This window comes from Elephas maximus, chromosome 14 (assembly GCF_024166365.1).
Source record: "Elephas maximus indicus isolate mEleMax1 chromosome 14, mEleMax1 primary haplotype, whole genome shotgun sequence".
NCBI classification, from domain to species: domain Eukaryota; kingdom Metazoa; phylum Chordata; class Mammalia; order Proboscidea; family Elephantidae; genus Elephas; species Elephas maximus.
In genome coordinates this window covers 24,029,300-24,312,851 of record NC_064832.1, presented here as the reverse complement: position 1 = coordinate 24,312,851, position 283,552 = coordinate 24,029,300, and the positions used below count along the sequence as shown (strand labels likewise).

At 42.7% G+C, this 283,552-nt stretch overlaps 1 protein-coding gene and 1 pseudogene across 1 annotated transcript; both read left to right on the top strand.

Moving 5' to 3' along the window:
* The first annotated feature begins 40,682 nt into the window (after positions 1-40,682).
* FOXO1 (forkhead box O1) lies at positions 40,683-161,282 on the top strand. The gene is made up of 3 exons (XM_049853424.1): positions 40,683-41,762; positions 146,584-147,938; positions 148,414-161,282. The coding sequence occupies exons 1-2, from the start codon at positions 41,112-41,114 to the stop codon at positions 147,922-147,924; spliced, it is 1,992 nt and encodes a 663-aa protein (XP_049709381.1). The 5' UTR covers positions 40,683-41,111; the 3' UTR covers positions 147,925-147,938; positions 148,414-161,282.
* A 16,320-nt stretch (positions 161,283-177,602) lies between these two features.
* LOC126057981 (60S ribosomal protein L23a-like) lies at positions 177,603-185,335 on the top strand (annotated as a pseudogene).
* The last annotated feature ends 98,217 nt before the right edge of the window (positions 185,336-283,552 follow it).

The window sequence follows — 283,552 nt, the reverse complement described above, 5'->3', positions numbered from 1 at the left end:
CAATCCCTGGCTGAAGAGTTAGCTTTAGGAATGGTTCTTGTCTTGGGCTAACAGAAGGTCTGGAACCATGACCTCTGGAGTCATTCTAGTCTCAGTCAGACCATCAAGTCTGGTCTTTTTATGAGAATTTGGGGTCTGCATCCCACTGCTCCCCTGGTCCCTCAGGGGTTCTTTGTTGTGTTGCCTGTCAGGACAGTCATCGGTTGTAGCTGGGCACCATGTAGTTCTTATGGTCTCAGGCTGATGTAGTCTCTGGTTTATGTGGTCCTTTCTGCCTCTTGGACTTGTAATTACCTTGTGACTTTGGTGTTTTTCATTCTCCTTTGCTCCAGGTGGGTAGAGACCAGTTGACGCATCTTAGATGGCCACTTGCTAGCGTTTAAGACCCCAGACACCGCTCTCCAAAGTTGGATGCAGAGTTTTCTTAATAGATTTTATTATGCCAATTGATTTAGATGTCCCCTTTTACTTTCCTTTTAATGTTTGTGGGATCAGTTGTAATTATATCTCTTTCATGTTTAATATTAATAATTTCTGTCTTCTTTTTTAGAGGTTATCAATTTAACTGATCTTTTCGAAGAGCCAGCTTTTGGTTTCATTGATTTTTTTTTTCCCCCATTATCTGTCGTCAGCTTCATTATTTGTTTTTTGCTGTGATTTTTATTGTTTCTTTTCTTCTGCTTATTTTGAATGTAATTTTTTCTTTTTTGAGTTTCCCAAAATGAAAGCTTAGATTATTGATTTTAGTTCTCTCTTCTTTTCAGATATATGCATTCAGTGCTATAAATTTCTGTCTAAGCACTGCTTTTGCTGTGTCATGGATTGAATTGTGTCCCCCCAAAATAACTGACAACTTGGTTAGAGCATGATTTCCTGTATTGTATGATTGTCTACCATTTTGTCATCTGGTGTGATTTCCCTATCGCTAAATGTAATAAGATAGATTAGTGGCAGTTACATTGATGAGATCTAGAAGATTAGATCATGTCTTAAGGTAGTCTCTTTAGAGATAAAAGGAGAGGGAAGCAAGCAAAGAGTTAGAAACCTCATACCACCAAGAAAGCAGTGCCGGGAGCAGAGCATGTCCTTTGGACCTGAGGTTCCTGCGCCTAGAAGTTCTTAGACCAAGGGAAGATTGATGACATGGACCTTCCTCCAGAGCCAACAGAAAAAGCCTTCCCCTGGAGCTGACGCCCAGAATTTGGGCTTATAGCCTACTAGACTGTGAGAGAATAAATTTTCTCTTTGTTAAAGCCATCGAAGTGTGGTATTTCTGTTAGAGCAGTACTAGATAACTAAGACATGTTGCCTCCCGCACATTTTGATAAGTTGTATTTTCATTTACCACGAGTAGATGGCTTTAACAAAGAAAAATTTATTCTGTCACAGTCTAGTAGGCTACAAAAAGTCTTTCTCTCACCATCGGCTCTGGAGGAAGGTCCTTGTCATCAGTCTTCCCTTGGTCTAGGAGCAGCGCAGGAACCTCAGGTCCAAAGGATGTGCCGTGCTCCTGGTACTGCTTTCTTGGTGGTATGAGGTTCCCCCAACTGTCTGCTCACTTCCCTTTCCTTTTTTCTCTTGTAAGGTAAAAGATGGTGCAGGCCCCACCTCGGAGAAACTCCCTTTACATTGGATCAGGAATGTGACCTGAGCAGGAGTGTTACATCCCACCCTAATCCTTGTCAGCCATAATCCATTCTTGCCTCATTAACCACAGCAGAGATTATAGTTTGCGGCATATAGGAAAAGTATATCAATCACAAAATGGAGGACAGCCACACAATACTGGGAATCATGGCCTAAACAAGCTGACACATATTTTGGGAGGACACAATTTAACCCCATGAGAAGATTTTTTCTTTGACTCGTGTTATTTAGAAATTTGTTATTTAATCTCCAAATATTTTGAAATTTTCCAGTTATCTCTCTGTTATCAGCTTCTAATTTAAGTACATTGTGGTCAGAGGTTTTTTTTTTTTTTTAATGTCTTAAAGTGTGATTTATGACCTAGGATGCAGTCTGTCTTGGTGAATGTGCCATGTGAGCTTGAGAAGAATGTGTCTTCTGCTGTTGAATGAAGTACTCTATAAATGTCAATTAGATCCTGTTGATTGGTGGTGGTGGTTCATTCAACCATATCCTTAATGATTTTGTGCCTGCGGGTTCTGTCTATTACTGATAGAGGGTTTTGAACTCTCCCACAATGCTAGTGTGTTTGTCTGTTTCTCCCTTGTGGTTCTGTCAGTTTCTGCATCATGTATTTTGATGCTCTGTTGTTAAGTGCATACACATTAAGGATTGTAATGTCTTCCTGGAGAATTGACCCCTTTATCATTATGTAATTCCCCTGTTTATCCCTGCTGTTTTTCTTGCTCTGAAATCTGCTTTGTCTGAAGGTAATATAGCTACTCCATCTTTCTTTTGGTTAGCATTAGCATGGTGTATCTTTATTCATCCCTTTACTTTTAATCTGTGTTATTTAAAGTGAGCTTCTTGTAGATAACATAAGCTGGGTCTTTTTTTTTAATCTACTCTGATAGTCTGTATCTTTTAATTGGTATGAGACCATTCACATTTAAAGTGATCATTGCTATAGTTGAAGTAATATCTGCCACATTTGTTACTGTTTTCCATTCATTGCCCCATATTTTTTCCTTTTTTGTCTTCCCCATTCTTTTTGCCTTCTTTGGTTTATATCAGGCAAAAGGCATAACTCCATTTTCTCTTCTCTTTGAGTATATCAATTATACTTTTAAAAATGTTTTAATGGTTGCCCTAGAGTTTGCAATATACATTTACAACTAATCTAAGTCCACTTTCAAATAACACTACACCACTTCACGGTTAGTGCACATACCTTATAACAGAGTATTTCCAATTCCTCCCTCCCATCGCCTGTAACGTTGCTGCTGTAGATTTTACTTATCCATAAGCTATAATCGTCCGATACATTGTTGCTATTATTATTTTAAACAAATGGTTATCTGTTAGATCAGTTAAGAATAAGAAAAATAAAAGAATATTTTATTTTTTTTATTCCTTTTTGAATGCTCTTCCTTTATGTAGATCTAAGTTTCTGACCTACATCATTTTCTTTCTCTCTGAAGAACTTCTTTTAACATTACTTGCAAAGCAGGTCTAGTGTTGACAAATTCTCTCAATTTTTGTTTGTCTGAAAAGTCTTTATTTCTTCACTTTTGAAGGATAATTTTTCTGGGTACAGAATTCTAGGTTGGTGATTTTTTTTCTTTAAACACTTTAAATACTTCATTCCACTCATCTTGCTCCCCTGGTTTCTGAAGAGAAATCTGATGTAATTCTTATCCTTGTTCTTTTATAGATAAGGTGATTTTTCCTCTGACTTCTGTCAGGGTTTTCTCTTAGTCTTTATTTTCTGTAGTTTGAATATGACATGCCTAAATGTAGGTTTTTTGGTATTTAGTCTGCTTAGTTTTCTCTGGGTGTCCTGAATCTGTGGTTTGGTGCCTGTCAACAGTTCAGGAAAATTCTCATCCATTATTACTTAAAATATTCTGTTTCTTTCTCCTTTGTTTTTCTTGATATTCCCATTATATAGATGTTAATATGTTACACTTTTGTAATTGTCCCACAGTTCTTGAATACTCTGTTCTGGTTTTTTTTTCCTCAGTCTTTTTTTTTTTTTTTTTTTTGTAGCTTAGGGAGTTTACTGACATATATTCAAGCTCACTTGAATATATGAGAATCAATCTAAGAAAATAGAATGAAAGATCTAAGGTAAAAGCAGAAATTAATAAAAATAGTATAGAGGATCAACAAAGTCAAATATGGGTTCTTTAAAAAAGTAGTATCTGTCAAGATTTATTTTTAGAAGGTGAAGAAATACGTTCTCAGTCATAAGAAGGGGACAACTAGAGAAACTGCAGAGAATAAAAGGCTTTTTTTCAAGAGGCTATTATGAGCAACCTCATGCCAGAAAATTTGAAAATTTATGAAATGAAGTCTCCAAAATTATGCTATCAAAATAATTTTAAAAGAAAATCTGGATGGTTTAATAACCACTAAAGAGATTGGATCACAGGATTCTACTAAACTTTCAGAAAACAAATAATTCCAATCTTATTATTCCAAAGTACAGAAAAAGAAGAAACACTTCCCAACCCAATTCCAAGAGATTGGAATAACAAATGTTAATCATGAAAACACATTTGAAAAATCTAAAAGTAAATCCATCAATAAATAAAAAAGAAAAGAAATTATTGAGTTTATTCCAGGAATGCAAGAATGGTTTAAAATGGTGGGAGAGAAACAATGTAATCTCAAAGAATGCAGAAAAAGCGTTCGATAAAGTTCAATAGCCATTCATATTTTAAAAGTCTTAGAAAACTTGAAGTAGAAGGGAACTTCTTTAAGCTGACAAATGGCATTTACAAGGTGAATCAGTAAACCATTTCCTTTAAGATTATAAATATAGCCAGTGTAATCACAGTTTCTCTTCAACATTGTACTGGGAGCCTCTGTAGTGTATCAAGACAAAGAAATAAAAACTATTAGGACTGGGAAGCTATCCAAAGGTTGTCCCCAATGAGTCACACCCTCTCTGAATGCAGGTGGAATTTGAGTCTTGATTCTAGCAAATAAAATATGGCAAGGGTAGCCCCTTCCTTGGCTAAAATGGGAAAAGTGATGGGGTAGTCAAGACTGATTTTTAGCAGGCTGGCGATTCTCCTCCTGGTCTTAGCATAAGCTGCCATGCTGTGGGAAGGCTTGAGAGGGCCACGTGGCAGGAAACAGGAGGCTGCCGCTAAGTGCTTAGAGCAACCCTTGAGAGCGAGCCAGCAAGAAAACAGACTTCACTTACACAGCCTCAAAAAACTAAATTCTGCCAATAGTCATATGAACCCTGGAAGGGGACCTTGAGCTCCAGAAAGGAATACAGCCTGCCAACACCTTGATTGCAGCCTTATGAGACCCTGAGCAGAGGATCTAGCTAACTGACCCGTAGAAATTGTGAGATAGTGTATGTTGTTTTAGGCCACTAAATTTATGGCAGTTATGCAGCAATAAATAATACAGAAAGTGTGAAAGCTGCCATTATTAGAAATTGTATGATTAAGTAGAAAACAAAAGAATTGATAGAAATAAATTAGAAGAATTAATAGAGAATTTAGCATATTGGCAGTTTGCAGTTGCCTTTCTATACAACAGCAACAAACAGGTAAAATGCCATTTATACTAGCAGCAAAAATTATAAATAAAATCTTAATGATAGGCAAGACTTATGGAGAAAAACATTTTTAACTTTACGTGGTAAAAATAGCAATTAAGTAGATGAATAAGATCATGGATAAGAGGACTCAATACATGAAAGATGTTAATTCTTTACAAATTTATGTATAGATTTAATCTATGCCTATATAGGTCACTATGAGTTGGAATCAACAGCAACAGGTGTTTATACCTTTTTTAAATTTTGTGCTGCAGGTGAAAGTTCAAATTAGTTTCTCATTCCAAAATATATACACAGATTGTTTTATGGCATTGGTTGCCATCCCTCCAAAGCGTCAGCATTCTTCCTCTTTCCCTTTACACCCCAGGTTCCCCGTGTCCATTCGTCCAGTTTTCCTGTCCCTTCCTGCCTTCTCGTCTTTGCTTTTGGGTAGGTGTTGTACATTTGGTCTCATGTAGTTGATTGAACTAAGAAGTACGTTCCTCACGTATGTTATTGTTTTATAGGCCTGTCTAATCTTTGGCTGAAAGGTGGACTTCGGGAGTGGCTTCAGTTTTGAGTCAGCAGGGTGTCGGGCTGTAGTCCCAGGGGCTGCTCCAGATTCTGTTAGACCAGTAAGTCTGGTCTTTTTGTGTGAATTTGAATTTTGTTCTACATTTTTCACTCACTCTATCCCAGACCCTCCATTATTATCTCTGTCAGAGTGATTGGTGGTGGTAGCCACATACTATCTAGTTCTTGGGGGCTCAGGCAGTTAGAGGCTGTGGTTCATGTGGTCCATTGTCCTTTGGACTAATATATTCATTGTGTCTTTGCTTTTCTTCATTCTCCTTTGCTCCAGATGGGGTGGGATCAATAGTTGTATCTTAGATGGCCACTTGCAAGCGTTTAAGACCCCAGATGCTACTCACCAATGTAGGATGTAGAACATTTTCTTTATGAACTATGTTATGCCTATTGACCTTGATGTCCCTTGAGAACATGGTCCCCAGTCCTTAGCCCCAGTAACTCGGTCCCTCAAGGTGTTTGGATGTGTCTAGGAAGCGTCTATGACTTTGCCTTGGTCAAGTTGTGCTGCCTTCCCCTATATTGTGTGCTGTCTTCATTTCACCAAATTTAACACTTTCTACAATCTAGTGATTTCCCTTCCCTGCTCCCTCCCCTTCCTTGTAACCATCAAAAATAGTTTTTTTCTGTGTGTAGACCCTTTCTTGGTTTTTATAATAGTGGTCTCATACAATATTTGGCCTTTTGTGATTGATTTATTTCATTCAGCATAATGCCCTCCAGATTCATCCATGATGTGAAATGTTTCACAGATTCACCTTGTTCTTTTTTGCCAACACCGTTTGTTAAAAAGGCTGTCTTTTCTCCATTTAATAGTTTTTGGTCCTTTGTCAAAAATCAGCTGACCATACACAGGTGGATGGGTTTACATCTGGGTTCTTGATTCTGTCCTATTAGTCTGTGTGTCTGCTGTTGTACCAGTACCAGGCTATTGTGACTTCCGTGGCTGTAGAGTAGGCTCTGAGATCAGGTAGTATGAGGCCTCTGACTTTGTTCTTTTTCTTCAATAATATTTGCTTATCTGGGGCCTTTTTCCTTTTCATATAAAATTGGTAATTAGTTTTTCCATCTTGTTAAAGAATGCTGCTGGTATTTGGATCAGGATTGCATTATATCTGTAAATCACTTTGGGTAAAATTTACATTTTCATAATGTTGAGTCTTCCTAGCCATGAGCATTTTATGTTTTTCCATTTATGTAGGTCTCTTGGTTTCTTGCAATAGTGTTTTATTGTTTTCTTTGTACAGGTCTTTTATGTCTCTGGTTAGATTTATTCCTAAGTATTTTATCTTTTTAGGGCTATTATAAATGGTATTTTTTTCCTGATTTCATATTTGAAGTTCTTTTTGTTGGCATATAGGAATCCAACTGACTTTTGTATGTTGATTTCATATCCTGCTACTCTGCTGAATCTTTATTAGTTTCAGTAGTTTTCACGTGGAATTCTTGGAGTTCTCTATGTATGGGATCATATCATCTGTGAATAAGAATAGTTTTACTTCTCTTCCTATTTGGGCACACTTTATTTCTTTTTCTTGCCTTTTTACTCTAGCTAGGACCTCTACCACAATGTTAAATAGGAGTGGTTATAAAGGGCATCCTTGTCTTGTTTCAGTTCTCGGGGAATGTTTCAGCCTCACTCCATTCAGAATGATGTTGGCTGTTAGCTTTGTATAACCAAAACCAAACCTGTTGCCACTGAGTTCATCAAAGACTTTGCCAAAAGAGTAAAAGGAGAACCTAACCCTAATCAAAAAGACAACACCAAGAAAAAGACAAGCCTCAAACTGGGAGAAGATAAACGCTTCACATATAACCACTAAATGATTAGTATACAGAATATATAAAGAGCTTCTAAAAATAAATTAGAAAAAGACAAGCATACCAACAGAATAACGGGCAAAAGACACAGTAATTTAATGGAAAAGTAAATATAAATGGCTTATAAGTATATTAAAGAATACTTAATGAAAATGTGAAATAAACCTATCGAGACAGCATTTATATACTTGCTAGATGAACAAAACTTAAGAAGTCAGACATACAGTTATACATGCTGAGAGAGTATAGATCGGCAATCATTCTGATAGTCTGGAATGATTCTGCAGGTGGAAGGTGCACACACCTGTGACCATCAGTTCTGCCACTGCGGTATAGACTCAAAGAAACTCTTGCAGATAGGCACTGGCAGGCGTGTGCAAAATGTTCAAAGTAGTGAAACCTGGGGGAAAATATCCCATCATCTAGAGAATCAGGCCTTATTTGTACAGTGAAACACTATACAGAGGTTCATAGAATGGAATATTATACAGAAATACATATGAGTGATATCAAGCTATATACATCAACAGAGAAGTTTCAGAAACAACGTTGAGTGAAAAAATAAGTCACAGAAGAAAGCATGTGTGATAAAGTTCAAAAATCAAAGCTTGAAATACATTTTTCCTATAAATGTGATGAAACTATAAAGAAAAGCTCAGGAATGATAAACACGACACTGTATTTCAGGAGGGTGAAGGAGGCAGGCCATGTGATTGGGAAGGCAGGACACGAAGGTGGGTTCACAGGAGCTCATTTTATTATCATACTTTATAAATTATTACAGGTATACTTTTGTTTGTAACAGCATTTCACAACATTCTAAGGAACAAATGGAAATAGATACACAGAGTTTAGCTATCAGAAGAGCCCCCAGAATGATCAGATTCCAAGACAAGTCCTACACAAAAACAAACAAACATGGTACATGACCTTGAACTACCGAACCACCGTATTCCAATATTCTGAGACAATCAAGTAGGGAATCCCTCTTTAAGATGTGATATTTGTCACATCCTTGGAACTGTTTTAATGCACAGATTGGTTTTGAAAAAATACACCTCTCATGTGTTAATAAAGAATAAGCTTGTTTTTAATGTTTCTGTTCCCTGAAACAAGTTAAAAAGCGTTGGTGGCATTGTTGGTTAACTCGTTCACTTGCTTGCGAAGCGTCCTAAATCCAATCCCTAATTCCGTAACACGTCTGCGCAGAACTCTCTTAGAAAAGAAAGGCGCACTTCCTTCTTTTGGGATGACCATGGATACTCAAAAAGGAAAGAAAGAAATTGGCTGGGAAAATCTTAAAAATTCCTATTTTTCGCTCATCAGTGAGGATACCTCCACAATTGAGATGGTGATGTTAAAAACATTCGTCCTTTTGGAGTGGTGGCCAGTTTGCACATTTGGTTCTAAAGAGTGTATTATCCTTACATTGTTGCCTTTGTTATTATCCTTAAAATTGCTCTAAAACTTGCTTAAGTAATTACCTTCAAATTATGTAAATGAAGATAGCAAAACCCTCTTAATCCTCTAAGGACAGTGTTACTGTTGTTTGTTTCATTTTTTTTTTTTTACTCTTTTTAAAGGCAATATTTGTATGTTTTCACTAAGGTTCTGCTGGTCATAACATGGACATTTAAAAAAGAGCCAGGTTTTTTTTTTTTTTTTTTAAGTGTGCCTTTAAAAGTATAGTGAAGAACTAGATAGTGCTTGGCTACCACCACCAATCGCTCTGACAGAGATCACAATAGAGGGTTCTGGACAGAGCAGAAGAAAATTGTAGAACAAAATTCCAATTCACAAAAAAATACCAGACTTACTGGTCTGACAGAGACCGAAGAATCTCCCAAGACTATGGCCCCCAGACACCTGCTATCTCACGACTGAAGCCACTTCTGAAGCCCACCTTTCAGCCAAAGATTAGACACGCCTATAAAACAGTAACACACATGAGGAATGTGCTCCTTAGTTCAAGCAACTAGACCAGACCAAATGAGCAACACCTGCCCAAAAGCAAAGAGGAGAAAGCAGGAAAGGACAGGAAGACTGGACGAATGGACACAGGTAGCCTGGGTGTAAAGGGAAAGGGGGAGAGTGCTGACACATTGCAGGGATTGCTACCAAAGTCATAAAACAATTCGTGTATAAATTTTTGAGTGAGAAACTAATTTGCACTGTAAATTTTCACCTAAAACACAATTAATGTATGATAAGGCTGAGTAGTTCATTTAAAAATAAAATATAAAGAGTTCATAAAAAACAAACTTATGGATTAAATTGTGTCCCCCAAAAATATGTGCTGTAAATCCTAACCTCTATGCCTGTGGTTATAATCCCATTTGGGACTGGGTTGTCTTTATTATGTTAATGAGGCAGAATTAGTGTAGGGTGTATCTTGAGTCAATCTCTTTTGAGATATAAAAGAGATTAAATGCAAGTTAGCAAGTGGAGATGGGGGAAGAGAGATACCAAGCCACATGAAGATCACCCAGCAGAAGCTCAGAAGAGACAAAGACCTTCCTCCAGAGCAGACAGAGAAAGGCTCCCCCTAGAGCCGACGCCCTGAATTCAGACATCTAGCCTCCTAAACTGTGATAATAAATTTCTGTTTGTTAAAGCCATCCACTCTTGGTATTTCTGTTACAGCAGTGTGAGATAACTAAGACACAAATCCCCTTAATACTAAAGTTGCTTTTAAAATCTATGCATTTATACATGTATGCAAATTGGCTATTAGGACGTTTTCATTCTAAGTAAATAAGTCTTGAGGGCTTTAGTAAACCTGCTTTCTGAAATATATTAACTCAAGGGCTAAGCCATTTCTGAAAACAGAATAATTTACTGTGCCTCTTAATAGCTCCTTGAAGTAGAATATTATTGATGATGGCAAGAGGGGAAGTAGTTCATACTAAGAAGAACAGCTGCTAGAACATGCTTGTGATTGGGAGCCTATTGCACAAGTCCATTAGCTACAAAAGAAAGGAAGGGCTACACGTTTCCAAGATTTCAGTAGCATATTTATGAAGAAGTAAGTATGGGCATTCCTTCTGAATGTTGTCCATAATGTTAGGAAACACTTAAATATGTTATCTGGCACTGTATTCCTAAGAGGGAGCCTTTCATGTATCTGGTAGTGGTTTACCTTTACTAGCCTTGATTGGGACAAATTCCATGTTTCTATTTTGCTTTTAAATGTGAGAGGAGCAGCAGGTCTGAGAGAAATAGCTCTGCATTCTCTGCTACTTGACAGTTAGAAGACAAGGAAGCAAAGAGAGCCATTCTGGTTGCTTCTTTGCTCACTAGCTCCTGAATTGTTGACAGTTCTGCAGTGCCCTGTGTTTTACTAACTATGCAAAGGCATTTGACTAATGTGGATCATAACAAATTATGGATAACATTTCGGAGAATGGGAATTCCGGAACACTTAATTGTGCTTATGAGGAATCTGTACATGGATCAAGAGGCAGCCGTTTGAACAGAACAAGGGGATACTGCATGGTTTAAAGTCAGGAAATGTGCGCCGTCAGCGTTGTATCCTTTCACCATACCTATTCAATTTGTATGCTGAGTAATCCGAGAAGCTGGACTATACGAAGAAGAACAGGATTTAGGATTGGAGGAAGACTAATTAATAACCTGTGTTATGCAGATAACACAACCTTGCTTGCTGAAAGTGAGGAGGACTTGAAGCACTTACTGATAAAGATCAGAGACCACAGCCTTCAGTATGGATTACACCTCAACATAAAGAAAACAAAAATCCTCACAACTGAACCAATGAGCAATATCACGATAAACGGAGAAAAGATTGAGGTTGTCAAGGATTTCATTTTACTTGGATCCACAATCAACAGCCATGGAAGCAGCAGCCAAGAAATCCAAAGATGCAGTGCATTGGCCAGATTGGCTGCAAAAGACCTCTTTAAAGCGTTGAGAAACAAAGATGTCACCTTGAAGACAGGTGTGCCTGACCCAAGCCATGGTATTTTTGATCACCTCATAACCACACAAAAGCTGGACAATGAATAAGGAAGATGGAAGAAGAATTGACACCTTTGAACAGTGGTGTTGGTGAAGAATATTGAATATACTATGGACTGCCAAAAGAAGGAACCAATCTGTCTTGGACGAAGTACATCCAGAATGCTCCTTAGAAGCAAGGATGATGAGACTATGTCTCACATACTTCAGACATGTTGTCAGGAGGGATCAGTCCCTGGAGAAGAACATCATGCTTGGCAGAGTACAGAGTCAGCGGAAAAGAGGAAGACCCTCAACGAGGTGGATTGACACCTTGGCTACAACAATGGGCTCAAGCATCGCGACCGTTGCGAGGATGGCACAGGACTGGGCAGTGTTTCGCTCTATTGTGCATAGGGTCGCTGTCAGTCAGAACTAACTTGGTGGCACCTAACAACAACAACAGTCTCTCTGTATTTAAAACTATACCTACAGAAAGGGCCACATAAACCAAAGACTACATCAGCCTGAGACCAGAAGAGCTTGATGGTGCCCGGCCACAACTGATGACTGCCCTGACAGGGAACACAACAGAGAATCCCTGAGGGAGCAGGAAACAGTGGGATGCAGACCTCAAATTCTCACAAAAAGACCAGACGTAAAGGTCTGACTGAGACTAGAGGGACCCCGGAGGTTATGGTCCCTGGGCCCTCTGTTAGCCCAAGACTGGAGCCATTCCCAAAACCAGCTCTTCACACAGGGATTGGACTGGACTATAAGACAGAAAATACTAATGGTGAGGAGTGAGCTTCTTGGCTAGAGCAGACACATGACACTACGTGGGCAACTCCTGTCTGGAGGTGAGATGAGAAAGCTGAGGAGGACAGTAGCTGGTTGAACGGACACAGGGAATACAAGGTGGAGATGAGGAGTGTGCTGTCTCATTGGGGGAGAGCAGCTAGGAGCACAGACAAGGTGTGTATAAATTTTTGTATGAGAGACTGACTTGATTTGTAAACTTTCATTTTAAGCCACATGGTGCAAACAGTTAACGTGCGCTATTAAAAAAAAAAACAAAAAACTATACCTAATAGCTTCAAGTTCAGTTCTAGGAAGACCAAATCAAAAACCAAACTAGTTGCTGTTGAGTTCTCTGACTCATGGTGACTCCATGTTTCAGAGTAGAACTATAGGATTTTCAATGGCTGACTTTTTGGAAGCAGATTGCCAGGACTTTCTTCCAAGGTGCTGCTGGGTGTGTTTGAACTGCCAACCTTTTGGTTAGCAGCCCAGTGCTTAACCATTTGCACCACCCAGGGACCTTCCTAGGAAGACAGGGGGCCCTAAATATGTCCAACTGAGCTGATGCCTTAAATGATTGTTTTTCTCTGTTGTCTGCCTTAGTACCTGTTCCGGTGTTCCAAAGAAACAGAATAAAAGTAGATCTCCCCATAGGAACAGAATGATCTCCTTGAGGGCAGGGATGGTGTCGGCTTCTGTCACCTCTGAGAGGTCCTGCACTCAAGGCCTAGCATACTGTTGGGTCCAAAATAGGCGCTTAGTAGAGCTGGTTGGGAGTCCCTGGGTGGTGCAAACGGTTAACGTGCTCGACTGCTAACAAAAGCTTTGAGGTTCAAGTCCACCCAGAGTCACCCTGGAAGAAAGCCCTGGTGATCTGCTTTTGAAAAATCAGCCACTGAAAACCGTATAGAGCACAGTTCTACTCTGACACACGTGGGGTCGCCATCAGTTGGAGCTGACTGAACGGCAACTGGTTTAAAGAGTGAGCAGCAGAATGGATGAGTGATACGTGCTCACAGGGGAAGAGGCAGAAAGGTGGCACTGCTCACGTGTGACGGGTGGAGAGAAGTAAGCAGAGGGTACACAAGGCAAGCATATAGCCAGGCAATGTGTCAGCTGACGTCTCTACCTTCTTGCAGAAGAAGGCCCGTCTGTGTGGTGGGGAGGTCTGCCAAATTCTGGGCTGCAGAATTAGGAGGGCTACCCGCCCACAAATAGAGATGAGTGACATTCTCCAAAATCAGCTTTTTCCGTGTGAAAGTAATGTCTTGGTCTCTATATGCCATGGTCTTTCTTGTCGGAACTTGGGTAGGAAAGAGGCACATTGTTTACTGACGCCCCCCGCCCCACTTTAAAAACTGAGTATTTAATTCTTACGTTACCCTTTGTTCTCCTTGCCACTTATAAAAATAGATCAAAGTGAGTGTTCTTCTCTTTTTTGAAAGAAAACGGAAAAAAGGTAAATGGCTTACATTGTCTGCTTATGACGGAATGGAATTAGAAATCCAGGTCTTTGTGGCTGCCAAAAAAATGAGTAGGTGGCCAAAAATTAAAATTAAAAATTTTTCATGATTCTCTTCCTAGGATTCGGTATATTAGTATGAGGAAACTTAATAAGTTTGAAAATAAAAATATAAATTGCTGCAGCATGTAAAATACAGGTGTACCTCATTTTACTGCGCTTTGCTTTATTGCACTTGGCAGATTTTGCATTTTTTTTATAAATTGAAGTTTTCTGGTAACCCTGCATCGAGCAAGTCTATCGGTGCCATTTTGCCAACAGCATGTGCTCCCTGTATCTGCCACATTTTGGTAATTCTCCCAATATTTCAAACTTTTTCATCATTATTATATCTGTTATGGTGATCTATGGTCAGTGATCTTTGATGTCACTATTGTAATTGTTTTGGGGTGCCACGAACCACACCCATATAAGACAGTGAACTTGATAAATGTTGTGTGTGTTCTGACCCCTCCACCGACCAGCCATTCCCTGTCTCTTCTCCCTCTCCTCTGGCCTCCCTGTACCCTGAGACATGACAATATTGAAATGAGGCCAATTAATAACCCTACAATGGCCTCTAAGGGTTCAAGTGAAAGGAAGAGTCGCATATCTCTCATTTTAAATCAGAAGCTAGAAATGGTTAAGCTTAGAGAGGAAGGCATGTCGAAAGCTGAGACAGGCGGAAAAGCTAGGTCTCTTGCGCCAAACAGTTAGCCAGGCTGTGAATGCAAAGGAAAAGTTCTTGAAGGAAATTTAAAAAGCTACTCCAGTGACCACACGAATGAGAATAAAGCAAAACAGCCTTATTGCTGATATGGAGAGTTTCAGTGGTCTGGATAGAAGATCAAACCAGCCACAACATTCCCTTAAGCCAAAGCCTAATCCAGAGCCAGGTCCTAACTCTTTTCAATTCTATGAAGGCTGAGAGAGGTGAGGAAGCTGCAGAAGAAAGGTTTGAAGCTAGCACAGTTTGGGTCATGAGTGTTATGGATCAAATTGTGTCACCGCAAAATGTGTGTCAATTGAATAGGCCAGGATTCCCGGTATTGTGTGATTGTCCACCATTTTGCCATCTGATGTGATTTTCCTACGTGTTGTAAATCCCGCTTCTATGTTTGGAGATTGGGAAGTGTAAAGCCTCCTACTTTGTTCTTGTTCAATACTGCTTTGGCTATTCAGAGCCTCTTTCCTTTCCATATAAAGTTGGTGATTAACTTTTCTATTTCAGTAAAGAATATTGTTAGGATTGGATTGAGTCTCACTGTTTTTGTTTTTAATATTTTATTGTGTTTTAGGTAAAAGTTCACACAGCAAATTAGATTCCCATTTAACAATTTTTATACAAATCGTTCCTTGACGTTGGTTATAATATTCACAATGTATTAGCATTCTCATTATTTCCATTCTGTTTTTTTATTCTGTTTCCATTAATCTAGCTTCCTTTCCCCTTCTTGCCTTCTCATCTTTTCTTTTGGGTAAATGTTGACTGTTTGGTCTCATACAGTTCATTGTTTAAGGCAGCACATTATTCATGGGTGATACTGTTTATTTTATAAGCCAATCTATTTTATTTAGCTGAAAGGTGACCTCCAGGAGTAGCTTCAGTGCCAAGTTCAAAGGATTTTAGGGCAATAGTCTTGGTAGTCCCTCTAGTCCCTACCAGTTCAGTAGGTCTGGCCTTTCTTAGGAATTTGAATTTTGTTCTATATTTTTCTCCCATTCCACCTGGGATTCTATTGTGTCCCTGGTCAGGACAGTTGTTAGTGGTAGCTGGGCACCATCTAATTCTTCTGGTCTTAGGTTAGAGGAGGCCATAGTTTTTGTGGGCTATTAGCCCTGTGGACTAGTTTCTTCTTTGAGTCTTTGGTTTCCTTCATTCTCTTTTGCTCCAGATGAGTGGAGATCAATAGTGTTATCTTTGGTGGCTACTTGCAAGCTTTTAAGACCCCAGACACTACTCACCAAACTCGAGTGTAGAACATTGTCTTTATGAATTATGTTATGCCAGTCGACTAAGTTGTCCCACAAGATATTACTGGGTATTTGAGACATCCCATGTGGGTACATATTACTCCCATTTTATGGGAATGTAATAGCTTTCTAGAGGTTACACAGTAAATAAGCGGTCATCAGACTCCAAAATCCAAAGCATTTTTCCAGTATACCTCAAGAATAGATTTTAGGAACAATTATATGGATCATCTGGAGTAAAGGGAATAGGAATTTTCTTCCTTTAGGTACCGTGAGACATGCTGAGAAGATGACTGCAAACGTAGGGAACTTTGGAGTGGAAGTTCATGTTTAGATGAAAAATTGTTAAAGAGTTTAGAGGAGTTGAATAACAATGTGATCGAAGAGTTTCTGGGGGCTAATTCAGTAGGGATAGTTGGGACAGGCTGAAGGAGAAAAACTTAAATCCAATAAGCTCAATGGAGCAAATGTCAGTGTGGCCACAGTGAAGAAAGAATTAAAAAATGGAAGGGTGGTAAGAAATAGCAACTGAGAAAATAAGTAATTTTTCCAGTGTCATTATATGCATAAGACTTTTAGACTTGAGATCATCTTGTAATAATCTAGGGTTCAGTGATTTAGGCCTCTGGTTTCTGACTTTTTGTGTATCTCTGTTCCCTATACATTCAGTAAGAGGAGTCAGGAAAAGAAAGGGGAGGAAAGAATCTGGTGTGACATACGCCTGACTTCTGAAAAATGCTTAGATGAGAAAAGAGTTTAAATGGTTTCCTAAAATGGAGTTCCTGAACTAGATGGGTTTAACCAGACAACCACAGCTACTCATGGCTATGTAAAATCAAGAGATTTTAAATGAGTTTAAAATATTACATTTTTTGAGATATTAAAAATTAAGGACCCAATTACCACTGTCCCTTAAATTTGCCTTGGTCAATGGGTTCATGTGTGCGTATACAGAGTCTTCGGTCATTGGTGCACCAAAGCTGTTCACCTAACAGGAGTGAAGGCCAAGCTAATGGGAGCCAGGAAATACAAAATATGAGACATGGAATTTCATGTTTGGGAAAGACAAATATCTTTTTTCTATCTCATTTTATAGATGTGGAAATTGAGGCCCAGGGAGAGTAACTTACCAACAATTCTATAGTTAATTTATGGCAGAGCTGAGACAAGAATCCCAGATGACTGTTCCTTCCACTTAGTCATGGTTCTCTTCTCATAAATCTGTAGCTTAAGCCATTAAGAATTATTTTCTGAATGAGCAACAGTGAATTCAATACTCACAAGATGAAAAAGGTAAGTAGAATACAAATTTAAAAAACATTTCAACTTCTTGTGAAAGCACATTGTTTCAGATGAAGAGCAATACAGTACCGGGAAATTCTGCATAGTATTGAAGTCTTCTGTGTGGCCTTTCTCAGCAGGTCGTGGCGTTGAATGTGTACTATGAAAATAGCTCTGCAGATGAAGCTTGTTTGTATTTTTAATTTATTTTATTCTATTTTGAAATAATTTGAGACTTATGGAAAACTTGCTAAAATGCAGAGTTCAAGCATACCCCCCACCCAGCTTCCACCAAAGTTAACAACTTACATAACCATAGTTCAATGATCAAAACCAGGAAATTAACCTCGATATGATACAACACAGGCGTTACATGAAGTTCATCATTACCCTCCCCCCGCCCCCGCCCCATGCAGTGTGATGGGTCACTTTTGTGTGTGGCCTTTCTAGCCATGGTCTGGTAACTCCCAAACACTTGGGTGGGACTGTGTGATAAGGTAATTATAGCCCACCAAAGGGATTGATCAGTTTTGCTGTCCCACTGGGTTTGAAATGAGCCACCCCAGAGGCAGTAAGAGAAGAGCACCCCACCACCAATGAAGGAGAGACTGGCAGGACAGACCCACAGGAGATGATGCAGAGCGAGAAAGCTAAGTGCTTTTGGGCAGAGACTGAGGGCCAGGGAGAGGCGTGCCCGAAAGTATGGCTAGGAAGAGGCTGTCCTCGTGGAAGAACTATACCCTTGAGTGTTCCTGAGCCTGAATTTTAACCTGTTACTTCCCTAATAAACCCCATAGTTGTGAATATGGTCTGTGAGTTCTGGGTGGTCATTGCAATGAATTATCAAATCTAGCATAGAAGTAGAGAGTGCTGTGGGAGGGACGGTTGGTGCCAGAGTTAGAAAAGACGGTAGAGACAGAAAGCATGTCTTACCTCCGCCTCATAGGAATCAGCCTTGAGCTGTTGGTCTTGATTCTCCTTCCCCCTCATGAAGTTGGACAAGGTAAGACACGGTCCCATGTTGTTTTTACTCCCTGAATGACCTTTTTATGTTTCAGGATATAATCCAAGTTCTCATGTTGCATTGAGTTGCTTGTCTCCCTTATCTCCTCTGATCTGTGACAGCTCATCAGTCTTTCCTTGTCCTTCATGAATACTTTTGATGGGTACTGGTCAATTGTTTTGCAGAACACCTCTCAGTTTAGGCTTGTCCAGTGTTTTTCTCATGATTACGCTGAGGTTATATAATGTTTTGGGGGGTAGATCATGCAGGTGAAGCATCCTTCTCTTCACATCATCTCGGGAGGCCAACAGCACCAACATAACTTATCACTGGTGATGTTGACCTTGGTCACTTGGTTCAGGTGCTGTCTGCTGGGTTTCTCTACTACAAATTACCATTTTTCCCTTTGTAATTGATAAATGTCTGGGAGGAGATACTTTGAGACTATATTAGCATCGTGTTTCTTCTCAAAGTTTTTCCCACTGGGTGGATCTTACCTGCAACAATCATTACTGCAGTGCCCTAGTGGTGATTTTTGAATTTCCCTCATTCTTTCTTCATTATTAATTGTAATTCTTCTATAAAGAAGAGTTGCCTCTTGTTGTTGTTGTTAGTTGCCGTCAAGATGGCTCCAACCCATGGCAACCTTATGTATAACAGAAAGAAATGCTGCGCAGTCCTGTGCCATCTCTGTGATCATCGGTTTGTTGAGAGACTTCCAGCCTAGCGGCCTAGTCTTCCAGCACTATACGGACAATAGTCTGTTGTTCTCCACAGGGTTTTCACTGGCTAATTTTCAAAAAAGTAGATCACCTGTGCCATCTTCATGATCATTGGTATGTATCTTAGTTATCTAGTGCTGCTATAATAGAAAAACCACAAGTGGATGGCTTTAACAAACAAAAATTTCTTCTCTCACAGCCTAGGGGGCTAGAAGTCCGAATTCAGAGTTCTAACTCCAGAGGAAGGCTTTCTCTCTCTGTCTGCTCTCGGGAAAGGTCCTTGTCGTCAATCTTCCCCTTGTCTGGAAGCTTCTCAGTGCAGGGACCCTGGATCCAAAGGACATACCGTGCTGCTGGCTTTTCTTGCTTGATGTTAATAAGGTATCTATCTTCTCTGCTCACTTCTCTCTTTTATATCTCAAAAGAGATTGACTCAAGATACAACCTAATCCTGTAGATTGTGTCCTGCGTCATTAACGTAGCTGTTTCTAATCCTGCCTCATTAACATCATAGAAGTTAGGATTTACAACACATACAAAGATCACATCAATCACAAAATGGAAGACAACCACACAATACTGGGAATCATGGCCTAGTGAAGCTGGCACATATTTTTAGGTGACACAATTCAATTCAAGACAGTATGTTTGAGCCCATTGTGCAGCTGTTGTGTCACTCCATCTCATTGAGGGTGTCCCTCATTTTTTGTTGGCCCTCTATTTTACCAAACATGATGTCCTTTTCCAGTGATTGTTCTTTCCTTATGACATGTCCAAAGTAAGCGAGCTGACGTCTCATCATCCTCACTTTTAAGGAACATTCTGGTTGTATCTCTTCTAAGATTGATTTGTTCATTCTTATAGCAGTCCACGGTACTTCCAATATTCTTTGCCAACACCACAGTTGGAATGCTTCTTCTGTCTTCTCTTTTCATTATCCAACTTTTTTTTTTTAAATTTTTATTGTGCTTTAAGTTAAAGTTTACAAATCAAGTCAGCCTCTCATACAAAAATTTATATACACCTTGCTATATACTCCTGGAAACCCTGGTGGCGTAGTGGTTAAGAGCTACAGCTGCTAACCAAAAGGTCAGCAGTTCAAATCCACCAGGCACTCCTTGGAAACTCTAGGGGCAGTTCTACTCTGTCCTATAGGGTTGCTATGAGTTGAAATTGACTTGATGGCAAAGGGTATATACTCCTAGTTGCTCTCCCCATAAGGAGACAGCACAGCCCTTCTCTCCACCCTCTGTTTTCATGTCCATTCAGCCAGCTTCTGACCCTTCTGCCTTCTCATCTCCCCTCCAGACAGGAGCTGCCCACATAGTCTCATGTGTCTACTTGATTGAAGAAGCTCACTCCTCACCAGTATCATTTTTCCATCCTATAGTCCAGTCCAGTCCCTGTCAGAAGAGTTGGTGTTGGGAATGGTTCCTGTCTTGGGCTAACAGAAGGTCTGGAGACCGTAACCTACGGGGTCCTTCTAGTCTCAGTCAGACCGTTAAGTCTGGTCTTCTTAAGAGAATTTGAGGTTTGCATCCCATTGCTGTGAAAGCTGGACAATGAATAAGGAAGACCAAAGAAGCATTGACACCTTTGAATTGTGGTGTTGGCAAAGAATATTGAATATACCATGGACTGCCAAAAGAATGAACAAATCTGTCTTAGAAGAAGTGCAACCAGAATGCTCCTTAGAAGCAAGGATGGTGAGACTGCGTCTTACATACTTTGGACGTGTTGTCAGGAGGGATCAGTCCCTGGAGAAGGACATCATGCTTGGCAGAGTACAGGGTCAGCGGAAAAGAGGAAGACCCTCAACGAGGTGGACTGACACAGTGGCCGCAACAGTGGGCTCAGGCACAACAACGATTGTAAGGATGGCACAGGACCGGGCTGTGTTTCGTTCTGTTGTGCACAGGGTCGCTATGAGTCGGAACCGACTCGACGGCACCTAACAACAACAACAACAACATCCCACTGCTCTCTTGCTCCCTCAGGGGTTCTCTGTTGTCATCTGTTGTAGCCAGCACTATCTAGTTCTGGTCTCAGGCCGATGCAGTCTCTGGTTTATGTGGCCCTTTGTGTTTCTTGGCCTCATAATTACCTTGTGTCCTTGGTGTTCTTCATTCTCCTTTGGTCCAGGTGGGTTGAGACCAATTGATGCATCTTAGATGGCTCCTTATTACCGTTTAAGACCCCAGACGCCACTCTCCAAAGTGGGATGCAGAGTGTTTTCTTAATAGATTTTATTATGCCAGTTGACCTAGATGTCCCCTGAAACCATGGTCCCCAAACCCCTGCCCCTGGTACTCTGGCCTTTGAAGTGTTCAGTTTATTCAGGAAACTTCTTTGCTTTTGGTTTAGTCCAGTTATGCTGACCTATCATGTATTGTGTGTTGTCTTTCTCTTCACCTAAAATCGTTCTTGTCTACTACCTAATCAGTGAATACCCTTCTCCCTCCCTCCTATCTAATTAGTGAATACCCCTTTCCCTTCCTCACTCCCCTTCTCAAAACCATCAAAGAATATTTTCTCCTCTGTTTAAACTTCCTTGAGTTCTTATGATAGTGGTCTCATACAATATTTGTCCTTTCACAACTGACTAATTTCACTCAGCATAATGCCTTCCAGATTCCTCCATGTTATGAAATGTTTGACGGATTCATCATTGGTCTTTATTGATGCATAGTATTCCATTGAATATACCATAATTTGTTTATCCATTTATCCCTTGATGGGGACCTTGGCTGCTTCTGTATTTTTGCTATTGTTAATAGTACTGCAATGAACATGGGTGTGCATGTAAAGGCTGTTATTTCTCTAGGATATATTCCAAAGGCTCTTATTTCTGTAGGACATATTCCAAAGACTGGGATTGCTGGATCATATGGTAGTTCTATTTCTAGCTTTTTAAGGAAGCGCCAAATCGATTTCCAAAGTGGTTGTACCATTTTACATTCCCACCAGCAGTGAATAAGTGTTCCAATCTCTCCACAGCCTCTCCGACATTTATTATTTTGTGTTTTTTGGATTAATGCCAGCCTTGTTGGAGTGAGATGAAAGCTCATTGTAGTTTTGATCTGCATTTCTCTAATGGCTAATTCTTGTATTTCCTCATGTATCTGTTAGCTACTCGAATGTCTTCTTTAGTGAATTTTCTGTCTGCTTACCTGCCTACCTGCCTACCTACCTTATACATTCCTGTTTTGGTTTCTCTGGAGAAGCCTGGCTAGTGTAGTATAAGCAGGCTTCCATGCATGTCTTTTTGAGTAGCTACATAATCGTAGGCTTTCTCTTAAGTAAGTCAGTGGTAGAACTCAGCATAAAGAAAACTAGGGCAACTACTTTTTAAGTCAGTGTTTCCAACTTTTCCTACCCGTGGGGTTGTGCTTTCAAAATGTGGAGTCCCTTACACACCCATTCCAGAAGACTGAATAAATCATGATGGGTTCATATTTGCCCGTTCTTATTCTTTCTCGATATTTCAGCAAAGCTGTGGAATACAGATGAATAGGAGATCCTTCCTAAGAATCATTTGCATTTTAATAGGCTTGGTTATAAAAATATTCTGCCTGTCCCATCCCTTCCCCTAAAGCTTGAGCTGAGATTTAACGTGGAGTTGAATTTATAATGTGTTGCTGACCTTCTCACGAGTAACGGGCTGCGGCGGGATTGTCAATTTTCAAGTTGTCTAGTTCCTGTGAAATTATAATGGATAGGTCTGGTTTTAGAATAACTGTCAGTAGAGGCAGCTTTTTTTTTTTTTTCTCCTTCTTTCTACAGTGTGACTACTAATGGCAGTTATTAAAATTGAAACTAAAATACCTAGAATTAAGATTTTGGCAGAACACACTGAGACATTCCAAGGTTTGGGGCATTTTAAGTATATGCCTTGATTAAATGCTGACTTCTCATTTAACAGATTTTAAAAGCAAAAGATGGGAATAAATGACACAAGTAAAAGTTAGAGGACACATATACTTCAAATGCTTCTCCTCTGATGGGTTTTAAAAGTAAAATTAGGGTAAGGAAAAATAGGATGAGTAGAAGATCAAGTCTAAAAGACAGAAACAGTCTAGAAAATTCTTGAGGAATTAACAGAAGACTATTTTAGGCAATTTAGATTTCCTGGGAAGGATTGCTGGTTTTGAGGATATGATCCGCTGAGAGTATTTTTTCCCTGTCAGGGCTAATCTCTCAAATCTGGCATGTATGAATCTGGCAGAAGATCATAAGTGAAATGGTTTCACTTGGCTCACTTTTGACAAGAAACTCTATCTCTAGTTTCCCTCTGGCTTTGCAGAAGCAGCCCCGCCCACCACTGACTGAGCTGGAAGCCCCTGAGTCACTGCAGAGCCGGCTCTGGTTGGCTGTGGGGCGCTGCCGAAAGGCCTGGTTAAACCAGACGCTGTGACGTCATCTCCCACTCCGGGTGACCCCATGTGTGTCACAGTAGAACTGTGCTCCGTAGGGTTTTCAGTGAATGTTTTTTTGGAAGTAGATAGCCAGGGCTTTCTTCCAAGGTGCCTCTGGGTGGACTTGAACCTACAACCTTTGTTAGCAGCCAAGTGGGTTAACTGTTTGCACCACCAGGGACTTTAGAGGCTTGCTTACATCTCCCCTTAGTTCTTCTAAGGGCCGCTTTTGCCCCAGTCGGCTGTAAACTCTACCTAACTGTAATGGGAAAAAAAAAAAAGCTTCCATGAGAAAATTGAGCTTGCAAAATTTACTGTCTAAAGCAATGCTTGCTTTATTCAGGACAGAATCTTTCTCCATATTTAATTTATCACGATTCGTGCTCCGATTCTTACCCCCTCCACAGGCGGCCTATTGCCTTAGTTCCTGGCTATATTAGTGGTCCTTCCACCCACCGAACTAAAGCAGCACAGAAATGTTGGTTTGCTGTCCTTATAGAAACTTTGGTTTTTATCATAACGGATATTCATCCATCTCCTGTCATGATTATTATAATTGTTCATGAAAATTCAAGGCATAATTTTCTTTTAAAGATTGATCCATTCCCAAAGTCTAGAAGAGAAACGATTCTATTTTTAGACTAATAAAGAAGATGCTTCAGAGAAGGTGTGAAGGTCTAAGCGAAAGTCACCCATAATAAGGATATTTATAAAGTTTACCCGTGTGCAACTGGTAAATACAGCTTTTTTTTGCAGCAAAACTAAATATTAGTGACACTGTAGGACAGAGTAGAACTGCCCCGTAGGGTTTCCAAGGAGCGGCTGGTGGATTCAAATTTCTGACCTTTTGTTTAGCAGCTGTAGCTCTTAACCACTGCACCACCAGAGCTCCATAAAAGAAGTCAGACATTTAAAAAAAAGTTAGATATTTAATGTTAAAATATTAAATGTCAAAATATGCCTATATAATGAAAACATTAAGTATTAATTTTACTCTTGAGGTATTAACAAAATAAAACAAGTTTTAAAGTCACATAAAATATCTTTTTTTTGGCCTCTTCTGTGAGATTATTACCTTTTCTCTCAAAGTTAAGTGAACCCTTTTTGCAAGTAGACTATTAAAGTAGCATACCAGTAGGGGTCACTAAAACACTGCTTTTAAATGCTGTTAAAACTAAACGGTAAAGATTTTCTGGCAATTTTTCTTTTGCCCCTTCGGATTAATTGGACAATGACCGAGAATACTAACAATACAGAGAAACATAGTTCAGTTAGAAGATCAGAACCGACAAACAAGTTGCCATGATGAGAGAGGAGACTCATTTTCTGTCTTAAAACAACAGTGAGGCAGCTATTTTTAGTGTTAGTGAATGTCTTATGGACACAAACCTTGATGCTGCCTCTCTCTGACACCCTGTAACCATTGTGGACAATCACGTACTAAACGAATGGCAAAATTCAGTTGCGCGTGGTCTGCTAGACATTTTGATAGTGTAGAAAATTTAATTTTAAAATTCTGGATTGTAATAGTTTTCAGATTGATCAGTTTGTGCATGAACTATGTAGCCGTCCACTCGAGATGTGTCAGGTGTATATGGTGAGGAAGCACCAGGTGTCAGGGTGCCGTATACCTGGGCATACTGGACTGTGGCAGGGACAACCAGCACCACGAGGCAAACGAGCACCTGGCTCTAAGAGGCGGGAGCTCTCATTCTTGTATTATTTATTTCCATGAGAAAACCAAAACCCAAACCTAACCCGCTTCCATGGAGTCAGTTCTGACTCATGGCGACCATACATTTTACAGAACAGAATTGCTCTATGGAGTTTTCTTGGCTGTAATCTTTACGAACACAGATCGCCAGGCCTTTCTTCCACGGTGCTGCTGGGTGGGTTCGAGCCGTTAACCTTTGGGCTAGCAGCCAAGCTCAAACTGCTCGCACTACCTTTCCCCGTGGCTATGCTGTGCAGCCGCAGAACGCACTGATTTTAGCGTGGGCTGTGGCATTTTCGTCCTTTGCTTCACAAGGTTTGCTACTACGGAAAGAAATCAGCAACGCAGAAAATAACTCCTATGGCTCCGAATCTGTTAAGATTTATATCAAATCACAGTCTCGGGGGCATCCTTGGCACTCTGCCACCGCCAAGATGTTGAAAGCTCTATCTGCAAGGTAATTCAGCTGCGTGGAGGTGAGAGGAGCCGGGTTAGACCAGGCGCTGGAGCAGCTGCAGCAACGAGAGCTGACAGGAATGTGGCTGTGGGGGACTGCACACCCAAAAGCAGGTGCTCCAAAGTGTGCTTCTCTCCTCATCGAGAGGCCTGGCCTATTATCAAGACTCTATGAAGGGAATTAATTAATTGCAACAATCAGCCTGAACAGGTGGTCTGCAAAGTCATGGACAATGCAGAGATGAGGTCTCCGAGATTGGGGTGGCTGAGTGACATGCACATTATCAACTGTGACTTTAAGAGGCCCAAGATGTGGAAGGCCTAGAGGAAGCCTATCTGGAGGGCCAGTGTTTACAATCTGGGTAGACTAAACCCAACACGGACATGGCTGAGGCCAGCTTCATGATCCAGAGAAGGCTGGTTGGCAGTAAAAACCAGTGGCCGTTGAATCGATTTCCGCTCCCGTGACCCAATGTGTGTCAGAGTAAAACTGCTCCACCGGTTTTCAGTGGCTGATTTTTCAAAAGTAGATGGCCTGGCCTTTCTTCTGAGGCTCCAACTTTTCAGCTAAGCACCTAGGGTAGGACAATAAGATGCAAGGACCATGGGAGGTCGCGGAGCTTGAATTGCACTTTGAGTAGCTGTGTGTGGGGGGGGGGGAGCTTTGCGTGGGTTCTGCAGGCCCCACAGCGGGGCTGCCCCATCCCTAATGACAACGGACAGACTTGTGGACCACGGCCTGGGGATCCTTGCCACAATTTAGGAGGTTGGCCTTCCCTCACAAAGAGGGTCCTCCTCCTAAATGTGACGTTCCTCGGGGCTCTCCAGAGTTCCAGGGTAGGCTGGAAGGAGGAGCTCCGCGCTGAAGAAAGGAGGAGCTCCGCGCTGAGGAAAGGCGGAGTGGTTTGCGAGGGTGAGGGAAAAGCCTGTGCGGCTGTGCGGTGGGTCATTGTGCATAGCACGTGCGCGGACAAGGTGGAAGGGGGACCAGCCCCGGATGGAACTAAGGCCTAGGTGGGGTCCCGCTCGGCAGACAGCAAATATGAATATCATAGCAAGGAACTTACAGCTTCGAATAAAGAGCACCCTTCAAGCATGCTGCCCAATCCCACCGGAAGCAGCAGCAGACCTATGAAGAGGCTGGGTAGGTATGGTTATGCCCATTTTTTAGATAACGAATGTGCCCTGAGGAATAAGGAGCAGAGCTTGAATTTGAACTTAGACCTTCTAACTTCTAGTCCAGTGCTCTTCTGTTTTGCACTGATGTGTGTTTCATTGGTGAAGGAGGGATAATAAGTATTAGACCTGTTAAAGGAGCAGCATGGTTTACTGGGTAAGAGCAAAGACTCCACATTAGGCTGCCTGGGCTTTCAGTCCAGCTACCTTACTTGCTAGCCATGTGATCTTGCATAAGTTATTGAGCCTCTCTGTGCCTCAGTTCCTCATCTGTAAAATGAAGATGATGTTACTAATACTTGCCCTGTAGGGCTTTGTGAAGATTAAATTAGTTCACATGATAAAGTGCTTAGAACAGTTACCTGGTACATGGTAAGTTTTCCTGTTTGCTGCTGCTGCTGCTGCTAATCATCAATAAACCACACTAGCAGAGTGGGCCTGGTTGAGACCAGGGCTTCCAACTAAGTTCTGGTGTGAACCTCTGCTGAGAATTTGCATTTCCACCCCAGATATACTGAATTCAGATTTGAAGTTTAACAAGACCCCCAGGTGATTCTTATGTATAACTTCCTGGGAACTTGTTAGAAATGCAAATTCCCAGCAGGAGTTGGAACCAGAGCGAACCAGGTAAAGCGCTGCTTGAGGCTTTGGTTCTCAAATTAGTGTTTTATTTGTTTAACTGCCTTGTTAGATTAGGGGCCTTCAGTTCCTTAACAGAATGTTAAAAATCTAACCTCACCTTTGGGAAAACTTCACTCAGGTTGCGCAAACATCAACCAAAGAATGCAACCAGTATCGCGTGAAAGGAGCTGAGAGCTTGGGAGGGTCTGATCACTGATGGATATCAATTGGAGTGCCATCTTTAAACCCTCTTCACAGGTCAGGGGCATGTATGGGGACCAAAGCACACTCAAAGTGCCAGAGGATCTTAAGTTGAGTAGGAAATCGATCTGAGTATTTCACCTAGCTTCCTTCTCCTGAGCTCTTTCTCAGAGGGAAAGTGGTACCAGGGCAGTAGAGGGAGAATGGGCTGAGGACAGGTATTACAGGAGCCCTGAAGCTCCCTATCCCTGGAGGCGCAAATGCTTTGCACTCAGCTACTAACCAGAAGCTTGACAGTTCGAACCCAACCAATGGCACTGCAGAAGAAGGCCTGACAATCTGCTTCCATAAAGAGTACAGCCAAGAAAACCGTACGGAGCAGTTCTACTTTGTAACACACAGGGTCGCTGCGAATCAGGATCAACTTGATGGCAGTGGGCTTGTTGTCTTCCTTTTTTTGATGTCTCCCCACCCCGGTCCAACTCAAGAAAGGACTGTTAGCCTCTCTGGGAAACAGGACTAGAGTACTTTATTCATCCCCACCACTTTAATTCTTTCTCCTCATTTAATAATAACTTTCCACTGTAACTAGTCTAATACTAATTTATCAGCATAGGTAGCTAAGGAAGTCCTTGCTAATTTAAAAAAACTTTCACCTCTGTAGATTTTTTTGGTAACATTTACGTTATGAATTCTTATCCTGACTGTAATTTGAGTAACTTTTGTTTAATTTTAGGTCCTTTCTCATTGAAGGGGCCCTGTTAAAGTGATTGACTGCTAACCAAAATGTCCACAGTTTGAAAGCACCAGCAGCTCCTTGGGAGAAGGATGTGGCAGTCTGCATCTGTGGAGATTTATGGCCTCAGAAACCCTATGGGGTCCCTATGAGTCGGAATCCACTCCACAGCAGTGGGCTTGGGATTTCTAATTTCAAAAGGTCCCATGGTTCTCATCGATTTCTGCTTATTAGGGACTGGATTTTCTGTATCTTTGGATTGGGCTTTGAAAATAAGGTGGCATTTACCATATCTTTTAATAGAATCCTGGTGTGTACACACACATGCGCACATAAGTCGACACATGGTTTTACAATACAATTGCCAAGAGTAATCTAGGAATGACTGTAGAATCTGATATCACAGGTGGTGTACCTCATTAGAAATAATTTGTCTACATGAAGAGACATGAAGCTCTTTTCACTGTAAAAGTGAACATGAAAATTAAGCTACTGCCTCCTTCCTAAGTAAGTGAATACTCTTAAGAATTCGAATCCAGAAAAAAGGCTGAGGGCTTAGAGGCCATTATGTTCCAATTCCATTTAAGTAGAATACTTTTTGTTGTTACTGGTGTTTTGTATTGTTGCTTTGAAATTTTTTTGAGAGAGCTAATTTTGCACATCTTTTTTGTTTTCTCTGTATGAGACAGTCACTTGCCTCCGATTGTTATGTTTCTTAGAGGCAACATCTAACTCTTACAAAGTCTTTTGGAGTGTCTGAGTGGGCTTAATTTTCGAGAATCTTATCCAAAAGAAGAACCATAGACAACAAAAAATGCATTGTATTGATTGTCTTTTTCAATGATTAGAGAAATTTCTCTATTGTTAACGTGCTGTTTTTTATGATAACATTATCTATTAACTTGCAACTGCCAGTACCATCATCAGCAAAACTCCTTAAATGAGTCAGCTAACTTTATTTTTAACAACTCTTTGCCTGTTGAGAGTATCAAGACTAATTTAAGAAGACTTTTCAAGGTTTTATAGCAAAGTTTTGGTACATCAGACCGTATAAAAAGGGAGATAGAAGACTCAGAATTCCCAAGTCACTTCCATGTGCTTTTGTCTTTTAAAACCCACAGTTGTAGGATATGGGTAGGTAATAAAATCCCCGAGATGACTTGGTCTTCCCAAAACTCCTGCTAAAGGCCGCGGTGGTGCAAATAGTTTGCAATCCTGCTAACCTAAAGATTAGCTGTTGGAACCCACTCAGTGGCTCCGTGGAACAAAGCCCTGGTGAGCTGCTTCTGTAAAGACTGCAGCCAAGAAAACTCCATGGAGGAGTTGTGCTGGGTAACACGTGGGGTCGCCATGAGTCGGGGCTGACTTGACGGCAGCTAACAACAACCAATTTCTGCTGTGAAGTTCCGTGGATGTTAGACACATTATCTCTGAATTCACAAAGGAATGGTTGGATTTTGGCAACCATCCTGCATAACACAAGAAAGAGCTGTAATGTGATTTAGAACAAATATCAGTGATGTAGAAATTACGTATTTACCTAAGTTAAAGTAATTTGTATTGAACAAAAATCTACCCACGAGGTTGTACCAATGTCAAAGAGCAACCGTTTCATCCCAGTTTCAGAGCACTTTAAGACATTATATTAATCCTTATAATATCTCTTTGAAGTATGTAGGTGGCAAGTCATACCAAGATAAAAATTTATAACGGGGAAAAAACCGAACACTAAGGAAGTAACAGAGCTTCTAGTTGATCATGGGTTGTTGAATTTCTGCTTTTCTGGGAAGATCTATCTATGGTTTTACACCATCATACTTTGCACATAGGGCCACATCATGGAACACTTGATAAAATGTCTGCCACAGTCTGTGAGAGGCCCAGTGTGTCTCCCTCTGCCGCCTTCTTACACAGCTGTGGCTGGAGATGACTGAGGGACACGCCAGGTGTGCTCCTGTATCCAGAAGCTCAACATCAGCGGGTGGGCATTTTGTTCCTGTCTCCACCCCACTTTCCCAGGCCTTCTCAGGCTTCTAATTCCAGCTGTGGTGTTGGTGAAGAACAGTGAGTATTCTGTGGACTGCCACAAGAATGAACAAATCGGTCTGAGAAGAATACAACCAGGCTGTTCCTTAGAAGCAAGGATGGTGAGAATTCTGCACGCTAACTTTGAACACGTCATCAGGAGAGACCAATCGCTAGAAAATGACATCACTGATAGCAAAGTAGAGGGTCAGCAAAAATGAAGAAAACCCTCAGAGGGATGGATTGACACAATAGCCACAAAAATGGACTCAAATACCAAGAATCATGAAGATGGCACAGGACCGGGCGACATTTCATTCTGCTGTGCGTGGGGTCACCATGCCAACTTGATGACAACTAAAAACAACAATGAAAATGGAAAAATCCAGTCAAGTGTCAAATAGGTATTTGATTAGAGGAATAATGGATGGTTAGCTGATTTTGCTTTACTTGATCGTACAGTTCTGCTGATGTCACAGTCACTGGATGTGCTGGCTCACGTCCAGTGGGTCCTTAGAGCTAGAACCTCTCCTGGAGATGAGACAGCACCAAGGAGTGATTTTCCTTTTGTGATTCATTGGTAATTTAGTAGTTTCCAGCTGAAAGGAAAGTGGCCCCAGATAAACTCTTCTGATTGATGCTGGCCGGGACTCTGTGGTTGGTAGAGGTTGCTACCTCTCTAGTGGAGGCTGAAGCAAACACAGCTGAAGGATATTTTATTCACGCTTTCTATGAAGCTTGGAGACGTAGAGACATATCCTGCCCTATTTTCACAGTAAGTTTCTCTGAAGATACTTTAAAAATATTTCTAGTCATTTAATCTCCCATGGTGGCAAAGGTGGGGGAGAGGGAGGGGGGATGGGGAAGGGGGAGGGGAGAGGGGAGCAGTGCTTCTCCATTCACTTTGAGGAAGACTTCAAAATAGAGAAATACAAGGGTTTTGTTTATTTGCTTGTTTTATAGTGTTTCTAATTTTCCTTTCCTCCTGAAAGTACACCTTATGGCTTTGACCAGTCCCTCAGCAGGTCCAGCAATAGAGCTGGATTAAACAGTATTGGAATATGTTTGAACTATAATATATATGTTCATTTGTTCTAAACCAATTTCAGGCTTCTGGAACTCTGATGGGAAACCCTGGTGGCGTAGTGGTTAAGTGCTACGTCTGCTAACCAAAGTCAGCAGTTCGAATCTGCCAGGCGCTCTTTGGAAACTCTATGGGGCAGTTCTACTCCATCCTACAGGGTCACTACGAGTCACAATTGACTCGACGGCACTGGGTTTGGTATTGGTTTTTGGAACTCTGATGAGGACAGGCTTCTAGATACAAATCCAACACTTATCATTTTCTTTGGTAGGGAAGGACTAGTTCTACTCTGTTTTGTAGGGTTGCTATGAGTTGGCATTGCAATGGGTTAAGATAAAACCTTAGATACCTTAGGTCTTTGTACCTGTTTCATTTTCTGTAAAATGTGAGTCATAACTCCAACATCATTGGGTAGTTCTGAGCATTGATTCCGATGATAATTGTGAAGTGCTTGGGCCACAATTATTGTTAAAAAAAAAAAAAAAAAGAGCCGTTTTATTAACGCTGAGGCATAAAGGAAATAACTCTTTTATGTGTATATTTGGACTCTGGGGTAAAAAAAAATTTATGATTTAGAACTGAAAACATTTTAAAGCAAGAGAGAGATACTTATATGTGTATTTATTGATTTATATACCATCTTGTTTCAGAGTGATTTTTTTTTTCCTATGGTTACAGCTATTGAAAGGAATTTATAGGTAAGAAAGCTATGAAAATGACAATTTCATTCATAGAACAGAATTACAGATGCTTGGATAATTATTATATCACCAAAGATACAAATTTAAAACATTTCAGTAGGTTACTTCGTCCACCATTTTTGAATCTTCAAGAATAAAAACCAAAACAAAACCCACTGCGATTGAGTCGACTATGACTCATAGCGACCTTGTAGGACAGAGTAGAACTATCCCGTGGGGTTTCCAAGGCCATAATCTTTACAGAAGCAGATTGCCACATCTTTCTCCCTTGGAGCAGCTGGTGGATTCATACCGCTGACCTTTTGGTTAGCAGCCGAGTGCTTAATCACTGTGCCAAGAATAGTGATTGTAACTTCACACATAGTGTATTTGTCTATATCCCTGAATCAGAAAATAGAAAAATAAAATAATTTTAATATCAAGCATATAACACATGATTTCTAGTCCATTATAATTTGTATACCTAAGAAGTCTACATTAAGGAATAAAAACTTTTGGAGAACAAATCATTGTTATTTTGTCAATAAATTTGTAAAATTAACCATAGTATTGACTATAAATTTCAGAATGTTTAAATGTGAATTATTCTATTTTAAAATGTCCAGAGATATAAATAGCTGTGGTTTATTTAAAACTGAATAGGATAGAACTATCACACTCATGAGAATCTACACCTTGGCATTGCATTTTGGGGGAAAAGGAGGTAGGATGAATCTATGCATAAGGTCAAGCATGTGGTGGAACATAACAACAATACTTATTACAATTTACCCTTATTTAATGTGCACAATTTGACAGAATTGTCAATCTCACTGATTTACATTTATCAAAAAATCTGTAAGAAAAATACCATTATTAAACATACTTGTATTCTTAAATTTTATCTTCCTTTGAGGCAACTGAGGTTAGGAAAGGAAAAGTCACCTACCCAAAGATACAGAGTTGGAAATGATGAAACCAGAATTGGTGGATTGAGAGCAGAGACTTCTAAGAACCACGTTATGGGCTTGGTTTTTCGGTTTTATTGCAGTTTTTAAAATTTTATTGTACACTCTCTTATTAATTTTTAGCTTTTATAACCCAGAGTTCTAAACTTTTATCTGTGTTCTGTTTTAAGAGAACATTAATAATAATAACAAAAACAACGGATACTCAGAATTATGAAAAATCATGTTTGTCAGTGAAATGGAGGCCAGCACTGAAGAAAACAGAAATCACTTTTTGCTTAGCTACTTTACCTTTCAGTATATAGCAGAGAGATTTTGAAAAGTGTTTACAAGATGCTAAATCACTCAGAGAAAGATTGCAAATGACTTCTGGCTGACAGATTTTTAATAAATGTTTTGATCAGGTGATATAAATCACTTCAAAATGACTTAATTGTACTAATAGAAAGCTGTTTTTTACATCTAGATCTGAGAGTTAGATGATCATGTCAACAAGACAGCTACAGTAACAATTGTTTTGTTAATAACCTTTTTTGGGATAGTATTTCTAAACTCCAAGTGCCTTGCCTTTCCTACCATGTACACAGAACTGGCTTTGACAGTTCACCGCGGCAGACAAATAGGAGGTGTTTTTAACCTTATGCGTTAAGATTTCGACTTCTCAAAAGACAAAAGCTTGATAACAGCCCTGAAAAGACGAAACCATAAAAAGCTGAATTGTGACTAAAGGGTCCACTCACAGTAACATACGGTTTAGATTTATAACTACGTTCCTGGGTAAGTCACTCGTTAGATGTTGTCCACACTGTGGTAAGACTGGACCACGGCCACCTTCTGTACTAGGTTCTCCTCAGTGGTAGCTAGAGTCCTCACCTCGTCTTATCTGAACTTTTCATTTTCTCTCTCACAGGCGAAAATCTCTCATAACCACTTCAAAACGTGTTGGGATATAAGAGCAGGAACACTGTGCAATATATTTTTGAAAATAATTATTTTCATGGGAGCAAATGTAAAGAATGTGCCGTAAGCAGTGGATCCTGGGGGACTAGTGTTTCCTGTTGCACACCAGCGTCATGGAAGGCCCACAAACTGCGTCTGCTTTGCCGGAATGGCCACAGAATCCAACAGTCAGTCCCACCCAAGACCTGCCAAAACACACCTTTGCAATGGATGCCTGATAGGAATTAAGTGAAATAGGATGAATATCAACTTCTACTCCCAACATACGATGAGAAGAGAATCTGACAGCAGAAAGTAAACTGGAGGCTGGGACTATGGCATACCCCACTTACTCTCATTTGCAAATGTTCAGCATGAAAATGTCTTGCTTTGTTTAAGGATTAAAAAAAAAAAATCCATCCTGCTGTACTATAAGGTAGAGTCAGAGAAAAATCATGCCAATATTAACAGAAAGTATGATTGAGGATCATTGCAGATTAATTTTTTAAACATCATACATCCACTTACGGTAACATTAATTACAACTGTGAAAGAGACAAGATTTTTTCTTGTTAATGTTGGTGCAGGAAGTGACCACATCCTGACCTGCGGTGCACCAAGAAGGGACACAGATGCCCTGTCTTATTGGTTTCCCAGTAGACCACCACTGGCACTGATTATTGTCTTTCACAATATAACAAACTTGGCTTTGTTGGAGACTCAAGAAAGGTAAATCTATGTCACTGGAAATTAATAACAACAACAATGGCAGAAATGGCATTCCAACCTTAGCCTAGGCATACCAATTGAGAACACTCTGGAGTAGCTTGGTTATAAATAAGCTGGACAGCTTGATCATATTAGGGGCAAGGCTTTCTAGTTCAGGAAAGTCAACTGATATTACATAGTTTTCGACTGTGTAATGGAACCAACAAAAACATTAAGTGCAATTACTTAGGAAATTGTAGTATTAATCATCTAATTTAGCCAATTATTTTTTTCTACATACAAACAAACCCATTGCCATGGTGTCGATCCCAACTCATAGCAACCCTATAGGACAGGGTAGAACTGTCCCATCGGGTTTTCAAGGCTGTAAACCGTGATGGAAGTGCACTAATCACATCTTTTCCCCTGGGGAGTGGCTGGTGGGTTAGAACTGCCAACCTTTTTGTTAGCAGCTGAGTGCTTAGCTACTGTGTCACCAGGGCTCCTCACATCCAAACATGGTAGGTCTATCAATATCAAACATTTTTATTTCAGTTTCAATGTCATTCTCTATGCCAAAATATTTGAAATGTATAAAGCTAAGTAAAAAATAATTGTAAAGCAGCTAATAAAAGAATAGCAAGACACCAATTTTGCTTGAAAATCAAGGAATAATAGAACTGTAAACAACAACATTAAGGCCCTCTTTATCAAAGGCATCCAAAAGAAGGAAAAACTCAAGAATGAGGGCACAGTCTACAGTAGTTCGAATGTTGCTGAGAAGTCAAAAAAGACAAGAACCGAGGAGTGTATACTGTATTGCCTTTGGTAACTTCTAGGTTATTGAGGATGCTGTCAGGAAGCCTGGCAGTTATGATATGTAAAATATGCAGGAGAGAAGCAGAATGTAGGCACATTTTTTTCCCCAGAAAAATCTATGGTTCATGCATGTTTCAGGTGTACTTAATTACATAAAAATGTTTTCGATTTTGTATTGTAAAACAGCAATTAATTGTTACCACTTGAACATTCATACATGTTAGTTTTCCAAGTAAATAAGTAAAATGCCTTCTTAAACATCCTTTCTGCCAGAAACATACTACCGTCTGTGTTCTACATGGCGGCATTTTTTTTTTTTAATTTAATACATATGTCCCCCCTTTTTTGGAAGCATGTTAAAAGCTTTAATGTGACATGAAACAGAAATAAAATACAGAATACACATTGTGCTTCAGGCATGAATGAAAGATTAAGATTTGTGACAGCCAGAGAACTTGGGATTTCATGTGCCGTCCATTAATTTTATGGCAATTCCACGGGTCCTCAATGTAAGAAAAAAATCTAATTCTGGTATATATGCAGGTTGGGGTCTGGGAGTTATTTTATTGTCTGGAAGGTAGTTAAGGACCTAGTGCTTAAAACAGGTTGAATTCTGTTGAATTGTCTGAAGACCTCCAGTTAGAAAAGGCAGTATCACCATAAAATAAGCAATGCGATATAATGTAGAGTTTGGCTTGATGGCTGGGAGAGCCGAATTCTAGCCTGGCCCTTCACTGACTGCACAGCCTTGGGCAAATCCCTGAAATTCTCAGTGTCTCTATTGTCTTACCTGTAAAATGAGGAGGTGGGCTAGGTGAATAATCCAAACTCACCTACTGCCTTAGAGTCGATTCTGATTCGTGGTGACCCCATAGGGCTTCCAAGGCTATGAATCTCTACTGAAGCAGACTGCCACATCTTTTTCCCTCGGAGCTGCCAGTGGTTTCAATCCTCCAACCTTCTGGTTAGCAGCTGATCGCTTTAACCACTGCACCACCAGAGTTCCATAGATGAAATCCATTTACCCAGATCCAATCATTACTAACATTTTTTAGCTGACAGTAGTACCTTCCAATCTTTTAAACATTGTATCACCAGCATTTCCTGAATGTCATTACAAACTTTGTCAACAACTTTATTTTAAATGGCTGCATAAAATCCTACCTTACAGACATGACGTTCTTTACTTAAACATTGCCCTAATGTTGGCCATCTCGTTATTTTTCTTCAAAATGGTGACTATGGTTGTGTTTCAATTTTTTATGCCTTACCAAAAATCCCATTGCCGTCGAGTGGATTCTGACTCATAGCAACCTCATAGGACAGCGTAGAACTGCACCACAGGGTTTCCAAGGGGTGGCTGGTGGATTCGAACTTCCAGCCTTTGGGTTAGCAGCCAAGCTCTTAACCACTATGCCACCAAGGCTGCACTTTTATGCTTTAGCATTCCTTATATTCATCAAACATTTTTTGTGTGACAATTAAATATTGTCAATATGTAGTGTTGATTATTAAAGAGCTATATATTCTTAACACTGACATCAAATATCATATCAAGGAAAAGAAAATAAACCATTTATGACCTCAAGGAACTTTCCATCAGAACAACAGACTGTAAGACGCACAGTGCCTGGCATGTAGTAGGCGCTCATTTGTTGAATGTATCCAAAATCCAGAGGAAATTATTCCTCAAGTAAAATGAATGACTACTTCCAGTACTACTACAACTACCAGTTAATGTGCCAGCCTGCAGGTCACTGGTTTCAGGATAGAGGCTGTGCTTGTTCCTATTATTACTTTCTATGGGCACACTGAAGAAAGACTGCTTTAAGTTGAAGGCAGTACCTCCTAATAATTCAGACAAAATACTGGAAATGGACAGTTGTTGGGGAAAGGAAATGTGAGGCATGGAGATAAGTTCCACAACTGAGAAGTAAGCATTCGAGTTTTCACTTAGTCGTTAAGCTGGACTTAAAGTACCTGTTTTGACAAATAAGAATTTAAAGCAGAGATGGCGCATTGGTGGCAGGGGTACGTGCAGAAGTTTCTGCCCAGGAATTGATCAAAGGCAGGTGTCGTGCTCTTCCTGTTGACGATGGTGCAATCCTTACCCAGCATAAAAAAGAACATCGCATTTGTTTGTGAGGTTAAGCTTCTTCTTGATTTTAATTGTCCTTATTTGGCAGGAAATATTTTTTTCCCAGTTTGGCCACATGCACCAACTAATACATAATAATCGTTAGAAAAAGACTTCAAAGCAGAATTAAATGCCAACTTAAATACTTTGGTATCCTTCAGAGAGAGGACATTTACATTTTGACTTAAAAAACAAAACCACTCTTTTGTAACCTCCTTTCTTTGATTACCTTACTATTATCTTTGTTTGCTTGCTTAATCTTTTACATCAAACCTTCATTCAGTTCAATGGAGTCATCTAACTAAAATGACTGAGATTCTGTGGGACTAATGGGAAACAAACCAGATAATTACAATAGTTATCTATCTGTATGTTGGGATTCTAGGATCTTTATAATTTTCTTTATACCCTTATGGATTTTTCCAAATTAGCTACAAGGAGCATGCATTATTGCTATTAACCTCCCCGCCCGCCCCCCCCAAAAAAGATCCCCTGACGTTGGAAGAGTACATCTTGTGTATCGAGAAGATCATTGCAGGAAAGTAAGAAACCGAAGCTCCAGCTCTGACACCACTCTCAGTGTGTGCTCTTTGGCACATGGTTTAGACTCTCTGTGCCTCAGTATCCCCATTATACATTAAAGAATCTGCAAGATGATTTCCAAGTTTACTTTAAACTTTAATGATCTGTGGCTCTATCTGAAAAGAAAATTTAGCTTGATACAACCCTTACGGACAGCAATTTGGCAGTGTCTCTCAAAATTACAAATGCTTATACCTGCTGACCCAGTGATCCCATTTCTGGAAATTCCTCCTGGTAATACTTGCACAGATGCAAAATGACAGTTGTACAAGGCTACTTGTTATGGAGCTGTTAGTAACAGCCATAGACTGGAAACAAACCAGATGTTCACCAATATGGGAATGGTAGGCCAGTTATAAAAAGAATGAACATTTTTATAATATAGTTAAAATATTTGTTTGAATTATGTGTGAGGGAGATGGGCATTGTAGGTTCTCTGTGCCTGCTCCAAGTTTTTTTTTCTTTTTGTTTTTAAAGAGCAAACGAAAACAGACCGACACTTAAAGAAAAAAAATTAGGCAAGATAGCAGAGCAGATTTCAAGGATCAGGGGGAAGTCTGCAGGAAAACTCTCTTAACCAAATACTGAGGCCTGGGAAAACCGGAATTAAAATGAAGGCAAGGCCAAATTTGCAGCTGACTTCCTTTGCCAAGAATGATTCACTAGGGCACCATTGACTAGTAGGTTATGGTTTGAATACGGCTGTCTCTGCAGACAGTAAAGGCCCCTCCCCCGCCCCGGCGCCCGCGGTGGGAGGCCGGGGGTTAGGGGGTACTAAGGGCTCTACACTGCAGCCTTTGGCTGAGCTTATCATCTGGGTTGCTGAGGTCCCCTAGTGGCTGGCAGGGGAGCCCCAAACTGTCCAAATTTGATAGTAAAACGTAAAGAGACCAAAAGACGAGGGTGATGACCAACTTCTATCTCCAATCCAACCCTTTCACCCTCACCCTACCCGTCCCCAATATCAGTAGGAAGCTGTTGTGATAAATGGATTAGGAAGAAATAAGGTTTTGAACTAAGGGGATGATAGTGACAATGGAAAAGAAGGAATAAATGTTATTTATATCCCTCTAAATTTTTAAAACTTTTGTAAAATAGGCCTAATTTTTTTTGGATGCAACTTTTCCAAATGACGTATTGCCTGTAAGAAAGAGATGAGATTGTTTTAGAACTTGGGAGCTATCATTTTGGACAAGACATTAAAAACCCTGCTATCTTCCATCCTAAATGATCCCATCCTTCTAAAAGTCCACCAGGCGTTCCTTGGAAACTACTCTGTCCTATAGGGTCGCTATGAGTCGGAATCGACTTGACGGCAATGGTTTCCACATCCTTCTTAAAAAAACAACAACAAAAAACAAAACTTGAAAACTGTTTCTCCTGCTCCCTGAGACAAGGGCCATTGTCTTCCTACCTTTGGCCCCACTGATCCTCGACAGGACGTCCTGGACCTGGAGCCCAAATGGGGGAAGGTAGGGCCGTGGGCGTGGGGCTGACTGACGCATGCGGTTAGCAGCCTAAAGGAACTTGAGCAGGGCTGTGCCCAAGGCTTGGGTCCTATCGTCTCTTGCATTTTCACTCCTCAATACTGCATCCTTTCTATTCTAAACAGAATAAATAAATAAACAATTAAACTTATTTGGGGGCAAGTGATCTAGTGACAAGGTTCTTGCTGACTGTTCCCCTTGACCTCTTTCGCCCCTCTCCCCTTAACAGGGTGGGCAGAGTCTGAGGTTCCCATCCAGGGGAAGAGGTTCCTAGATGGAACTGTGCTTCCATACAGAATACGAATCTTTCCGTCATTTCTAGCTGTTTGGGTCAAGAATGGAGTGGGCTAGGCCGGTGGCTGTGGGCTGGGCGACTGACCCCCGGCTACGCCCAGGGCGGGCGCGGAGGCTCGGCTCCGGGCTGCGCACAGGTGGTCCCCGCGCGGAGGCGTCGGCGAGGGCGCTCTCGGCGCGGACTGGCAGCCAGGGCCAGCGCCCGGGGCGTGTGCCTGCCGCGCGGGGGCCCAAGGACTTGACAGATCGCCGGGAAGAAAACGTGGAACAAAAACAAACCCCGCTGCCTTCCCCACCTCGCTCTGCAAAGAAACCGTGGGTGGAGTCGAGAGGGGGCGAGCGAGCAGAATTTTGCGAGGCCGCCTCCGCCCTCACAGCCCGCGCCCCGGCCCGCCGCCCGTCCGCCCACTCGCCGGTCCGGGTCCGGCACGGAGCTCGGGCGGAGCGGGCAGTCGCCCCGCTCGGGACCGCCGAGTACTCGGCTTTGCTTTCCGTAGTAAACAAAGTGTGGCCGCCGCCTCCACGCCAGTGTGCCTCCTAGGAATCAGAACACCGAGAGGGCGAGAGACTTGCAGACACACTCGAGAACTACCAGAAAATAATAACAGATCCAAAAAAAAAAGTCAGTGTGTGAAAGAGAAAAACAGCCCACTGCCCCCCACCAATCTGCAGCCACCTCCCCGTGGAAACCGGTCCCCGCCCAGGCCGGCGCTCACTGGCGGCCCACGGGCGCCGCCGCATGCCCATTGGCCGCGCCGGCTGCCACTCAGGGGCGGGCCGGCGCGCGCGCGGCCGCGGGCGGGAGGCCGTGGCAGATCCCGTAAGTCGGGCGGCCGCGTAGTTGCTGCCGCCGCCGCCGCCACATTCAACAGGCAGCAGCGCCGCCGTCGTGCCGCCGGCGAGAGTGAGCGAGCTGCCCGCGACGTCCGTCCGGCCGTGCTTCCGTCCGCGGGCCCTGTCAGCGGGCGCCGGCGCTGCCCCGTGGCTCCGGCCCGCCGTCCCGTCGCGCAGCGGACCCAGAGAAGCCCGGCGTGCTTGATGGACCCGCGAAGTTAAGTTCTAGGCTCGCGCTTCCTTCCCCTTCGAGCTCCTGCCTCCCGGTTTCCGTCGGCTCCCGCAGCGACCTCGCCCCCAAATCTCGGACCGGCTCTCGGCTCCCCTCTCCCGCCGCCAGCCGGTGCTGCGCTCTCCCCTTCTTTGCGCTCCAGCGGCGGGGGAGGGGCGGGGGTCACCATGGCCGAAGCGCCCCAGGTGGTGGAGATCGACCCGGACTTCGAGCCGCTGCCGCGGCCGCGCTCGTGCACCTGGCCGCTGCCCAGGCCCGAGTTCAGCCAGTCCAACTCGGCCACCTCCAGCCCGGCGCCGTCGGGCGGCGCGGCCGCCAGTCTCGACCCCGCGGCGGGCCTGCCCCCGGGCTCGGCGGCCGCTGTCAGCGCCGACTTCATGAACAACCTGAGCCTGCTGGAGGAGAACGATGACTTCCCGCCGGCGCCCGGCTCCGTGGCGGCGGCCGCGGCGGCGGCGGCTGCGGCGGCGGTGGCGGCGGTCGCAGCTGCCGCCACCGGGGGGCTGTGTGGGGACTTCCAGGGTCCGGAGGCGACCTGCCTGCACCCGGCGCCGCCGCAGCCACCGCCGCCCGGGCCGCTGCCGCAGCACCCGCCCGTGCCCCCCGCCACTGCCGGGCCGCTCGCGGGGCAGCCGCGCAAGAGCAGCTCGTCCCGCCGCAACGCGTGGGGCAACCTGTCCTACGCCGATCTCATCACCAAGGCCATCGAGAGCTCGGCGGAGAAGCGGCTTACGCTGTCGCAGATCTACGAGTGGATGGTCAAGAGCGTGCCCTACTTCAAGGATAAGGGCGACAGCAACAGCTCCGCGGGCTGGAAGGTGAGCGGGCCAGGCGGCCGCGGGGGCTCCGGCATCCGTCCGGGTCGCGGTGGGCAGCCGAGGGGGCACCTGTGCAGGTTCGCCCTCCCTGAAGGTGCGGGGCACGAGGGCGGCGCGTGCAGGCGAGAGCAAGGAGAAGTGGCCGAGGCGGGCGGTGGGTCTGCCGAGGACCAGAAGCGGTCCGGGGACCGGTTAGAGGTGTGTGTGCGCGCGTGTGAGTGAAAGATGGAAAGGGACAGGGAAGGGGCCTGTTTCGGGACTGAGGCTGTGAAGAAAGTACGCCGAGAAGTGGAGGTCAGCCCAAGTGGAAAAGTTCGCCAGGAAAAGGAGAGGAAGCTCCCCTTGGTCCCGCGCCCCCACGGCCGGCGTGGGCTCCTGCTCGTGGCTCCCGTCCCTCGCGGAGCTCGGGGTGAGGGCGACTCCTCCGCCCCAGCGGGGCGCGTCCCCCAGCCGTTTCCGCCGCGCTCAGCGGGGGAGGCGCTGCGAGGGGCGCGGGGCGCGGGGCCCCGCCGCCGGAACCCGGACCGCAGGTGGAGGGGGCAGGGAGGGCGCGAGCCGGCCGGAGCCGGTGCCGAGCCGGTGCGGGGCCGCCGCGCAGCTCCCGGCGGCCGGTGCGCACTTTGCTTTGTTTTGATTTTATCCGAAGTGGCCTGGCGTGCGAGGGGCCGGGCGCGCCGAGCCCGAGGCAGCGCCCCCGACACGTGCGGAGGGGCCGCCACCGCCAGCCGAGCGCCGGCGCCGGGCCGCGCGGGCGAGCTGAGCGCCAGGAGTGACCCTCGGCGGGGCGGGGGCGGGAGCTGGCGGCGAGGGAGGGGCCGCGGGCGCAGGAAGCGGCGCCTTTAAAGGGCCAGCGCGTCCGGGCCGCGCGGTCGGCGCGCTGGCGGCGGGGCCGGCGCTTTCCGCGCAGGGAAGTGCTCCCAGATTTGGCCGCGCCCCAAGTGACCGGGGCTGGGGATGCGTTTGTCTTCTCTCTTGCCTCCTCAGTGCTTATCGAGCGCGGAGGTGCAAGTGAGCGGCGAAGCAGGGCTCCCTTTCAGACGGCGTTTTGAGGGAGTCGGAGCGGAGGTGCGCACCAGTGGAACGCGCGGGACCTTCCGGCTGGCGGGGAGCTGTAGATGACTGTGTCTCCGGCTCCTTTTCGCTATTCGGGGAGAAAGAGAAAAAGAAAGAATCACGGGGCAGGCCGATGTATCCCTACCCCGAGGTGGAGCAGGCCTCGAGGTCCACCGGGGGACCGGCCCTGAGGTGGCTTTCCTTTGGTCCATTCGCTGTTTGGCCTCAGGAAGCTGGCAGTTTCTGCTTGTCACAGCCGGCGGTTTGATGTAAAGAATCAAACTCCCTCCTCCCTTTTCTTCGCTTGACTCAACAGCATAATAAGAATCGGCCTTTGCTGCGCAGTTGTAACGTTCAGCATGCTCGATATAACTGTCATCTCTGTCGTTAATGTGTGTCAAAAAGGTCACGTTGCGAACATCATGCTGAAGTTCCTGGAGAAGCAGCCAGGGTTTATTTTTTCCAAAATATGTTTTGGAGTAAAAGTTATCACTTACCGTAAACGTTATTACTAGGCATTATATGCAGTTTGACCAAGTGTTCCGAAAAAGGAAAGTGCCTCCTTTAAGCTCTGCACATATTTGAAATCACAAAATTGGGATTGTCTGCAAAATCCAATTTTACTTAATATTTGAATTTAAGTACTTACTTGCTCCCCTGTCAGTACCGCTTGAATTATTTAGTATAAAGCATTTGGCATTTAAAAAGAAGCAAACTTTTTTTGTAGTACGTTGTCCATTTTTACGTCCTTCGGAATGGATACAACGTACTTCAGCTTGCTTGTCTTTATAGATAGAGAAAGGCAATGTTTTGGGATTATTTTTAGTTTTGCCTCTTAAATGACATTAAGTCCCTTTTTAAAAGATACGATTATAATTTTATTTCATTTTATTTTGTTATCAGAGCAAGAACTAGTAAGTATTAAGGAAAATACATGTCCAGAATTGGAGGCCCAGTGGCTGCGCCCAGTGGGAGCCTTGTGGGCCTTTGGGAGGGAGCAAGCTGCTATTCTCAAATGAATGTTTTCAGGAGTCAGTTGGTGCAAGTCAAATTACAGCAAGTGCATTTTCAGTTTGAGTAAAAGGGTATTTTAAGAAGAAAAGAAACAACTTCAAGCGTTCTAACTCATGATTAGTCTTTTGGTTATAGTTTTTCACAAAAATGAGTTTCTTGTTAAAACCAAGTTTCACTCTCAGATGTGAGACTCCCCTGTTCTAAAGATCCATAAGAGAGAAATTTTTACTACTTTTGACTTAAAATTTAGTTCTAAAATGCAAACCAACTAAGACTTAATTGTTTTAGGTCTGGGGAGAGAGCTTTGGAACTAAACATTTCCTCTGATTTACTCCTGGGAATTAGACTGAATCTTTAATTAAATATAGTTTCTTGTGATCTGCTTCCTGGGGCCCGCCTGAGACTTTGTAAGCCATTTGTATAGGACAGAACAGTTGGAAAGCTGCTAAAGAGTTCAAAAACTTCTCTCTTAATTTACTTAGTTAAGCAGTGGTTATATTTGTGGGGATATGCATTTTAAATTTGTGGGGATGGTACATTAAATCTTCTTTTCTCTTTTTTTAGTATTGGCTAGAACTATTGTAAGGTCATGCACAAAGTGGAAGCCAAGACTTTTGGAAAACCCGGGATCTTTTAAACCTGGTATTCTGTTTATAAATAGTGCTACTTCATTTCCACACTCTGTTTCATCACATAGAAAGCTTTCTGTAGTGGCTCATTTACGTTAGTTGTGTTGCGAAGTAGTGTTGTGAGCGCTGATATGTATGTATTTTGTATGTATATATATTTTTTAATGGCAGTTTTGAGCTGACTTGATATTATTTGGAACACTTAATTTAGATTAAAAGAGTGCTCTGACAACATTTGTTAAAGTTTTAAATTGTTTTTGGAATAAAATCTTTAATTTGGTCTATGAACTGACAGTGAATTGTCTTCTTATTTTGAAAATTCATACACATTCTGAAATTTGGGCTCTTGAGGGGTGAGCAAGCAGCCAGAGATGCCATGAGAGGAACATGACAGCTTTCTTGCTGCAGTCACATTTGACCGAAAGCTTTGCTAAAGGCTGAGATTTCCGTGGATCTGTTGTGGACATGTCTTGCAGCTGAAATATTTTGTCCAGAAATTCCCAAACAAATGCCAAATCTGAATGCTTCAGTTGAGACTCAGAAGAATTTTATTTTTTACCTATGGTTTTGTGGCGTATCTTTGGGCAGAGGGGTGGCTTCTGTTTTGAATGATACTTTGAATGATACTCAGCTTTTTTTTTCCCCTTAAGTGAGTACCAGAAAAAAAAAGAAGACATTTTAATTCTCATGTGAACTTAAAAAGTTCAGTGAGACCCCAAAATTGGTGAAAAGGGTATCACAGCAGCAGCAGACACAAATCATTGCTGTGCTTTGTCCCTTTCAAGGGCAGTCTTTTAACTGGCCATGTGAAATGAGGGGAAAGAACGCTCAGTGATAAGGTAGAAGCCATAAGAGTCTGGAAGTAGTTTTGCCTGTCCTTGTGCTTCTGACCTCTTCATTTAAGCTCCTAAACTGCGGTTCTGTAATTAGACATTCTAGGAGAGCAGCTGCTGTATTTCCCTGGAATCTCTTTGGGGAGCCTGAACTATTTGCATTTTTGTGGAACACTTTGCCCTTGGAAACCACCCAGTACCCAGGCATCATGGGCATTTGCCTGGCCGGTTTTTTCTTTCTGTGTGCCGTAACTTTTGGTCTTCTTGGAATTCTCTTGGACGAGCACTATAAACCCCATGGTGACTGGGAGCAAGCAGATGACTTTTCACTGTAGGGAGGACTGAGTGAGCCAGGGTGGGTTCATCCCTGGTTCCCTGCAGCTCAAGATTTTCTTGGCCTTCATAGCAGCAGCTTGCAGAAATTCACCCCGCCCCTCCTCAGGGACCTCCCTGGGGTCAGATAAACTGCCTTTTCTTGGTGCATGCAAAATTCTGAAGTTGCTGTGGTTGTTACTCAGTTGCAATTCTGAGAGGATCAGATGAATCTGACCCAAACCCATTGCCTTTGAGCCCGTTCCGACTCATAGCGACCTTAAAGGACAGAGTAGAACTGCCCAGTAGCATTTCCCAGGAGCGTCTGGTGGATTTGAACTGCCGACCTTTTTGGTTTGCAACTATAGCTCTTATACACTATGCCACCTGGGTTTCCGGATGAATCCGAAAAAATGCTTTTTTTCATGTCTTAAGGGGCTAAGGCTCATATGCCAATGGTTATGCAGTATACAAATGTACTTAAGTGTGGAAGAAATGTTTCTCTTTGTTAATTGCTGATAAGGATGAACAAAAAGCAAGTCAGTGACACAGAAGTTCTTTGCAGAGAATTACTACTTGTTATTTATGGTCTTCTGAGGAACATATGGAAACCCTGGTAGCATAGTAGTTAAGAGCTATGTCTGTTAACCAAAAGGTCGGCAGTTCAAATCCACCCAGGGCTCCTTGGAAACCCTATGGGGCAGTTCTTCTCTGTCCTTTAGGATTGCTATGAGTCGGAATCCCCATTGAAGGCAATGGGGTTTTTTTTTTTTTTTTTGGTTTTAAGGAACATATGAATCATGAGGAAACCCTGGTGGCGTAGTGGTTAAGTGCTGTGGCTGCTAACCAAAAGGTCGGCAGTTTGAATCCACCAGGCACTCCTTGGAAACTCTACGGGGCAGTTCTACTCTGTCCTCTAGGGTCGCTATGAGTCGGAACCGACGCGATGGCAGTGGGTTTTGCTTTTTTATGAATCATGAAAATGCATTTTTGTATGTTAGTCACTTGGTATGGTTCAACTTTTTTTTTAAAAAAACTTTTTTTCTCCCATGCCCTGGTGGCCCACTGGTTAAGGGTTATGGCTGCTAACCAAAAGGTTGACGGTTCAAATGTGCCAGCCGCTCCTTGGAAACCGTATGAGTCAGTTCTACTTTGCCCCATAGGGTCGCTATGAGTTGGAATCAAGTTGATGGCAATGGGCTTGGTTTTTTTTTTTTTTCTTTTTGTGAGCATCCCAGTTTACTTGGTTATTGTCTGTAAGATTTATCAACTTGTAGATTAAGTGCTACAAATACTGAGCCTTGGGTTGACTTATTTTTGCCACTTGGAAGGCATTTGGGCTGCTTTCTTTTTCCTTTCATCCTTGTATAGTTTCAATGTAAGCTAAAAAAGAAAAGTAAACTAGTTTTGATATTAAACCAACACAATTAGAAAGCTAAATCTGCAACCTGTTTTTAGCATATTGTTCAGTGAATTTTCACCTTGATGCATTCTTTAAATAAGGGCATAAGTTCATCATGTGTTCTTTGTATCAGGTATAGTCATTACAGAAAAAAGTTTTAATGGTCAATAATCACTAAGGATGGGGTTGGTTCCAAGTCTTCCCCTTTCTCAGCTTTCTGTTGACCATCACCTCCGTAGAAATCCTTTCTTAATCTTGATTTCTTAAGTTGTACTATCCTGATCCTGCCTTGATTCTGGCTTGATTTCTGCTTCTCCCCAAGTTGGTGCACTCATTTTTTGTTTTCTTTTCCTCAAGCATAAATGCTCCTCTGGATTAGTCATGGACTTTTTCTCTGGTTCTCTTTTCCCCCAATATTATCCATGTCTCCAGCTACCTAAGGGCCCTAAATGTCCCACTTTCGCCTCATGTTTAACATGGCTAAAGCCATAATACTGTATTTCTCCCACTCTTCAGCACCCTTTCCTCCTCTTTCTCACAGTCCCTAGAGACCTTCAGTTCCCAGCCCCTAAGCATCCCCCTAGGTTAGCTCTTATTATTTTAGGCCTAGACCATTCTGTCCCCAGAACTTGGATCATCTGTGCCCCTGTTGGAAAGTCTGCAAATCTTGCTTGGTCTGCAAGGCTCAAGTCGCCTCCAGCAACTTTGGATATTGGCTCCTGCCCAAAGGAATTTTACCTTCTTTGAGCAAATGCCTGGTTATCTGTTAATTCATGCTGTTGTGTATTATAATATAATGTCTGCACGTTTTAGCATCTCAGTTACATTGTAAATGCCTTGGGGACAGGGGCATGTTTTCTGCTTTCTTTTTTTGTCCTCCTGCCCCCCCCCCCCCCGCCCCAGTTTTGGTTTTGGTGGCTACCACAGAACCTTTCACAGTGCTAAGTACATAAAACATAGTTCTCTGTAAATACTTGTTGCCTTGAATATATACCTCTGGATCAAAGCTGGTTGCTTGAGTTACACTTAAACAGCTAGGTCATTTAATGCAGTAAGAAATATAGATAATTGATAAAAGATGGTTTTATAAGGAGGAAAAAAAAGTAATGTGAATGAGGAGAAAGTAAACTCAAATATACTCATTTGTTTATTTAGGAAATATTTCAGTGTTTGCTGTATGCTTGATGAAACAGGTGATGGCGATAACCAAGCCAAAACAGTCCCATCTTCCATAGCAGTCTGCCCAGTGCAGTGCTTGGCAGGAGAGAGTAATGGTTAAAACCACACAGCAGTTCACTGGCTGCTGTCCAGCAGGCTGCCAGCATACCTGCTCAGTGCCTGTCATGGGGTGGTAATGAAGGGAGCTACAACGATGTGTTTACATTTTATGGAATAAATTCCTGCATGTGTACTTTAATGTGCTTTTTGGTCAGCTTTTCTGTACTCTTCATTGTATTGTTAGGAAAAAAATTTTTAAACACGAATCTTTTATATTTCAACTTCCTGTCTTTCAAGATTATCACAATCTGCTTAATGTAAGGATAATTTAAATACTGGTATAACTAAAGAACAGTGCTTTAAAAAAATTTCAGTACACGGTATAAATATTTTTTCCACTTACTAATTGAATGATTGCTCTGTACAAGACATGCTAGGTGCTGTTATCATCATCCACTAATCCAAGCACAGGAATGAAGGAGCTTATAATGATATGTCTCAATGGCTCCAGAGGGGGTTATGTTTTGATAGACTGGACCCAAAATTGATGCCAAGCAGACAGACGTAATTGAATGTATTTAGGATACTGAGAGTGAGTCTATTTGCTTGTGATAAACTAAAAGGTTTATGCAACAAAAATTATTGTGGATATCAAAGGGCACGGATACAGATTTATTAAACGTCATCAGCTCTTTTAGAAATAACAAGTGTTTGAAAAAATGCAGGAAAATCTTTGATTGGTATGTTTATACCTGTATTAACCAGTGCCTTTGAGTTAGTAGATGTTATTTAAGAGACATCTTGCTGAGGGGAGGGAAGTACTTAAAAAGAAAATAGACTGCATAGACCACTACTGTGAGGTTCTATCAAGTGTGTAAATCACCTTCCACGGGGAGAAAATAGCTTTCAAAACACACCAGAACATCGTACTTGCAAGATTGCTAATGATGCCAGGCTGAGCTAGTCACAGTCAACTAGGAAACAATGTGTCACTGGCCAATAGTTTTTTTCCCACTATTACTGTTGGGAGATCAAGTGAAGTTCAGAATTTCAGCTCATCTTTGGTCTCTTCACGCCAGGAGATAAGAGCAGTATTAGGTAAAAGGTCTTCATCTTCACTTGTGCCTCCTGTTGTCTCTGATACTGAGAGAGGGAAGTGTAGGGTCTTATCTCCCTCAGAGAGGAGAGGTGGAAGTCAGCTTGTAGATTTGTGGGGAAGTAGATAGTTTTTTTTCCAAGATAGCCAATCCCTCCTGACATTAAGTCAGGTGAGCTCTCTAATTTTTGCGGATGGCTCTGTCTTCTTGAAAGAGAATGCCACCTCTAAGTGTCAAGGCTCATTGGTCTACCTGGCCACACCCTGACCTGGGATGTGCTCTTATCTCCAACAGGCTTTCCTTGCCTCACACACTGCGCTGACCACCACCAATTTCCCTGTGACTTGGTTCCAACATCACTGTAGAGACCTTTGAGACTTAAATATTTTTCTACCTTGATTTCCTCCCCCCGCCACCCATAATATTTGTCTTTTCTTACAGTGTTGTCCTTTGTGTGGTTTAAATTACAGAACTAATTTAAAGGTCTCCTAATCTGGGACCTTAACAGCTTTGGAGGTGCTGCCGAACTCATCTGATTAAAGAAGAGCTGTGAAGAGAAAGAGGGTGGGAAGAGAGGGGTGGCATTTCCATTTGTTCTCTTTTGTTTATTGAAGACGTTTCTTGCATAAACAGGTTTTTCTCAGCTGGCCTTCCTCACAAAGCTGGAGAATGGGTGATGGTTTTGTGAATCTCTATGCATTTGAATGAGGAAAAAATGAACCATTCACAGTTCCCTATTCGTGAAGCTGTTATATGACTGCCTTTGCACTGCTGGAAAGGACTATGTGATTGGTTTACGCAGGTAAAAATTTGAAAGTAGCTAAATGAACCTGGCATCTGCAACGGGACATTAGTGGTTGTGTTTTCCAATAGTAGTAAAAGTGAGAAGAGCCCTGGTGGCCCAAGTTTAAGAGATTGGTGATTGGCTTAAGCAGTTTGTAATTGGCCGCTAACTGGAAGGTTGGTGGTGTGAACCCAGCCAGTGGCACTGTGGAAGGAATACCTGGCAATTTGCTTCCATGAAGATTATAGCCAAGAAAATCCTATGGAGCAGTTCTACTCTGTAACACATGGGGCTGCCCTGAGTCGGGGTACCTCCACCACACCTAACAACAGTAAAAGTCCAAGAGCATCCTTAATCCTCTAAGTCTTGTTTTGACCCGAGGCAAGAGTGGGGCCTGACGAAGGAAGCAGGAGCAGCAAAACTGGTTCGGATTACACTGGAAGATGAAGACGATCCTCCCAGGGGCTCGGTATCTTGAAGAGTTGGCTGAGGCCTGGAGCACTTAGCTTTGACTCCTCTCTGCTTTTCTTCTCCCTGCATATCAATTTTTCTTTTTTAATCTAGAAAATTAGTTTTTCCTCTGCCAGGATGGTGCCATGCAGGCGGTTGAAGGGAAAGCCCATCTATTGTCTGAATGAGAAATCAGGACACTCACAGAATGGGAGAATCTTTACCTTTGTGACGGTGGCAAGGGTGAAGGTGAAAATGGCTCACTGTGTGCCATTCTGTATCTGAAAAGAAACGCGTTTGGACTTCAAGTCCAATTTGGAAGCGCAGTTATAATTGAATCATCCAATTCCTAGGCTTGTAAATATCCTGTGTCCTTCAAAGCTTGGAAACAGAACGCCAACATAAACATTTGGGAAGGAGCTGGGTGAGGGAGCGTCGCATCGCAGACGGCGGGCTGCTGGGAGGTGAGCTGGGTAAGGGAGCGTCGCATCGCAGGTGGCGGGCTGCTGGGAGGTGAGGTCGGAGGGAGTAGTTCCCGTGTGGTTTAGCTAGGGTCTCTTATTTTAGCAAAGTCTTGAGGTGGCAATGGTTGAAATATGGATTTTATTGTACTGTTTTGATAGGAAAATTATTTTCGGTTTTTCCTGTATGATCTCAAATGCAGTGTTGTGTGAGTGACACATCAAGCTGGGTCCATCATTTTGTGTCAGCGAAGACGTAGCCTCAGGACTCTTGCTGTGAGTCCTAATTTGCCAGGTCATGGATCTGTCACAGCAGTGTCAGGTTTCAGCCCTGCATGATGTGATTTGAATACTGGAGACACTGAGCTACCTTAAGGCACACATTCCTTTCACCTGCTTCGGTGGGGCTCACCCCCTGCTCGGCTGGACCTGACGAGGCCAAGAGAGGAGTTGTCAGTGTCAGCTGAGGTTGTTTGTGTCCGAGGTACCAAGCCGGCCGCATCTCTGTAGACAGAATGTAAGCTCTGGTCGGCCTGGATGGGTTCGTATGCAGGCCATCGTGAAATTTGCATGTGATGAATGTGAAAGCTTCCCTCGGACTGTCCCACTGAGAGCGCTTTCTGTAATCCCTGGGACTGGATTGGCCTTTTGGAATTTAACTTTCTCCTTAGTGGCTCATTATGACATTTGCATCCATTCAGTGTGAATGATTCCCGTCTTCTCACTCTCTTCTGTTACCTGCCTGCCCGAAGTGGTTTCTTGAACCATTTAAATTTGTGAAATGTAATTGACTATGTAGAACAGAGGTGTACGTTTTTTTTTATACTCATTTGTGTTGACATAAAGCTTTTAGATTATTGTATAAAGCTAATTTTAAACAGCGTTAGCATCTGATGGTTTTACATTTTAAAGGAGGTCACCAGCATGGCTAGTGACATTTTTGTTCTTTTCTGAAGTATTTGGGGGATCATTAGAAAACTAGCCCTAAGGAAATTTATCAGGATTAAAATTCCTGTAATTAGCCGTGCTTGTATGTGGTTTGCGTTCCTCTCCTTGGTTCCGTAGTGGGTACCTCTTCAGCTGTATGACACTAACCTGTAGTAGCCCTCCTGTGGAGCTGTATTCCAGTGGTCCTGGGATGTTTCTTTAAGGTGCTTTATATTTCTTGAAATGCTGTCTTGACTCCCTTGATTTTCTTGGTCATATACTGAGAAACCAAAAACCAAACCAAACCCGTTGCCATCCAAAAACCAAACCAAACCCGTTGCCATCCAGCCAATTCCGACTTATAGTGATGCTATAGAACAGAGTAGAACTGCCCCATAGAGTTGCCAAGGAGCGCCTGGTGGATTTGAACTGCTGACCATTTGGTTAGCAGCTGTAGTGCTTAACCATTATGCCACCAGGGTTTCCCATTCTAAAAATAAAAGAGATGAAAGCAGAATCCAGGTTGAAATAAGAATTTAAGAGCATGGTTGTTGTAGCTACAAGAATCACCCTGGCTGTTCTTCATTGTTTGTTGGTTCCCTGGAACCAGCCCTCCCTGGGTTTGGAGGAGGAGGCCTGCCCTGCGGCCCCTTCAGGTCCCTTCAGCGAGTTCCCTTTTTCATGATCTTTTCAGCTTAAAATTGTTGGTGTGGTACCTAATGCCAGAGTAGATTTTCATGAAGTGATCGGTTCAGCTTATTGACTTTAAAGCCATTGATTAAGTAGTTTCTTAAATCTGTGCCATTGCATCCCTCAGTGTGACTGCTTTATTTTGAGCTAAAGGGGGAGTGGAGAGGACACAGAAAGAGCAGAGGGGATACTGCATTAATACAGACATAGCCCATATTGATGCCGAGTGTGGTTTTCTCCACAAACTGTTGGAGTTGTGTGGGCAAAATCAGTCAATTTCTTAATTCATTAGCATTTGCTCATATGCCTTATACATTATATTTTTAAGAAAATATTGTGCCGTGTGAGCCCACTGAACAATGTGAAGAATCCTGGGCTGTATTAAATGTGAATGTATTCATAGAAGATCCTACTTATTTTCCTTTTTGATGAAAGCATGGAGATATTTTAATGAAAGACAAGCTGTCGACTCCTGCCTGTGTTTATGTTAAAAGAGGCAGGAAGGGGAAAAGGAAAACCTGCTAACAGGAGTTGGTCCTGACTGACAATTGGGGGCCTCCAATTAAAGCCTCATTTACACACCCCACCCCCACTTGTATTTCAAAGAACATTTTTTAAAGAGGGCAGTGAGGAAGCAGTAACGGAGTCAGAGGGATCAAGTGAATTTCCGATCCTACGGTAGGAATTCTTTTTCTGACTAAATTCTTTGTGCTTCTTAACTGTGAATACACCCTTGGGAGTTGGACTAGCTAACTCCCCCGTCTCCTTCAGTCACCTGCTCTATTAAGCTTGTTTCTGGGTGGCTGCTGAGACTGTCAGGGACTCACTGCTGGAAAATAATTGACATTGACTTTTATGAACTAAACTGTCAAGTTAGTGATGGGCCTTTTGCTTGTGCTCCTGTTCCCTCAGGCTGCTGTCTGTTACTTGGTCCTGAAACAGGTTAGCAGCCACCTTTCTGCAGACCTGTGGAGGGCACATCACAACATGGAAAGTGAGCCAAACCAAAACCCAAACCCACTGCCGTCAGGTCGGATTCCGACTCCTAGTGACCCATAGGACACAGTAGAACTGGCCTGTAGGGTTTTCCAAGGCTGTAAATATTTCTGGAAGCGGACCGCGATATCCTCCCATGGGGCCGTTGATGGGTCCAAACTGCCATCTTTTTGGAGAGCAGAGCATGACAACTTATTAGACCACATTTATTGTGGAAATGAACTTGGATGTGACTAGGACGCCTGCATGCTTAGTCTTAAAACTAAGTCTTTGAATTTGCCTCTTCCATTTTTCATGAGGTTCGAGCTTTTGGATTTACAGTTACTCATTCTGGTTATAAAAATATTTTATTTCAGTCTGGCCAAATACGAGGCATGACCTTTGACATCCTGCTTGGCTGTGCCTGAGAATTTGACATCCTTCATTTTAGATGGAATTCCCTTCTTTTGTTTCCTGTGATTAGTGTGGGGAATACACATTTTGGCCTTTTCAACCAGAGGTGGAGGAAGACAGGAAAAAGTAAACTTGGAACACAGAGGGTATTAATGATTTTGTCTCTGCCGGGTGTGGCTCACGTGGCATGCTCTTCACAGAGCTCCGGCCTGGGAGGCATTTAGTCGTGGCAGCACGCTAAGAAAATTCTGTAATCACATTTGGTTTCGTTTTCTTTGATCTAGATTTATTTTTGATTAGTTTGAAATATTATGGTCTTTGAACTGTTGTGCATTTAAGTGCACATGGTGGAAAGCACGAAAATCCTTGTCACATCTTTTTGTGATGCCTTGACCAGCCCTAAGTACACCCTCAAGCAGCATCAGGAACTGCGAGAGGGAATGCCTTTTACCCCTCCCCTCCTTGGTGGTGTTTTACATCTGTGATTCTGTTTTATGAATGCAATCAGAATCACCATCAATACGTATACCCTTTGGATTGTCATGGCATTTAACGATCCAAAATTTGATGAGGTGGAGAGAAACTGTTGAAGCCAGAGTTTTAAAATATTTCCCTTTTTAAAACTCGTAAAAGTAACAGAAAAACTGCAACCCACTCCCACCCCATATAACCCACTGGCAGGCTTCTCATTTCCCATCTAAGGCTGACACCCAGGATAAACTAGTTGAAAGTGTAGGTTGTAATAAGTCTGTCTGCTGTGTTCTCAGTTAACCACTAAGTGAAAAATGCCGTATGTAGCCTGCTTGGCTTTTGAAGGTATAAATGGACGTGGCTGCTGGTAAAAAGGCACTTCTTCTCATTACCTCCTACACCTCTCTTGCTTTTCATTGCCTGTGTGCTTTCCTCCTCATTGTCAGTACCCTCAGTTAAAACACCTGATTCGAATGAGTTTCTCCAACCTGTTAATATAAATTAACATAAATAAGTTTCTTTAAAAGTCATTACTGGTTGCAGATGTGTTATATTTGTTACACCAATTCTGTTGCATTTATTAACTGCCTTTGGAATGTTCATTACGTTAATAGACTTGATCACATTCAGAAGTGTTTGCAAATAGAGGATTTAAGTGTCCGACAGACAAACTGTGCAGTAGTTCCCTTCCTGTGCGGGCATTCCCGTGTTTCCTAGTTCTTTGACTCCAGGGTTTTCAGGTTTATTAAACTTTTTGTTACAGAGGGTATGAAGAATCATGGTGTCTTAGCGTGAGCAGACTAAAGCTGGCAACTGATGCAGGATTTTGAGAATCCACCGCCTCTCAAACTGCTACAAACTTCGTTTCCGTAACGAGCCTGCGATTCCTCTTGTAATCTTCACCACCTCTTGCCTACATGGATTTGGGCCACAGCCAACAAAACCCTATGGAGTTCTGCTTTGACACACACGGTGTCGCCGTGGTCAGAATTGGCTCACTGGTACCGGTAACAAAAACAAAACAAAACAGAACAACCAAACCCATTGCTACTGAGGCAATTCCGACTCCTCACCACCCTTTAGGACAGAGTGGAACTGCCCCAGAGGGTTTCCAAGGAGCAGGTGGTGGATTCAGGCTTTCGGTTAGCATTCGAGCTCTTAACCACTGTACCACCAGGGCTCCACTGGTACTGGTGATCCAGTCTTAATCACAGATTGTTAAGGATGTGTTTTTCAATTTCTTTCTGTCTCAATTTCCTCACCTTTGTTTTTGGACATGATAATTGGCCAGCCAGCACCAGTGTCTATAAAATGCTTGGAGATCCTCAGACGAAAGGTGCTGGTTAGATACATTTTCTAGCACCATGGGAGGACACCCTTGGATCACCAGCATGTTTCACAACTGATGTGGGTCGTTTCAGAACCATCAGAATTCCCTGTGGCATTTGCTTTTTATAATGCCCTCATGAGCCTAACCCAGATCTGTAATTTCACAGCGAACATTAGGAGTCTTGGATTCTGTTTCTAGATTGGTAACCAGATAATTCATATTCAGACAAGTTACATCACTGCTTTGCAGCTGCTTCATCTGTAAAATGGGGTTAATGATACCACTGGGAAGTACTTGTAAGACAAGTTGAGATGCTCAGAGCAACAAGCTGTGTAATTATACCATTACCCAAAATATTTGGGACTTAAAATTCAGGGCAGCTGAGAGTCTGGGGCCTTTATTTTTCATTTAGGGGCTTCCTGATTATATGGAATATTGTAAGATTAAAAACACAGACCAGACCAAAGAGAGATCCAAAACGTCTAACTAGATCTCTTTACTAACTTACCTGGTAATTCTGGTAGTGAGCTTGATGAGGGCATCCTGGAAGGTTTTTGCTGTTTCTGTGTTTCAGAAGAACCTTCTAGGGTGTGGAAAAATGGCTGGCGACATGAAAACGCAGGGTGTAAAATTGTATATATGCTTGGATTGTGTAAGTGGGTAGCTTTTTTTCCCTTTATATTTTTTCCTTATTTTTCAGTTCTAAGCAACAAACATGTATTTCTTTTAATAGAAGTTTTGTGCTTTTTCAAATGAAAATGCAGTTTATGGTTCTCTAGCCATCTTCCTTGAGCAAGTGTTGAACTTGGAGATACTGTCAGGGAGGAGGAGAGGACTAGACTTTGACTTTATTGAGAGTCTTTCATGTGCTGGGCAGAGGCAAGACTGGGCTGGTCATTTTAGGGTTCTGAGGTGTAAGTTTGCAAAGTTTCTCTGTGGTGGCAGCTGTGAGAGATGCCTTTTCAGGGGACTTTTTTATCTGTAAGTACAGTTGCCAGTGTAGAGGTGAAGGTGACTCTGTGATGGAAGTAGACACTACATACACTACTGTGATGGTTCAGGTTATGTGTCAACTTGGCTAGGCCATGATTCTCAGTGGTTTGGCAGTTAATATGTAACCATCCTCCATTTTGTGATCTGATGTGAGCAGCCAATCACTTGAAAGGTGAGTTTCCTTAGGGGTGTGGCCTGCATCCAGTAGATATGGATGTTCTAGCAAAGCTTACTCTCTGTCCGTCCTGCATCTGACTAGTCGTCCTCTGACCTTCGGTCCTTGGGATGTGAGCCAGCATCCTGCCACCTGACCTGCAGACTTGGGATTCACCAGCTCCCACAGCCCCACAAGCCAGCAGCCTTCTGCATGACCTACTGATTTTGGGTTTATCAGCCCCTGTAACAACATGAGTCAGGAGAACCTCCAGCCTGACACCTGACCCATGGATTTGGGATTGCCAGTCTCCACAACTGTGTGAGCCATTTCTTTGAGATAAATCTATGTCTGTATATTTATGTATATGCTTCACTGGTTTTGCTCCTCTAGACATCCCAGCCTAAGACAATTATGCATTCGTTTTGAAGACATTAATGACTATATGGCATCCCTGGGTGATGCAAATGGTTACGTGCTAGACTACTAGCCAAAAGGTTGGTGGGTTCAAGCTCACCTACAGGTGCCTCAGAAGTAAGGCCTGGCAGTCTGTTTCTGAGAGGTCACAGCCTTGAAAACCCTTGGGGCAGTTCTCTGCACACATAGGATTGCCATGAATTGGAATCAACTCTGCAGCAACCAACAACGATGACGGCTATATATCTATATTGAGTTTTGATTAAACTTGCTACATTTCGTAACAGTTTTTAGGGGTATACAAAGAAATGCCTATGGGATTTTACCTGTTTTTCAAAGCAGTAAAGGTACAGTAGCTATAAAAATAGCTAATATTTATTATTTACCATATGCTAGGTAATACTCTTATGTTGAGGTGTAATCCATACTGAAGGCTGTGGTCTTTGATCTTTATCAATAAGTGCTTCAAGTCCTCGTCACTTTCAGCAAGCAGGGTTGCATCATGTACATAACACAGGTTGTTAATGAGTTTTCCTCCAATCTTGATGGCCTGTTCATTATATAGTCCAGCGTCTTGGACTATTTGCTCAGCATACAGCTTGAATAAAGGTATGATGAAAGGATAGAACCCTGTTGCACGCCTTTCTTGATTTTAAACCATGCAGTATCCCCTTGTTCTGTTCGAATGACTGGCTCCTGATCCATGTATAGGTTCCTCATGAGCACAATTAAGTGTTCCAGAGTTCCCATTCTCTGCAGTGTAGTCCATAATTTCTTATGGTCCACACAGTTGAATGATCAAAGACCACAGCCTTCAGCATGGATTACACCTCAACATAAAGGAAACAAAAATCCTCCCAACCAGACCAAGAATCAACATCACGATGAATGGAGAAAAGATTGACGTTGTCAAGGATTTCATTTTACGTGGATCCACAGTCAACGCCCGTGGAAGCACCAGTCAGGAAATCAAAGGACTTGTTGCATTGGGCAAATCTGCTGCAAAAGACTTCTCTAAAGTGTTGGAAAGCAAAGATGTCACCTTGAGGACTAAGGTGCGCCTGATGCAAGCCATGGTGTTTTCAGTTGCATCATATGCATATGAAAGCTGGACAATGAATAAGGAAGACCAAAGGAGAATTGACGCCTTTGAATTGCGGTGTTGGCGAAGAATATTGAATATACCATGGACTGCCAAAAGAATAAACAAGTCTGTCTTGGAAGAAGTACAACCAGATGCTCCTTAGAAGCAAGGATGGCAAGACTACGTCTCACATACTTTGGACATGTTATTGGTAGGGATCAGACACTGGAGGACATCATGCTTTGTAAAGTAGAGGGTCAGTAAAAATGAGGAGGACCCTCAACGAGATGGATTGACACAGCACCTGCAACAGTGGGCACAAGCGTAGCAACAATTGTGAGGATGGTACAGGACTGGGCAGTGTTTCGTTCTGTTGTGCATAGGGTTGCTGTGAGTCGGAATTGACTGGATGGCCCCTAAGAACAACAACAGGAACTGTTATAAATGCTTTATAGGTGTTAATAATTTCGTAACCATAGAAAATAGGAATTGCTATTTCTATTTTGTAATTTGCCCAGAGTCCCAACAGTTACTAAGTGATGGACGCAAGATGCCAATTGGATTTTTATCTAGACCTTGGACTCCTAACTTCTTCACAGTTAACGGATAGATAATGAGTTAATTAACAGAAACCAAATGAGTAACGTGCATCCTGATAGTCCTAAGATAGTCTTATTGGCTTGTACAGTTAATTAACTAGATACTTGAAGGTGAAAAAGTACTTTGTTATAGTGAGCCTTTGGATTAGTGACTCCTCATGTCCTCTCAGGAGAAGAATAGGTACATCTGTGGTGATGACTAATGAGTGGTTGGGAGGAGCTGCCTGAGTGACCCAGTATTGTTCCACAGCTCTCCTCACCATGTGGGTGGATAGGCTGTAGCTGGTTCCACTGTCGGCTGTCAACCTCTTGACATATGCTTAGAGGAATGAAAAAAGTACTTGGTTTTAGAGGGGATGGACTTGGTCCTGTTGATCCTCGTAGATTGACAGGTGAAAGTAACATGGACCCAGGAGTACAAAAAAAGACTTAGTACTTGAGGTGGGCGTAAGTTTCAAGAAGGCTACTGAGCCCTGTTTAAGCAACAAGGAAGAAACAGGATTCTTCACTAAGCCGTCTCCGAATTCTGGTAAGTGCTGGTTAGACCTCCTTACCACAGGCACTATCTCCATCACATGGATGGAAATCTGAGGCCACGAGAGGCTAAGTGACTTGCCCCAGACCACTCCCCTAGAACTGTTAGGAGCCTAGACTCAGGGCTGTGGCACGCCAAAGGCCTTCTACGAACTGTGTCATCAGTTGGCCCTCATAACTCTTGGGAGCTCTCGTATTGAGAAAGTCTTTTGGTTTTACTTTGAAAGATGCCTAGAGAGAGTACAGAGGCAATGGCAGCCCGGGCTTCAGGATCAGACATTGCTTGACTTTGGATCCTGCTTCAGAATCATGTTCATCCTATCTTTTCCATATAGCCTTTAAAAAAAATCACTGTCATCTGTAGCAATTATTTCTTGGAACTCTTTTTGTGCACATTGCCTGTATAAAGTTGTGATGTGTTAGCTTTTTCTTGACCAAAAGGTCCCTTATAGATGGGGAGAGGATGTTTGTAGAGGATTGATAATATTTGTTGGGCTAAAGTAGTAGAATATCTGCTTACTTAAGTAGAAGGGGCTCTTTTGGGGGCAGAAGTCCTACTTCCTTCCTTTAGTGTTTCGAACCTTGAGCATCATCATCACCAAACCCACTGAGTGTGTTGAGCTTATCAGAATCTTGGACAGGTTAACATCTAAGTGTAGGCTTCCTCAGCTACAAAATGGGAATGACACCTCATGGGATTGTTGTGAGGGCTAAGAGACTGCATGTAAGAAGACAGGCGTTCCTGTCTTCTCTGTCCCCTTCCCAGTTTACTTGCAGAGCTTTTTCAGCTAGAAGGGAGAAAGGAAAACATTCCAAAGATTTCTGCATTCTTCCTGTACAAAAGCCTCTATGCCAGTGGTTCTCAACTGCGGGTCATTTTGCTCCCTGGGGGATATTTGGCAATGTCTTGAGACATTTTTGGTTATCACAACTTGGGGGATGTGGTGATGCTACTGGCAACTAGTGTGAGTAGAGGCCAGGAACACTGCTGAACATCCTACAATGCATAGGACAGCCACCCTCAACAAAGAATTATCCAGGCAACAATGTCAGTAGTGATGAGGTTGAGAAACCCTACTCTAGGCAAAATTACCCTGTATTTTTCCTGTGTTAAAATCTCTTTGTTGTTCATGGAGTGTCTTAGGCTGGGTTCTCTAGAGAAGCAAAACCAGTGAAGCATATTTATATATATATATATGCATGTGTCTGCGTGTGTACAGAGGGAGGGAGAGAGAGATATTTATCTCAAGGAAGTGGTTCATGCATCTGTCGAGGCTGACAAGTCCTAAGTCAGTGGGTCAGGCGTCGGGCTGGAGGCTTCTCCTGACTCATGTAGCTGCAGGGGCTGATGAACCCAAGATTGGCAGGTAAGATGGCAGACTGCTGGCTCAAGTCCCAAGAACTGGAGGTCAGATGATGACGAACCAGGTGCAGGATTCAGAGCAAGCAAGCAAGCTTTGCCAGAAGGTTCATATATATGTTGGATGCAGGCCACACCCCCGAGGGCACTCCACTTACAACTGATGGCTGATCACATCAGATCACATCATGGAGGGTGTGACTACATCATTACATAACTGCCAAACCGCTGAGGATCATGGCCCAGCCAGGTTGACACACAACTTTAACCATCGCACAGTTACTTCCATCTTTGGAAATGGTTAGAATAAACAAGTGAGATAATTCCTAACTTTATTAGGACTATATTTATTGCACCTAAAACTTGGAGCAGTTTTGAAGGGCTCTGGGCTGCTGGCAAACAACGTAAGGCGAGCCAAGCGGGGTTAAACAGTCAGACCTCGTATTTCATCAGCCTAGATGCTTGTGACCTGCCCAAGAGCTGTAAGCTTATGCTTTCTTTAACTCTCTACAACCTCTCCTGCTTCCCTCCATATTGTTGGAGCTACTCTTTTGAAATCTTGAGGTAGGGAGTGACTTATTCCTTGATCCTCTAACCCCCAGTCCCAGCTGAGAGAAAGTAAGTAGGAAATCCCTTTCGTAAATAAGTTTAAGCACATCCTTTCTGTTTGAACTCTTTTTGTACTGAAGGATTGACTCCTACAAATTCTAGTGAATCTTTGAATATACAACATAGGAAAAATGAATTTCCCGTTTTATATTTTTCTTTTCCCTACCTTTTCACAGTCCCTCCTTTGAAGTTTAAACCACCAGAAGAAATGGGAGGTCCTTTTGTACAGTGCCCTTAGATGGACGGGGAGTGCATGGAGATTGGGCGGCAGTGTGTGATAACAGCCTTACCGTGGTATTGATTGCTTTTCCATCAGTAGTAAATCTTTTAACAGGAAAGTTTGTTGTGGATAAATAGAAATTATTACAGCTTACATCAGTTTAAAAAAGCAGTTACCCCCCTTCCCAAATTCTTTAGTTGCTTCCTGTCAGCCTTCCCTTCCCTTTTCATTTCCAGCATCGTCTTAGGTAAGCCTAAGCTTCCCCCACCATCCAGCTTACACCCTCCCCACCTAGCTTCAGTTTTGATTTCCCCACAGGGCACTCCACTTCTGTTACTTCCTGTTCAAAACGCCCACTGGTGCCCTCTGTGCCCTCAGCCTGCCTCGAACAGAGCGTTTGCTTCAGTTCTTCTCATTGCTGTTGTAGGAGGGCGTGGTTCTCTCAGGGCAGTTGGTGCCTTCTGAAACCCAGGTTGCCGAGGGGTGCTATCAGAGCACAGCGGCCTAGAAGTCTCCATCAGCCAGGCCTATTTCCGCACCCTGTTACAAAGTGAGCCTTGCCAGACCTAGCGTGGGCCTGAGAACTCAGCTGTTGCCTCAGCAGCTCGGTCCTGCTCTCTGTGCTCTGCTGTCTACCCTCCTCAGAAAGGGTAGGTGTCTTTCCCACCCCCCTTGAAACTTTTTTGGGTTCTTCCACAGTTGAATGGGAACTGTCTCCTTGGTTCCCCATAACAGGTGTACCTTCTCTTAAGTTAGTCTCTCACTTCCTGTCTTGCTGGACTCTGAGCTCTTTAGGGCAGAGTTCTGTTCACTTTTCCTTCCTGGCCGCTGAAGACACCTGAGTATAGCACCTCCACGTAATGGGCGTTAACAGACATTTTTTAAAATAACAAATTATGTTTTTTTCAATGGGGCAGTAAAAACGATTTTATTCATTTACAGTATGTCGTTTTGACTTCACTTTACCCTTTAATATTCCTCTACCAGTTAATCTTCTTTGACTGCTCCTTCTCCTCCTCCTCATCGTTGTTATTTTACCAGATGTTCTCATTTGGCTTGACAATGTTTTTCTAGTGTAACTTTTTAAGTTACTGGGTCCTTAGATAGTCCGGTTCACATTGCGCTAAGCAGACCCCGACCCAGCCCTTGCTCTTCCTGGCTCTAGAAAGGGAGGGCACCCTCCAGGTGGCACTCTTCTCTGCCATTGAACTATATTAGCAGAGAAACAGATTTCAAGGATTTTTTTAAAAATGCGAGAAGTTTAAAGGGGGCAGATATATAATTGTTAACTAGTGAACTTGTGTTGGTAAAAACATACATTGCAACTTAGAAATGATCCAAACCTGTGATGGTTCCAAAATTTTAGTCTCATCTGTTACTAATCTGTGATTTAAGAATAAACAAAATATTTCTGAAATTCTTTAGTATTACATTTGACAGATGTTCCTATGAAGAGGTTAACAGTTGACGAGGAAGACAGTACACTAGAGTGGTGTGAGTGTGGGCTTGGCCGGCCACGCTGTCTGGGTTAGATCCTGCTTTCACCACTTGCCAGTGTCGTCACTTGGGCAGTCACCTCACATGCAGTTTTCTCATGCGAAAAATGTAAACAGTACTTCTTTAGGTTGTTGGGAGAATTCAGTAAAATGCAAAGTGTGGCCTAGCTCAATGCTTGGCGTGTAGAAAGTGTTTTATAAATGGTAGCTACAATCGTCATTACTGTAGCATAGAATAGAGTGTATATGTTACTGTGTGCTGTTGAGCTGATTCCAACTCACAGCGACCCTGTAGGACAGAGTAGAACGGGCCCATAGGGTTTCCTAAGCTGTAATCTTTACGGAAGAAGCAGAGTGCCAGGTCTTTTCTCCTACAGAATCACTCATGGGTTTAACTCGCCAGCCTTTGGGTAAGCAGCCAAGCGCTTTAACCATTGCACCATCAGGGCTCTTGAGTATATATAAACCAGAAAAACCAAACTGGTTGCCGTTGAGTCTATTCCAATTTCTAGTGACCCTATAGGACAGAGTAGAACTGCCCCATACGGTTTCCAAGGAGCAGCTGGTGGGTTCGAACTGCCGACCTTTTGGTTGGCAGCAAAGTTCTTAACCACTGCACCACTAGGGCTCCAGAGTGTGTGTGTGTGTGTGTGTGTGTGTGTGTGTGTGTGTGTATATATATATATATACACACACACAGGAGGCAGAAAATATGAGGCTGACTTTATATTTTTGACTTGATTAAAATTTGATAGGTCTGAAGATTAAGCTCAAGGGTGAAATCCCCATGTGGACCTGTTGTGTGCTTTTCCTCTACAGGATCAGTAGCCACTGCTTACTGCCAGGCTCTACTAGGAGGCTGGTAACTGTGGTGAGTTGGGAATCTTTCTGCCTGAGTTTGAATCCGGACTTCTTTGCTTGTAAGTGAAGTTCTAATCTCTATGACTCAGTTTCCTTTTGTGTAAAATGGGGATAATAATGATTCAAGGTTGTTGAGAGAATTCAGTGAGGTCATAGTGTAAAGTGCTTGCTGAACAGTGCCGTCACATAGCAAGTACCCAAGCAGTGTCCTTGTTTATCATTATGCTAGTTTTCTCAGCTTCTGCTGTCTGCCAGGTACTGTGCTAGTAACCTAGGTTATTTCATTCACACAGTAACCTTTCAAGGTGAGTATTGTCATCACCATTTTAGTCAGGACACGGACGCCCCGACAGGTAGAGGAACTTGCCCAAGGCTGTATAGCTCTTAAGTGGCAGAGGCATAACTGACCCCACGACTTTTTCCACAGAAGCTTGCCGCTGTGAGGTGTGATGAGCTGGGTCACGAGGGAGGGGGAGACAGTGAGGGTGCAGGTCACCCTGGACCCCTCCCCCACCCCGCCAATTTGGCGGGGCCATGAGACCAGAGGTGAAGGAAGCCACCCACCTTCTCAGAAGGTGTCTGTCTGCTGGAGGCCCTTCCTGCAGAAAGGGCCAACCTGCCAAGTAGTTACTCCTTACTAATAAAGGGCAGTGATTAGAGGTGAGAAATTCAGTTGAGGGGATTGCTCAGACATGACATCTTCTAAGTTTTCATCTGTATACAAATACTCTGCCAAAATCATGAAAATATTTTTGTTGTAGTATTAGTGGGACATTCATTCAAGGATTGTAAACCCAGCAACAAAAATGTCAATAGTGTTTGACAAGCAGATTATAAAGCGGAGTACAAATAAAACTAACCAGTGTGATTGTTTGTTAAACTGCCTCAGTAATGTATAAAATGCCTTCTCCTCGTCTCCATAGATTGCAGTATTAAATTAGAAATTAATGCTTTAAAAGTTGTTCTTTTGTGTTAAAGGGCTTTTTATTAGAAACAGAATTTTTTTCAGAATATTACAAGGATTTGTAAAGCTGCTCATATTTAATAGCCTGCAGAAAAATGTTATCTCTTTGGCTTCATACCTTATCTTCTCTCTTTTTTCCTGGGAGGAACTCAGGAGACAAAATGCATGGCAGCCAATATTTTCTAAACCTTTTTTTTTTTTGGTTACTTAGTACAGAATTAGGCCTGATGGCTTTTCTTGAAGGCTCTTCTGTATGCATTTCTGACGTCTAGTATGTTGTCTGGGGCAGCTAGAATGATACCAGATGCCCTACGAGGTAAATGTTTTATATATTTAATTGGTAGTGAATCATAGGTGTTGTGAGTTTGGTTTGGAGGCTAAGATTTCAATCCATGTGCTAAATCAACATGGATTTTCTGAAGGGTTTTTTGAGAAATTAGGACTGAAGTCACTTTTCTAACACTATCTAAATTATGTTTTATAATTCAGTGTATTGTATGTGGGCGTGTTCATTTGTTAATGTCTAAGTGAGATCTGTTATTATTTATATAGCAAGGCGATTATATATGCTTGTAGGTAGTTGTGTAGACATAAACCGGCTCAATTTCTGAGTCCTTCTGTGCTGCAGAGGACCCCAGCACAAAGTAGGGTTTTGTGGAGTCATTGGGAAAACTCTGAGGTGAGTTTTTTCATGGGTAGTTTTATTGGAAAAATAAAACTTAAAAAAATTTCTCTGTCAAATCACACAGCATGTGAAATAACAAATCTTGGTATCCATCCTATACCTGCCTATCACGTGGGCAACCAGTGTGATGTTCAAGGGTCGTCGTCAAGGCCTCGGGTGTAACACAGGCCCGTTCAGTAAAAGAGGGTGTGAAACCTCTCACGGTGGTGCTTCCGATCTTGTTAGACCCGTTGCCATAGGGTCTGCTCTGATTCACGGCCACTCCACGTGTGTCAGAGTAGAACTGTTCTCCATAGGATTCTCAGTGGCAGATTTTTCAGACGTAGATCACCAGGCCTTTCTTGCGAGGTGCCTGTGGGCAAACTCAAAGCGCCAACTTTACGGCTAGCAGCTGAGCATGGTAACAGTTTGCACCACCCAGAGACTCTCCAACCTTGATATTGAGTGCTTTACGTGATACACAGTACTGTGTAAGGTTTTTTTTTTTGTTTGTTTCATTCAAAAATTTTATACACAAATTGTTTTTGTGACATTAGTTGCAATCCCTACAATGTGTCAGCATGCTCCTCCTTTTCACCTCGGGTTCTCCGTGTCTTTCATCCAGTTTTCGTGTCCGTTACTGCCTTCTCGTCTTTGCTTTTGGGCAGGCGTTGCCCATTGCATCTTGTACACTTGATTGAACTAAGAAGCACCTTCCTCGCATGTTATAACTTCATTTTTTATGACCCTGAGTGCTTGGTAGAATATGTACACCATGTATTTCTACTGATTTGTGCCTGCGCCAGTGTTACCAAAGGGGCTGCTGAGGGAGGCTGAGCTCCTCTAACTGAGTATAAGGAAACTTGTGTATTCTTCCCTTTGCCATTTAGAAAGTTACTGACCAGTATCCTTTTATGTATTGAGTGGATCAAGACATTGACATTCATATTTTTTATTGAAATATAACTCACATGCCATACCGTTCACTTAAATTGTAGAGTGGTTTTTAGTATATCCAGAGTTGTGTAACCATCACCACAAACAGTTTTAGAATATTTTCATCACCCCAGAAGGAAACCTGTACTTTATCAGTCACTCCCCAATCTCTCCCCCCTGCACTTAATCCTTAGGCAACTACTAATCTATTTCCTGCCTCTGTAGGTTTACTTAGAGTGGACATTTCATATAAGTAGAACCATACAAGAAGTGATCTTTTGTGACTGGCTTCGATTTAGCATAACGTTGTCATGGTTCATCCACGTGTTAGCATGTGTCAGTACTTCATCTTTTTATTGCCGAATAATATTCCATTTTATAGATATGCCAAATTTTGTTCATTCATCAGCTGAGTGTTGTTGTTAGGTGGTCTTGAGCCTCTTCCGACTCATAGTGACCCCATGCACAACAGACTGAAACACTGCCCAGCCCTGCGCCATCCTCAGAGTCGTTGCTATGTTTGAGCCCATTGTTGTAACCACTGTGTCATTCTGTCTCATTGAGGGTCTTTCTCTGTTTCGCTGACTCTCTACTTTACCAAGCATGATGTCTTTCTCCAGGGACTGATCCCTCCTGATAACACGTCCAAAGTCTGTGAGACGTAATCTCACCACCCTTGCTTCTAAGGAGCCTTTTGGCTATAGTTCTTCCAAGACAGACTTGTGCGTTCTTTTGGTAGTCCATGGTATATTCGTTTCTTTGCCAACACCGTAATTCAGAGGCATCAATTCTTCTTCGGTCTTCCTTATTCATTGTCGAGCTTCCACATGCATATGAAGTGATTGAAAACACCATGGCTTGGGTCAGGCGCACCTTAGTCCTCAAAGTGACACCTTGGCTTTTCAACACTTTAAAGAGGTCTTTTTTTGCAGCAGATTTGCCCACTGCAGTGGGTCATTTGATTTCTTGACTGCTGCTTCCATGGGTGTCAATTGTGGATCCAAGTAAAATGAAATCCTGGGTAACTTCAGTCTTTTCTCCATTTGTCATGATGTTGCTCATTGGTCCAGTTGTGAGGATTTTTGTTTTCTTTATGTTGAGGTGTAATCCATACTGAAGGCTGTGGTCTTTGATCTTCATCAGTAAATGTTTCAAGTCGTCTTCACTTTTGAAAAGCAAAATTGTGTCATTTGCACAACACAGGTTTTCAGTGAATCTTCTCCAATCCTGATGCCCTGTTCTTCATATAGTCCAGTTTCTTGGATTATTTGCTCAGCATTCAGATTGAATAAGTATGGTGAAAGGATACAACCCTGACGCACACCTTTCTTAACTTTAAACCACACAGTATCCCCTTGTTCTGTTTGAACGACTGCCTCTAGATCTACATACAGCCAGCGCAATTAAGTCTTCTGGAATTCCCATTCTTTTCAGTGTTACCCATAATTTGTTATGATGCACACAGTCGAATGCCTTTGCATAGCCAATAAAACACAAGTAAACATCTTTCTGATATTCCCTGCTTTGAGCCAGGATCCATCTGACATCAGCAATGATTTCCTTTGTCCACATCCTTTTCTGAATCTGAGCTGAATGTTATTTGGCGATAAAAAGAAATGAAGTACTGACACATGCTACAGCATGAATGAATGGATAAATAAAATATAGTATATCCATACAATTTAGATTGTTTCTACTTTTTTGACTCTTACGAATAATATTGTTATGATCATTTACGTACAAATTTTGTGTTTTCGTTTCTTGAGGCTTAGGTATATACCTAAGAGTGAAAGTGCCGAGTCATATGGTGACTGTGTCTGAAGAGCTGCCAAACTGTTTTCCAGAGTGGCTGCACCATTTTACATTCTCACCAGCACTGTACGAGGGTTCCATCTTGTCCACGTCCTGGGTATGAAGGAGCCCTTGGGTGGCGTAAACCGCTAGGCTGCTAACCAAAAGGTTAGTGGGTTGAGTCTACCCATAGGTGCTTTGGAAGAAAGGCCTGGCAATCTACTTCTGAAAGGCCCCAGCGATTGAAAACTCTATGGAGTACAGTTTTAACTCTGACACACATGGGGTTGTCATGAGTCAGAATTGATTTGATGGCAATTGGTTTGGTTTTTCGTGTGTATGAAGTGGTGTCTCGAGATTTTGTTTTGCTTTTTTTCTGATGGCTTATGATGTTGAGGATCGTTTCACGAGCTTATTGGCCGTTTGTATTTCTGTTTTGGAGGAATATCTGTTTAGATCCTTGGCCTGTTTTTAAGTTGGATTGCTTGTCTTTTTATTACTGAGTTTTTAAGCATTCTTTACATATTATGTATTCTAGTACAAGTAAGACCCTTATCAGATACATGATTTGCAAGCGTTTTCTCCTGTTGTGTGAGTTCTCTTTTTACTTTCTGGGTGGTGTCCTTTGAAGCACAACATACATAATTTTGAGAAGTACAATTTATATTTCTCTCTTATTGCTTGTGCTTTTGGTGTCATGTCTAAAAACATCATTATCTAATCCAAGGTCATGAAGATTTATGCCTGTGTTTTCCTCTAAGAGTTTAATAGTTTTAGCTCTTACAGTTAGACCTTTGATTGTTAGAGTTAATACTGGTACAGTAAAGTCTGTGAAAGGTAGAAACCTGTCAGAGAAGGAAAACTCAAATATTTTCCACTAAAACAAGTAATAGAAAAGTGGTAAGACTGTACCCTGTCAAAGGCGGAAAAGTTTCCAGACCTGGAAAAACAAAGCAGTTTGGTGGATTTCTGACTCCACAAGTTTCACTGTGTGTGGTGTGAGGTCACATTCATGTTTTACGGAATGGTGGCTCTAAACTTACGCTTCCTGTGTTTGTTAGGTCTGCTTTGGTTATGCTAAAAAGCTGGTGCGTGCAAAATTTCAGCAGGGAGCCCTTCTCCACTCTAACGTGGCCACTCCATCCCCTCTAGTGGGCCCCCCAGGACTGAGAACTCTGGAGTGAAGACTTCGGCAAAAATTATTTTTCTATCCTTTTCATTTTCCTTTAGTCACCATAATGGCTTCACCCTTTCTCACTTATCCACCCCTACAACATAACTCGTTGGGCAGAGCATTTCCCTGCACCTCAGTGGGCTTAACCGAGATGTGGGTGCCACACCTGTGAGGCATTGCTGTCTTTGCAGCGGCAGCGTCTCCTCACCTTTTGGACCTCTTTCCAGCAGAGAGTGGTGCGCTGGAGGGAATCTTGGTGGTCTGCCTCTCATTTGAGAAACAAAAACTTTAAACAAAGGAAAACAAGCCAGTGGTGTTGCCAAAACATGTGGCCTTCACAATACTGCAATTCTTCAAGGGAAAAATAGTTTTAGGCTCTTTCCTTGTTTACCAGACTAATCATTAAATGACAAGCCTTTTCCGGTTTTCTCAACATGACAAATAATTTTTGCTTTTCAGAAGGAGCAAAAAGCAAAACAAAAACAACCCCAGAGTGTTCTGGAGGATTCCCCATGGCCTCCATGTGTGTATGCTACCTCGGGGTTTTCTGTGTACTCAGAGATTCTCAGGGCTTCAGTTCCCCTTGCTGTTTAAATGAGCAGTACTCGAGTTCCTAGAACAAAATGCCTTGCATTGAAGGACTGGGCCTTTCTGATTTAGCTATAGGAACATTTTAAACGTTTCCTTGTTTTTTGGAGGTAGAAAGGTAGTAGAAACCAAAGAAAAACAGAAACAAACCCATTGCCATTGAGTGATTCTGACCTATAGTGACCCTATAGGACAGAATAGAAGTGCCTCAGAGGGTTTCCAAGGAGTGGCTGGTAGATTCAAACTGCCAACCTTTTGGTTAGCAGCCGAGTTCTTAACCACTGTATCATCAGGGCTCCAGAAGACATCAATTTTTTTTTTTTTTTTTTAAGTTGGTAGGCATCACTTAGTAAGTTAAAAATACTGAAGGGAATGTAATTAAAGGTTCTTATCACACCATATGCTGTTGGGCTCGAGTGCTGAGTACAGAAAAGCTGCAACCCACCACCTGTTCTGGTCCTTCCTGGCTGCCAGTCCCATCCGCATTCCGGGTCCTCTGGTTTCAGAATGATTAACGCCCACCCCACCTGTTCCAGGCTCTCCTGACTGCCAGTCCTGTCTGTATTCTGGGTCCTCTGGTTTCAGAATGAATTACGCTCACCCCACTGGCGCTGATTTAATTGTCCCGAGCCAGGTCAGTGATGCCTCCTCTTACAGAATCCATTGCCCCAGAAGAGCCATGCAGAGCCAGGTGCCCCACAGGGAAATTTTGGATCTGTAGTCTCCTCCCAGGGTTTATCCAAGGTCAACAGCCAAGTATATGGAAAGGGAGAGGGTCACTGCTTGGTGACCACATGCTCATACGCTTCCATGTATATACCCATAGATTGCAAAGTCATAGGCAACTCAAATGTGGTATTGTTACAACTGCCCATTGCCATTTATTGGTTAGGCCTCTTCACCCATTGTGGTCTAATTATCGTAGTTCAGTACATTACTGAATTCAAACAGTGAGCTCTTATGATGAGGAAAACATGAAGGTAAGTCATACATAGGACCTGCTCTTAGGAAGTTCATCTTGTAAACTCATCTTACTCACCAAATGTACTTGGGAGTAAACATGGCTGACCATAGGTGGCCTAGCAGAGCATCTCTCTAATTCTCTGTGAATTCAGGTGACAGGTGAGTCAGTTTCAGAGAAGGCTCTGGGGGAAAACTGGGAGGAGGGTTGAGGCACCAGCCTTTTCGGTGTGTGGAGGTAGTGGTACCAACTTTACAAAATACTTCCCCACCACTTTCTGCCTCATTTAACTGAATCCGCACAGCCAGCCTGCAGCCTCCCATCTGTGTCTTGTGCATTAAGCATTAAAAAAAAAAAATGGGTGGTCATAATTCCCATTTCACAGATGAGCTTCTAACAGAGCTACTGACTTGGTATGGCTGAGATTTGAGTCTAGGTCACATGAATCCAAATTCACTAACTGTTTCCTGGGTGGTGCAAACAGTTAACATGCATAGCAGCTAACTGAAAGATTGGAAGTCTGGGTCCCCCCAGAAGTGCCTTTGAAGAAAGACCTGGCAGTCTACTTCTGAAAAACCAGCCATTGAAAATCCTGTGAAAGTTGTACGCTGACGCACATGGGGTTGCCATGAGTCAGAATCACCAGCAACTGGTTTTTCCAAGGAATAGTTGGAACAGCATGAACAAAGAAGCAGAAGGAAAGCTCTCGATAGCACAGTCAGTTTGTCAGAATTGTGGGACAGAAGGTTGAAGAGTATGAAAATGGACCAGAGGGCCTCAGGAGAACAAGGTTTGTTGAGACAAGTTGTGAGAGAACCTTGAAAATGGATTCAGGAACACTGATACTTTCAAAGGGCTTAAAAACTTTTTTTTTTTTAATTTTATTTTGAAATCTTTTCCAAAGAAAAGCTTGAACAGTCGTACAAAGAGCTTCTGCATACCCTTGTACTCAGATTCATCAATTTTTAGCATTTGCCATATTTGCTTTCATTGTGTATGTATGTACACAAGTACAGACATTTCCCAACCCATTCAAGAGTGGGATGCATGTGTGGTATTGCTTTACCCCATAAATCTTCAGTGAGTATTTCCTAAAAACAAGAGTAATCTCTTCATGTTTTTATAGTACATTTACCTCGTTTGGGAAATTTATCATTATACAGCATTTTTTTATTCCATGTTCTAATTTTGTCAGCTCCCCGGTAATGTCCTTAATAAAAATTTTCTGTTTCTCCTGGTATAGGATCCAGTTCAGAATCACGTGGTGCATTTAAACGTTACTGTTCTTTAGTCTCCTTTGATTTGTACAGTTCCTCAGCCATTCTTCATCTTTCATGCTATTGACATATTCTCTAAGAATACAGAGCAGCAATTTTGTAGAGTGTCAGTGTTTTGAGCAGGGGGGTGAATATGACCCTCTGGGCTTAGAGAAGATGAGCAGCTGTGAGATGCGGATGGGGGGGTGTGAGGGGGCAGTGCCTGTGGCTCTGACTCAGAGAGGGTGCGGTGGGTGGTAGCCTCAGTATTGATCGGATGTGGATGGAACTGGAGTAGAGGCAGAAGGGATTGCAGAGATTCTAACCCTCAGGATTTGAAAACTTAAAGACGGAGTAGTAAAAGCTGAAACTGGGAGGGCAGTTCTGTGTCTCAGCCCTTATGGAGCAGGCCACCCCGGTGGTACCTGTTTTGAAAGAGGTCAGTGCTCTTGTGAAAATTTAGGAGTTTCAGGTCCTATGGCTGGATCGAAGTTACCCTTAAGCTTCTGTTCATAGCTGGTAGCCCTTTGCCTTCAAATGGAGGAAAGTTTGTTCTCTGCTTTAAGGGCTCAAATGAGCCCTGGTGGTGCAGTGGTTAAGCACTTGATTGCCAACTGAAAGGTCAGCGGTTCAAACTCACCAGCCGCTCTGCAGGAGAAAGATGTGGCAGTCTGTTTCCGGACAGATTACAGCCTTGGACACCCTATGGGGCAATACTCTGTCCTGTAGGGTTGCCAAGAGTTGGAATCAACTCAACAGCAACGGGTTAAAGACTCAAGACTGGTGTCATCTTGGGGCGGAGGGTGGACCCAGTCTGAGAAAGTTCACGGGTCATTCATTGTGCAAGTGAAAACAGCTGTCATTCTCCGACTTGGAGAGCTTGTGGGGACATCCACCTTAAGGACAGGTTTGAAGGGAGGGTGTTGGTGGAACTTAACAACTTTTTATGTAGCTTATTTATCATTTCCATGGGTGTTGACCAAGTGGGAGGAGCTACCTCCTGGATATTCTGTGTAGTAAAACCAAGGAAGAAAATTTGGGGAATTTAAGCAGCGTGAAATTATTAAGCAACGTGGAATAATTTTATAACCCATGTGACTCAGAAATGCATTTACATTTTCTTTTATTAAACATATGCTCAGATAGCAACTCAGCAAAGAGCACTGCAGGGCACAGGGCTGGAGGTCTCTCACTGATAGAGGAGCTTGAGAAACGGTGTTAGGGTTTCCAGTTTTGCCGCTTATATATATATATTTTTTAACTGCCTTAGATCATTGGTTTTGCTTGGTTCCTTTGTCAGGATACTTGTGAATATTGGACGCTTTTAAGTTATTACAGTGTCTTAAGAAGTGGAATTAGTTAAAAATATATCCTATTACTAGAATGTCTGCTGATAGGATTTGTTTTTCTATTATTCCATATCAATGCCACCCCTCTGCCTTTAAGTTAAAAAAGTTTAAAGATTATAAAGTTTAAGTTAAAAAAGTTTAAATTCTGATTCACAGCAACCCTGTAGGACAGTAGAACTGTCCCATGGAGTTTCCAAGGCTGTAAATCTTTACAGAAGTAGACTGGCCTGGTGGCTTTGAATCACCCACCTTTTGGCTAGCAGCTGAGTGCTTTACCACTGCGCCACCAGGGCTCCATTCTATCTCAGTAGAATATGTCTATATAGGAGGTATTTTCTAAAATAGCCTTAGGTTTTCAGATACAGGGTAATAAAAAGGGAAATGGAGTCCCTGGGTGGCATAAAAGCTTAAGCACTGGCCTACTAGCCGAGAGGTTCGTGGTTTGAACCCACCCAGAGACGCCTTGGAAGACAGGCCTGGCGATCTGCTTCCGAAAGGTCACAGCCGTGAAAACACAACGCAGCAGTTCTACTCTGCACACATGGAGTTGCCATGAATTGGAATCGATTCAGCAATTAACACCACTGCCACAAAAAGGGAAGGAGATTTCTAGCCCTGATCTCTGGTCCTTGGTTCAGTACATCATTTAAACTCTCTTGTCTCAGTTTCAGCATCTATGGAGTAGGGATGATAACCTGTACTGTCCTGAATCGCTTCTGACGGTGTATCCAAAAGCCCTCGTAAGCTGCAGTATTCGTGGAAACGTTGCATGTTTGTCTTTGTTGTTGGTGTTAGCTACTGTTGAGTCTGCCCCCAGCTCATGGCCATCCCACGCAAACCACCCTGTTTTCCTGGTTTTATAAATTAGGACAATCTAAGACAGCCAAGACATGTCTTCAAACGGAGCTACATTTTCCTTTAATGTATATCTGCCGTATTTTTTCAGTGGCATTGCCTTATGTGGAATTACCGCAAGGCCCCTTTCCCCTTGTGGAAAATTACACTGTCTTTTTAATTGAGCCTAAGCTAATGGAGATTTGAGCTTTATAAAATCTCTGTTTTACGTCACGGTTTTCTGTCAGGCCACATGTGAATTTTCTGCTCTTACCTTCCTCTGTGTGGATAGTGGGATATCGTGAACCCTTACTGAGCGCTATGCAGTCCATCAGCCCTGGAATCTGCAAGCTCTGTAAATTGTTGATACCATATTTATTTCGTTTTCTTGAGGTAGGAATGAGACCCCTTGAGTTTGAGGTTTTGGATGACACATTTAGTACTTAAACATTAGTACATTTGTGCCATGTCAAATTAATTCTCGGTCTAAGTGAACAATTTATCAGTATGCCAGATTCATGGTAGTTTGGTAATGCTTTTTATTTCACAATCCCCCCTTCCCCTTTTGTGGCTTGAATCCAGATTAATTTAATATGTTAACATGTAATTCTTTCAGTTTGCTGGGGTAATTTAATTCCATTTCATTAAACCTTTAAGCAACTTTAGCTTTACTAATAATCCACTTAATTTATCACAATAAATAGTTCTTTTATAATTTCTGCTGACTAAATTTATCCATTCAGAACTTTATTTTGCTGACTTTTTGTTACTTTCAAATAGCACTTGATACCATGTTTTATAATTGGTTGGCAAAGAGCTTTGGAACATACATACAAATCTTAATCCTGAAACTAGTATTGTTAAATTTTCTACCTAATGGATTGTCAGAAATAGTCTTGTTTTATACATAAAAAATTGCATGCATAATTATAACTCTTGATCAGACAGTAATTTTCATGGTCGAAACAATCTCATTGAAAGTTGTAATGATGTGCTTACAAAAAATGATGCTTGATTGGGGGAGTAAGTAATTCCATAAACTTTCATAATTTCCAAAAAATAATTCAGAGTGGAGTTGGTAAGTTTTAAAAAGTATTAAATTCTCATGCAATGTCTTTCCCTTCCCCCTTGCCTGGCGAACCATTTAAATGGTGACTTTGGCCCTGCGATTCCCTTTTCCCCACTTTGTATTCAGGCTGCCATTTTCATAATACGAATCAGCACTAGAATTTTATAGGTGATAGAGTAGGGTAGGTAATACCTAGTAAGTGATATTTGAGTATTCTTTTTTGGCACAGTTTTTAGATGTTATAAAGCAGAGCGTCGCTGTAGGTTCTGGTAAGGCTTTACGAAGCTCCTGTAGCACAGCACCTGTGTGTGTCCCTCAGTGATTACTTTGCAGCAGTTCTGGTTGCTAACAGCATTGCTGACACTCCTTTTGATGGTGCTATGAAGCTCCAGTATAGTGACCATTCACAGGAGCATGACATTTTCGTATCGAGATGAAGTCAGACCTCCCTTTTCATCATCAAGTCTCTCTTTATGTCCACAGATGTGGAACTTCTTTGATCATGGTTTCCAGAACTAGCCTCCATTCTCTTTATGGGATGCATGCTTGTTTATCTGCGTCCTTCTGTTAAAATGTGGTAATGAAGAGCTACCTAGTCCTCTAGGTAAGGTGTGGCCAGTTCCCAGCACAGCAGGACTTTAATTTCCTGTGGTCTGGAAGCTATACTTGCTTAGTGCAGCCCAAGACCACAATAGCTTTCTCAGTATCTGCACTACTCTAGTAGTTCATGGGAAGCTTTCAGTCAGCAACATTTCTGACTGCCTCCAAACACGTTTCCCACATTTTTTAAAAAATAGCCTTGTTGAACTTTTCAGTTTTATCCTGTTGATTTTTAACTCGGCATTCTAACCTCTCAGTGTAGTTTAATTCTGTTGTTGCTTTTATTGCTTATACCATTTTGCTTCTTGTCATTGGCACATTTGCTGGCCTGCCTTCTGGGTTACCGTGTGCTGCACGCAGACACACATACAGAGTAACAAAAGCTTTGTTAACAGCCAGCAACAATAGTAATTGATGCCCCACATGGTCCCCCACGTCACTTTCAAAAAGCCTTTGTTTATAGAGGGGCCTACCTACGGATTAATGTTTTATGGTCATAGTTTTGATGATTGGGGCAGTGCAATGTAATGGTTTTATGATTTTCCAAAGGCCGGTTTTCCATTCCATTGCGTCTTTTCCCCTTTACCTATATTTTATTGTTTCTTAACATTTTTATTGGAGAATTAATTAGAGGAAAGGTGATTACGTGCAAATTAGGTCATTTTGTTTTGACTTAGTACCTTTGATAGAAACTATTCTCTCAGATGAGAATTTGGCTAAATGAAGTGTCACCATAGCAGACTTAAAATTAAGGTTGCTGCTTGTCAGTTAATGGGATTGGCATAGGCTTAAATCTGTGATGCCCTGGGGAATGTCCTGTCTGTCTGGAGAAGTTGTTTTCCTTAGTGAGCATGGCACTATTTCGAGTCCATGCTTATAGGTCTAGAAGATTTTGGGGAATGGGAAAAAAGAATTAAACTGGAAAATAATATTTTAAGGGTTTGGAACTTACCAGTAATAACGATAGGTAAGTTTTTGTTTTGATTTGTTGTGTTTAAACCACTTTATGCCAGATGCTTTACATGAATTATCTCCTTTAATCATCACAACCATCCTGTTACCACCCTTGTTTTATAGCTGAGGAAACAGACTCAGAACAGTGGGATTGGGTGGAGTTGGTAGAAGGGTTGGCGACTTGTCTTCTGGTAGTTTTGATTTTGGGAATACTGGTTTGTCTCTTACCTGAAAGGAAAGAAACTTTTTGGGTGAGATGGCACTCCTTCCCCCCTCAGGATGTGATGTCATATTGAGACTCAGTCAAGTCACTCCAAGGTGGCTTTTTTTTTTTTAAGTAAACATGCCTTCTGTAAATCTAACACTTTCCACAGTTGTGAAATTTGAGATTTTTATTTTAGGATGGAAAACAAATCTTTAGTGGAATATAAGCTAATATTACATAAAAGGGAATGTCAGGCTCATTAATTAGAAGTGGTAATACGATCGTTATATAACACTATATACAAATATTGTGGAATGCTAAAGAATGACATTCCCCTATCAAATCTCTTATGAGTAGCCCCAAACATATACAAGACAACACCCAATCCCACAGAGTACTTTCAGGTTTTAAGTTTGGAGAAGAGCCTTGTTTTCCACTGCAGGGGTGCCAGTGGAAATAAAAATTGGGCTTAAGGTGTAGACAAGCTAATGAAACTGCTACCTTTTGTTGAGTACTTATTTTATACCAGATTTAATTTTAATTCTTATTACATCCCTATAAGATAGATAATGTTTAGTCCTTTTCTTAGAAGAGGAAATCAAAACTTAGTTATTTTAAGTAGATCACATAAATCCATGTTGTCTGTCTTCATGTCTCTTAGTTTTAACCAGGGTTTTGAACCAGTTGCATTTCCAACAGATTCCCAGGAAGTTATACATAAGAATCACCCAGGGATCTTGTTAAAATGTAGATTCTGATTCAGTATGTCTGGGGTGGAAATGCAAATTCTCAGTAGGGATTTGAACCCAGAATGAACTGGTTCGAAGCCCTGGTTTTTAACTGTTGGAGTGTCTCCTTGGTTTCATAACTTTGTTCTTAAGTAAAATGGCAAGTACTCTTCTGCCCTCTCTTTCTTCATCACCTGGGTTAGCTAATCATTCCCCACAACAAAACCCTGTAACGTGGAACACAGGGAGCTTGAAGAAGAAGGAAGAGTGATTGTCCATATGGGCCATTTTGTTAGGAGTTGGTATTTATACATGGAGTCCCTGGGTGGTGGTAACAGTTAACGTGCTTGGCTGCTAACTGAAAAGTTGGAGGTTTGAGTTCACCCAGAGGTGCCTCGGAAGAAATGACTGGCGATTTACTTCTGAAAAATCCTACGGAGCACACAGTTCTACTCTGACACGCTTCGGGTCATGATGAGTTGAAATTGACTCTATGGCAACTGTTTTTGTTTTTAAAATACATGTGCATTTAAAATGTTTAATGTCTTGAACTATTCTGGACAGAATAGTAATTCAGATGATGTCATTTTGACAGGCGTGTTGCGTGTGAATTTCTATCTTGCCGGTGAAAGAATGAGGCTGGAGCGGCCTAGGGTGTGTGAGATATTTAGTCTTTTCCATGTTTTGTTCATGGTCATCTTAGGCTTATACTCCAGAACTTCTAATTTTCTCCAGAGAATTTCACAAGTAGTACATCTCGTTTGTTGTGCTTGTGTAGGGTGTAGAATAATTAAAAAAACAAAAACCCAAACTCATTGCCGCCTAGTCAATTCCGACCCATAGTGACCCTATAGGACAGAGTAAAACTGCCCCATAGGGTTTCCAGGGAGTGGCTGGTGGATTTGAACTGCTCACCTTCTGGTTAGGAGTCAGTGTCTTAACCACTGCAGTATGGGATCCAAAAAAACCCAAACCCACTGCTGTCGAGTCCATTCTGACTCATAGCGACCCTACAGGACAGAGTAGAACTGCCCCATAGAGCTTCCAAGGAGTACCTGGTGGATTCGAACTGCCCACCCTTTGGTTAGCAGCTGTAGCACTTAGCCACTACGCCACCAGGGTTTCCGCAATGGGATAGTGTGCTTTAATTGCTGATGAAACTCCAAAATTAGAAATTAAATGCTTCCTGTGTTTTTCTTTTTAGTTATTGTTCAGTACTGTTACTGGAATCTTTCTTTTCTCACTTTCAGATCTTGATTTTTGCTTCCCCAACTACTTGTCTGATATTCTTTCTATCCTCTTGCTCCTTCACTCACATCACTAGCCTGCTGAGGCTTGTGTGATGTCCCCACTGGGTGGATGGGATTCCGTGCCTTGGCCCTTGGGTGCTAGCAACAAGTTATCAGGCCTTCTTTGCTGTTGAAAGAATATGAGCTCTAATGTGATTTCTCGTGTTTCTCTCTCTTCATTGGTGAATATTGTTAGTAGCTTTCCATCTTTCTCATCCCTGTGCTCTTCAGGGATGGCTTGTTCCCTGAACTGCCATATCTCTTCCTTTCATCCCATTTGGGCTCCATGCAGAGAGTGATATTTGTATGGTGTTTTATAATGCCTGTTGAGTTATTTCTATTTAAAGTGACTTGGATTCAGCAGGGTGGGGAGAGGGCTGTGTATGTGTTGGCACAGGGGGTTTTAGAGCTGAAGGGATTTCACTTGAGAAAAGAATGCCTGAAAAACCATGTCTATGTGTAGTATTTCTGTATTTCTAGTATTTCTACCAATTAATCAGTTAGCACTGGAGGTTAATCGCATTATAGCCTTGTTTCTTGGTTCCTCGCTACTTTGTCCATCTCTACCCTTGACCTCAGTCTAGGACAACACGTGTTGTTTTAAGTTGGTGTCGTTGGCTCGGACTTGTGGACCTGTGGCGACCTTATGTATCACAGAACAAAACATTACGGACTCTGCCATCTTCATAATCATTGGAATGTGTGTGTCCATTCTTGCAAGCTCTTGTATTGCCTTCCAACCTAGGGGGCTCATCTTCTAGCTCTATATCGAGCAATGTTCAATTGTGATCCATAAGAGTTTCTTTTTTTCCCTAAGGTTTGTTCCGGCTGATTTTTGGAAGTAGATCCCCAAGCGTTTCTTCCCAATCCGTCTTAGTCTGGAAGCTTCCCTGAAACCTGTCCACCATGGTGACCCTGCTGGTATGTGAAATACCGGTTGCACAGTTTCCAGAAGCACAGCAACACAAGCCACCACAGTAGGACAAAATGACAAATGGGTAGTGGAGACCACCATGTAATGCCAGTTTATTCTTTTCATTCCTTGGGTCTACTTTAAATCTTCATTGTGCCTTCTCCCCGCCCTCCCTTGCATTCAGCCTAGCTTCACTGATCAGCTCTGCCTGGAGCACAGAAGCAAAGCTTCATCTTCCCCTGATTTCGCTCTTGTCCTGCCCCTGTGGTAGCTTCTACCTCATACAGTTAACACAGTTCCTCGTCATGACCTTTCCATGCCATTGGCTGACTCCAGCTTATGGAATTCCCCATTCCACTACTGCTTTGTGGCTTTCCTGACAGATCCTCACCCATCCCCATGTGCATTTTGCCCTCTGCTTCCCCTCTTCATCTGAAACCACTGCCCATCCTCTTCATCAGAGCTGAAATGCCTCAGCCTTGAGACTCTCTTCCTCCACAGAACTTTCTGGAGGAACTTGTTTTGGTACTTGTGTTTTTATTAATATTTCCATCCCTCTTCTTCAAACATTAGCCCCTATGCAGATGTCTGACTTTACTTTTTGCTGTTAGGGTGCAGTTGTTGTCTCAGCAGTCTTCTAAAGGTACTTGCGTTCCCCTTCAGTAAATATTCCAAATAACTACAGCGCTTTCAGAAGGAAGACTTCTCCCCATCCCTGCTCCACACCCAGTTTATCAGCAAATCCTGTCATCTCTACTTTTCAGTATATCCAGGTAACTTCTACTTGTCGCCACCTCCCCTGTGGCCTCCTGGTCCAAGCGCTGTTACCTCTCACCTGCTTTGTCACACTGTCTCCTCATTGGCTTCCCATCTCTGCTGTTGCTTCCCTTCTGTCTGCTCTCTGCAGGCTGCAGGGGCCTCTGCTCACACCCTTCCTCTGGGTGCCTGCTCACTCAGCATACAACCTGAGGTGCCCACAATGGCCTGCGAGGCTCTCCATGGCCTGGTCCCCCAGTTATCTCCCAGACCTCAATCTCGTGCCCCTGGTTGCATTGGCTCTGCGCAGGCCAAGCTTCCTGCCCCTCAGCGTTCTGCATCACCCCTTGCCTCTGCCTGGGACACTTCCTTCCACTCGCCTCCGTACTCAGAGGCCACCTTCTCAGGGTGACCTTCCCTGACCACTCTGTTAATAATGTAGCTTCCCCTGTCACCTGTGTGTGCCACCCATTCCCCTCTTCGCACTGTTTCTTCAGAGCCTTTATCGCCATCTGACTTGCTGTCTGTGCTCCACTTGCCTGTCTCCCAGCTAGAGCAGAGGCTCCACAAGGACAAGTGTTTTACCTGCTTTGTTCATTCCTTTGGCTCCAGGCTATAGCACGTGCTCAGCAAATGTTTGTTGAATGAGCAGACCTTTCATATACCTTGGTAGAGCAATCTGTGCTTTTCTACCTTGTGGGGGTGACGGAGTGGTCACCAGATTATCAGCTTTCTACCTGCTGCCTGTGTTGTAGTGCTTTCTGGAGCTGCTGAAACACGTCTTGTCACTTCTGTGCATTGGCCTCCTAGCTACTTAAAATGGCCTTCGGGCTAGGAAGGATTGAAGGTTCCCAGGAGAAGCAGTATAATGATGCTTATTAAATAATTGGCCTGATTTTATACCAAGTTTAAAGCCAGCAGGCTCTGGATGAGGGCCTGGCAGGTCGCTGCACTGTAGATTAGTCTTCTGCTTCGATCCTTTTTTTTCTGCCCCAACTTTCTGTTCATGCTTGTTTCTGGATGGCCGGGGTTGCTGGAAGGCTGGCCACGGCATGAGAGTCTTGCTGTGCTTGTCCTTTGTCCCCTTGCAAGGCCCGGCGCCTGGTCTTCCACTGACTGCACAGCACCAAGAAGCTTCCAGGCTAATTTGCAGGAATGAGACCCTTTAAATGAAGGTTTGTCCCATCTGTTCTTTAGTTTCCCTCTTTGCCTACGAGGTGGACTGAGTGTATTTTCAAGTCTTTTACAGCCCTGGTGACCTTGAGTAATCTAGGCTGGCTTCTGGGTAGTGTTTTTCAGATGAATAAAATGTGGTCCTTTCTATTGCAGGATCATAGCTTAGGGGAAACAACAGTTGCTGGCAAGTTGACTCTGACTCCTGGCAGCCGCCCGTGGGTCAGAGTAGAACTGTGCCCCATAGGGTTTTCAATGACTGATTTTTTGGGGGGAAGTAGATTACCAAGCCTTTCTTCTGAGGAGCCTCTGGGGGGACTTGAACCTCTAAGCTTCTGGTTAGCAGCTGAGAGCATGAATTGTTTGTACCACCCAGGGACCCCCCCCAGCATGTTTTGGAAAAGGAGGGTCAGGTACCTGGTACTGCTTTCCCTTTCTAAGGTGGATATAGCTCATGGTTGGTGCGTATCCTGGTGGCTAGATGTATCTAGCTTCCAAGTTTCCAGCCACCAGTGTTGATGGAGATAGTAAGGCCAAGCAAGCAGCAAACGGCTTGGCTTCTAGAAGCATCCTGGCATGGCCGAATGAACTTGCACTGAACCAGTGGCGCCAAGTCAGTTCTCTGGGGCTTTTCCACCATCGTCTCTGTAGTGAATTTTGTTCTTATTCCTGATACGGAGTGGCCAGTGAAACCAGGAACTAGAACTGCTGGAAAATACCGTTGGAAACCACTGTGTTGCTTGGTGGAGAAGAGGTAACTGCCAGTGGTTCAGATGCTGAGTTGAATGCTAGATTTTTCTCCCTCAGTTTTTTCTCTTTAGAGAGGGGCTTGATTTACGCTCTCTCCTGTCTGTCAAGGCTTTGCACAGGCTCTTAGAGAAATGAGTCTTCAGTGGTCCCTGCAATAAGGGTGTAACCTGAAATCCTGGAAGAGCTGTCCAGGGCAGTGCTGGTCATGGACCTGACGGAAGACTGAACAGAGGACCAGAGGGGCTGCCAGCCAGTGTTTGCTCCATGTGTTTAAGTGACCTGAATGTGCTTCCTCTTTGGGAACCTGTTTTACATGCATATGCTAACACCCCATCGTCATCCACTAAACCCAACCAAGTGAGAGTCAGGAAATCCAAATTCATCGCGCCTGTGACCTGGCCACACTGCCCACACGTGTATCAAGGTCTGAAGTCGGAGAGACCGCTACATACAGTAACGCTCCAATTGCAGATGGGAGCCAAGTTGCTGTTGCTGTGGGAACTGTAACTTTGAAGTTCCAGGCTTTGATGTGATTAAGGTCTCAGACTTAAAGTCCCTCTGTGTGTGGTAGGTTTTTTTTTTTTCTAAGCTCCAAACTGAAAATAAAAATTGATCTAGATTGGGATGGATTGGAGGAGCAGACGGTAAAGGGAGGAGGCCTCTTGCAAACCACAGGTAACGTCACATCCTTTTCGCCTGTACCTCTGTCTGCATCTAGCCTGTCCTGACACAGACCTTCCCTGCCCACCAGTACACACACCTCCACCACCCCCAGAGAGACAGCTTTGTGCTTTGCTTTGTTTTATTGACCTAGTGATAATCCTGATGGAGAAATAAGGGTTTACATGCGTTAGGTGTTTTTTGCTTTTTTTAACCGATGGTCTGTGCTTCAGATACAGAGGATCATTTAGCAGGTTTCTTAAAATTCAGGGCTTTTTAAATTGACAAATGGGGGCTTCTCGAGCACTTCACCTGGGTCTTGGTGATGGAAGGAATGTGGGGAAAGGGAAACCAGAGCTTGGGGGCCATTTCCTCTCTAAAAAGTTGCTGTTAGAGTTCTATATCAGTTGATACACCAGTGATGGAATTAACTTTAAAAAATCAAACAAACAGGAAATGTTGTACCTGGGACTTTAACATCTCTTGGCCACGGGAATTGTAGGGCCAAGTTTCTTTCCAAAAGAAACCTCCTTAGGCACGCATTTGCATGCGTGTGTGCATGTGTATTTCAAAAATGTGTGTGTGTAAAACCTTGTTTTCTTCATTAAGGTTGAAAACCTCAGGTGTCATCCTGGTTCTTAATCTTACAGATTCATGGAGACCCTGTAGTGCTTTTTTCCTCCTGACAGCCCACACCATTTCTCTGAATATCCGAGCGTCTGTGATGTGCTGTGTGCCTGCGTGCTTTATCCCACCCGGCTTTGTAGAACCCTGTGAGAGGTTTCAGTCAGTCTCGGGGTCTCCAAGGCTCACACTCATAGATAAAGAAAAAAAAAAATTTGAAGGTAGGTAATTAGAACCTTTTTTTTTTTAATTAGAACCTCAAGTCCAGTGCCTTTTCTACTAGGGCCTCCAGGAGGCTCATGACCCCCATCCTTGGTAAATCCTGCAGAAAGGCCAGGCAAAACCTAGCCCCCTAGTTCTCAGGTTTTACTGCTGATAATTCTAGAGCTGTGATGGGGGGGAAAGTATGACCTATGAGAGAGTATAGTGTCTGTGTCTTAAAACTCATTCATACTTGAAAACTACAGCATACACCTTCTGCTGCTGGCCTCTGTGTATGTTCTTTCCTCGCCCCTATTCTTGTTTGGGGGCACAGGAAGAGCCAGGTGAGGAGGGAATGGGTGGTGAGTCAGTGTGAGCTCCCCTAGCAGGTTTTTCTACTCCTTGCACCACCTCGAGGAGACCGGGCATAATGATGGCTTAACTCTTTCAGTGTGATAAACAGCATTAGACGTGGAATTGGTTGGTCATCAGATGTATGGCACACTGAGAACCTTATATAATTCTGAATTCATTGGTCATATCCTGAAATAAAACAATCCTGAAATAGACATTACATATACCTAAATAGTGGCTATTGTGACAATGTCCTGTTAAAAATTTTTTTTTTTTTTTTTTTAATAATGTGCTGCACCTATTCTAGCATCATTTTGGGTAACAGATAAGATTGCGTCCTGAAGTGATGTCATACCTGACCTCTAGGACACGTGAGGTCATGCAGAACGTACTTAAATAACAGGACAGAACAAGCTCCTTGTTCCTAGAATATACTGTCACCCGTTGTAGTTATTTTTTCCCCATACACAGTGGGTTTTACAGTCTGCTCGTAGTACAGACTTTTGATGAAGATGTGTCTTTTCCCCCTGACAGAATATTTAGTCGAGAGGTGGAAACAGCTGAGTTGCTTTGCTCTGGAACTTATGCATAGGATTTATATAAATAAATGTAGTTTTATAAAAGTTGGCAGTCCTAGCGAATGGTGGTGGACGACTTCGGTTGCCTTTTTCACAGCGTTATCATGTGGTTGACGTTTAAGTAAGTAGCACTTCGTTGATCTTGATGAAGTGAATGCGCTTAATCAGGCTTCTTGGCAAAGCAGGGTATTTGTGATCACACACTTCATTTTTTTTTTTTTTTCTGAGAGTTTATATTATTTTTCCTTCTAGATGTTTTTGAGGTATTGTTTTTATACCCTATATTGAAAATATGCTTTTTCTTTTTTAAACTGAGTGTAGAATAGAGCTTTGTTAATAAAAAAATTAAAAATGGTGAGGCAGAATGACTTAGTTATTTTTATATTTTCCTGTAAAAACAGCCTCAGTTAAGTGAGCCACAATGAGCCGTGATGTATTTCCTCCTTCAGGATGGAAAATAAGCCATTTATTATTTCAGCTCTGACTCACCATGAACCTGCTGACACTGGGATGTTTTAAAATCATAATCATAAGGAACAGGTTAGGGCAGAAACTTGGACACAGGGCCTAGGGTTACCTGCTTATTACACTGTTTTACAACTTGGACGCTTTGGGTTTTCTGGCACAACGTCCTAAACCTCACACACTAAACACCCCCTTGTTGTACAATTATTGCTTGCCAGTTTTAGATGGTGCCAAATAGACAGATGCCTCATCATAATTACCATTTTTTAATTTCACTGTTATAAGCATATATATAAATAGGTTGTCATCTCTTCTCCCTTCCCCCCAGTGCTCCCATCTCCTCCCAAACAGAAATCTGGATGTTCTCAGTTCCTAAAGACGAGGCAGCTGAAGCACGGGGGATGTGGTAGATGGATGCTGCACATCCGCAGTGTTTTTCAGATCCATAATACACAATCACATGGCTGCAGAGAAAACCAACTGTTGAACTATAGTTCCAGCTTGTCATGGTATAGATGTGCTTCTTTATCAGTACATTAAATGACAAGATTTAATGGCAGGCTGCTGTATTTTGAAACAATATTTTTAATTTTCAACAGCAAGTGTCTTGTGATGACATCAGGTTTCTATTGGTGTCAGAGTCACAGGTACTGCTAATATTTACTGTGATATGTTGCCTACATTCATACCTGAAAGAAATGCTGAATTTCAGTGAGAGGTTAGTAAAAATAAAAATGTGGTATTTTTCCCTATTCAAGTTCATTTAATCCCCTGAGTTCTGTCCATGGAATCTAGGTTAAGAACACCTGACCTAGAAGGATTTTGCCTCTTTCTGAAGAATTTCTATAGACATCAGTTTGAATATATGCAAATCCTGTCTTCTCAGAGGGAGGGGTGTTTAACCCTGTTGTCCTGGTGTGAATCCCAATTAACTATCTACAGTTTTAAAATGGAAGAACTAACCTTCATTTTCCTAAGAAAATCACCAACGTCTTTTTGTCATCAAAAGATGGATGCCCTCAGACCTTTATTGTGGTGTGGCACAAGTGGACTCACATATTGTAAGTACTCACGCATAATTCTATACACGCTTCAGGCATGTAATTCGGCGTGTACGGATTAGTACATATATAACATGCAGAAATTACATCCTTTCCAAAGAAGGTATATTCCTCTCATTTTATGAGACGGAAAAGAAGAATAAAGAAAGGAAACTAACCTTTTCAGGCCCAGCAGAGGGAAGAATAAGCCCTAGGTTTCCAGTTCCGTATTCTACCCTCTAGGTGACTTTGTTATGTTTTGTCTTAATTTTACTCAAGTCTTCTGAGCTTCAGAAATTACAAATGTTGGTGATAATTAATGAGATTTGAGTAGTTTAACAATAGTGAGCTATGTACTGGAAGAAGAAAACAGCAAAATTGAAGGACATTTATCTAAAATTTACACTGGGTGTCATTGTTTTATGTTACCTTGATTTGGACGCCCTTAAAAAATACCAAAAATTGGTGCATTTTAACATTTATTCAAGCTGAGGTTTTTAAGGAGCCCTTTAGAAATCTTGAGTCCCTGCAATGAAAGGTACCTGTGTTCCCTTCCTGCCTATCCTGAGGATCCATCGTGTGAGTTGAAAAGTATCTCTAATAATTAACTGCGATCGTGACAGATTGTCCTGCTTTGAAGGGAGGAGGCATTTCATGAGGTGATACTGAAAAGATACATTTTTCTCCCACCCTCTTACATAATAACGTGCCTGGAGAATCAGTAAAACATTTGAAGATGACGCTTAATTTGGTGACATGTTCTTTTCTGAAGAGAAAAGAGAGATGAAAGAAAAGAAAAATGAAAGATGGCCTAGAGGAAATTAGTAAAGTGGAAATAAAAAAGAATAAGGTGACTGCTGCTTAGTTTGTTTAACAGAGACTATTTGTTTGATGCTCTGAGGGAATAAAACAGTGGCAGGTATCCTTAACCAGAAGCACGTGTTTTTGACTTAAAGGTTAAGACGTTGCATCAGTCAGCTTGGTTACTAACAAACAACTGTAAAAATCTCCGTGGCACACAAGAAGCATTTGTTTATGCTCACGTTTATGAAGTTGCCTGGGTAGCTCTTCCTTTGTCTCATTTTGAGGCCCAGGCTGGAAGGTGGTCACTGTCTGGAGTGAGTTCTTCCCATGGCGATGTCAGACGTGCAGCAGGGCGAGCCTTATGTGCAAGCATGTTTCAAGCCTCTACTCACATCAGGTCCGCCAGCATCCCATTGCCTGAAGTATGTCATGTGGCAAACCCTGAAGTCAAGGATTGGGGAAGAACACTGCATCCCCCACAAGGCCGTAGAAACACAGCTGCAGGGGAGTGAAGAGTGGGAACCAATAATTCTGTCTCCCACACGTGCTAAAATGTTAGCAGCTGAGGTAAGTATTTGGTTCTGAGAGTACATGGTGCTGCCTTATTGACTTTGGCTTTTGTCATTTTCTCTGCCCTAAGAAATACCATTCGGGTTCCATCATATGATGTGGCCTGAATTTAACACGTCACAGGAGGCACGTTACCGTCAGACAAGGGGGCTAGAAAGAGCATTGAGCTGGAACTTAGAGACTGAGGTCTGGCTTATCTGGACTTGATGGGAAACCCTAGGCAGTCCCTTAATTTTTCTCTGCCCTGGGCCTCTGTTTCATCATCTGTAAAAGGAAGTTGTTGGGCTAGTCTCTCTTTTTAGGTTCCTTCTAACGCTAGAATTGGCATTGTATTTCGTCCATGTGCAGGCTTTATTTATTGGCAGCTGCAGTCCGATCTTTACGTTGCCATGTATTGGAAGGATGTAAAGCCTAGGAAAAGCCCAAAGGCAACAGAATAACTTTAGTGGCCAGAGGGGGATAAATCAGGAGCGATAATAAAACTGTTGAGCATTACAGGGACTTTTTATGTACTAAGAGACTCCCGACGGCACTGGGTTTTTTTTTTTAAGAGACTCCAAATGGGAACTTAGTGAGGGAATAATTCCCTAGTCTGAATGCTTTTAAATACTGAGCCGATAAAGTATCTTGAAAAAGAATGTTGGTTTTCTGATGCTCATTTTAGTGGCTAGACTGCTATTGGGGATTTGGAATGTCACAGTAGTCCAAGAATTGACAACGTTGATGTAGACATCATGTACTTTTTGACCTGCTGTTATGTCCAAGCCATTTTGCTAGGCACTTGAGGTAGAGGCCCAGGAACTGTGGCTTCAGTGCTCCAGTTCTTGCATCTAGTCTGGAAGACACATGTAAACAGAATTGTAGCACCAAAAGCCTCCTGCTGTAACAGAGGCTGGTGCAAGGCGCAGAGCTGACAGGCAGGAGGCACCTGTGAACTCTGGCCAGTTTATTATTTAAAGAAACTTGGGTCTCCGTTGAGGAGCTGGTTAGACTGAGGGGTTAGTGAGGAGCCTTTCCGGAAGTAGGAAATGGCACAATGTTCTTTGGGAGCTCAAGTATAAGGTCTGAAGAGAGAAGCAGGGTGAGGCAAGGCTGGGGACACAGGTAGGGTCAGATCAGACGGCCTGTATGAACTCGATCTTTACCTGGTAGAAAGGAGAAGCTACTCAAGGGTTTTAATTAGGGTCAGGGGTGTGAGCAGGTGCGCTTTTTGAGAAAGTGGGGAATAGGAGTGACAGTGGGGAGTTTGATGGGAGGGGATGCAGGACCCTCAAGATTGCAGTAGTTGAGACGATGGTGTGGGGGAGGAAGGAGGGGCAGAGGGGGAAGGACAAGAGGATGACTGGGATGACACATAGGGTCCTGTAGAGACGTCAGGTTCAAAAGGCTTCCTCAGGTCCCTGTTGGCACCCCAGCTCTCCACCACACCCGAAAGAAGCGAGAACGTGATGCGCAGTCACTGAAAACTCCCTTTTCATAAGCTGGTAGAAGCTAGCCTTGGAATAGTCGGCTTTAAGCTAGATAGCTCCAGGTGGGCGTGGCCTGGTCTCAGTTGGTCTTGAAAGATGATGTGGCTTCAGTTTGGTGAACTGTCAACTAGGTATGTTTGAAACCTAGTTCACCAAAATAGTGGATGTTACTTTGATCTTCAGTTTTCACATTTGCTTTTTCCTGCTAAGTAACATATCTGGAAGAATTGTTTTTACAGTATTTTGCTTAAATAGGACATACCTTTCAGTAAATTCCATTGCGTTACTGTGTCAGAATATTTGATGTCATAATAGAATCTTTTCTGTTGCTCCAGGTTTGTATTTTTATCATTGCTCAATACATATACACCTTCTAGATTTTTAGATTCGTATTAGATTCGTACTAGCTTTGAAAAATTTGTCAACGGATGTTGGAGGCAAGTCACGGTGGTTATGATTGGAGGCATCATTGGTGTAGCCTGTGGCATCCTTCCATGTGCTTGTTGGTTGTTTTTGCCAGTCCTGCATTTTCATTGATCACCAGTGATAATGTCCCTTCCTTTGTGCATAGATGATGATGTGGCCTCTGCCTTTAAGGGCTAAGAATTGGCCAGAGCTGTAACAGCAAGTGACTAGAGAGAGATGTAAAGGGAGCCAGTTGTGGGCCCAGAATCTAGAAAGATTATGCTAGACGCACCAGAAAACACATGGCCCAAGCTTAAGATGGGCACTGATGGTTAGATGGAATTTCAGCAGGCAGAGGTGAGGCAGAGAGGAGATCCGGGGCGGCAGGAGAGCCTGACCGAAGGAAGGTCATGGGACAGGGTGGCTGCCGAGGTTGCTGAGAGGTCCTTTTGGTTGGACGTAGTAACTGAGACAAGGCTGGAAAGTCAGTGGGGTAGTATCCCCATCACTCGTATTTGAGAGTAGGGAGCTGTTGAGCAGGGGATGGTGTGTGTGTGTTGCTGACGACGATCATGTTAAAGTTTTAAGTACCAACTGTTGAGGCACTGGACTGCTTAGATCATTTCTTTGTTAAGGAATTGTAACAGAGCATCTGCAAACAGACCGTAATTCCGCTGCAATTTTATTCCTCAACCAGGGAATAAAATGATATGACCAAGTGATGAATTTTAAGAGTTTTATTTTTCACTCAGTTATTTATCCTATAGACATTTACTAGTAACTGCATTTTAAAAAATAATACTGTATTTTCAGTGAAGTTTTATGCAGCAGTTCAGGTTCTCGTACAGTAATTTCTACACAAGTTGTCTAGTGACACTGGTTACATTCTCCACAGTGTGTGAACATTCTCATCATTTCCATTCTGGTTGTTCAACTTCCATTAATCTCATTTCCCTGCCTCCTTTCATTCTCATTTTTGTTTTAAAGTAATTGTTGACCATTTGGTCTCAATAGGTGATTTTTTTAAAGGAGCACAGTACTTATGGGTGATACTGTTTTGTGAGCCAATTCGTCATTTAGCTACACGGTGGCTTTGAGGGTTAGATTCAGTTCAAGGTTTAAAAAGTATCTCGGGGCAGTAGTAATGGGGAGTCCTTCAGTCTCAACCAGTTGAGTAGATCTGTTTGTTGTTGTTAATTTATTTATGAATTTTAGGTTCTGATCCACATTTTTCTTCCATTCTATCAGGGTCCATCTATTGTGGCCCTGATTAGAACGGTCAGTAATGGTAGCTGGGCACCATCTAGTTCTTCTGGTTTCAGGGTAGAGGAGGCCGTGGTTTGTGTAGATTATTTGTACTGTAGACTGCTTTCTTCTTTGAGTGTTTGGTTTCCTTCTCTCTTGCTCAGGACAAGTGGAGCCAATAGTTGTGTCTTAAATGGCTGTTCACAAGCTTTTGAGACCTCAGATACTACTCACCAAACGAGGGTGTAGAACATGACTTTATGAACTGTATCATGCCAGTTGTCCAAGAAGTCCCACAAGACTATGGTTCTCATCCTTCAAACCCAGAAATCTAACCCCTTGAGGTGTTTGGTTGTGTCTAAGAAGTACCCGTGACTATGCCCTGTGTCCATACGGTCACATAGATTCATATATATATGCATACATCTATGTATGTGCACATATGCACATACCCGGGGCCCTGGTGGCACAGTGGTTAAGTGTTTGGCTGCTAACCAAAAGGTGAGCAATTCAAGCCTACCAGCCACTCTACAGGAGAAAGAGGTGGCAGTCTGCTTCTGTGAAGATTTGCAGCCTTGGGAACACTATGGGGGCAGTTCTATTCCTGTAGGGTTGCTATGAGTCAGAATCAACTCGACAGCACTGGGTTTTTGTTTTTTTATACACACATATGCCTACATGCATACATATATACCTGCACATATATTTTTTGATTGTTTTTGCTGTCGTTTCAAAAATTATATATGCCAAAGCAATTACCAGCTGGTCCTTTTTTCTTGTGTACTTTTTAGTGACATTATTTACCTTCGTTCAGCTGTGTGCACTTCACCCTCCCTAAGTGTTACCTTTCCCATCACCGAAAATAACAAGTGTCTACTAGAGAGTGATGCACCTTCCCTCCCCCATCCCTGGTAACCACTAATGAACATTAGTTTCTGTATATTTACCTGTTCGTGTCATTTCATAAAAGTGAGAACATGCAATATTTGTTTTCTGTGACTGACTTATTTCACTGGAAGACGGTACGTTGAGTGAAATAGTAACTTTTCATATTGACTTTATTCAACAGTATGTGGTCTTGCTCACTAAAATATGAGGACTGGATTATAGTTGATGATCAGGTGTGTGTGTAAGTGATCATTTTAGGGTATTTATGATTTTTGTCTACTTAAAAGTGTTCTGAACAACTTTATTGTGTCTGAGGATAATTATTTTTCCTGGGAATGCCTGTTTACTTCACTATTACAAACCTGGAATGTAAAATTCAAAGTTTTTTATGGTAAGTTACATTTTGTGCTGGTTTTTTTTTTTGTATATGATGAAGAACCTCACTATCTAGTTTTGCTTTTTTTTAAGAGTAAATCAAGAAATATTTGTTGTCAGGTGCTGTTGAGTCAGCTTCCACACATAGCGACCCAGTGTACAAGAGGACGAAAAACCGTCCGGTCCTGCACCATCCTCAGAATCACTGTTATGCTTGAGCCCGTTGTTGCAGCCACCGTGTCAGTCCATCTCATTAAAGATCTTCCTTTTTTTCTCCGAACCTCTGCTTAACCAAGTGCGATGTCCTTCTCCAGGGACGATCCCCCCCCCCCCCCGATGACATGTCCAAAGTACTCGAGACAGAGTCTTGCCATCCTCACTTTTAAGGAACGTTCCGGCTGTATTTCTTCCAAGACAGATTTGTTCGTTCTTGTAGTAGTCCATGGTGTATTCAATATTCTTCGCCAACACCATAATTTAAATACATCACTTCTTCAAGAAATCTTACCAGTTTCTAAATTCTGGAGACAGACTTCTAGTTTCCATGGCATCTAACAGATGTCTGCATTCCTGAGGCAGTTTGAGAACCAGGGAAAGAGTTTGCATTAGGTAGGAGCCAGTTGGAATTTAGAAAGAGGGAATTAACATACATTTTATGGCTTATAATAGTAAATAAATACAGTTTGGGTTTCTGTCTGAAAAGAAAATCACATCTTAACCTAGTGGAGTGTGGCTTGCTCTTTCATATAGGACTGTTTTTAGGAATGACAGTAATATTTACAAATATATGAGCAAATACAGAGCTGTCTGGTTTAGAGCCAGATTGCCTGTTACGCATCTCTACAGAAGAAAGCTTCTGGCAGAGAAAGGCTTGTGGCAATTACATAGTGTCACCTTTCGGTTATCTGCAGGGTAGAAGGTGTGTTATTTTGCCTTTTCATCAGAAGCTGGCAGGTTGGGATGTCCTTGCCTAGTATGACACTGGTCTGAACGCATTTCAGTCAATTCTTACAGAAGCATAAATAACATACAGGAAGATAAACATGCTAAGAGAACCGTGTACAAACTATACCATGTATTTCAAACCAAGGAAATTAAAAAAAAAATTATCTGGCATCAAGCTAATTATGAGATTATTAGAGTTATGTGTGGTCATACGTGCACGTTAACTACATGTACATACACACATATAATATGCCATAGCATATTCAAATATTCCAAAAGATGGACTTGTAGGAACAAATTTTAATATTAGTGCTTCTTGGGTGGTAGGTCTTTTTTCTTTAAAATGGAAGCTGTAACAGTTTGGGCTAATTTTATCACTCTCAACATAAATCAAACATTTAAAAGTCGATCTTAGGCTTTCCTGTCTTATCCTTTGTTTGGCACATAAGCATTTAGGATAGGTCAATGGTAGCTACCAGCACCTACCGTGATAGCTCTCCTAGTTGACCTTTGGCTCACCAGCTCACTGCTCTGCTCAACCCATGCCCTCGCTTCCCTCCAGATACACCCTTCCTGGTTGAATGTGGCACTCTTGCTTCCTGACTTAGGTTATATTGTTCTTGGAAGTTAGTTGTGCCTTTTCAGATGAGTTTGTTCAGTTAAGCTTGTTTTTATAATTAAACAGTAAATGAACAAACTAAAAATAACTTTTTAGGAAAACTAAGTTGAACACTTTGGAAAGACTTAAAATTGCTGATAAATAGATGTAGTTCCCTAATAAAGATTTTTGGGGACAGAGTGGAGAATTCTGTAGTTGGAGTGCTACACAAGGGTTGGGCAGATTCCTACTGTAAAGAAACCAAAATGTAAATCCTTAGAGACAGTACATTGTGAGTATATCAAGAAAGACTGGAATTCCAGCCACAGGACCTTGGTTCAAAAGAAGGGCTTTGGTCTTATTTCAACCATATTCACATTTACATTTTTAAAGTAAAAGTTGAAGTTGTGTATGTAATTAAAAAAAAAAAAATCTGTACTTTAATTCACCTTATTTTTGATTCATTGACCTGCCCGGGTTTTGATCTGGTTTGGATTGGATAACAAACACGTTTCATACCTCATGGGTAGTGGAGATAAGACTGCCAAAAGCTGCATCTGACCTACTTTATTTGAGTTATATTTTGTTTCTTTTCTTTATTTCATAATAACCAAACCCAAACCAAACTCACTGCAAGTTGAGTTGACTCCTACTCATAGCTACCCTACAGGACAGAGTAGAACTACCCTATAGGGTTTCCAAGGCTGTAAATCTTTTACGGAAGCAGATTGCCACATCTTTTGGTTAGTAACCAAGCATTTTAACCACTGTACAACCAGGCCGCCTGTCTTACAATAAAATGATAGCTTTATCTTAAGCATGAAAGTAAATGAACAGAGAAGTCTAAAATGCAAATAAAAGGTATAGGTGTAGTAAAAGTTTGGAAGAGACCTTAAGGATTATTGCCAGTGCCCTTAATTAAAACTGGGAAATGGCCTTAGTCATCTGGTACTGCTCTAATAGAAATACCGCACGTGGATGGCTTCAACAAAGAGAAGTCTGTTCTCTCACAGTCCAGTAGGCCAGAAGTCTGAATCCAGAAGTCTGGCTCCAGGGGAAGGCCCTCTCTCTCCATCGGCTCTGGAGGAAGATCCCTGTGATGCATCAGTCTTCCCTTGGTCTGGGAGTACCTCAGCGCAGGAACTTCAGGTCCAAAGGATGCGTTCTGCTCCTGGCATTGCTTTCTTGGTAGTTTGAGGTCCCCATGTCTTTTCTGCTCACTTCTCAAAATAGACTGGCTTAAGACACTATCTAATCTTGTATCTCATCAATATAACTGCCACTAATCCATCTTATTACCTCATAGTGATAGGGTTTACAACACAGAGGGAAATCACGTCAGGTGACAAAATGGCAGACAATCATGCAATACTGGGAATCATGACCCAGCCAAGCTGACAGATAGTTTTGGGGGACACAGTTCAATCCATGACAGGCCTGAACAGATGACAATTTGCCTTAGAGTGGCATAGCTGTTGAGTGACAGAGGCAGTGAGTGTGTGTGTGTGCGCTCACATTTATTTCTTGGTCATCCCACACTAAATTGCCTCTAGAATCAGGACCGTGAATCAACTTCTGTACCAGTTTTATAAGAGTGAGCAGCATGCACATGGTTATTTAAAGTGATACCCTAAGTAGTAGGGTTTTGTGTGTTGTTTTGCATTTGGGGCCATCTTTATTTTATTTTTTTTTTACTTATGTCAGCTGTAACCCTGGTGGTGCGGTGGTTAAGAGCTCGTCTGCTAACCAAAAGATCAGCAGTTTGAATCCACCAGCCACTCCTTGGAAACCCTATGGGGCAGTTCTACTCTGCCTTCTAGGGCCTCTAGAGTTGGAATTGACTTGACGGGCAACAGGTTTGGGTTTGGGTATTTTGGTTACTTGTGTCAACTAATAAGAATATGCTGCTAATATCTACTCAGATCCCTGGGACAGGTCCTGGAAAAGCCATGAAATGATTGGCAATTAGTGGCCCAAAGATGGTGTGCTAGGGACTATGTAAATCACATCTCCTAGAGAAAAAACAAGTTGGGTCGAAATTAAACCAACAGAGTTTTTAATCTACGAAATCGTGTATAGCAGGGCATGAGTATTAATAAAGCTGTATTAGCAGTTAAAGATAAATGTTTCCTCATTGGTGTTTGACATAGTCTTTTAATATTGCTAATATGAATTTCATTCTCTTTTACATTGAATAAGTACATTGATTATGTGTCTCCCCACTTGCCACATTTAATCCCTAAGGGATCTATTTTAATGAGTTTTATGCTTTGAACTTAAAATTTTTGAAGTGAGACTGGGGAGAATGAATGGGAGGAAGCCTCTTCAAATTCCTTTTGAAAGCTTTTATTTCGCATACTTACTCCTTTAGAAAATTTCTGTGTACAGCAGGCTTAGTTTTTTGCAAAGTACTAATTAAAATGCCAGAGAATATGTTCAGATATACAGTCCCTTGGTTGTTCATGTGCTAGTTCTTTCCATTAGACTGACCTTGAGAATTTAGAGAAGGGGAGCATACCTATCAACATTTAAGGCATAGGTTGGTTATTTAATTTGTAGTAAATAAAAAAAAAGTTAAAGAATTAAATTTGTTCCAGTCATGATGGAATCAGAAATAGGGTAAAGCGAAAACCAGAATGCTTGTCTTTTTGCTTTAGTGATATGTAAGGTGGACGTGAATGTTTCTGTATGGCATTTCAGCCACTGCCTCTTGGTTATGAAAACTGCGTAAATAATTTCATTATTAACAATAACATATTTACCTCTAGTGGTCCCTTTACCTTATTTTTTTAATCCCTATTATTTGAAAACATAAATAATCTCTTAATTTCAGATTACTTAACAGGTCTGAATGGAGGGTCTTTGGTGATGCTTTCACTCCAAAGACTTATCGAATCAAGATGGTTTATGTTAAAATTGTGCTTGTACAAGATATGCTTAGTTATTGCACTTACTATCTTTTTCAAAAGAATAGCAAAGCAAGAATAATATCTTTTACAAATGTGCCTCCCCCCATGCCAATCTGATAAAACAAAGCTAGTTAACCACTGAGAGCGTCAGTAGCTCCAAAACCTTATTACATTGAAGTATCTCTTTAGTGTGTTTTGGGGAGTTCAGCAGATTAATTTGTTTAGGTATGTCTGCTGACTCGATGAGAACACATTTGGCTTTAAATTTGTGTTTATAATTTAGTACATATAACCATTAAAGAAATTTGAAAAATAAGGAAGAGTCAGCCACGTTTCTTCAATTAAACACAGCTTTTTTTACTGTTAATATTTTAGCATTGCTTATTTTCTATGCATAACCTTTTAAAAATTGTCGCTTAATGCTATATATAAAACCTGCTAATTTACTTTAGCAAAGTGAGTTCAATCAGGATGATAATATAAAATAAGATTATTGGCAACATAATTCGAAGTGACTTGATCAGATAAAAATTAAAGTCAGAAGTTAAATTCTCCTTTTTATAGTGTCTATTATGAGTCGGAATCAACTTGACGGCAATGGGTTTGGTTTGTTTTGGTATTGTTAACATTCAGAGAAAAGAAACATGCCTTGGTTTAGGGATACTAGTTTGATATTCCCCAAGACTGGGCTTTAATGAGCAAGTTTGTCATTTGGTAGAGGTTATCACATGAGTGGTCGCCATGAGTCAGAATTGATTCCATGGCAGCTGGTTTGGTTTTTTTTTTTTTTAATCTTAGTTACTTAGTTAGGGGGGAAGAAAGAAGAGAGAACGGGGGAATTGTATTAGAACCTGTGGCTTTGGGTTAAATTTATACACAAACTGAACACACCTCAGGCCTTTGCTTCTAAACAAACACATCATCACAGGTTTTCTGTTTTTTGTTCTCTTCGACTTTTATTTGTAGTGGATTCCTTGAGGAAGGATTCCCACTGGTTGGTTGGTAATTATCTAAAATTTAGGGGTTTAGGAAGTCTAAGTAAAAGTTTAATTTGCGATTTGTGCAGAAATTTGAATGCACCATTTAGTGGATTTTCTTTAAATCATTATTGGTGATATGCAAATGGAGTTACAGTCTTGAGTATTAAAAGCACCTTTGGAGGAAATTAAGACAGTTTGGAAGCTCCATTAACTCTTTCAGGATACTAGGCTACTATTTAGTGTACCCAAACAATAATTTACTAAATTTAGTGTGCCCAGTCAGTAATTTGCAAAGTAGTACCTCGAAGATGCTGGAAAGAGTTAATGAAGCTTCTCAAGTGCCTGATATTTTCTGGAAGAATCTGACTCTGCATTTACAGTGGCTGATCTTGAGAAAAAGTGTCTTTAGACTGAATACCTTTTAGACAGGAACTCTTGCTGAATTTATGCTGTGATCTTAAGGTTGTTATCCTACTCTCCCACTATTCGCTTCCCTTTGCAAACTCCTTTTTCTTATTTTGTGTGTGAGCATTCCCCAAGGTTCAGCAGAGAGGTCTGCTGTTCTTGGCAGTCTCCTTGTGTCTCTCAGGCTTCAGCCTTAATACAGATGGTGTCTGAGGATCCTTTCAGTTCTAGATGTCTTGCTCTTCACCTCCCCTGTTTCCATCTCCACATCTTTTCCTGAGCTAATTTAATTTCTCAGTTGACTGGTTACCAAATAGATATCTTGCTGTTGCCTTAGACTTACCTTATTCTCCAAAACCAGTTTCCTCCCCTCTTGACTTTACTAATTTACTAGCATTTAACTCCATTCCTTCAGTAGTCCTGTCCTCTCCACGGTAGAGCATCTAGTTGATGATGCTTTGTTTGAGTTGTGCCTTTTCTTCCCTTCCCTACTTTGGTCCTTACTACTTCATACCTGGGTCACTGCGCTGGTCATTTCATTGGCTCACCACCTCCAGTTTCTCTCTTCTTCGTCCTACCGTGGGCAAGCCGCTAGATCAGATTCCCCGATGGTATGACTTTAATTTTGTCATTCACCTCTTCAAAAACCTTCAGATACTCTGCTGCCTTGAGGATAAAAACTGTGAGTCAGAATCTACTTGACACAACGGGTTTATGAGGACGGGCTAGGTCGTTGGTGGTTCAGTGGTAGAATTCTTACCTTCCATGCAGGAGACCTAAGCTTGATTCCCAGCCTGTGCTCCTCACTCACAGCCACCACCCGCTTGTCTGTCTGTGGAGGCTTGTGTGTTGCTGTGATGCCGAACAGATTTTAATGGAGCTTCCAGACTAAGACAACTCAGGAAGAAAGTCAGGTGATCAGCTTCTGAAAATCAGCCAGTGAAAACCCTGTGATCCACAGAGGGTTGACCAACAACCGATCAAGGGGATGGTGCAGGACTGGGCAGCATTTTGTTCTGTTCTGTTCTGTTGTGTGTGGGATTGCCATGAGTCGGGGGCCAACTCGATGGCAGCTAACAACAGCAACTTGGAGAAGGGGCTACTGGCCAAGTGGGGGCATGAGAGTGCCTCATTCTAGAATGCTGGAAATGACATGACACATGGGCATACATATGTAAAAATTCATTGAGCTGTACACAGAAGACTCGAGAGCTTGGCCATGTGTAAGTTAAACCTAAATAAAACAACTAAAATAATGCCCACCTTACAAGGCTGTGATGAGGGTTAAATGAGGTGACGCATATAAAATGCTGAGCACAGCCACTTGCATGCGGTGGAAAAAATTCCATCTCTTTTATATAGACAGGAGTCATCTTTCTCAGTCTATTGAATTATATAGCAAGTATCCCCCAGCAGGACTAACATTGCTTGTAATTTGGCCATGGAGACATTTTCTGGTATTGTGTTCTTCACGTGTCTTCTATTACCATGTTGATTTATCAGCTGACCTCATTGGTTTCATGAATTGTGGATACCTGTGCTTATTTTTGTACCGTGTAAAATGTTGACCGTCAATAATGGAGTAGAAAATACTGTTTTCAAAATTGTACACAACACACAAAAAAAAACCTTCAGTTTATTTTAAAAGTATTTTACACAGCAAACTTAAGATTGGAGTTGTCCCTGAGTTTTCTGGTTATCAGGAAAGCACCCATTAATGGGACTTACTGGGTTTTTTTTTTTCTTTTTCTTTATAGGAAGAAATTCTAGAACTTGGTGTAGGGAAGATTTTTTTTTTCTTAGCAGAAGCTATTAAAATAAACTTAAATGGTATTTAAATAATAAAACATCTTGCAGATGGTCCTTACTAGAATGTGAGTCACCTGTGGGATCTTGTAAAAGTGTAGATCCTGACCCAGTAGGTCTGGGATGAAACCTGACTTTCTGAGTTTCCAACCAGCTCCCAGGTGACTGTTGTTCCCTGGACCACACTTTGAGCAAGGATTTAGGATATACTCACATTTAGAGATTATGAAGGGCAAAACAAGAACAACTTAACCCATAAAAACCAGTCAAAATTTGGGTGTATAGTGACTGTGTGAACCATATTTGTGTAAATGTTCCTAAAAGAACCCATTCAAGAAAGTTAACTCTTCTCTTAAGGTTTTGGTGTTACGTAATTTTTAAAAAATGCTAGTGGGCAAGACTAGTTCATCTCATTAGTTTTGTTTTTATTCCCTCTGCCAAATAATGCTGTATCCGTAGAAATGGTCATGAGTTAAATTAGAATTTTAGGAAAAGAAATTTAGAAAGATCTCAGAATTATTTGTGCATGGTCCTTTAAAACAAAACAACAAAACAAACAAACAAACAGAAAAACTAAGCTAGAAAATGCCACTGGTGAGATCTTGTCATTCCTTTTGTCACTGTAGTCCATAAACAATGCTTGAGAAAATAACCACCATGCCATAGGACCTTCCAAGAACCAGTCTTACAACCTTGTGTTGTCTCACTTGGCATAGTTTCCATTCCTCTTCTCTGATCTACAAGTCGAAATCGTCTTGACGGCAGTGGGTTTTTGAAGGGACCTCTTTTATGACGTTGTTCTCTTTTGCTGTTACATTCTTGACTCCGTAGATGTTATACCCTGTCAGTGCTTAACCCCTGTCAACCTATGATTGGAAACTGAGAAAAACCCAGCTTACAAATTGGAAATGAGATTGCGACCCTTTGATGTTGGGGACAGCAGGTGGTCGGGGTTTGTCGGGAGCAGCACCAGCCGCTGCAGTTTAACAGGACAGACGCCAGCTCCTGGGTACATTCCTCTCTGTTTGGAAATTGAAGAACCAGACATACACATTATTAAATTACTTAATGAAGATTTTTTTTAGCACCCCTCTAATCCCTTTGAAAAGGCCTTTTCAGCTGCAGAAGCGTACGTGTGCGTTGAGAGAGAGGCACTTTCACACCGTGAACAGGATCCCTCAGATGCTCCTTGGGATTTACGTGAGCCCCCAGAAGAGACTTACACAAGCTCAAAGGAAGGTAGAGGGTAGGACCCTTCACCTTGGGAAAATGCACAGTTTCATCTGTAACTTTGACTCGACTCAGCATTGCCAGTGACATTCCAACACAAACCTTGTTAAACTATGATTGAGGGCTTCCAGATGGTAGGCCATGGTTTATAGTTTCCAATAACTTATAGGGGTGGAACTCAGACTGTTAAAAATGGGCCTCAGTGGTCCCTTTGTCAGGAACGTTTGTAATTTAGTTACGTAGATGGCTCTGATAACAAAGATGCTTTCCTAGTTCCACCACCATCTTATTGGGAAGCTGTGTCTTAGAGAACGGGAGAACACGCTCAAAGTCTAGGTGACTGTGGGCTAGTCTCTTACGTCAAACTCTGTGAGCCTCCATGTCTTTATCTGGGATTATAGTGATAATAATAGCTGTCCTAAATACAGGGTTTTTATGGGGCTTGATTGAGGTAATATACAGGGAAAAACTATGGATTTTAAAGTGTTCATCACATCCCAGTCATTTAGAAAAATGGCCTTCCAGGTTTTTGCTTTCAGTAAATAGCCTTCCCTGTGTGATGAGTACTGAGCTGGCAGAAAGAGTCTATTTCTCCTCATATCATGCTTGGGGAGATGACTTGCTGTTGGCTGAAGAAGGATACATTGGGGAGATGGAATTAGGGGATAGGCTCTCTCTCCTTTTTGGGGTGCTGTGCTGTGTTCTGCCTTTAGGTCTTTACCATAATGGGGATGAGAAGAGGTGGTACTAAGGCAGATTAGCACTGATGATGAGATGGCATTGGGGAAAGTGAAGAGAGTAGTCATGTGTGTGACGGCTGTCTCCCCTGAATACCACAGTGCTTAGACGAGTACATAGGAATCAAGAGTTATTTGTTTAAAGCGTGGGTGTGACTTACACGTGTTGCTGGATTGGAATCTCCATTTGCTGAGAACAGAACTTACCCAGTGGATGTGTGTTTAGTGCAGTCCACTTGGGCCAGGGGGGCTGAGTTGGAGAAGGTTGGCCTTGATGGGAGCAGTGGTAGCACTCGCTGGGTGGGGACTGACATGAGCTCTTAGCTCACCAGGTGGCTGATGGTGTTGAGGAGACAGAGACTGAGGAAGGTTAAATAATTTGCTCTGGTTATGTAACTAGTAACTGGCAGTGCTTTGAGTCAGGATCTCCAAAGCCACCAAAAAAAAAGAAAAAAAAAAACAAACCCAATGCTGTTGAGTCAATTCTGACTCATCGCAACCCTGTAGGACAGAGTAGAACTGCCCCATAGGGTTTGCAGGGAGCACCTGGTGGATTTGAACTACTGACCTTTTCGTTAGCAGCCAAACTCTTTAACCACTTCACCACCAAGGCTCCTCCAAAGCCACACTGCTTCCTAAAGCTAGTTTTTAAGCTTTTATTCTTCAAATTTGGAACAGCCCACCAAGACTGTAAGACAGCATTCACAAAGCTCACATGCCCACCAAGGCACATGAGAGCGTGGGGAGAAGTGTGCCCCGTGTTACTGATGTTGACTCTGTGCCTGGAGTAGAGCAGCTGTCTGCTCCCTGGTCTTGGACACAGGCTTTCCTACAGGCTGTCAGAGCAGAAAGCCTCAGGACTCCTGAAAAAAACTACAGAGCCCATGTGAAAGCAGATGCGCCTTACTCCTTTGTATGCGCAAAATATTAGCTTTCATGCAAATAAACACTTGGCGCATTTTGGCCACTCCAAAAAAAAAAAAAAAAAATCACCATCCAGAAGTCGACTCGGGCAACCCCGTGTGTGTCAGGGTAGAACTGTGCTTTATGGGGTTTTCAATGACTGATTTTTGGGAAAATAGACCACCAAGGCCTTTCTTACAAGGCGCCTCTGGGTAGACTCGAACTTCCAGCTTGGCCACTCAGTAAGAAGACTTAAATCACATTCCTTAACACTGTCAGCCTTTACTGTCCCTTTGTTGTATGATGAAGACACAGGTTGAATTTCCCCCTGAAACTCAGAGCAAATTTTCTTGTATTACATAAGCATGATGCCATAAAACTGAATACTTTTATATTTATTTCTTGGACTTGAAACCTCCACCTCCTCTGCAGACATTATGTTGACATTTCTTGTCAGGAGAAAGAGTCACATGTCACTGTTTTGTAGCCAGCAGACCAAGTTGTGAAATAAACATACCCTGAAATGTGGCTTTCATACCTCCTGTTTTTTATGGCCTTGCTACCTAAGGTGTGGTCCCAGCATCTCCAGGGAGCTTGTTAGAATCTCAGGCCCAGCCGAGACAAACTGAATCAGAATCTGAGTTTTAACATCCTTGTTAAATAAGTTTCCTGTGCACATTCAGGTATGGTTTTTATAGTATTCCCTCCCACCCCAACACAAGGTATTGGTTAAGCTCGTTGGACGGAGGCTTTTTTTCTTCTTCTGTGCAAAGCATGTTTTGAGGATAAAATCTTATTTTGTAGAACTAGGCCCTAAGGAACAAAAGTCTAACATGTAGCTATTTGGCATCAAGTGGCAATTTGCTTTTTTTCTAGCAAAGTCCAGTTTATTTATTAAACCACTTAATCACGTTATCTCAGTTTTCTCCATATGTATAATGAGAAGCTACTGCTGACCTAACCCATTGCCCTCAAGTCAGTTCTGACTCATAGTGACACCATAAGACAGAGCAGAACTGCTGCTCCATAGGGTTTCCACGGCTGTAATCTTTACAGAAGCAAACTCCCACATCATTTGCTCAAGGAGCGACTCGTGGATTTGAACTGCCAATCTTCTAATTAGTAGCTGAGCACTTAACCACTATGCCACCTGGACTCTTTGGGAAGCTAGTAGGGTACCCTTATTTGGGAAGGGGAGTTAATCCTGGCCTCTTGAAAGTAAAAAAAAAAAAAAAAAAAATCACAGCTGAATTCTATATGTATAATAACTCATACTAACAGCGTTGAAGATAGTGGCAAATTAACCAGTTCTTGTACCCAGATGTCTTCCCCTCCCCCTGCTCGCCTTCTCCCTTGCCTTGATGTTGTGGTCCTCCTTGGAGTGAGGTGAACACAGGTAGGCATTTCTCACGGTGGCCTGTGTGAAGGTCGTCATCATCGTCCCTGCGTTCTGTTCTCTCAGCAGCTGGGTTTAGGCAAACCTGGACCCGACTTCTGTCCCTTCCTTTGTGGTCATGAGCAAATAACCTCATCTCCTTGGGCTTCAGTTTGCTCACCCCAGAAATGAAGGATTTGGATTCCAACCCTCCAGAGATCCCTGCAAGCCCATTTCCACCCTCTCCAGCCAGCTCTTGGGTTACCTATGGCTGCTTCTGTCCATGCTTCTGACATCCCGTCATTTCTTCTCTCTTCTTCCTACCCTCATCATCGTTGCCCTGCCCTCTGCTACCTACACTGACTCCCTTAAACTCCAGAAGAGCATAGATGTGATCAGCGTGGGTCTTTTTGTTCTCTGTCCAGTAACTGTTCAAATAGAGAGGGAGAGTCCATTTTTGAGGAAGCATAGGTATTACTGTTTACTTCATAATTGTATAGTTCTCTTAGAGGCCCTTCAAACAGAAGACACCTCTCTCTGAGATAGTACCTCCCTTTCCCCCATTTTTTTTGGAGGAGGTGCTCTAAATCTTTTTCAAATTTAGAGAAATCAGAAAATCTTGTGGGTTGTTGTCAGGTCAGCCCTCGCCTGAGGGAACCTCAGTAGGTAGTGCTCTATAATGGTGGTAGGGTGGCTTAAATGCCTAACCAAATGTAAATTATGTCAGAGCCAGGAATTGAGTTTCCCTTGAAAAAAGCCAACAAAACATCTAATTAAGGAGCAGAAGAGGGTATGAGAGAAGGATGCAAAGTCTTGAATTTTTATTATATTATATTGGGGTAGATTTTACTAGAAGCCAGAGAATTCTTTATGTAATGAGTTGGTATTTGAAAAATAACAACAAAAAACTAAGTTTCCTTTTTCTTTACCTGTGATATAAGTGGAAACCCTGGTGGCGTAGTGGTTAAGTGCTACAGCTGTTAACCAAGAGGTTGGCAGTTCAAATCCGCCAGGTGCTCCTTGGAAGCTCTATGGGGCAGTTCTCCTCTGTCCTATAGGATTGCTATGAGTTGGGATCAACTCGACGGCAGTGGGTTTGGTTTTTGGTTTGGTGATGTAAATTAACACCAGCTAGTTTTGTATTACCTGTTGTTCTTAGTTGCCATCCAGTCTATTGTCTGGGTAGTCTATTCTGACTCCTAGGGATTCAAACTTGAACTTGAAATATTTCTGAAGCACACTGTATGTACAGTGGCAGTAACTTCTCTGCAGCATGTATAATTATCTCGCTAAGCATTTAATATCTTGGAATGATTGTAAACCGGAGCTTGAGACCCTGGCAGTGAGCTGTTTTCTGATTGCTGGGTTATGTGGGTGACCCACAGTCAGTACCCTTTTGAGTCTCCCTCTGAGTCGTTCCTCTTTAACTCTGAGTTAGTTTTTAAACAGTCTCATTCAGAGTGTTCCTTCTATTCTTGAGGCATGGTTGATATTTTAGCAGTGCTAAGTTTTGAAGCATGATGTTTATCTTATGTAGGCTATGAAATGATTGCTAATTAGATTGGTGATATCACAAATCACGTGCCTTTTTATTTTATTTAATAGTGTGAGACCCAGAAGTGGTCTCCATACACTCCTTTAATATTTTATGGCAAGATTGGAACCATAGGAGTTAGGATTATTAAAAATGGAAAAAAGGGACAAGTACCATAACCTAATTTATAGGAACCCTGGTGGCACAGTGTTTAAGCGCTCAGCTGCTAACCAACAGGTTGACAGTTTGAACCCCCAGCCACTCCATGAGAGAAGGATGTGGCAGCCTGCATCTGTAAAGACTATAGCCTCGGAAGCCCTATGGGGCAGTTCTGCTCTGTCCTGTCCGGTCGCTGTCAGTCAGAATGGGCTCGACAGCAGTACATTTGGTTTTTTGGTGTAACCTAATTTATTTTTGGTAATTAAAATCTAGTTTCTTGAACTGTGCTAAGTACTGCAGAAAGTCCAAAGAAGTGTAAGATGCAGTTTTAGTTCTCTAAGAGCTTACATTCAGGGCAGGGGTCAGTTAACCCAGCGGTTTTACTTGTGTGCATCTGAGAGGCAAGAGAGCACAATTGGAGGCACTCAGAAAATATTCCTAAGGAATGCAGAGATTTGGGTATCCTTCTGGTATAGTCCTTCTTTCTTGCATTCACTACTATTCAAAAAGAAGATGTTCTTTATTCTGGGTCTTTGCTCCGTTGAGAAATGTCAGACAGTTCCCTGAAATGTATGGTAGGCCTAGCATACAAACCACTACCATCTGTCAGTCTGTGGTACTGTGGTACCTTGTGTGTTGCTGTGATGCTGGAATCTATGCCACCAGTATTTCAAATACCAGCAGGGTCACCCATAGTGGACAGGCTTCAGCAGAGCTTCCAGACTAAGACAGACGAGGAAGAGAAGCCAGGCAATTTGCGAAAATCCGTGAATGGATCTCAACAGAAGGCTGTCTGATAATAGTGCTGAAAGCTGAGCTCCTAGATTGGTGGGCACTGAGAACACACAGTGGCCACACAATGAACTTAAGTATAGCAGTATACCAGCGACCATGCAAATGGCGCAGGACTGGGCAGCATTTCATCATGTTGTACGTGGGGTTGCCATGAGTCAGATATGACTCGATGGCAACTAGCAACAAAAGTACACGAAGCGAATTGTACAGTGAGCTTCAAACAACTTTGAGTGTGTATCAGAATCAAAATGCCAACCCATTGCTGTCGAGTCGGTTCTGACTCACGGTGACCCGGTAGCCCAGAGCTGTCTCACAGGGGTTCCAGGGAGCAGCTGGTGGATTCACACTGCCGTCCTTTTGGTTAGCAGGCAGGCTCTCTCAAATGAGATCATCTGGAGTTTAGTGATCTGAGAGCTGCTGGAGGAGGAGATGTGAGAGTGGCGTGAGGATTAAATGAGGTGGGGATTGTACATTGTGGTGTTCCCAACTGGAAGACCTCGTGGATGCAGTGTGACATCGATGGGTGGGGACACACATGTCAGGGTTTGTGGGCGTTCAGAAAGCCTAAAGATTTATTTCATTTAATCTACTTTTAAAACTTCATTTTTCTTACGTAAAACCAAAAAACACCTTGCCATAAAGTCAGTTCTGACTCAGAGACCCCGTAGGACAGAGTAGAACTGTTTCCAAGGAGCAGCTGGTGGATTCGAGCTGCTGATCTTTTGGTTAGCAGCCGAGCTGTTAACCATTGTGCCACCAGGGCTCCATTTTGTGCATAGCCTCCTGTTAATTGAAAATTTAAAGTCTCCTCAGTGGAGGACTTAATAAAGTGATTGGGAAGATGATGCAGGACACCTTGACTTCAGGTTGGAACCTCTTGTCAAAAGTAGAATTTCGCAAAAGTTAATGAATGAAAAGGACTTCATTATCAGCTGTATCTGTGCCAAGCTTGACTCCAATGTATTGGTTGAAACGTGATGTTTTTTTCTGAAGCTCTTTTTAAAAAAAGTTTAGTTATTTTGTTGTTGAGAATATAGACAGCAAAACATGCACCAGTTCAACAGTTCGCACATACACAGCCATTCTCACCTCCCTGTTCTGAGCTGTCTCTCCCGTTAACAGACTTTCTGCTCCCTGAGTTTCCTGTCCAGTCTTTGAAGTTGCTGTTGTGTCACCTTTTGGTACTTCTAACTAGATAAAAAGTTGACAACACTGTATGAAAAGTATTTTAAATTCAGCATCATATGTACATTTCGACAATAGCCATTTCAAGAATATGTGGAGACTTTTCATCATATCCCTGTTTGATTCATGCAGTCGATAGGTACTAAATACCTAATACGCACCAGGCACCATTCTAGGGGCTGAAGACAGTAGTGACAAAATTCATACCCACAAGGCGTTTGCCATCCAGTAGGGGAGACAGATAGTAATTAATAAGTAAAATATAAAGTGTGTCATGGTGACAAGTGTTATGGAAAAAAGCTGAGAAAGGAATAACATTGGAGTAACATTTAAGCACACACCGGTAAGAGTGCTTCTTTTGAATCTTGAATTTTGTACCACGTATATGTATTTCCTCATAAAAGTAAATGAATATTAAGGAAAAGAACATATGGCATAAGCTCCTTTGACTACATCGTGTCATTCTCTCATGTATCTGGGCCATAAGGAAGTCTTGATCACAAAGATGGTAAAAGTGTTTGTTGGACGTATTTGTCCTTGAGGAAATGCTAGTTCTCATTGCCTAGATTTTATACTGAAGAGTTTGACTAGGTAGGGTGTCTTAGTTACCTGTTGCTGAATAACAGATTAGTCCCAAACATAGTGGCTTAAAACAGCACGCAGTTATTATTTCACAGATTCTGCAGGTCAGGAACCCTGGGCCCAGCTTAGCTGGGCTTCTGGAGGACAGGGGATGATCCAAGGACCTGAGTATTGGGAGGTGGAGGCCATTGGGCTGTCTACCATGTGGGATCTCTCAGTAACGCTGTCTTGTAAAACATGAACGTTTAGACTGACCTTGAGACCATGAAAATGGTCAGGAAGAACTACATTTTTCCCTGCTTCTTGAGGAAGAAAAGGGAACTATTTCCTGATTTTCCATCCAGTTTTTGAATCAAATATAACACCTATTGCAGAAAACAGCGATTATCAAAGATAAAAAAACAGTAGCAAAGTTACAAAGTTACCTGGATTTTATGGTCTTACGTTTTCTCAGTTTATGGGTGCCGACAGCCTCCACTCCATCCTTCCTGGCCTTCTTGGGCACGCCATCTGGTTGACCTTCTGGGTAAGGAAGGCACAAGTATTCCTGCTCTTGACATTTGGCTGCCTTGCACACACCTCATAGTTCCCCCCGTCCTTTGTCCTGGAGGTCTGAGGCGTCAGTGGCTTGAAATCCTAGTTTCCCTTATCCTGTTTGCTCTTCAGCCCAGTTTGCTGAATCTTACTGATAGTGACTGCTTCTTCCTTTTGTGAGGCTCGCCTTCTCTGTCGGGACTTTGTCACAGTGTCAGGTGTCTGGAGGGGGGACGCCATCCGACTAGGAAACTGTCTACAACACTACCATCCCTTAGCAGCAAGCCACCAACTCGCCCTCTTCCAAAGCTTTTGTCCCCTCTTCGATAGTTCGCAGCACTCTCCCCTAGCCCCGGCTATTTACTTTTTTGGCAGGAAGGGCTTCTCTGTTTCTCAGTAGATTGGCAGATTGGAATGGAAGACATGTTCGTGATGAGCTCCCTGAGTGTCATCCTTGGCTCCACAGTCTCCCTTCCATCACCTGTGCTGCATCATCAGGCTCCATCCCCCAGTGGTCTTCCAGAACCCAAATATGTTATTGTTTTCAATACCAAATACCCAAAACACCAGAGGAGGAAGGTAGACATCAAGTAGAAGAGGATTTTGATGACTAGTTTATAATGTGGAATACGAAATGAAGAATAGTCTTCTGGCTATTCAGTATTTTTGAAAGCCCTGATACCACTGCGTCAAGTTAAATGCTTAGTGTAAATGAAGGTTCCGCTTCAAACAATTTGTTTTTCTTAAAAAAGAAAAAAAAAAAAAAAAGGTGCCCTGAGTGCATCTGTGTGGTATGTGATTTAAACTGGAACTGCATTTCAGAATCTCTCCGCATCAACACTGAGCTTCCTTCCATTGACAGTAGGTCTGAGCCAGAGTGGCGAATTCTAGACTTGGAGACTGTTGCTGTAAACCAGAAACTGTGAACTGGTTTAGTCCAGTTTCAAACCCCTGCTGAGAATTTGCATTTCTAACAACTTTCCAGGAAGTTATATGTAAGAGTCACTCGAGGATCTTGCTAAAATACAGATTCTGATTCAGTATATTTGGGGTGGAAATGCAAATTCTCAGTAGGGGACTTGTTAGAAATGCAAATTTTCAGCAGGGCTTTGAACTGGAATGAACCCAATTCGAAGCCCTGCTCTAAACAAACGGTTGTGGTGACAAAAAAAAACCAAACTTCACCTGTTGAATTTTCTGGGTTTGTGCCATTCCGGGTTCATCTTTAGTGGTAGTTTTGAAGTTTTCATATTTTAGTTCTTACCTAGTTGCCGCTTGGAGCAGTTAATATCCATCGCGGGGCTCATTCCTTGGAAGCAAACAAACAGAAGCACGTCCTGTGGAGTCGTTCTGACCCCCGGCAGCCCCGTGTGTGTGAGAGCAGAGCTGTGCTCTGTAGGCTGAGTTCAGTGGCTGGGTCTGCAGTAGATCACCAGATCTTTCTTCTGAGGTGCGTCTGGGTAGACTTCAACCTCCAACGTTTCAGTTAGTAGCTGAAGACATTAACCGTTTGTACCACGCGGGGACTCTGGTGTAGTCTTGTTGTTGTTAGGTGTCATCGAGTTAGCTCTGACCATAGCGACCCTGTGCACAACAGAGCAAAACACTGCCCGGCCCTGCACCATCCTTACAGTTGTTGCTGTGCTCGGGCCCATTGTTGCAGCCAGTATGTCCGTCCATCTTGTTGAAGGTCTTCCTCTTTTTCACTGACCCTCTATTTTACCAAGCATAATGTGCTTCTCCAGGGACTCAACCCTTCCGACAACATGTCCAAAGTATATGAGACACAGTCTCGCCATCCTTGCTTCTAAGGAGCATTCTGGTTGTACTTCTTCCAAGACAGATTTGTTCGTTCTTTTGGCAGTCCATGGTATATTCAATATTCTTCACCAACACCACAATTCAAAGGTGTCAACTCTTCTTCCATCTTCCTTATTCATTATCCAGCTTTCACATGAATATGAGGCAATTGAAAATACCATGGTTTGGGTCAGGCACACCTTAGTCCTCAGAGTGACATCTTTGCTTTTCAGTGCCTTAAAGAGGTCTTTTGCAGCTGATTTGCCCAGTGCAGTGCGTCTTTTGATTTCTTGACTGCTGCTTCCATAGGTGCTGATTGTGGATCCAGGTAAAATGAAATCGTTGACAACCTCAGTCTTTTCTCTGTTTATCATGATGTTGCTCGTTGGTCCACTTGTGAGTTTTTTTGTTTTCTTTCTGTTCAGATATAATCCATACTGAAGGCTGTGGTCTTTGATCTTCATTAGTAAGTGCTTCAAGTCATCTTCACTTTCAGCAAACGAGGTTATGTCATCTGCATATTGCAGGTTGTTAGTGAGTCTTCCTCCAGTCCTGATCTTCTTCCTATAGTCCTGCTTCTTGTATTATTTGCTCAGCATACAGCCTGAATAGGTTTGGTGAAAGGACACAACGCTGATGCACACCTTTTCTGACTTTAAACCATGCAGTATCCCCTTGTTCTGTTTGAACAACTGCCTCTTTATCCATGTACAGATTCCTCATGAGCACAATGAAGTGTTCTGGAATTCTCATTCACAATGTTATCCATCATTTGTTATGATCCACACAGTCAAATGCCTTTGCATAGTCAAGAAAACACAGGTAAACATCTAGTATCCTCTCCTTTCAGCCAGGATCCATCTGACATCAGCAATGATATCCCTAGTTCCACGTCCTCTTTTGAAACCGGCCTGAATTTCTGGCAGCTCCCTGTCTATGTACTGCTGCAGCTGCTTTCGAATGATCTTCAGCAAAATTTTCCTTGCTTGTGATATTAATGATACTGTTCGATAATTTCCACATTCAGTTGGATCACCTTTCTTGGGAATGGGCACAAATATGGATCTTTTCCAGTCGGAAGGCCAGGAAGCTGTCTTCCAAATTTCTTGGCATAGACAAGTGAGCACTTCAGCGCTGCATCTGTTTGTGGGAACATCTCAGCTGATATTCTGTCAATTCCTGGAGCCTTATTTTTTTGCCAGTGCCTTCAGAGCAGCTTGGACTTCTTCCTTCAGTACCATCAGTTCGCAATCATATGTTACCTCCTAAAATGGCTAAACAGTGACCAGTTCTTTTTGGTACCAACTGTGTGTTCCTTCCATCTTCTCAAACTTAGTTGGATTATTAAGCAGGGGTCTTCTTATTTTAGACTCAGAGACGTTATTTATTTGATATTTTATTGTTTTTCAGTGATAGTTTACATAGCAGGTTGGGTTTCCATTTGACAATTTCTACACAGATTGTTCAGTGACATTAGTTAAAATTTTTTTTTACAATGTGTCAGCATTTTCTTTAATTGTGTGCTGGTTATGCTATTTCCAATACTCTAGTTTCCCTGTCCCCTTGTCTTCTCATCTTTGTTTTGGAGTAATTGTTGACTGTTTGGTCTCATATAGATGATTTTTTAAGGGAGCAGCGTATTTCATGTGTAATATCCTTTATTTTGTGTGCCAGTCTGTTATTTCACTAAAAGGTGGCCTCAGGAAATAGTTTTGGTTCAAGGTTTAAAGAGTATTTCAAGACAGTAGTGTCAGGGAGTCCTCTGATCTCACCTGGTCCAGTAAGTCTGGACTTTTAAAGAATGTGAGTTATGTTCTGTGTTGTTCTAATCTATCAGGGTCCATCTATTATGCCTCTGATCAGAAGGGTCGGTAGTGGTAGCTGGGTACTATCTAGTTCTTCTGGTCTTAGGGTAGATGAGGCCATGGCTCCTGTAGGCTGTCAGCCCTGTAGACTAGTTTCTTCTCTGAGACTTTGATTTCCTTCTTTCCTTTTGTGCTGCTGATGAGTAGAGACCAATAGTTGTATCTTAGATGGCTGCTTGCGAGCTTTTAAGACCCCAGACATTACTCACCTCGCTAGGATGCAGAACATGAACTTTGTGAACTGTGTTATGCCAGTTGACTGAGTCATCCCATAAGACAGAGGTCCAAAGCCTTCACACCCAGAAAACCAATCTCACAAGGTGTTTGGTTATGTCTGAGAGGTATCTGTAAGTGTCCTTTGTAAATATATATGTGTGTACACACATATCTGTACGTGATAGACTCACAGGCTTTTTGAAGGGCTTTTGGAGGGCATCAGTTTAATAGATAGGACACTGAGTCGCAGATTAGGACTGTGACCTGGGCCATTAGTGACAACCAGGTAGAACAGGGCGTCTTGACAGCCAGCCCAGCACCCTCTCCAACACCTGATGCCTCTCTTCAGCTGCTTTGCATAAAGCGGAGTGAAGGCAGTCTGCAGCTCTGTTTGTACCTCAGTCCATGAAGGCACCTCTCAAACTTGAGTTACTTTAACTTGGGGCGGGGAGGGGAGGTGGCATTTGGTTAAAGATCATTAGGGGAAGAAAGCTGTTTTGGGGAACAGTAACTGCCTGGAGTCTTTATGGACGAGAAGGAACCCGAGTCTCAGCAAGGAGAGGACTTCTGTTAGCGGTGTGTGCACATGCCAGGCCACAGTATAAATTCCTCTCATACTGTTTTGTTTGCATCATTTGGTTTAGGTGTTATTAGGTGTTACTAGTCTAATCCAGTTCTTTGTTTTGTGAAAATAGCTTTTTTGTTTATACCCCAGTGGGCCCTTCTTTGTTGCCATGCCGGGATACCCATTCTTGTACAGAAATGATGGCTTTTTAATCTATGTGTTACATTTTAAGACTTGCATTGTTGCTGTTGTTAGTTGCCGTCAGTCGATTCTGACTCATGGCGACCCCTCGTATGCAGAGTGGAACTGCCCCGTGGGGTTTTCAGGGATGTGACCTTTCGGAAGCAGATCGCCAGGCTTGTCTTTTGAGGGGCCTCTGAGTAGGTTTGAACAGCCAACCTTTTGGCAAGTAGTCGAGTGCTTAACCGTTTGCTCAATTTAGGGGTATATTGGCAGGAGTTGGGCACTGGGTGAGGGCAGAGGCTGCCAGAGTTCAGAAGTGCGGACTTGTTTCTTGATCACAAACTGGCAAAAGAATAGGACTTTTGAAACCGTTCAAGTGATTAGCCTTTGGTTCTTCACAGTGTTGTTTCCCAGCACCCCTTAGACACCTGCTACCTCTGATCTTGTCCAGCCATGTTTGAGTGGCCAGCCCCGGAAGTCTTGCCTTCCCCAGTCCAGCAGCTGCACCAAGCACACGGGAACAGTGGGGCTGCCGAACACTGCTTGACTGTTGACATACACAAGCACATGGCCTCTTTCTTCACTGCCAGAAGGAGTTACCATGGTGGCGTTGAATTTTGTTCTGTCAATCTATTCTGATTTATTTAGGAGGCAGCAGCGTTGATTATTTGACTTCTGTTAGTGGTTAATTAACCAAACTAGAACATGTTTCCTTTTTTACAAATTAAATGCTGAGACAGTAACAAAAACCAAATATTTTACAACACAGATCCTTCAGTTTGACTCTGAAATATTATACTGTGTTTTGCAGCACCTTCCGGTTTTAGAGATACTTAAATACTGTTTCTATTATCTGCAAGTTTTGAATAAGTTAATCGAAATGGAAATTGTTTCTAAAAATAATGCAGACTGTGTATGTATATGAGCTTTTTTCCCCCCCAATTCCATGTTACCGTTGGTGAGGAAGGCTTTGGTTGGGGAGAAAATGCAAATTTCATGCCAGTCTCTTCTTGTTCAGAATTGATGAGAGTTGGATCGAGTTGCAGTGAACTGTTCCGAGAACACACAGGAACGGCCGAGGTTCCTCTTCACGTAGTACATTCTCGCTGCCCTTTCTTAGTGACCTGCTTTGACTGTCAGACTGATGGGCGGTTGCATCGACGACACTTTCATCGCTGTGTTGGTGTCTGTGTTTATGTCATCTCCCTGAGGGGCTTGCTCCTTGATCCCACCAGGGGATGCTCCTCAGGGTGAAAGATTGGTGCTTTCTACCAGTGTGAAAACGAACTTCTGGTTTTCAGAGGGACTGAGCTGAGAGAGATAGATGCTAGTGGGGGGAATGACCATAGTGCTTCCCAGTCCCCTTTTAGTGGGATCTTTACGGGGACGTCTGGGCTTAGAGAAAACTTCCTCCCACATCATTTACACTTGTTTTCAAATATAAAGATGAAAATGTATTCCAAACCTTTAAAAAATATTTTTTCCTGGACTTTGGGATTATGTGAGCATTTGTTTGCTTCTGATAGTGGTGGTTTTCACTAAATCAGTGGAAGCAGAAAAATCGGGGAGGGAATTTGTTGCACTGCTGACATTGCGAGAGCCCTGGTAGCTCAGTGGTTAAAGCAGTCAGCTGCTAATGGAAAGGTTGGTCGTTCAAACCCGCCAGGCACTCCTCTGGAGAACGATGTGGCAGTCTGCTTCCGTAAAGATTACAATCCTGGGAGCCCTGTGGGGCAGTTCTCTTTCTTGTGGGGTCACTATGAGTCAGAAGCAACTTGATGGCAGCGGGTTCGGTTTGGTTTTGGCTGACATTGCCTGGCTTATTCAGGTTCAGGTCAATCAGGGTATGGTAGTGGAGGGAGCTGTTCTCCAGGTGTACCTGCCTTCCGAGGTGCCAGTTCAGAGCCTGTGGGAGGACCACTGTCATTTGGAAAGCAGCACCCCCTTGGCCCTCTAGTACTCAGGTTCTTTGGGGGCATTTATTTAAACATGGGATTCTGTTTGCCAGAACCCCTAACCTTTTGTTAACTGAGATTGGTCCCTGAGAGTCCTGGCCCCAAAGGGGATGTTGGGCTGTGCAGCAGAGTGCTCTCTTCTCTGAAATGTAGCTTGAAAAGCACCTTCTAACCTGAGCAAGCTTGTACATTGCTTCTCTTTTGTATGGGAGACCCCCATGGTTTGCCTGAGAATCATCCTCGGGGGCACAGAGACGGAGGCCCATTTCCATGACCAACTCCCTGACCCTTTTCAAAGGTGTGCGAAGGATACTGGGAAAGCCAAAGATGGCACTTGAATTGGGTGGTTTATAGCTAATGCCTCCTTACATGAAGAGTTCTGTTTAATGTGCCTTTCCAGATCATTTGGTAGAAATGGCAGAGGCATGGGGCAACCGGATTTCTCAGTTGTCCCTCAGCACCGTAGGCCAGTGAAAAGCACCACAGGAAATGCTGCTCATTCCTTTGTTAAGGTGGTTATTTTCTTCAAGCCTCCATTTGGGGTTTCCTCTCTAGAGCTGGGCTCTGGGTACTGCCTTTGGGCCATACTAGTCATTGTTATGGTTATACCAGTTCCATCCTTCATTCTTGAGTCTTTCTTTTAGCAAAAACACTTTATGACTACCCAGCCTTCGAGAGGAGCTGAAATTTGGATAAATCTTTATTATTTATTTTTACTTGTTTTTGAAGGGATGATGAAAACTGTTCACTTAAGTAACTCTTGAGCTTACCTGGACTTTTCACTTACTCCTGTGGACGGTCGGTAATGCCTTACCTGTGGACACCTGTGGAACTTCTCCCTGCGGTCTCCTCACGCTCTCTTTTTCTTTGAAATGTAATCTGTTCTGATCCTTGCCTGGTAGAGGAGGTCAGGCAGGTACACGTGCCTTGGGAAGGAGGTGGTGGAAAGAACATGGAATAATGAGCCGTTCCACTCTGGATTCGGCAGTTAGCACTGGAGTAGTAGGTGGAGTTATTCTTGGAGCCCCCGTTTGAAGATTGCTGTGCAGAAACCCATCTGTGCTGCTGGTTGCCAACATTTATGGTACAAATATTGTCATTTGCTCTTGAGGCAATCTGCTATTTCAGTCCTAGATGCAGTTTTGTAATATGCTGGGCAAGATAGCAGAGAAAGACTACCTCAAGTGGTGGTATACTCTTCAGTTTAAAGACACTTTACCAGTGTTTGCAGTGGAGGATTGCTCAGTGTCCCTCCATCCCTCCTTTCTTTGGCTGTAGACACAATCTAAACTCACTTTCCTTTTTTTTCTCTTGCTTGCCTGAGCCATGGGTCCCTCATGCTGACTCTGCACCTTAGTATCTACTGCACCCACCAAAAGGGAAGATGGAAGGCTGGGCTTCCCCAGATAAACAGTTTAAATAATACTTCTTTAAAATTGTACCCTGTAAAGGGTTAGTATACCACGTTCATTCTGTTGATAAGGAAATGAGTAACTTGCTCAGAAGTTATTTGGTTAAAAAAAATTATTCAAATAGGATACTCCACAACCCCTTCTCCCAGTATCCTCCCCTTCCACAGAGGTTGCTGAGCAGCTTTGCCGCTCTGGTGCCTGCGGGGAGTGGGTGCTCCCTGAAAGTTTGGGGTATCTTTAGGAATCCTGGAGATGGGCGGTGGTACCAGTTTTGGGGGGCTTTGTCAGCCTTTCTTAGAGAGGGAAAGCTGTCCTCTGGGAAGCAGTACCTATCCTTCTGTTTCTGTGGCTCTCACCTTTTGTTTCCAGTCTGACCCACAGTAAGAAATGCATTTTACAGTGTACTCAGTCTGCGTGTGCACATGCACACACAGTTTCACAGAGTAGTGCTCCGCTCACTCTTTAAGTAAGATGTGCTTTATTTTTTTAGTTTAAAAAATGCTCGTTTCAACCCTCTAAATTGACTTTACCACTTTATGGATTGTGATCCACGATTTTGTAAAAAACACACAACGTTGCTCAAATGGAGTGTGGTGGCGTGCTGCTCAGCGTTTCAGCATGAGGGCTTTCCCACATTTACCCTTTCAAGACTGGCAGGTCATGGCAGAGGCCTTGAAGTTAGGGCAGAGAGGTAACAGCAGCTATATATGGAAGGCTGGCCACAGGGTGGGAATGAGGAACCAACTGACCACGGTTCACTGGGAAGCTTGCTGAAGTACCTGGGCTGAGCAGGTAGTTAAGAAGTAGCCTCTTTGGTGGGATTGTAAAATGGTACAACCACTATGGAAAACGGTATGGCGCTTCCTCAAAGAGTTAGAAATAGAAATAACCTTATGATCCAGCAGTTCCACTCCAAGGCATATGTCCTAGCGATACAAGAGCAGTGACATGCATAGACGTGTGTACAGCCGTGTTCCTTGCAGCATAATTCACAATAGCAAAAAGATGGAAACAACATAAGTGCTCATCAGTGGATGAATGGATAAACAAATTGTGATACATATATACAATGGAATATTGCACAAAGATAAAGAATAATGATGAGTCCACAAACATAACATGGATGTGTCTGGAGGACATTATACTGAGTGAAATAAGTCAAACACAAAAGGACAAATAGCGCATGATAACCTTTATAAAAAGCCAAGAATAGGTATACACACGGAAAGCAATGCTCTTTCATGGTTACCAGGGATGGGAAGGGGAATCTCTTATTAGATAGTAAATAGACATGTGTTAACTCTGGTGATGGGAAAGGCAATACACAATATGGGGGAAGTCAGCACAGCTTGACCAAGGTAAATGAAGATACGGAGAGGTATTCAAGAATAAAGGACAACTACGGTGGCACAGTGGTTAAGTGCTCAGCTGCTAAGCAAAAGGTTGACTGTTTAAACCCACCAGCTGCTCGGGAGAAAGATGTGTCAGTCTGCTTCTGTAAAGATTTACACCCTTGGAAACCCTATGGGGTAGTTCTACTCTGTCCTACAGGGTCTATGAATTGACTTGATGGCAATGGGTTTGGTATGGTAAATGCTACAACATCTACAAGTTTACAACAGCAGTGATAACAAGCAAAGAATACGTGAGTGGTTACATAGGTAGATACGTATGCTGCATGGGTGTGGGAAGGCATGTGGGATTACATGCACATGCATGTAAAGGTATGTTTGCGGGTATATGTATGTGTACATGTTTGTGCTGCATGTATATTCATATATACAATAAAGCACATAGGAGGCACCCACCAAAAAAACCAAACCCACTGTCGTCGAGTCGATTCCGACTCATAGCATAGCGACCCTATAGGACAGAGTAGAACTGCCCTGCCCCATAGAGTTTCCAAGGAGCGCCTGGCAGGTTCAAACTGCTGACCTTTTGGTTAGCAGCCGTAGCACTTAACCACTACGCCACCAGGGTTTCCGTAGGAGGCACATATCCAAACACCTCATGGGATTGATTTACTGGGTTTGAAGGCTCAGGACCATAGCCTCAGGGGTCAGTTGGCATAACTTAGTTCATAAAGATAATGTTCTACATTCTAGTTTGGGGTCTTAAAAGGTTGCGAGCGACCATCTAAGGTACAGGTATTGATCTCTTCCTGTCTGGAGCAAAGGAGAGTGAAAGAAACCAAAGACTCGAGGAGGTAATTAGTCCGCAGAACTAATGGCCCATGCGAACCCCAGCCTTTTTTAGCCTGAGACCGGAAGAACTAGATAATGCCTGGCTACCACTACCCACCATTCTGACCAGAGGCACAATAGACGGTTCCACCCAGAATGGGAGAAAAATGTAGATCAAAACTCAAATTCGTAAAAAAAAGACCAGACTTACCGGACTGATAAGAGACTAGAAGAACCCTAGAGGACTGTCGCCCTAAGATACCCTTTTAACCTGGAACTGAAGCCACTCCCGGAGGTCACTTTTCAGGTGAAGAACGGATTGGCCTAGGAAATAAACAATAACACCCGTGAGGAATGTGTTCCTTTAAATGATCAACTATACAAGACCAAACGTTCAACATTTAAAACCCAAAAGCAGAGACGAGAAGGCAGGGAGGGGCAGGGAGACTGGATGGATGGAAACGGGGCATGTGGAGTGGAAACGGGGAGAGCGCTGACACATTGCGGAGACTGTAACCTTGTCACAAAACAATTTGCATATGATTGGTTGGGTGGGAATCTAATTCGCTGTGTAAACCTTCACCTAAAACACAATAAAATATTAAACAAACAAAGAAAAGAAATAGCCTCCCTTGGAATTGGTCTCAGTCGTGGAACTACTTAAATTATATACTAAGTTAAACAGCCCAGGGTCGCTATGAGTTGGACTCGACTCCGTGGCAACAGGTTTGGTTTTTTGGTTTTAAAGACAAAATGTGTCCTTAAACCTTGATGCGACAGAATAGCTGGGACATCTTTGTCATTTAGATTTGGCATTCAAACCTTAGAAACTGGCAGCTGCTTGGATTCCCTTTCCTGGATGACATTTCAGGTTCTTTTACCTTCTAAGTTACCTGAGTCAGGCTCACCTCACATACACTCGGCTGGCTGTAGAGGCTTTGATCCCGTTGAAAGTGCATTCAGCTTTTCATTTCCTCAAAGCAAATATGAAGCCCACCTCCACTCCAGGGTCAGACAAGTTTTCAGAAATGTAAAGGAATTTTAGGTGAGATGCATGTTGGAAAAGAAGGTATTACCTGTGCTCTGCAAAACAGGAGCAATGCAAGTGGGTGTGATCGGCCGGTGGGGGCTGGCCTCTGTGAGTCCCTGACTTCTGTTGGTATATGGAGCAGTGATATTTTAAAGACTCCATTGTGAGGCTGACTGTGTGTGTTTCGAAGGAAATATTGTATGCTAAAGAGGAAAGCGGGGGTGTGGGGGTGTGGGGGTGTCGGGGGGGCGAAAAGCGGGGGAGGAAAAATCCAGGAAATTGAAAGGTGAGGTCCGCACTTCCTCATTACTAATTGGCCTGTTTTTTTTTTCTTCTCCCTGAAAAACAATGATTTCAGAACTAACTGGCTTTTATCCATAATCTTATATTTTTAAACATCCTTTCTTCAACACTTATTAAATAATATCATACTAATAAATTACCTTTTGTTATTTGGTGTTAGTGACTGGAAGTATCATGGTATTTCTCAAACTTTCTGTTAACGGTGTCCTGAGACACTTATTAAGAAACATTCTGGGATTTTGCCTCCTCCTGTTAAATCAGAATCTATATGGATTACCATTTTGAGTTATTTTCTTAGAACATTAGACCTGAAGGGAATCTTGGACATGAAGCTAGTCGAGTAGTTTCCAAACTTGGTGACCCTGAGTACTGTGGCTATTTTAATATAGATTCCTGGGTCCCACTAAACCTCGAGGGAAACCCTCAGTGAGATGGTTTGACAGTGTAGCCAAAGCAGTGGGCTCAGACATATCAAAGATCATGAAGCTGGCGCAGGACTTGGTATTGCTTCGTTCTGTTATACATAAGGTCACCATGAGTCAGTGCCTACTCAAAGGCAGCTAACAACGACGACAACAACAACTATACCTTGAGTATATATATACTCCAGCCGAGGGCTTGAGTGTTCGCTAAGCTTTCCAGGACAGTTCTGCTGATTAGCCTGGTGTGTGCCAACTACTCACCTCGTCAAACTCTTTCCAGAAATGGAAATTGACTTGATGTACTTGGTTATTGGGCTAGTCAATATCAGAACAAGAAATCCTGTTCCAGTATCTACTGATGGATTCAAACCGTATTTACATTCAGGCACTGGCTAGGTGGGTGAGCCTGGGGAGTTTCCAGAGATGAGTGAGCCAGGGCCGTGTCCATGAGAAGTGTGGGTTTCTCCTCAACCACTCTCAAAGGACTAATTTGGGGGGTGGCATTGGAATCATTTGGGGAGCTCTCCTGCAAGCCATCCGCAGTGACATTGCATCAGCTCATCAGATGGGTGTGTGCCTGTGTGGCAGGGTCCACAAATAGCAGCCAGCTCTCGTTTTTCCCTTGTTGGCTGCTGGCCATTTTCCATTTGTCTCTTTCTCTTAAAACTTTATGAAATATTCTAAACATCCAGAAAAGCACAGAGGCTAGTGTAATCAGGACCCACATAACCAGCACCAGTTTTAACAAATACCAGCCATTTTGCGATAAGCCTTTCTCCTACCTCCCCAGAGGGAACCACTAACAGCCAGATTTTGACATACTGGAACGCTCTTTTCCTCCAAGTAGCCTCCCTCGCTGGGTTGATATGTGTGTGTCCATAAACCTTGTATTTGGATTGCCTTTGACTTTTTTTAAAACTTTACATAAATGTAGTCATTTAATGTAGGCATCATTCATTCTACAACTTGATTTTTTTTTTTTTTTTTAAAGTCAGCATTGTGTTTTTGAGATTTATCCGTGTCGTTACATGACCTGACGTGGCCCCATACTTCAGTGAAATCAGGAGACTGAAGCCAGACAGCTTGCAAACCCTCTTGGTGGAAAAATGCAAGAAGATGTGGGTGGGAGAGAGTTTTTGTTGAATTTTTGATATAGAAGGTTGTCATTTATGGGAAAATAGAAGATTTGAATTATGCTCTATTTTGAATACCCCAATATCAACTTAATGAGAATCCGTTGCATGTTGCATGAAAAGTTGTTTCTGTTTACTATGGATGTAGTTACTGCAGTTTGGTTTAGACAGGTGAAAGTTAAGATTTGTGGCACAAAGCAGGAAGCAGATGGGGGCTAATTAAAGTTCTGTTGATGATAAAAGGATGAGTGATCAAGGAGCAGCTGGTTTCCTAATTTAAAGTCAGACTGTGCTATTGTGTCAGGACAGCACTCTGCATATTCTCATGATTATCCTTCAAAGGTGAAAGGATGTCGTTCAGCAACAAGTGTGAGGGCCATTGCACACTATTTTTGTTCCCTTTTTTGCCTTGCTGCACTGTCTCTTCAGGGTTTAGTCAAGATAAAGGAAGGGATCATAAAGAGGACAAAGATTTTGAGTGGTGTTCCGTCCACTCTGGACTTGTATTGTGACCCTTGAAAAGCCAAAATCCCTTCCTGTGTTCTCCAAGGAGGTTCCCAAACATTTGGTTTCATTTTGTAGTTTTTTTCTTATTTCTCCCAATCCGTTCAGCTTATGGATTTTAAAATGTTGGTGGCCTGGTCATAACCCGAGAAAGCCTGTGTCTACCTCACCAAAATGCTGTTTCTATGTGTTGTTATTGTTTTTGTTGTTACTAGCTACCATTGAGTAGACTGTGACTCATAATGACTCTATGTACAACATAATGAAACGTTGCCTGGTCCTGTGTCATCTTCACAATTGCCAGCATGTTTAAGTCCTTCGTTGTAGACTCTGTGCCAGTCTATCTCACTGAGGCTCTCCCTCGCCGGCCCTCCACTTCATCTAACATGTTGTCTTCCTGTAGCCACTGATCACTTCTTAGGATGTGTCCAGAGCAAGCGAGCTGGACAGTGTTCTCTTGTGATCCATAAGGATTTCCCTGGCTGATTTTTGGAAGTAGATCGCCAGGCCTTTCTTTCTAGTCTCTTAGCCTGGAAGCTCTGCAGAAACCTGTCCACCATGGGTGACTCTGCTGGTGTTTGAAATACCAGCGGCACAGCTTCCAGCACCATGGCAACCCTCAGGCCACCACAGTATGACACACTGACAGTATCGGTGTGGAGGTGAGTATTAAGGGGTGTCAGGGAAACGTTTGTGAGCACACCTTGTTCTGAAGTGTCTGGACTTTGGGCAGCTCATGAGATGTCAGGACTTCTGAACTTGATAGTGTCCTGGATGACTTTCACCTTCAGATGATAGCATCGTTTGTTGCTACAGCTAATAACGGCCGCATAAACATTAAAAACAAGTGCCTGAATGTGTTTTGCCGAGAGAGCATACCAGCAGTGGGTACTCTTCCAATTTGTTCAGGGAAATGACAGGAGGTCCCTGGGGTTTGCTTGGCTGCCTAGCCAAGGCTAGACATTTGCTTGACATTTATATTAATAATATTAATAATAACGTTTAGTAAGGGCTTTTTATGATCTTTTCATTTTAATCCTCACAAAAAACCCTCTGAATTGGCAACTATTATTGCCGTTTTGCAGCTGAGGAAGTTGAAGCATGGACAGGGTAGGTAACTCATCTGTGGTCACAGATTTGCTCAGTGCTAGGATTGGGTCCGTGCAGGTTCGTCTGACAACGTAGCCTGTGTTCCTCAGCTGTTACACTCTTACTCGCTCTGTGTAAAACTATTAGAAAACTACGTCCCCTCCTGCCGCTTAAGGAAAGATCTCTTGTTTCCTGGAAAAGCAAAAACCTTAGGACATAGTTTGTGAACTTAAGCTTATTTGGTCATGAAATGTTTATGTATGTCTGCATATATATTATATACAGTGTACGATCTGGCACGTGCAAAAACTCAGTTTGAATTTTTTGAATGAATACGTGAAGGAGAACAATAAAAATGCATAGAATTTTTATTTGTTCCCCCAAAAGGAAAAAACTGTATTCTGATTATAAAACTTATATTTCTTTGTTTACAAACAACAGCAAAAAAGACAGCATACAAAGGCGAACTGGAAAGTAAAAATCACCATTAAATTCACCACCCAGAGCCATCATCTTCATTGAGATTTTCTTCTAGAAGAAATAATCAGCCACATATATCCCATGTAAACCAAAACCAAACCAAATCCACTGCCGTCGAGTCGATTCCAAAACCAAATGTTTGGGAACCTCCTACAGTCGAAGCAACTGTATAGGACAGAGTAGAACTGCTCCATAGAGTTTCCAAGGAGCGCCTGGAGGATTCGAACTGCTCACCTCTTGGTTAGCAGCCGTAGCACTTAACCACTACGCCACCACGGTTTCCATATCCCATGTAATTGGTAATAAATAGCACTATTTATTTTAGCTACAGGTAGCCTGCACTAGACTTTTCAGTGATACAGTGACTGACGTTCATTGCCAAACATTGTACATAAACTTTCCAATCCTGGATGCCATTTTGGCCTGGTCTTCCGCCCAAGCCTTGCTGCTCATTGCACTAAACAGGGAAAGGCCCATGCACAGCTCCTCAGCCTCCGGCCTCTATTCCTGTATCCCTAGAAACTGTGCCCTGCTCACATCAGGGTTCTGACAGCGTCAAGAGTGGTATCACAGCAGGAGGTAGAGTTGTTCTGGCCTGGGAGGAGTCTCGGAGGATATTTTGTCATTTTTCTCATTTTGCTGTCCTCCAAGCAAGCCATCTAAAACGGTCTCTCCTCTCTTCTCTACCCCTTCTCGTCTTGATTCCTTCCTGAGCCTGGCTTGCTTTTCTTCTTCCCACAAAAGCATCTAGGGAGGCGGGAGAGACTTGGGAATGAAATTTATAGTGGGCACATTCTTCCCCCCTTGTGCGCCTGTGGAAATGTTGATGTTGACGTTACCATGTGGTGTTTGGGACACTGGTTTCACATGGAGCAGTCTGCCTTGGTGTGGGTGGCCTGTCTGCATCTTCTTCATCCTTAGGAGAGCGAGAGCCACAGTTCCGTTGTTTCTGCAGCGAGGCCTACAGCGCACCAGGGTTTTCTGAAGGTGTTCTTTGGTAGGAAGCTTGGGTAGCTCTGTGGCTCCTAGTTACAACCTCACCTCTGCCCTAAGCAGAATAGTAAAATCTCCAAAATGCATGGAACTTTACACTTTCCCAGAGCACTTGTACCTGTTAATTAGACCCTGGCAGCACCTCTGTGAGGCAGTTAGGGCAAGCATTATTGTTCCCATTTTGATAGATAGCAAAGCTGAGACACAGAGGATATAAAACTTGTCCAAAGTCAAACATACAAAGATTGCATGTTGCCATCAAGTTGATTCTGACACATGACAACCCTGTGTGTGTCAGAGTAGAACTGTGCTCTGTAGGGTTTTCAGTGGGTGTACCTTTCAGAAGTAGATCACCAGGCCTTTCTTTCATCGTGCTGTGGGTAGAACCAGACCCAGGCAGGCAGGTCTTCTCCCTCTTGCCCTTAGACCAGCATTTTCTAGTGTGCATGCCATTAAACATGGGCTCCATTGTGTACTCTGAAAAATTGTGGTCAGAGAAATGGGGGGGGGGTGCATGTAACCCTGTCCACAGAAATGGGGAGATGCATGTAATGCCATCCACAGAGAAATGGGGGGGGTACATGTAACCCTGTCCACAGACAAATGGGGGAGGGCGCATGTAACCCTATCCACAAATGGGGGGGTGCAGGTAACCCTATCCACAGAGAAATGGGGGGGTGCATGTATAACCCTATCCACAGAGAAATGGAGGGGTGTGTGTGTAACCCTGTCCACAGAGAAATGGGGGGGGTGCATGTAACCCTATCCACGGAGAAATGGGGGGGTGCATGTAACCCTATCCCCAGAGAAATGGGGGGGGGTGCGTGTAACCCTGTCCACAGAGAAATGGGGGGGTTGTGTGTAACCCTGTCCCCAGAGAAATGGGGGGGATGCATGTGACCCTGTCCACAGAGAAATGGGGGGCATTGCGTGTAACCCTATCCTCAGAGGAATGGGGGGGTGCATGTAACCCTGCCCACAGAGAAGTGGGGGGGGGGTATGTAATCCTGTCCACAGAGAAACGGGGCGGGGGGGTGAATGTAACCCTGTCTACAGAGAAATGGGAGGGGTGCATGTAACCCTATCCGCAGAGAAATGGGGGGTGCATGTAACCCTATCCACAGGGAAATGGGGGGGTGCATGTAACCCTATCCCCAGAGAAATGGGGGGGGTGCATGTAGCCCTGTCCACAGAGAAATGGGGGGGGTGCATGTAATCCTGTCCACAGAGAAATGGGGGGTGCGTGTAACCCTGTCCACAAAAGCTAAGTTAATGGAGGGGGAGTTCTTTTGCATTGTTTTGTGTATTAAAGTGAAGTTAGTGTGCAGTTAGGAATCCTGTTTAAATCTGTGTGGCCAGTGTCCCGAATGTGTATGTCATCAGTGAACACTTCTCACTATAGAAAAGCCACTGTTCCCATGCCACATGGAACACATGTGGAGAGATGCCTTGCCAGGTCATAGCATGCTGCTTAAGGAAGACCCTGGTCCTGTTTGTCCTGGAATTACTTTGTCCGGAGGTACGACTGTAGACCTCAGTGGTTAGAGGGATACCTGACCTTCCAGGAACCTGGAGGGAAAGTCCAGGGGGATATGATTATAAGGACAGACGTTGGGAATGCTTTTGGAATAGAGACTGCTCTGGGGTGGGGTGGGGTAGGGTGAGAGGCTGGCCACAATGGCAGGAGCGCATCGGCCTGACTGGTGAATCATATGTGTAGGATTTTAACAGAGTGCACCGAAGTTCTCAAGACTCTGTAGGGTGGGCACCCTAGGACCCACTGTCAGCTGTGCTAGGTAACGACTGTCAGCTGGTCTGAGTGACAGCTATGCTGTTTGGCAAGGATGGTCTTTAAGGAATTTGGGTCCAGGACAGTGTGCTCTGCTGCATGGTGGCAGCCCATTGGACAGGGCTCCTTGAGCGGGGTGTCTGTGTCAGCCTGGACCACCTTAAGTGCTCTTTGGTGTTCAACTTTGCTTGCATTTGTTGCTCTTACTAGATTGGCTGGTGGTGGGCTCCAGGGGTCCCAGGGTGGTGGTAGAGGCTCAGGTGGCAGATTCCATGTCTGTCTCGCTCATCAGCCCTTTACTTCTCTTGGCAGGAACCAAATTTCTTAACACAGACTATTTTGAAGTACGTTGTTCCCGTAAGGCAGAAATGATAGATTATTTTGTGTTGAAATCTCAAACCAAGGAAACAAGTCTTCTTAGAACTGATCTTGAATATCATACCTGATGTTTTTCTTTCTCTCTGTTCCTTTCAGTCTCTCTCTCAATCTTCCTATCAGTATTTTCATGGGAATCAGATTACCACAGTAGGAGGAATGGCTGGGAGAAAGTGCTGTGAAGTAGGTGGGAAAGTTGGGTATATTTCCCAGCAGGTGTTCCTCAGCTGTTTTCCACACAGTGATTCCACAAAGTATCAGACCGTGGGACTTCAGTTTTACAGTGCATTTGAACTTGTTGCTAAGGATTCTTGGTTTACCTGTAACCTTGTGACTTTTAAACTTGGTTGTAAGTTGCGTGCCACTAGCCTGTTTTGCAGCAGAAAGGAAGGGAGGCAGGTGGAGGCCAGAGCATTGACGGCCCCCACATCACGTGTTTTAATAATCCAATTCTGATGCGATATAAACCCTTTAGAGCAGCCCTGGTGACGCAAATGGTTTGCTCTTGACTAGTAACCAAAAGGTTGCCAGCTTGAACCCACCCAGCGGTGCCACAGAAGAAAGGCCTGGTGATCTGCTCCTGTAAAGATTACAGCCAAGAAAACTCTATGGAGCAGTTCTACTCTGTAACACATAGGGTTGCCGTGAATTGGAATTGACTCGACAGCAATGGGTTTTGTTTGATTCTGGATAGTAAACCCTTTAGAAGTCTCTGGGTAGTGCAAGCGGTTGACTCACTCATCTGCTAACTCTAAAAGGTTGGAGGTTCAAATCCACTCTGAGGCAGCTCGGAATAAAGACCTGGCAGTCTTCTTGGGAAAAATCAGCCACCGAAAACTATGGTGCAGAGTGTACTCTGACACACATGGGGTCACTATGCCCTGGAACCGACTCAGCTGGAATTGATTTAATAAACCCTTTAAAAAAGTAAATTTCTAAGTTTAGACCTCTTTCCTTATAGTATGTGGGTATATTTTTTTTTCTTCTATATGAGTTTGCGTATGGGTGCCTTTTACAATGGCTGTGTATGCGTGTGTGTGCGCATGCATGCGGAGGGGTGTTGTGTGTGGTTTTATGTGAGACCCAAATGCCAACTGGGTTTACCCTCACTCCACTGAGTTCAGCCATGGTCAGCCCTGACCCTCTATCTCATATGCACCTATCAAGGGATTGACTAACTGGTGAGTAATTTGTTATAGCTTTATCCTTGTTTATGCGTCAGCCCATGGTTACATGGTAGGGCATTATTTCCTTTAATTTCCTTTAGCTGTATTCAAAACAACCTGAGAGATGTTGTGGTCGAGCCTAGACAATGACCTCAAGAAACAAAAATAAACCTTTCAAAACTGAGAACTGAGCCTGTATGCCAAGTGTTGTGAGTGATAGATGGAACTTATGAAAACATACCAAACTTCACGAGGGAGACTGTTAATGTTTGTTTTCAAAATACACGGCCCCTGCCCCGTATCCTGCCCTCCTGGACAATGAAAAAGTCAGAGACATGCCATGACTTTAAAAACAACCAAGTATCATTTAAGTCATAAGAGGAAGGCCAAACAGCAGCGTCAGCATAAAGCCCACCGTTTTCAGAGAGAGAGCTGGGCATCATCCTTGTCAGTAGAAGAAATCAGGGCCACCTTCTGGGGTGAGATGCATTTGCTTATCCAGAGAGGTTTACATGTACATAAAAATACACGCACCCCCAGATATTTAAGTTTTTGGGTAACCACCCTGTCTGTTTTCCAAGCAGGGCAGAACTCCACTTCTCACACAGCACTGGGTGGGAGACGGCTGGCTTGGCACTGCTGCTAGGCTCCTCATTGTAATGTTCTTTTGATCACTCAGGAGCTCTCTTGGGCATGTAGGCTAAAATACAGATTGCTAGGGTAGTCGGAATCGACCCAACGGCAGTGGGTGGGTTAGCTGTTTTTTTGAGCCCGGCACTCCTCCCCAACCCACCTTATCTTCTTCTCTTTCTAGCTCTGAACTCAAGGCAGCCAGGTTTACCTCTTCCCCAGACATGCCTTGCTAGTGCGCTTCAGAAATTTCCTGACAAGTAATAATAATAAAAAAAAATAGATAGATAATATTAATTGGGCACTTTGTACACATTGAGCATTTAATAGAGCACTTTTTTTCAGCAAGATAAGTACTGCTAGTATTTCCTTTTTACAAATGAGGAAACCCAGCCTCAGAGATTGTCAGTTACTTACCCAAGATCACTCAGGCGGTGCAGGTGGTGTTGGGATTTGAATCTAGGCCTGTCTTGTTCTAGAACACGTGTTCTTAACCCTCACGCAGTATGCCTGTGAACTTTGGTTCACGTTCCACCCTCACATCAAGGATTCTTTTCCTCTTTCATCCAGCAGTTCAAATCCTACCTTTCCACCATGCCCGAATTCCAGTTCAGGGTCTTCCCCGTCTTGCTTTGAGCCTTGCCACCTCATGGTGTCGTGTATGCAGTTCCCCTTCAGCATCGGCTTGTAGACACTTGGAGGCAGGAAGGAGATGTGCTTCTTTGTTGTTTCCATAGTACCTCGTCTATAGTAGGGGCTCAGTAGGTACTTGCTAAATGAGGATTACATCCATTGCTATAAAACCAAAAAACCAAACCCAGTGCCGTCAAGTTGATTGCAACTCATAGTGACCCTATAGGACAGAGTAGAACTGCCCCGTAGAGTTTCCAAGGAGTGCCTGGTGGATCTGAACTGCCAGCCCTTTGGTTAGCAGCCGTAGCACTTACCCACACCACCACCGGGGTTTCCTCCATTGCTATGGACGTGGCCAAATTGAGAGACCCTAACTTATGCCATTGAAATGTAAGAGGAAATTTCAGAAATGTAATTTCTGAAATTGTCAGTAGATTTAAATAGTTTACATTAAACCTACTTCATCTGGACTTTGCTCAATTTCTTGATTAATTTTGAAAAGAGTATCAGTGATTAAAAATGAAGGTAAAAGTTTATCTTCTCTGTGTATTTCCAGTAAAAATGACCAAGGTCCTGTGTGATCCTTCCTCCTTGGCCTTGTTCCAGCCCTCATTTTCGCCTGGTCCTTTTTGAACAAAGTCAGGTGTATATATAATTAAACAAGCAAGCAAACAACTAAATAATTCACCCTACAAAGCCCTTTTAAAGAAAATATGTTTTGACCTAGAATTGCTGGCTTACTCTTGGCTTAATTTAGAGCTACTTTGAGTACTGGAATGGTTATCCAATATATTGGTGTCTGTCTTCATGAATTACTTGATGGAAATGTAAGATGCATTTTAAAATGATTGAACTATAAAAATTCTCATCTTTTGGGGTAGGGGCATACTGAAGAATGATTGCTTTAAACTTTGTTCAGCCACCAACAAAGGTAGGTAATAAAGCCAATTCTAAGCCACCACCTATTACAACATTAACTAGGTTGTCAGAATTTGACTAAATTATTTTTCTCAGTAATAAAAAATAAATAAATAAAACGAAATTGTAAATTGAAATATCAGACTACATATTGGTTCAGAGAAAAGTGAACTTTGAGCGGAGGAGTTGAAATGCTGAAGTGATCTATTAGATGGACTACACTGTTCATCTCTTAGCTATTTAAGTGTGACAATGAAACCAGCAATTTCTTCCAGAAAATTCAGCCTTTTATTCTAGAATATTCATGAACTTCTAGAGGAATTCTCCTACTATGCTTGAAATTATTAGGCTGAAAACTCTCTTTTACATTTATAACGTGTTTTTCCCAAACATGTTCTCATTTAACCTTCACAGTGAACCTCTGAGTTTTGTGGCACGGAGGCACCAAGACATCATACAGCTTGCCCAGATTCACACGGGGGGGTTAATGACATAACTTGAGCAGGCTCATACAAGACCTGACTTCTGCTAATCTTACTGCTGAACCATATTGGCAAGTTATAATTTTAAGAAAAACAAAGACAAAAGGACCCCTGTGGGCACTAATATGTTGTGGTGGAAACTATAGCCAGGATCCAGAGTTTACCTGAATGCAGTAACTTTGAAAAGATACAGAACATTTATGCTGTGTGCAGGATTCCAGCCACAATGGTTGCTAGTCACAGTTTCCTTTTAGAAACAATTCAGAATGATAACACTGAAAACAAATGAAGAGTTAAAGTTCCAAAGAGGAGCTCACCGCTTGTCATCACTAACTATTGGCTCGTGTGAAAAGGTCTAATTGTCCATCAGTTTGAATCACCCAGAGAAATGGCTTGTTTGATCATTTACTCATTTTTCCTTTGCTAGTTTCCCTCTAAGTGTTTAAGACAGAGATAACTGTACAACATTCTTTGTTCTCTCAACAAAACAGCGAAGGTATATGTAGCTAGTACATTTTAAAAGATCAACACCTTCCTAAAAATGATAAAACTACCGAAGGTAGCTGTGGAGTTTTTGTGTTTGGAGATTTATAAAGATAGTCTTATACTCTTAATTCCTGTCTGTCTTACGGCATCCAAGCAACAACATCGTTCATATTTCCAAAGAGGATGTGGTTCAGACTGCAGCACTAGAGTAAAAATGTTTAATACCAGGAAAACTTCCCACATGGTTAGGTTTGCTAACTACTCAGTGGGGATCCTCAGGTGGTTTGGGGATCTTTTGTCCTATCTTCATTCTCCTGTTAGCAGCCAAACACTTAACACTACACCACCAGTCCCCAGGACATCCAAATCTGATTCTAGGATAAACTCAAACCTGGAGCCGTCTAGCATCCCCTAGGCCTAGGAATGAGCTTGGGGCAAGTTCAGTCTTGACCTGAGGCCTGATTTCAGCCAAGAGCCCTTGTGGACATCATTAATTTAAATATCCTTATTTCTGGTGGAATATCAGTCACTAAGCTGGAGTGAGCAGGCTGCTTCTTGCCTCCTTTTCTGTTCAGTTGATGCTTAGTTTTCAGCCAGTGAAGAAATGCGGCTCACAGCATGGCGTTGCTTATACTGGGGAGGAAACTTGGTCTTACAGTTGCCAGGAGAGCACTGTGCACAAGTGTTTCTTGAGAAGTTAGGAGCAGGCCTCATGTTCAGTACCAAGGGACTGTGCTGTTGGGGAGGTGTAGTTTTATGGTGGTCACATTGTGGTGGGCTGTCTTAGGCTGGGTTCTATAGAGAAGCAAAATCAGTGGAGTGTATGTATCTGTATGTGTATATATATATATAGAGAGAGAGAGAGAGAGATTGATTTGTCTCGAGGAAATGGCTCACACAGTTGCAGAGGCTGGAAATCCCAAGTCTTTGCGTTAGGCGTCAGGCTGAAGGCTTCTCCTGACTCACATAACTGCAGTGGCTGATGAACTCAAGATCGACAGGTAAGATGGCAGACTGCTGGCTCACAGCTGTGAAGACTCATGAATCCAAGATAGGTAGGTAAGATAGCAGGCTGCTGGCCCAGGTCCCAAGAACTGGAGTTTAGATGCTGATGATTCAAATGTAGGTTTGCCAGAAAGTCCAGTATATTGGATGAAGGCCATACTCCGAGGAAATTCCCTTTCAACTGATTGGCTATTCATAGCAGATCTCATCATGGAGGTGATTACATCCTTATATGACTGCCAAACTACATCATAATTTCCAAGCCACTGAGAATCATGGCCCAGCCAAGTTGATACACAGCCTTAATGATCACATGGAATTTGTAGAAAGCAGAATTTCTGACATATTTGTTTGGAGTTCTTTTGGAAGTCCTTGAAGTGGCCTGGGCTTCTGGTGGTATGGAAGGAACAACAATTTGCACGGTTGTCCCTGTGTCTGTCTTTGGTTTTGTTTGGAGGGAACGTGTGGAGAGCAGGCCTGTGATTGGTGACGTGTATGGCAAGCTTGGGAACAACCTTGAGTTGGGCCATTTCTCCCATGGTGGGGAAAATGTGCTTTAACATAGTCCTGGACCTGGTTTTGCTGTATTGGGTCACCAAATGAGTTTTTTTTTTTTTTTTAAATAATTTTATTGATTTTGTTTTTATGAGAATATTCACAGCAAAACAAAAATCAATTCAATGGTTTCTACATGTACAATTCAATGACATAGATTACATTCTTTGAGTTGTGCAACTATTCACACCCTCCTTTTCTGAGTTGTTGCTCCCCATTAACGTAAACTCACTACCCCCTAAAATACCTATCTGACCTTTCAAGTTGCTATTGTCAGTTAGATCCCATATAGATAGTCCTTAAAAGCGCATAATGCTTGAGGCGGACATTCTCTACTAGCTCAGCTAAGCTACTGTTTGGTCTTAAGAAGCTTCAGGGGATATTTTTGGTTTAAGGCTTAAAGATTACATCAGGACATTAATTTCAGAGGTTTATCTAGTCTCCATGGCTCCAGAAAGTCTGGAGTCCATGAGAATTTGAAATTCTTTCTGCCTTTCCCCTCTTCTGATCAGGATTTTTCTATAGAATCTTCTGTCAAAATGTTCAGTAATGGTAGCTGGGCACCATCTAGTTCTTCTGGTCTCATGGCAAAGGAGGTGATTAGCCACACCAGCAAATGAATTTTGATAAGAACTTGTCCCAAGCCGAATAGTTAAGAATATTTTGGAAGATAGTGCCTGAAACAGTGTATACTCAGCAAGTCATTATTGCATTAGCCAGAATAATGGGCAAGCTGGTTTCAAGATTCTGTATATCCAGGATAACTCTCCATTGCAAGTAATGAATAATTTAGTATTACATTTTATTGCAGTTTGCTGGACTTTTTATAATCTAGGTGATCATATATAGGTTTACAATTAGAAAAAAGACATACATCCATTTATTTAATACTACTTGTTAAGGGTAAAGCAAAAATAAAACCAAACCTGTTACTATTGAGTTGATTCTGACTCATAGTGACCCAATAGGATAGACTAGAACTGCCCCATTGAGTTTCCAAGAAGCGGCTGGTAGATTCAAACTGCTGACCTTTTGGTTAGCAGCTGAGCTCTTAACCACTGCACCACCATGGCTGCTTATTGTCTGGAAAATCAAGGGACGAGTTAAGGGTAGCAGTTATTAATAAATAGATTATTTATTTAATTGATTAATCCCCCCTAGATTTTTGAGACAATAAATGTATTTAAGGTAAATAACCTATAAGCAATATATGTGTGGAATATTACCCTCGAGATTTTTCCATTCAATTTTCAGTGTTCTTATCTTGCCACTGAATTTATCTCCATGAAGTTTTTTGTTGACTTTTCTAAAGAGTTCAGGCACGCACCCTGAATAAACATTTACCTAACATGAACAGGTTTAATGGGCTCATCACTAACTCTGACGTAATACTTGAAAATTCCCTTCAGTCAAAATTGATCAGACCATTGATAAGTTGTGCTTCTTTTTCTTTTCTTTTTTTTTTTTGTCTAATTTAAGTTCCTCATAAGAACAATATAGATCCTAATTGTGCTTTGTTTTTGGTGTTTAATTTGTCTTATCCTTCTGGAAACCAAAGAGATAGGCGGTTATTTGCATTGCATTGGTGTGCATTTATAGAGCCATTGCAGATTAGAAAAATTGTATGGTCTATAAAATAGACCAAGGATTTTCCTTAGGAAACAGCAGAATCACTTCAGCACCACATGGGGTCCTATGTGTCCGAAACAGTCATTAGGCAAGGGCAGAAAAAAGTCTATATTCTGGGCGGTTAATTAAATCTACGCTTCAGAAAGGATAGGCTCCTTTTCGTCACGAGTTTGGCAGGGTGTGGGCGTCGTGGTTGTGTGCTGTGGACTTGGCAGTGCCCTGGGGAGGAGGTGGTGAAGTGGGTAAGGGGCTCATCAGGGATACGTGAAGGCTACATGGAAAGGAAGTCAGTCTCCTGAGAAACAAGCTCCACTTTCAATCCTTGTAGCCCACAGAGCTTTCTAAAGAAACAAGGCATTTAGCAGAATTTTAGCTCAATCAGATTTAGTCTCTGTAATCCGCCACTGGGACTTTATTAGCCAGGACGGATAATGCTCATTTGAAAGTTGGCTTTGTTGGTGTATATGGTAATGTTAGACCCAGATATATGCCAGTGTTACATTGTTTTGTTTTTTCTGGCTTTTCTTAAACAGGAGCCCACATTAGCAATTTATATGGAGGTTCTAGAAGGAAAGTCATCTGGAACAGAAAAGATGTTTGCATCTAAGGCGATGGAATGTCTTGTTCCAGCTTAGCCTGGATTGCGTTTTGTCTTTGGGGTTCTTCGTTTCAGATAGAACATGGGGGCATACAGCATTAAATGGCATCAAAAGGCTTCCGTTGCCCTTCCTTTCACAAAGCTGTAGCTTCCTTTGATAAAGGGTTTTTCTGTGGGACATAGTTGAACTTTACAGTAAAGGGAGAGCATTATGTTTCTATTTAATGACTGGCTTCTGAGAAGGAAAAGCTTGGTGTAGTTTACTATATCATTTAAATAGATGTTGTGTTCTATTCCTGAGCTTTTTGTTTTGTTTTGCATTTAATCCTAAGTGTGTGAGCTGAAATGTTACTCTGAAATATTTAGGCTTTTGGCTAATATGAGATCTTGTTAAAGATCGAACAGACCATGGGACGTGGTCTGTTTTCCTTCTCACCCTTCTGTTTAGGCTGCTGGTACCTCTGCCTTCCCTCTTTGTTGCCTAAAACCAGAGTCCCATTGTGTTAGAGGTGTGTGGGACTCGCTCTAGACCTTTTGTCCTGCAGTACGCTCTTGGACCATGCTCCTGCCATTTGCCTACCCCCACCCGTGGGTGCGCATTTAGGGTTTGCTTTCCATAACCTATGTGTTTGTGGGTGACCAGTGCTTGAGAAGAGATGCGAAAGAGTGTAGCTGTAGTAACTGCTGTCCTGGATGTCAGTGATCATCAGACTGGGGTAGCTCCATCTCCTTCAACAACCTGTGAACACACATGTGTTCAGATGTGGGTCACCAAAAAAAAAAAAAAAGACAACAGAACAGCCAATTCAACACCCATTTTAAATTTAAAGTCTTAAGGGAAGAAAACAGACTTTTTCTATAAATGAAGGATTGCAGCTCAGTTGTGAGGACATGCAAACAAGGCTGGCTGGCTGTTCAACAGGAAGTTTGTGATGAATGGTTTTTAATCAAGTTGTAACCATTCGTGATGGCTTATAAATTCCTGTTTATGCATTCCTTTACTTCCTATAACAAAACAGCCAGCATTGATTGCCTCATGTTCGTGCCAGGTGATGTCCTGAGCACCTACCATGTACCCTGTGCCAGTTAGTCCCTAACCATCCTCTGTGACGCTCATCACTGTTTTACACGTGTAAAAACGGAGGCTCAGTGAGATCGGGTAACTTACTCGGAGGCATCTAGCAGGAAGTCTGCCTCCAGAGCAGGCGCCTGGGGCTCCCCCTGAGTATGCTCCCCCCGAATGCATGAAGTTTTGGATGACACCTGAATTGTTAGACTTGACTTTCTGGTACTGTTTTACATGAGAATATCATCTCCCACAGCCTTTTTTTGGTAGAGACTGCTTTAACGTAGTCATATTTTCCTTCCTTTGGAATGATTTGAGTCAGAGATAGAGCTGTTAGAGCTAAATATGTAGATAGCGGTTTGACGATCTATAGCTGAGGCCTTGGCTTGGTTGGGGAGAGGGCCGTTGTGTGTTCTCATACTTGTTTCTGTTTCTTCTGAGTCTAAAGCCCCATGTGGTTCTACTTTTTTTTTATTTTTAGTGAACACCTATCAGCTTCCATCTGCATTTTAATTTATCTGAACCCTGTTTTTCCTACCATGAAAGAAGGGTGGTAGGCCAGATGACCTTTCCAATGCCTTCCAGTTGGCAGGTTTTATGAGACTGCGATTCCTCTTTCCATAGCTCTGGGATGACTGGGCAAGCACTAAGTCCTCAGTGCAAACTGGGGGGTTAGAGTGACCTTCAGGATCGTTGCTGTTGGACAAGAAGGAACGGGTTCTGGGAAATGAAACCAGCCTAGTGGAAGAAGGGTTTAATGCCTGGGTCTTAGGTTAAAGCATGTGGGTTAGCTATTGACAGCAGATCTTCAACTGCAGTGCCTTTAAAGTTGGATTTATTTGGCCTTGTATTGGTAGTGGACACCTGTTAAGATCACTTGTAAAAGGAACGATTGGCAAAAGGTTATATGTTTTCCTTCTATTCGCTACGAAAATGGATTCTCTTAAAAGTTGTTGCTTCTTAGCAAGTCTGGTAAGAACCCTGTTGAATAGAGACCATTCCTGCTTTCTCTTGAGTTTGTTTTCACTTGTGGAAGTACAGGAAGAGACAGTGTAAGAGAGGAAGCAGGACGGGATAAGGCCATGCTGGGAGGCTGAGTAACAATTGCACGTATTGAGAAGGCTCACAGGAATTAGATAAATGCCTTTGAAAAAATCTAGTTTATCTAGCATTTTGAAAGAATTTCTAGAATTTTAGAACAACGAGCTCATTTAGTTGCATGTTCCAGTCTTAGTTGGAAGCTCCTTTTCTCTGACATGGCAACTGTAGGCATTTTTAGGCAGCTGGGGGACTCGGGGGACCTTTCCATTTGCCTGGTGAGTCCCCAAAGCCTCTTTCCACAGGCTTTCACTGGGGCATTGCTCACATCTGAAATTCACAGTTCAGCAGCTATGGTTTTCTGCCACCGAGAGTAACCCATGGGAAGAAAAGCAGATCATGTTTTGTAAAATTTGTCACCTGGTAAGGCAGAAGATGAATTTTTGTAAGTAGTAAACAGAATGGTCTCCCCTCCCTCAAGCTGCACACATGTAGCCTCAGCCTTAAAAGTAGGCTCCGTACCTGCAGTAAGGCCAGGGAGGTGGCTTCTGGAGCCAGTGGTAGTGCCTCAGGGAGCCACATACCCTGGGGCTGAGCCCTGGCTGCACGAATCATTTTCTCAGCCTCACTTTCTAAATGGGGTCAATTCTGAAATGGAGCCAATAATGTGGCTGCCTTGTGTGGCTGTTTCTATGATCGAATGAGATAATGTATTGCATGCAGTTTGTAAACTATAAAGTAAAATACAAGATATAAGCTACGAAGGCCAGCATTTCATGATCTGGATGTATTCAGCTTAAGTTGCTTTTTGTTTATGTTATTAAACACAATGACCAGAGTAATCTTAGAACTGCCACATAGTGGAAGATGGAATGGGGGGTGATGGAAGACCCCTGGCTGACAGCTGACCTTCACACATACCAGATGGTCAGAGCTGGTGGCACACGTCCGCAGGTAGGATTCAGGTGGGTGAGGGTCCAGGGAGGCCCAGGGTAAAGAGACATGGCCAGGAAGGAGGCTAGGCTCAGCTCTTAGGAGCCTAGGGCAAGGCAGGCACCCAGAGCTGCAACCCACTTTTCCAACCCAGAAGAGTTTTCTCAGCTTGACTCAAGGGCAAGTTCGGCTCCTTTGGTCTTTGTTGGGGCATTCAGGCTTCTAGAAGTCTCTTGTAATAGACTGTTGTTGTGTGTCGCCAAGTCGATAGAACTGCCCCATAGGACTTCCAAGGCCGTAATCATTATGAGAGCAGATCGCCAGATCTTTTCTCCTACAGAGCTGCTCGTGGATTCGAACCGCTGACCTTTTAGTTAGTATCTGTGCACTTAACCATTGTGCCTCTTTTTTGTAATAGACTCGTGATCTCTGTAAACTTTTTTTTATCAGATGCCCTTTTTGATATAAAATTAATCCATTTATATGCTACATGTGAGTACATTATGTAACACCTTTGCAAATATAAGTTTTAGAAGAATGAGATGAAAAACTAGAAAGTAATGAACAGCTGTAATGATTTCTTTCTGTACTTCAGGGTTCCTGCCCTCACGCTTCACATTGCGTTGGAAGCACCCTGAGATAAAAACCAAAAACCTGTTGCTATCAATTCCGACTCATAGTGACCCTATAGGACAGAGTACAACTGCCCCCATAAGGTTTCCAAGAAGTAGCTGGTGGATTCTAACTGCCGACCTTTTGGCTAGCAGCCGTAGCTCTTAACCGCAGTGCCACCAGGGCTCCAGTGTCCTGAGATAGGAATGTAAAATCTTCCCCCCACCTTCTGTCCTGGTGCCGCTCCAAGGGTCTCTGGGCACCAGCCTCAGAGCCTGGCCTCTTCCAGCCACACAGGTAGCTGGTGGGACAGCAGAGTGTGGTCGCAACCGTGTTCCATGGACACTGGGTCCTGGCCTCGCTGAAGTCGCCTAGCTCTAACACTCGCTGCCTGCTTCTGCTGAGCTTGGAGAGCCCACAGCAGTGTGTGCAGCTGACACGGAAGAACACATAAGGTGCAGCATCAACTCTGTGAGAAGACCCAGGGGTTTTAATGGAACGACAGAGTGACTTCAGTACTTCTGAAATCTGTCCACAGCATTCCGTGACAGTACCTAGTTCGTAGAGAGAATATCTTAACTCCTCACCCTCAAACCAGACCATTTTTCCAGTAATTAATATGTAAAAGCCTCATGTTAGTGGGAACAATGCAAGGTGTCGTTATAAAAAAGTGAGGCTAATTTTTATAATATATGTTTCTAAGACACAGATATGTATTTTAATGATACAGTTATTCAGATAAAAGTAACAACAGCGTCAGCTAATATAAAGTACATGTGTTACGTGCATTATCTCATTTAATCTTTGCAATAACCCTGTGGGTATAGGCACTATTGATTCACTCATCAAATGTTTAAGTGCCTTCTAGGGACAGAGGCATTGAGGACACAGCATACAAGAAGGCTGACAAGGTTCCTGCCATCACAGCCGCGGTGCAGTGGGGCCAGTCAAGCCCCAGGACAGCAGACAGAATCATAAACTGTAGCGAGTGAACAAGGAGTCCAGCATTAGAGAGTTGCAGGATGGGATGAGGTTACCAAGAGATGTTTCCGGAAGGAAGGGACAGTGGAATCAAGAGGAAACGTTGTAGAGGGGTGGTGTTGCTCTTGACAGTGCCGTGTGTGTCATCTCCTGTCTTGTCCGGTACTCTTTACATGGGCTTGTTCTCTCCCTTCAGAGTCCATCAGACTCCTAATAGGCAGGCTGCATCTCATTCCTTCCGTGTCCTTCACTGCATCTAGCACAGAACAGATCCCACTAATGTCAGTTGAGGGCCGTGGTGGTTCAGTGGTACAATCCTTGCCTTCCACACGGGAGACCTGGGTTTGATTCCTGGCTAACGTACCTCATGTGTAGCCACCACCCATCTCTCAGTGGAGGCTTGTGTATTGCTGTGATGCCAAACAGGTTTCAGTGCAGCTTCCAGACTAAGGTGGACTAGGAGGAAATCTACTTCTCAAAATCAGCCACTGAAAACGCTGTGGATCACAAAGGTCCTGTCTGCAACTGATGATGGGGATGGCACAGGACCAGGCAGCGTTTTGTTCACTTATGAATGGGATCACCGTGAGTCAGGGCCAACTGGACAGCAGCTAACAACAAAAGAACAAATGTCCGTTGGCACGAATTGATACGTGAATGGATGGAGAAGAGGCATGTAAGACATTCCATCTTCTCTGCAATGTTTTTGAGATTCAGTCGACACGTTTTTTAAATGTATCTTTGGTGTAGAACATCCGTTAGGGGCTTTGGGATTATAAAATGGAAACAAGCCCTAGCCCCCTGCTCTTAAGGAGCTCAGACTCCAGTCCGTAGAGAGCAGAGACAACCATACCCCAGAGTTATGAACAGTCAGCAGTGTAGGTTAACCAGACCCCAGGCACAGAGTCCCTGCCTGAGAGGGCCTCCCTGCTGCCCCACTCCCCACAAGTGCCTCTCGCAGTCCACAGGGTCCCTGGGCCAGGCTTCTCAAGGAGAGAGCCGCACTGCCGAGGGCCAGGCCTGCCCTGCAGAGGGTGAGGGAGGGCCGGGAGCAGGTCAGAGAGGGATGTGTGCAGAGGCTGTGAGTGGGCCTGGGAAGCACGCTCCCCGGTAGCAGAAAGGCTGCAGCAGAGAAAGCAAGCTGCTGGCAGGAAACCTGCTGGCTTGCCCTTCTCTCTAATGGCGTCATGCAGAAACCCAGGGTTTGGGTGAGTGATTTCCAGCCCTCTGCCCTCACCCCCTGCCTTTTTGCTCACGTAACGTTTGTTCATAGATTAAGAAATGCGCGTTGTCCCAGGTGAAGTGCATGTGGCCCTGCTGCAGAGTTGCACGGGTGATGCTGGCCTTTGATCGAGCTCTGTCTGTGTCTGTCAGAGATTTGTAGACACAACGTCATTAATAACAGCACATATTTTTACAAGTTTACCTCTGCAGCTCTCCCCTGCCCCCACCCTGGGCTGGAAATCATAGCTTCTTTAATGTCCTGCTGGCTGTGTGAAAAACAGGAATTTATGTAACAAGCCCTGCGCAGCAAACCTTTTCCTGTTCGGAAAAAAATATTTTAATTGTTGGCAAAGTTAGGAGACAGCTCTGTTACTCAAAGAGCGACCTGAAATGTCCCCTCACAGAAATATGTAGTGAAACGTTTTGATAAGTGAGGGGTTGCTGTGGGCTTTTTTTTTTTTAAAGTTAAAGGAGTGAATTAGTGTATATTTCACTGAGTTAGTGAACATCCCTTGAACTTTTTAAAGGGTTCATCATTGCATACGCTGCAGCCTAGGTGGAACGCTCCCAGTTGCAGACGATCTGATACCATCATCATCACATCTGTTGTAGGGCTGCCCCACCCCTCCCCCAGCTCAGTGCAGAGAACCAGGAAGCTACTATCTAGGATGGTCTTTCTTCCCCCTTTATCATTAACCCAGTGTGACAGGGACAGGAGTCAGGCTTCCTCTCCTCTAGAGATTTCATGGTGGCTTATCTGTGCCTCCATTGTGTTGGAAGAACAAAGCTGTTGTGATGGCGCATTGTGCAAATGGCCAGACTCTCCCTGTACAGCACGCATTTCGGGGTCAGAGGACTAGGGCTTGCCAAGGGTGCCCCAGGGGCAGGCTCACTTCCTTCAGGAGGAATTTAGACCGTGGTTTGCTGGTGATAAAGACAGTGGATGTGGCCGTGGCCCTGTGAGCAAGCAGTGTTGTGGTTGTTAGTCGCCGTCGAGTCAGCCCCAGCTCACAGCCACCTTCCGCGTGAGAGCAGGGAGCTTCACCCACTGCTGTGCCGCTTTCACGACTACTGACGCGTGTGAGCCCGTCGAGTCAGCCCCAGCTCACAGCCACCTTCCGCGTGAGAGCAGGGAGCTTCACCCACTGCTGTGCCGCTTTCACGACTGCTGACGTGTGTGAGCCCCTTGTTGTGGCTGTTGTGTCAGGCCATCTCATTGTGAATGTGCAAAACTGTTTGTAACCCGGCCCCAAGGGATAGTGGGCAAACCAGAATGTGGGGGGACATTAGGGAAATGCAGTACTCGGCCCTGGTGGCACAGCGGTTAAGTGCTCAGCTGCTAACCGGCAGGTTGGTGGTTTGAACCCACCCAGCGGCTCTGTGTGAAAAAGATCTGGAAGTCTTCTTCCATAAAGACTAAGCCAAAACCAAAAACCAGACCCCTTGCTGTCAGGTTGATTCCGACTCCTAGCGACACTATAGGACAGAGTGGAACTGCTCCGTAGGGTTTCCAGGGAGCAGCTGGTGGTTTCAAACTGCTGGCTTTTTGGTTAGCAGCTGAGCTCTAAACACTGCGCCACAATTACAGCCTAGGAAACCCTATGGGGCAGTTAAGTTTGTCCTACAGGGTCACTATGAGTTGGAATGGACTTGACGGCACACAACAACAACAGTACTTGGCCTCTTGCAGGCATTCTTGTATGGACTTAAAAATGAAGCCTCCCAGTTCTCAAAGATTGTCTTCAGTTGGTTTCTAGGTGGGAAGGAAGAGGTGCTCTTGGAAGCCGCCTGCTCACACTTTCCAGCACGGATGCAGCTGGTCAGTGCTGTGTTCGGTCTGCCTTTGCAGTGTGGACCGGCAGAAGCTTGTCCCATAGCTGGGTATTGTAGTCCTGGGGCAGAATGTAGCCTAGAGGGCCAGAGGGCGTTTGGAAGTGTGGGTTTTTCAGCCTGCGGTGTTGGGTCTTACTCTTGACTTTTGCATCTCCTTTTAGTGGTGAGGTTCTGTCTGTATGGGAGCATTGGCCTTGTCGTGCTGTGTAGGCTCCGCCCTGGCACAGCGATTGGCGTGCAGGCATCTGGCCTGAGGATGTGGGTGTTGTGGCTGCATCCCCGGCGACCGCAAATCTAGCCAGAGCCTTCGTGGTCGGGGAGAGGTGCTGGGGGTACCCAGGGTGCTCTGTCAGCTGGCCCTGGCACCCAGTTGGTAGAGGAGGCCAAGGAAGTACAGGGGCAATGCATACAGCCTGACTCCTGAGGGAGCCTTGGCACCCAGACTCTTGCCTCTGTCCTTGGGAGCAGGCTGAGGGCACTGAGGTGGCCAAACGAGCTGATGTCACAACTCTGTCATGTGCCCTGGACTGTGCTGCGGACAAAGATAAGAGGCTAGGTCCCTCCTTCCTAGGAGCTCAGGGTTTCCCACTTTTCTTTTTCCAGATGTGTCCCAGAGTCTGTCCCAAATGCTGGAAGTCTAGCCACGTGTTCAGTAGGTGAATCAGATTGGGCCTTCCTCAGCCTGTAGCCTAGCTCTGGTGTTTCTCCTGAAGCTTGGAGGACTGTCTCTGGTCCCTTCGCCCTGTGCTTGGAGTTGTGGGTTTGTGTTTGCAACTCCCTGTGTTCCTGCCCCCACCCCACCGATGAGCTATGGAAGCAAGGCTTGGAGCACTGTGACTTGTGCCCCTCAGTTGGGGTCTCACCTCCTTCTCTGTGCCTGCTTATACTGCCAGGCAGTGCCGAGCAGCGTTTTACAGAGGGCATCTCACTTAAACCACTAACAACCCAACAAGGGTCCATCTGTTTTACAGATGAGAAACTGAAGGCACCTGGGGGCTGAGCAGCTTCCCGAGGTTATATAGCTAGTAAGTAGCATAGCCACTTAAATGCTCACAACCGGTTATTTTTCTTTAATAGTCATGGTCTTAGGAGTGTGTGTGGCCCGTTAGTCACGCAGCTTTACACAGCAGATTGAAGTCTCACACTCTTTGTATTCTTCATCAGCTCTTCCTCTTCCATGTTGTCTGTTTTGGGGGTAGCGTGTAACCCCGAGACGTGGTGTCATGCAATTAGGTGGTGTACACTCCTGGTTATTGGTGGGGGGTGGGGGTAGGAGGGAGTTGTTGAATTTAAATTTTTCTTTTTTTGGCAACTCAGCATTCTAAAATAAAAATATAGCTGTTTCTTCTATTCAACTATATTTGCCTAATGGGTTTTAAAGGTGTGAATGAATCTAGATCTTAACTAACTTTCGGGCTTTTAGTTCTTTAGGAGTATATTTTGCCTCATTTGTTTCTTTTCCATGATCATGTGGGCCTAGTAATATGAAAGTTTTCACTTTGTGTAAATGGTGTATGTGTGATCCGAAGAGAACTGGCAGTAGTTTTAGGGGTGGCATTGTGGGGTAAAGGACCTAGATTTACCCTAATAAAGGTGGCTCTTGCCCTTGGCTCTGGAGAAATGACCTTTGTAGTAATTGGGGTGCTTTTGGTCTGGGACTTTCAGGCCACACCTGAGAATCTGTGCTGCTGAGTGGGGGCTGGCCAGACCAGAGAAGACTCATTTGGGAGGCTGATAGAAAAAACCCTCAGGAGGCATGATTCAGCCTATCATGCAAGACTGGCTGATAACAGCCTTGAACGTGGGACTCTTAGAGAGCTTCCTGATTGATGAGGACATCATTGGGAACCCTCGCAGATTATGTGTCTCTCTGTTTGTATCCTTTTTGGCTGTAATAAATCTGTAATTGTAAGTATGGTATGTATACCCTGCATGAATTCTGTGAGTCATTCCAGTGAATTATCCAAGGAGCCAGCAGGTCAGAAAGCAGGGTGTGTGGACTCCTGAGCTTGTTTTGTGGCTGAAATGTTGACACGGTAGTGAGAAATGGCTCCGAAGTTGTGGCCGGCAGGTCAGAAGATTGGGCTATGGTGTGGTCTCCTCAGACTTGCAGCTGGCATCTGCCTATTTGGCAGTCTGATGGATGGCGTCCTTTTAACTTGTGAGTTCTGACGTAGCTCCAGGTGGCTAGAGTCAGAGAGTACTGTGGGGGCAGCTGGCAGTGAGAATGGAGAAGTGGGGATGGGAGGACTTGATTGATCTCCACATTTGGGGGATTGGATTTATGCTGATCCTTATAGCACAGGCGTGGAAAGGAGTTCCATGGCACTGATGTGGAGTAATGTTTGCATAGCATTGTAGCTAAGCACAATTTATGTGGTTTTAAAACTGACCCCTATAATTCCCCCATAAAATTTTCTGTAAAAAAAAATCTTAAGGTGAAGGTGTTTATAGTAATGCTTGAGGGCAAGTGATGGCTCAGTGGTAGAGTTCTCACCTTCCATGTGGGAGACCTGGACTTGATTGCTGGCCAGCGGACCTCAGACCTCATGTGCAGCCACCACCCATCTGTCAGTGGAGGCTGGCATGTTGCTGTGATGCAGCCTCCAGACTAAGACAGACTAGGAAGAGAGTCCTGGTGATCTCCTTCCAGAATCAGCCAGTGAAAACCCTGTGGATCACAGAGGTCTGATCTGTAACCAATCACGGGGGTGGCGTAGGACTGGGCAGCATTGTGTTCTGCCGTGCATGGGATCCCCATGATTTGGGGGTGACTCAGTCGCAGCTAACAATAACAACATAATAATGCTTATTTAATTTTGCCCCCTCATTAAGATGGAGAAATTCTTTTTCCCACACAGATTGGAGCTCTTTGTTAGTGAGTTGAGAACCATTGTGATGTTTTACATTGGCTGCTTGAAATCTGTACCATAGACTCTAGCATTTTCCTTGTCTTCTGTTAATACATAGCTACAGTGGATTGTAGGTTTCCCAAGTGGAGAAGCACTATGCCTCTGACATTGCTCTTTTGCTTTACAGAACTCAATTCGTCATAATCTGTCCCTACACAGCAAGTTCATCCGTGTGCAGAATGAAGGCACCGGGAAAAGTTCTTGGTGGATGCTGAATCCAGAGGGAGGCAAGAGTGGAAAATCCCCCCGGAGAAGAGCTGCATCCATGGACAACAACAGTAAATTTGCTAAGAGCCGAGGCCGAGCTGCCAAGAAAAAAGCATCCCTTCAGTCTGGCCAGGAGGGTGCTGGGGACAGCCCTGGTTCTCAGTTCTCCAAGTGGCCTGCTAGCCCCGGCTCTCACAGCAACGATGACTTTGATAACTGGAGTACATTTCGCCCTCGAACTAGCTCAAATGCTAGCACTATTAGTGGGAGACTTTCTCCAATTATGACCCAACAGGATGACCTTGGAGATGGGGATGTGCATTCTATGGTTTATCCACCATCCGCTGCCAAGATGGCCTCTACTCTGCCTAGCCTGTCTGAGATAAGCAGTCCTGAAAACATGGAAAACCTTTTGGATAATCTCAACCTCCTCTCCTCGCCGACATCATTAACTGTTTCAACGCAGTCTTCGCCTGGCACCATGATGCAACAGACACCATGCTACTCTTTTGCACCTCCAAACACCAGTCTGAATTCAGCCAGTCCAAACTACCCAAAATACACTTACGGCCAGTCCAGCCTGAGCCCTTTGCCCCAGATGCCTATGCAAACGCTGCAGGACAACAAATCGAGTTACGGAGGGATAAGTCAATATAACTGTGCACCGGGACTCCTGAAAGAGTTACTTACTTCTGACTCTCCTCCCCATAATGACATCATGACACCAGTTGACCCTGGCGTGGCCCAGTCCAACAGCCGGGTCCTGGGCCAGAATGTGATGATGGGCCCTAATTCAGTCATGCCAACCTATGGCAGCCAGGTGCCTCACAACAAAATGATGACTCCCACCTCCCATACTCACCCAGGACATGCTCAACAGACGTCTGCAGTTAATGGGCGTGCCCTGCCCCATGCTGTAAGCACCATGCCTCACACCTCAGGCATGAACCGCCTGACCCCGGGGGGGAAGACACCCTTGCAAGTGCCTCTGCCTCACCCCATGCAGATGAGCGCCCTGGGGGGCTACTCCTCTGGGAGCAGCTGCCACGGCTATGGCAGGATGGGCATTCTCCACCAGGAGAAGCTCCCGAGTGACTTGGACGGCATGTTCATCGAGCGCTTGGACTGTGACATGGAGTCCATCATCCGGAACGACCTCATGGATGGAGATACTTTGGATTTTAACTTTGACAATGTGTTGCCCAACCAAAGTTTCCCGCACAGTGTCAAGACGACGACGCATAGCTGGGTGTCAGGCTAAGAGTTAGCGAGCAGGTAAGTGCGCCCCAGTATCAAAAGACCTTCTGAAAATAGAACTTAAAAGAGAGGAGCACAGTGCCTTGCGTCTTCAGTGGTTAGGTCTTTTTTGATGTCAACTCGCTGCCCCTTGTAGAGAGGTGTCTTTTATCATTCATTCTCCACCCTTTTTGCAGCTTATAAATTTTCCTTTTGAGCTTAAACCTAAGGAAGCTTCCTTTAACTGCTTTGAAGATTTTCTTTTGACAGTTAGGTGGCTGTATCTCTTTAGTAACTCTGCAATAAATGAATGCATTTGGTACAAATCAAATGCTGGACTTTTTTTTTTTTTAAGTGGAATTTTCCCCCATTGAATGGTTTCAGAGCTTTTGAGAACGCTCTTAGCATGTTTCCCCTCAGTATGTCTGTCACTATAATATCTTAAATTGAATTGATTTTTAATTTGGCTATATTTTCATTGTGTGTGTATGTGTTTTTTTTTTTTTTTTTCCAGGCTACACTTAAAAGTACTTCAGATTGTTTGACAGCAGAAACTGAGAGAAGCAGCCCAAAGATGCCCTTCACCCCTCCTTTTAGTTCTCTTGATTAAAAAAAAAAAGAAAAGAAAAAAGTGTTCCTTTTTTCCTTTCGTCAGACTTGGCAGCGAAGACACTTTTCCTGCACAGGATGTTTGCCCGATGTTTGCAGGTTATGTGCTTCTGTAGATAAGGACTGTGCCATTGGAAATTTCGTTACAATGAAGTGCCAAACTCACTACACCATGTAATTGCAGGACAGACTTTGAATCTGGTGTGCCCTCGCTTTTTGTATATAAGCAGTAGATACAGAATTGTATTTGTGTGTGCTTTTGTTTTTTTTTAAATACCCATTTGGTCCAAGGAAAGTTTATACTCTTTTTGTATACTGTGATGGTCTTCTGTCCTTGCTAAGTTAAACTCTGGTTTGTACTACCTGTGTCTGCTGAATGGACGAATCACAAAGAACCAACATCTCCCGTCTGCCACCTCCACTGAACAGCTTTAAATCTGTTCACGTCACCACATACTTTGTATGAAAACCAAGTAGCCTGTTATCAATCTGCTGAGTTAATGGACTTGTCAAACTCTTTTTTGGGGGGCAGGGGGGGGGAAGATTAAATGCCAGCCTTGTACAGGTCTTTTCTATTTTTTTTTTGTTTGTTTATTTTGTTACTTGCAAATTTGTACAAACAGTTAAATGGTTCTAATTTCCAGATGAATGATTTTTGATGTTATTGTTGGACCTTGAGATGACTTTTGGAATAGATACTGAACTGTAATGTTTTCTTAAAACTAGAGTCTACTTTTGTTACATAGTCTGCTTGTAAAGTTATGGAATCATGGGGATTCGGGGAAGCGTTCATAATTTCCATTTTGTATTTCTCACTGGATTAGTTACTAATTTTATACGTGCTTAACTGGTTTGTATGCTTTGGGATGCTAATTGGTGATGTTTCTGAGTAATCTTAAAATGTTGTAATTAGTACCTGCATACTCAACATTTCTGGCCCTTTTAGGGCAGGAGAGTGATGTATAGTTATGGACACTTTGCATTCCATGTTTAGGAAAACTTAATATGTTTTTATGTGTGGATTTTAAAGAGACTTCGTCTGCTTCAGTTACCATGTTAGCTATGCACAGTGCATAGAGCGCCAGTGTGCAGCGTCATTCCCACCGTTCCTGCAGGGCCTCATCATGTTTGTGGAGCAGAAGGGAGAACTGCGCCTCAAACAGTGCTCTTTCCCAAACCAGGGGTTTTTCTCAACTTGACCTTTGAGTGGAACTTCGGCAAAGGTTTCCCTTCGTGGTTCTTGATTCTCTGCTCTTATTTTGGTCTAGCGGAGGTTGGTTTTGTAGCTCTGCCTGGAAGAATTGTATCGACACTCACACTTGATCTCTCTTTCCCTTTGTTCTGCAGGTTATTTAGCCGTCGTGGAAGTTTTCAGCTGAAGGAGGGGAGGGAATTTTAAAATGGGATTTGTAGAATGTTTTGTATTCATAAGTGCAGTTGGCTTTTATTACCATACTCAGATGGAATAGAACTTGTTTCAAAATTGGGGCAATTAATTTGAAAACCAGCACAGCAGCTGTAATTTATACGTTTTGAATTTATTTTAAAAGCCTTAGCTTAAGTTAAGAATTTGAGACTTTTTTTTAGCCTTTAGCAACCTAAACTATAATTGAGATCATTATGTTTTAGTACTTCCAGTTACGTGTAACTGACAGACCATGTTAATTGGCTTAGCATCCCGTTTAATCCTTCCGCAGTTTCAGATCATATGGAATGCCTGAAGTCAGCTCAGTGAAAGAGACGGGCGCACAACCGCGTTCTCTGGCCTTCTGAGAAGCCTCTGACACCTGTGTGCTTGGCACACGTCATGCCTGCTTTGTCTTTCATGTTAATTGCATCTCTTTTGGCTGGTTTCTCTTACACATTTAACAAGAACAAAAGTGTTCCTGATAGATTTCTACAGTAGGCCAGCTCTACTGTAAGTAGAATGAAAAGTGAAAATTGAAATTTCATTAAAAAGCCACCTCTAACTACCTTCATTGTTGGCCACTCCAAAATAAGACTGGTTTAGAAACCTTAGTTGCCCTCAGCAGCACTTCCTGCGAGTGTGATGGAATTGTCGGTGCCAGAGCACGTGTGTTCTCGTTCCTTTCACCACGTCCCTTCTCCCTTACGCGTCACGCCCCAGGGCCCCTAGTCATTCGTTAGAAAGGCAGCTACGGCTCAAATCGCTGCTTCAGTCTCACTACTTCATAGAACGGCTTTTAAAAAGATGCTTCTCTCTCTTGAGTCTGTATAAATATCTTTTGGGTTTTTTTTTTGTCACCAAATTTTTCTTGGTGTTGATGTTCTAACTGAACCCCAGATAAGCTCTCTGTGGGATACAGTGAAGTCCTGTGAAAGGCAGTTTGTCTATTTTGAAAGCAAACATTATGCGGACCTCTGGTGATTTTTTTCCCTGTAAGAATACTGACTTTTGGTATAATTAGCGCATCAGTTGTTGTAAATGATTGCTTTGTGGAACGTGCAAATGGTATCACCTCTGCAGCCTTGTTTGATTTATTTTCCTCTGGTTTGTACTGTTATTAAAAGCATATTGTATTATAGAACTATTGAAATATTTTAAATATAAAGATGTATTGTTTTCGTAATATAGCTGTATGGAAAATATTTAGGTAATAGAGGCATTACTTGCAAAGTTCTGCTTTGACAAACTGACAGAGTCTAAATGACTTAGCAAGCGTTGTATCCCGGGAAGCAGGAGATCAGTGGAACATCCCAAGAAGAGGGCAAGGACACTTACCACGGAAGCAGTTCTCCACAAGTGTAAAATAGTCCTACTGCTAGATAGATGTGACCACTACTTCGCCCCCTACTCGAAATCCTTGTATTCGGCTCTAAAGAGTCCTTAACTTACAACTGATTTTAAATGAGAAGTTTCTCTTGTGGTTTTTGTTGGGGAGTGATCATTAAGTAAAAGGAGCAGTGTGGCTTATGCAGACACAACAGCCTGGATGGGCATCCCCCTAAAGGTGTGAGGCCAGAGATGGGCACGGAGTCCCAGCAGGACGGTGTCCCACTCGCACATTGAGCTCCCCGAGTTAGTCACAGTGCAGACTTCCTGTTGCCATACTCTGCGAAGTGCCTGATGGTGATGATGGTGTGCTTACAGACACAAGAACAATCTTTGCTGTTACTGTACAAAGCCATAAATGTACATAAATTATGTTTAAAATGATCTGGTGTCCTTTTTTTCTAATTGTGTAGAATAAGCTCTTTACTAAGTTTTTTTTTGCTTTGTTTCTTAATGTCAGCCACAATGCCATGGTTTATTCATGTCTAGCATTTCCTTTGGTGGAAAGGGAAGACAATTCCACTGGGACCAAATCTCAGCCCCTTGAGATATGAAGAAGAAGTAAATCCCTGGTAACGACCAATTCTGGATGACTTCGTGTTTGGAATGCCCACATTCCAGGTGTCTACATCCAGTACAGTCATTACTAGGGTTATTAAACCTCATGTCAGAACAGACTCTACTGAAGGTGAGAACGCCTTTGGGCAGTTAGGTCCCGGCTGGAGAGTGCGGAGCAGACACTTGGGGTGTGCGCAGAGACCAAGGCCCTCCCACACACCTTGCTGAAGGAAGGCGATTGAGTACTGCTGTCAGTGACCACAGATTGGAGGTTTGTATGTTTGCCTGAGGAGTGAGCTGGGACTGACATTGTTAAAGAGCATTTTCAAGCCCCAGTGAAGCCCAGTCTTGTCTTAACTTCTGACCATTTTCTTAGACAAGCCAGTGAATGCTGGAATAGCAAGGAAGTAGGTTATTCTAATGTTTACCACTTTAGACACCAGAGGGCTAGTCTAGTTTCAGGCCTTCCCCCCTTCTAGCAATGGAACCCTTTCTTTAAAAGCCACAGGCCTCAGAACAAAGAGTGCGGGACAGACTAAGGCACTTCACTCCCAGGCCCTAGGGCTCATCTAGTCCAAATGTGGAAAATGGCCTTGCCCCCTGCCTGCAGCCAGAACTCCAGCTGGCTGGCTCCTTTCATAACCCTCTGTGCAGAGGACCGTGCTTCTGCTGTCATTTCTTGAGACCAGTTCCCATGTTTCCCCCCCAGCAAGGTTTTCTGATCAACCGCATGGACAGGCTTGCTGCTTAACTGCGTGATGGGAGACGCTTCCTTCCTCGGACGCTGTCTAGGCCCCTGCTGTGACCAGAGGGGTGACAGTAGACTCAAGATGTGTACCTAGGATTGATTCTTGACCAATGAACCAGCCACACTGGAGGACTTTGCCTTGGCTGTTGTCTGTCCGTGTTCGAGTTGACCTGTAACAATGACTGTGCCGGTTAAGCCTACACTGGTGGTTGTGTTAGGTGGGCGGAGGGCCTGTCCACTGTGTACTATGTGGCAGTTTCTGAAGTAGAAACCGTCACCTACACATTGAACTTCCTGTCACCTAACAGTGCGCATTAAAGGACCACGAGCTTGCATCTGAGCTGGGCAATGGCCTCAAATCAGACTGTATTCATGGAAGGTTTCCTTATTATCATTTATTTTTTAAAAATCCTGTTGATAACTTGCATACATGAACTCGAAGATGTTTTCATGTTTAGAGCTAAAGAAATAACTGGAAAATGAGTAAAATTTCTGATGGAAAGAGAAGGAAGGGAGTATGCTGGGATGAAGAAAGGAGGGAAGCAAGTAGCTCTGGGGGATGGTCAGCAATGTATCAGGAATCCAGATGTAAAATGGAGGAGAAGGTTAAGTAAGCACAAGGTCCTTGGGTTCTCTGACTAGAGGAAACCATACAAAGAGGAGTGAGCCTCTACTGATTAAGAAGAGAACTTTAAGTTTTTGAAGATAATTGAAGAGAGGAAGCTTTCTGGGCTGACAAAGTCAGCAGCAGTGGCCTGGCTTTGACAGTACAGCTGTCGGGGAGGAAGCCCCATACTGAGAGGGAGTCCCTGGGTGGTACCAGTGGTTAATACATTCAGCTGCTAACCCAAAGGTTGGAGGTTCGAGTCCACCCAAGAAAGACCTGGAGGTGTTCTTCCAAAAAATCAGCCACTGAAAACCCTGTGGAGCACACTTCTACTCTGACACAAGTAGGGTCGCTGTCTTAGTCATCTAGTGCTGCCATAACAGGAATACCACAAGTGGGTGGCTTTAACAAAGAGTTTATTTTCTCACAGTCCAGTAGGTTACAAGTCCAAATTCAGGGAGTCGGCTCCAGGGGAAGGCTTTCTCTGTCAGCTCTGGAGGAATAAGGTCCTTGTCCTCAATCTTCCCCTGGTCGAGGAGCTTCTCAGACGCAGGGACCCCGTGTCCAAAGGGTGCGCTCTGCTCCTGGTGCTGCTTTCTTGGTGGTATGAGGTCCCCGACTCTCTGCTTGCTTCTCTTTCCTTTCATCTCTTGAGGGATAAAAGGTGGTACAGGCCATACCCCGGGGAAACGCTACCTTGGATGAGGGAGGAGACCTGGGGTCGGGGTGGTGTTACAGCCCCACCCTAATCCCCTCAGCATAAAATTACAATCACGAAATGGAGGACAACCACACAATACTGGGAAGCATGGCCTAACCCAGTTGACACACACATTTTTTGGGGGGGACATAACTTCAATCTATGACAGTTGCCATTGAGTCAGAGTCAACTTGAGGGCAACTAGCTTTTCCTACTGAGAAGACATTTCACCTGTTAGGAGGGGAGAAAGGAGATTGAGGAACGTTTTCTTAGACTGATAGGTGGCAGGGCACTGCTTCCCACCCACCCTTCCATCCCCCATGAACTCAAAGGCTGAATGAAATTTCTTGGTGTTAGTATATTTATCATATTCACAACATACTCCAAAAATGAAAGTGTCATCCGTGTTAGAAGCCAGTGGTAGAAGGTAGACATTTACACTGTCCGAGAAGATGGCAACTTTGTGAGGGCTTGCTTATTCATTCTTTACATCTCTTCCTTCTATGAGTGCCAGTCCCTCGACAACCAACTCTGAGAATTCCCACAAAACTTTAAAGTTGTAGATGGTAGTGTAGGTGCCATGCTGGGTCCTTGTAGTTGCTGGACTTTCTGGAGATATTCTTGGGGCTGTAACATTACTAGAGTTGTTGCCTGAGTGAGATGACCTTAGATGAGGTGCTGGCTAAGAATAGGGCTCACGGTGGACTTGTAAACCAGATGTCTGCTCCTGATTAATCGGGATAGTGGGGAGGTCCACCTTGTATGTTAGTGCTTGGCTACAGAACAAGCCAGAGACGTCTGTTACTTGGTCTGCATGGGTGACGGGGACACGTGGGGTGCTGGCAGAGCAATGGCCGCCTCTCGTGCTTGGACAGTGATTTCCCACCGAGAAGGTAAAATGAGGACACCTGTGCTACCTGCCTCAAAATTTTGACGTGAGGATTAGAGAATGAAGTCATGTCTGCAGATGGCTTCCTGTGTCAGGGAGAAGCTGTACGGACAAGTTGGTGTTGGATTAGGAATAGTAGGCCTTGTGGATTTGCTTTCTTAGTGGGGCCTTTGGACTCTCGGCATTTCCCTATCAGGATAAATGGGAGAGGTGTTTGTTCCTGTCTAGCTGTTTTCTACGTTCCTGTTTGCTGCCATTCACCTCTTCAGAAGGGGAGCGGGTGGACAGTTTACCAGACCCACACTATAGAAGAGTCAGTAGGCCTCTCGGTAACTCTACAAGTACTATCAGTGAGTATGCTGCAAACCTATTATCTGCCCAACACAAAGCAGTTGTCATAGTTATTTCCCAAGAGGGTCCACTACATGTACCTGTACTGAGGCAATTTAGAGGCATTTTAGCTTGCCTGACCTTGACCTCAGCCTGTCACCTTCACCCGGAAGACTCCGATCCACGTGTCTTCCTGACTGTCGAGAAAGGAGGAGAAGATGAGATGGAAACCCTGTTGTTGAATGGGGCCACAGTGGTGTGCTGGAGCCAGATCGTACTGGTTCATGAGAACAGATGGTTAAATTTCCAGGAATTATGGGAGCCAGTTTTAAACACAGCCATTATTAAAAATTGTATCGGCTTACAATTAAGTAAATTAAGAACAAAGATAAAAAATACTCAAAACTCACTTCCTAATTATTCTACTACATTTTCCTCTGATGAGATAGAAACACCTGCTCTTGAGGTCTGTCTTATCAGTGTGGTGGCAATACTGTATAACGGTGTGCTGCTGCTAGAGCTGAGGCAGAAACGTTTCTGTTTAGTGAGTACAGTTTGAACGAGGGTGAAGAACAGCTTAGCAGTAGGTAGATCACATGTCGGTTACATTTACTGAGAAAACACGTGTGTTGAGAAAAAGGATGGGAATTGCAGCCACATGTCGACTACAGAGAAGAGTTCAGCAAAAATCAAATGCATTCTGCTAGAATTGATTGGCCATATGGAATTTGTAGTGAAGAGCACTGTATATTCTATATTCTTAAATTGCATGCTGCCCATCCTTTATAGCAGTACAATTTATAATAATAAAGTATTGTATGTGTACACAGGCACACGTTTTTCCCCACAGAGCAGGCTGTTAGCACTTACCCGCACGCCACTGACTGGGGTGAGGAAGGCATTTGAAGGACTGGCGGTTTTGACGACACTGGAGAACAGGTAGGATGGGAAGGAGGAAGCTGTGGTTAGAGACTGGAGCAGCCCAGGCATGGTCATGGCAGTGGGTGGCTGGTAAGAAGTGGAGGTGAAGTGGTCAGGGGATGATGAGGCCTGAAGACTGGAAGAGGCATGCCACCCAAGGGAAAGAGGAAACCTAAAGTCCAGGTGCTCAAGCTTTCAATTTGGGGGCAAATCCAGGAGCCAGGCAGGTAGATGCCAGTGATAAGACTACCCAGTGGGGTTAGCCTAATGCTGTAAGTATCCACAGAGAAAGGGTGTTTTGCATGAAGGTGGAAGAGGAAGAGTCTGGAGCCGGAAAAGGAGTACAGGAGGATGCCAGCTCTGCTCTGGGAGCTTCTTTGTCGAGTGAGGATAATTGCACCTACTCACTGGAGTTACTGAGGGAATTAAATGGCCTGAGTTAAGCCCCCAGCAGGGTCTTTCACATAGAAAATGCTCAAAAAAAGGGGGAGGGGCGGCCAAGGTTTGTCCTAGATAGGCTGTTTATGCCTGTCATCTCAGCCCAGTTATTAATAGCTCCTCTTGTCACTGCCAAAAATGGTAAATTATATGGTCACTGTGTTAACAAATCACTGCCTTTTATTAATTAGCTCCTAGAAAGAACCGTCATCTCACAGTGGATGTCCTGAGAGCCCCCCAGGGGGTGAGAGGGCTCAGGCCTTCCTGGAAGAAGCTGCTGGGGACTGAACGGTTATTCTTAGAAAGGTGTCCAGGTAACACAGATTAAAGTTTAAACTCCTGAGAATGGCATACAAGGTCCTGCCCAGCCTGCCTTTGCGTCCTCTTCCTCGGCGTTGTACACCAGTCCACCCAGCAGCCGCTCCCAGCCATGCTCTTATGCCGGAGACATGCTGCAATGTTTCACCGTCCGTGTTCATCAGAGTCAAGCTCAAAACTTCCCCTACCTCTCAAGTTCACCCCAACCCCTTCTATCAGAGTAGCTACTCTTACAGGTCAGCTGTTTGAGTTTTAGGACTCTTTTTTAAAGTACAGGCAGGTATTTGTGGTCAGTGCTGGCTTCTCCCTCGATGGCAATCCTTCCCAGAAGTCTAGAGCCAGGTCTGACTGACTTAAGTGACCCTAAAGCAACTGGCCAGTGTGCTTGGCCACCAGGCGTAGCCAAAGGCGCTCCTGCTTGGTGAGCCCGTTCTGCCAACATTCCAACAAACCAAAAGCAGACCAAGAAGCCCAAAGTGTTTCCGTGAGTCTGGAGCTGCCAGGCGCATTTGCCAACCTAGGAAAATACAAAGGCAAGCAGGAGAGATGACCAATGATGAAGTGCCTAAAAGAGGTCATTAGCCTTCCCACAGCCACCCCAGCCCTCCCCACAGGCTGCAAAATCCTCCCTTTCCATATAGCTTTTTTCTGAGCCCAGGATACATGGTCTGTTCCTTTGTTGTTTTTGTTGCCATCAAGTTGGCTCAGGCTCAGTGGCCTTACGTATAGCAGAACAAAATGTTGCTGGGTCCTGTGCCATCTTCATGATTGTTGGCATGTTTGGGCTCCTCTTCTTGCACTGTATCGGGCAACAGTCTGTTGTGATCCAGAGGTTTTCTTTGGCTAGTTTTCCAAAGTAGATCGCCAGGCCTTTCTTCCTAGTCTGTTTTAGTCCGAAAGCTCTGTTGAAACCTGTCCATCATGGTGGCCCTGCTTGTATTTGAAATACTGGTGGCATATCTTCCAGCATCACAGCAGTGCACAAGCCACCACAGTAGGACAGACTGACAGACACGTGGTGGTTCACTTAGCACTGCCAAAATTGCCATTAACAAGACTGAAATTTGACCAAAGACAGTTAACCCACTTTCCTGTGGAAAGGGTTGCATGTCTATGGAAACAGCTAGGTTGTGCTAATTTCAGAACAGTTATATCATCTCGGTTTAAAACAAAACAAAACTTGTAGCCTTTAATAAGATAGTTGCTGATTTGTTTTCAAAGGACCTCACCTGAGAAGGCCATAGACATGGTCATTTGTAATTTTTGCCCCAGTTACTGTTGGGGACTGGGGTATCTGTGTCCCTCCCACCAAATGGGATTGGGTAAAATGTGTAGGTTCCATGTTCTGATTTGTTAAAACATTGCTTTGAAAGGAAAATAATTCATTCTACTTTACTAGACCACCAACATTTTTCTATTTCAATTCACCATACTTGCCAAGACAAGACTTAGTAAAAAGGAAAGATGTTCTCTGAAGTTAGGCAATTCTCTTTAGAAATAATTGGAAAGTTGTGATAAACACCCCTGACTAGAAAATTCCTTTTATTTGGTGAACACATCTTAGGAGACCTCAAAAGTCCTTGGAGCTCTGTGGGTTATATTTTAAATTAAAATTATCTCTAATTTTCCATTTCCTTTCTGACCCCCCCTTTTTTTTTTCTGTCTCAAATAATTGGTGTTCTATTAGAAGCATGGCCTTAATTGTCCAAACCCTGGAGAGGACTGGCTTGAAGGCGTCAACAGCTGTATGGACTCTCGTGTAACTGTCACGTGCCTTTTTCTGGAAACAGCAGTCTGAGCAATTGTCTTTTGTAAGAAAATCACATGATAAAACAATAGATGACTAGCAATAATTCTGTTGTCACTTAGTTACTGGCAGAGCAGGGATGGGGGAAGATGTAGAAAAATGCGTTCTTGGATCCCACCCCATTCCAATCGGCAAACCCTCCCGAGTAAATCAATTCCTTTATTCTCTCTGGGCAACTAAAAAAGGTTTCAGAGTGTTTCCAGCACTGGGCATTCTACGTGGCAATACTTTTGGAGGCTGAGTTACCTACTTTATTCAAAGAGTTGGCACAAAAACTCAGCCATTTTCCACGTCCTAGAGCTGAGTGATGGAGAAACTGATAGGAATTGAATGAATGAAAATTCAGCTTTTATTGTGGACAATAATACTCCCTCTGGGATTAGAATTTCCTAATGTATTTTCAGCAAAAGAAGCTTGAGTCAGCTTGGGACCCAAAGGTGCTGTTTAGACCTCCACCACTCAGTGTTTTGGGATAAAGCCTGGTGTGTCCCCACACAGGAGAAAGCTTCAGGTTTGTTGCCACTTGAGGCTGAGACTGCCAGCGTGTTGGCCCAGGGAGGCCTCCTGTAGCCTTTTAGATCCCAGAGAACAAAGGCCCCAAATACCAAGTTTAAAAGCAGTCTGGCTGGTCACAAAGTATGTTGGAATGGGGTGTTTCTCTGCAAAATGAGCTTCTGCTTTTTCCAGAGAAGTTCTAAGACTTGTGGAGGAAAAGCTATAATTAAGAGAAGTGGATGGATTATTAGGAAAGGCTTTTTATTTGACAGGTTTTGTGATTTTAATAGCACTTTGCCTTTGTAATGCATTCCGTCAAACGATGCCAAGCGCTTCTGCCAATGCTCACTCCTCAGGCTCCCTTTGAAATGGAAAGGGTAGAGCAAACCCAATGACCAGGTACCACAGTTGAGTGTAAAGTGTGCACATTTTCTGTGGGGCAGCCGGGGAGGGGGAGTTTAGTTTCCCGAGAACCCCAGGGAACCACCTGTAGGGGAGCCTCATAAGTCAGACGCAGTGTTTCTCAAAGTGCCAGCCACTAAGCATGTGCAACAGAACTACTTGGGAAGATTTGTAAAATGAAAATCCTGGCTCCGCTCCCCAGACTTATGGGATCAGAATCTGGGGCGGGGGTGGGGTAATGGCAAAGGCATTTGAACTCTTCTAGGTGATTTTAATGAACACTAAAGTTTGTGAACCACCACCTGTCTACGGAGATGCTGTAACCCTTCCTGCTATTCATTCATTCATTTCAATAATTAAATATTTACCTACCGTGTGCCAGATCCCATGCAGAATGCTAGGGCACTGTGTGGTGAGCAGGACGGACACATTCTCCACCCTCCTGAAGCTCCTGCCCCTCTTCAGAAGTGTAGTGCGGTGTAGCACAAAGATGTCATGAAGTAGTACTCTTTAAAGAAAGTCTGCTTGGATCAAGTCCCTGGGTGGCGTAAACAGTCAATGCAATCAGCTGCTAGCTAACTGAAAGGCTGGCTGTTAGAGTCCATTCTGAGGTACCTCGGGAGAAAGTCCTGGCAATCTACTTCCAAAAAATCAGCCGTTGAAAACCTTGTGGAGCACAGTTCTACTCTGACACATGTGGGGTCACCGTGAGTTGGAGTTGAAGGCAACTGAAAACTTGGATCACACCAGTACTAGGCTGATAACTGGCCATAAAAAAAAAATCCCCGTCACCTGTCAAAGGCTTTTACCTGCCTGACCTGCTTGTGAAGGAGCCCTGGTCGCATAGTGGTTGGCACTGGACTAATAACTGATAGATCAGTGGTTCAAAACCACCAGTGGCTCTGTGGAAGAAAGATGTGGCAGTCTGCTTTATAGCTTTGGAAGCCCTACGAGGTTGTCATGAAACAGCTCCACGGCAGTGGGTAACCTGCTTGTGGGTCCTGAGTCGGTGAGGCGAACGCTTACTGTAGGTGCTTAGGGCCTCTTGCCCCTGCCAGCACAAAGACCGATCCCTGAAGAACACTCTGGACTGGCATTAAGCAGTTTGAGCTAAGAGGCTGACCAGAGTGACCAAAATGCAAAGGGTCTGTTTTCCACTGGAAACGATGGATTCATTTATTTTTAAAAATAATTCAGATGCAAATTAAAACTACGATGAGATTCCATCTCACTCCAACAAGGCTGGCATTAATCCAAAAAACACAAAATAATGAATGTTGGAGAGGCTGCGGAGAGATTGGAACTCTTATACGCTGCTGGTGGGAATGTAAAATGGTACAACCACTTTGGAAATCTATCTGGCGTTATCTTAAACAGCTAGAAATAGAACTACCATACAACCCAGAAATCCCACTCCTTGGAATATACCCTAGAGAAACAAGAGCCTTCGCACAAACAGATATATGCACACCCATGTTTATTGCAGCTCTGTTTACAAAAGCAAAAAGCTGGAAGCAACCAAGGTGTCCGTCAACGGATGAATGGGTAAATAAATTGTGGTATATTCACACAATGGAATACTACGCACCCATAAAGAATAGTGACGATTCTATGAAACATTTCATAACATGGAGGAACCTGGAAGGCATTATGCTGAGCGAAATTAGTCAGAGGCAAAAGGACAAATATTGTATAAGACCACTATTATAAGATCTTGAGAAATAGTAAAAACTGAGAAGAACACATACTTTTGTGATTACGAGGTGGGGAGGGAGGGAGGGAGGGAGAAGGTTTTTTATTGATTAATTAGTAGATAAGAACTGCTTTAGGTGAAGGGAAGGACAACACTCAATACATGGAAGTTCAGCTCAATTGGACTGGACCAAAAGCAAAGAAGTTTCCGGGATAAAATGAATGCTTCAAAGGTCAGCGGAGCAAGGGCGGGGGTTTGGGGACCATGGTTTAAGGGGACTTCTAAGTCAATTGGCAAAATAATTCTATTATGAAAACATTCTGCATCCCACTTTGAAATGTGGCGTCTGGGGTCTTAAATGCTAACAAGCGGCCATCTAAGATGCATCAATTGGTCTCAACCTACCTGGAGCAAAGGAGAATGAAGAACACCAAGGTCACACGACAACTAAGAGCCCCAGAGACAGAAGGGGCCACGTGAACCAGAGACCTACATCATCCTGAGACCAGAAGAACTAGTTGGTGCCCGGCCACAATCGATGACTGCCCTGACAGGGAGCACAACAGAGAACCCCTGAGGGAGCAGGAGATCAGTGGGATGCAGACCCCAAATTCTCATAAAAAGACCATACTTAATGGTCTGACTGAGACTAGAGGAATCCCGGTGGCCATGGTCCCCAAACCTTCTGTTGGCACAGGACGGGAACCATCCCCGAAGACAATTCATCAGACATGAAAGGGACTGGACAGTGGGTGGGAGAGAGATGCTGATGAAGAGTGAGCTAATAATATCAGGTGGACACTTGAGACTGTTGGCATCTCCTGTCTGGAGGGGGGATGGGAGAATAGAGAGAGTGGGAAGCTGGCAAAATTGTCACGAAAGGAGAGACTGGAAGGGCTGACTCATTAGGGGGAGAGCAAGTGGGAGTATGGAGTAAGATGTACGTAAACTTATATGTGACAGACTGACTTGAATTGTAAACATTCACTTGAAGCTCAATAAAAGTTAATAAAAAAAAAATTCAGGAGAGAAGCCACTCATCATGCAAGATCTTTGAAGGACTGTATACTGGACCCAGTTGTTCCCACAGAGATGAGCTTAACCACAGGGAGCTCTGTGGGCCTGGCTGGGCAGACATGGCCAAGCCTGCTGCAGGGCAGAGAGCAGGGACCAAGGCCGTGCTGTCCTGGGGCGGGTCAGATGCTCCGTGGTGATCCACACTGACACTTCATCTGGGTTGTGGTGGCAGACTGAGCGCTGTTCCACACGAGGGAATGTTCCGGATCACTTGAAGCCACCGCCCCTGTGACTGCCTAGACTTTTCCTATTTTGTTTGTAAAGTGCCCCAAAAGTAGGACATAAAACTCTGTGGCAAAGAGAGCCATACCCAATACAATGGGACCTCTCCCGATGACTCAGGGCAGGGTTGTCGTTCGGAGTGTTTGTGATTAAGTGGAGGTGGTGTCCAGAGATGGCCTCGGGGCTGTTGAAGTGCATCTGTCTCTCTCTCTTCTCCTTATTGTGGAAAATTTCAAACTAAGCCAAAGCAGAGAGAGTAAATAGTATAATGAGCCTCCATATACTCATCACTCAGTTTGAGGAATTATCAACTCATGACCGCATTTGCTTCATATAGCCTCACCCTGTATTATTTTGAAGAAAATCCCAGATATCATATAATTTCATCTGTAAGTATTTCAACATATATCTCTAATAGATAAGAATTCTTTTTATAATTTTTAATTTTTTAGGTATAATTTGTGATCACTGAAATGATCAGAACTTGGTTGTACTACTCAATCAAATTGACAACCGCATATCAAGATAACGTTACATTTTTATCATTCCAGAAGACTCTTTTGTGCCCCTTATCCTTCAACTCTCTGTTCTGAGAAGCAACCACTGATCAGAATTCTATTGTCATTGTTTTTGCCTGTGCTGGAATTTCATATAAATGGAATCATACAGTATGCACTTTTTTTACCCCTGGCTTCTTGTGCTCAGGAGCCCTGGTGGTGCAGTGGTGAAGTAGTACAGCTGTTAACCAAAAGGCTGGCAGTTTCAATCTACCAGCCACTGTTTGGAAACCCTATGGGGCAGTTCTACCCTGTCCTGGAGGCTCGCTCAGAATTGGAATAGACTTGATGACAATGGGTTTGGTTTTTTTAGTTTTCTTTTGCTCAACGTAATACTTTTGGGGTTCAATCATTTTGTTGCATATATTAGTACTTTGGTACTTTTTATTTTTGAGTAGTATTCCATTGTATACATATGCCAGGTTTTTGTTTTTTTAATCCACCCTTCTGTTGAGGGACATCTGGGCTAGTTCTACTTTTGTATTATTAGGAATAAAGCTGCTATAAACATTCTTATAGAAGGTTTTTTGTGGTCATCTATTTTCATTTCTCTTGAGTGAATACCTAGGAGTGGAATTGCTGGATCACAGGTAGACATATATTTAACTTTTTAAGGAACTGCCAGATGATTTTCCAGTGTGGTTGTACCAGTTTACACTCCTACCATTAATGTCTGAGAGTTCTGGTTGTTCCATCTCCTCACCAAAATTTGATATTTTTAATCTAAAAAGCTTGAATTTTAGCCACTGTGTGTAGTAATATCTCATTATGATATTCATTTGCATTTCCTTTATGATTAATTGCATCGAACACTTTTTTATGTGTTTACTGGCCATTTGTGTGTCTTCTTTTGTGAACTGTCTCTTCAAGTCTTTTGACCATTTTTTAATTGGGCTGTCTTTTCATGACTGAGTTGAAGGAGGTATTTATCTATTCTGGATACAAATGGTTTATGAGATAGAGGTGCTGTGCATATTTCCTCCAAGTCTGTTATGTATTTAATTTCCTGACAGTGTCATTTTATGAACAGTAGTTTTAATTCTGATGGAGTCCAATTTATCAGGTTTTTTTTTTTTTTTTTATGGTTTGTACTTTGTGTCTCCTCTAAGAAATCTTAGTGTAGCTCTATATTCTCTTCTAGTAACTTTCGTGTTGAAGCTTTTGTTTGTGTCTGTGGTCCATCTTACATGGATTTTTGTATATAGTTGTTTCAGCACCATCTATGGAAGAGATTTTCCTTCCCCTCGAGATTTCTTTGGAGCTCTTGTCAAAAGTCATTTGACTAAATATATGGAGATCGTGATTTCAAAACAAAAAACAAAACATGACCACAGTACCATTATATCATATTAAAAAACCTCGATATTATCAAATATCCAGTCACTACAGTGTTCAGATCTTCCCAGTTATTTTCTAAAATTTCCTTACATAATATATTATGCTTATTCAAATTAGAATCCAGACATCCTTCATATATTGTGATATATTGATTTCATTGATTGGTCTATAGGTTCTGTGCCCAACTTTTTTTTTTTGTTGTGGTTTGTTGAAAAAACTGGGTCATTTGTCCTACAGAGTGTCCACAGCCTGGATTTTGTGAATTGTATCATCATGGTGTCATTAAGTATATTTCTCTGCCCCTGTATATCCTGAACACTAGTAGTTAGCTCTAGAGGCTTAATGGTATTAAGGTTCAATTATTGTCAATAATATGTGAATGTTCAGAGCTGGAGGCACATAATATCCAATTCCTGTCTTTTTCATGGTGTTAGCAGCCATTGATGGTCATTGTTACATTCATTGTTCCATTAGAGTTATAAAATGGTGATACTGTTTCTATTATTTTTTCTAAATTTATTAACTGAGAACTTCTATGAGAAGAAACTTCCTTGAAACAACTGTTTGATGACCCTGTGGACTCCATCTTGAATTGCCCCAGGCATGCCAATGATTTTTGAATTATTAAGCTGCAGTTGTTGCTTACTACTATTTGTAACAATAACAATAATCATCATCACTGTATGCTGAGCTGTTTATTGGCAAGTTCTAACCTAAGTACTCAACATATTTCATTCATCAGACCCTTGAAGTGAAAATTATTATTCACAGAGCCTTATGGCCTTCATCGTAAGATGATAGCTAAATGATCTCCTGATCTTCTGTGTGGGTGTCTTCCAGGCTATTGTCTCCACTGTGAGTATATGGAAGACTTTCCTCCCCCCTAACTTTTTAGATCTGAAATGGTTTATCTCATTAAATGCCTTTCCCTGTGTGAAATATAAACCCAGGATAAACACTCACGTAATAGAGTGTTAACTAGTGGGAATTATTTATTCCCATTAAAGTTGAAAGAGAAGGGCAGCAGCTACAGTATGAGTAGTCCCAACTCAGGCTACTCCTGGATTCAAGCCAGGAATTTAAACAGATAATTTACCCCTTACAAAGGCTCCATTTCCTCCTTGGTAGAATGGGAAAAAATAAGACTGGGTCACGACTTTGTGCCAAAGAGGTGTTTCCCAGTATAGACCAACTAGAGAGAGCTTGGGTAGATGGTGGAGTGTGTAACTGCTTCCAAGTAAATATGGGAACACAACATCCCACTGAACACACCCACTCTGGTGAGGGTCCTTCTTTCACCTTTTTCATGGATTCGTGTCTTTCAAGAGGAAATGACCTAAGTGACTAGATGTTTGAAGGAAATTATTAAATAGCATACATAAAATTAGCTTTGATTTGGGAGAAGAAAATGTTTAAGATTTGAAAGACTAATGAATTCATGCTACATGGCAGCCACTTTGAAGGGACACACACCATTGAGGTGGTTTGTAAGCAGAGGGGTTTGCATTCTCTTTCTTGTTTGAAGGAGGGGGATTCCTTTTTGTGTATTATGTTGCTTCTGTCTCCCCCTGCTTCCTAGCCCCTTGATGCCGTTCCATGAAAACGTCTTCCACATGCCCTGAAGTTTCTATCCCTGTGCAAGTTTAACTTAGCCATGTTGTTGTTGTTAGCTGTCATTGAGTTGGCCTCCAACTCATGATGACCTTATGCACAACACAGAACAAAACACTGGCTGGTCCTGTGCCATCACTATGATGAGCTGCAGATTGGACCGTTGTATTCTATAGGGTTTTCATTGGCGGGTTTTCAGAAGTAGATAGCCAGACGTTTCTTCCTAGTCCATCTTAGTTTGGAAGCAGCACTGAAATCTATTCACCATCATAGCAGCACGCAAGCCTCCACTGACGGATGGGTGGTAGCTGCACATGAGGTACGTTGGCTGGGAAACAACTCAGCTATAGACAATCTATTTCCCCTCAAACCTCACAGAGGACCGCTGTTGGATTTTCTGAGCATACAGAGTACTGTTAGTAAGTTTTTACCAGTCTTCATTATCTTAAGCTGGGAATTGTGCTTTACATAGAGTTTGCGCAGGATGGCGAATGTTCGTCCCCCTGATTTTTTATTGACAGTGCCCCTTTCACTCTCAGAAGTGTCTGATCTGCATGATGAATTACATAGTCACCCTACTTAGACACAGTAGCTCGCCGTGACTTTTCTTCATGCAGCTCCCAGGAAGAGCTAGTTGTGGGCATGGTGCAAGTGAGGTCCAGGGAAGATGAAGATTCGAATCAGCAAGTTGAGCAAAAGACTCCTGACTGCCCCTGGGTGAAGGAACCACTGCTGTTCACGGCTATGTTAGCAGGAATATAGCAACTAGCCTGTCTCCTGCCAGCCTATCATACAGCTCTGCATTGTCCTTCAGAATGAGGCCACATGTGCACAGCTGGCCATGATACTCCAGAAGCTTTGTCCAGCGCACAAGAATAATATGGCTGAATAGTGTCCAGTGGTAAACCAGCATAGTCCAAACTCAAGGACCATGAAGGGAAATTCAGCGTGCTTTGAAAAACAAACAAAAACAACCTAAGATCTACTAATAAGAATTCTATACAAAATTAGCCTGGATCAGAGAGGGTGACTGTGCACAGCTGAAATAACCCAGTATTTTGCCTAATTGTGGCCGTAGACTCAAATAAGGAAAAGTAGATAAGGAATTGAGTTTCTAAGTCTGTTTATCTTAGGAATCTTCTTGAAACACACAAAAGTTATTCATGAATGACTCTGGTCATGAGTCATTCATGCATTCTTCTAACAATATAAGAATTGCTGATCTGAAAACATTTTAAAAACTATAAAACTTGTACAAATATTAAGTATTATGATTGAGAATCAGTTCAATTCATGACACTGTGTTAGGGGCTGTGGGGACAAAAAGACCAGAAAGACATACACTTCATAAAGTGTATAATCTAGTGAAGCAATCACAGCAGCCCCAGTGGCTCCCAAGTTGACAACAAAAATAAAATGACAGTAATATTAGATTATAACTCAAAGAATAAAATAAATATCCTTGAGTTCATACTGATAAATATAAATGACTGAATAAATAAATGGGGAGGAAGAAAAACTGCGGAAAAATTCTAAAGAATATAGAAGGAATTAGAGAAATAGAAAATCACCGTTAGAACATCACAGTAATCGTTGCTTCAGGCAAGATTTGCTGAAAAATAACAAATTAGAGGGCAAAAGTTTAAGGAGAAACAGGATATATAAAAAGGCTCAAAATATCTCTTTTCAAATTTTTTTAGTTATAAAGAGGGAAAATAGTAAGTTTACAGTTGAGAGTACTGGCAGATACCACCTTGGCCAAGTGATCAAGGCTAACGTCCCCAGTAATAAGACATACCAACATCATGTACCGCCTGACAGGTTGCGATGATATGAGACATCACCTCTGTGGTGTCCTTGTCAAAATGCATAACCTCAATGCAATCTTGAGAAAACATCAAAGTTGAGGAACATTCTACAAAATACCTGACTAATACTCTTCAAAAGTGCTTAGGTCATGAAAGGCAAGGAAAGACTGAGGACTGTCACAGAGCAGAGGAGATTAAGGAGACATGAATGACAACTAAATGCCACGTGGGGTGCTCGATTAGATCCTGGGACATAAAAAAGGACATTAGTGGAAAAACTGATGAAATCTGAATAAAGTCTGTAGTATTTCCTACAGACTGTAGGTAATAGTATTTTTTCCTGGTTTGGATTATGGTGGTGTAGTTGTATAAGATGTTAGTTAACATTAGGGGAAGCAGGGTGAAGGACATGCAAAAACCCTCTGTACTAATTTTACAACTCTTCTACAAGTCTAAAGTAATCTCAGAATAAAAAGTAAAACAAACAAGTGTTAAAAAATTATATGCCCAATACCTGAAAGTAAAAACTAAGTGTAACAAGAGATTTGAAAGTGGATTGGAGGGGATAATGTATTCCACCTGGTGTAGTGGCCAATGGGATGGAACTAATTGCACCAGGGGTGTGAGATGTGGCTTGGAGTGGAGGACGGGGCGGGGGATAAGGGATACCTTCCTGGGCAGGGAAGCATTTGACATAGTCTCGAAGGCTGGATAGAATTTTTATATGCAGGTGTCTTAGTTACCTGGTGCTGTTGTAACAGAAATACCACAAAGTGGGTGGCTTTAAAGAACAGACATTTATTTTCTCACAGTTCTGGAACCTAAAAATCCAAGTCAAGGCCTCAGCCATGTCAATTCCTGCTTTGTAGGTAATCCCAGATATTACTTGGTTCTTTGGCTTGTACCAGATCTGCACGTGGCATCTGTCTTCCCCTCTGAGTGTGTGTATCTTTGTGTCTACACTGCTCTTTATACAACTCAGAAGTGATTAGATTTAAGATTCACCCTACACTGGTATGACCTCAACCAGTTGATAGATTACATTGCATTATGGAAGGTGATTATATTACATTAGATCACATCCATAGGTACAGGGGTTAAGATTCTAACACCTATTTTAGGGGGACACATTTCAATCCACACCAGCTGGTTTGGAGTGGCCAGATAAGGCTTTTATGGTGGATGTTATTTTAAAGGTCTGGACCAAAGCACGAAGGCAGGAAAGTGCAGGAAAAGAGTAATAGTGAAAGATTGACCGGGGAGAAAGCCTTGAAGGAGGATGGAGGAAACCCATTTGGAAAGGAGCCATGCTGAGGTTGTTCAGAACACTCCTTGGCTAAACAAAGGGCGATTTTCTCCAATGAAGAGTCATAGATGCAGAGTCTGAACCCAACCTCCTTGGCTCAAGAGTGACTGGAGACCCGTTGGGACAAATCGTGTGTATATATATATTTTATATATATATATATATAAATAATAATTTTTATTGTGCTTTAAGTGAAAGTTTACAAACCAAGTCAGTCTCTCACACAAAAACGTTGCTACACACTCCCAATTACTCTCCCCCTTAATGAGACAGCCCGCTCTCTCCCTCCGCACTCTCTTTTCATGTCCATTTCCCCAGCTTCTAACCCCCTCCACCCTCTCATCTCCCCTCCAGGCAGGAGATGCCGACATAGTCTTAAGTGTCCACCTGATCCGAGAAGCTCACTCCTCACCAGCATCCCTCTCCAACCCATTGTCCAGTCCAATTCATGTCTGAAGAGTTGGCTTCGGGAATAGTTCCTGTCCTGGGCCAACAGAAGGTCTGGGGGCCATGACCACCGGGGTCCTTCTGTCTCAGTCAGACCATTAAGTCTGGTCTTATGAGAATTTGGGGTCTGCATCCCACTGCTCTCCTGCTCCCTCAGGGGTTCTCTGTTGTGTCCCCTGTCAGGCCAGTCATCGGTTGTAGCCGGGCACCATCTAGTTCTTCTGGTCTCAGGATGATGTCGTCTCTTGCTCATGTGGCCATTTCTGTCTCTTGGGCTCTTAGTTGTCGTGTGACCTTGGTGTTCTTCATTCTCCTTTGCTCCAGGTAGGTTGAGACCAATTGATGCATCTTAGATGGCTGCTTGCTGGCATTTAAGACCCCAGACGCCACTCTTCAAAGTGGGATGCAGCATGTTTTCTTATTAGATTTTATTATGCCAATTGACTTAGATGTCCCCTGAAACCATGGTCCCCAGACCCCAACCCCTGCTACGCTGGCCTTCGAAGCATTCAGTTTATTCAGGAAACTTCTTTGCTTTTGGTTGAATCCGATTGTGCTGACCTCCCCTGTATTGTGTGCTCTTTCCCTTCACCTAAAATAGTTCTTATCTACTATCTAATTGGTGAATACCCCTCTCCCACTCTCCCTCCCTCCCCCCTCTCATAACCACAAAAGAATGTTTTCTTCTCAGTTTAAACTATTTCTCAAGTTCTTATAACACTGGTCTTATACAATATTTGTCCTTTTGCAACTGGCTAATTTCACTCAGCATAATGCCTTCCAGGTTCCTCCATGTTATGAAATGTTTCACAGATTCGTCACTGTTCTTTATCGATGTGTAGTATTCCATTGTGTGAGTATACCATTATTTATCCATCCATCCGTTGATGGGCACCTTGGTTGCTTCCACGTTTTTGCTGTTGTAAACAGTGCTGCAGTAAACATGGGTGTGCATATATCTGTTCGTGTAAAGGCTCTTATTTCTCTAGGATATATTCCAAGGAGTGGGATTGCTGGATCATATGGTAGTTCTATTTCTAGCTTTATAAGGAAGCGCCAAGTCAATTTCCAAAGTGGTTGTACCGTTTTATATTCCCACTAGCAGTGTATAAGTGTTCCAGTCTCTCTGCAGCCTGTCCAACATTTATTCTTTTGTGTTTTTTGGATTAATGCCAGCCTTGTTGGAGTGAGATGAAATCTCATTGGAGTTTTGATCTGCATTTCTCTAATGGCTAATGATCATGAACATTTCCTCATATATCTGTTAGCTACCTGAATGTCTTCTTTAGTGAAGTGTCTATTCATATCTTTTGCCCATTTTTTAACTGGGTTATTTGTCTTTTTGCAGTTGAGTTTTTGCAGTATCATGTAGATTTTAGAGGTCAGGTGCTGATCAGAGATGTCATAGCTAAAAACTTTTTCCCAGTCTGTCGGTAATCTTTTCACTCTATTGGTGAAGTCTTTGGATGAGCATAGGTGTTTGATTTTTAGGAGCTCCTAGTTATCTAGTTTTTCTCCTACATTCTTCATAATGTTTTGTATACTGTTTATGCCATGTATTAGGGCTTCTAATGTTGTCCCTATTTTTTCTTCCATGATCTTTATCGTTTTAGATTTTATAGTTAGGTCTTTGTTCCATTTTGAGCTCGTTTTTGTGCATGGGGTGAGGCATGGGTCTTGTTTCATTTTTTTGCAGATGAATATCCAGTTATGCCAGCACCATTTGTTAAAAAGACTGTCTTTTCCCCATTTAACTGTTTTAGGACCTTTGTCAAATATCAACTGCTCATATGCAGATGGATTTACATCTGGATTCTCAATTCTGTTCCATTGGTACATGTGTCTGTTGTTGTACTAGTACCAGGCTGTTTTGCCTACTGTGGTGGTATAATCGGTTCTAAATTCAGGTAAAGTGAGGCCTCCCACTTTGTTCTCCTTTTTCAGTAATGCCTTATTTATCCGGGGCCTCTTTCCCTTCCATATGAAGTTGGTGATTTGTTTTTCCATCTCATTAAAGAATGTCTTTGGGATGTGGATCGGAATTGCATTAAATCTATAGATCGCTTTTGGTAGAATAGACATTTTTGTAATGTTAAGTCTTCCTATCCACGAGCAAGGTATGTTTTTCCATTTACGTAAGTCTCTTTTGATTTCTTGCAGAAGTGTACTGTAGTTTTCTTTGTATAAGTCTTTTACATCTCTGGTAAGATTTATTTCTAAGTTTTTTATCTTCTTGGGGGCTACTGTAAATGGCATTGATTTGGTGGTTTTCTCTTCGATGTTCTTTTTGTTGGTGTAGAGGAATCCAACTGATTTTCTTATGTTTATCTTGTATCCTGATGCTCTGCTGAACTCTTCTATGAGTTTCAGTAGCTTTCTGGAGGATTCCTTAGGGTTTTCTGTGTATAAGATCATGTCATCTGCCGACAGAGATACTTTTACTTCTTCCGTGCCAATCTGGATGCCCTTTATTTCTTCATCTAGCCTAATTGCTCTGGCTAGGACTTCCAGCACAATGTTGAATAACCCAGTAAACCGAAAAAAATATAAGAGCGGTGATAAAGGGCATCCTTGTCTGGCTCCTGATCTCGGTGTGAATGTTTTCAGGCTCTCTCAATTTAGGGTGATGTTGGCTGTTGGCTTTGTATAAATGCCCTTTATTATGTTGAGGAATTTTTCTTCTATTCCTATTTTGCTGCGAGTTTTTATCATGAATGAGTGTTGAACTTTGTCAAATGCCTTTTCTGCATCAATTGATAAAATCATGTGATTCTTGTCTTTTGTTTTATTTATGTGGTGGATTACATTAATTGTTTTTCTAATGTTGAACCATCCCTGCATACCTAGTATGAATCTCACTTGGTCATGGTGAATTATTTTTTTGATATGTTGTTGAATTCTATTGGTTTCATAGAATGAGTTTGGTAGTATTCCATCCTTTTCTGTGCTCTGAAATACCTTTAGTAGTAGTGGTGTTAACTCTTCTCTGAATGTTTGGTAGAACTCTGTAGTGAAGCCGTCCGGACCAGGGCTTTTTTTTGTTGGGAGCTTTTTGATTACCTTTTCAACCTCTTCTTTTGGTATGGGTCTATGTGTTTGTTTTAGTTTAGGTAGGTAGTGTGTTTCTAGGAATTCATCCATTTCTTCTAGGTTTTTAAATTTGTTTGAGTGTAGTTTTTCATAGTAATCTGATATGATTCTTTTAATTTTAGTTGGGTCTGTTCTAATATCGCCCCTCACATTTTTTATTTGGGTTATTTGCTTCCTCTCCTGTCCTTCTTTTTTCAGTTTGGCCAGTGGTTTATCTATTTTCTTGAGTTTTTCAAAAAACCAGCTTTTGGTCTTGTTAATTCTTTCAATTGTTTTTGTTTTCTATTTCATTTAGTTCAGCTCTAATTTTTATTATCTGTTTTCTTCTGGTGCCTGTGGGTTTCTTTTGTTGCGCTCTTTCTATTTGTTCAAGTTGTTGGGATAATTCTTTGATTTTGGCCCTTCTTTTTGGATGTGTGCATTTACTGATATAAATTGGCTTCTGAGCACTGCTTTTGCTGTGTCCCAAAGGTTCTGATAGGAAGTGTTTTCGTTCTCATTGGATTCTAAGAATTTCTTTATTCCATCCATAATGTCTTCTATAATCCAGTCTATTTTGAGCAGGGTATTGTTCAGTTTCCAAGTGTTTGATTTCTTTTTCCTGCTTTTCCTGTTATTGATTTCCAATTTTATGGCCTCAGGGTCAGAGAAGATGCTTTGTAATATTTCAATGTTTTGGATTCTGCTAAGGTTTGCTTTATGACCTAATATGTGGTCTGTTCCAGAGGATGTTCCACGTGCACTAGAAAAGAAAGTATAGTTGGTTGCTGTTGGGTGGAGTGTTCTATATATGTCTACGAGGTCAAGTTGGTTGATTGTGGCATTTAGATCTTCCATGTCTTTATTGAGCTTCTTTCTGGATGTCCTGTCCTTCACCGAAAGTGGTGTGTTGAAGTCTCCCACTATTATTGCGGAGCTGTCTATCTCACTTTTAATGTTGATAGAGTTCGTTTTATGTATCTTGGAGCCCGGTAATTGGGTGCATAAATATTTAATATGGTTATATCTTCTTGGTGTATTGTCCCTTTAGTCACTATACAGTGTCCTTCCTTATCCTTTCTGATGGATTTAACTTTAAAGTCTATTTTGTCAGAAATTAATGTTGCCAATCCTACTCTTTTTTGATTGTTGTTTGCTTGATATATTTTTTTTCCATCCTTTGCAGAGTTTTAGTTTGTTTGTGTCTCTTTAAGTCTAAGTTTTGTCTCTTGTAGGCAGTATATAGATGGATCTTGTTTTTTAATCCATTCTGCCACTCTCTGTCTCTTTATTGGTGGATGTAGTCCATTTACATTCAGGATAATTATGGATAGGTATGAATTTAGTGTTATCATTTTGATGTCTTTTTTTGCACTTTGTTTACAGCTTCTTTTTCCCACTTGATTTTATGTGCTGAGTAGATTTTCTTTATATATTGTCCTTTCCTCATATTTGTTGTTGTTGATTTTGTTTCTGCTGAGTCTGTATTTTTCCCTTGTATTTTATTTTGATGAGTAGGATAGTTTGTCTCCTTTGTGGTTACCTTATTATTTACCCCGATTTTTCTAAATTTAAACCTAACTTTTATTTCTTTGTATGGCCATACCTTCCTCTCCATATGGAAGGTGTATGATTACATTTCTTAGTCCCTCTTTATTATTTTAATGTTGTCCTCTTTTATATAATGTTGTCTTCTTTTATATAATAACATCGCTGTTACCCTCTTTTGGGCTTTTTTTTTTATAATCTTGCTTTTTTTTTTTTTTTTTGGATTTCCCAGTCTGGGTTGACTTCTGGTTGCTCTGCCCAGTGTTCTAGTCTTGGGTTGATACCTGATATTATTGATTTTCTAACCAAAGTACTTCCTTTATTATTTCTTGTAGTTTTGGTTTGGTTTTTATGAATTCCCTAAACTTGTGTTTATCTGGAAATGTCTTAATTCACCTTCATATTTAAGAGACAGTTTTGCTGGATATATGATTCTTGGCAGGCAATTTTTTTCCTTCAATTTTTTAAATATGTCATCCCATTGCCTTCTTGCCTGCATGGTTTCTGCCAAGTAGTCCGAGCTTATTCTTATTGGCTCTCTTTTGTAGGTGACTGTTCATTTATCCCTCACTGCTCTTATAATTCTCTATCTTTGGTTTTGGCTAGTTTGATTATAATATGTCTTGGTGAGTTTCTTTTAAGATCTACCTTATGTGGAGTTCGATGAGCATCTTGGATAGATATCTTCTCATCTTTCACGATATCAGGGAAGTTTTCTGCCAACAAATCTTCAACAATTTTCTCTGTATTTTCTGTTATCCCTCCCTGTTCTGCCACTCCAATCACTCGTAGGTTATTTCTCTTGATAGAGTCCCACATGATTCTTAAGTTTTCTTCATATATTAGTGCCAAGTGATTTATCTTTGAGTTTAGAAATTCTAGCTTTTACTTGCTCAATTCTGCTTCTCTGACTTTCTATTGAGTTATCTAATTCTGTAACTTTATTGTTAATCTTTGAATTTCTGATTGCTGTCTGTCTATGGGTCTTTCCCGCTTATTAAACTTTTCATTATGTTCCTGAATAATCTTTCGAATTTCTTCAGTTGCTTTATCTGTGTGTTCCTTGGCTTGTTCTGCGTATTGTCTCATTTCCTTCCTGATGTCTTGAAGGGTTCTGTATATTAAACTTTTGTATTCTGCATCTGGTAATTCCAGGAATGCACTTTCATCTAGAAGATCCCTGGATTCTTTGTTTCGAGAGCCTGTTGAGGTGATCATGGTCTATTTCTTTATGTGACTTGATATTGACTGTTGCCTCTGAGCCATCTATAAGTTATTGTATTAGTTTATGCTTGCCTTCTGTGTCGTCGCTGCTTGCTTTGTTTTGTTTTGGTATACCCCTATGGGTTGACTGAGTGAGCTAGCTTAATTATTTTCACCTTTGGAGCTCTGGTGTCCTGTCCCCAGCTGGCTAGAGCTGTTATCAGGTATATCGGTCTAGGAGTCCATTCAGTTTTCTTGTATGAATTCAGCTCAGGTTTCCAGGTAGCTGATCATCAAGTGTGTGGTACAGGCTCTGTCCTACAGTCTTAGAGAGGCAGGGGTGATTGACGTATGTACCGGTATCTGATTGCAGCAGGGGGTCACACTCTGAACAAGGCAGGGCACTAAGAACTGACCCCCGAGTGTCTCTGAGGAAAATGCGTCTCTGTTTCCTAGAGTGTGCTGGTGGGTGGGTTTTGCAGAGGGACCATGGGCATCCAAAGTTTTTGGTTGTAAGGACTGGGAGGTACCAGCTATCTTTGGATCACTGTCATGGGTGACTGGGTGACCTGAGTGGAGCTACCAGTCCTTAGGTCCCTCATGTGGGTAGATGAGGACCTTGTTTAATAGGAAAAGCAATGTCAAACGTCAAACATCCACCTCTCCGCTGCAGCGCTGAAATGGTTGGAGTTTGCCAGCAAGGGTCTTTTTTCCTGAAATAGGCCCACACAGGTCCATGCAGAAGGGAAAGGTGCTCAAGGTCCATGGTCGGTTTATGCCTGGACAGGAGCCACTTCTGTCCTGAGCTCCCCCAGTTAGTGGAGCTACCAAATTATTTTTTCCCCCCAATTGCAACTTTTTTCCTTCCCCAAGGCTGGGAGGATGGCTCTACGTGCTCACCAGGGTCTATCTCAGTCCTAGCGATTCAGCCGCTGAAGCCGGTTTGGGGGTGGGGGGGCAGGGTGAAATATATGCAGTTACTTAGGTTTTGCCGAGAGCGCCTTTCTCCTCAGGTTCCATAGGTGTGAGTAGGCTGTGTGGCTGGCTGCTTCTCCCTGAAGAAGCTGCAGCCAAACACTAGTACCAGCCTGCCACCGCAGCAGCTCTGGGAATGGTGCCTGAGGGCTCCCGGCAATTCAGGTCCAGTCACTCCTCTCCACTTCTGAACAGTCTCTTCCTCCCCCTGCCCCTCAGCTCGTTGTCTAAGCTTGCCTTTGATGCTTAGGGGTCCCAGTTTATCACAAATATACTCATTTCACTTGTTTTTTTTGGGTCTTTTTTGTAAAGAGGGCTCGCTGGAAGCATCTGTCTAGTCCAGCGTCTTGGCTCCACCTCCTGGATTCCTTCTTACTCAAATTGTATATTTTTAAGGCCTTTGTGGTGGTTGAGGCCTCAGGTGGGGAATAGCCAGGAGACTGATGTGTTCAGAGAGGTAGTTAGAGATTCTCCATCCCACAGGGGGGCATTTATTCTGTGGACACTGGGGTCACTTGGGAAGCAGGTCTGGCTGCAGGAGCTCTGACCTTTGCGGAAAAAAATTTGGGAAAATTGAAGTTGTCAAAGATTTCATTCTACCTGGATCAACAATCAATACCCATGGAAGCAGCAGTCAAGGAATCAAATGAGTATCGCATTGGGCAAATCTGTTGCAAAAGACCTCTTTAAAGTTCTAAAAAGCAAAGATGTCACTTTGATGACTAAGGTGCATCTGACCCAAACCATGGTCCTTTCAATTGCCTCATCTGCATGAAAAAGCTGGGCAATGAAAAGAGAAGACAGAAGAAGAATTGATATATTTGAATTGTGGTGTTGGCAAAGAATATTGAATATACCATGGATTGTCAGAAGAACACAAAAATCAGTGTTTGAAGAAGTATAACCACAATGTTCCTTAGATGCAAGGATGTCAAAACTTTGTCTTGCTTACTTTGGACATGTCATCAGGAAAGACCAATTGGTAGAAAAGAATATCATGTTTGGTCTCAAACATACCAACGATCATGAAGGTGGTGCTGGAACGGGCAATGTTTTTATTTTGATACACATTAGTTGGAGCTGATTCAACAGAAACTAATAACAATAGCTCTGTGTCTCTTTTGTGGCACGAGAAGGATTCCTGTTCAGATAAGGAACCTTGCCTGCTCAGAGAGAAAGCCACTTCTTATTAGTCTCTCTCACTTTCTGAGAATCGGCCTGTTGACTGTCAAGATGGCCAGGCCCAGTGGTGCTCAGAGAAGCCTCTGTGGTCACATTGAGCATCAGGAGTCCCAGCAGGATGTGTGGTGCTTGGCCCGCTGCTTCTCATTCTCAGTGGAAATGCTGTGTCTGAGCTTCTCCCAGGTGTTTGTAAAGCAGGCTGATGTTGGGGATGAGTGGTTCTCTAAAAACATGAAATGTGCTGGATCCTTAAGTCACAGCTAGACAACCCCCGCTGGGCCTGTTTGCTGGCCCCCAGTGGTGTCAGGAGACGTGAGGAACTTCTGACTCATCTTAGCAAGTGACTGTGGCCTTTTTGCTGGAAAGCCCAGTCCCAAGGGAAGAAGCCAGTGTCACCCAGGTAGGCGCAGTCAGTCACATGGCTCACTGTGATGACAAGTTCAAACAGGACTTTATGGCAGGATGCAGTGGAAACCATAACACATGATTCTTGGGAGAAGGTAAGTGCTGGGAGGATCTTTGGCTCTTTTCGTGTTTGAACAGTTCAACAACAGATATAAAGCTTAACAGCTGTGAGGTATACTGGAGAACTTTTGGACTTAGGTTAAGCCTGGGATCTTGAGGACAGAACTTCAGCTTTAGCAAATTTAAGCAATGAGACTGCCCTTACTTAGAAAAGTAAACTCTTAAGCTCTTTGTATATTCAAGTCAGGAGATCAGCCCTCCAGTTAATTAATTTTCTAAAGAAATGGACTTTAGATGTATTGCCACATTTCTTCTTCCAGGAGTTGACCCCTGCGTGCCAAATAAATATCCCCTTGATCTCCTGGAAGGCTGTTTTCTCTAGGTCCCATTGCATGCAATAGAGCTACATCCTTCATGGAAAATTGGTAGCTAAACTCCAGAGGGAGCTTAGCCCTGGCCTCAGCTACCCCCCTTCCTCTTTGTAACTGTGATCGGGATTAATGAAATCATAGGGAGTAGTATTAGACCTAAACAGTTGTGTTCTGTCATGAATGCAGTATCTTGGCCTTTCTGTGTCCAGGGGGAGAGGCAGAAAGGAGTGGTCAAGAGGGTTGGAATCTGGACTCGGACTAAGTTTCAAATCCTGGCTCCACTGCTTCATGGTTATGTAAGCTGGGGCAAACGCCTGCACTTTGGAGCTGAGCTTTTTCTCTCCTCATTGATGAGATGGGGTCATAATAGCCCTTTTCAGGATGGTTGTCAGAATTAAAAAACACCATGTCTGTAAGCTCTCAGCACAGTGCCAGCACAGAGAAAACTCTCAGTTAGCATTAGCTCCCTGATTCCTACTGCTGGGGTTCCTTTGTGTCTTCTCAGTGAGGTAGGTAGTATCACCTTCACTTTCAAATGAGGACACCAAGGTTAAGGAATCGGCCAAGGATGCAGATGGTCAGTGGTGGAGTGGACGCAGACGCACAAGGTCTGACTCCAAAGTCCATGCTCTTTCCATGATGCCTGCCAGGTCGACTCCCAGGTTGACAGCACAAGGCTGTGTGGGCTTGGAAAGGTTGCCACAGTTCTTTGAAGCTCTTTTAAACATCTTCACCGTTTCAAAACCATCACTGGAAAATTCTGTTTTTCAGACATGTGCCCCGCCAGGTCATCTAGACGCCCAGGAGCTTTTGCTTTCTTTGCCAGTGTAACAGGCTGCCAGGTTCATCTCCAGCTGAATCTCAGGCAAGTCACAGTGATACCAACATTAATTGTGACTATTTTTGGTTAAAATGTCTGATGGGCCAGGCATGGCACTAAAAGCTTTACCTCATTCTCTCATTTGATCCTTGCATCAACCCTGTGATCAAGGTATTTTTATTCCTATTTCCCGATAAGCAGTCAGGATTAGCAGTGGCAGTTGCTGTTGGGCCGACTTTGACTCACAGTGACCCTGCATGTGTCAGAGCAGAACCGTGAACCATAGGATTTTCAATGACTAATTTTGGGGGAGTAGACCACCAGGCCTTTCATCTGAGGTGACTTTGGGTGGATGCGAACCTCTAACCTTTTAGTGAGCAGCTAAGTACTTTTTTTTTTTTTAAATAATTTTTATTGTGCTTTAAGTGAAAGTTTACAAATCAAGTCAGTCTCTCACACAAACACCCATATTCACCTTGCTACACACTCCCAATTACTCTCCCCCTAATGAGACAGCCCGCTCTCTCCCTCCTCTCTCCCTTTTCATGTCCATTTCATCAGCTTCTAACCCCCTCCACCCTCTCATCTCCCCTCCAGGCAGGAGATGCCAACAGAGTCTCAAGTGTCCACCTGATCCGAGAAGCTCACTCCTCACCAGCATCCCTCTCCAACCTATTGTCCAGTCCAATCCATGTCTGAAGAGTTGGCATCAGGAATGGTTCCTGTCCTGGGCCAACAGAAGGTCTGGGGGCCATGACCACCGGGGTCCTTCTAGTCTCAGTGACACCATTAAGTCTGGTCTTAAGAGAATTTAGGGTCTGCATTTTTTTTTTTTTTTTTATCCCACTGCTCTCCTGCTCCCTCAGGGGTTCTCTATTGTGTCCCCTGTCAGGCCAGTCATCAGTTGTAGCCAGGCACCATCTAGTTCTTCTGGTCTCAGGATGATGTAGTCTCTCGCTCATGTGGCCATTTCTGTCTCTTGGGCTCGTAATTACCTTGTGTCCTTGGTGTTCTTCATTCTCTTTTGCTCCAGGCGGGTTGAGACCAATTGATGCATCTTAGATGGCTGCTTGCTGGCATTTAAGACCCCAGACGTCACTCTTCAAAGTGGGATGCAGAATTTTTTTTTTTTATTAACTTTTATTGAGTTTCAAGTGAACGTTTACAAATCAAGTCAGTCTGTCACATGTAAGTTTATATACATCTTACTCCGTACTCCCACTTGCTCTCCCCCTAATGAGTCAGCCCTTCCAGTCTCTCCTTTCGTGACAGTTTTGCCTGCTTCCAACTCTCTCTATCCTCCCATCCCCCCTCCAGACAGGAGGTGCCAATACAGTCTCAAGTGACCACTTGATATAATTAGCTCACTCTTCATCAGCATCTCTCTCCTACCCACTGTCCAGTCCCTTTCACGTCTGATGAGTTGTCTTCGGGGATGGTTCCTGTCCTGTGCCAACAGAAGTTTTGGGGACCGTGACTGCCGGGATTCCTCTAGTCTCAGTCAGACCGTTAAGTATGGTCTTTTTATGAGAATTTGGGGTCTGCATCCCACTGATCTCCTGCTCCCTCAGGGGTTCTCTATTGTGCTCCCTGTCAGGGCAGTCATCGATTGTGGCCGGGCACCAACTAGTTCTTCTGGTCTCAGGATGATGTAGGTCTCTGGTTCATGTGGCCCTTTCTGTCTCTTGAGCTCTTAGTTGTCGTGTGACCTTGGTGTTTTTCATTCTCCTTTGCTCCAGGTAGGTTGAGACCAACTGATGCATCTTAGATGGCTGCTTGCTGGCGTTTAAGACCCCAGACGTCACTCTTCAAAGTGGGATGCAGAATGTTTTGGTAATAGATTTTATTATGCCAATTGACTTAGATGTCCCCTGAAACCATGGTCCCCAAACCCCTGCCCCTGCTACGCTGGCCTTCGAAGCATTCAGTTTATTCAGGAAACTTCTTTGCTTTTGGTTGAATCCGATTGTGCTGACCTCCCCTGTACTGTGTGCTGTCTTTCCCTTCACCTAAAGTAGTTCTTATCTACTATCTAATTAGTGAATGCCCCTCTCCCACCCTCCGTCCCTCCCCCCTCTCATAACCACAAAAGAATGTTTTCTTCTCAGTTTAAACTATTTCTCAAGTTCTTATAACACTGGTCTTATACAATATTTGTCCTTTTGCAACTAATTTGACTCAGCATAATGCCTTCCAGGTTCTCCCATGTTATGAAATGTTTCACGATTCGTCACTGTTCTTTATCGATGCGTAGTATTCCATTGTGTGAATATACCATAATTTATTTATCCATTCATGCATTGATGGACACCTTGGTTGCTTCCATGTTTTTGCTATTGTAAACAGTGCTGCAATAAACAAGGGTGTGCATATATCTGTTTGTGTAAAGGCTCTTATTTATTTCTCTAGGATATATTCCAAGGAGTGGGATTGCTGGATCGTATGGTAGTTCTATTTCTAGCTTTATAAGGAAGCGCCAAGTCAATTTCCAAAGTGGTTGTACCATTTGACATTCCCACTAGCAGTGTATAAGTGTTCCAGTCTCTCTGCAGCCTGTCCAACATTTATTCTTTTGTGTTTTTTGGATTAATGCCAGCCTTGTTGGAGTGAGATGAAATCTCATTGGAGTTTTGATCTGCATTTCTCTAATGGCTAATGATCGTGAACATTTCCTCATATATCTGTTAGCTACCTGAATGTCTTCTAGAGTGAAGTGCCTATTCATATCTTTTGCCCATTTTTAAATTGGGTTATTTGTCTTTTTGCAGCATCATGTAGATTTTAGAGATCAGGTGCTGATCAGAAATGTCATAGCTAAAAACTTTTTCCCGGTCCATAGGTAGTCTTTTTACTCTTTTGGTGAAGTCTTTGGATGAGCATAGGTGTGTGATTTTTAGGAGCTCCCAGTTATCTAGTTTTTCTTCTACATTCTTTATAATGTTTTGCATATTGTTTATGGCATGTATTAGGGCTTCTAACGTTGTCCCTATTTTTTCCTTCCATGACCTTTATCGTTTTAGATTTTATAGTTAGGTCTTTGGTCCATTTTGAGTTAGTTTTTGTGCATGGAGTGAGGTATGGGCCTTGTTTCATTTTTTTGCAGATGGATATCCAGTTATGCCAGCACCATTTGTTAAAAAGACTGTCTTTTCCCCATTTAACTGTTTCAAGGCCTTTGTCAAATATCAACTGCTCATATGTGGATGGATTTATGTCTGGATTCTCAATTTTGTTCCATTGGTACATGTATCTGTTGTTGCACCAGTACCAGTACCAGGCTGTTTTGAGTACTGTGGCAGTATAATAGGTTCTAAAATCAGGTAAAGTGAGGCCTCCCACTTTGTTCTTCTTTTTCAGGAATGCCTTCTTTATCCGGGACCCCTTTCCCTTCCGTATGAAATTGGTGATTTGTTTCTCCATCTCATTAAAGAATGTCGTTGGGATTTGAATCGGAATTGCATTAAATCTACAGATCGCTTTTGGTAGAATAGACATTTTTGTAATGTTAAGTCTTCCTATCCACGAGCAAGGTATGTTCTTCCACTTATGTAAGTCTCTTTTGGTTTCTTGCAGAAGTGTACTCTGGTTTTCTTTGTATAAGTCTTTTACATCTCTGGTAAGATTTATTTCTAAGTATTTTATCTTTGGGGGCTACTGTAAACGGCATTGATTTGGTGATTTCCTCTTCGATGTTTTTTTTGTTGGTGTAGAGGAATCCAGCTGATTTTTGTATGTTTATCTTGTATCCCGATACTCTGCTGAACTCTTCTATTAGTTTCAGTAGTTTTCTGGAGGATTCCTTAGGGTTTTCTGTGTATAATATCATGTCATCTGCAAATAGAGATACTTTTACTTCTTTCTTGCCAATCTGGATGCCCTTTATTTCTTCATCTAGCCTAATTGCTCTGGCTAGGACTTCCAGCACAATGTTGAATAAGAGTGTTGAGAAAGGGCATCCTTGTCTGGTTCCCGATCTCAGTGTGAATGTTTTCAGGCTCTCTCCATTTAGGGTGATGTTGGCTGTTGGCTTTGTATAAATGCCCTTTGTTATGTTGAGAAGTTTTGCTTCTATTCCTATTTTGCTGCGAGTTTTTATCATGAATGAGTGTTGAACTTTGTCAAATGCCTTTTCTGCATCAATTGATAAAATCATGTGATTCTTGTCTTTTGTTTTATTTATGGGGTGGATTACATTAATTGTTTTTCTAATGTTGAACCATCCCTGCATACCTGTTATGAATCTCACTTGGTCATGGTGAATTATTTTTTTGATATGTTGTTGAATTCTATTGGCTAGAATTTTGCTGAGGATTTTTGCATCCACGTTTATGAGGGATATAGGTCTATAATTTTCTTTTCTTGTGGTGTCTTTACTTGGTTGTGGTATCAGGGATATGGTGGAAGTGCTTAACCCTTTACACCATTCAGGGACTCCCTGAGGGTTAGAGAGGTTAAGAATTTGCTCAGTTTTCACCAAGATAGCACCAAAAATGAAAAAGGAAGCCTCTGTCTCTCCCAAAACTGAAGGCAAAGCAAAGGCTTTGAAGGCCAAAAAGGCAGTGCTGAAAGTCATCCCCAGCCACACAAAAAGAATGATCTGCACATCACCCACCTTCCCATGGCCCAAGATACTCAGAAGGAAGCTCAAGTAGTCTCAGAAGAGTGCCACCAGGAGGAGCAAGGTTGATTATTATGCCATCATCGAGTTCCCACTGACCATGGAGTTGGCCATGAAGAACATCGAAGATAACAACACACCTGTGCTCATTGTGCATTTCAAGGCCAATAAACACCAGATCAAACAGGCTATGCAGAAGCTCTATGACATTGATGTGGCCAAGGTAAACACCTGATCAGGCCTGATGGAGAGAAGGCATAAGTTCGACTGGTTACGGACTATGATGTTTTGGATGTTGCCAACGGAATTGGGATTATCTAAACAGAGTCCAGCCAGCTAATTCTAAATATGATATTTTTCACCACTGGGGAAAAAAATGGGTGGGGAAAACAAATTTATTTAAGCTTGTTGAAAGAGCCTGTCTGCTCAACCTCAAAGGCCATGTTCTTTCTACCTGCTATGTTGCCTAACTCAGATAAATCCAGAGAACACTTTAGTCATTTTCTTTAGCTCTGTGTCCAGGGCAAGTGATTGGATGCTCGTGCTCAGATGTGGAATAATGTGTTACAAACCTGACAACTCAACACCACCAGTTGCCATCGAGTCGATTCTGACTCACAGCAACCCATGTGTGTCAGAGTAGATCTGCTCCATGGAGTTTTCAATGGCTGATTATTCAGAAGCAGATTGCCAGGCCTTTCTTTCAAAAAGCCTGTGAGTGGACTCGACCTGCCAACCTTTCCATCAGCAGCCAAGTGTGGTAACCGTTTGCACCACCCGTGGACTCTGTAACCGAACACAGTCCAAGCCTTACGCAACTCCTAGGAGGTGAAGATTTTTTAATGTGTTAACGCTGTTACAGATTGAAGGGCATCTCCCAAACTCTTTTATGGAATTGATGATTCTGGAACAAATAATCCAGGAGTAAAAAAAAAAGGGAGGGGGGACAGAGAGGAGAAATGAGGCAAACTTTGTAAACCAATAAGCAGCCCTTATGTAGAGATATGGCAAGGCCTTTAGTCTTTGGAGTGCTATTTTACCAAACTTCATGGGGAAAGTTCCCTTCTACTAAGAATCTTCTGCTCTAACGTTACTCACGGGTGTCCAAACTCTGACTTTTGTGAAGCAATTTACAGTTCTTGACTTTAAAAAGAAGTCAGTTTATGGCCTGGGGATCTTACTTCAGAGCTTGACTAGAGTAAATGATATGAGGCCAAGGAACAGTCTCTGTGCCATTGGGACGTGCATAACCCATGATTAAACCATGTCGAGAGCGTTGCTTTGCAGTTGAACTACCATTTGTGGGGTCAAGTCCATATGTTGGTGGTTGGTTTACATTTTTGTTGCAACAGCTTGGGGATGGGAGTCAGTAGTTGTACACTGTATGGTTTTGAAGAGGTGGGACCTGAGTTATTATTCTTTATATGCCGTCTGTTTCCACCAAACATTTGCATTAATATCAAAGATGAAAAGATGAGAACTAAATAATTAAGAGAGAGAACTGATTCATTATGGCATTTTCTCTTCTTTCTGTGTGTTTCTAAGCCATCTTTTTATGATGTTGATTTTTTATCACTTTTATCCATTTATAAAATAAGATTATATGTACATATATATCAATGCGTGTGTGTGTGTGTGTGTATGGATATACTTTTTTTATTGTGGTGAGTGTATATAGAGCAAAACAATTGCCGTTTCACCATTCTTCGCGTGTACAACTCAGTGACGTGAATTGTGTTCATCACGTTGTGCAGCCACCAACACTGTACATATTTCCACATTTTTTCCTGGTGGAAACCCTCACTGGAAGCTCAGTGCCTGTCAGCAGTATTTCCCTTTTTCCCTCCCTCCTGGCCCTGCCGATTGATAGACTTTGTTCTGTGTACATTTGCCTATTCTAGATACTTCATATAAGTTTTTAGTACTTTCCATTATAAAACTTGTCAAGCACATACCCAAATATGGGCTAGGATAATGGCCCCTGTGTGCTCACTAACCTGTCTTCAGCACCTATACCCCCCATTCACTCTGCACCAGAGTCTTTTGAAACAGATGCTTCAAATTATCTGTAAATACTTCAGTATTAATCTTTAAAAGATAAGAACTCTTTTTAAATAAGAGTTATCATGCCTAAAAAAATCACCAATAATTCTTTATTATTTACTAGTGTTAATGTTTCCTTGAAGGCCTATGCGTTTATTTTGTTTCAGTGAAGTATAATTTACAAACTATAAACTTTACTTGTAGTAAGTTTACAGATTGGTTTTTAGTAAATTTATACAGTTATGCAAAAATCACCACAATCCAGCTTTAGACCACATACATTTTTAATCTACCACCCGTCTGTCGGTTTGTCGTACTACGGTAGCTTTTGTGTCGCTGTGCTGCAGCAGGGTCACCCATGGTGGACAGCTTTCTGTGGTGCTTCCAGACTAAGACAGATTAGGAGGAAAGTCCTGGTGATCTACTTCCAAAAATTAGCCAATGAAAAGCCTGTGGGTCACAGGATATTGTCACAGAGTGCTGGAAGAAGACTCCGGGCAGGGCGGTGACTTCTGAGTCACCGTGAGTCAGAGGCAACTGGAAGGCAACTAACAGCGGCAACAACAGCGCCATTTTTCATGGTTTGTTTGTATCAAGATTTTATTAGGGTCCATACGGTGTGATTGGTTGATGTCTTTTAAGCCTCTTTTAATATAGTTTTACCCTCTATCTCTCTCTCTCTTTTTTCTTGGTATGTCTTTTTTTGGTGAAGAAATGGACTATTTGTTTATAGAGTTTCCCAAGGTCTGGATTTTGTCAACTGCATCATTGTGGTGTCATCTAACATGTCCCCCTCCCCTGTATTTCCTGTAAATTGGTTCTTTGGTTTAGAGGCTTGATCAGGTTTGGGTTCAATTATTGTGGCAAAATTACATCACAGATGGTGTAGAGTACTTCCAGTAGGATGCCATGGTGTGTGTTTTTCTCTTTTTGTGGTGTTAGCTGTCTAAATTCATTATCTCATTCCCATTACTGTCGAGTGGATTCCGACTCATAGCAACCCTACAGGACAGAGTAGAACTGCCCCATAGGGTTTCCAAGGAGCAGCTGGTGAATTCGAACTGCTGACCTTCTGTTTAGTAGCCAAGCTTTTAACCACTGTGCCACCAGAACTCCATTGTTTCATTAAAGGTTGCAAAATAGTGGCTTTCTAAGTTTATCTTTCCTTCATTCTTTATTAACTGGATTACTTATCTAAAGATAAACGTCTTGTAAACCATTCAGTTATCCTAAGTTTTTATTTGTTTATGGAAGGCAAGATAAATACTTAATTCTTTCCTTCATTTACCATTTTTCAAAATAGCCAGTTGATTCCCCAGCATCATCCAAAGATGAGTTTTTTTCCCCTAGTGTCATTATAAAGTCAGCTCTAAACATACTTGATGTGTTTCAGTCTGTTGTCATGAGTATTCCTTCAGGCCCAAGTTGTTCCATCTTTGGCCAGTGGGAATCTAATTAAGTTGGCTCCTCAGTTCTTTTGGATATGACATTGGTAGCCTTTGATAGCTTCTTTGCTTTGTCATATGACAAAAATTTCCAAACTTCCCTGGCACATTCTGTGCCATAGATCTGGAATTAGTCATTTCTTCAAGGAGCACTTGTTCCTTTCAGTGGAAAATTATATTTAGAGACCACAGTCTGGGTGCTAAGGGGTTCATTAACTCAGTAGGTCATTTTTCACTAGGGATTTTAGTAGATGGAGTTCCGGGGTGATGCAAACAGTAATGTACTCAGCTGCTAACCAAAAGGTTGAAGGTTCTAGTCCACATAGAGGTACCTTGGAAGAAAGGCCTCATGATCTACTTCTTTTTTTTCTTTTTGACGATTTTATTGTGAAAGTTTCCCCAGCAAATTAGTTTCTCATTCAACAATTCATATACAGTTTTTCCGTGACCTTTGTTGCTATTATGGATTGAATTGTGTCCCCCCAAAATATGTGTCAACTTGGCTAGGCCATGATTCCCAGTATTGTGGGATTGTCCACCATTTTGTCACTTGCTGTGATTTTCCTAGGTGTTGTAAATCCTGCCTCTGTGATATTAATGAGGCAGAATTAAAAAAACAAAAAAACCAAACCCATTGCAGTTGAGTCAATTCCAGCTCATAGCAACCCTATAGGACAGAGTAGGACTGCCCCGTAGGGTTTCCAAGGAGCACCTGGTGGGTTTGAACTGTGGATCTTTTGATTAGTAGCCAAAGCACTTAACCACTATGCCACTGGAGTTTTTGAGGCATGATTAGAGGCAGTTACATTAATGAGGCAGGACTCAATCTATAAGATTAGGTTGTGTCTTAAATTAATCTCTTTTGAAATATAAAAGAGAGAATAGAACAGAGAGACAGAGGGATCTCATGCCACCAAGAATTGAAGAACCAGGAGGGGAGTGGGTCCTTTGGATCCGAGATCCCTGCACTGAGATACTCCTAGACCAGGGGAAGATTGATGACAAGGACCTTCCTAAAGCCCTTACAAGAGAGAGAAAGCCTTCGCCTGGAAGTGCCACCCTGGATTCAGACTTCTAGCCTCCTAGATTGTGAGAGAATAAATTTCTGTTTTTTAAAGCCATCCACTTGCGGTATTTTTGTTATAGCAGCACTAGATAACTAAGACAGTTGCTATCCCCACAATGTGTCAGCATTCTTTCCATTTCCACTCTGCCTTCCCCATTTCCATCTGTCCAGTTTTCCTGCCCCTCCTTGCCTTCTCATCTTTGCTTTTGGGGAAATGTTGCCCATTTGGTCTCGTATAGTTGATTGTTCTAAAGAGCACATTCCTCAGCAAACCCAAAAACCAAACCTATTGCCATCAAGTCGATTCTGACTCCTAGTGATCCTATAGGACAGAGTAGAACTGCCCCGTAGGGTTTCCAAGGAGCAGCTGGTGGATTTGAACTGCCGACATTTTGGTTAGCAGCTCTTAACCACTATGCCACGAGGGTTTCCACATTCCTCAAAGATGTTATTTTTTATTTTGTAGACCAATCTATTTGGCTGAAAGGTGACCTCCAGGAGTGGCTTCAGATCTAGGTTAAAAGGGTGTCTTAAGGTGATAGTTTCAGGGATTCCTCCACTTTCTATCAGTCTAGTAAATCTGGTCCTTTTTATGAATTTGAGTTTTGTTCTACATTTTTCTCCCATTCTAACCAGGACCTTCTGTTGTGTCCCTGGCCAGAACTGTCAGTAGTGGTAGCTGGGCACCATCTAGTTCTTCTGGTCTCAGGCTAGAAGAGTCCATTAATCCTGTGGACTAATTGCTCCCTTGAGTCTTTGGTTTCCTTCACTCTCCTTTGTTCCAGATGGGATTAGACAAATAGTTGTATCTTAGATGGCCATTCATAAGGTTTTAAGACCCCAGATGCTACCTACCAAACTAGATTGTAGAGCATTATCTTTATAAACTATGTTATGCCAATTGATGGTTATCTCCTTCTAAAAAATCAGCCATTGAAAATCCTGTGGTGCACAGTTGTACTCTGACACGTGGGGTCGCCATGAGTCAAAGTTGACTGGGTGGCAACTGGTTGTTTTTGTTGTTTTTAGTAGACAAATCTAGGAAAAAAATGTTTAAGATAAAATACATCATTAGTTCACACTGTTACTTCCAATTCAAAATCAGGAGCATCGAGCTTTTATTTAACCTAATTGCTTTTACATCTGTATTTCCTTCCTCTGAAAGTTCTCATTTTCAGCCACACTGATATAACACTTTTTAGCAAATCAGCCACATAGCAATCTTGGGGTAACTATAGCAGCACTACTACTCTTCTTCAAACAATATGCTTACAGTTTAACTTAAAAATTAAAAATTTTTTTAAATTCCTCCTTCAGGGGTATTCTATAAGGGATGTCCAATAACATTACTGAATTTTTAAAATAATCTCTTTGGTTATTATTCCACCAAATAAGATACAAATTTGAATTTATTTGCTTTGTTTTAGTTTTAAATTTTAGGAAGTGCTTTTTTTGTTTGACAACTCTGTATAGGTATAACTTACATATTGTAAACTTTGCCTATTTTAAATGTACAATTAAAGGATTTTTAGAAGATTTGTAGAGTTGTTCAGCCATCACTAAAACCCAATTTTGAACATTTCCATCATTCCAGAAAGATCCTTTGTACAAGTTTGCAGTCAATCCCCAACTCCAAGCAAACACTATTTTGCTTTCTGTCTTTATACATGTCTTCGTTATTTGGGTTCCTATAACAGGAATATCACAGGTGGATGACTTTAACACACAGAAGTTTATTCTCTCACAGTCTAATAGGCAGAGGTCCAAATTCAGGGCACCAGCTTCAGGGGAAGGCTTTCCCTCTCTGTTAGCTCTGGAGGAAGGTCATTGTTATCTATCTTCGCTTGGCCTAGGAGCTTCTCAGGGCAGGAGCCCCAGGTCCAAAGGACGCACTCTGCTCCCGGCACTGCTTTCTTGGTGATATGAGGTCCTCCTGTCTCTCTGCTGGCTTCTCTCTTGTATATCTCAAAAGAAATTGGTTGGAAAACACAATCTAGTCTTGTAGATTGAGTCCTGCCTTATTAACATAACTGTCACTAATCCCATCTCCTTAACATCACAGAGATAGGATTTACAACACATAGGAAAATCACAGCAGATGACAAAATGGTGGACAATCACACAATACTGGGAATCATGGCCTAGCCAAGCTGACAGATATTTGGGGGGACACAATTCAATCCATAACAATATATTTTTCTTACTGAACATTTTACATAAATGGGGTCACACAATATGCAATTTGCATCTCATTTCTTTCATTTAGCATAAGGCTTTTCAGGTTCATCCATATTATTCCTTTTTATTGCTGAACAATATATATACCACATTTTGTGTATCCATTGCTAGCTGATAGACATTTGGGTTGTTTCCAGATTTTGGGTATTATGAATAATGCTGCTGTGAACATTTGCATACAAGTCTTTGTATGGACATATATTTTTATTTCCTAGGTGTGGAATTGTTGAATCATATGATAAGTTCATGTTTAACTTTTAAAGAAATTGTTTTAAGAAACTCTCAAACTGTTTTCCAGAATAGTTGAATCATTTTATACTCCCATTAGCAGAGTATGTGCACTGCAGTTCCTTTACCTCCTGGCCAACATTTGTTATTGCCTGTCTTTTCTTAAAGCCATTTTAGTGAGTAGAAAGTGTTATCTCATTTTGCTTTTAATTCCCATTTCCCTAATGACTAATGATGTTGAACATCTTTTCAAGTGCTTATTGGTCATTTGCATTTTGTGTATATGTGTGAAATGTCTATTTAAGTCTTTTGCCCATTAAAAAAAAAAATCGGGTTGTTTTTTCTTATGGAGTTCTTTGTATATTCTGGATACAAATCCTTTGTCAGACGTGACTTGAAAATATTTTCTCCCATTCTGAGGCTTATCTTTTAACTTTCTTAATAGGATCTTTTGAAATATAAGTTAATTTTGATGAAGTCAAAGTTAATAATTCTTTTATATCATGCTTTTAGTGTCATGTCTGAGGGCTCCTTGCTCACCCCACTGTCATGAAGATTTTCTCTTCACATTTCTTCCAGAAGTTTCAGCTCTTACACTTAGATACCTGCTCCATTTTTTAGCTAATTTTGTGTAAGGTATGAGGCAAGGGCTTAAATTAACCCTTTTACGTATGGATATCCAATTGTTCCAGCACCATTTGTTGAAAAGACTATTCTTTACTCATTGAGTTGCCTTGTCATTTTGTTGAAAATCAGTTGACCATAAGCATAAGGATTTATTTCTGGACTCTTAATTCTTTTATTCATTTATATGCTTGTCTTTACACTAGTATCACACTGTCTTGGTTATTCTACCTTATAATAAGTCTTTAACTTTGTTTTCTTTTTCAAAATCGTTTTGGCTCTTCTAGGTCCTTTGCATTTTCGTATGAGTTTTAGAATCAGCTGCTGATTTCTACAAGAACATCTACTGGGGTTTTGCTAGGGTTTGTGTTGACTCTAAGGTGAATTGCGGAGTAATGCCATTTTAATAATACAGTCGTCCATCCATGAGTGTGGAATGTCTTTCCATTTATTTAGATCTTTCATTTCTCTCAGAAATATTTTGTTTTTGGTATACAAGTCTCGAACTCGAACTTTTGTTAGATTTATGCCTTAGCATTTTATTCTTCAGGCTAATATGAAGGCAACTGTTTTCTTATTTTTATTTTCATATGTTTGTTGCTTACAGAAATATGATTGATTCTTGTGTATTGATCTTATAGCCTTGCTGAACTAGTTTATTAGATCTCGTAGTTTTTTTTTTTTTTTTAACGGATTCCTTAGCATATTCTATGTACAGAACTATGTTGACTGTGAAATAATGAAGTTTACTTCTTCCTTTCCAGTCTGTATCTGTATGCCTTTTATTTCCTTCTCTCTCTTTCTCTGCCTTATTGCAGTTGTTAGCACCTCCACAAAAAAGTTGACTGTAAGGGATGAGAGGGGACATCCTTACCTTGTGCCCAATCTTAGGGGAAATCATTCAATCTTTCAACATTAAGTATGATGTTAGTTGTAATTTTTTTGTAGATGAAAGAACCCTTCTCTCCCTAGTTTGCTGACAGTTTTTATCATGAATGCATGCTGGACTTTGTCAAATGGTTTTTGGCAGCTATTGAGATTTTCATGTGGTTTTTGTCCTTGATTAATATGATATATTATGTTAATTGATATTCAGGTGTTAAACCAACCTTGGACTACTAGAATGAGTTCCATTTGGTCATTGTGTATGATACTTTACATATGTTATTAGCTTCAGTTTGCTCATATTTTGTTTAGGAATTTTATTTCTATATTCATGAGGCTTTTTTTTTTTCTTTCAGTGTGATTTATCTGACTTCAGTATCAGGGTAAAACTGGCTTTCTAGAATAAGTTTGGAAATGATTCCTCTATTTTCTGGAAGAGTTTCTGAAGGGTTGGTATTATTTCTCTTTTAAATATTTGATACAATTCATCACTGAAGCCATCTGGGTCTGGACATTTTTTTTTGTTTTAATTTTGTGTGTGTGTGTCTGTGTGCGTGTGCTTTAAGTGTAAGTTTATAGCTCGGGTTAGTTTCTCATACAAAAATTTATACACACATTGTTATGTGACCCTAGTTGCTCTCTCTATAATGTCACAGCACACTCCTCCCTTCCGCCGTGGATTTCCCGTGTCCATTCAACGAGCTCCTGTCCCTTTCTGCCTTCTCATCTCACCTTCAGACAGGAGCTGCCATTTAGTCTCATGTATCTACTTGAACTAAGAAGCACACTCTTCACAAGTATCATTTTTTGTCTTATAGTCCAGTCTAATCTTTGTCTGAAGTGTTGGCTTCAAGAATGCTTTTATTTCTGGGTTAACAGGGAGTCTGGCAGCCATTTCTTCTCAGGCAGACCATTAAGTCTGGTCATTTTACTAGAATTTGAGTTCTGTTCCCCACTTTTCTCCTTCTCCGTCAGGGACCCTGTAAGGGTGGTCATTGGTGGTAGCTGGGTACCATCTAATTCTTCTGGTCTCACGCTGATGGACTCTCTAGTTTATGTGGCCCTTTCTGTCTCTTGGACTAATGTATTCCTTGTGTCATTGATATTCTTCATTCTTCTTTGCTCGAGGTGGGTTGGAACCAATTGATGCATCTTAGATGGCTGCTGGCTAGCTTTTAAGACCTCAAATGCCACTCGCCAAAGTGGGATGCAGAACATTTTCTTAACAAACTTTGTCGTGCCAATTGACCTAGACATCCCCTGAAACCATGGTCCCCAGACCCCTGCCTCTGCTACTCTGTTCCTTGAAGTGTTTGGCCGTATTCAGGAAACTTCTTAACTTTTGGTTTAGTCCAGTTGTGCCGACTTCCCCTGTATTGTGAGTTCTCGTTCCCTTCACCTAAGATAATTCTTGTCCACTATCTAGTTGGAAACCCTGGTGGTGTAGTGGTTAAGTGCTGCAGCTGCTAACCATAAAGGTCGGCAGTTCAAATCCACCAGGTGCTCCTTGGAAACTCTATGGGGCAGTTCTACTGTGTCCTATAGGGTCACTATGTGTCGGAATCGACTCGATGGCAGTGGTTTTGTTTTGTTTTGTTTTTAATCTAGTTAGTGAATACCCCTCTCCCTCCATTCCCACCCTTGTAACCATCAAAGAATGTTTTCTTCTGTGTTTAAACCTTTTCTTGAGTTCTAATAATGGTGGTCTCATAAAATATTTGTCCTTTTGTGACTGACTAATTTCACTCAGCATAATGCCTTCCAGATTTATCCATGTTTTGAGATGTTTTGAGGATTCATCATTGTGCTTTATCGTTATATCATAATTTGTTTATCCACTCGTCTGTTCATGGGCACCTAGGTTGTTTCGATCTTTTTTCTATTGTGAACAGTGCTGCAATGAACATGGGTGTGCATATATCCATTCGTGTGATGGCTCCTATTTCTCTAGGGTATATTCCAAGAAATGGTATTGCTGGATTGTATGGTAGTTCTATTTCTAGATTTTTGAAGGAAGCGCCAACTCAATTTCCAAAGTGGTTGTACCGTTTACATTCCCATCAGCAATGTATAAGTGTTCCAGTCTCTCCACAACCTCTCCAACATTTATTATTTTGTGTTTTTTGGATTAATGCTTGCCTTGTTGGGGGTGAGTTAGTATTTCACTGTAGTTTTGATTTGCATTTCTAAAGATTGTGAGCATTTCCTTATGTATCTGCTAACCATCTGAATATCTTCTTTGGTGAAGTGCCTGTCCATATCCTTTGCCTGTTTTTTAATTGGGTTGTCTTTTTGTTGTTGATGTTTTGCAGTATCTTATAGATTTTCCTACCTCCACGTGTCTGTCAGTTTGTCATACCGTGGGGGCTTGCCTGTTGCTGTGATGCTGGAAGCTATGCCACTGGTATTCAGATACCAGCAGGGTCACCCACGGAGGACAGGTTTTAGCTGAGCTTCCAGACTAAGACAGACTAGGAAGAAGGACCCGGCAGTCTACTTCTGACAAACATTAGCCAGTGAAAACCTTATGAATAGCAGTGGAACATTGTCTGATATAGTGCTAGAAGATGAACCTCCCAGGTTGGAATGCACTCAAAAGACAAGTGGGGAAGAGCTGCCTCCTCAAAGTAGAGTCGACCTTAATGATGTGGAAGGAGTAAAGCTTTCAGGGCCTTCATTTGCTGATGTTTACGACTCAAAATGAGAAGAAACAGCTGCAAACATCCATTAATAATCAGAACCTGGAATGTATGAATTATGAATCTAAGAAAATTGGAAATCATTAAAAATGAAATGGAATGCATAAACATTGATATTCTAGGAATTAGTGAGCTGAAATGGACTGGTATTGGCCGTTTTGAATCAGACAATCCTATAGCCTACTATGCTGGGAGTGACAACTTGAAGAGGAATGGTGTTGCATTCATCGTCAAAAAGAACATTTCAAGATCTATCCTGAAGTACAACACTGTCAGTGGTAGGATAATACCCCTACGCCTACAAGGAAGACCAGTTAATACAACTATTATTCAAATTTACACACCAACCACTAAGGCCAAAGATGAGTAAATAGAAGATTTTTTATCAGCAGCTGTGGTCTGAAATCGATCGAACATACAATCAAGATACATTGATAATTAGATAATTGATTGGAATACGAAAGTTGGAAACAAAGAAGAAGGATCAGTAGTTGGAAAATATGGCCTTGGTGATAGAAACAATGCCAGAGATTGAATGATAGAATTTTGCAAGACCAACAACTTCTTCATTGCAAATACCTTCTTTAACCAACATAAACGCTGACTATACACATGGCCCTCACCAGATGGAACACACAGGAATCAAATTGACTACATCTGTGGCAAGAGACGATGGAAAATTTCAATATCATCAGTCAGAATAAGGCCAGGGGCCAACTTTGGAACAGACCATCAGTTGCTCACATGCAAGTTCAAGCTGAAACAGAAAAAAATCAGAGCAAGTCCAGGAGAGCCAAAATATGACCTTGAGTATATCCCACCTGAATTTAGAGACCATTTTAAGAATAGATTTGACACACTGAATAGTAGTGACTGAAGACCAGATGAGTTGTGCAATGACATCAAGGACATCATCCATGAAGAAAGCAAGAGGTCATTGAAAAGACAAGAAAGAAAAGACCAAGATGAATGTCAGAGGAGACCCTGAAACTTGCCCATGAATGTCAAGTAGCAAAAGCAAAAGGAAGAAATGATGAAGTAAAAGAACTGAACAGAAGATTTCAAAGGGTAGCTTGAGAAGATAAAGTATTATAATGACATGTGCAAAGAGCTGGAGATGGAAAACCAAAAGGGAAGAACACACTTGGCGTTTCTCAAGCTGAAAGAACTGAAGAAAAAATTCAAGCCTCGAGTTGCAATAGTGAAGGATTCTATGGGGAAAATATTAAACGATGCAGGAAGCATCAAACAAAGATGGAAGGCGTCCACAGAGTCATTATACCAAAAAGAATTAGTCGATATTCAACCATTTCAAGAGGTAGCATATGATCAGGAACCAATGGTATTGAGAGAAGAAGTCCAAGCTGCTCCGAAGGCATTGGCGAAAACAAGGCTCTAGGAATTGATGAAATATCAATTGAGATGTTTCAACAAATGGATGCAGTGCTGGAGGTGGTCACTTGTTCATGCCAAGAAATTTGGAAGACAGCTTCCTGGCCAACTGACTGGAAGAGATCCATATTTATGCCTATTCCCTAGAAAGGCGATCCAACCGAATGCAGAAATTATAGAACAATATCATTAATATCACACACAAGCAAAATTTTGCTGAAGATCATTCAAAAACGGCTGCAGCAGTATATCAACAGGGAACTGCCAGAAATTCAGGCTGGTTTCAGAAGAGGACGTGGAACCAGGGGTATCATTGCTCATGTCAGATGGTTCCTGGCTGAACCAGGGAATATCATCAGAAGGATGTTTACCTATGTTTTATTGACTATGTGAAGGGATTCGACTGTGTGGATAATAACAAATTATGGATAACATTGCAAAGAATGGGAATTCCAGGATACTAAATTGTGCTCATGAGGAGGCTTTACATAGATCAAGAGGCAGTTGTTCGGACAGAACAAGGGGATATGACTGGTTTAAAATCAGGAAGGGTGTGTGTCAGAATTGTATCCTTTCACCATACCTATTCAATCTGTATGCTGAGTAAATAGTCTGAGAAGCTGGCCTATATGGAGAAGAACAGAACATCAGGATTGGAGGAAGACTCGTTAACAACCTGTGTTATGCAGATGACACAACCTTCTTGCTCAAAGTGAAGAGGACTTAAAGCACTTACTGATGAAGATCAAAGACCACAGCCTTCAGTGTGGATTGCACCTCAACAGAAAGAAAACAAAAATCCTCACAACTGGACCAATGAGCAACATCATGATAAATGGAGAAAAGATTGAAGTTGTCAAGGATTTTCATTTTACTTGGGTCCACAATTGACACCCGTGGAAGCAGCAGTCAAGAAATCAAACAACGCATTGCATTGGGTAAATCTGCTGCAAAGGACCTCTTTAAAGTGTTGAAAGCAGAGATGTTACCTTGAAGACTAAGGTGTGCCTGACCCAAACCATGGTATTTTCAATTGACTCATATGCATGTGAAAGCTGAACAATGAATAAGAAAGACCAAAGAAGAATTGACGCCTTTGAATTGTGGTGTTGGTGAATATAGCATGGACTGCCAAAAGAACGAATAAATCTGTCTTGGAAGAAGTACAGCCAGAATGCTCCTCAGAAGCAAGGATGGCGAGACTGCGTCTTACATACTTTGGACATGTTTTCAGGAGGGATCAGTCTCTGGAGAAGGACATCATGCTTGACAAAGTACAGGGTCAGCGGAAAAGGGGAAGACCCTGAACGAGGTGGTTTGACACAGTGGCTGCAACAATGAGCTCAAGCATAACAGCGATTGTAAGGATGGCTCAGGACTGGGCAGTGTTTCATTCTGTTGTGCATAGGGTTGCTATGAGTTGGAACCAACTCGACGGCACCTAACACAACAAATAGATTTTAGAGATTAGACCCTGATAGAATATGTTTTAGCCAAAAATTTTTTTCCAGCCTGTAGGTAATCTTTTTACTCTTTTAGTGAAGACCGTTGATGAGCATAAAAAAAAGTGTTTGATTTTTAGGAGCTCCCAGTTATCTAGTTTCTCTTCTGCATTGTTAGTAATGCTTTGTATACTCTTTATGCCATGTATTGGGCCTCCTAGTGTTGTCCCTATTTTTTCTTCCATGATCTTTATTGTTTTAGATTTTATATTTTGGTCTTCGATCCATTTTGAATTTGTTTTTGAACATGGTGTGAGGTACGGGTCTTTTTTTTTTCAGATGGATATCCAGTTATGCCAGCACCATTTGTTAAAGAGACTGTCTTTTCCCCATTTAACTGACTTTGGGCCTTTGTCAAATATCAGCTGCTCATAGGTGGATGGATTTACATCTGGATTCTCAATTCTGTTCCATTGGTCTATGTATCGGTTGTTGTACCAGTACCAGGCTGTTTTGACTACTGTGGTGGTATAATAGGTTCTAATATCAGGTAGTGTGAGGCCTTCAACTTTATTCTTCTTCTTCAGTAATGCCTTATTTATCCGGGGCCTTTTTCCCTCCCATATGAAGTTGATGATTTGTTTCTCCATCTCACTAAAAAATGTCGTTGGAATTTGGTTCAGGATTGTATTGTATCTATAGATTGCTTTGGGTAGAATCGCCATTTTCCCGACGTTGAGTCTTCCTATTCATGAGCAAGGTATGTTTTTCCACTTACGTAGGTCTCTTTTGGTTTCTTGCAATAGCGCCTTGTAGTTTTCTTTATGCAGGTCTTTCATGTTTCTGGTTAGATTTATTCCTAAGTGTTTTATCTTCCTGGGGGCTATTGTAAATGGTATTGATTTGGTGATTTCCTCTTCGACATTTTCTTTGTTTGTGTAGAGGAATCCAACTGATTTTTTATGTTTATCTTGCATCCTGATACTTAGCCGAAATCTGTTAGCTCCAGTAGTTTTCTTTTGGATTCTTTGGAGTTCTGTGTATAAGATCATATAATCTGCAGATAGAGATACTTTTACTACTTCCTTACCAATTTGGATGCCCTTTATTTTTTTTTTCTTGCCTAATTGCCCTGACTGGGACCTCCTGCACAATGTTGAATAAGAGTGGTGATAAAGGGCATCTTTTGTCTGGTTTCTGTTCTCAAGAGAAATGCTTTAAGACTCTCTGTATTTAGGATAATGTTGTCTGTTGGCTTTGTGTAAATGCCCGTTATTATGTTGAGGAATTTCCCTTCTATTCCTGTTTTGCTGAGAGTTTTTATCATGAATCGGTGTTGGATTTTGTCAAATGCCTTTTCTGCATCAATTGGTAAGATCGTGTGGTTCTTGTCTTTTGTCTTATTTATGTGATGGATTTCATTGTTTGTTTTTCTAATGTTGAACCACTCTTGCATACCTAGTATGAATCCCACTTGGTCATGGAGATTTTTTTTTTTTTTGATGTTGAATTCTATTGGCAGAATTTTGTTGAGGATTTTTGTGTCTATGTTCATGAGGAATATAGGTGTGTAATTTTCTTTTTTTGTGGTGTCATTGCCTGATTTTGGTATCAGGGTTATGTTGACTTCATAGAATGAGTTTGGGAGTATTCCATCTTTTTCTATGCTCTGAAATACTTTTAGTAGTAGTGGTGTTAACTCTTCTCCGAAAGTTTGGTAGAATTCTCCAGTGAAACCATCAGGGCCAGGGCTTTTTTTTTTGTTGTTGGGAGCTTTTAAAATTACTTTTTCAATCTCTTCTTTTGTTATAGGCTTATTTAGTTGTTCTGCCTCTGTTTGTGTTAGTAGGTAGTGTGTTTCCAGAAATTTTCCCATTTCCTCTGGGTTTTCAAATTTGTACAATTTTTCATAGTATTCTGTTATGATTCTTTTAATGTCATTTGGATCTTTTGTGATACCATTTATTTCGTTTCTAATTTGGGTTATTTGCATCCTCTGCTGTTTTTCTTTCGTCAGTTTGGCCAGTGGTTTATTGATTTTATTGATCTTTTCAAAGAACCAGCTTTTGGTCTTGTTAACTCTTTAATTGCTTTTCTTCCTCTATTTCATTTAACTCTGCTCTAATTTTTATTATTTGCTTTCTTTTGGTGCCTGAGGGGTTCTTCTGTTGCTTTCTTTGTATTTGTTCAAGTTGTAGCATCAGTGTTTTGATTTTGGCCCTTTCTTCTTGGATGTGTGCATTTGTTGGTATAAATTGACCTCTGAGCACTGCTTTTGCTGTGTCTCAAAGGTTCTGTTATGATGTGTTTTCATCCTCATTTGATTCTGTGAATTCCTTTATCCCATCCTTAATTTCTTGTATAACTCAGGAATTTTTGAGCAAGGTGTTGTTCAGTTTCCATGTGTTTGATTTTTTTTTTCCTTATTTTTTCTGTTACTGATTTCTACTTTGAAGGCTTTATGGTCAGAAAAGATGCTTTGTAATATTTCAATGCTTTGGGTTCTGTTAGGGTTTGCTTTATGGCCTAATACGTCATCTACTCTGGAGAATGTTCTGTGTGCGCTGGAAAAGAAAATATACTTGGCTGCCATTGGTGGAGTGTTCTATATATGTCTATGAGATAAAGTTGGTTGATTATGGCATTTAGATCTTCTGTATCTTTATTGAGCTTCTTCCTAGATGTTCTGTCTTTCACTGAAAGTGGTGTGTTGATGTCTCCTACTATTATTGTGGAGCTGTCTATATATCTTTTCAATGCTTTTAGAGTTTGTTTTATGTGTTTTGGAGCCCTGTTGTTGGGTGTGTAAATATTTATTATGGTTATGTCCTCCTGGTGTATTGACCCTTTAATAATTATATAGTGTTTTTCCTAATACCTTTGTGGTCGATTTTACTTTAAAGTCTATTTTGTTAGAGATTAATAGTGCCACTCCTGCTGTTTTTTGATTATTGTTTGCTTGATATATTTTTTTCCATCCTTTGAGTTTTAGTTTGTTTGTGTCTGTAAGTCTAAGGTGTGTCTCCTGTAGGCAGCATATAGGCGGATCATGTTTTTTAAATTCATTCTGCCACTCTGTCTTTTTATTGGTGCATTTAGGCCTTTTACATTCAGTGTAATTATGAATAGGTATGAGTTTATTGCTGTGATTTTGATTTTGTGTGTGTGTGTGTGTGTGTGTGTTTGACAGTTTCTTTGTTTCACTTAATTTTCTGTGCTGAGTCATTTTTCATTCTGTATTTTTTTTTCATCTTTTTCATTACTGTTGATTTTTGTATTGGCTGAGTCTTTATGTTTTTCTTGTTTTTTATTTTGATATGTAGAATTGCTATTTTCCTTTGTAGTTACCTTAATATTTACCTCTATTTTTCTACCTTTAAACCAGTCTTTTATTTCTTTATGTCGCCATGGCTTCCTCTGTATGTGAAAGATCTATGACTACATTATTTAGTCCCTCTTTTTTGTTTTAATGTTGTCATCTTTTACATATTGACATTTCTGTTTACCTATTTTCAGTGTTTTAGCTGTGATTTATTTGTGACTTCCCTATCTGGATTGATATCTGGTTGTTCTGTCCTGTGTTCTAGTCTTTTGTTGTTATCTGATGTTATTGATTTTCTAACTGGAGGACTCCCTTTAGTATTTCTTGTAGCTTTGGTTTAGTTTTTACAAGTTCCCTAAACTTCTGTTTTTCTGGAAATGCCCTAATTTCACCATAATATTTGAGAGGCAGTTTTGCTAGATATATAATTGTTGGCTGACAATTTTTTTTCCTTCAAGGCTTTGTATATGTCATCCCATTGCCTTTTTGCCTTCATGGTTTCTGCTGAGTAGCCTGAGCTTAGTCTTATGACTCTCATTTGTAGGTGACTCTTTATTTATCCCTAGCCGTTCTTAAAATTCTCTCAATATCTTTGGTTTTGGCAAGTTTGATTATAATATATCTTGGTGAGTTTCTTCTAGGATCTGTCGTGTGTGGGGTTTGATGAGCTTCTTGGGTAGATATCTTCTCATCCTTTATGATACCAGGGAAGTTTTCTGCCAACAAATCTTCAGCAATTCTCTCTGATTTTCTGTTATAACCCCCTGTTCTGGTACTCCAGTCACTTGTAGGTTATTCCTCTTGATAGAGTCCCAGGTAATTCTTAGGGTTTCTTTTTAAACTCTTTTATCTGATTTTTTCCTCCAAGAAGTTGACGTCAAGTGCTTTATCTTCAATCTCAGTCATTCTGACTTTCATTGCCTTAATTCTGCTCCTAACACTTTCTATTGAGTTGTCTAATTCTGAAATTTTATTATAATTCTTTTTTATTTGTTTGCTGTCTGTCTATGGATTCTTGTAGATTGTTGATTTTGTCATTAAGCTCTGGTATAACTTTCTTAGGTTCCTCTGTTGCTTTTTCTTTGTGTTCCTTGGCTTGTTCTGAGTTTTGCCTGATCTCCTGAAGAGCTCTGTGTATGAACCTTTTGAATTCTAATTCTGGTAATTCCAAGAAGTTGTCTTTCTCTGGAAGGTTTCTGTATGAACTGTTCTTTAAGGGAAGATTTTTAAAAATCAACTTTATCTTTTAGAAGAGTCTTAGATTTACAAAAATATTGAGAAGCTGGTCCGTATTTTTCTGATATACTGTACACCAAGTTTTCTACATAATATTTGAAGTTTTCTACATTGCTAACATCTTGCATTGTTGCAGTTAGGTTGTTAGGTGGATTCAAGGTAGTTACAACTCATAGCAATCCTATATACAATAGAACAAAACACTGCCCAGTCCTGTGTAATCCTCACAGTCGTTTTATGCTTGAGCCCATTGTTGCAGCCACTGTATCTATCCATCTCTTTGAGGGTCTTCTTCTTTTTTGTTGACCGTCTGTTTTACTAATCAGGATGTCCTTCTTCAGGGACTGGTCTCCCCTGATAACATGTTCTAAGTATGTGAGATGTAGTCTCGCCATCCTTGCTTCTAAGGAGCATTCTGGCTGTACTTCTTCCAAGACAGATTTGTGCATTCTTCTGGCAGCCCAACACCATAATTCAAAGGCATTAATTCTTCTTCAGTCTTCCTTAGTCCTTGTCCAGTTGCACATGCATGCAAGATGATTGAAAACGCCATGGCGTGGGTCAGGTGCACCTTAGTCCTCAAGTTGACATCTTTGCTTTTCAACGTTTTAAAGAGGTCTTTTGCAGCAGATTTGCCCAATGCAATGCATCATTTGATTTCTTGACTGCTGCTTCCATTGGTGTTGATTGTGGACCCAGGTAAAATGGAATCCTTAACAACGTGAGTATATTCTCTCTTTATCATGATATTGTTTATTGGTCTAGGTGTGAGGATTCTCATTTTCTTTATGTTGATGTGTAATCCACCCTGAAGTCTTTGGTCTTTGATCTTCATCTAAGTGCTTCAAGCCCTCTTCACTTTCAGCAAGCAAGGTTGCGTCATCTGCATATCACAGGTATTAATGAGTTTTTCTTAAATTCTGATACTATAGTACAGCTTCTTGGATTATTTGCTTATCACACATATTGAATAAGTATGGTGAATGGATACAACTCGGATGCACACCTTTCCTGACTTGAAACCACACAGTATCCCCTTATTCTGTTTGAATGACTGCCTCTTGGTCTATCTACAGGTTCCTCATGAACATTAAAATTGAGTGTTCTGGAATTCCTGTTCTTCACAATGTTTTCCATAATTTGTTATGATCCACACAGTTGAATGCCTTTGCATAGTCAATAAAACACAGGTAAACATCTTTCTGGTACTCATTGTCTTCAGCCCAAATCATCTGACATCAGCAATGATATCCCTCATTCCACCTCCTCTTCTGAATCCAGCTTGAACTTCTGGCAGTTCCTTGTGGATGTACTGCTATAATTGCTTTTGAATGATCTTTAGCAAAATTTTACTTGTGTGTGATATTAATGATATTGCTTGACAATTTCTACATTTCTGCTGGATTATCTTTCTTTGGAATGGGTACAGATATGGATTTTTTCCAGTTAGTTGGCCAGGTAGCTGTCTTCCAAATTTCTTGGCATAGAAGATTGAGCACCTCCAGCACTGCATCTGCTTGTTGCAACATCTCAATTGCTATTCCATCAATTCCTGGAGCCTTGTTTTCACCAATTCCTTCAGTACAGCTTGGACCTCTTCCTTTGGTACCATCAGGTCTTGATCACATGCTACCTCTTGAAGTGGTTAAATGTCAACCAATTTTTTTTCTGGTATGATGATTCTGTGTATTCCTTCCATCTTCTTTCGATGTTTCCTGCATCGTTGTATAATATTTTCCCTGTAGAATCCTTCACTATTGCAACTCGAGGCTTGAATTTTTCCTTCAGTTCTTTCAGCTTAAAAAATGCTGAGTGTGTTCACCCCCCCCCCCCCTTTTTTTTCTATGTCTAGGTCTTTGCATATGTCATTATAATAATACTTTACTTTGTCTTCTTGGGCCACCCTTTGAAATCTTCTATTCAGCTTTTTTACTTCATTATTTCTTCCTTTCACTTTAGCTACTCTACATTCAAGAGGAACTTTCAGAGTTTCTTCTGACATCCATTTTGGTCTTTTCTTTCTTTCCTGTCTTTTTATTGACCCCTTGCTTTTTTCATGTATGATGTCCTTGATATCATTCCACGACTCTTCTGGTCATTAGTGTTCAATATGTCAAAAATATTCTTGAGATGTTCTGTCAATTCAGGTGGGATATAATGAAAGTCATACTTTGGCTCTTGTGCACTTGTTCTAAATTTCTTCAACTTGAACTTGAACTTACGTATGAGCGATTGATGGTCTATTCCACATTCAGCCCTGGGCTTTGTTCTGACTGATATTTTTGAGCTTTTGCATCATCTTTTTCCACAGAGGTAGCCTATTTGATTCCTAGGTATTCCATCTGGCGAGGTCCACATGTATAATCACAGTTCATGCTGTTGAAAAAGAGTATTTGTGACCAAAGAAGTCCTTGGACTTGCAAAATTCTGTTATGTGATCTCCAGAGTCGTTTCTATCATCAGGGCCTTATTTTCCAACTACCAATCCTTCTTTGCTTCCAGCTGTCACATTCCAATCACCAGTAATTATCAATATGTCTTGTCTGCACTTTTGATAAATTTCAGACCATCAAAGTTGGTAAAAATCTTTGACCTTAGTGTTTGGTGCATAAATTTGAATAATAGTTGTATTAACTTAATTAGTTATCTAATGCTTAGTTAGTCTTAGTTATCTAGTGCTGCTATAACAGAAATAGCACAAATGGATGCCTTGAACAATCAGAAATTTATTCTCTGACAGCCTAACAGGCTAGAAGTCCAAATTCAGGGTGTCTGCTCCAGGGGAAGTCTTTTCCTCTCTTCTGGCTCTGGGGGAAGACCCTTGTCATCAATCTTCCCCAGGTGAGGAGCTTCTTGACCCAGAGACCCCGAGGCCAAAGGAAGCACTATTCTCCTGGCTCTTGTTTCTTGGTGGTAAGACGTCCCCATGTCTCTCTGCTCACTTCTCTCTTTTATATCTCAAAAGAGATTGACTTAAAACACAACCTAATCTTGTAGGTTGAATCTTGCCTCGTTGACATAATTGCCTCTAATCCTGCCTCATAAACATCATAGAGGTAGAATTAACAGCACGTAGGAATTTTTTTTTTTTTTTTTAGGAAAATCACATCCGATGACAAAATGGTGGACAATCGCATAATACTGGGAATCATGTATCATGATTTCATAATCATGAAACACACATTTTTGGGGGACACAAGTCAATACATAACATTCCACCCCTTGGCTGCCATAAATTCGTGTCTTGCCACATATAAAACACATTCACCCCATCATTCATTACAAAAGTCTTAAATCAACTCCAAGTCCAAAATCTAAAAATTCCTCTTCATCTGTGAAATCTAGAATATAACTTATCTGCTTCCAAAGTACAATGGTGGAACAGCCACAGCCTAGACATTTCCATTACAAATAGGAGAAATTGAAGGAAAAGCAGGGATAACAGGCGCCAAGCAGGTCAGCAGAACACATTACATTAGCTCTTAAGGCTTGAAAACAATCCTGTGTTCTTTGAGACCATTTAGGCAATTACTATGCCCTCCAGACCCTGGGTGTTAGCCACACTCTCCAGATCCTGGGTGGAAGCCTCTCAGCCCTGGCTTCAGGTCTGTCTTCCAGGCCCATTGGAATGACAACTCTCCTCCCCTTAGACTTGAGCGGCCCCATTCTCCTAGTCCATCTGAATGGCGACTCCACCCTTTTAGATCCCAGAGGTTGTGTCCCAACCTTTGAGAGTGAGGCAGCTCTGCTTCCTGGGTTCTTTGTCTCTTCAGTTTCTGCTTCCTGGTTCCTTGGCCTCTCAGCCCCTTGGGCCTCACCACTTGTGTCTGTCCAGCTCAGGCAAGTGTTCCAAAACTCTTATAGCTCCTCTGATAAGAGCCTGGAGGCACCCCACTCTGCCAGGAAGCCTCCTGCACAAAGGCACTCAGCTCTCTTCTTCTGTGGGTCAGCTCCAATGCCCTCTGGTGCTGGTCTCCTAGTTCTGCTGCTGCCCCTTATTTGCTGTCTGTGCTATCTTTGGTGTAACAGCTCTCCCTCCTCACTTCCTTCTGAGTCCTCTCCAGAATTGTCTTAAAAACCAAATCTGTTGCTGTCAAGTCCGACTGATAGTCTTAGATGTTCATAATTCCACCAACATCCTCTTCAAGGCAATCTAGACTTTTACAACTAGGCACTTTAAAACTTTTCCAGCTCTATCCATTCACAGTTTGAAAACCGTTTCCACATTTCAGATATCTGTTAGAGCAGCACCCCACTCTCGATACCAAATTCTGTCTTAGTTATCTATTATTGCTGTAACAGAATACTACAAGTGAGTGGTTTTAACAAAGAGAAACGTATTCTCTCATAGTCTAAGAGGCTAAAAGTTTAAATTTTGGGTGCCAGCTCCAGGGGAAGGCTTTTTCTTTCTGTTGGCTCTGGGGGAAAGTTCTTGTCCTCAGTCTTCCCTGGTCAAGGAGTTTCTCAGCAGAGGGACCTCATACTACCAAGAAACAAGAGCCAGGAGAATAGCTTGTCTTTTCAGTAAAGCTTCTATAAACATTTGTGGGCATTTTTTTGTGTGAATATAAGTTTTCAGATCTGTTCAGTAAATGCCTACGGGTGTGAATGCTGGATCCTGTGATAAGACTATTTTTTTAAGAAACGACCAAACTGTCTTTCAGAATGGCTGTACTATTTTGCATTGCTACCGTAAATGAATGAGAGTTTCTGTTGCTCTGCATTCTCACCAGCAATTGGTTTTGTCAGTTTCTTTTTTTTTTTAGCCATTTTAATAAATATGTAATGATATCTGGTTGTTTTAATTTAGCAATTTCCTAATAACAAATGATGTTGAGCATCTTTTCATATGCTTAATGCCTTCTGTAAATCTTCCTTGATTTGGATAGGTTCTGTTCAGATCTTTTGCACATTTAAAAAAATTTTTTTTTCGTATTGTTAAGAACTATTATTTAAGAGTTTTTTTTTTTTTTTTTTGGTATGTTTTGGATAAAAGTCCTTTATCAGATACTTGTTTTGAAAATATTTTCTCCCAGCGTGTGCCTTTTCTTTTCATTCTCTTAACACTTTCTTTTGCAGAGCAGAAATTTTCAATTTTAACAAAGTCCAATTTTGTCAATTTGTTTTCTTCCATGGATTGTGTATGTTAGGTATTGTATATAAACACTTATTATCAAAACCAAGGTCACCTATATTTTCTTCTAGAAATTTAATAGTTTTGTGTTTTACATTTATGTCTGTCATCTATCTTGAGTTAGCTTTTGTGAAAGGTGTAAAGTCAGTATGTAGGTTTTTTTTTTTTTTTTTTTTGCACATAGACATCCAATTTTTCCTGCAGTGTTTGTTGAAAAGACTATCCTTTCTCCATTGACTTGCCTTTGCACCTTTGTCAAAGATCAGTTGACTATTTGTGTGGGTCTATTTCTGAGCTCTGTATTGTATTACATTGATCTATATGTTTATTCTTTCACCAGTACCATGCTGTTTTCATTACTGTAGCTTCACAGTCAGTATTGAAATAGGTAGTATGAGTCCTCCAAAACTGTGTTGCTTATTCTGGGTTTTTGCTTTTCCGTATAAACTTTAAAATCATTTTGTCAATATCTACAAAATACCTTACTGGGGTTTTGATTGGAATTGTATTGAATCTACAGTTCAAGTTGGGGAGAATTGACACATTAACAATATTGAGTCTTCCAATCCATGAATGTGGAACATCTTTCCATTTTTTATTTAGATCTTTGATTTTTTTCATCAGAGATTTATAGTTTTGTTTTTTTTTTTTTTGCATATAGCTGCTGTACATATTTTGTTAGATGTAATCCTAAATATTTTGTTTTTCCTGGTTCTTTTAAAAATGGTATTGTTCATTGCTTTGTTGTTATGTTGTTGGGTGCCATTGAGTCAGTTCCAACTCATAGTAACCCTGTGTTCAACAGAACAAAACACTGCTGGGTCTTCCTGTCCCCCTACCTTCTCATCTTTGCTTTAGAGTAATTGTTGACCATTTAGTCTCACATAGATGATTATTAAAGAAGTGCAGTACTCGTGGGTGATGTTCTTTATTTGCTGAAAGTTTTTCTAGTGAGTAGATGTTGGATTTTGTCAAATGAGTTTTCTCTGTCAATTGATATTATCATATGATTTTTCTCCTTTAGCCTGTTGATGCGGTGGATTACATTGGTTGATTTTTGAATGCTGAACCAGCCTTGCATACCTGGAATAAATCTCACTTAGCATTGGTGTATAGTTCTTCTTATTCAGTATTGGATTCTCCTTGCTGATATGTTGTTGAGGATTTCGCCTCTATGTTCATGAGAGATACCGGCCTGTAGTTTTCCTTTCTTGTAATGTCTTCCTCTGATTTTGGTATTAGAATAATCCTGCCTCAGCAAATATGTTAGAAAGCTCTCCTCTGCTTCTATTTTATGGAAGAAATTGTGGAGAATTGATATAATATCTTCCTTAAACGTTTGGCAGAATTTATCAGTGTAACCATGCTTTCTCTTTTGGAAGGTTTTTAATTATTAACTCAGCTTCTTTAATAGATGTTTATCTATTCAGTTTATCTCTTTTTCCTTGTGTGAGTTTTGGTAGTTCGTGTCTTTCAAGGAATTGGTCCATTTCATCTAAGTTATCATGGCATCCTATTGGAAGGTTTTGAGCTGAGGTGTGGCATGGTCTGGATTTTATTGTAAAAGGCTCAGTTTGGCTGATGTGTTAACTGTTACATGGAAATACTATTGCCTTTATAATTTCTAGGTAGTTTAACTAACAACTGTTTCTGGTTCACAACTATAGCTGGCAGTTCTAACTGGGCAGGATGATGAAGATAACCTGACCCCTGAGGAATTTGGGCTGCCAGCCTGGCCTGGGTGTGCTTCTCTCAGCTTTACCGCCCTCAGAACTCTTGTATTCAAAAGAAAGTCACCTCCTCTCTGGCAGACCTGTTGCATTTGAGCCATACATGTTGAAGGTTGGGAATGAGATAAGTACATAGGGTCCCAGCTGATGACGTCATAGAGGCAGATCATGGAATCATAGATCCTATTGTGGGTCTGTGCCCAGGAAACACACTCGGAAACTCAGATTTGAGTGCAGGAGGTTTATTGTGGAGTGCTTCGGGGAGCATCACCTGTGTGAGGTAAGGAAAGCAAGAGTGGGCAGGAGATGCTAGATTGGGATGCAGTTGCAACAGAGATCTCTGCTGATCCTAGAGGGAGCTCTGGAGGTGGGATGGCCCTTCAGAGTTTTCCCAATTGCGGCATGAGGCCCGGGCCTTTGTACTTTTCATAGCAACTAGTCAAAGATAAGGAGTCCCTGGGTGGTGCAAACAGTTAAGCACTAAACGACTAGCTGAAAGGCTGACAGTTCAAACCTTCCCAGAGACATCTCGAAAGACAGGCCTGGCGATCTGCTTCTGAAAGGTCGTAGCCTTGAAAACCCTATGGAGTAGTTCTACTCTGCATGCATGGGTCACTATGAGTCTACTGGATGGCACCCAACAGCAACGGTTCCTGGCGAGGGACTCAGCTGTGAGCCATCAGCAGCCAACACTCTGGGGGATCTGGGTGACGTACCACAGTATCCACTACTAGTGACTAAAGCTAGAAGAGACATTTCAAGATCATCACCAACGCCCCCACGCCACACACCACCATTTTGGGGCTGAAGAAACTGAGGCCCAAGAGGGGGCCAAATCTTGCTACCTGTTACTCATCTCCTCTGTGTTCATCACAAAACACAAAAATAATTTCAACTCTTTTGCCTTGTTTTCCAACAGAGGGAGAGTAGGAAACTTATTCTTAAGTTTTTAAAAAAGTATTTGCGTATGTCTACGGATAGTTTGCACTTCCCGTTTGTGCAGCATATATAATATTTTTGTTTTTTAGAGACAGTTCAGAACAACCACATGGACTGTTGAAGCAATCACGAAGTTTACTTCTCACCCATTCCATGCACATTCTGTCTCCCTTCCTCAGTCTACACGATGCCCGTTTCACCGAAAATACACTCCGCCTGCAGCAGGGACCAGAATCAATCCCCAGCAATGAAATTGTTTCAACCGATATCAGGTACACTGCTCGGACAATATAGTTTGCTTTGCTCCGGTGCCTCTGCGTTCCTGAGTTCATTATGAAAGAAACATCTTTGACTACCCAACAATAATTTTCCCTTTTTTTCCAAAAAAGAAATTGTATACGACTGAAACAATCAGAGTTTGTAATATGTGTGGATCTGATTCAACAAACCAGCTATAGAAAGGTATTGTAGACAAATGAGGAAAATTGAATACGTTAAGGAGTAATGTTTTTGTTGTTAGCTGCCAGTGAGTCAGCTCCGACTTATGATGACCCCATGTACAACAGAACAAAATGTTGCCTGGTCCTGCCCCATCTTCCTGATTGTTGATATGTTAGAGTACATTGCTGCAGCCACTGTGTATTTTGGGTGCCTTCCAACCTAAAGGGCTCATCTTCCAGCACTACATCAAACAAAATTCTGTTGCAGACCATAGGGTTTTCTCTGGCTAATTTTTGCAAATAGATTGCCCAGCCTTTCTTCCTAGTCTCTTTTAGTCTGGAAGCTCCGCTGAAAACTGTCCACCATGGGTGACACTCCTGGTATTTGATTTTCTTTTGAATATAGAATTTCTTAGGTCTATAAACTGAAAGAACCAGTGGCATAGCTTCCAGCATCATAGCAACACGCAGGCCACCACACAGGTACAACAAACTGACAGATGATGGAAGGAATAATATTGAAGAATTGTTATTACTTTTCTTTAGAGTGGTAATGGATTTATAATCATGTTAAATTTGTCTTTCTGTATTAGGATCAATATTGAAATATTTACAGATGAAATATTTGAGGTCTAGGGTTGGCTTAAAATGTTCCAGAAAATAAAGGGCGTAGGTGAAATGTTGTGTGCCTTCGAGTAAATTCCAACTCATAGCGACCCTATGGGACAGAGTAGAACTGCCCCATAGGGTTTCCAAGGATTGGCTGGAAATAAGAATGGCAAAATGTTGGTAATTGTTGAAGCTGAGTGGTGGGCAGAGAAGGGTTAATTTTTACTACTTTCTTGACTTTTGTGTGTGTTTGAAATTTTCCATAATAGAAAGTTTAAAAAACAGATTTTTTTAATGTCTGGTTTTTAGATTTTCTTTTTACAGGATAGAAGCTAAAATAAGGGTTCGTCTGGTTCACTATTGGACTCTGGCAGTACAACTCTCTGAGTTTAGGGCTGTTGCATAGCCCAGCCTGCACAAATGCCTGGCCGGACCCGATCTGATTAAGCTCATCCCCCCGGAGGCCAGTGTTACCCACTCTGGGTTTAGCCTCAAGCCTGGCTGAAGAGGAAGGGTGAGAGGACAGAAGAAGCAGGTCTAGATTCAAATCCTGGGCACCTTTCATTAGCCTTCGTGACCTTAAACTCACTCACCCTCTCCCGGTCTCATTTATAGACCAGGCATTTTTAATATTTTAATGTTTTTATTGTGGTAAACATGTATATAACCAAACATTTGCCATTTCAATGTCCTTCACATGTACAATTCAGTGACATTGTGTTCATCATGTTGTTCAACCATCACCGTTCTCCATTTCCAAGTGTCTCCATCACCCTTAACAGAAGCTCAGTGTCCCCTGAGCAGTGAGACCCCCTTGCCCCCTGCCCCTTGCCCCTGGTAACCACTAGTAAACTCTGATCTCTATACGCTTGCCTGTTCTAAATATTTCCTGCAAGTGGGATCATGCAATATTTGTCGTTGTGTGACTGACTTGTTTCACTCAGCATCATGTTTTCAAGGTTCCGAGGGTTGGAAATAGTGCGCAGAACATATCTAGTGCATAGTGGATGCCCATAAAATGATAATATTTCTTGGTTATCTGTCCTGCTTTGTCTCACTCCATGGCACTTGGGCAGCCAGAAGGCCGTGCCATGTTAGGGGAGAAGTTTTCCCTGGGTGTTTGTCTTTTCTGGGAGGAGGGGGTCCTTATCTCTAAATTTCTCTCAGGGGGTCACACATCACCCTGACCCTTTCTACCTTTTAATCTTTTTGAGTAAGTTTATTTACCAGCCTGTCTTTAGGACTTGGTTAAGATTTTGAAACATATGTTTATTTTAAACACGAGGGTATAGGAGGAAGCTTAAAATATCTCTAGAAATCTTTTTATTGTTGGGCTGGGCTCTGATAATTTTTTTTACTTTTTGGGCGTCTCTGCTCTGAGGCCACAAGACTAATCAAAAAGGAATCGTCCAAGGATCTTGATTCCTTGGACAGAGCTCCATCCCCTGAAAAGGGAAAATCTGTTCCTTGGTGCAAAGTGGAAGTAAATAATGATGGTGATATGATCATAATGTCATGCAGTAATATTTTTCAATAGTATTTTTATTAAAAATTTTGCTTATAAAAATCACACAACATGAAAATCCACCCAATTCTTTTACATACAATTTCATTGCCTGCTCCGTAACTACTTTTCCAGTCTGTAAAAACATATATATATAGAGAGAGAGAGAGCACCCTGGTGGCGCAGTGGTTAAGAGCTCGACTGCTGATGAAAAGGTCAGCAGTTTGAATCTACCAGCCACTCCTTGGAAACCCTACGGGGCAGCTCTGCTCTGTTCTGTAGGGTTGCTATGAGTCAGAATCAACTGCACAGCAACAGGTTTGGTTGGGGGCATATATACACATATATGTAATTTTATTTATTCTAACAGCATTCCGTGACCTAGAGAGGTGGGAAAGGATGTCATTTGGAGGCTGAGAGGATCAAGGTGAAGGACTTCATTCCAAACACAAGGTCTCACTTCCACCCCGGCCTTCTCTCCATTAGTTAGAACCAGGCTTTTCCATGGGGAGATCATAATCTGCTCGTTGATCTTGAAATCACGCCTGATTAATTTCCCAGCTGACAGCTGCCACCCTGCTCCCCTCCCCATGGGGATTTCCCAAGGGGAACCTGACCACCACTGACTCAGCCGACCCACACTTGGCCCAGCCTCTGAGCAGCCACCCCTTCCCCCATCTTGTTCAGACTGGATGGAAAGCAAAAGTCACACCCCCTCGGGAAAGGGCTAGGGCCTCTCATTGTAGATGATCTGGCCTCCCACTCAGCAGTTGGTGTTGTGTTCATTCAGTTTCACAGACTGGGCTGAGTTTCAAGGGCTGCTGTGTAACCCAGAACTGGGGACAGCCTGGGGGAGGAAGCTCATTTCCTGGTGATCTGTGGGAGTGATGGAGTTTGAGTCTCTAAACCCCCTAGTTTCTCGCTTGGGGAAAAGCAGTGGGGAAGACAACACATGTTTCCTTTTCCTTACTTTGTCAATGGGTTTCTGAGGTCAAAGGTTTCAGCAGACATCCTTTCTTTGACTAGCAACGCCTTCTTGTTTTTATTGGGTTGAGCTGGATGTCCCTAAGAGCTACCATTTTTTGAGCATATACCATGTGCCAGGTAATATGTTGAGCAAAATATGCAGTCTTTCAACAATTACAAAGCCCCTGGGAAGACAGTTGTGAATAAAACTCTCCTAAAGCTTATAATCTACTGGGGGAACAGCCATTGAACAACTGCTGAGGTGAATGATGAAAACCACTTGCCATGGAGTTGATTCCAACTCATGGCAACCATGTGTATTAGAGTATAACTGAGCTCCATAGGGTTTTCAGTGGCTGATTTTTGGAAGTAGATCATCAGGCCTTTCCTCTGAGGAGCTGCTGGGTAGACTCAAACCATCAGCCTTTCAGTCAGCAGCTGAGCATGTTAACCATTTGCACTACCCATTTGAATGGTTACCTGTTGCTGCTGAGTCAATCCTGACTCATAGCAACCCTATAGGACAGAGTAGAACTGTTTCCAAGGAGCGGCTGGTGGATTTGAACTGCCGTCCTTTTGGTTAACAGCTGAGCTCTTAACCACTGTGCCACCAGGGCTCCAGCTGAATGGTTACAAGGGTTCGAAACACTGGGAAGGACAAGTCCAGGGTACTTTAGGGGCTTATAGCTTACATTAAAACCCAAAACCAAACCCATTGCCATAGAGTTGATTCCAACTCATAGCAACCCAATAGAGTGTCCAAAGGCTGTGGATCTCTACGAAAGCAGACTGCCAGATCTTTCTCCCACAGCGCTGCTGGTGGTTTCCAACCACTGATCGTTTGCTTAGCAGTCAATCACTTTAACCACTGGGTCGCCAGGGCTCCTATGGCTTACATTACTTCTTTTAATCCTCGCAATGTCTCCAGGAAGTAGGTATTGTTATCCCCCACTTTTCAGATGAGAATCATGAAGCTGAGAGAGTTTAAGTACATTTCTAAGTAAAAGGCAGGGCTGGGATTTAACTCAAGATCTCGCTAATGTCAAAGACTGGATGTGCTTTTACCCTGTACTTGAGGCTCAGATACAGAAAAGAAACCACTCGCCATTGTTGGAAGCGCACAGCTTCTGTAAGTTTAAATTTAGAGACGTCATTGTTATGTTAGAAGATCAATGGCCCTTACCCCCATGTGGGTGTTTTTTGGGAATCCTGAAACTGTATGCAAATATTAGTTGGTAAGTTCATGTTTTCCTGGGGAGAGGGTCTCTATGCTATGTTCTCAAAGGGAACAGTGACACCGAAAGGTTCATATTCTAATCAACCTCTAACTCATGGTGACCCCATGCACAATATAATGAAATGCTGCCCAGTCTGTGGCATTTCTGTGATCAGTTGCTGATAGGATCATTGTGATTTATAGTTTTCATTGGCTGATTTTCAGAAGTAGACTGCCAAGCCATTCTTCTTAGTCTATCTTAATCTAGAAACTCCACTTGCTGAAACCTGTTCAGTATCGTAGCAGCACACAAGCCTCCTCCAACAGATGGGTTGTAGCCGTGCATGAGGTTCATTGTTTGGGAATTGAACCTGGGTCTCCTGCATTGAAGGCAAGAATTTTACCACTGAACCACCATTGTCCCCAAAAGGTTAATAGCCACTGCCATTGTTCATGCGTTTATGACCTTGCTCCTGCCTTTGCTTTCAGCCAGCCCAGCAGGCAGGTGATCAGGCCCAGTGCAGAAAGAGGTGGAGGCTCATTGGTCTCTACATTTTTGTAAGGGGTCAGTGGTGATGGTAGAGTGTCCTTCCATGTCTCAGTTTTACTCCTTCCCCCTACCTGCCAACCTTGTGGTTGGCATGGGTAGAACAGGTAGTACAGGTCTCTTCTGCGATGCTGAGAACCTCTTCTTGATGGAACTCTCCTGCAGGTTCAGTGGAGCCAGATAACATAGCATTTCAGATATATTCTTTGACCTTTGACCTTGTCTTCTGCTAACAAAATAAGTGTGTCTCTGTAAAAAAGCAGTAACATCAGAAGCCTCCTCAGTAGTTTATATGCCAGTGTGAATGAATTTCTCAGGTCTTTCCAAAAGCAAGTCCTGTTTGGGCAAGTAGGCATGAAGTCACTGGGTAGCTGAGTGGGGAGGGAAATTGACTGGGTAGGCTGGGAACACCAAAGACACATTTTCTTAACTTCATGGTTTTGCAAAGGATAGGTCTCAATGTGGAATTTTTTCATTTAGTGATTCATTCATTCTGAAAATACTGAATGTCCACTATGTGTTAAGAATTGTAAGAGCATAAAAAATTAATGTCACAACATGGATGAACCTTGAAAACATTAAGCTGAGGGAAATAAGTCAGTCACAAAAGTTCAAATATTGTATGATCTCATTAATATAAAATACCTAGAATAGGCAAATGTATAGAGATCAGAGTTTGAAATTGGTCAGGGATGGGAGAGGGAAATCATTATTTAGGAAGCATTGAGTTTCTGTTTACGGTGATGGAAAATTTTACAAGGGATATTGATGATGGCTGCACAACAGAATTGATATGATGACCTCACTAAATTGTACATGTCAAAAATGTTGAATTGGCAAATGTTGTATTATACATATTTTTGCAACAATAATAATTAAAAAAGGGATCAGACATGGCTCTGCTCTAAAGGATCCTGTCGTCTTGCAGAGTAAATGAACAGACACAACACACAACAAATGAACAGACTGCAAGGTAGAAAGTGATGAATGTCCCCACCCAATAACACTTGGAATCCTACCAGAGTTGAGAGATGGGAACAAGGAGTGGATCAGGACAGGCCTCATGACAGTGGTACATTTAACATGGACTTTCAAGTATGTGTGTGATGGAGATGTGGAGAAGTGGGAGAGAGGCAAAGGGAACCGCAGGACAACAGCATGAGGTGGGAGGTCATGGAAATGGTTGTCTCAGAAATGGCACAGAATATAAAGAGCATAAAGGATTTGAATCGAGGATGGCCCTGAATGCCAGGCGAAGAAAGCTGAGCTCCAGATTTTAATGTAGGACCATGGGGAGTCACTAAAAGGTACTGAGCAATGAAAGGCAAGATTAGAGCTCTGCTTCAAGAAGGCTAGTGGGCCAGTGGTGGGTATGATGGGAGGAAGAAGTGGACAGGGAGCCAGTTAGGAAGCCACTGCTGAGGTCCCAGGGAGAGGGGGCTACAGCTGAAGTTTGGGCAGAATTCATGTGAATGGGGCAAGGGAGTGGATGAATAAGCATAAGACAATATGTATTGAGGGCAGACCTGGGTGACTCATTGGATGATGCCAAGTGTTTTTTTTTTTTAAGTTGAAATCATTTATTAACCTGACATGTATTTTTTAATCATGTTTTTATTATATAATATTTTATATATACCACAAAGGAATGTGTAAGTTTTGTTGTCATCCATAGGATTTCACAACAGAAAATATGATCGTCTGTGGTGCTAGCGAAGAATATTGAATATGCCGTGCACTGCCAAAAGAACAAACAAATCAGTCTTAGAAGAAATACAATCAGAATGCTCCTTAGAAATGAGGATGGCAAGACTTCAGCTTGCTTACTCTGGGCACGTTATCAGGAAAGACTATTTGCAGAAAAGGACATCATGGTTGTTAAAGTGGAGGGCCAACAAAAATGAGGGCAACCCTCAATGAGTTGGACTGGCACAATAGCTACAACCATGGACTTAAACATACCAACGATTGTGAAGATGGCACAGGACCGGGAAGTATTTTGTTCTGTTATACATGACATCACCATGAGTCCCAGCTGACTCGACAGCAACTAACAACAACAACGTGTGTAAGTTACAAAGCATAATAATTAAACGCCCTTTAACCTACCACTCACTTAAGAACCACCTGTGTGCCGGATCTCATTCCCTGTCCTAACCTGAATTTCATGTTCGTCGTTCTCTTTCTTTTTTCTCATAGTTTTACTATGTTTGTATCCCTAAAATGTTGTTTTATCTCATTTTTGAGCTTTATAAAAATGGTGTCATACTCTGTGTACTCATCTGTCTATATATTTTTAAATTCACCACTGTTTCTAAACCTCATCCGTAGTGTATGGTTTTGCCTTTAAAAGAAACGGACAGGATGATGAGCGCCATTTTGAACCTTCCCATTTCAGGGCCTGAAGGCTCCTCTGGCTGGAGACATCTAGTGAGGGAGACATCTAGGCCCTTGAGTGCCCCCCTGGAAGGTATTTCAGAGGAGCTACTTTAACCTTCTCTTTGTCCTGAAGACGACTGTAACTGAGGGACAGACACTGTGGAACCACATTCTATCCCAGAAGGCTGTGCAAAGAGGATAGTGACATACAGGATAGAGACTTGTTAAGGAGTGTTGGAAAAGGACTAAAAATGTATACTTCGGCAGAAAAGCTCCTTCCTCCTGATAGTAGGGCATGTTATATGGCTCTGTAGTGTTCACCCAGAAACTTGGTATCTCAACAACAATAACATTTATTTTGCTCACAAATCTTAAGTATAGGTAGGGTTTGGCAGAGATAACATTGGATGGGGCATCTTGAGAGCTGGAGGCTAGAATCCTCTGAAGGCTCACTCATACACATCTGGTACATGGGCTTGGAGACTCAAACAGCTGGAAGCTGGAACAGCTGGGACCCCTTGGTTATCTTTTTCTCTCTACGTTGTCTTGCTACATTGTTTCTCCATCATAGCAGCCTTGGAGGGAACCAGTTTTTTGCAGGGCGGCTAATGGCTACCAACACATAGGTCTCAAGAGGAAGAGAGCCAGGTGGAAGCTGTATGGCCTTCTATGGCCTCGCCTCAAAGGTTTCAGAGTCATAGGCTATTGGGACAATCCCCTCAACTTCAAGGGGAGGGAACATAGACCCCCATCTTTTGATGAGGAGTTGTCAGCATCACGTTGTAAGGAAACATGTGTGATGGGACATACATTGGTGTGGTCACCTTTGGAAAATACAGCCTTCCACAGACTCTGATCTAGAAGAATAAAATGCCTTGATGTGTTTTCGTAGAATTCTGAGAAGGAATAGGAATATGCATATGAAGATAATGGCACGGAAACTCACCAGTCAGACATCAGGGTCTAGGGTCTCAGATACATCCCTCAGAGGACTCCTGCTTCGTAAATCAAGAAAATGGCAACAACCCACAGAAAATGGGCTCAGCTGATGATCACTGTATATATAAAAAAAAAAATTCAAAAAACAATAATTATGTTTGAGTTCCTATTATGTGTGAGGTGCCACGGATACAAAGAGTGACCAGCATGATCTGAGAAGCTCACAAGCTGTTTACTGAAAAATCTGGTACCAAACATGAGAGAAAGGTGAACAGAGGTAGGAAAGGGAAAAGGAGGCAAAGGAATAAAGAAGAAATAAGACCGAGAAAAGAAAGGAGTAATAAAAGGGATGGAGGAGGAGTTTTTAAAGTTTTCCATTTCTGTTTAAAGGTCTCTCTCTTTTTTGCTCCAGTGTGGTCTTTGAACTCTTTCTCCAAAATCCTACACACAGAAATTAACCGTTATATTCTTAAAAGGAATTTGCAATAATGCTGTAGGTAGAAGACATTTTTAACCCTAAAGACTCAAAGCAAAGTCTCAGGACTTCATTTATAGCCTAGCCTCAGAAGTTCAAATACCACACCAGAAATCCTCACAGTTCGTAGACGGTTGATCAGCAATTCATTCTCTAGTTTCCTCCAAACACAGTCCACCCGATAGCCCCTCTACTGTGGGTTCTTACAGGTAGACAGGATTCTTGTGATTGGACTTGAGTGAGAGAGATGACTTCCTACTTGTGGTGTGGCCCACTTCTGTTTTATTGGGTTGCGGGGATCTAAGTGCTCTGTTTATCTGAATCGCCACAGAACCCTTCAACTGTGAACTTGAAGAAGGGAAGGGGTATGGAGGATTCACATGCATTAAGCATTTGGTTTTGGAGTCTCTTCCAGGTTCTCTTTATCTTGGGGACTACTGGGGAGTTGCATTTCCAGCCCCTCCTGCTTCTGCAGGAAGGTAAATCTGGGACCCATCTGGAAGTCTAAAGAATTGGTCCTCCAAACCTTCTGATATTTCTGCTGTTACTATTTTTTATAACAGCCTTATTGAGGTATAATTTATATAGCACACAACTCACCTATTTAAAGTGTACAATTCAATATTTTCTTGTATATTCACAGAGTTGTACAACCATCACCAAATCAATTTCAAAACATTTTTATCACCCTATAAAGAAGCCCTATGCCCATCAGCAGTCACTCCCCATTTTCCCCCAGCTCCTTCCGGCCTTAGGCAACTACCAATCTACTTTCTGTCTCTCTGGATTTGCCTATGCTGGACTAACACATGGAATATAAATAGAATCATACAATATGTGGTCTTTTGTGGCTGACTTCTTTCACTTCATTCAGATTGTAGCATGTACCAGTCCTTCATTTCTTTTTACTGACAAATAATATTTCATCGTATGGATGTACCACATATTGTTTATCCATTCATCAGTTGAGGGACATTTGAGTTGTTTCTACTTCTGGGCTTTTATGAACACTTCTATGAACATCCGTGTGCAAATTTTTATGTGGCTGTATGTTTTCAATTCCCTTGGGTATAGTCCTAGGAGTGAAATTGCTGGTCATCTAATAAGTCTATGTTTAACCTTTTTAGGAACTGCCAGACTGTTTTTCAAGCAATTGTACCATTTCACATTCCCACCAGCAGTGTATGAGGATTCCAAATACTCCAAATCTTTGAGGATTTGTTGTCTGTCTTTCCTATTATAGCCATCCTAGTGGATGTGAGTAATATTTTATTGTGGTTTTGATTTCCATTTCCCTGATGGCTAATGCAAGGGTTTTTTTGGGATGGCTAATGATGTTGAGCATCTTTTCATGTGTTCATTGAGCATTTTGATATCTTCTTTGGGGAAATGCCTGTTCAGATCCTTCTTCCAATTTTAAAATTAGGCTATTAGTCTTTTTATTATTGAATTTTAAGGGCTACTTATATATTCTAGAAACAAGTCCCTTATCAGATATATTATTTGCATTTTTTTCTCCCATTCTTTGAGTTGTCTGTTCACTTTCTTGATGGTGTCCCTTTAAAGCACAAACATTTTTAATTTTAACGATGTCCAATTTATATAATTTTGTTGTTGTTCATGCTTTTGGTGTCATATATAACAAACCATTGCCTAAGGCAAAGTCAGGAAGATTTTCACCTATGTTTTCTTCTAAGAGTTTAGTAGTTTTAGCTCTTACATTTAGGTCTCTTATCCTTTTGAGTGAAAAAAATTTTTTTTAACTGGACTTTAGATGAAGATTTACAGAACAAACTAGTTTCTCATCAAACAGTTGGTACACACATTGTTCTCTGACATTGGTTAACACCCACCACAACATATCAACACTCTCCCTTCTCAACCCTGGGTTCCCTATTACCAGCTTCCTTGTTTTCTCCTGCCTTCCGGTCCCTGCCCAGGGCTGGTGCACCCCTTTAATCTTGTTTTTTTTTTTTTTCCACAGGCCTCTTCAATCTTCGCCTGAAGGGTGAACCTCAGGAGTGGCCTCGTTACTGAGCTGAAAGGGTGTCTGGGGGCCACACTCTTAGGGTTTCTCCAGTCTTGTCAGGCCAGCAAGTCTGGTCTTTCTTCCTGAGTTAGAAGTTTATTCTACATTTTTCTTCAGCTCTGTCCAGGACCCTCTATTGTGATCCCTGTCAGAGCAGTCAGTGATGGTAGCTGGGCACCATCTAGTTTTACTGGACTCAGTCTGGTGGAGGCCGTGGTAGATGTGGTCCATTAGTCCTTTGGAGTAATCTTTCCCTTGTATCTTTAGTTTTCTTCATTATTCCTTGCTCCCAAAGGGCTGAGACCAGTGGAGTATCCTAGATGGCCACTCACAGGCTTCTAAGACCCCAGACACTACTCATCAAAGTAAAATGTAGAATGTATTCTTTATAAACTATGTTATGCCAGTTGAGCTAGAGGTGCCTGAGACCATGGTCCCCACAGCCCTCAGCCCAGCAATTCAGTCCTTCTGGGAGTTTAGATGTGTCTATGGAGCTACCATGACTTTGCCTTGTACAGGTTGTGCTGGCTTCCCTGGTATTGTGTACTGTCTTACCCTTCATCAAAGTTTCCACATATCTATTGTCTATTAAGTGTTTTTTCATTCCTACCCCTGCCCTCCCTTGTAACCATCAAAAGTTGTTTCTTTTTGTATGTAAACCTTTTCCTGAGTTTTTACAGCAGTAGTCTCATGCAATATTTGTCCTTTTGTGATTGATTTACTTCACTCAGCATAATGCCCTCTAGATTCATCCATATTATGAGAGGCTTCACAGATTCATCATTGTTCTTTACCGTTGCATAATACTCCATCGTGTGTATGTACCACAGTTTGTTTATCCATTCATCTGTTGATGGGCATCTACATTGTTTCCATCTTTTTCCTATTGTGAACAACGCTGCAATGAACATGGGTGTGTGTATGTCTATTCATGTGATGACTCTTACCTTCCTAGGAGTGGAATTGCTGGATCATATGGTATTACTATTTCTAGCTTTCTAGGGAAGCGCCATATCATTTTCCAAAATGGTTGCATCATTTTGCATTCCGCCAGCAGTACATAAGAGTTCCATTCTCCCCACAGCCTCTCCAACATTTATTTCCTGTTCTATTGATTGGTGCCAGTAATGCTGGGGTAAGATGGAATCTCATTGTGGTTTTGATTTGCATTTCTCTGATGGCTAGAGATCACGAGCATATCCTCGTGTATCTGTTGACCACTTGAATGTCTTCTTTGTGAAGTGTCTCTTCATTTCCTTTGCCTGTTTTTTAACCAGATTATTTTTCTTTTTGTTGTAGAGGTGTTGGATTTTCTTGTAGATTTTAGAGATTAGACCTTTGTCTGATTCGTAATAGCCAAAATTTTTTTCCCAGTCCGTAGGTTCTCTTTTTAGTCTTTCGGTGAGGTCTTTTGATGAGCATAAGTGTTTAATTTTTAGAAGATCCCGGTTATCTGGCATATCCTCTGGAGCTTGGTGTTGTTGGTTATGGTTTGTATCCTGTTAATGCCATGTATTAGGACCTCAAGCATTGGTCCTGTTTTTTCTTCTATGAACATCATGGTTTTTGGCTTTATATTTAGGTCTTTGATCCATTTTGAGTTAGTTTTTGTATATGGTCTGAGGTATAGGTCCTGTTTCATTTTTTTGCAGTTGGACATCCAGTTTTGCCAGCACCATTTGTTAAAAAGACTGTCTTTTTCCCATTTGATGGACTTTGGGCCCTCGTCAAAGATCAGGTGACCGTAGGTAGATGGATTTACATCTGGGTTCTCAATTCTGTTCCATTGGTCAATGTGTCTGTCGTTGTAGCAGTACCAGGCTGTTCTGACTACCATAGCTGTATAATAGGCTCCGAGGTCGGTTAGTATGAGTCCTCCTACTTTATTCTTCTTCTTTAATAATGCTTTACTTATTCGGGGCTTCTCCCCTTTCCATATGAAGTTAATGATAGGTTGTTGGTATTTGGATTGGTATTGCATTGTATTTGTAAATTGCTTTGTGTAGAACTGTCATTTTCACAATGTTGAGTCTACCTATCCATAAGCATGGTATGTTTTTCCATTTATGTAGATCACTTTTGGTTTCTTGTAGTAGTGTTTTGTAGTTTTCTTTGTATAGGTCTTTTACATCCCTGGTAAGATTTATTTCCTACTGTTTTATTATTTTTTTTTAGGGGCTATTATAAATGGTACACAAAGTGGTATTGTTTCCCTGATTTCCTTTTCATGGTTCTTTTTAATGGTGTATAGGAATCCAACTGATTTTTGTGTGTTTTTTTTTTGTATCCTGCTGCTCTGCTGAATCTTTCTATTAGTTCCAGTAATTTTCTTATGGAGTCTTTTGGGTTTTCTATGTTTAGTATCATATCATCTGCAAATAGGGAGCATTTAACTTCTTTATTGCCAATATGGATGCCCTTTATTTCTGTTTCTTGCCTTATTGCTCTAGCTAGGACTTCCAACACAATGTTAAACTGGAGTGGTGATAAATGGCATCCTTGTCTTGTTACTCTTCTCAAAGGAATGTTTTCAGCCTCTCTCCATTAAAATTAATGTTGTAATAAAGGGCATTTATACAAAGCCAACAGCCAACATCACCCTAAATGGAGAGAGCCTGAAAACATTCCCACTGAGTTTGGGAACCAGACAAGGATGCCCTTTATCACCACTCTTATTCAACATTGTGCTGGAAGTCCTAGCCAGAGCAATTAGGCTAGATAAAGAAAGAAAGGGCATCCAGATTGGCAAGAAAGAAGTAGAAGTATCTCTATTTGCAGATGACATGATCTTATACACAGAAAACCCTAAGGAATCCTCCAGAAAAATACTGAAACTAATAGAAGAGTTCAGCAGAGTATTGGGATACAAGATAAACATACAAAAATCAGTTGCATTCCTCTACACCAACAAAAAGAACATCGAAGAGAAAATCACCAAATCGATGCCATTTACAATAGCTCCCAAGAAGATAAAATACATAGGAATAAATCTTACCAGAGATTTAAAAGACTTATACAAAGAAAACTACAGTACACTTCTGCAAGAAACCAAAAGAGACTTACATAAATGGAAGAACATACCTTGCTCGTGGACAGGAAGACTTAACATTATAAAAATGTCCATTCTACCAAAAGCCATCTATAGATTTAATGCAATTCCGATTCAAATCCCAACGACATTCTTTAATGAGATGGAGAAACAAATCACCAACTTCATATGGAAGGGAAAGAGGCCCCGGATAAATAAGGCATTACTGAAAAAGAAGAACAAAGTGTGAGGCCTTACTTTACCTGGTTTTAGAGCCTATTATACCACCACAGTAGTGAAACCAGCCTGGTACTGGTACAACAACAGATACATGGACCACTGGAACAGAATTGAGAATCCAGACATAAATCCGTCCACATATGAGCAGTTGATATTTGACAAAGGCCTTGAAACAGTTAAATGGGGAAAAGGCAGTCTTTTTAACAAATGGTGCTGGCATAACTGGATATCCATCTGCAAAAAAATGAAACAAGACCCATGCCTCACTCCATGCACAAAAACGAGCTCAAAATGGATCAAAGACCTACCTATAAGATCTAAAACGATAAAGATCATGGAAGGAAAAATAGGGACAACATTAGGAGCCCTAATACATGGCATAAACAGTATACAAAACATTATAAAGAACGAAGAAGAAAAACTAGATAACTGGGAGCTCCTAGAAATCAAACACCTATGCTCATCCAAAGACCTCACCAAAAGAGTAAAAAGACTACCTACAGACTGGGAAAAAGTTTTTAGCTATGACATTTCTGATCAGCACCTGATCTCTAAAATCTACATGATGCTGCAAAAACTCAACTGCAAAAAAAAAATAACCCAATTTAAAAATGGGTAAAAGATATGAATAGACACTTCGCTAAAGAAGACATTCAGGTAGCTAACAGATATATGAGGAAATGCTCACGATCATTAGCCATTAGAGAAATGCAGATCAAAACTACAATGAGATTTCATCTCACTCCAACAAGGCTGGCATTAATCCAAGAAACACAAAAGAATCAATGTTGGAGAGGCTGTGGAGAGATTGGAACACTTCTACACTGCTGGTGGGAATGTCAAATGGTACAACCACTTTGGAAATTGATTTGGGGCTTCCTTAAAAAGCTAGAAATAGAACTACCATATGATCCAGCAATCCCACTCCTTGGAATATATCCTAGAGAAATAAATAAGAGCCTTTACACAAACAGATATATGCACACCCTTGTTTATTGCAGCACTGTTTACAATAGCAAAAACATGGAAGCAATCAAGGTGCCCATCAACAGATGAATGGATAAATAAATTATGGTATATGCACACAATGGAATACTACACATTGATAAAGAACAGTGAGGAATCTGTGAAACATTTCATAACATGGAGGAACCTGGAAGGCATTATGCTGAGTGAAATTAGCCAGTTGCAAAAGGACCAATATTGTATAAGACCACTGTTATAAGAACTTGAGAAATAGTTTAAACTGAGAAGAAAACATTCTTTTGTGGTTATGAGAGGGGGGAGGGAGGGAGAGTGGGAGAGGGGTATTCACTAATTAGATAGTAGATAAGAACTATTTTAGGTGAAGGGAAAGAGCACACAATACAGGGAAGGTCAGCACAATTGGACTAAACCAAAAGCAAAGAAGTTTCCTGAATAAACTGAATGCTTCGAAGGCCAGCGTAGCAGGGGTTGGGGTCTGGGGACCATGGTTTCAGGGGACATCTAAGTCAATTGGCATAATAAAATCTAATAAGAAAACATGCTGCATCCCACTTTGAAGAGTGGCGTCTGGGGTCTTAAAAGTTAGCAAGCAGCCATCTAAGATGCATCAATTGGTCTCAACCCACCTGGATCAAAGGAGGAGGAAGAACATGAAGGACACAAGGTGATTAGGAGCCCAAGAGACAGAAAGGGCCACACGAACCAGAGACCTACATCATCCTGAGACCAGAAGAACTAGATGATGCCCGGCTACAACCAATGACTGCCCTGACAGGGAACACAACAGAGAACCCCTGAGGGAGCAGGAGAGCAGTGGGATGCAGACCCCAAATTCTCATAAGACCAGACTTAATGGTCTGATTGAGACTAGAAGGACGCTGGTGTTCATGGCCCCCATACCTTCTGTTGGCCCAGGACAGGAACTATTCCCGAAGCCAACTCTTCAGACACGGATTGGACTGGTCAAGGGGTTGGAGAGGGGTGTTGGTGAGGAGTGAGCTTCTTGGATCAGGTGGACACTTGAGACTATGTTGTTATCTCCTGCCTGGAGGGGAGATGAGAGGGTGGAGGGGGTTAGAAGCTGGGGAAATGGACAGGAAAAGAGAGAGTGGAGGGAGGGAGCAGGCTGTCTTATTCGGGGGAGAGTAATTGGGAGCGTGTAGCAAGGTGGATATGGGTTTTTGTGTGAGAGACTGACTTGATTTGTAAACTTTCACTTAAAGCACAATAAAAATTAGAAAAAAAAAAGAATGATGTTGGCCATTGGTTTTGAGTATATGCCATTTATTATGTTGAAAAATTTTCCTTCTATACCTATTCTATTGAGAGTTTTTTTTTTTAATCAGGAATGGGTGCTGGACTTTGTCGAATGCCTTTTCTGCATTGATTGAGATGGTCCTGTGATTCTTTTCCTTCTTTTTATTTATGTTGATTGATTTTCTAATATTGCACCATCCTTGAATTTATGTTATGAATCCTACTTGGCTGTGGTGTATTTTTCTTTGATATGATGCTGAATTCTATAGGCTAGAATTTTGTTGAAAATTTTTGAATCTATATTCATGACAGATATTGCTTTGTAATTTTTTTTTAATTTTTATTGTGCTTTAAGTGAAGTTTACAAATCAAGTCAATCTCTCACACAAAAACTTATATACACCTTGCTACGTACCCCCAGTTGCTCTCCCCCTAATGAGACAGCCCACTCCCTCCCTCCACTCTCTCTTTTCGTGTCCATTTCGCCAGCTTCTAACCCCCTCTACCCTCTCATCTCCCCTCCAGGGAGGAGATGCTAACATAGTCTCACTTGTCCATCTGATCCAAGAAGCTCATTCCTCACCAGCATCCCTCTGCAAACCATTGTCCAGTCCAATCCCTGTCTGAAGAGTTGGCTTTGGGAATGGTTCCTGTCCTGGTCCAACAGAAGGTATGGGGGCCACGACCACCGGGGCCCTTCTAGACTCAGTCAGACCATTAAGTCTGGTCTTTTTATGAGAATTTGGGGTCTGCATCCCACTGCTCTCCTGCTCCCTCAGGGGTTCTCTGTTGTGTTCCCTGTCAGGGCAGTCATCGGTTGTAGCCAGGCACTATCTAGTTCTTCTGGTCTCAGGCTGATGTAGTCTCCGGTTCATGTGGCCCTTTCTGTCTCTTGGGCTCGTAATTGCCTTGTGCCCTTGGTGTTCTTCATCCTCCTTTGATCTGGGTAGGTTGAGACCAGTTGATGCATCTTATGGCTCCTTGCTAGCGTTTAAGACCCCAGATGCCACTCTTCAAAGTGGGATGCAGAATGTTTTGGTAATAGATTTTATTTTGCCAATTGACTTAGACGTCCCCTGAAACCATGGTCCCCAAACCCCTGCCCCTGCTACACTGGCCTTCGAAGCGTTCAGTTTATTCAGGAAACTTCTTGCTTTTGGTTTAGTCCAGTGGTGCTGACTTCGCTTGTATTGTGTGTTGTCTTTCCCGACAGCTAATGTAGTTCTCATCTACTATCTAATTAGTGAAAACCTCCCTCCCTCCCTCCCCCCCTCATAACCATCAAAGAATATTTTCTTCTCTATTTAAACTATTTCTCGAGTTCGTATAATAGTGGTCTTATACAACATTTGTCCTTTTGCAACTAATTTCACTCAGCATAATGCCTTCCAGGTTCCTCCATGTTATGAAATGTTTCACAGATTCCTCACTGTTCTTTATCGATGCGTAGTATTCCGTTGTATGAATATACCGTAATTTAGTTATCCGTTCATCCATTGACGGGCACCTTGGTTGCTTCCATCCTTTTGCTATTATATACAGTGCTGCAATGAACATGCGTATGCATATATCTGTTCGTGTAAAGGCTCTTATTTCTCTAGGATATACTCCAAGGAGAGGGATTGCTGTTTCATATGGTATTTCTATTTCTAGATTTTTAAGGAATGGCCAAGTCAATTTCCAAAGTGGTTGTACCATTTGACATTCCCACCAGCGGTGTATAAGTGTTCCAATCTTTCCACAGCCTCATCAACATTTATTCTTTTGTGTTTTTTGGATTAATGCCGGCCTTGTTGGAGTGAGATGAAATCCAATTGTAGTTTTGATTTGCATTCCTCTAATGGCTAATGACTCGACGGCACTGGGCTAATGGCTAATGCTCGTGAGCATTTCCTCATGTATCTGTTAGCTACCTGAATGTCGTGTCTAGTGAAGTGTCTGTTCATATGTTTCACCCATTTTTTAATTGGGTTATTTGTCTTTTTGTAGTAGAGCTTTTGAAGTATCATGTAGGTTTTAGAGATCAGACACTGATCAGAAATTTCATAGCTAAAAACTCTTTCCCAGTCTGTAGGTAATCTTTTTACTCTTTTGGTGAAGTCTTCGGATGAGTATAGGTGTTTGATTTTTAGGAGCTCCCGGTTATCTAGTTTGTCTTCTACATTTTTTATAATGTTTTGTATACTGTTTATGCCCCGTATTAGGGCTTCCAACATTGTCCCTATTTTTCATTCCATGATCTTTAATGTTTTTGATTTTATGTTTAGGTCTTTGATCCATTTTGAGCTCGTTTTTGTGCATGGAGTGAGGCATGGGTCTTGTTTCATTTTTTTGCAGATGGATATCCAGTTATGCCAGCACCATTTGTTAAAAAGACTGCCTTTTCCCCATTTAACTGTTTTAGGGCCTTTGTCAAATATCAACTGCTCATATGTGGACGGATTTATGTCTGGATTCTCAATTCTGTTCCAGTGGTCCATGTATCTGTTGTTGTACCAGTACCAGGCTGGTTTCACTACTGTGGTGGTATAATAGGTTCTAAAATCAGGTAAAGTAAAGCCTCCCACTTTGTTCTTCTTTTTCAGTAATGCCTTATTTATCCGGGGCCTCTTTCCCTTCCATATGAAGTTGGTGATTTGTTTCTCCATCTCATTAAAGAATGTCGTTGGGATTTGAATCAGAATTGCATTAAATCTATAGTAGGCTTTTGGTAGAATGGACATTTTTATAATGTTAAGTCTTCCTGTCCATGAGCAAGGTATGTTTTTCCACTTATATAAGTCTCTTTTAATTTCTTGCAGAAGTGTACTCTAGTTTTCTTTGTATAAGTCTTTTACACCTCTGATAGGATTTATTCCTATATATTTTACCTTCTTGGGAGCTATTGTAAATGGCATCGATTTGGTGATTTTCTCTTCGATGTTCTTTTTGTTGGTGTAGAGGAATCCAACTGATTTTTGTATGTTTATCTTGTATCCCGATACTCTGCTGAACTATTAGTTTCAGTAGTTTTCTGGAGGATTCCTTAGGGTTTTCTGTGTATAAGATCATGTCATCTGCAAATAGAGATAATTTTACTTCCTCCTTACCAATCTGGGTTCCCTTTATTTCTTTATCTTGCCAAATTGCTCTGGGTAGGATCTCCAACACAATGTTGAATAAGAGTGGTGATAAAGGGCGTCCTTGTCTGGTTCCCAATCTCAAGGGGAATGCTTTCAGGCTCTCTCCATTTAAGATGATGTTGGCTGTTGGCTTTATATAAATGCCCTTTATTATGTTGAGGAATTTTCCTTCTATTCCTATTTTGCTGAGAGTTTTTATCATGAATGAGTGTTGAACTTTGTCAAATGCCTTTTCTGCATCAGTTGATAAAATCATGTGACTCTTGTCTTTTGTTTTATGTATATGATGGGTTATATTAATTGTTTTTCTAATGTTGAACCATCCCTGCATACCTGATATGAATCCCAGTTGGTCATGGTTAATTAGTGTTTTGATATGTTGTTGAATTCTATTGGGTAGAATTTTGTTGAGGATTTTTGTGTGTAAGTTCATGAGAGCTATAGGTCTGCAATTTTCTTTTTTAGTGGTGTCTCTACCTAGTTTTGAAATCAGGGATATGGTGACTTCATAGAATGAGTTTGGTAGTATTCCGTCCTTTTTTGTGCCCTGAAATTCCTTCAGTAGTAGTGGTGTTAACTCTTCTCTGAAAGTTTGGTAGAACTGTGCGGTAAAGCCCTCCGGGCCAGGGCTTTTGTTTGTTGGAGTTTTTTGATTACCGTTTCAATCCCTTCTTTTGTTATTGGTCTATTTAGTTGTTTTACCTCTCTTTTTGTTAGTTTAGGTAGGTAGTGTGTTTCTAGGAATTCATCCATTTCTTCTAGGTTTTCGAATTTGTTAGAGTACAGTTTTTCATAGTAATCTGATATTCTTTTAATTTTAGTTGGGTCTGTTGTAATATCGCCTGTCTCATTTCTTATTTGGTTTATTTGTGTCCTCTCCTGTTTTTTTTTTTTTTTTTTTTCAGTTTGGTCAATTGTTTTTCAATTTTGTTGATTTTTTTAAAAAAACAGCTTTCGCTCTTGTTAATTCTTTCAGTTTTTTTCTGTCTTCTATTTCATTTAGTTCAGCTCTAATTTTTATTATTTTTTTTCTTCTGGTGCCTGTGGGTTTCTTCTGTTGCTCTCTTTCTATTTGTTCAAGATGTAGGGATAATTCTTTGATTTTGGCCCTTTCTTCTTTTTGTATGTGTGTATTTATTGATATAAATTAACCTCTGAGCACTGCTTTCGCTGTGCCCCAAAGTGTTTTCATCCTCATTGGATTCTATGAATTTCTTTATTCCATCCTTAATGTCTTTTATAATCCAGTCTTGTTTTTGAGCGGGGTGTTGTTTAGTTTCCAAGTGTTTGATTTTTTCCCCTGCTTTTTCTGGTATTGATTTTCACTTTTATGGCCTTATGGTCAGAGAAAATGCTTTGTAATATTTCAGCGTTTTGGATTCTGCTAAAGCTTGTTTTATGACCTAATTTGTGCTCTATTCTAGAGAATTTTTCATGTGCACTAGAAAAGAAAGTATAGTTGGTTGCTGTTGGGTGGAGTGTTCTGTATATGTCTATGAGGTCAAGTTGGTTGATCGTGGCATTTAGATCTTCCGTGTCTTTATTGAGATTCTTTCTGGATATCCTGTCCTTCACCAAAAGTGTTGTGTCAAAATGTCCTACTATTATTGTGGAGCTGTCTATCTCACTTTGCAATGCTGATAGAGTTTGTTTTCTGTATATTGCAGCCCTGTCATTGGGTGCATAAATATTTAATATGGTTATATTTTCTTGGTATATTGTCCCTTTAATCATTATATAGTGCCCTTCCTAGGTTTGAACCAGCCTATTATTACTTGGTATCGCCTTGCCTTCCTCTCCATTAGAATGTTCTGAACCTATACCATTTATTTCCTCTTTTATAGTTCTGACGTTATTGTCATTTACACATTAACCTCTCTGGTTCCCTCTTGCAATTCTTTTGGTTTTGGATAGTACTTGAGAGTTCATTTCCTATGTTAGTATCTGGCTGGTACAATCTTGCATCCTACATTCCAGCTGTGGTCTCATGTTGTTTATTGTCAGACTGAAGGACTCCTTTTAATAATTCTTATAGGTTTGGTTTTTACGTATTACCTTAATTTCTGCTTATCTTAAGCTGTCCTAATTTCACCATCATATTTGAATGAAAGTTTTGCAGGATATATTATTTGTGATTAGCAACCTTTTTCTTTCAAGGTTTTATATATGTCATTCTATTGCCTTCTTGCCTGCATGGTTTCTGCCAAATAATCAGAACTTAGTCTTATTGTTTCTCCTCTGTATGTGAGTTTTTGTTTTACTCGAGCTTCTTTCAGGAGTTTTCCTTTGTCTTTGGTTTTAGCAAGTGTGATTATGATATGCTTTGGTGTTTTTCTTTTGGGGTCTATCGTATATGGGGTTCATTGAGCTTCTTGGATGTTCAGCTTTTCATCTTTCATGATTTTAAGGAAGTTTACTGTCAGCAATTCTTCAATGATCCTCTGTGTATTTTCTGTTTTCTCTCTCTGTGCTGGAACTCTGATCACTCACAAATTTTTACTTTTGATTGGATCCTACGTAATTCTCAGGGTTTCCTCATTTTTCTTTGTTATTTTTTTCTGATATTTCCTCAAACAGAGTTGTTGCCAATTGTTTGTCTTCAATTTCACTGATCCTGTCTTCCCTCATTTCAGACCTGCTCCCCAGCCCTTCTATGACACTGTCCATTTCTGAAATCTTTTTTATCTTTTGGATTTCTTGTTGTTGTTTTTGGATGGTTTCTAGTTGTGAATTTATTTTGGCATTTTTTTTTCTTGTATTATTTCCTGAATTCTTCCATTTTTTGTCTGTATCTTCCTTGAATTTGCCTGCCTTTCCCATAAATTTGTCTATTTTTCCTCTTTTTTGTCTGCTTTTTGCTTCAAGTCTTGGATAGCTCTAAATTTTAGAGATTTGAATTTCATGTAAGATAGTTCTATTGTCTTTTCTTCTGATGGAAAGTCATCTGGTGTTTTATTTTGGACACCTACTAAAACAATCCTGTCCTTTTTTAAAAAATATGTTTTGATATTGTCTGCTGTCTTTGGGACATTCAGTAGTTACTTTCTTTGTTTCTTTATTGTAGATTTGTTTTGTTCTTTTGTTGTTGTTGTTTGGTTATGTCTGAGTAGGCAGGCCATGTGTTCTTTGTTGTTTGATTTTCTGTAGTGGCAATACTTTTCACCTCCTTGTCCAAAGGGCAGGGGCAGTCACTCAGCTATGGTGCAGCAGGACCGTTCCAGCTGGAGAGGGGCTGGGATGGGTTGTTTGTGGCACGCATTAGGGCTGATAGGGCGTGCTGGGAATCAGTGCAGGGCAGGTTCCAGTAGGCCATGCCTGTGCTGCCCATTAGTGTGATGTTCAGTGCACAGTGCTAGTAGGCACGAAAGAGGGGAAAGTTGTGATGTATGGAACTATTATGGGTATGAGAAACAGGAGGCAAAACCAAACAAATAAACAAATGACCAAAAAAAGTGCAAAGGGAGCTTCCTGTTGGAGTGGAGAGAGAGAAACCAAGAAATGGAGAAAAGCAAAAAGAAAAGAAAAAGGGAAAAAGAAAAAAGATAACTAGATAGAAATATGGAAAGGTAAAGAAAATCCCTCAGGGATTTGGCCAGAAAGACTGGGGAAGTCTCCCAGGCTGCTCAGTATAGTCTGGCTAGAGGAGGTATAGATGTCACGCAGCACCAGGTATTCAAGAGTCAGGAAAATAAGGTAAGTATAGAGAGATGAGAACTGAGAAAGGAAGAAAGACAGAAAGGGAAAAAGAGAGAAGGAAAAAAAAGAAATGCCCCCAGGGACCCCTCCTACGTGGCTGTGCAGATTGGAGGGGTGGTTCCCAAACTGTGCAGTGCAACCCAGCTAGAAGGGGTTCCCAAGTGTGAAAAGAGAAAACAAACAACCAGACAAACAAGACAAAGCCAATTAAAACAAAACAAACAAAAAAGCTCTGGGATCCCACCAGCATATTAAAACAAAACAAACAAAAAAGCTCTGGGATCCCACCAGCATGGTGTTGCGGGCCAGGGGAGTGGTTCCACAGTCAAGCAGGGCTTCACAGTCAAGCAGGGCTTCACAGCCTTTCAAGAAGAAGCAAAGATGGCACATGGATCCAGGTGTTTGAGAGAAGGGGGGGAGGTGGTGGGAGGCAAGGAAGAAATCGGATGCTTTGTCTCCTGCCGGGAACTTCATAAAGCTGCTTTCCCATACTCCCTGTCCACCAATCTGTGATGTGGGTGGGCCAAATCTAAGTGGCACAGACACTGCACTTCCTGGCTGGCTGAGCCACTGCAGCCAGCCGGGAAGCTTGAAGGCAGAGCAGTGGGGAGAGGATGGGAGGCGGGAAAACTTGTAATGCTGGCTACCAGGTGTTCTGTCTCCTGATGGGAGCTCCATGAAGCTGCTTTCCTGTGCTCCCTCACTGTCAGCCAATCTCCAACAGTAGTCAAAGATGGTGAATCCATGCTGTGTTGGTTGATAAGGAACCTCCAGACATATCTTTCCTCGCTTTCTGTCCTCTGTCAGTTTCTTATTCCATTCGGTGTTTGACCGAGTTCTTTATTTCTTCGTTTGACAATTTGTGTTCCAGGCATTTTGTGTTCCAGGCATTTTGTGTTCCAGGCATTATGTTTTTCTATGTTTTGCTTAGTTTTTCAGGTCTTTGCTGTGGAGGGGTGGCATGGTGCTTCTGTCTATGGCACCATGTTGGCTGGAAGTCCTTGAGGGAATTTTTAAATATGGTGTGAGTTAGGGGTCCTACTTCATTCATCTGGCAATGCAGTTGTCCCAGCACCATTTTGTAGAAAAGATTATTCTTTCCCCCAGTTGGATTTTTTTGGCATTCATTGTCATTTTTTATGATGTGAAAAAAACAAATTCCTGACAACCTAAAGAAATTGAAGAGGAAGTTCTTGGTGAATCCTGGACAGTAATGATTCATGGTATTTACCATTTTTTGAGTGGTATTGTGCAGTGCACATTACTAACATTATCACATTTAATCCTCACCAAAACTCTATGAGTTGATGAATATTATAGATGAAGAAACTGATGCTTAGAGAGCTTTTCCAGAGGGCCACTGATAATAAGTGGTGCTGGGCTTTGAATTCAGCCCCGTCTGACTCCAGCCCTGTAATGAACAATTTCTGGTTCATGCAGGAAATGACAATACAGCTGACTCTGTGTCAGCCACTATTCTAAATACATGGCTAATTAATTTCATTCCTACACTAACCGGATGAAGGGTGTGTACTACTCCTATCCCCATACACAGACGAGGAAAATGAGACACAGAGACATTAAATAATAGCCCAACCAGTAAGTGGTAGAGCCAGGATTTGAACCGAGAGTCTGTGCTTTTAACTGCCATGTTATACTCTTTAAAGCTTTATTCCTGTAGTTTTCAGCATCAAGTGTAGCTTTTCTTTCTGGATAGCTTTGTAGTCTATTCATTTGTGATTTCCACAAACAAGTTGCTTTAATTTTGCCCGGGCTCCTCGGCCTCAAGGTTGCACATGATAGTCATCTTGAAGAAATTTCTAGAAGGTTTTTTTGTTTTAGTGAAATAAGCAGTTTTCATACTGCTAAGCTTCTGCTTTCTAATTTAGGGGAGTTACTTGTAACAACAGGGAGCGTCAATTGCCTATAGGAATCCAAACAATCCCACTTGCTTCACTGAAGGCAAGAGGGATGACTTTCACCCTTTAAGCTTATTCTATCATTGTTCATGGTTTACCCATGTATAATAAATGCTATAATTCAAAAAGATGGCTGGTTCTGTGCACCTGGATTTTACTGTTTCTTTTGAATCATAAAAGGTCAGAGCTCATTAATTCCACTTGCTCTTTTTGCAGATTAAAAAAATGGAGTTTCCAAAAGGTTACGAGGTTTGCCCAGGACTTCTGACCCCAGTCCAGTGTGCTTCCTGGCCCCCAGTCCACCTCGTAGGGATGTCAGTACATTTCTTTTTGTCTTCTTGGAAGCCAGCTGCCCCAAGGTGTCTGCTGCTCATGTCCTAATAGTGGAATGCAGGAAGATATAATGGTTTTTAGTAGTTTCATTGTGAATTTACTCCAGATAGTTTTTGTTTAATCAGGACAATATTTCCTATGTTGCCAGGCAACATGGTGATGGAGTTTCAGGCTTTACTGCCAGCCAGTGAATTAGAAAGGGCCCTATCATTTACTTCCAGAATAACCTCTTTTTCTCTATCTTTCTATATTTGCACTCATTTTGTGTTGAGGTCAAATAATCCAATAGACATAGAGAGAAAAAGTGGAAAAAGCCAACATAAGGAGAAATGAACATCCTTCTTATTGGCTGTTTTACATGAATAGTATGGACATTAAATTCATGTGTGACAATGTTAGATGGGAAAGTTGGCACTTGGTGAGTTACGTTAAAACTCAACAAAGACCTGGCCAATTGGAGAAGGGAACTCATTTAATTAAGATGAGATTATTAGGATGAATTAAAAGGTTACAACCACAGGTAATTTACGTAGATAAAATATGTACCCATGTAAGGAAGGGCTATTGTTAACTCTGTTTGTTTCCTAGGGATGCTGTGACAAATCTCCACAAACTAGGTGGCTTCAAGCAACAGAAATTTATTCTCTCAGAGCCTGGAGGCTAGCAGTCTGGAATCAAGGTGTCACCAGCACCTTGCCTCTTCCAAGCTTTTGGTGGCTCCTGATAACCCTTGACATTCCATGGCTTGTGGCTACATTACTTTAGTCTCAGTCTCTATTGTCACGTGGTCTTCTTTTCATGTGTCTTCACATGGCCTTCTTATAAGGACACCAGTTATTGGATTTAGGGCCCACCTTAATCCAGTAGGAGCCCTGGTGGTGCAGTGGTTAAGAGTTCAGCTGCTAGACAAAAGGTTGGCATTTTGAATCCACTAGCCGCTCCTTGGAAACCCTACGAGGTAGTTCTACTCTGTAGGGTCTACAGTTCTCCTGTAGGGTTGCTATGAGTAGGAATCGACTTGACAGCAATGGGCTTGGTTTTTTTGGTCTAATTCAATATGATTCCATCTTAGTTTAACTAATTACACTGCAAAGACCCTATTTTCAAATAAGTTATTTTCTTTTTTTTTAATATAATATTTATTATTATACTTCAGATGAAGGTTTACAGAACAAACTAGGTTCTCATTAAACAATTAGTACACATATTTTTTTGTGACATTGGTTACCAACCCTATGACATGTCAACACCCTCCTTTCTGGACCTTGGGTTCCCTATTACCAGCTTTCCTGTCCCTTCCTGCCTTCTAGTCCTTGCCCCTGGGCTGGTGTGCCCCTTTAGTCTTGTTTTGTTTTATGGGCCTGTCTGATCTTTGGCTGAAGCATGAACCTCAGGAGTGACTTCATTACTGAGGTAAAAGGGTGTCTGGGGGCCATACTCTTGGGGCTTCTGCAGTCTCTGTCAGGCCAGTAAGTCTGGTCTTTTTTTGAGTCAGAATTTTGTTCTACATTTGTCTTCAGCTCTGTCCATGACCTTCTGTTGTGATTCCTGTCAGAGCAGTCAGTGCTGGTAGCCGGGTACCATCTAGTTGTTCTGGGCTCAGTCTGGTGGAGGCTATAGTAGTTGTGGTCCATTAGTCCTTTGGACTAATCTTTCCCTAGTGTCTTTGGTTTTCTTCATTCTCCCTTGCTCCTGATGGAGTGAGACCAGTGGAGTGTCTTAGATGTCCACTCACAAGCTTTTAAGACCCCAGACACTACTCACCAAAGTAGAATGTAGAACATATTCTTTATAAACTATATTATGTCAATTGAGCTAGATGTTCCCTGAGATCATGGTCCCCAGAGCCCTCAGCCCAGGAATTCGGTCCCTCAGGGAGTTTGGATGTGTCTGTGGAGCTTCCATGACCTTGCATTGGACAAGTTGTGCTGGCTTCCCCAGTGTTGTGTTCTGTCTTACCCTTCACCAAAGTTACCACTTAAAATAAGTTATTTTCTGAGGTTCCAGGTAGACATGAATTTTGGGAGACACTATTCAACCTAGTGCGTTTACTTTGGAGTAGAAGGACAGAAAAAGATCTGGGTGCAAGACTGTTAGAAATGAAAAATGGAGTATGTTTAGGTTGTACTCTTCTCTCAATACTTTACAGCATTTTCTAACCCATTTGACAATTTATCAAATTTAGGAATCCTCAGTGGAAATGGGAGGGTGGCAAACTTGGAGAGCACTGAAGAAAATAAATGGATGATTTGTGATTAGAGGTAAGACTAAAAGGAACTGTTTTATTAATTCGTTTAGCTCAGCAGGAATTCTTCTTGTTATACACCAGGGCCTTTCAAGGCATCCCTGTTCTATCATCACCATTTGAAAATGCTATGTGTTGCTTTCTCTTCCATCACCTTGTGCTGCTGTTGCCCTCAACTTCCTTTATAAAAGGTTGAGGAGCCTCTCTTATGACACCACTTCTTTTGACAAGGATCGTCCCTGCTGGTGTTGTGGCCCCTGAGGTAAACAGTTTCCTACAGGGGTCAACAGATCCACATGAAATGATCCAGGACCCTGTACCATACAAACGTATTACATAATCGACTCCAAGAAGACCCTTTGCCACCACCATCTTGACACTTCCCTGCCCTGCCTCTTGCCCCCGAGCTCCCATTTCTTCTCCTTCAGGTCCTAGCTCCTCTTTTTGAACATGAATTTTCTAAAAACAAAACAAAAAAAAAACAAAATGCCCAGATGTTTGGCCTGTGTACAGCTGCATCCCCTCCCCCTCACTTTCTACATCCTGCAGCATGTATCCACAATGAGTTTCCTTAATAAACAACACTCTTCTGCAATATCTCTGATCTGATTTCCTCTGCTCCTCATTTACCAGTATCACACTTGCCAAAGTTTCCAGTGACTGCTAACCACCACCAAAAAAGGACTATTCCTTATACTTGGCCATTCATTCATTCACCATTCATTCAATAAAGTATACTGCACATGTACCATGCTTGACAAAGAGATGAAGTATGCAGTCCCTTCTCTCAAGATGCTTCCATTCTAATAGAGGAGGAACCAATAAACAGACACTTAGGTGTGGCTCCTGACCCAATTTAAGAGTGAACAATGGGTTGGTTAAAAGCTTTTAGCACTCTTCATAAATTGATGGGTTGGGTTGTCATTTTACTGCTTACTACCTTCCTTTGCCTAATCTATATGTTTTACCTTTTTATTCAATCTACTCTTACATCTTCATCTGAACCACTACGAGGAACCATCTTCTATTAATTTGTTTAGCCCAGCAGGAAGGCTTTTTGTTATATATCATGTCCTTTTCAAGGCATTCCAATTCTACCATGACCATTTGAAAGTGCTATGTGTTACAGGGCAGGGAAGTGTCAAGATGGCTGTGACAAAGGGTCTTTATGAAGCCAATTGCGTAATGATGTGATCCTGTCTTCATCCAGTTGTTGTTGTTGTGTGCCATCAAGTTGATGCTGGCTCATAGTGACCCTATAGGACAGAGTAGAACTGCAACATAAGGTTTCCTAGGCTGTAATCTTTACTGGAGCACATCGCCAGGTCTTTTCTTCCGTGGAGCAGCTGGTGGGTTCAAACCACCCACCTTTCATAAAGTTCCTTATTATAACACATTTTTCTAAATGCTTAGTACATGCAGATCAAGGCTGCAATATCCTAAAACGTGAAAGAGATTGGGAACACAGCAAATGAGAGTTTAAGGGAAGGCAAAAAATAACAGAATAAAAGATGGCAAAACAGAACTTTTAACAAGTTTGAATGAGAATCTGGTGTTTATGGGCATTTGTCATCTACACATAATGAGAACTGAAACCCCAGCCTAAAGTTGTACGTATGTGATGACTGGAAGAATTGGCCACAGAATAACATAGTCAGCAGTCAGTAGTCATCACAGAATTGTCGGTAGTTAACATTCAGGGATGTATGTTCAGCCAGTAGGTACCAGATCACAGAGCAGGTAGTTCATGCCCAGCCTTCCTTCTGATTGTTTTTGCCACAAACGGACCTACACAAAGATAACCAAGTCTAAGCTACAGGGCCTTTACTTTTGCAGTTGTAGGAGACAGTAAGTGTTTATATGGTCGCGAGTTTAAGATTTGCAAAAGTAAGTGTCTTAGTCACCTAGTGCTGCTATAACAGGAATACTACAAGCGGATGGCTTTAACAAAGAGAAATTTATTTCCTCACAGTAAAGTGGCTAAAAGTCCAAATTCAAGGCGTCAGCTCCAGGGGACGGCTTTCCCTCTCTGTTGGCTCTGGAGGAAGGTCCTGGTATTCAATCTTCCCATGGTTGAAGAGCTTCTCAGGCACAGGGACCCTGGGACCAAAGGATGCACTCTGCTCCTGGCCCTGCTTTCTTGGTGGTGTGAGGTCCCCAACTCTCTGCTTGCTTCCCTTTCCTTTTATCTCTTGAGAGAGAAAACGTGGTGCAGCCACACCGCAGGGAAACTCTGTTTCCATTGGAACAGGGAGGTGACATGAGTAACGGTGGTGTTACAATCTCACCCTAATTCTCTTAACAAATTCACAATCACAAAATGGAGGACAACCACACAATACTGGGAATCATGGCCTAACCAAGTTGACACATATTTTTGGGGGGACACAATTCAATCCATGACAGTAAGATAACTCTAATCGGTTAAGACCACTGTCTCTTTCCAGTCTGAATCCTCTTCTTCATACTTCTTCTTGATTTGGTGGCTGTAGGCATTTTTGGGATCAGGTTAAGGGAAAGTAGAGTTAGGGATACATTCAGTTTGGGCTTATAGGGACATATTTATGAGAAAAAAATCACTTTTGTGTATAATTAAAAATTTTTAGCCTCCCTGGTGATTGGCTTTCAGTAATACTCCCAATACCCATTGTGCTGACTCAGCCAGTGCCATGACTGAGCTGATATTCAATGTGAACAGGCTCTAAGGCACCTGACACAAGAAATATGTGTGTGACAGAAGATAATCAAGGTTTGAAATGGTAGGAGCCAGAATCTATTCTGGGATAAATTCTTCCAGTCACCAAATATGTAAAATTTATGCTGATGATTTAGTTTTCATTAATGGCTAGTCAAAATAGTTTTCTTCTGCCTGGAATACACTTGATAATGCAGTGTATACAATCATAAACAGACCAGATAAAGAAACTATTTTTCATACATTTCTATGGAAACATTCTGATGTTGATAAGGAAATTATAACAAAAATCATTTTCAAATCATACCAAAAGCAGTAATTCATTAAGAAGATTAAAAAAAAAGATTGAAAAAAGTAATGGACATGCTCTTTAAATCTTGAAAAATCTAATTAATGAAGAGGAATAACTCTAGTGTCACCCTTTGGCCCAAGCAATAGGGACACTGCTCTGGCCCCTGTCCTCTAGAGGACCCTGCTCTGGCCCCTGTCCTCTAGAGGACCCTGCTCTGGGCCCCATCCTCTAGAGGACCGTGCTCTGGGCCCCACACTCTAGAGGACCTGGCTCTGGTCCCTTGCTGCTTACCCCATTGCCTGGGTAAGGAGTCCGTGGGGAGTGCATTTATGTTAACCACTGGGACATCTTTCACAAGAAACCAACACTTGCCTCCCTAAATTGAAGACCAATATCTGGAAAGTATATTCAGGGAAAAAAAATTCTTAAAACAACCTGGAGAGAGTGTGGCAAACCAGGTCACCACTGCTTTAGAGAAAGCCAGACATCGAAACATGAAGTGCAATTATCTGACATGTAAAAAGTATCCACCCACTTAGGGCACCCCACAGGAACAAGTACCTCAGAATAATAGAGTTCAGAGGAGGTTGGCTGGTAATAGGCCTTTGGAGAAACGCATGTTGTTGTGATGGGTGTTGGCTGGCTGTGCCCTGACCGTGAGAGGCCTGTGCTGGGCTACCCAGGCTGGGAGGGGTGCCTGGTCACCCCTGCATCCTGCCTGCCTGGCTGAGGCTGGAGCCAGACGATGAACTGAAAGGAAAATATCCTTCTAAGGGTATTTCAAGCTCAAAGTCCAGTTGGCTAGTGGGAGGAAAAGGATATTAACTGATGACAGATAATGGTAGCCAATGTCTGATTGTTACTCATAGAATCAACATATGCTGGGAATTCCAGCGAGGTGTGTTCCAGAAAACCAGCATCCTAGTACTTGATTTCTGGTTCAGGAAAACAATGGGGCATCAGAGAGGGGAGGGGCACATGCGACTGGAACTGAACATTCATCTCCAGTGACGGTGTGGCTGGAGCTCCATCATTCCTCCAAAGCTTGGAGATTCCACAGAATGTGAAGTACGACACGTACCTTCATTGAACTAGCTCAACAAATATCTATCATGAGCTTGCTCTATGCCAGCCATTTATGCTAAGTACTGGGAACATAAAGATACAAAGCACAGGGTTCCTCCCACAGGGCTTTGCACATTTACTAGGGGCCTTAAAGAAGGATGTTCTGGCCTAGCGGGAATGAGCTGCTACTTGTTGAATCTTTGGAAGCTGGCATCGCTAAGGTATGTGAGTGAGTTTTGGACCAGATGAATGGATGTAAGTTAATTTTGAATTCTAAGACCTTCTGCCTTGTAAGAACACTATTCACTGTGCTTTTCATCACATCACTGCCTCATCGGTCTCAGAAGTATTGAGAGAATTGAGTAAAGGCTGTGACTCTCTTTTTCCCAACTTGTAACTATCTGTTAAAACAAAGTCCTCAGTGGCTGCTTCCAAAATGGTCCACTGCTGTATGGGTGGTTAGGATGGCTCGTACAGCAACTGCCCTTAATCTGGGTCCCATAGCACCAGGTGTTGGGAATTCTGCCAAAGGCAGAGTGTACTTCTGCTAACCCAAGGAATTAACATAGCGGCTCTGCAGTAAAAGCAGATACCCCTCCCTGAGGAAGCAGTTGGGCCAAAACAGTGGAATGTTTTCCTGGTTGTAATGTGAGTAAATTCTGAAACAAATGGCAATGAAGTCAGTGCTTTATCTTCTTCCAAAGGTAGAAGCATGAATGCTATTCTGTGCTTTAAAGTTTAATGGTTTGTATCATTAGGGCAGAACATTCTTGCATTGTGTGGTACAGGCTGTTCTGTATGGTGGTCAGCAAGACTAGCTGACATGACTCCATGTTTGGGGAAAAGGGAGAATGCTGAGAACAAAGGACTAGCAAAGTGGATAAAAGTTTCATTAAAAGCTACAGTTGGTGGTGACAAGGACTATTGTAGTATCCAGCTATAGTATTGACCCTAACCAAACCCAGACCCATTGCCATTGAATCAATTCTGACTCATAGTGACCCTGTAGGACAGAGTAGAACTGTCCCATAGGGTTTCCAAGGAGCGGCTGTTGGATTTGAACTGCCGACCTTTTGTTTAGCAGCCATAGCTTGCCATAGTTCTTAACCACTGCACCACCTGAGCTCCATGTGCTCCATTATGAACTTTTAAAGTAGCAGAAAAGTACTGTAGTTCTAGGCTCTCATTCAAGGGGTTTGTGGTTGGACACCTAACAAGCAATCAGCATAAGCACAAAGATGACCAGCCAACAAATGTCCAGGCAAAGGGACTCTTCTTTGCTCTTATCTGCTTTTTAAAACTCATTAGCTTGAATTATTTGCATGGTTAAAAGTTAAGACCTATTCAATGTGATGGTTGTCCCTCCCACATTTAAAAATTGGTTGTTATGCCTGTCAGATAACCTCTCTGGTCTCTCAGATATGCTCCCTAAAGGGAGCCTGGAAACACCTTCAGTGCCTCGGACAGTCCTTTGAATGTAGCAAGTGACCAGAGATGTCTATGGTGACTAATGTTGATGGAGATGTTGATGGTGGGTGATGGTGATGATGTTGGTGGTAGTGATAGCCAATGTTTTCAGTGCGTACTGTGACCAGACTCTTTTCTGCACTCTGCACTCATTAGCGCATTTAATTACCCCTCTGAGTCAGATAGCCTCTGCTTCATTTTATAGATGAGCAGACTGAGACAAAGAAAGGATAACTAAGCAGTCTATGTTCACGTGGTGCATGTGTGGCTAAGCTGGGAACCCAAGTGCTTCAGACTCAAAAGCTCTGGTATACTGATTTCATGATACCGATGAAGCTCGACTCTCCTATCCCCCTCGGTTATATGCCAAACCACATGAATAAAGCAGGTTTCTTCTTCAAAGATAGTATTATTGCTTTAGAGGTCCTATCTCAGAGATTCAAAACAAAACAAAAAAGGCAAAATTGGAAATCCCGTGTCCTTTTTTCATCGAGGTGAAATTCACATAATGTAAAATTAGCCATTTTAAAGTGAACGGTTCAGCAGCATTGAGTACATTCCTGAGGTCGTGCAGCCACCACGTCCAGCCTTCTTTGAACGAGACCTTTTGGCCAGGTCCTGGGGTGTATACCTTAAAGGAGGTGTTCACTTTGTCTTTAAGGATTAATTAATTTTTTTTTTGCCCCCTCTTTTTAGCTATTGAAAAAAAGCAAAAACATGGTCCAGTGGACCACGCAGGCCTGGTGTGGAGATTCTCGTCCTGCCCTGAGCACCCTCACTCACAGACCTCAATGCCTGATGTGATCCATCATCCAGAAAACCCATGGAGATGGGACAATTTGCCTCCCACCTGGCAGAGATGTAATGAAGTTTGATGTAGGCTTAGATGATTTTTAGTCTGTCTATTTTTATTGGAAGATGTAAGCCAATGGATTGCACAATTCTTTCTGCCATAAAACTTGTTAAGAAAAGGATTCTCCAGATTGGGCAACCAAATGCTTCACTGAATTAATCTTCTTGAGACACCCTTCCCCGAAAAAAGGATATGAAACAGGACAAAGGACGACACGTGCATGTCTAGGGACAGGGATGTGGGTTCAGGGCTCCCTTTGAGCTGATGATAATTATCCATCACTGTAATAACTCAGTGCCATCCTGAGGCTGATGTCTGAGGGACGGGTGGGCCAAAAGCACAAGTTCCTGGAAATCGGTCTGGCCTGATGGAAACAGTCTTTGGAGGGGAGCCTCGAAGGGAGGAGAGTCCTTGCAGAGATGACTAGCACTCACGAGGGACAGGACAGCAATTCCAAGGATGAGGAGACAGCTGCTGCTGGAGTATTACTATTAATCATAACCCTTCTACCACTTATTCTCTTGGTGATTTCGGTCTTTTAATTTTCAAAACAAGTGTACATATATTGTATCATTTTTCTTTCTTTCTTTTTTACATTGTGTTTTAGGTGAAAGTTTACAGTGCAAATTTGTTTCTCATTCAAAAATTTATACACACATTGCTTCGTGACACTGGTTACAATCCCTGCAATGTGTCAGCACTCTCTCCCTTTCCTTTTACACCCCAGATTCCCTGTGTCTGTTTGTCCAGGTTTCTTGTCCCTTCCTGCCTTCTCATCTTTACTTTTGGGCAGGTGAGGTCCATTAGGTCTCCTATACGTCATTGAGGTAAGCATGTTCCTCACGTGTGTTATCGTTTGTTTTATAGGCCTGTCTAATCTTTGGCCGAAAGAAGTGGCTTCAGTTCTAAGTTAGCAGAGTGTCCAGGGGCCATAGTCTTAGGGGTACCTCCAGTCTCTGTCAGACCAGTAATTCTGGTCTTTTTTTTTGTGAATTTAAATTTTGTTCTCTGTTTTTCTGTCCAGCACCTTCTATTGTGAACCCTGTCAGAATGGCCAGTGGTGTAGCCGGGCACTATCTAGGCTACACCACTGGCTGGTGGAGACTGTGGTCCGTGTTGTACACGAGTCCCTTGGACTGATATTTTCCTTGTGTCTTTGGTTTCTTCACTCTCCTTTGCTCTGAATGTGATGGGACCGATAAATGTATCTTAGATGGTTGCTGGCAAGCTTAGTGATTTCCCCTCGCCTCCCTCATAACCATCAAAGATTGTTTTTTTCTCTATATAAACCTTTTCTTGAATTTTTGTAATAGTGGTCTCCTACAACATTTATCATTTTGTGATTGACTTATTTCACTCAGCATAATGCCCTCCAGATTTGTCCATGATGTGAAATGTTTTGCAGATTCATCATTGTTCTTTATCTACATAGTATTCCATTGTGTGTATGTATCATAATTTGTTTATCCATCCATTTGTTCATGGGCGCTTGGGTTGTTTCCATCTTTTTGCTATTGTGAATAATGCTGCAGCGAACATGGGTGTGCATATTTGTGTGACAGCTGTTATTTCTCTAGGATTTATTCCTAGTGGTGGGATTGCTAGATCATATGGTATTTCTTTTTCTAGCTTTCTAAGGAGGCGCCATATTGTTTTCCACAGTGGTTGTACCACTTTACATCCCCACCAGCAGCATATAAGAGTTCCAATCTCCTGGCAACCTCTCCAATGTTTGTTACTTTCTGCCTTCTTGATTTGTGCCAGTAATGTTGGGGTGGAGATGGCATCTCATTGTAGTTCTGATTTGCATTTGTGGCTAATAATCACAAGCATTTCCTCATGTGTCTGTTAGCCGCCTGAATGTCTTCTTTTTGAAGGGTCTTCATATCTTTTGCCCGTTTTAAAAATGGGATTATTTGTCTTTTTGTTATTGAGGTGTTGAAGTATTCTGTAGATTTTAGAGCTTAGACCCTTGTTGGGTATGTCATAGCCAAAATTTGTTCCTAGTCTGTAGGTTCTCTTTTAATTCTTTTGGTGAAGTCTTTTGATGAGCATAAGTGTTTAATTTTCAGGAGCTCCCAGTTATCTAGTTCTTCTTCTGGGGTTTGTTCATGGTTAGTTATGGTTTGTATTGAATATATGCCATGTATTATGACCCTAGCATTGTCCCTAATATTTCTTCCGTGATCTTTATCATTTTAGGTTTTATATTTAGGTCTTTGATCCATTTTGAGTTCGTTTTTTTTTTTTTTTGTTAAACTGAAATTCTGTGAAGTGGATGGTGCAAAGATTATCCCATTTTACAGTTGAAAAAATGGAGCTCAGAGAGCTCAATTGATTTGCCAAGAGTTATACTCTGTGGATTGGGATTTGAGGCTCCTGGTGCAGTGGTTAAAGTGCCAGCTACTAATGGAAAAGTCAGCAGTTCGAACCCACCAGCTGCTCCTCGGGAGAAAGATGTGGCAGTCTGCTTCTGTAAAGATTACAGTCTTCGAAACCCGATGGGACAGTTTTACTCTGTCCTACAGGGTCACCATGGATCAGAATCGATTTGATGGCAACAAATTTTGGGCTGTGAGCTTTCTCCACAGGACATGGTGAACTTCTTTAATGTTGTAATAGGTAACACAATCTTGGTGTTGTTAGCTGCTGTCAAGTCGGCAACCCTATACACAGTGGAGGGAAATGCTGCCAGTCCTGTGCCCTCCCCATGACGGGTTGCAGATTGGACCATTGTGATCCATGGGGTTTTTGGAAGTATCATATTGCCAGACCTTTCTTCCTAGTCTGTCTTAGTCTGGAAGCTCCACTGAAACCTGTTTAGCGTCATAGCAACACTCAAGCCTCCACTGACAGACAGGCGGTGGCTGCACGTGAGGTGCGCTGGCCTGGAATCCAGCCCAGGGTACCACTGAGCCATCAGGTTACACACATAACATGATCCGCTGGGCTCAAAACACCTTGAAAGCCCTCAAATGCCAAGCCAGCAGTTGAGAAAAGTGTTAAAGGTAGATGCTAAAACCCTGTCTTTTGAGCATCTATGGAATAATGGAGTAAGTAAAGATAAGTGAACTGCAGTCTTGAGGTGGGTAGGAAAGGCTGTGGTCCCAGGGCAGGTGTGATTGAGCTCCTGACCTGACAGCAGATGCTGACCCTGCTGAGAGCAGGAGGTTTCTAGAACACTGCCTCCAGAAAGTAATAGAGACAGAAAGAAAGAGAAAAAAACCCCGCAAATATGAATGATTTAAAATGCACTTGAGCATAGAGTCTGCAAATGGGCAATTTGCGTTGTGCGTGAGCCTAGAGATGGCGGTATTCAGGGACATTTTTTTAAACAACTAGTTTTGTCTATTTAAAAAATGAAAAGAAATCACGATTTATCCCTTGTTTCCTCCCACAGTGAAAATGGATTTGTGTTTTCTTTCTGAATTTATATAGTAGAATGATTTTTGTATAATACATACTCATTATATAAAATTCAATCAATATATAGAAATATAAAGAAGGAAGTAAAAGAATCCCGAGGTGATCGCCGCTCTTTCAGCAGGCTGTCAGTCGCTCTCTGCATATCCTCAGGCGTGTAGGTAAAGAAACCTAGCCTAGTAGCCTTTATAAGGAGAAATAATCACCCATTTCTCCTTTTTTTTTTTTTTTTTTTGCAATACCGGTCTTTCTAACAACAGTTTTCTGAATCTGGAGTGCTCATACGCTTGGCACCCATTCTGAAAGCAGAGAAAATGTGTGCACGTGGGGCGGCCAGGCCGAAGCGCGGGGAGGGTGGAGCTGTAGGAGGTGGGGGAAATACCTGGTGTGGAGTTTGCTCTGTCCAGTTCAACAGGCTGGTGGTGAATTCCCACTCGGGGCCAGGCACGAGGGGCTCAGCAAAGGAAAGATGCGGCCTGCCTTCAGGGGCTCGAAGGCCAGAGATGGTAGAAAGCTCCCGGCAGGCCGGTCTTAGTGCTGAGAACCGGGGCTGAGGGTGAGGGCAGGCCCGTTAGCCGAGTCCCTGGTGTTAGGGAAGGGCTCCTGGGGGAGAAAACACCTTATTGGGTCTTGACGGTTGAGAAGGAATTAGGCATAGAGGTTAAGAGCTCAGCTGCTAACCAAAAGACTGGAGGTTCGAATTCCCCCATAGGTACCTGGGAAGAAAGACCTGGCAACTTGCTTCTGCAAAATCAGCCACTGAAAACCCTATGGAGCCCACTTCTACTCTGACACACATGGGGTCACTATGAGTCAGAATAGACTCAATGGAAACTGGTTTGGTTGGTTTGTTTGTTTTAGTAGGAAAGATAAGCCATTCCAGGTGGAAGAAAGTGTCCAAAAAAGAATGGAGGCAGCAATAATGTGATGGATGAGGAAAAACCTCAGACAGTTTAGTATTGCTGGTGTCTGTGTCTGTGTGTGCGTGTGTTTGTGTATGTTGGTGGTTAGAGAGAGGGAATGTCAAGAAATGAAGCTGAAGAGGTCAGCAGGGGCCAGATAAGTGAGGGCAAAGAACTGAGCACCTACCGGAGGCGATGGGAACAATAAACAGAGAGAACTCACTATGGCAGTAGGAGGTGAGCAGAGGGGTTTGGAAGGTCAAGACCGGACGGATGGGAGACCTTTGCCATAGTGCAGGGGAGGGGCAGTGGGGGCACAGGTTTGAGCAGAGGTGTTGGCGATGGAGAGGAGGGCTGGAAGAGAGGCAAGGTACCAGGAAATGAAGCCAATGAGGAAAAGGCTCAAGCTTTCTGTCCAGCGAGTGGAGGCTATGTTGGAGAGAATATATTTGAAAGAAATTTCTGTCATTATCTGCCACCTGGTCGACTCTGACCCATGGCAACCTTTTGTACACCAGAAGGAAACATTGCCCAGTCCTACATCATCCTCACAGTCACCAGCATGTTCGAAGCCATCGTTGCAGCTCTTGGGCCAGTCCATCTCACTGAGGGTCTCCCTGGTTTCCACTGGCCCTCTACTCCTCCAAGCATGATGTCTTCTTCTAGCGACTCCTGACGATATATCCAAAGCAAATGTGTCAGATGGTGTTCTGTTGTCATCATTAGGTTTTCATTGGCTAAGTTTTGGGAGTAGATCGCCAGGCCTCTCTTCCTAGTCTGTCTTAGTCTGGAAGCTCCACTCAAACCTGTCTGCCATGGGTGATTCTGTTGGTATTTGAAATACTGGTGGCATAGCTTCCAGCATTGTAGCAACACACAAGCCATCACAGTATGACAAGCTGACTGATGGGTGCTCGGAAAGAAGAAAAGAGTATAGGAAAAATGTATCAAACTGGCTTGGCTTTCTCCCCTGATCCAGTCCAGAGGGCTTATAAGATATATGAGAGATCCAGAAATGACAGCAGAGACTAAGTGTGATGGATGCTGGGGGCACCGCCCAGACAGGAGCCATTCCACCACCAGCTGGCAGCTGTCAGCTGAGTTCCTCTCTCAGATTAGCTGGACCAAGATCATGCACCCAATGACTGGTCAGCGTGGGCTACAAAGGCATGGCTCTCTTTCCTTAATTTGGGAACTTTCTGGCTTCCCCATGGGTAGGCTGAGGCTTTTGCTGACTGTGTTGAAGTTCAGCTTCTCCCTCTGTCCAATCCTACTTCCTTTATTATCCCACAGTCTTGGTCCAGAGAGCATTCCGAAAGAACTTTCCGGCACTGAAGGCTCTATCATGAGTCTGTTTCCCAATTTTTGGCATTAAAGAAGTGAAACTATGTGGATTCTCTGAAAGGATGCAGCCAAACTAGGTTCATCTTCTCTAGGAGGATCTTGATAGGAACTTGTCTCATCAGTGAGGTGGTTGAAAGTCTTCTCTGGGACTTTGTGGCCTGGAAAGTGGTCCAGCGAATGCTTCAGAGTTGGGCTTTGATGGCAGACAGACCTGCATGGGAATCCCTGTTGTGTTACTTATCAGCTGTGCGATCTTGAGAGAGCCACATCACCTCCCTGCCTGTCAGGCACCTCGTCTGTAAAACGGGAATTAGAGTCGTACTCACTTTGTGGAGACGTTGTGTGGACACGTGGAATGGCTGGTGTTGCTGGAATTCCTCATGCTTGGCGTGTGGCAAGGTCCTCAGTAAGTGTCAAATGAACCACCACTGAGCACAGCACACTAGTAGTAGGTATAATCCAGGGAGGTATTTGCAATCCAAGTTTCTGAACTGAAGGAAAGAAGTATAAAGAATAAAAGGAAAACGTATCATGTTGGAAAAGGAAGGCCATTGCTTCCAAGACCTAGATGAGTAGACTCTGATCCAAGCTGCTCATATTCAAGTCAGCTCAACTACTGAGTCAGTTCAACTAATAACATGTTAAAGCATCTACTATGAAGACCCAGAGCAAAGACAATGGAAGACCCAACGTGGTGGCCATTTTCTGGACGATCCTAATTACAGCTCTGTTAGTGGCTTAGTTAAAGAAATTATTTTATGAGAGAAAAAAAAAATGGTATATAATCATTAGATACAGGGCATGACTTACAATGTATTGTCAAGAGATATTTACTGAATGAATATTTACTGAATAAATATTTACTGAATAATGCTTCAAGTTGTTACCTGTTTTAGAACTACTAGAATTTATACCATTCTGAGAATGAGATGTTTAAAAACAAAGATGGTATGTCGCAAAAGTTAGCCAGATGCAAAAGTAGACTTTAACTGAGGACTGAAGTATTTAATACAGAAACATTCTGAAGTCTAAGGTTCAGTGAGAGATGGAATGAGTACAAGATAAGCAACACAAGAGTACTGAATAAAAAATAGATGACCACTGATTGTCTGTGTTCACCAGAGAGCTACCAGAAGGCAAAACACAAAGCAGGGGTGACCCTAAGAAGTTTTTATATTAGTCGTCTGGGGCCCTGTAGGATGATTCTTCTGGTCCTTATCTATTGTCCTTGGTTATATTGATTTCAGTTTTGCATTTCCTGAGCACACACCAGCTAGTAGCAAGGGATAGAGGCCAGTGGTGTGTTGGGGAAACTTTCCTCCCTAGAACTAAAATTGTGAACATGTGTAATCCACCGAGTAAACAAACAAACAAATCAAATTCGTTGCTGTCCTGTCAATTCCGACTCATAGTGACCCTATAGGACAGAATAGAACTGCCCCATAGAGTTTCTAAGGAGCGCCTGGTGGAGTTGAACTGTTGACCTTTTGCTTAGCAGCTGAGCTCTTAACCACTACGCCACCAGAGCTCCAATCCACCGAGTGGATAGACCGGAAGCTCTCCCATGCGGAACGCGTAGAGGAAGGTAGTGACTGTGGAGATCTGAGTTTTCCAGCTCCTAGGGGAGGCTCTCCCTGAGGGGTCGCAAGTTCCAGTGCACCTAGCGGGTGAGGCAGGTTATGAAAACGAGGAAAGCTGTGTGGGTATAAAGTAAAGAGGAATGGGGGAGGTCCTTCAATGGGTGACTGGTTAAACAGCTTCCATATTATGGGGTATTACTCAGCAATAAAAAGGAACAAACTATTGATATACGTGACTACTCAGCAATAAAAAGGAACAAACTACTGATATACGTGACAACTTGGATAAAGCTCTAGGGAATTATGCTGAGTAGAAAGAAGCCAATCTCAAAAGGTTACATTGACAAAATTGTAGAAATGGAGAATAGATTAGTGTTTGCCAAGGGGTTAAGGAAGGGGTGAGGGTGGGAAGGAAGTAGGTGTGGCTGTAAAAGGGCTGCAGGAGAGATCCTTGTGGTGATGGAATTGTTCTGTATCTTGACTGTATCAGTGCCAATATTCTGGTTGTGATACTGTGCTATATGTTTTGTGTTTTGTAAGATGTCACCACTGGGAAAATTGCGGAAAGGGTACCTGGGATCTCTATCATTTCTCAAAGCCACATGTGAATCTATGATTATCTCAAAATAAAAAGTTTAATGATAGTAATAATAATAAAAAGGAGTGGTGGGGACTGTGGTGAACCAGAGAGCACATAACCCTCCTAAAGGGCAACTAAACGGGGGGGAAAAGTTAATATACCGTGCAGACCAAAAATAACAACCACCTTCCCCAAACTAATAACCAACCAACAAAGACATAAAAATGTTTGATCCCTGATCTACCTGTTTAAACTCTCAAACTTATTTTTTAAAACTTGTAACTATTTTAGATGAAAATCTTTCTTAAATGTCATACATGTTTCTCTGTCCTCTTAAACACAGTATAGTGAATACAACAAAATATTCGGAACTAGTCATTGAATCAGGATGCCTTCATCTGCAAATCATAGATAGCCTCACTAAAAAAAAAACCCAAAACAACCCAGTGCCGTCGAGTCGATTCCGACTCATAGCGACCCTATAGGACAGAGTAGAACTACCCCGTAGAGTTTCCAAGGAGCGCCTGTGGCTTAAACACTGAGAAAAGGCTATTTGTTCAATGTGACTTTGGGAGGGAGGGTCAAACTGTTTAGGCTGCCTGAGTCCTAAAGCTGGACTGCCATGCTTTGTAAGTGTTAGGATTGCTTTCAGGGCTTTTCTGTTTCCTCTTTTACTGCCAGGCTCATAGCAGTGTTTTCTTGATACTGTCAGTCTGCCTGCTTGCAGGAAGACTGTCGTTCCCTTCTGATTTACTGTGGGCTTAGCCAGTGGATAGCAAAACTTGTCAGGACTGTGTGTGTGTGTGCACACGTGTGTGTGCGTGTGTGTGTTTGAGTGTGAGTAAACAGGCGCTGAGTGGGAATCTGAGAGACTGACTACTCACACATCTGTGCACAGTGTTTGTAATATCCATTTTGGCTGTTCAGAGGCCTCTTTGATTCCAAATAGTCAAAACTTCTGAGAAACTGCACTTTGAAAATGAAGAATGAAACTTAAAAATGGAAATTGCATGTTGCTTATTTCAGGATGAAGCAAGTGAACATCTGGCCAGGGTAATACTCCTGAAAGGTAGCTTGTAAGAGGGTTAAGAACCAAGATTCTGCCACCAGACTGTCTGGGTTTGAATCCTGGCTCTACCACATACTAGCTGTGTGACTTTGAGCAAGTTACATAACCTCTCTGTGCCTCAGTTTCTTTACCTGTAAAATGTGGATGATGATAATAATAACACTCTCTCATAGGTTTGTTAGGAAGATTAAATCAGTTGACATATGAAAAACCGTTAGAAGAGTATTGGGTATATAATAAGTGCTGTATGTGTTTATACGTACTAAACAATAGTAGCAACATGAATGAGCAATGTTGCCAAGCACTTCCTTCCATTGCCATGTCGCTCCCATGACCAGCAGGTCTGGCAGGTTTTCAGCCACATATGAGGTCTCCTAGGGTAGTTCACCACCTGGCCTAGAACCTGGGGTGTGTGGAGGAAGGAGTGGGAGATCCATATGATCTTGCCATGCCTGCCCCTGTGGTTCTTCTGCTCCAACTGTTGCTGTTACTGCTGTCCCTGTCTGCTGTCCCTGCAGTGACAGTTCCAGATTCCTCACAGAGAAAATCTGACTGGCCCCGCCTGGCCCAGCCTGGGGCTCATCTGTGGCTGGGGGAGTCTCAAGAGGTATAAATGGAGTTGAGGGTCTCATCACAGAAGCTGTGGGCAGTTACAGAGAGTCAGCACAGGCCGGGCAGGCACTCAGAAATGTGCACACTGCATTGGTCAATTAGAGCAAATGTTGGCTTGGAACATGGGAGACCTGGGTGCTAGAGTTAGCTGTTTCTAACTTATGGGGGCCATTTAACCTTCCTAACACTCAGTTTACACTCAGTCTCCTCATCTGTGAAACGGGCATGTTGCTAATATCTGTGTTTCTTACCTCACCAGACTAGGACCAGCTACATAATTTGTGGAGCCTGGTGCAAAATGAAAATGTGGGGCTCCTTGTTCAAAAATTACGAAGATCTTCAAGATGGTGATAGCAAGGCCTTAAAGCAGGTGTGAGGCCCTTCAAAGAATGGGGCCTGTGTGGTTGCACAGGTCGCATACCCATGAAGCTGGCCCTGTGCAGGACTGTATGCATGATCTACAGCAAAGTCTTATGGTAAGGGACATAGTCCTTCACTTGTGCATTGTGTTGTTTCAACCTTAAAAAGTTCTCCTTTAAAGGGAGAAAACTTGACGTCACCTTTCTGTGGAGACCACTTGAACTGAAACTGGTATGGAGCCAGTGGGCCCCAGCACACACTGACCTACTGTCTGTATACTGCATCCATCCTGGTTGGCCGGTGTGTCTGGGGTCCAGAGCGTGAAGTGGTTTCCAACACCACCCCTGTGCATAACTCAGCAGGGTGGAAGGCAAGTGTTTCTGCTGCCTCTTATTCTACTCTGGCCTTCATGAACTTGTTAGAGGTTGAATTATGCCCCCTAAAAAGATATACTGAAGTTCTAACCTGTGAATGTGACCCAGTTAGGAAATAGGGTCTTTGAAGACGTTATCAGTTAGGTTAACATGAGGTCACACAGGAGTAGGGTGGATCCTAATCCTGTATAATTGGTATCCTCATAAAAGAGGAGAAGGGACAGAGAGACAGAGGAAGGACACCATGTGACAGCAGCTGCAAGCCAGGAACACTTACAGGTACCAGAAGCTGGGAGAGAGGCATGAGCCAGACTCTCCCTCAAAGCCTCAGAAGGAATCAACATGGCCGACACCCTGATCTTAGACTCCCAGCCTCCAGGACTAAGACAATCAATTTGTGTTCTTTTAAGCCACCCACTTCGTGGTGTTTTTTTATAGTGCCCTGGGAGACTAATGCACACCATGCTTAGAGGGAAGGGATCATGAGGGGCTCCCATAGGAAGCTCTAGGACGTGGCTGGGGACCCCAGACTCCCTGCCTGACTCCCACCTTCCCCCACAGTGCTACCCTTGGGAGTGTTCCCTTGAAGCTAGTAGCTGGGAGGGGGAGAGGGAGCTGCTCTCGTGGAAGGAATTCATTCTCCTCTGCAGAAGGGAGGGTAGCCTTTCCTCTTTACCATAAAATGAATTATTTGTGCTTTTGGTATACTCTACGTTCTCTTCCCACTCTGTTGTCGTTAGATGCTGTCCAGTTGCCCCCCGACTCATGGTGACCCCATGCACAACAGAATGAGATGCTGCCTGGTCCTGTGCTACCCGCATGATTGGTTGGGGATTGGACCATAATGCTAACAGGGTTTTCACTGACTGATTTTCGGAAGTAAATCACCAGGACTGTCTTCCTGGTCTGTCAGCTCCGCTGAAACATGTTTGGCATTATAGCAAAACTCAAGCCTCCCCTGACAGACTGGGAATCAAACCTGAGTCTCCCACATGGGAGGCAGGAGTTCTACTACCTAACCACCAATGCCTCCTTCTTGTGCTAGCTGGTCCAAGACCCGCTCCCAAGAAACTTTACTGGCCACTTACTGACCCTTTGGTGGACTAAGCCATTGTCCTCTTCACAGCCTTTGGTCTCTGAAACACTCTGTCTCCCCAGGAAATTTTTAGAAATCAATGTCCTGATCAGAAGTAACTCCAGAAGTCTCCTGTCTTCAGGATCTCTCTCCCATTTCTCTCCTACACCCTGATTTTGAGGACTTACACCAGTTGCCCTGAGGCCTCTCCTTTTCCATGGAAAAATGTCCTTTGGGACCACTGTGCCAGTCTTCACATCCACCCAGCTCCCCCTTTCTCTGGCAAGCTTATCCCTAACTTCCTTCTGGGAAGTCCACATGAACCAGCAGTGGTTTATCAGCTAATAAAATGGTATGGAGGAGGGAAAAGAGGAAGAAGGGGGAGAAGGAGGAAAGGAACACTGTCTATGTAAAGGAAATTCAAGATAACCGCATTCCTCACCTCTGAAATAATGGGAGAAAAATGTGTCTAATATTTCAGGGCAGTTTCCTTCTTACAAATGGTTTGCATTCCAAATCTAAGGCAGCCACTTTGAAATCAGAACACATTTTCCTAAGAAACACCAGGATGCAAGGTGACCCTCAGCCCAGCCCACAGAAACGCTTTGACCCACACAGCCCCAAAGTGCGACACTAATAAACCAGGTTAGCAACACCCGACACCCGTCTTAGGCACAGACTCTGTGATGCATTGAGGAAATAAGTGCCATACTTTAGGATGCCGGGAACAGCTGGCAGTGGACGTACAATCCTCCGGAGCCAACAGTTTGCATGAATGAAGACACTTCTTTCCCGTAAGGAGTCCCTGGGTGGTGCAAATGGTTAAAGTTCTCGGCTGTTAACGGAAAGTTGGCGGTTTAAGTCCACTCAGAGGTGCCTTGAAAGAAAGACCTGGCAATCTACTGCTGAAAAATCAACCACTGAAAACCATATGGAGCACAGGTCTACTCTGACACATCACATGTGGGGTCACCATGAGTCCGAGCCGACAGCAACAGGTTTTCACCTTCTGTAAGGCCCCTCACTATATATGAACACTGTCATAAAGAAGGTGCCTTTTTTTTTTTTTTGCAAACACATCCTACTGGCAACATTTGCCCAGTGGAGGTGGAGGGCGGGCTCTCAGCCGGACCCCGCTGCTGCCTGTCGCTCACAAGAAGAGTGGGGCATTTTCTGTGCATGTTTTTAAGCAGAAAGCCTATTTTGTGTGCATCTGCTGCAGCTGTAGACCTCGAGAACTTGGCTGTTTTTATAATGATGATGAATCAAATCAAATTCTTTGAAGAAAAAAGTTCATTTTGATTTTTTCAAGACAAGTCACTGTAGCCCCAGAGACTTTCGAATCCTTTTTGCCCCCGTTATCCCTGCTCAGAGCTTCATATTCCTGTGTTGCTTGCTGTGACTGAAAAATGCCTTGGTCTTGAGGAAGCTAAGTGGATGTAAATGGGTTTGGAATTGTCAGCTTAGAACAGTCTCCAGGGGCCCGGAACTCCGGGACAACTTTGATGGACCTGACAGAGACCCCCTTGCAGATCCTTGGGAAAGCCAGCTGATTGAGCAGGCTCACTGCCATCTGTAGCTGTCTGGGACCTCGCTCTCTACTGATGAGGCTGCAGGAGATGAAAGCAGAAACCACGTTAATTATTGCAAAGTGCTTTTACTTTCAAAAGTGCTTCCCTAGCGCTAATTAGTTATTCCTACTTACAACTCTCTGGTGAGGTAGGTCAGAATTGTTACCTCTTTTCTGCCTTGGAGGAAATGAAGACGCAGAAATTTAATGACTCCCAGGGGAGCTAGGGGAAGCTGGTTTCACAGACAGAGCTAGGTTTTCAACTTGGCGTGTCTGGCTCCCGGGTCTGTGCGTGTCTGCCATACCTCATTGCCACAGCTAATATCCCAACGGTTTCTGAAACAGGGACCACTCCTGTCTGCCGGTGTGAAAGAAATCGAGGTTGCCAGGGGCTCTGGTGATTGGGAACAAAGGGGTTGCTGCCCCTGTCCCTGTCCACACGGAGGCAAGGATGCCTTTCTGGAGGAGGCAAGCTTTGGGCCGAGGGTTGCTGTGGTCAGATGCCTCCTGAGGGTGAGGGGGCAGGGGAGGCAGAGATGGCATGGGAATGAGGGCTCTTCCTAAATGCCGTGTCCCCTGGGCACACTTCCTAGGCTGTTTCTCATCCCTGTAGATCAGGAACCAGGGATGCTGGTACAGCCAGCTGCTTCTTGGGCAGAAGGAGATTACACTGTGGGAAAAGGCTCTGTATGGCAGGGTGGGGAGAACACTGGCTTTGGCATCAGGCAGCTCCTGGTTGGCATCCTGGTTATTATTGCACTATCAGAAAACGGCTGTCAGTCTCAGCCTCCCCATCTGTAAAATGCGGGCATTGACTGAGCCAGCAGGTTGAAAGCATCTGATTGTCCCTGAATCACAGTTTAGTCCCCCTTTCCTTCCCCTCTTCCAGGCCGAATTGGAATGCGGTCTTTTTACTTCAGACTCCCCCACTTCCCAACCAGTCTCCCCTGGATTTGAGCAGATACCCTTCTTACCTGCAAAGTTGGCAGATGACCTTGGGTAATGGACAATCTCGAGAGGCTCTGCGTAAGCGCCTTATGTCTACAATGCCGTTGTTTTAGTTGCCATGGAGTTAGCCCCAGCTCACGGTGAGCCACGCACAACGGAGCGAAACCCTGCCCGTCCCGCTCCACCTCCACAGTAGTCGGTGTGCTCCAGTCTGTTGTTTCAGTCCCTGTGTGTTCTGAGTGCCTTCTAACCTAGGGGGCTCATCTTCCAGCACTACATCAGACAATGTTCTGTTGTGATCCATAGTGTTTTCACAGGGCAATTTTCAGAAGTAGATCACCAGGCCTTTCTTCCTAGTCTTTCCTAGTCTGGAAGCTCCACTGAAACCTGTCTACCGTGGGTGACCATGGTGGTACTTGAGATACCAGTGGCATAGCCTCCAGCGTCACAGCAACATGCAAGCCACGACAGTACAACACACTGACAGACGGGTGGTGGAGTTCTACAGTAAGTCAGAAGAATTTCAGAACTTCCGGATTGGCATGGCCTGGGGGCGAATAACACGTTAAGGAGGCACAGTCACAGGGCTAAGAACAGCATTTGGAGGTGAAAGGTGAAGTTCGTAGAGGGAAGGAAAGGAGCAACTCTTGAAGGTCAGTAAGCCCCACCCCCAGCGTCAGTGCCTGAAGTAGCACCAAACTGGGCCTCTCATGGGTGCTGATTGTGGGGAGGGAGAAAAGGGTGGCTGACAGCTTGGAAGCACGGTAGTCTATGAAGGCCCATCTTCTCTCACCTCCACATTCGAAGCTCACGCAGAAACAGTCTTTTTATCTGGGCAAAGCATGGTTTTTTCTAGGTTGCTGTGCCCTCTCTCAGCCCCTCAGTGGTACAGATGGTTGACACGCACAACTGCTAACCAAGATCGGAGGTTCGAGTCTGGCACCTCAGAAGAAAGGCTTCCAAAAAATCAGCCACTGAAAACCCTATGGAACACAGTTCTACTCTGACAATCATGGGGTCACCATAAGTTGGAGTCAACTGGAAGGCAACTGGTTTAATTATACCCAAGTGAGTAGGAGAGGAGGTAAAGAAGGAAGGCTTCCCAGAGGAGGCAACACTGGAGCTGAGTCTTGACATCTTGGTAGCAACTGGACAGCTGAGCATTCCAGGCAAGGCAGCAGGAAGCGGCAAGGCCATGGCCCCAGAGGGCAGGAAATGGAGGTGACCCCACCCGGGGCCCCCTGGGCTGAGCCACTATGCATGTGGGGCAATGCTGGAAACCAGGCCTGGAGGTGTCCCCATCCTGCTGAGCAGTGTGGGTCTTTATCTTTTTGGGTTTTTCATAGTGGAGGCAGTCCAGTCTGTGTGAGGGCCAGGGCACTGGTGTTTGGACTCAGCTAGACCTCACCCTGAACCTGCCAAGAGAAAAATTAATAACAGACATCTTTCTTTGATTTGGGGGTTTTCTTACCCATGAAACCAAATATTCACTGTAAAAAAATTCCTGACCAAAACTAATCCTGCCAGCAGCTGGTCTTTTGCCCAAAGTTTTTCTTGGAAGCCACATACATACATACCCAGTACCGTCAAGTCGATTCCGACTCATTGCGACCCTATAGGACAGAGTAGAACTGCCCCATAGAGTTTCCAAGGAGCGCCTGGCAGACTCAAACTGCCGACCCTTTGGTTAGCAGCCGTAGCACTTAACCACTACACCACCAGGGCTTCCTCTTGGAAGCCAGGCTTACTAAATTTTCATTTCAAAATGTGTGGCTGCAGGTGAGTGGAGGGCCAGAGACCACTTTGTGAGCTGATATCAGGTGATCTCAGTAAAAGGGAAAGGGCAGAGTTGGCTCTATCATGTTTGTCAGCCTCATTGGACCTAGTTTCTTTCTGGAATCAAAATGGTCTACCTATATGCATAGGGAGTAACTGCTCAGCATGAACTCTGTGTTTCAATTTGAGTTCTGATCATTTTTAACAACACCCTTCTCTTTTTTTCTTTTCTCTTACTAGTGGTGTAACCTGGGTAATCTTTCTAAGCCACGGTTCCCTCATCTGTAAAATGGGGGTAATTACGACCACGTAGGATTGTTGTGAGGTTTATGAAATATGATAAATGCTGAGTGCTGAGCACAGTGCCTGGGACTCAGTTGTAGCAGCGGGTAACTAGGAAGAAGAGGCTCGATGTATGCTTTAGAACGATCACTCTAATGCCCTTAGAAGACGGACTGGAAGGAACAAGGCCAGGCGGCAGGCAGAAATCCAAACGCACACACGCATTCACGCACAATAATTACTCGATAGCTGGCCAATCAACATGCTGCAGAGAAGATGTGATTTACTCTGAAGCGAGGGGAGGAGTGGGTGATGGCTTCACAGAAGAGATAACACAGGCAATGGATCTTGTTAGGAGGGGGCCTGAGGAGGGGATGACACAGACAAGGGTTGGAGGCGTGGAAGTTCAAGGTGTTAGCAGCAAGGAGAATAATGTGTTGTTCCACTGCAGGTCCCTAAACAAGTGCCTTATTGGCTCAAGACTAGTTCCTCCGCACGGAAACACCAGAGAATTAAATGCTAGCTCATTCCCTGGAGATCATTTTGCCTGGCTCCAGAATTCAGGGACCTGGGTAGCCGAGCAGGGAAGTGACTTGCTCAAGGGCCTTAGGAGTGGAGGACCAGAGCTTGGGGCAAGTGCCAGTGGCCTTTGGTATCTGGCCTGGAGCCCCCAGGAAGGCCCATCTGACCTCCTTGGGACTATCTGGTGGAGCCCAGAGTGGAGCTGCAGCCCTCCTTCAGAAGTCCCCAGGCTGCTCAGGTGCCTGAGCTGCTGGCAGGGACAGGAAGTAATACTTGCAGAGCTTTAGCCCCAAAACCTCAGAAACTTTTTGATGATGCATTAAATGTCAAGTATATTGTTGAGAGGAGAAAAAAAAAAAAAAAAAAAAACCCAGGTATCAGCCTCTGTTACCGAGATGACAGGAGATACTCAGTAATATTACAGGAAGTCATACTGTCAAAATAATAGAGAGGGTAGTGTCTGGGGACCACACCTTATAACAACGTACTTAGTACAAAAGACCTTTCGCAGGCACCTTCTCATCTTTGCTCTCCGATGTGAAGCTGGGAGGAGGAGGGGCCGGAGAAAACTACAGAGTCTGCTCTGTGGGTATCTTTGCTGTTGGAGCAAAGCTCAGTTTTACTGAAAGACTGCTTTGTCTGGGTAGGGACTAGCCAGGGTTCAGGAGATTATGGAAATTTAGGTTAAAAAAAAAGCATAATTGAAGGGAAAGTGTTCTTAAGTTCTGTTGTTTTGCGTAAATGATTCTGTCTACACGGACCGCAATCTCCACATAATTGCAGTCTTTGGAACTGGAAGGGACTCTAGGGGTCATCTTGTCTAACAGATGAGGGTGTCAAAGCTGCAGGTCGACTTGTCCAGGCCCTCAGCTAGGTAAAAGGCATAGCAAAGCTGGCCCCAGGCACCCTGGCTGCAAGCCCACCCCTTCCCGTGGCTGCACCCTGCCCATTCTCCCATCTCCTTTTCAAAGGTGTTAGCTCTTCCCATGGGAGTCTGCTGTCCTCCAGGGCAAGTATGTGGCCCAGCACCTGGCACAGAATAAGTACCTGACACATGCTTCCTGGGGGCAGTGCTGGCTCAGTGGTAGAATTCTCACCTTCCATGCAGGAGGCCTGGGTTCTGTTCCAGGCCAGGGCACTTCCTGCACAGCACCACCCATCTATTCATGGAGGCTTGCGTGTTGCTATGATGCTGAACAGTTTTCAGCAGAGCTTCCAGATTAAGACTAGGAAGAAAGGCCTGCAATCTACTTCCAAAACTCAGCCAATGAAAACCCTTTGGATCACAAGGGTTCCATCCATAACCCATCATGGGGACGGCACAGGCCTGGGCAGCCTTTCATTCTGTTGTGCACAGGGTTGTCATGAGTCGGGGGCTGACTGGAGAGCCACTAACAACAGCAGCCACCACTTTATACTGCTCTGTTTATTCACACATCTGTTCACTAATTTACTGCCTGTCTCTCTTTCCTGAAGCGAAACCTCCAGGAGGCTGGGAACTTGTGTGTCTTCTCTCTCTCGCACCTAGAACCATGTTCTGCCACACAGTAGGAGCTCAATATTTGTTCAGTGAACAAAATGCCTGCACATACGCAGTCTGCGTCCCTCCTTCCTGTCTGTTTTTCGCCTGCAAATGTCAAACAGCCGCTGAAAGAGCCAGCAGAGTAGTTCAAGGACACTCACAAAATCTTTGAAACTGAAACGGTCTTACTTCATATTCTTAGCGTTGCAGCAGCGCCAGGGCCTGCGTTTTCTGCTTTGAAATCCTCCCTCGAGGCGGGAGCACGGGTCACCTCGTGGTGACAAACACTGTCCCACTCCCATGGAAAACCCAAGGTGCGCAGGGGCTTGGAGGCCCAGAGGTGTGGGCAAGACTGGGCCCTGACGTGTGCTCAATAGGCTGCGGCGCACTCCCAGGTGGAGAGGTACCGACGTTCAGCACTTAGAAATGCTGGTGGCTGCCTCTCTCAGCTGCTCCCTCCTTGAAGCCACGCCACACAGGCGGCAGGACCACGGTGGCCTCGGGGATGTGGCTGTCCTCAGGATGTCGTGTGTGCATGCAGGGTGGGGGTGGCGGAGTGAGGCCGTGGCACAGGGGGGTCCCTGAACCTCCACACCCTGCCTCCCCTCCCTGGGTGCTGGCTGGCCCGTCTAGGCAAACCCACGCTGGCTGCTGGCCTGACTGGCTGTAGTGGTCCGTTTAGGTTTCCCATCTCGTGCTTACTGAGCGCTTACTGAGCGCTTACTGGGTGCCTCGAACTGGGCTTTGTGCTCACATTCCCTGACATGTTAATACTGGAGTGTGTCTCAGGGAATGATGTCCCGGACAGTGGGTTCCAGATTAGTCCAAGTTTCTGATAAAAGAAAAAGAAATCCTCCATTTTTCCCTTCTTCCTCCTCTGCCCTCTGCTAGTCAGCTTTTAGAATGCGTGTGTCCTAATGGGCACAGAGTTTCTGCGTGGGGTGATGAAATCCTTCAGAAGTGGGTGATGGCTACGGTGGTGCAACATGGTGAATGTAATTAATGCCACTGAACGGTAGTTTGTGTTATATATATTTTACTACAATAAAAAAAATTGAAAACAAATCATATGTGTTCTTTCAGCCCCTGGGTGGTGCAAACCGTTAATGTGCTCAGCTGTTAACTGAAAGGCTGGAGGTCAGAGTCCACCCAGAGGCCAGAAGAAAGGCCTAGTGAGCTGCTTCTGAAAAATCAGTCGTTGAAAATCCTATGGAGCACAGTTCTACTCTGATACGCATGGGATCGCCATGAGTTGGCGTCGACTGGATGGCAACTGATACTGGTACTGGCCCTTCTTTTGGTTTCTGAATGGTACTATATATTAAATGCCAGTTTTGTGAACCCTGGTCCTCAGTACTAAGCTTGCTTTGAATGGGATATTAATTTTTCATGGCGGGTAATATTTTCAGGGTTCACTTTATATTTATTCTCTTATGTTTTTTCAGTCAAGCCTTTGCTGCCCTTTCTCAATGTGATAATTTAGCAAGTCTCAGTCCATTTTTAAATGACCCCACAGAGGCCAGGCACGTCTGGGACCAAAAGTTAACAACAGGAAAGCCTTTGGCAACCCCTCTGCTGAAGCAGCCTTGAGAAGTGCAGAGCTCTCAGACACACACGCGCCCAGGCGAGGGCCTGGTGAGGGGCCTGATGAGGGGCCATTGCTGTTCCCTGCAGCATCCTCCTTTCTGAGTGGCAGGCTCCCTCGTGTCCACTTTAGTCCTTATAGCATTTTTCTAGTGACCACTCATGATGCTAAGCCGTTTTTGTCAGCAACACTCAGATGAACCATTTGTCTTGGCCATTTCCCTCCTACCATCTCTTGCCTCAGAGAAAATAGCCTTTGCGATCTTAGTTTCTCCTGAGGCTAATTTCACTGACCTTTCTGCTGGCTAATGGGAATTAGCTCCAGTTAATCAGTTGAAGAGATTATTTAGCTAAAATGTAAACAGGTAAAGATATTTCTGGTTAATTAATGAGAAGGAAGTTAAATGTTTAAAGGAATCCCTGGCTTGTGCAAACGGTTAACATGCTTGGCTGCTAACCAAATGGTGCCTCATAAGAAAGGCCTGGCCTTCTACTTCCCCAAAATCATGTTCTATGCACCACAGTTCTACTCTGACACACTTGAGCTGGTATCTACTCAACAGCAACTTGTTATTGTTAGACACAGTTGTTGGCATCTCAAACTTGTCTTCTTCCTAAGTGAATTCAAAATTTTCCTTCCAAACCTGCTCTCACTCATATGTTTGCTATTTGAAGTAAGTGCCTCTCTCCACCCCTGAGCCACCCACCTAGAAACCTGAGTCACCTTTCCCGTGATAGTTCTCACCCCACTGCCTCCTTTCCGTCCCACCGCCCTGGCCGTCCAACCTCAGGGTCTTCCCTGGATCATTGCAGTAACCTTCCAGGTGACTTCAGCAACTTCAGTCTCTACGATCTGGCTTCTCTAGTACTGTCAGTGATCCTAAAGTATGAGGCCCCTGGGTGGCGCAAACGTTTGCACTTGACTACTAACTGAAAGGCTGGTGGTTCGAGCCTACCCAGCGGCTCTGTGGATCTGTTTCTGTAAAGATCACAGCTGGGAAAACCCTGTGGAGCCGTTGTACTCTGCAACCCATGGGGTCACCAGGAGTTGGAATCGATTTGATGGCAATGGGTTTATCCTATAGTACAGGCCAAATTATCAAGCCCTTCCCCACTGCCTCAACAATGTTCTGTAGCTCCTCATTGCTCTAAGGCCTCCTGTGACCTAGCCAGATGGCCTTCTGCCTCCACCCCTGCACTCCATCCTTCCGTCCACGCTGTGGTCGAGCTGCATCACACACTTTCTGGCTCCATTCTTTTGCGTATGCTTTTCCTTCAGCCTGGCTTCTCTAGTCATGGTAATTCTATCCTTCTTTAAGATCATCCTCAGTGAAGCCTTCTGGACTCTCCTGACATGATTTGCTCCCTCCTCTGTGTTTGGAGCCCTGGTGGCGCAGCAATAACTGCTGGGCTGCTAACGGATAGGTTGGTGATTTGAACCCATCCAGCACCTCTGCAGGAGAAAGACCTGGTGGTCTGCTTCCGGAAAGATCACAGCCAAGAAAACTTCCTGGGACAGTTCCACTGTGTCACATGGGGTTGCTGTGAGTTGAAAATGACTGGATGGCACCTGACAACTGTGTCTTTCAACACGTTCTCCGCACCGCTTTTAGGCCTTGTGCTTGTTTCTTTCTCCCTGTGTTATTTGTGGTCTCCCCATCGCCCTGGATTGTAAGTTCCCTCCCAGAGTCCAGGGTGGGCTCGCTCATCTCTCTGCCTGAGCCTTTACAGACACCACAGACCTGCAGCGATGGCGGTTGAGGTGATGGACAGATGGCTGCAGTGACTTTGCTGTAATGCTCTGGAGTCCTTCGACTCCCCCTCAAAGGGTGCTGGGGGTTTCCCTAGAAACTGCCACTTCAAAGCCATACAGAAAAAAATTAGAGCTAAATTAGGCAACATTGTTTACTTCTTAAGAAGATGCTTTGGTGTTCCTTCCTGCACCTGTGAGAAGCTTTTCGTTTGACCTTGACAGTTCCCTGTCGGGCAGTAGAACAGTTAGCAGCAGGGCCCAGGAGGGTGTGCGCAGGGCCCAGCCAACGCAGGAGTGGGGCTGGCTTGCGGAAGGGCCCCTCTCACATCCCACAAGCCTGGGAGGAATGGCACCATGGCCTAATGGGGTTGCGTTGGAGAGACGCCTCTTCTAACTTGTGGGCCCAGAGGGGGCACTGCAATTCTGTCTTCTAATTCACATTAAGGCTTCTAGAACCTCAGCAAGGGATGCCCTGGTCTGCCTTAATTTCTGTTCCTGGGTGCCTGCCTGCGCTTTTATAGCCGCCCTTCATGTGACCTTGAATAACACCATCTGTGCACCTTCCCTGGTCACCAGAGGAAAACGAGTAACTGCGGTGAGTCCAGGGCATTGAAACCTTTTTAGACCAAGGCAGGAAAAACAAACAGATGGACAAGGTGGCTGCCCTAGAGTCCTCACTCTCATTATTCACTGATTACTGGCAGTAAATTGGTTAAGCATTTAGAACTTGGCTTTGCAATTTGCCCACCGATTAAACAATAGGGCTTGACTGAGCCCCTCCCACGTGCTCATGTTTCTTATGCCCATTGTGCAGAGGGAGCAACTGAGTTACAGCAAAGCAACTGCTTCACTTGACCCAGAAGCCAGCAGGGTCTGGGGCCACCCTGCCGGTGTTTTTTGTGCCGCCCCAAGCCAAGCCAAGTGGGAAACGCTTCTGTGTTTGGAGGGTTTTTACAGCTTCCTTTCCACACTCGTCACCTCCCACCGGTCTCAGGCCTGGCTGGGCCACTCCTGCATGCCCTACAAACCAGGGCATCTGAAGGCAAGACCAGAGGATGGCATAAACAGGTACAAGATAGACACTGTCCTTTCTCAGCCGTCCTCAGCAGTTGGGGAATGTGTGTCCTGGTGTCTGGACGTATAGGCTGCAGGTGGAGGGGGCCCGATAAACAGCCTTCATTCACCGGCTCGGCCCTGCCAGCGCCCCCTCGGTGTCACACGGGTCTGATGAAAGGACCAGGGGTCCCGAAGGAGAGGCCTCGCAGGGCAGCCTTCCCGAAGCACTGCTCCCTGAGCTTGCCAAGTCCCACGAGTCAGCAAACTGGAGGAGCATTTCAAAGCAAGGCCTTCACCCTCCTTGGCAGGCTCCTCAAAGCCTGCCTCCCTCTCGCTGTGCCTGGGAGATCCTGTAAAAAGCTCTTTTTGTTCCTGCTCCTCCATGGGGACATCCTTGCAGGGCACTGGAGAGGCCAGTGGGAGCTGGAGGGCACTTGAGGCAGGCCACTTGGGTGGGCAGCAGGAAGGGGCCAGCTGGGCAGCTGGGAGGAGGGGATGGGGATGGGGCAGGAGCAGGAGCAGGAGCAGGAGACAGCTGAAAAGCCTGGAAACTGTAGAGAAATGGTGTTTAAGAATTGAGGAACACTGCCCAAAGGTTTCTTGTAGAAGTTGGAGGCCAAGAACCTTACCCCCATCCTTTTTTTTCAGGTGCGGTGCAGTGTTTGTGGTACAAGTAAGACCTCAGGTCTGTGGTGATGAGTCCTCTAAGAACAGTCAGAAAGAGAAACTGCCTCGGAATTTAGTGACCTCAAGATGCAGTTTTCTTTAAAATTTCATTTCTGGACCTCAACTGGCAGTCTTTCACAGGAAGATGGGCTTGTTGGCAATTCTCAAGTACAGGCCATCTAGCTCTTGGGAGCTTGATTAACGGCGAGTCCAGCTCAGATAGCCTGGTTGATGGCCCAGGTGTTGTCAACCACAAATGCCAGTTCTGCTTATAGGAACACAACGCTGGGACCAGGAAGAAAAGCCACACGTCTTGTCCCACCCCATGTCTCTGCCAATCATTTTTAATCAGAATCTTTTAATAGTCAGCATGATAGCTTTCTAATTATACTCATCTCCTAAGGCGGCTTGACTTAGCCTACTTGTTTATAGTGATCATAAGATATCACCAAACTCGCTGAAGGCTTGTACGTTTTCTTTATAGAACACGAATATGTGAAAATTGAATGTAAAATAAATATGAAAATGAAAGATAAAAATTTCATGTAAAGTGAAATTAGTTTTGATCTGATAAAAGGTGAATTAACAAATTATTCTCTAAGTAGGGCAAGAATATTGAAGAAAAATGAAGGATTTTTCTCTACAATAATGCTTAGTAAGCAAAAAAAAAAATCAATAAACTGAACTAAATAATAAAGCCTTTCTTTGGGTATCGAGCCTAGTGTTTAGACTAGTTTGTACAAAGCTCATACCTGGGTTTATGACCGCACTCTTTCACCCCTGTTTAAATGGATTGGGATGTTGTCTTTCAAACACGCCCTTTCCAAGGAAGATCTGAACTGGTTTGCTTCTGCATTGCATTTACAAAGCAGGCTATGGAACTGGTTCACAAGCGAAACAGAGGCCCTGGAAAGACAATATGCCTTCCTTCCTGAAGCAGATATTTCAGGATTAGGGAAGCAGGGTTTCCTGTGTTCTCACAAGGGCTGGAGATAAACTCCAGGGCACCTTCAGAATGGCTTCAGCCTGGACTGAGCTTGGGGCAGCTGTGTTGGAGTGCAGGGCCACGTTCTAAAACTAGAGGCCGACATGGCCAGAGACTGTGTGGACAGGATGTGACGTGAGGTGAGGCTTGTAGCTGGGAGGGTTCCCTGAAGCTCGTGATGTCAAAGAGCAGGTTTGCAGGCCTCCCTGGAACGTTCAGTGCGTCTCTTCCTCCTCCCTCGTCCCATGGCAGCCCCACCAGCCAGCCTTTGATAGATGCGCCCAGCTGTGTCTTACCTCTGTCCCTGTCTATACTGAGAGCCACAGCAACCTCAGTGCCTTCTGGGATGTTCCTTTAGTGACATCATGTTTCCCCCTGTTTCTATGTTCAACAAAAGGGAAAACAGAGAAGTAGGTAAAATTTGCCTTCAATGTATTTCCCCATTCTCCACCCAGTTTCCCTTTTTGTGTTTTCCCCACCCCCTGCCTCTTCACTGTCCTTTAGCCCAGGAGCCCTTCCTGCAATGAATGAAAGTAATTTGAACAATTAATTCATCCAAAGATACTAACGTGTGATAACAACTTAATGTGTCATCTCTTCCAGATATTTATTCCATTTAAAAGAAATTTACCAAAGAAAAAAAAATGTAAAAACAATAACAATAAAAGTAGTAATATCGCCATAAGGAAGGAAAAAAAGTCCAATAACTTGATAACAGGTGTATGCTTATTGGGAGGGCAGAAGGAAGTAGAAATGATGCGGGAGGCATTATAAGATCATTTATTTTCTCGTCTTTCTTAGCTGCGAGTCAATAGATACTATTTTATTTCTGAAGCTAAAAAATTAAGAAATAGAAATTTAAGGATCTTATTTAAAATTGAAACGGTAAACCACTATTAGAACTAAAATCCAGGTCATGCAGTAAAAGATAGAAAACAAAGGAAACATAAATAAGTTGTTAAACATAAAAAAATAATTTGAGATGCTAGAATTATGACAAACAAATGTGTTATAATAATAAATTGTACATGAAATAAACTCATTTATTAAAATAAATAAACTCAGAATGGATCAAAAATCTAAGTACAACTGTGTACTGTCTTAAAAAATAAATACCTGAAACAGTGACTTAGAATCAGAGATAGTGCTTAAATGCCAGAAATATCTCTCTAATGGTGGAATTCCAGGCACTGTGGCATTTGGGAGGGGTAGATATTTTTGGACTAAGAGGCTTTCTAGCCTCTAAAACCAGACCATGTGGTTGCCAGCTCATAAGACTAGCGCTGTGTGCATCAGTGCTTGTTCTAGATTGCTGAGCTTCCACGGGGCAGGGGCTCTGCCTGCTTTGTGTAATTCCAGGCATTTCAGAAAAGTACCATGTGAGTATACAGTTTCTGATGAAGAGGAGGCGGAGAGGTAGGGGTTTAGAAACTTGCTTTCACCAGTCCATTAAGGTGGCGTCTCTAGTGGACAAGCCTCACAGGAAGCTCTGGTAGCTATTTTGAGCCTTTAGTGCACTATTCAGTTTCTCTCAGCATTTGTCTTAATGGCTCAGAGCTGATTTATCAGGGTCCCCCTCTTGATTTCTAAGCAGAGGGAGAATTTAGAGTAAGAACATGGGTGTTGGAGTCAAACCTAGGTTGGAATACCAGCTCTGCCACTTACCTGCTGGGAAATTGCTAAAACTCTCTGACCCGCAGCTATGTCATTTGTACCATACGTTCATTCATTTACTCCATAATTATTTATTGAAAGCTTACTATGTGCTGGTCTTTATTCTGGGTGCTGGGAGTACAAAATCTCTGCTGTGAAGGACCTTATATTTTAATGAGCTGAAATAAACAAACAACAAAAACAATCAAGAAATAAATCCATAATATGTCATGTGGGATAAATGACATAAAAAAATCAAGTGGGGTGACTCAACAGTGAATGATGGTGGCATGTGTGAGCGTGTGTGTGTTTGTACATGTGTAAGTGTGTGTGTGTGAGTGTACATGTGTGAGTGTGTGTGAGTGTATGTGATGGTGTGTGAATGTGTTTGTGTGTGTGTGTGTGTGCGCAAGTCCGCGGTTGCTATCTTAGATAGGTTAGTCTGCCTGAGGAGGGGACTTTATTATTATTATTTTTCCTAGTCTCAAGGTTTCCTTTTTATCCCACTTCGGAAGAGCAGCATCTGGGGTCTCAAACACTAGCAAGCAGCCATCTAAGATGCATCAATGAGTCTCAACCCACCTGTATCAAAGGAGAATGAAGAACACCAAGGACACAAGGCAATTACGAGCCCAAGAGACAGAAAGGACCACATGAACCAGAGACTACATCATCCTGAGACCAGAAGAACTAGATGGTGCCCGGCTATAACCGATGACTGCCCTGACAAGGAATGCCAACAGGGAACCCCTAAGGGAGCAGGAGAGCAGTGGGATGCAGACCCCAAATTCTCATAAAAAGACCAGACTTAAAGGTCTGACTGAGACTAGAAGGACCCTGGTGGTCATGGCCCCCAGACCTTCTGTTGGCCCAGGACAGGAACCATACCCAAAGCCAACTCATCAGGCATGGATTGGACTGGACAATGGGTTGGAGAGGGATGCTGGTGAGGAGTGAGCTTCTTGGATCAGGTGGACACTTGAGACTATGTTGGCGTCTCCTGCCTGGAGGGGAGATGAGAGGGTAGAGGGGGTTGAAGTTGGCAAAATGGACAGGAAAAGAGAGAGTGGAGGGAGAGAGCGGGCTGTCTCATTAGGGGGAGAGTAATTGGGAGTGTGTAGCAAGGTGTGTATAAGTTTTTATGTGAGAGACTGACTTGATTTGTGTACTTTCACTTACAGCACAATAAAAAAAGATTTCCTTTTTGAAATTTTATTTATTTGGTTGTTGCTGAGAACATATACAGCAAAACATACACCAATTCAACAGTTTCTACATGTACTATTCAGTGACATTGATTACATTCTTTGAGTTGTGCCACCATTCTCACCCTTCTTTTCTGAATTGTTCCTCCCCCATTAACATAAACTCACTGCTCCCCCTAAGGTTCCTATCCAATCTTGCGAGTTGCTGTTGTCAATATGATCCCATATAGATAGTTCTTAAAACAGCATAATGCTCAAGGCAGACATTCTTGACTAGTTAAGTTAAACTATTGTTTGGTTTTAAGAAGACTTCAGAGGATACTTTTGGTTTAAGGTTTAAAGATTATCCCAGGGCAATAGTTTCAAGGGCTCATCCAGAAAATCTGGAGTCTATGAGAATTTGAAATTCCTTCTGCATTTTCCCCCTTTTGGTCAGGATTCTTCTATAGAATCTTTGATCAAAATGGTCAGTCGTGGTAGCTGGGCAACATCTAGTTCCCCTGGTCTCATGGAAAATTGTTCGTGGAGGCAGTTAGCCAGACATTCCACATGCTCCTCCTATTCCTGACTCTCCTTCTTCCTCTGTTGCTCCAGGTGAATACAGACCAATTGTTGTGTCTTGGATGGGTGTTTGCAAGCTTTTAAGACCCCAGGCACTACACAATGAACTAGGAGGTAGAACAGAAGCACTAAACATATTAGGCCAATTAACTGGGATATCCCGTGAAACCACGACCCTAAACCGAGAGGCCTTTAATTTGAGAGCTGGACGAACTGAGTGATCGCCTGGAGATCTGGACAAGCTGAGTGAGTGTGTGGAGACTCTGAGAAAGAGTCTTCCTTGCAGAGAACCTACAAGTGCAAAGACTCTGAAGTGGAGAAAAGTGGCTGGAGCAGCACAAACAGGGGAAAACCGCAGGATTTAGGACAATGGGCTATCTGGGAGCCACATATAATATTCCAGACTTTGGTAAGGACTTTAGATTTTATCCAGATGGAGCGCAGAAACCACTGGAGGGTTTTGAATGGGTCAGTGATGCAATCTGACATATTTTAAAAAGATTACTCTGACTTCCGAGTTGAGACCAGACTTACTTGGAGACTAGTTAGGAGAGATGATGGAATCTTGGAACCAGAATGTAGCGGTGCAGGTGGTAAGAAGTAAGTTGGTTCTGAATCTGTTTTGAAGACAGGGTTGACAAGACTTCCGATGGGTTTGATGTGGGGAGAGAAAGAAAGAAAGAAATCAAGGACGACTCCAAGTTTTTTGTCTGAACAACTGCAAAAATGGAGCTGCCATATAATGAGATGGGGGAAGAAACAGATGGGGGTGGTGTCTAGAGTTATGTTTCAGCCATATGAAATGCCTATTAGACATATAAATGGGGATGTTAAGTTGGAAGTTGAAAGTACAAGTTTGAGATTTAGGGGGTGTAGTTAAGGAGGAGCTATAAAATTGGGGGCCATAACACAGACATTTAAAGCCTTGGGACTGGATGACATTACATGTGAGGTGAGTATAGACAGAGAAGAGACCTGTGCCCTGGGCCACTCCAGCATTTAGGTGTCAGGGAAATGGGAAGAAACTAGCACGAGAGCAGCCAGTCAGGTGGGAGGCAAAACAGACATGGTGATGTTGGGTTTAAGGAGTGAGCCTTCAGCTATGCCAAAGGCTCCTGGTATCAAGTGAGGTAAGGGCTCATGAGCTGGCAATATTTTTGAGGATTAAATGAAATAATGTATGTAGTACACGTAGCACACAAAGCAAATGCTATAGCTCTAATCCAGACTGCCCAGCACCTGAAGCTCTGCAGGCATGCCTTCCTCTGGATGAAGATGGCTGCCAGGAGGAATCTCGTCTGGGTGGAGGGCAGGGTGAGAGAATGCACATGCTGGGTTTGGGTAGCAGGGGATGTTGCCACAGAAGGGAGAAGGAGCCTTGGAGGGTGGGGAAGGTTCCTGAAGACAAATTTCTGCTTTATAGGTTTCCTAGGACCTGCTGTGGGATTATAATCCACACGGAGGATGTTTAAATCAAGCCTTGATTGTTGGCTCATCTTTGCACGCCTGCACACGTTCTGAGCCTGTTGAGATGTGGCAGAGCCTTTTGGGCTGTCCAGGGCTTGCACCGTGAGCCATTCCATCTGATGGATATATGCCTTGATTAGGCTGTGGCATCATCACACACAGTGGGCATCTAGCCCTCAGGGACATGCTTCTCGATTGATCTGGCATTCTTTTCTGATGGACGATACAGTCTCAGATCCTTCTTGACACAGGTCTTCAGGAAGTTTCTAAGAACTAATCATAGTAGCAAGCAAGATGCAGTATGGTGTAGAGGTTGTGGGCATAATTAGATTGCCTGGGTTCATATCCCTGCTCAGCCATTTGCTCCCTGAGCAAACTTAAGTAATTTACTTAACCTTTTTGTGTCTCAGTTTCCTCATCTGAAAAATGGGTGTGTCTTAGTTATCTGCCAGTTGCCATCATCAAGTTGATTCCAACTCATAGGGACCTATAGGACAGAGTAGATTCCAACTCATAGGGACCTATAGGACAGAGTATAACTGCCCCCATAGTTTCCAAGGAGTGCCTGGTGAATTCAAACTGCTGACCTTTTGGTTAGCAGCCATAGCACTTAACCACTATACCACCAGGGTTTCCCTTAGTTATCTAGTGTTGCTATAATAGGAAGAACACAAGTGGATGGCTTTAACAAAGAGAAATTTATTCTCTCACAGTCTAGGAGGCTAGACATCCAAATTCAGGGCATCAGCTTGAGGGAAAGCCTTTCTGTCTCTGTTGGCTCTGGGGGAAGGTCCTTTTCATCCATCTTCCCCTGGTCTAGGAGTGTCTCAGCACAGGGATCCTGAGTCTGAAGGATGGGCTCTGCTCCTGGCTCTTCTTGTTTGGTGGTAATGAGGTCCCTCTCCTTTCTGCTAGCTTCTCTCTTTTATATCTCAAGATTGACTCAAGATACAGCCCAATCCTATAGATTACATCCTGCCTCATTAACATAACTCCCTCTAATCTTGCCTCATGAACATCAGAGAGGTTGAGATTTACAACACACAGGTAATTACATCAGATCACAAAATGAAAGACAGCCACACGATACTGGAAATCATGGCCTGGCCAAGTTGATACACATTCTGGGGGGACACAATTCAATCAATAACAGGTAAATCCTAATCTCTATGCTTGTGTTTATAATCCTAATTGGGAATGGGTTGTCCTTGTTACGTTAATGAGGCAGGATTAAGATGTAAAAGAGATCAAAACAAGAAAGCAGAGGAGAGATGGGCTAAGATAGATGCCAAGGCACATGGAAATCTCCAAGGAACCAGGAAGCAGAAGCTGAAGAGAAAAGGACTTTCCTCCAGAACCGACAGAGAGAGAAAGTCTTCCCCTAGAGCCGGCACCCTGATTTCAGACTTCTAGCCTCCTAAACTGTGAGAAAATAAATTTCTATTTGTTAAAGCCATCCACTTGTGGTATTTCTGTTACGGCAGCACTAGATAGCGAAGAAAATGGGGATGATAAAAGAATTTACCTTACAGGCTTGCAGTCATAATACACATAAAACACAAGAGTAGTGACTAGTGCATAGTAAGTGCTCAGTGAATATCAGCTGTTGTTTTTATCCTGTGTTAGGTAGGTCCCTTCTCAGAGGCCTTATTTCCCTCTCAGACATCATAACTGGGAAATTTGAAGGCAAAGTCCTCACATTGATTGGTTATGTCATCATCAGTGAATTTAATCTCTAACCAGAGGAGGCAGCAGGAGAGGTGGCCCTAAAGAGGGAGATTCAGGCGTCTAGGAACTCCTCAAATTAGTCTGGATGGCCACTTTCCCTCTCTCTTTCTAAATGACAACGATTTTGATTAGTGAGTACACAGTTTCTTCCACTTGGTGCACGTTAAGTCCGCTTCCAGCTGTTACTCCGCGTTTGCAGAGCAGTACCAGACTTTAATCTGGAGGTTTCAGAGCTGGGAAAGTTCTTTGCCGTGGATGGGCTTCACCATCCTGCCTGCCAACACCCCTCTTGGCCTGTGTGTCTCCAGGCTGAGGGCTGGGGGGCTTTGGGTGGAGTTGCTGTTTCTCCTCCTCCCCTTGGACAATGAACAGCTTCTGGACCCCACCTCCTCAAGCCTGGTGATTCAGAAGCACCAAGTATAGCCTTGAGTGAGGGCGTGGATCTGCCAACTCCATTCTGGCCATCAGGGCACACAGATGCTGCGGTCAGGTGGCCTCCATGTATCTTATTCAATACAAAGTATTTGGAGATCATATATGCCTTAGCATTTGAGTTTCTCACCCTGGTGACATATACAATAAAATCTTACAGAGATATGCACGGGCATACTAGTCAAGTACCACCTTAACCACGGTGGGTGGGATTTATGTAATCAGGAATCGGTAATATAGAGACATGATTTTGAAAATTAAACAAACAGCTCTGCTCACTTCTGATCTCTAGAAATACCTTTTCTTTTGAGTTATAGTGTATTTATAGCTTTATTACAAATAATACGAATCACAGGTTTTTATTTCCATACCTTAACAATCCCATCTTTAGAAGCAGCGAAGAGGAGGCCTGTGTTGTCTGGAACGTGGCAACATCTGTGATCCTGTCATGGCGTCCCACAGGCAGAGCTCTGGGCCCCTCGGAGGGGTGTCATCGCATGGTCCTACTTTCTGCTTGCTCTGAATTTCCCAGACGGCTTCAGTGCCTTCCATTATCTCCCGGTAGTAGGATGCAGATGGGACTAGTACTTCCTGCTACAATGTAGGACCTCTCTGCGTAAGCCAAGTCCCCAAACCTTACTTTCATGTCTGAGCCACCTGTTAGCAGGGTAGGATTTCTGTCTGCAGGACTCCAGTAGACACCATGAACACTGAGAAGGAGGCTGTAACTCAGAAAAAGGTGGTGCCCTGCTGGCCCAGAGAGGACATCTCTGTCACCATGTCCGACATGGACACTTCATGATTGCCCTGGATGGCTGTAGTCACCTAGGACCCATACAGAGGCTGCATTGAGAGTCACCTGATTCAAGCCCTAGATGGTTGACAGTGACTGGAAACTGGCATCTGGAACCTCATGTCTCAACAGGTCATGACACCACAGCTTGTGCCAGTGCAGAGCCAGCCCTGGTGGATATCTGGGGCAAAGGAAGTGATGAGGTCCCTGCATTGCTTGAAGACCTGAGGTCCCAGCCAACCAGTGAGCCTGTTTCCCTAAGGGGTTGCTAATAAGAACTTCAGGTACTTTCCAATATTTACATTTAATAAGGACTCAAAAAAAAAAAAATCTAAATACCCATTCAAACCTACCAAGACTTTAAAACTCAGCCCCACGAACAGCTGTGTGCTTATACTCAGGCCCTTAGGAGACCTCTCAGTTCTCTGCCTCCTGCTCTCCATCCAAACATTCCTCTGTCCTGCCGACTGTCTTCTTTTCTGCCCGTCCTCCTCCCTCCCTTATATCTGGCTCCCAGCTGAGCACCTTCTGGTTATGCTCCAGACCTGCTTACTGACCTCCCACCTGGATGGAGAACAGGTATCTCAAACTCCACAGGTGTAAACCAACTTGGGAATGTCAACTTCTACCAGTTCTTTCTGTCTTCCCCTTTGCTATGAGTCACACCCCCCCTACCTAATCGCTCAGGCCCCAACCCCAAGGGTCTTCTTTGTTCCTCTTTCCTCTCCCCATATCCAGTCATTTTATACCCAGGTAAGTTTTCCTGGCTCTACCCAACTAGGACCCCTTCTCACCACTCCCACTGTAGTCCAAGACTTCTTTACCTCCAGCCTGATTTATTTCAATAACTGCTTCTAATGGTCCCCCCTGCTTCCAACCCCAGAGTGAGCTTTAAAACATCAGCTGGTGTTGTTAGCTGCACGGCAACTCCATGTACACTGAAACAATACACTGCCCGATCCTCTGCCATCCCCACGATCAGTCGCGGATCGGACCGTTGTGATCCACAGGTATTTCATAGGCTGATTTTCAGAAGTAGATTGCCAAGCCTTTCCTCCTAGTCTTTCTTAAACTGGAAGTTCCACTGAAACCTGTTTAGCATCACAACATGCAGCCTCCACTGATGGACAGGTGGTGGCTACGCGTGTCTCTTGCTTAAGGCCCCTTTCACTCAAAATAAAATCCATACTTCTCACCTTAAACTTCAAAGCCCCACACGACCTGGGCCTTGACGGCCTCTCTGACCTCAGACCCCAGCTGTCTTCCTTTCTTTAAATTTGCTTGAGCCGCTCTGGCATGTCTGTTCCTTGAATGCCTGTTCTTTCCTGCTTGGGGTATTTGCCCTTTCTGTTTCCTCCATCTGGAATGCTTGCTCCTGATCCTAACATGACTGTCACCTTCTCATCTTCCAGCTTAGAGATGGAGGAATTGAGATCGAGACCATGCTGAACTCCCTAGTTGGTACGAACCATTAATGTGCTCAGCTGCTAACCATGCAGAAGCACCTCGGAAGAAAGGCCTGGAAATCAGCTGCTTAAAACCAGCCATTGATAACCCTGTGGAGCACAGTTCTACTCTGACACACACGGGGTCTCCATGACTGGGGCTGACTCCATGGCAAGTGGCTTTTCATGTATTCCAGGGCCCCCAGGTGCCCCCCTCCCCACCCCCCCCCCACCTTGGGCTGCATGGAAGAAAACCAAAGGGAACCCTCAGGCACATCGTATCCAGTCATGCTAACCATCACAGTTCCATTCTTCCTAATTTTCAGAACAGGGATTTTGCCTGATTCCAAATTGATTTGGGAGAATCAATCTATCATACAAAGACTTCCAAATATAATTTTTTGTAAGGAGTAAATTTTCAGAGAAGCTGAATTCAGGTTTTGTGCTCTTGGCGCTGGGGATGACTGAGCTGAAGGAAATTTTTGTGAGCTAGTCTTGAAAGTGGCCTTGGAACAACTCTGTTTCATCCATTGTGAGAATGGTTTATGCCAATAGGTAGGCTACTGATTTAGTTCCATTTGGAAAACTGATTCAAAATCCTTAGTTATGAAGTCAAGGCTAGTTTCTGATTCAGAATGGACGCTGTCTGACAACCGTCTCTCCTGGGTTCCAGAAAGACATGGAATTGCCTGAAAGCTGGAAGGAGCCCTTGACAACATCTAGGCTAAAACTAGTTGCTGTCAAGTCGATTCAGACTCATGGGGTCCCCACGCGTGTCAGAGTAGAACTGTGCTCATAGGGTGTTCAGTGGGTGGTTTTTTAGAAGTAAATTGCCAGGCCTTTCCTCTGAGGTACCTCTGGGTGGACTTGAACCTCCAATATTTCAGTTAGCAACTGACAGTGTTAACGGTTTGCACCCACTAGACTCCACATCTAGGCTACAGCCTAGTGCTAAAAAAAAATATTTCTTATAAGTAGGGAAGCTTCTTTTTCAAATAAAAATTTACATGGAACCCTAAAAATGCATCTTTTTTGGCTTAAGCTAATATGTGTACATGGAGGAAAAGTGGTCCCCACTGTCCTTGTACCCCAGAATCCTGAAACAGCCTCTCCTCAGAATCTGAGGGCTCAGTGGTTTGAAACATACTGAGATACGAGTCCAGCCCTTTTCTTTAGACGTGAGGAAACAGGCCCAGAGAGGCGGAACGGCCTGCCCAAGGTCGCTGGATTCCCCAGGAAACAGGCCCAGAGAGGCGGAACGGCCTGCCCAAGGTCGCTGGATTCCCCAGCCCGCTGCCCTCTGGCCTCCGCCCTGCGAGCTCGGCTCTGGTTCACAGTCATCTGCCCTCCTTGGGCTCTCGGTCAAGTAGCACGTTCACCTACAATGGCAGCTCAGCTGTCTGGAAGGGATGCAGTTCCTGGGTGGGACAAACGGTTAAGCCCTTGGCTGATAACTGAAAGGTTGGGGCTCCAGTCCACCCTAGGAAGAAAGGCCTGGTGATCTCCTCCTTAAAAACCAGTGGTGAAACCCCTGTGGGACACGCTTCTACTCTGACACACACGGGGTTGCCGCGAGTCGGAACTGACTCGACAGCAGTTGGTTTGGTTTTGATTTGGGTCTGGAAGGAACAGGTTCTTATTCAGTTCTTGTTCAGGACTGGCTCTCCCTGTAGGACAGCTGGAAGTGCTTGGTGGGTTGGGAGGAAGACAGGGAGAGGAAGAGGAAGAGAGGAGCAGACAGAGGGAAAAGATGCTGGAAGGGGAGGGCTGTGAGGGGCAGAGGTGTGGGAGAGGGTGGTCTCACAGCAAGAGGCTCTGCAATGTGAATTTAAAATCTACCTGGCACAATCCTTCTTTGAATGGCAAACACTTCAGACCCTTTCTTCTTGCTTTCCCAGGTTGCCTCCAAGAGCCTGGCGGCTGGAGATCTAAGATAGTAACTGCCTGCTTCTTAGCATTTTAGACCAAGTTCCTCTACTCTCTTATCTTCTTAATTTCAGGGCAAACAATGGGCTATTGACTAAGCTTTTCAGAGCTGTGGGTGTTCTCAGAGGGAGGCCAGCCAAAACACCAGCCACTTTGGCTCTTGCTTCAACTCCCAAGATGGGCTCCATCTATCAGAAATATGAAACCTGACCTCTTTCTCCTCCTCACTTCTCTGCCTTAGGGCACAGGCAGCTGCGGAGGAGAACCTTGGGCCCCGTGTGTGTGCTGTGTGCGTGCACGTCTGCATGAGTACATGTGTGCACGTGAGTGCATGTGTACGTGTGTGTGCACGCATGTATACATGCTTGAGTGCGTGTGTGTGCGTGCGAGCCCGTGGGGTGTGGTGGAGGACAAGGTGTGTCTGCAGGCTGGTCCAAGTGGTGCCAGCAATTCCATGTAGCCTCTTGCCTGGGGAAACAGCGTGGGCTGGAAAGGAGAAGCCTTATCAAAAAGTCCTTTTCTTGGAGGGCCAAGAAATAGCTCCAGGATCCGTCTCATGTTGGGTGAGCCAACCAACTAGCCCCCAAAGCTCTCACTCTTTGCCATGTGTACATGAGCACTTGACATAGACACTGACCTCACCACTCTGGGTTGACTCAGAGTCTGTTAACATCATACGAGCAAATACTAACCAAAAAAATGAGTTGCCATTGAGTTGACTACCATCAAGGAGACCCCATGTGTGTCAGAGTAGAACTGCACTCCATAGCACTTTCAGGGGCGAATTTTTCAGAAGTAGGTCGCCAGACCTTTCCTCCAAGGTGCCTCTGAATAGACTGGAACCTCCAGCCTTTCAGTTAGCAGTGAGTACTTGAACTGTTTGCACCACCCAGGGCTTCTGAGAAAATACTAGCCTGACACTTTTATAGAGACTGGCTGAGAAATGCTGTCCCGGGACCACTTCAGAGAAGGATGCTGAACCTTGGCCTGACAACTCAGCTTTTTGCTACAAAGAGAGAAAACCTTGACTTGTTTTAAGTGGTTTGGGAGACAGCTGTAGAGTGGAGAAAAAAGGAGAATCCTGTCAAGTTACCCCGAGTCGAGCACAGTGCCTGTCACCCCTGGGTGTTTCAGATGTTAATGTACTTCTCCCATCTCCTCTAAGGTGCTGCAGAGCACAGGCCACAATGTGGCACAGTGCCATGGGCAGATGATCCAGGGTGAGAAAAAATTTGAACTTCTCTTAGAATTCATTTCTTATCTTATCCTTTTTCAATTTGTAGTGTACGTTTTACAATGTTCATAATGTATACGTAATCTAGAAATAATTATAAACCTTACCTAATGTGTATAGATATAATATGTAGCTATTTCAATTTATGAAACCCTGGTGGTGTAGTGGTTAAGAGCTACAGCTGCTAACCAAAAAGGTTGGCAGTTCGAATCCACCAGGTGCTCCTTGGAAACCGTATAGGCAGTTCTACTCTGTCCTATAGGGCCGCTGTGAGTTGGAATCGACTTGATGGCAATGGGTTTTGGGTGGGTATATAAATTTATACTTACATAAATATATATACACAGAGTCGCTGTACCAAAAAGAATTGGTCGATGTTCAACCGTTTCAAAGGGTAGCGTATAATTAAGAACCGATAGCACTGAAGGAAGAATCCCAAGCTGCATTGAAGATATTGGTGAAAAACAAGGCTCCAGGAATTGGTGGAATACCAACTGAGATGTTTCAGTAAATGGATATAGCTCTGGAAGCGCTTGCTTACTTATGCCAAGAAATCTGAAAGACAGCTACCTGGCCAACTGACTGGAAGACATCCATTTTTATGCTTATTCCAAAGAAAGGTGATTCAACAGAATGTGGAAATTATGAAATAATGTCATTAATATCACACACAAGTAAAATTTTGCTGAAGATCATTCAAAAGCGGCTGCAGCAGTATATCCACAAGGAACTGCCAGAAGTTCAAGCTGGATTCAGAAGAGGACGTGGAATGATGATGTCAGATAAATCTTGGCTGAAAGCAGAGAATACCAGAAAGATGTTTACCTGTGTTTTATTGACTACGCAAAGGCATTTGACTGTGTGGATCATAACAAATTATGGGTAACATTGCAAACAATGGGAATTCCAGAACACTTAGTTGTGCTCATGAGGAACCTGTACATAGATCAAGAGGCAGTCGTTCAAACAGAACAAGGAGATAGTGTGTGGTTTAAAGTCAGGAAAGGTGTGTATCAGGGTTGTATCCTTTCACCGTACCTATTCAATCTGTATGCTGAGCAAATAATCTGAGAAGCTAGACTATATGAAGAACAGGGTATCAAGTTTGGAGGAAGACTCATTAATAATCTGTGATATGCAGGTGGCACAACCTTGCTTGCTCAAAGTGAAGAGGATTGGAAGCAATTACTGGTGAAGATCAAAGACTACAGCTTCGATATGGATTACACCTCAACGTAAAGAAAACAAAAATCCTCACAACTGAACCAATAAGCAACATCATGATAAACAGAGAAAAGCCTAAAGTTGTCAAGGATTTCATTTTACTTGGATCCACAGTCAACACCCATGGAAGTAGCAGTCAAGAAATCAAATGAAGCACTGCGTTGAGCAAATCTACTGCAATAGACCTCTTTAAAGGGTTAAAAAGCAAAGATGTCACTTTAAGGGCTAAGGTGCGCCTGACCCAAGCCATGGTGTTTTCAATTACCTCACATGCATGGAAAAGCTGGACTATGAATAAGGAAGGCCAGAGAAGAATTCACGCCTTCAAATTATGGTGTTGGTGAAGGATATTGAATATACCATGGACTGCCAGAAGAAGGAACAAATGTGTCTTGGAAGAAGTACAGCCAGAATACTCTTTAGAAGCAAGGACGGCAAGACTACGCCTCACATACTGTGGACATGTCATCGGGAGGGATCAGTCCCCAGAGGAGGACGTCATGTTTGGTAAAGTAGAGGGTCAGCGAAAAAGAGGAAGTCCTTCAACAAGATGGATAGACACAGTGGCTGCAACAATGAGCTCAAACATGGCAACAGTTGTGAGGATGGTGCAGGGCTGGGCAGTGTTTTGTTCTTTTGCACAGAGAGTCGCTTTGAGTTGAAACTGACTCAGCGACATCTAACAACAACAACATATACATTTTACAAATAAATAAATACACATATATTGGGGATGAGTGCTCACACATTTTTTAGCTGCAGAGCTGTGTTCTTGCCCAGTTAGTGTTCTTGTCCAGTTAGGGCTGCTACCTAGGTAACTTGGAGAAAGACATAAGGGAGGCATATAACCTTCTTTGTCACCCTTCTTAGACCAACTTGTCCAACTGTGCTAAGACACTAGCTTAGGCCAAGGGTTTCAACAGAACAGGGAAGAAAAAACAAAGTTCATAGAAAATAAATGCCCTTCTTCAGCCTCCAGCAAATTCCAGAAGGGAAGCTGGGGAAAGCCAACTAGGAGCTGGCATTCTCAGAATGTTTTCTCCTCGCCGCTGTCACCTCTGATAGGATTCACGTGCTCTCCACGTCATCCTAGGCACATGGGAGAGAAGCAAAGGAAGGAGAGGACGGAGTCCCTACAGTAATCTCAGGGTACAGTAACTGTGAAAGCCGTAAGGTGCAAACTGGCTACACGGTGCTGCAGAGAAGTAGTAAAGGAGTGATCACAGGGTCTATCCCTTATCCAGCAGACTTGTTTTAAATGCTCCTAGAAGCTAAAACTTCATCATATTAAGATTTTTTTCACCCTTACGGTGTGCGATACCTTTTACTGAGAATTTGCCGTGTGCTCTA

Coding starts and splice junctions, on each gene's coding strand:
- FOXO1 (XM_049853424.1), top strand. CDS start 41,112: ATGGCCGAAGCGCCCCAGGTGGTGGAGATCGACCCGGACTTCGAGCCG. Junction 41,763..146,583: donor ACAGCTCCGCGGGCTGGAAG/GTGAGCGGGCCA, acceptor TTTGCTTTACAG/AACTCAATTCGTCATAATCT.